This window comes from Dama dama, chromosome 2 (assembly GCF_033118175.1).
Source record: "Dama dama isolate Ldn47 chromosome 2, ASM3311817v1, whole genome shotgun sequence".
NCBI lineage: Eukaryota > Metazoa > Chordata > Mammalia > Artiodactyla > Cervidae > Dama > Dama dama.
In genome coordinates, this window is record NC_083682.1 from 26,343,809 (window position 1) to 26,616,845 (window position 273,037).

At 41.5% G+C, this 273,037-nt stretch overlaps 4 protein-coding genes across 4 annotated transcripts; all 4 read left to right on the forward strand.

The window, feature by feature from the left end:
* The first annotated feature begins 1,186 nt into the window (after positions 1-1,186).
* Positions 1,187-3,484, forward strand: LOC133067251 (E3 ubiquitin-protein ligase RNF113A-like). Its single transcript, XM_061158410.1, has one exon. It carries the CDS (start codon positions 1,276-1,278, stop codon positions 2,326-2,328), a length of 1,053 nt encoding a protein of 350 aa, XP_061014393.1. The 5' UTR covers positions 1,187-1,275; the 3' UTR covers positions 2,329-3,484.
* A 7,641-nt stretch (positions 3,485-11,125) lies between these two features.
* HTATIP2 (HIV-1 Tat interactive protein 2) lies at positions 11,126-24,607 on the forward strand. The gene is made up of 6 exons (XM_061167988.1): positions 11,126-11,284; positions 11,637-11,832; positions 13,502-13,609; positions 23,052-23,189; positions 23,686-23,747; positions 24,341-24,607. Exons 1-6 carry the CDS (start codon positions 11,172-11,174, stop codon positions 24,564-24,566), a joined length of 843 nt encoding a protein of 280 aa, XP_061023971.1. The 5' UTR covers positions 11,126-11,171; the 3' UTR covers positions 24,567-24,607.
* Positions 24,608-29,873: 5,266 nt separating this feature from the next.
* Positions 29,874-160,682, forward strand: PRMT3 (protein arginine methyltransferase 3). The gene is made up of 16 exons (XM_061167997.1): positions 29,874-30,031; positions 30,263-30,386; positions 31,973-32,055; positions 33,634-33,683; positions 34,315-34,417; positions 42,365-42,524; positions 43,783-43,927; positions 48,079-48,144; positions 56,828-56,949; positions 69,367-69,466; positions 90,543-90,621; positions 101,534-101,721; positions 103,681-103,767; positions 138,076-138,126; positions 138,298-138,385; positions 151,917-160,682. Exons 1-16 carry the CDS (start codon positions 30,004-30,006, stop codon positions 152,024-152,026), a joined length of 1,584 nt encoding a protein of 527 aa, XP_061023980.1. The 5' UTR covers positions 29,874-30,003; the 3' UTR covers positions 152,027-160,682.
* Positions 160,683-209,717: 49,035 nt separating this feature from the next.
* SLC6A5 (solute carrier family 6 member 5) lies at positions 209,718-264,341 on the forward strand. The gene is made up of 18 exons (XM_061159621.1): positions 209,718-209,861; positions 210,220-210,381; positions 210,603-210,671; positions 213,027-213,566; positions 216,102-216,240; positions 218,867-218,998; positions 219,331-219,504; positions 227,231-227,372; positions 229,753-229,885; positions 236,974-237,108; positions 238,841-238,944; positions 241,760-241,884; positions 247,553-247,665; positions 248,412-248,543; positions 249,517-249,616; positions 255,603-255,703; positions 261,072-261,239; positions 263,746-264,341. The coding sequence occupies exons 1-18, from the start codon at positions 209,718-209,720 to the stop codon at positions 263,899-263,901; spliced, it is 2,769 nt and encodes a 922-aa protein (XP_061015604.1). The 3' UTR covers positions 263,902-264,341.
* The last annotated feature ends 8,696 nt before the right edge of the window (positions 264,342-273,037 follow it).

Genomic DNA, 273,037 nt, shown 5'->3' on the forward strand with positions numbered 1-273,037 from the left:
ATATACTGAGTGCTTTATTTGGATCATCTCATTTTAATCCTCCAACAAAAGCTTCATGAGTTAGCTAACTACTGTCATCCGCACTTTACAGATGAGAAAACCAAGGAATAGAAGGTAAGGAACTTGCCCAAGGTCACTTGCATAGCTGGTGGCAGAGTGGGGATTTTAAACCAGTAGACCAATACCATGGCCTGTACATTTAACTAGCAGCTTAGACTACCTTCCCACGTAGGGTCTAATTTGAACTTTGAATAAATCTTTCACATAAAAAAATAAAAACAAACTTGCACATAAGTCTGTGCAGTGAGCTGGTTTTGCCATTATTCACAGTTTATAACTGCAGAGACTAAAACTAAGGACTAAATCTATAACTGCAGGACTAAAACCAAATATACACAGCTAGTCAGTGTACAGGCTGAGGCTTACACCTGGGTCTTATAACTTGAAATCCTATTCACTTTCTCTATCATCACAGGGAACTTCAAATAAACCAAATTATTAGTTGCTCAGTCATGTCCGACTCTTTGAACAGTAGCCTGCCAGGCACCTCTGTCCATGGAATTCTCCAGGCAAGAATACTGGAGTAGGTTGCCCTTTCCTTCTCCCAAATAAACCAAGGTGGATAGTTCTTTTATAAGATCTTTCATATGCTTTACCTTCTCTTTCCTACAATGACTGCTTTAATCCATGCCATCACCCCCTCTGGCAAGAGCTTCAACCAAAAGCCCTTTTCTATCTTTATCTCTTTTCTGCACACTACTTCCAGTTTCTTCATCTGCTAAATGCAGAACTCATCAATCAACTCTTTAGATTAAAATTTGGCTAACATCTGTTTTGTCTGCCATTTGCAGTAGGTTGAATGGTGGCTCCAAAAATACACACACACACACACACACACACACACACACACACACACACACACACACACACACACACACACACACACACACCCTAGCCCCTGGGACCTGTACACACACACACACACACACACACCCTAGCCCCTGGGACCTGTACACACACACACACACACACACACACACACCCCCTAGCCCCTGGGACCTGTGAGCGTGACCTTATTGGGGGGCGGGGGGAGTCTTTTAAAATGCAGCTAAGGAGTGGCGCGCGCATGCGCTCTCGCGCACCCTTGCTCCCACAGTCCTCTTTGCGCAGCCGGTTTTGCATCCACCTCGTGGCAGAGCGGACGAGTGCAGTGACGCGCAGGAGCCCCGCGCCACCCAGTTGGCCACAACCGTTTCAGAGCTCGCGACTCTTAAAATGGCAGAGCAGCTTTCCCCGGGAAAGACGACGGACCAGGTGTGCACCTTTCTTTTCAGAAAGCCTGGACGAAAGGGGGGTGCAGGCCGCAGAAAACGCCGGATCTGCAACCAGGAGCCCGGCGGCGGAGCCGGCGCCGCCGGCGGCAGCAGCAGCAGCAGCGGTGACGAAGGCATCAGGGTGGTTCGTCCAGAAAAGAAGCGAGCGATCCACACTCCGATGATCCAGAAGACCCAGGGCGGTGGTAGACAGAAGGGGGCTTCCGGGGACCGGAGTAGCGAGGAGGAAGTGGAGGAGCCCGAGAGTCTCGGCGTGGTCTATAAGTCCACTCGCTCGGCGAGACCCGTGGGGCCAGAGGACATGGGGGCGACCGCTGTGTACGAGCTAGACACGGAGAAGGAGCGTGACGCACAAGCCATCTTTGAGCGCAGCCGGAAGATCCGGGAGGAGCTGAGGGGCAAGGAAGACGATAAGATCTACCGGGGAATGAATAATTATCAGAAATACATGGGGCCCAAAGACACGTCTGCGGGCAGTGATTCCTCCGGAATGGCGAGGAAGGGCCCCATCCGAGCTCCCGAGCATCTGCGTGCCACCGTGCGCTGGGATTACCAGCCCGACATTTGTAAGGACTACAAGGAGACCGGCTTTTGCGGCTTCGGAGACAGCTGCAAATTCCTCCATGACCGCTCAGATTACAAGCACGGGTGGCAGATCCAACGCGAGCTCGACGAGGGTCGCTATGGCGTCGACGAGGATGAAAACTATGAAGTGGCGAGCAATGAGGAGGAGCTACCATTCAAGTGTTTCATCTGTCGCCAGACCTTCCAAAGCCCTGTGGTCACCAAGTGCAGGCATTATTTCTGCGAGGGCTGTGCCCTTCAGCATTTCCGCACCACCCCGCGGTGCTACGTCTGTGACCAGCAGACCAGTGGCGTCTTCAATCCCGCGAAAGAATTGATCGCTAAACTGGAGAAGCGTCGAGCTGCAGAAGAGGGCGGTGCTTCCAATTTCCCAGAAGACCCCGATAAGGGTCCAATTCCCGTTACTTAATTTTCCGACTATTCTCAAATCTCGAAATGTTTTGTAGTTTTGGGGGAAAAAAACTACTGTAGCTAAGTTACAGATCTCTAAGTGAGATCATTTTGTATTTTTCTGGGTTGGCCCTAAATCCAGCCTTAACTATCCTTGTAAGGCAGAAGAGAAGGCCATGTGAAGACAGAGGCAAAGACTGGTGTCCCCAGCCATAAGCCAAGGGATCCCTGAAGCCACCAGAGGCTGGAAGAAGCAAAGAGCCTCTAGAAGGAAGATGACCCCACCAACACCTTGATTTCAGACTCCTAGCCTCCAGAACTGTGACAGGATACACTGGTGTTGTTATAAGCCACTCAGTGTTAATTTGTTGTGACAGCTGTGGGGACCTAATACACCATTTCTTTACCTCTTCTTGACTTTGAGGGTTCATGACATCTCTGGCTTCTCTGCTCATCTGGCTCTGTACCTCAAATAAACCCTCAGCCCTTCTGGGACTCCTTCACTGTCTACTGCGTGGGACCCTTGGGTCCTTTATGTGCTATCCCTCATGTTGCTTCTTTGTTGGAAAGAAGACATGCCATGGCAACAGAAGTCCCCCCTCAGAAGGGAACTGGCTTTGGGGTAATATGGGGAAGGAAATGAGCTCTGTAAGGACAGATGGTGTGTAAGCAGAGCACCATTTGCCCATGAGTTCCTTGCTATGTTTTCTCCTTTCTTAAAAAAAAAAAAAAAATTATTGTTTGTTTACTTTTGGCTGGATCTTCATTGATGCACATGGGCTATTCTCTAGTTGTGGGGGCTACTCTTCTCATTGTGGTGGTGTCTCTTGTTGCAGAGCATGGGCTCTAGGCGTGCTGGCTCAGTAGCTGTGGTGCATGGACTTAGTTACTTGTAGCATGTGGGGTCTTCTCGGACCGGGGATCGAAATGGTGTCCCCTGCGTTGGCAGGAGGATTCTTTACCACTAGACCATCAGGGAAACCTTCCCTCCCCCCACTTTTTAATCCCTCCCTGTATTGTTTCCATTAAAGAGCACATCTGAGGGTTACTACCTGTACAATTGATAACCTCATTTTTGGGTACCATCTGCAAAGAATGTTTGACAAGTTGACTCCTTCCTCTCCTTCTGGGCCACGTAAAACATGAAATCTATCATACAGAAGTTTTTCGTGAGTACCAGCTAAGTGTCAACGACAAATTGGCACTTACCAAGAGCATTGCCAATGAGTGAACAACAAAGGCATTTGCCATCTGTCTCTAAGGAGAGTGCACCCCATGCTGCTGTAGCTGTTGATCTTCAACAATCCCCGAGGAAGTTCAGGGTGGTGTGAGGCACCCTGCTCCAGGGAATCTGGTGGGACAGGTCTTTAGATAGTTGGATGTTTTTAGGAACAGATTTTTTTATCTCAATCCTTGCATCTCCTCATATCTAGAGAAGCACTAAATCCCTTCATGGTGACCTCAGATCCTCATGACTAACAAAAAGCCTTTTGTAAAATCAGTTCTTCATGGTATTGAACTCCCCCTTCATCAAAACCTTATATATTGACTTTCCCCCACTGCCGCTTTGGAGCAGTCCCTCAGAGCTATCTGAGATGCTGCCTCCCTGGCTGCAGTCCTCATTTTGCTCCAAAGAAAACTTACAACTCTCAAGCTGCACATCTTTTTTAGTCAACATAAGTATTAAACACTACTCCAAAAACCAGGACTGTGTCAGTGAGATAGATGTGGTGCCTGAACTCACAGGGTAGTCTTCCTGGGTTGATGAATACCATGCTTATCTACTTGGACTTGCCCAAGGTCACATAACTTCTAAGTGGCCAAGATTCAAATCTACTTCTGTCTGATTTCAAAGTTCACGCTTTCCACCACATCCGGCCTATCGATCAGTGTTCTGGCAGGAAAACAGAGAGTTGTTCAAATGGGACAGTGGAGGAGAATTTAATAAGAGAAGATTTATAAGAGGGTGGGGAGGAATAAGGAAAATCCAACAGGGAATGGTGCTGTGTCCCAGTGCTAACAATAGCTGGGTCTGAAGAGGTGTGGTGGGGAGGTGGTTACAGGAACTTGGAGAGGGTTGTCTGTAGCTGTGAGGGAGATCTGAATGATGGGAGTTGTACCTCTTGGTAGAGGACCAACCCCAGTGACCCTGTAGAGAAGGATATGGGGAAATAAAGGCCCTTATCTCACTCTCTCCCCCCTTTCAGATAACCAGTGCCTTCCATTGGCCAAATCCAACTAGAAACTAGAGGACAAGCCAGAATGTTACAGGCTTTAGACGTCAGCTATGAGGTCACAGAGAAGGGTGTAAAGGGTAGAAAGTGGATATGAGGGGACAAATGAGAAATGCCCAATACACCAGTATTTTTTTTTTTTTTTTAATACACCAGTATTTTACAAACTTTTCCCATTCAGGTATTACCTTCATGAATTCATCATATCCCATGTATCCTGTACACTCACCTATTCTTAATATTTTTTAAATGTCACTTTTAAATACCTTATTAAATGTATTAATAGGTCACAAAGAGTCAGACGTGACTCAGCAACTGAACAACAACAACTAATAAATGTATTACTAGTAATTCAGGTAATATGTGGCTACCTTAAACAGAAGAAAACCATTAAAAATATAATGAAAAATCATTGCCCCAAATTTAAAAAATAAAATTAATAACTATAAATGATTGTTTATCTTTTGAGGTCAGGTACCATCTGGCCCTGCCTGCTTATCCAGTGTCCTGTCCCCACCCCTGCTCCACGTGTTTACCCCTCCATTTCAGTCATGTTGATTTTTGGCCCTTCAAAACCAGCCATACTCTCACCCACCACAGTGCCATTACATAGGTTATTCTTTAGCATTGGTTAGTGAGAGAACACTCTTGAAAATGCTAGGGAACTGAATAATACAACACATACGGGACAATCAGCTACAAACAAGAAGAACTATGCTTTTCTGAAGACTATTCTAGAATTACACTGGTATCACTAAACATTGGTCATTGATCTGGGTGTCCAAGGTCTTGTCCTGACATCAAACTTTAATTCTATGGTCTTACATAAGATATTTAACAGAAACATGACTCAGTTTCTCCATCTTTATAAAATGAAACAAAAATTAGCATCGAAGCAGGAAACATGTGGGTACATATGCCATCACCTCTTCACTCCTACAACTCCCAAAAGGGAAAAAAAAATTACTGTCAAGAATGTGATAAATATACCAAATCAGCATCTAAATTGCTGAATGCAGTTCATGCCTATATTTGTTCTATGACAGGAATATAGCAAAATTTTCTTCTAAACACCTTCCTTTACCAAATCTAAATTCTTTATGCCCCACCAGATATCTTAATAGTGCTACATTTATTTATAGCTCTCCTTTGCAAAAAAAGTCATCCAGCATACATATTTATGAATAAATGGAATAATAAATGGGGAAGAAGTATGGCCACCTTGAATACGGTTTAAACCTATTCTTTCTTTTATAATAGTGAGCTCTACTTTCTAGCCACAGGAATCAGAGAAGAAACTAAAGGAATCCAAAATTGCTGCTTTCCTTGAGGTGGTACTCTCAGACATGAGAAGTTGACCTCATCTAGGCTTCATTCCTCTGTCTACACTGATGGTCAGGATGGTCTCCTTAGTTCTTCTCAGTCAGAACTAAGGAGATGCAGCTGACTAAGAAGGGACTTTTGCTTAGATTTGGCCTTTTCCACTGGACTTAAATCTCAAAGGATGCACTGGTATCTTGAGTAATCCACTTTCTTCATCCCTGCCGCCCGCTCTGTGTCCTGAATAAAACTGATCTGCACAGTCTAAGTTCCTTCTGACCAATTAGTACCAGCAGGAGATCAAGGGAGGGAGAAGAGGATTCCCTGGCCAGCTAGTGATTAGGACTACATACTTCCACTTCAGGGGGCATGGGTTCAATCCCTGGTCAGGGATCTAAGGTCCCACAAGCTGCACCAAAAAGGTGGAAGAGAGTGAGGTTGGGCTATTATTCCCTTAACTCCTTCTCTGTGCAGTTGCTCCAAACTCACTGTGTCCTATAAGACAGCCCTCTCTGGCTCAGTTTTGATGAACTGATCCCCTCTTCTCTTTTGCTCTTTGAAACATCATCTGTTTAGTACCCTTGCCTTCAATTACCCATTTTGAGTGTCATGTCTTTCCTACCTTGAACCTTGAACCTAAAACAGGGAGTGGTAGGCTGGACCTGCCCACAACCTTTGAGTTACCTTGTGAGGTCTGAGAGTCAGGCCGACATAAAGGAGAGAGGAGCCAAGGGAGGAAGAGGGATTGAGTCCTGGCCCCACTGGCTGACCGCCTGACTTCAGTGATGCCCAAGGCTTTCACACACAGAATTTTTTTTTTTTTAATGTAATTCAGTATATATCTTTTTCTTTGCCCAAAACATCTTGAGCTGATGTTTCAATAACTTGAAACAGAAGTCTTAATGAAGGTGTTACTAAAAATATAGCTCTAAAGTGAAGACATCTGGATCCTTGATGCTAAAGACTCTGCTGCTGCTAAGTCACATCAGTCGTGTCCAACTCTGTGTGACCCCATAGATGGTAGCCCAACAGGCTCCTCTGTCCCTGGGAATCTCCAGGCAAGAATACTGGAGTGGGTTGCCATTTCCTTCTCCAGTGCATGAAAGTGAAAAGTAAAAGTGAAGTTGCTCAGTAATCTCCCACTCTCAGCGACCCCATGGACTATAGCCTACCAGGCTCCTCCATCCATGGGATTCTCCAGGCAAGAGTACTGGAGTGGGTTGCCATTGCCTAAAGATCTGGCTAAAGATTCTAGATCTGGCTTAAATACAGAACTACCTTCTAGTTCCATTCTGCCTGAGGCCTGATCCTACAGCTGATTCTATTTTCAGATTTCTCTGAGATTCTGTCTCCCATATATACTATGTGGGTGTTACAATATTCATCGTCTTTACTCTAGTTAGCATGAGTGAGTCTCTGTTTCTTGGAGCAAGGTGAACATAATAAAACAGTTCCCATTTTACAGATAAGAATATGAAGGCCAAGATAAATGAAGAAACTTCATCTCAGTCAAAGATAAGGTCAAAAGTGGACTTGACAGGCAGGTCTTCTGGCCCAGGACCTTTTCATGCTACCCCAGCTTTCTTGTGTTTCCTTTGCCTCCCTCTTTTCCCTTCCTATTTGCTCTGAAATTTTGTGGCCCTGTTGCCTTAGAAGTCTAGGTTGTATCATTTTATCTAAGGGTATTGATGCTCGGCCAACTGTCAGAGAAGAAGAGCCATGGGCTTATCTTTTTCTGAGTTCCATCCCTTGTCAGTCCACTCATTTACATTTATCATGTGCTACCCTATGAAAATTTGGGAGATGTTGGATAATGTTAACTTGTACTTTTATTTAGCTCCCCAAGTATTAATAACTTACCATCTCAGGTTAGAGTACATTTGTCTTGTATCTGATTCATCCTGGAAAAGTCTATAGTACCTAGCACAGTATTTAGCTCACATTAGAGAATCAGTATCCAGTATCCAGTGCGTATCCATGAACATGATTGACTCAAAGCATCTTATATTAGGCAAAATGTTGATGAAGCTGCTGTGACACATTATAGTGGCTCCAACATGACAGAAGTTGACCTATCCCACAGCCCGAAAGTGGGCAAACAGTCCAGGGTAGGAGGCAGATAGCTCTGTTCTATGAATTGATCCAGGGACTCAGGGTCCAGGTTCTTACTCTGCCATTCTGCTTATGGTTAGAACTGGCTCACTCATACCACATTCGCATCTTGGCATAAGGAAAGGAAAAAAGGGAAAGGGAAGGGAAAGCAGGTAGCTTTCTTATTAAAATGTGATTTGAGTGTGCACATATCTCGGCTTGCAGCTAATTGGCTAAAACATTGTCACATGTTCAAACGGACTTGAAAGTGATGTTGGGAAATATAGAATATAAATGGTCAGCCACATGGCTTGATAAAACTCAGAGCTCTATTGTTAAAAGACAAGAAAGACCATGTAATATCCAGTGAAATGGCTAAAATTTTTAAAAAGTGGGTGGGAGAAATCCTTGGTCATTCCTACCCTAGGTATTTACCTAAGAGTAATGCAAACCTGTGTCTACAGAAAGACTAGTAGAAGAATGTTCATAGGAGTCTTAATCATAATAGCTGAAAACAGGAAACAGACCAAATGTTCACCAACAGAGTGTTTAAACATGTCATGGGCTATTCATCCAATGTACTGTTACTCAGCAACAAAGGAACAAAACTGCTGATACATGAAGCAACCAAGGTTGACTTACCCATTTAGCAGAGTAGGCACAGTGCCCAGGCCCATGGAAATGTTTCAATTTCTTTTAAAATCAGAAGGAAAAAATGAATTTTTAGGTTGATGAAAATGTTTTATTATATAATATGTATTTGTCATTATAGTAACAGTTATAGGAGATAAATGTTATTTTTTATGAAGGAAAGGGCTCATTGAAGTCCGTAGGATCCATGAACGTCATAACACAGGCCTACAAACAATAGAGATGAATCTTAAAAACATTATGCTGAGCAAAAGACTTGAGACACAAAAGGGTATGTGCTGTATGATTTTATTTAATGAAGTTCTATAACAGACAAAACTAACCAACTGATAGATTAGAAAATGGTCACCTTTGGGATGGGAGGCATTGAAGGCACTTTCTTGGGTGACAGAAATATTCTGTATCTTGTTTCTAGTGGTGGTTATGAAGATGAATACACAATTATCTAAAAGCATGGGACAGAACCTTTTCCATCCATGCATTTTATTGTATGTATCCATGCCGAAGAATTGATGCTTTTGAACTGTGGTGTTGGAGAAGACTCTTGAGAGTCCCTTGGACTGCAAGGAGATCAAACCAGTCCATCCTAAAGGAAATCAGTCCTGAATATTCATTGGAAGGACTGACGCTGAAGCTGAAACTCCAATACTTCGGCCACCTGATGCGAAGAACTGACTCAATGGGAAAGACTCTGAGGCTGGGAAAGATTAAGGCAGGAGGAGAAGGGGATGACAGAGGATGAGATGGTTAGATGGCATCACTGACTCGATGGACATAAGTTTGAGCAAGCTTTGCGAGTTGGTGATGGACAGGGAAGCCTGGCGTGCTGCAATCTGTGGGGTTGCAAAGAGTCAGACACAACTGAGAGACTGAACTGAACTGATTTTATTGTATATTAATTATGACACAATTTTAAAAAAAAAGAGAATTAACACTACAAAACTAATCATCTCTGCAATACATTTGATTAATGAATTCTTGAGACAGTGTTAGCTGGCATGGTTTTAAGTTGCCTTTTAGCAGAAATGCTCTAGGAACTCTAATGGAAGAATCCAACACCATGGCAGACCAACAGGGAATGAAACACTCTCTTCTGTATCAGTTAAGGTTTTTGATTGCAAGCAACAGAAAGTAGCTCTGGTTAGCTTAAGCAAAAATGAAACTATTGCCAAAAAAAAAAAGGAAAGAAAGAAAAAGAACAAGAGGAAATATAATGAACAGCCTTTGAACACAGGGAGGAATTAAAGAAAGTGAAACAATCAATCAGGCCATCAGATCACTGGCAGATCCCAGGATGATATTATCCTATACGGTTGCTCTGTCCAACCAAACTCTATCTCAACTTCCCAAAGCATCATTTTATAACCTTCCAAAGTGAAAAACCTAGATGAGAAGTGTCTGTCTGGCTGAGCCTAGGTCTCACCTGCATGTAAAATAATTCTCTGGCAGTTGGGAGAGGAAACATGTTTTACTTGGCTTCTAGAGTAGGAGGTGGGGCCCTGTATCCCATTTATTTTGTAATTCTCTAAAATAAGAGTTGGAGAAGGAAATGGCAAACCACACCAGCATTCTTGCCTGGAGAATCCCATGGACAGAGGAGCCTAACAGGCTACAATCTATGCGGTTGGAAGAGTCAACACAACTGAGCGACTAATAAAATAAGCACAAAATAAGACTAGTATTTGAATGCTGGGCAGCCAAAAATGACCAACGTCCACAACACAATCTGTCTCTGTTGTTCAGGTTCTAGCTTATGATTCTAACTCCTGTCCAGGACTTCCAAAATCCAGGACAGGCCCAGTGTAGATAACTATGTTCTAATACATGGACATTGGCTCCAAAGAGTGAACAGGGGAACCGTGTGGAAGGTTGCTCTGGCTCAACCATCTAGAACCTAGGCAGGGAAACCAGTTGTACTGGTGAGATAAGGTGAGAGCTGGAATTGCATAAGACAAATATTTGAAAGGCAGAGAGGATGGCAAGCGTTGGTGATTAATTTAGAATGTGGAAAGGCCGGCCAAAGGAGTCAGAAGGGGAGAGTCCGAATTTCTGACTTGAGATGGACAGGGTGAATGAAGATTGTGCAAATGAATAGACAGTCACACCCAAGAGAGGCCAGGAGCAGACTGATTTTACAGCTGTTTGGGGGGCGGTTGGAAGGGAAGGGTTACGTTTCGATGTGAATTCAAGATGAAGATGTTCAACACGCAGTTGACATTATAGGTTTTGGAAAGGGTCAAACGCAGGTCAAGGCTACTGGCCGAGGCCTTGGATGCGGGCCAACTCAGCCTAGAGGGTGAGGAAGAACGCTGGAGAGAGGGGCCCAGAGATCCCCGACATTGAGGGAGAGGTCTCCGAGCTTTCTACCGAGCCGGGCGCAGCCACGTGCTCTGGGCGCGCCTGGGCCGCAGCCTCCGGCCCCCACCCGGCCCCATCCCTCTGGGCGGGGCGAGCAGCGATACCCGGAAGTCACCCGGAAGGCGAAGTCCCGGTAGGCGTCGAGCTGGGAGGGGCCCCGCCGAGGCGTGCCAGGGGCCAGGGAACGCGGGCCTGGAGGGATGGCCGGATGTCCCGGCCCGCAGCTCTGAGCGCCGCGGCGGCGGCGGCGGCGGTGGCGGCGCTGGTAGCCGCCTTGCTCCTGCTGCAGCCCGAGGACGTGGGGCCCGGGGCCAGCCTCAGGTAACCCCTCCGCTTGGGGGACCGAGCTGGGCTCCGCGCCCCCTGTGGTTGGAGGAAGGAGGGGCCAGAGTCGGGGACACCGTGGGGGACACGGGGCGTCCTGGTACCGGCAGTTTGTGGCACCTGGGCGCAGCCCCTGTTCCAGCCCCTTCTGAGGTGTGGGTTGGCTCAGGTGCTGGGGGACGGCCAGGGCGCCCCGCCCTGCCGGTGACTCTGCACTTTCCCCTGGGCCCAGACTGCGGAGAAGAACCGTACCTTCCTCCAAAACACACAACCCACCCTGAAGCGGCCTGAAGCACGGCCGCCCCTGAAACGTCCCCGAGACCAGCACCTGTTAATGTTATTTCTGCAGCATGGCCGAGACAGAAGCCCTGCCGAAGCTTCGGGAAGACTTCAGGATGCAGAACAAATCCGTCTTTATTCTGGGCGCCAGCGGGGAAACCGGCAGAGTGCTCTTGAAAGAAATTCTGGAACAGGGCCTGTTTTCCAAAGTCACGCTGATTGGCCGGAGGAAGCTCACGTTGGACGAGGAAGCTTATAAAAACGTGGTGGGTATTTGAGCTGGGATTCAAAAGTGTCCCCGCAGTGTTGCTTCAGGGTGAGGTTATTTTCTGCTGCAAGGCTTGCGGTGGTCCCAAGAGGCGTTCAAGTGTGACCACGATTGGCCTGTGAGAGGCTTTACTGGAAGCTGGGTTGTATGTCCAGGTGGGCCTCCTCCTCACTTGAACAAAGCCCTTCTGTCAGTCCAGACCCCCATAAGGTGGAGCCAAGGTGAAAGGGAGGCCAGGGACGAAGAGAAGAGCCATGTTGCGAGGGTTCTTTAATATGGCTTCTAGAAAAAACAGTCCTGCGACCTAGGGCAATTTTCTCAACCCCATTGCTTGTTTTCTTTACCTGTCCACTCGACACTAATGTCAGTGAATCAGAAGATGGTTTGTGGAGTGGGAAATGCTTTCTGGCATTGAGATGTGCGCTTATTCAGCTGCAAGAATTTGCCCTGCCTGACTTCTTAGGGCTGCAGGCTTGTGTCTATAAGTTGAATCATCCTTTTACTGTCACTTACACTTTCTTGGTTGACCCACTGATACAGCAGACTGCAGTCTGGTGCTCATCCTCTAAATATTTGAAGCTTGAGCTTGGTGGAGATTTGTAAAGGGAGTAATTTGTAAACTGCAGTAAATTAAACTGTAGTGTAATTGTGGTATCTCCAACTGTTCCCACAGGTTTCACAGGTGGAACATTCCAGTTAACAACTGTCTCACAGATAAATGTCCTTGACTCCTGCGGGTCATTTTGCATATGTTTTTGGTCTCTCAGGATTTTTGTGTTCTAAGACTTAGGTAATATGTGATCTTCATAGTCTGACTTCATGGGGCATGAGGTCGGACACTTCTGGCCATTAGAAACGGAAATGGAGTTTTGTGCTTTGATGCCGAGTTTTGGTGGCACTTCTTTTGGTCAGGCACTTTCTGTAAGCATTCTTTTCTTCAGCATTGGGTAGAGTGCCAGGAAAATGCTTTTGAAAGAGAGGGAAAAGCAACATTTTGTGTAAACTCCTGAATGATGGGAACTTCTGAAACTTTTCTTTTTTAAATTTCACAGCAAACTTAAGAGGTTAGATGGAGTTTCTTGAATGTTCACGAGTGTGAGAATTAGCAAGGGTGCTTATCAAAAGTGCAGGGTTGGCATGAGACCTAGGAGTGTGGCTTTTTGTCAAGAACCTGCTGCCTGATTCTAATGCTGCTTTAGACTGCAAGAAAGGTTATCTTTCACATTTTATTGATGAAGGAACTGAGACATATAAATAACTTGGCCAAAATGATTATCATGCCTAGTAAGCAGCAAACCCAAGACTCAAACCTAGGTTTTGAGATTCCAGACACCATTTCCTTCCTTGACATTATACCTCATTGGTATTTCTCCTGGTAATATACAGAGAGGTCTTTTATTTTTCCAGAGAGAAAATTATATTTGACTTAAGAGAGCTAGAGCACCTGTAGTCCAGTTGTGTGTACTGTAGACATTTAAGTACATTGTTGATGTTTAAATTTAGATTTATTGCTTTTTCTGGAAGAAAATGAGCTTGCAAAATGTGATGTTAAGTGAATGGACTCTAGTAGTATTCTCTCATTTATTCTTTAAATCTAGAGGGAGTATTTTTTTTCCTGTTTGTTTTAATAACGTCAAGTAACATACAGCTATGTCTCTCTTGTCTAGAATCAAGAAGTGGTGGACTTTGAGAAACTGGATGACTATGCTTCTGCCTTTCAAGGTCATGATGTTGGATTCTGTTGCCTGGGTACCACGAGAAAAAAAGCTGGGGCGGTAAGGAAGAAATACACCACCCTTTTCCCTTTTCTCTTGTCAGTCACGTCAGAGATTCCATTTTTGCTCCCCCTTTTGCTTTCTATTTGCTGTGCTTAAGTGTATATTAGCACTTAACATTTAACAGTCCATGCGCTGCCCTAGCATTTGCTATACTTTAAATAGTATTGATAAGTTCATCTTTCCTTCAACATAATCCTTGAGTTCAGATCCCATCATAGATATTTCATGGTCTTGCCTTTTACAAATATTGTGGTCACTCCATCCTCTGACTAAGGTTTGAGTAAAAGTAACTGGCTCATACTCTTAGCAGTAGGTTTTTTTGTTTCTTTATAAATGCCTTAAATTGATCGCTTTCACTTGGGTGATTTGCTTCAACCTATTTTCATGCAGAGCCTTAAGCTTCCACGCTAGAACATCAGAGGCACGATTCAGCTAGCCTCCAGTGATGACTCAGCCTCCAGCGATGATTCAACCCCTGTGGTGATTCAGCCTTAACTGACTCAGAACTGTCTTCACACACATTTTATTTGCTTTTTAATGATAAATTGCATTCTAAATTGCATCAGCCTCTGTCTAGAAGTCAAACTTACTATATAGTTAGAAATCAAAGCTTACTATGTGGATCCTGGGCAAGTAATGCGTACATCTTATTTAATTTATACCTTGACTATAGTTTATCTCCCTAACGAATTTACTTGCTGGAGTTAAACATGTCTGTTAACATGCAGGACCACGATGGTCCCATGGGGGCTTACCATAGGTTTATAAACAGGCCCAGGCATCAGAATCATTCAGAGAACGCACGGTTAAGAACTATTGATTTATACCAACCAAGAAGTTAGGCTCAGATGTATTTCTCTGGGCTCTTTGGGTGATCCAAAGAATAATTCCATTTATGCTTTCATTAGGGACGAATTTCCAGATTTTCTGTAGTTTTGCCATGTGCCCAGAGGAACAATCTGATTTTTTAATTCTTTGCTGGGAAGTGAGGATTATCAAGTTTGACTCTATCTGGAATTGGCACATCATCTCTCGTACGAAGGATCATTTTCCTGCCGAGCAGCTCATGCTGTCTTTTCTGTCCCAGGGACAGTCACAAGCCTTGTGCCCTCTAAAAGCATGGAAAAATTTTTGTTCTAGTACCCTGCAGGTTTCACGGTCTCAACTGCTGACCTGACTTTGGTGGTGACTCAGCAAAATAAAAAACACTGCATTAGGCATAGAGCGGTTGACTTTCATGACAGAAGGCAAATCTCATAGGGCTCTCCAGGGGAAAGTCTAAATTGTTTTATTGCATTCAAATTACGTAATGCAGTTTTAATCAGGATTTGGGTGTGTTCCCTGTCCGGAACATTTTTGTTTTGATGGGAGTTTTTTCCCCACCCCACAGGCTGCTCAATACCTTTTATTCTCCAAACAGTTTGAAAAGATAAAAGTAACTAATGAGTAAGGAAAAGACTAGTAAACCAAATATATAATCTCAGAAATTAGTTAAGGCATAAATGGTTTAAGAAGATAGTGACAGGAAATAAGCTGACACTTCCTCCAGAAAGTCTTTTTTGTTTTTAATTTGAAACTAATTTAGATTGGATGCAATGTAAAGCTTGGAGGTTGTGATAACTTAAGGCAGTTTAAAAGAAGTGACAGTTCACAAGTGGCTAGGTAGTTGTTTGATGGGGGCCTCACCCCACCTGGTATTCTGGTCAGGAACCCTGTCTGTCTTTTTTTTTTTTCTTCATGGTATCTGGGCTTTATTTTTTATTTTTTTCATTTATTTTTATTAGTTGGAGGCTAATTACTTTACAATATTGTAGTGGTTTTTGTCATACATTGACATGAATCAGCCTGTCTGTTTTTTAAAAAAAAAGGTCATTGGATGGCTTTTGCAAGTTGGTGGCTAGCCAAGTGTCGTTCTGTAGCTGTTTTGTAACTGAAACAGTCCACATTTTCATCTAGTACCCTGAGTTTCCAGTAGAGGAACTTCAAGAAATTCAGGGTTTCTATCTCTAGTGTTGAAGCCTTCTGAGTAGCCCACTTATTTCCCTTTGACCTTCATTGTATTAGTTTGCTAGGGCTGTCATAACAAAAGATGATAACCCCTGTGGCTTAAACAACAGGAATTTCCTGTCTCCGAGTCCTGAAGTCTGGACATCTGAGATCGGGGTATTGACAGTGTTGGTCCTTTCTGAGGGCTGGGAGGGAAGGATGCTTTCCAGGCTTCTCTGTTTGACCTGCAGATGGCTGACTTCTCTCTGTGTCTCTTCTCATGGCATTTTTCCTACATACTTTTGTGTGCATGCTAAGTCACTTCAGTCTGTCTGACTCTGTGCGACCCTATGGACTATAGCCTGCCAGGCTCCTTGGTCTGTGGGATTCTCCAGGCAAGAATACTGGAGTGAGTTGCCAGGCCCCTCTCCAAGGGATCTTTCTCACCCAGGGGTCAAACCCTAGTCATTGTCTCCTGCATTGGCAGGTGGGTTCTTTACCACTAGCGCCACCTGCCAGTGGCCATGTCCAAATTTCTCCTTTTTATAACAATACTGGTCAAACTGAATTAAGAACTACCATACCCAGTATGGGGCTTCCCTTGTGGCTCAGACTGTAAAGAATCTGCCTGCAATGTGGGAGACCTGGGTTCATTCCCTGGGTCGAAGGGTATGGCTTCCGGGAGGGTATCCCCTGGAGAAGGGTATGGCTACCCACTCCAGTATTCTTGCCTGCAGAATTCCATGGATAGAGGAGCCTGGCTGGCTACAGTCCATGGGGTCGCAAGGAGTTGGACATGACTGAGCGACTACTCAGTATGACCTCATCTTAACTAATTACATCTGCAAACAAGGACACATTTACTGGAGTTTAGGCCTTCAACATATGAATTTTGAGGGGAGAAGGTTGCAACACACAGTCTACCAAGATTTCTGTTGATGCTGGTGCAAGGGGTAGGTCTGTTAGCCGTCTTGAGCTGTTTGGAAAACCGTTTCCTTTAGCAGTAGCTGGTGAGATGCTGATCATCTTTTCAGTCACAAGCCATAGTTGTCCAATCAATGCAGGGACTTTGTGACCTGGCCCTAATCCAGATGTGTTGCATCAGAATCTGAGGTTGAAAGCCTGTTTTTAATAGGCTTCTTAGGGGATTCTGATGCAGCCAACTTTCTTCTTCTTGTTGGGCCTGCTTTCAGGAGGCGTTGGGCAGTATTAGTCCTCCTTACCTGCTGGTTTTCCAGGTACTGTTGACCCAGATGGCCTTCACCTTGCTTTGCTATGTAACTTAGGTGCCAGTGAAGGTTGAAATATCCCTTGAAAAGCAGATCTACATTGGCTGTAAGTGAAGTGCAAAAAAAGAGGTGCCACTGAGAATGGTGCTTTCTCCTTATTAAGTGAAGGATTTGGTTAGTGAGTTTGAGGTGGGGTATTATTGTAGTTTCATCTTTTCATTTATGTCCTCACCAGCTCAGCACAGGATTCTGAAGTCCAGGCTCTTGGAGTCTATCAAATGAATGGTACCATTAATGTGATTAACACAGCTACTGTCACGTTTATTAGGCATCATTGAAGTCTCTGGGCTTCTGATTCTAATAATACACTCTTCTAAACCAGGCGCTTGCACACTGCTGTGGGCCGAATACAGCCTGCCCGGTTTTGAATAGCCCTTGAACTATGTTCTATAAATGTTTTTATATTTTTAAGTGGTTAAAAATTTTCAAAGAGGAAAAATGTGTCATGACATATAAGGATATAAGAAATTCAAATTTCTGTATCCATAAATAAAATTCTATTGAAATATTTTCATTACTTTATGTATTATTAATGGCTACATTTGCACGATGACGGCAGAGGTGTGTAATGACAATTGTAAATCTGCACATATTTACTATCTCATCCTTCACGGGGAAAGTTTGCCAGCCCCTGTTGTCACCTCTACTGTTTTATTTGATGTCTAGGAGGGGACCTGTGAAGTAGTGAGGTCCCAGATGGTTCAAGGGACCCAGATTATAGGCTCTGTTTGGATACCGAGTGGCTATGGGGCCTTGGGTATGCCAATTAGCTCCCGAGGATCATGGCCTCCTTTTCTGTGCTGAGAGGGAGGTGACGACTGCAGCCCCTTTGGCCTGCAAAATTCTTTGACTTTTAAAACACAGAGAAAAGAGTGCCCCAAATGGGGAAAAAGAAAATGTGTGAGAACATGGAGATTGGCTCAGGAATCTCTGTAAGATTTTGTTTTTCTCTCCAGAGCTCTTTGGCTCACCAAGACCTTGCTTCCCACTCTGTACTTGAAGTATAGATGTGCTCTCCAGGACAGGAACACATGGGGTCTCAGGTCATACCATTCATTGCTGGTCGGCATCTCTTTGTTTTCTAGTCTAATTTGTAGGGTTGGATTGAAAAGGGCGTGGAGGAGAAAGAATCTGAAGCAGCAATATGGCCAAGTGGGACCCTTTCCGGGATGATAGATCCTCCCTTCTTGGAAAAGATTCTTCTTGACCTTGCGTCATTCCGACTGCTTGCTTGTCGTATCAGTCGGTATTGAAATACTGTGTCAGGATGAGTTATTCCTAAGGCACAGTGTTCCTGGAGTGCAGGCATTGGCAAAGATTAGAAAGAATACTTAGTAGTTTTGGATTGTCATAAGACGTAAAGAGTAATTAGAGAATTTGTCTCCCTAGATGTTTGTGGAGCTCACAGAGCTCTCTCTGCTATGTCATAGGAGTATATTGTGTTTATTCTTTTGAGCAGGTACTGGAAAAGGAAATTTATAGTGGCAATTTATTTAATCAATTCCTTTTTCTAGAAGGACTCTGATTCCTGTCTTAGGGTAAAACACACCTAATGGACTTAATGCTCTCAGAAGAGACGTCTGTTTTTTCTTGCTATATGGTTGGGGAAACTAAGTACAGTTTTTCCGAAAATTGTGTTTCTGGGATATGGAGTAGCTTGTTTTAGTTTGTTTTTCTATTGCTTTTTTATTTGAGCTGCTAGAGAACAAGAAAGGGTGTTAATAATAAGGTTTTAAAGATAGCTCCCTTCGGTCTGTAAACAGCATCTTCCTCATTCCAGAGAAAACCAGTTAGGTGTCGGTGTCTCGGACTCAGTCGCTGGGATCGCATTTAGTTTGGTTTCCAAGTCCTTGAAAGCCGTTGACCCCTTTGCTTTTGAGTTTCATTCACCAGCTGAAAGGCCACGCATCAGGGTGGGGGAAGTGAAATTCAAAGTTTGTGGGCTTGGAAAGATGCGTATTTATAATCAGCTTGAGGGCTCAGAGGATTTGTGAAATCGTTTTGGATTAACAGCCATTGATTGCTAATAAAACAGTATTTCGCTTTGTCCAGAGAACAGCGGTGGAGAAAGGTATGGGCACCTTGTCAACAGGGCCCCATTGAGCAGGACTGATGGGCCAAGTGTGGGGGTCGCAGCAGCAGCGTGGGTGCTCGTCCCGCAAGGAGCCGTTGTCAGCCCTTCGCCCGGCGGGTGACAGGAGGGACGCCAGAGGCTGATGGCTGGGGTACTATTGATGTGCCTTAGCTGACTAATCAGATTGAAAAAAGTCTCATGGTATTTATGTCACTTTAATTTTCATCAAACAATCGGAGACGACAGGACTCTATTAAGGAGAGGTTGATCCAGAACTAAAGCCAAATAAATTGGGGTCTCAGTTTAATCAAATTATCCCTTTACTGGCCTTGGATTAAGTGAGAGCCACGGCGTCGGTCTAGAGCCTTGAGATTGGCTGATGCTTTCCCTTATTTTTAAAGACGCTGATGAAAGAAGAAACTTTTTTTAACAGAGGTAGTTCTAATAATCCTTCTAAGAAATAGTGCTAAACCAGCAGCGACAACAAAAAGGAATTTCACTCGTCAACACTGAATTTTATTGAAATAGTGGACCTCTTATGAAAATCAGAGTTCTGGTGAATTGGAGTGAGGGGAAGAAAATAGGTATGGAAGAGAAGTAGAGTGTTTTTGAATTTTTCGATGTCATTTTGGGTGGTTCTTGGCACATTTTTCAGCACATGTAAAATCTCAATTCAGAGAATGGCTCTGAGGAGGTCAGTCTCATCCCACTCTCAGGATGTGCTGAGTATTAAAATCAGTTTGCTGCACACCCATTTAGAAAAGCAGCAAGAGGGAATTGCAATCAGTGTGTAGGATAGGTCTTCCAGTCCAGAATTAGGATTGAATGTCAAAGTCTACAACACAAAAGGAGATGGGGATGATACCTGGCTAAGAGTTAAGGTTATATCATCTAAAAGAAGGAAAGGCAAAGGAACAACACTGTCCTGCAGGTCGTGGACATAGTCAAAAATTCTCTGTGGGGAGTGATGAGAAGAGAGAACAAAACAGGTTTTGGGGGTAACAGTGATGCTCTATTTCTGGGCCTGGGGGCTGGTTGCAGAAGATGTTTAGTTTATGAACACTTTATAGCCAGTCCTAAACTGAAAATCTGTTTTCTTTTATGATCCACTGCAAGACAAGGTTTGGAAAGTTTGCTCAGACCTCTTGTTTTAGAATTGAGTTCTGTATTGGTTTCCTATTGCTGCTGTAACAAATTCCCTCAAAGTTAATGGCTTGAAACAACGTAAATTTATCATCTTATGGTTAGCAGGCGGATGTGGATTTTGCTGAGATAAAATCAAGGTGTTGACAGGGCTGCATTCTCTTCTGCCGGCTCTAGGGGAGAATCCATTTCTTTATAGTTTCTGGCTCTAGAGGCCACGGGGGTTCATGGTCCCTTCCTCCATCTTTAAGGCCAGCAATGGGGGATCCAGTGCCCCTCACACTGCGTGACTCCAGCCTCCTTTTCTGCTACCCTTTTCCACTGTAAGGACTCTTGTGATTCCATTGGGCCCAGTTGGATATACAGAATAACCTTTTTCAGCGTCAAGGTGGTTGTTACTCATTGTCGTTGTTCATCGCTAAGTTGTGTCTGACTCTTTGTGACCCCATCAAACTGTGGAAAATTCTTAAAGAGATGGGAATACCAGGCCACCTTCCATATCTCCTGAGAATCCTGTATACAGGTCAACAGTTAGAACCGGACATGGAACAAAGGACTGTTTGAGAATTGGGAAAGGAGTACCTCAAGCCTGTGTATTGTCACCCCACTTATTTGATTTATATGCAGAGTAAATCATGCAAAATCCCACGCTGGGGTGAATAACAAGCTGGAATCAAGATTGCTGGGAGAAACATCAACAACGTCAGATACACTGATTATACCACTTTAGATCCAACCAGTCCATCCTAAAGGAGATCATTCCTGGGTGTTCATTGGAAGCACTGATGTTGAAGCTGAAATTCCAGTACTTTGGCCACCTGATGCCAAGAGCTGACTCATTGGAAAAGACCCTGATGCTGGGAAAGATTGAGGGCAGGAGGAGAAGGGGATGACGGAGGATGAGATGGCTGGATGGCATCATCAACTCGATGGACATGGGTTTGGGTGGATTCCGGGAGTTGGTGATGGACAGGGAGGCCTGGCATGCTATGGTTCATGGGGTCACAAAGAGTCGGACACGACTGAGCGACTGAACTGAACTGAACTAATGGCAGAAAGTGAAGAGGAACTAAAGAACCTTTTGATGAGGGTGAAAGAGGAGAGTGAAAAAGCTGATTAGCAGCCATAATTCCACCTGCAACCTTCATTCACCTTGGCCATGCAGCCTCTAACACATTCACAGGTGTGGGGATTAGGATGTGGGCATCTTTGAGGGGCCATTATTCTGTCTACCACAACAATGAATTAGTCTTGCCATTAGCTGGAGACGGTGTGAAGTAAGAAGGAACATGGGTACAAGTGGGAAGCCCTGCTTAGAGAGTCAGGAATTTGCATGCTGTTCTCAGCTCTCTCACTTATTAGCCGGGAGAGTTGAATGCTGGAATGGCCCAGCTGGAATGCTGGGCCTTGTGGTCACATCTCCACAGTGAGGGGGTTGGCTGTGATGTTTCCCAAAGTGCCTTCTATCTATCCTATGAAAGATACATACATTTAGGATCAATAACTACGAGAGGGCAGACTTTTAAAAATTTATTCTTAATTGAAGGATAACTGCTAGACACAATTTTGTTGTCAAGCAGCAACAAGAATCAACTTTAGGTACACCCTTGTCCCCTCCCTCCCGAACCTCTCTCCCGTATCTCTCCCCATCCCATCCCTCTAGATGCTTACAGAGTCTCTGTTTGAGCAGATTTTTAATTAAAAACAACAACAAAAAAATCACTGGGACAGTAATCTAGCCTTCAGATTTGGAATCCTCCTTATGTGAAACCTCATTATATAATTGTGGGTACTTGTGAAGTTCAACTTCACTGGACTTTAGACTTCTTTTCAGCTGTCCTGAGCTTGAGTATGCCCGGCCTTGTGGTGGTCCCAAGAAGCCATTACACGGAATTCCCTTTTCTGGATACAGGCATGTGTCCTTCAGTTAGACCCTAAAAATAAAAATGAGTCCATATTATCTTGTTGACACCATCCTCTCCCCTCCTCCTTTGATTGCCTCTTATTTTTTTCCTAGTTGGATTTGCCTTTTTTCTGCTTTCAGTGGACTTTTATTCATTCCAATATTTTTGGAGTACCTACCAGGTACTGGGCATACAGATGCTGAGATGTGAACTAAGAAAGACCTAACAGCTACCATCACTGGGCTGAGTCTAGATCAGGGGTCTCCAGACATTCTTAATTATATGTTGTTGTTTATTCAACTCTTTTGCAACCCCCATGGACTGTAGGCTGCTAGGCTCCTCTGTCCATGGGATTCCCCAGGTAAGAATACTGGAGTGTGTTGTCATTGCCTTCTCCAGGGGATCTTCCCAACCCAGGGATCAAACCCATGTCTCCTGCCTGTCAGGTAGATTCTTTAACACTGAGCCACCTGGGAAACCCCCTTGATTATACACCTGTCAGTAAAAAGTTTGCAGATGCACTCCTTACTAACATGTAAAGTATGTTGTAAAACACACATAAGAGTTGGAAATTAAATAGACTTCATTCTCACAGTGCCTGGATAGTGTTTGCAGCCACTCTTTTGAGACACTACCATGTTAAAGTTAACACTGAAAAAAAACAGAGAAAACACAAACAGGGTGGTAAGGTTGTAAAGTGATTAAAGATAAAGAAATGTGAGACTAAAAACAGTCTCTCAGCCTGATAATATCATCGTTTCTTTTGCTCATTGCAGAGTTGCTTGGTGTCTGGTTTCAATGTCACTGTCCTTGTTTTTTCATCACAGTCTGGCCTTGCTACTGAAGCTGGTACATCCGTCCTGAGCGTCACATCACAGCCATTCCCAGGGTCTGAGCCTGACGTTCATGTTTTACTAGGATTCATTTTACTTAGATCCTCTTCCTTCCCCACCGCAGGACTGCTTACCTGCCACCAAGCTGAGGAGTAATTTTTAAGACAAACTCACAGCTGTTTGGAAATAACTCATTCTTTTTGCCCTTAGGAGGGATTTGTCCGTGTTGATCGTGATTATGTCCTGAAGTCTGCAGAGCTCGCAAAGTCTGGAGGGTGCAAGCATTTCAACTTGCTCTCCTCTAAGGGAGCTGATAAGTCAAGCAATTTTTTATATCTGCAAGTCAAGGTTTGTGCATGTTTCTGTCTTTTGTATACTTTGGGGAACCTTGGCTTTTTGGCAGTAATAATATAAAATGCTAGGTAATGCCAAAATGCACTAAATGCATTATGTTATGCATTTTTTATAGCTGCAGGGACTGCTCTTTTGCCGGGATATATTTAGTAATCAAGAGTGATTTGAAAGATAATTTCCAGTGTCTTCCCCTTTGTTGATTATCTGGTAAGCATGCAATGAAATGTTGCCATCTCTGGTATTGAAGATAAGCTCAGAACCCTAGCATTAGAAGAGACTTTGAGATAGTTCAGTGCATCTTTTTTAATTTTCTGCTGCATGTCATCTCTTCCTTCACTTTCCAGACTCTAGAAGCTGAAAATCTGAAAGAGGATATTTACATATAACGAGACCTGCAGAAGCAGATTGTCTTCAAAACCCCAAGTTACTCTTGTTGTTAGCATTACAGCAAGTTGGTCTTGATTACATACTAAATGTCTTTTGCTAACAGGGGGAAGTGGAAGCTAGAGTTGAAGAGTTAAAATTTGATCGTTACTCCATATTTAGGCCTGGGTAAGTATTTCTACTGCCTAGGAGTACACCTTTAAGTTGGTTATTCTCTAGGAGCTGCTTTTTCATTGAAGAGACTGACAAATAAGATATCTATGATGTGAATAGAAGTCGTATGGAGGGAGAGCACTTCCCCGAAGAACCCAGCTTTGGGCTTTCAAGAAAGGGGTAGATGGTTGTTGGTGCCAGATTCAGAATAGTCTGGAATTTCCTGGGTAGCTTTTGCTGCCTTCTTCTTCAGAATCCTCTTCATGTCCAAATAAGACTGTTTTCACACTGGACTGGTGTTTGGGCTGCCCTGACAGAGTAACATCACAAAAGGGGAGGTTACCAGTCCAAGGTCAAGGTGCCATCCGGGTTAGTGTTGGGTGACGTCACACTGGGGGTTAGGGCTTTAACATGAATTTGGGGAGACACAGTTCAGTTACCATCCTGTATGGTCTGAGATTCCGGGAGATAGGGGAGGACAGGGAAGCCTGGTGTGCTGCAGTCCATGGGGTCACAAAGAGCTGGACACGACTTAGTGACTGAGCAACAACAACAGTGATCTGAACGCAGTTTACCATCTGTTCCCCCGCTTTTCTTTTTCTCTCTAGAGTTCTCTTATGTGATAGGCAGGAGTCTCGCCCAGGTGAATGGCTGGTTAGGAAGTTCTTTGGCTCCTTACCGGAATCTTGGGCCAGTGGGCACTCTGTGCCGGTGATAACTGTGGTCAGAGCAATGCTGAACAACGCAGTGAGACCAAGTGACGCGAAGAAGGAGCTGCTGGATAACAAGGCCATCCATGACCTGGGGAAAGCCGATGACTCTCTCAAGCCATGACCACACTGAATAAATGTTTATTTTTTAATTGTCAGACTTAACACCTACTAGCTAATTGGTAATTTCAGAGTCTAAAAAAAATGTGCTTTAACTATGGTTTTCAGTTTTCGTCCAGTCAAAAAATGATTGTGCTCTGCATCAGTGTTTTAGAACCTGGGGCTTTCCTCGCGGCTCAGATGCTGAAGAACCTGCTTGCAGTGTGGGAGAGAGACCCAGGTTCAATCCCTGGGTGGGGAAGATCCCTGGAGAAAGGAATGGCTACCCACTCCAGTCTTCTTGCCTGGAGAATTCCATGGACAGAGGAACCTGGCGGGCTACAGTCCATGGGGTTGCAAAGGGTCAGACACGACTGAGCAACTAACATTTACTTGCTTGTACATAAGTAGACATCACCCGGGAAGCCTTTCAAAAATAGAGATCCACCAGCTCCTTGTTGGCCTAGTGTCTGGTATTCTGCACAGAAATAAAGAGGTTCATAGGAGGGCCTGAGTCAGACTTTTCTGACTCAGAATTTTTGCGTTATGGGCACAGAAATCTGTTGTTGAAACTTACAGAAATCTGTTGTTGAAACGACTGTTCTGATGCCACTGGCACAGAGGCCAGCTTTGAAATGCTTTTCTGCAGAGTCACAGCAGATACACAGTGCACACTTTATGTATCATGCAGATGAGTTCTGAACTAAAATTGTTTACATTTGTGTCTCTGAGTTACCCTGTGGTGACTGCCTGTTAATTGTGTAAGTGAACATTATGCCTTACTACTTCTTTTGGATATATAATAAAAGTTATTATGTAACTGAGCTTATATAATTCATGGGAGAATTAAATAGAATAGTTAATACGAATGGACAAGTTGTGGGTGCCCTTAGATTGTTAGAAAGTGCCCAGGTTTCAGTGGGAATATGCAGTGTATTGACCAGTGGGGTGATAGAATAGCAGCTAATATTTATCAGGTGATTGCTAAATGCCAGCCTTTATACATGCTGTCTGTCCTTTAACCCTCCAAGCAATCCTTATAATTCACATCATCCCATATCTTAGATGGGGAAACTGAGGCTCACTGTGGCTAAGTGCCTTGCCCAAGGGCCCAAAGCTAAAGCCAGGAAGTAGCAGAACCAGGATTCTAACTCAAGTCAGCCTGAATCCATAGCTTCTGTTTTCAGCCACTTGGCAAGAGGATCCAGTATCCGTGTATTTCAAGGAAACTCTACCTAGTTGTTACTGGATCAGTACATGCCATGGATGCATAAGATTGAAATATTTGGGTTCTCTATTGGTCTAGGATCTCTCTAATGATTAACCACAAAACGTTCACATAGTCAGTTAACATGTCTCAAAGTGCTTCACTTTAAAAACTATGGAAAAGGAAAGGAAGATGCAAAAGGAAAGGTCAAAGTCAAGAGGAGCACACATCAGGGAGCAAAGGATAGTAGCGAAATTCATCTTAATTTCTGTGCTGGGGGAAGCCAAGTAGTGAATTTCAAGCTTCGGTGGACACCAGAAGATGCAGGCTATCCCCTTCAGTGGGGTGTGTTTGCTCTGCTGAGTTGCTTAATCATGTCGGACTCTTTGCGACTCCACGGACTGTAGCCCGCCAGCCTCTGTCCACGGGGATTCTCCAGGCCAGAATACTGTAGTGGGTTGCCGTGCCCCTCCTCCAGGGGATCTTCCCAACCCAGGGATGGAACCCAGGTCTCCCACAATGCAGGTGGCTTCTTTACCATCTGAGCCATAAGGGAAGTGTGCATGCGTGTGTGTGTCTGTCCTTAGAAGGTATTGGGCATTCCCAATGTCAGTCATCTAGGAAAGAGGCATATTTTAGGATGAGATAAGATCTTGGAATGTGGGCTTTAAGAAGGAGATAGAACATCTTCCTTCTTCATGGAGGGTGGGGTTCCTCTGGGGCTGAACTCTTGAAGAGTCTGTGTGTTTGGGTGATAAACAACACCAAAGCATGGGCTGCAAGAAGTGTGGCATGAAGTGAGGGGACCCCATGAGGATATCTTGAGGCGGGTGGACTCTAAAAGCAGCTATACCCAGTGCCCAGTTTTAAATTATTCTGTTTGTTATTTCCTTACCCACAAACCTGTTTGGTCTTCAACATTCTATTCTGATCTCGGTAGTGAAGTGGGGTGATGGGAGAGGGTCTGTGTTTTATCTTTGGAGTAAAGAAAAAAGCTGCTCCCTGCTAAGCCCAGCATTGTGGTGACAGATAAACTCCTGACCCTGTCAGTCCTCCAGACTGGGTGTTACTTTGATTAATGTTAACATGGAGTTGTTCAGTCTGTCAGTCATGTCCGACTCTTATGCAGCCCTGTGGACTGTAGTCCGCCACGCTCCTCTGTTCATGGGCTTTTCCAGGCAAGAATACTGGAGTGGGTTGCCAATTCCTTCTCCAGGGGATCTTCCCAATCCAGGGATCAAACCTGTGGCTCCACTGATCTACCTGGGTTGTTAATGGGATTTAGCACGTCTTCCTCCAAATGTTATGCAGACAGGGAGAAGATAAGCCTTGCTGGAGAGTGTGTTGGAAGGATGAAGGAAAAACTGGATGAGCCCAGGTAACAAATGCGTTTGAATTCATTAGTTCATTCAATGCTATGTGCTACTCCTATGTGCCACTGGACATGTAGGCAGTGGGTTTACATCAGTAAACAGTGAACAGTACGTCTAACCTAGCGAAGCCAGCAGATAGTCTGGCTGTATCCTACACTATGGGCTTCCCTGGTAGCTCAGCTGGTAAAGAATCCACCTGCAATGCAGGAGACCCTGGTTTGATTTGTGGGTCGGGAAGATCCCCTGGAGAAGGGACAGGCTACCCACTCCAGTTTTCTTGGGTTTACCTGCTCCTCAGACAGTAAAGAATCTGCCTGCAATGCCAGAGACCTGGGTTCAATCCCTGGGTTTGGAAGATCTGGAGAAGGGCACGGCAACCCACTCCAGTATTGCTGCCTGGATAATTCCATGGACAGAGGAGCCTGGTGGGCTATAGTCCATGGGGTTCACAAAGAGTTGGACACAACTGAGTGACTAAGCATGGCAGAGTGGGACATCCTGATATAAGGGGACCTCAAAACTGGTATTTGATGGATTCTGACCCCTAGGCGTGACAATAAAAGAAAAGGAGTAAACTTCAGAAGAGTTTAGCAGTAATACAAGGAATTCTCATTAAGGAATTTTTTTATTCACTCAGCAAATTTATTGAGTACCTACTATAAGTTAGGCCACATGTTATGTGCCAGAGAAATGAAAGTAGAGACATGGCCCTTCCCTCATGCTCAAACAGTATTGTGGCTGAAGACTGAAAGAAGAAAGGAAAAAGGGCTTCCCAGGTGGTGCTAGTGGTAAAGAACCCACCTGCAATGTAGGAGACAAGGGTTCGATCCCTGGGTCTAGACTATCCCCCAGAGAAAAAAATGGCAACCCACTCCAGTATTCTTGCCTGAAGAATCCCATGGACAGAGGAACCTGGTGGGCTACAGTCCATGGGGTCGCAAAGAATTGGAGGCATGCTGCGATTCATGGGGTCGCAAAGAGTCAGACCTGACTGAGCGACTGAACTGAACTGAGGAGACTTAGCGCACATGCAGGTGCTAAGAAACTAACTGGAGGCTGCCTGGGTGACGGTGGAAGCTACTCTAGAAACGACGGTCTGAGGAGAGACGTGCGGTGGAGACAAAAGCACCTCCCCTTCAGTAGGACTTCGTTATCAAAGACAGTTCAGTTCAGTCGCTCAGTCGTGTCCGATCTTTGCAACCCCATGAATCGCAGCACACCAGGCCTCCCTGTCCGTCAGCAACTCCCAGAGTTTACCCAAACCCACGTCCATCGAGTTGGTGATGCCATCCAGCCATCTCATCCTCTGTCATCCCCTTCTCCTCCTGCCCCCAGTCCCTCCCAGCATCGGGGTCTTTTCCAGTGAGTCAGCTCTTCACATGAGGTGGCCAAATTACTGGGGCTTCAGCTTCAGCATCAGTCCTTCCAATGAACACCCAGGACTGATCTCCTTTAGGACGGACTGATTGGATCTCCCTGCAGTCCAAGGGACTCTCAAGAGTCTTCTCCAACACCACACTTCAAAAGCATCAGTTTTTCGGTGCTCAGCTTTCTTCACTGTCCATCTCACATCCATACATGACCAGTGGAAAAATCATAGCCTTGACTAGACGGACCTTTGTTGGCAAAATAATGTCTCTGCTTCTTAATATGTTATCTAGGTTGGTCATAACTTTCCTTCCAAGGAGTAAGCGTCTTTTAATTTCATGGCTGCAATCACCATCTGCAGTGATTTTGGAGCCCCCCAAAATAAAGTCTGACACTGATTCCACTGTTTCCCCATCTATTTGCCATGAAGTGATGGGACCAGATGCCATAATCAAAGACAATAGAGGTGGGAAAATGAGTAGCACCAAATGAAAGGCTGGAGTGAAAGTTTAGTCGCTCAGTCGTGTCTGACTCTTTGTGACCCCATGGATTGTAGACTACCAGGCTCCTCCATCCACAGGATTTTCCAGGCAAGAGTACTAGATGGAGTAGGTTGCCATTTCCTTCTCCAGAGGATCTTCCCGACCTCGGGATCAAACCCGAGTCTCCCACATTGTAGGCAGACACTTTATCATCTGAGCCACAAGGGAAGCCCCTGGAGAGTGGGGTCCAAGGAAGAGGCATGAGTTGAGATGTCAGACAAAATTAGAGCCTGGCACGCCACAGCAGTCAGTTTAACTGGATAAATTTGTGCCAAACCCAGTGCCAACATCTGGTACTAGAACTTGGGACATATACTTCAAAGACAAAACTGCTTAAAACGGCCCTTCAGGCTTTGGCCCCTGTACATTCACTGGCCTCTGCAGTTCCCTTTCCCCAGCCGCACCCCAGAGGCGCCTCGGGGCCCCGAACCAGGGTGGAGTCCCAGGCTCTCGCCTGCTTTTGACATTTTCCGCCACCAGAGGGCGCTGCAAGCAGCTCGCCCTCCACTAGCCGCTCTTCCCTAGAATAAGGGGTGGACTAGTGGCGCGATGCGGACTGCGGAGCGGCTGTTGGCTCTGGGCTGTAGGCCATGGTGTCAACGCTAATGCCTGCCGCAGCCCAAAGAGAACACAAGAGCTACGTACAAGCTGCAAGGGCCAGCCCAGGCTTCCGCGCACATTCAGCGCGCGCTGCGTCCGTCCTGCGTTGGCGGGGGCGGAGCCCCGCCCTCACCCCGCCCACCCCAGTCACGCGAACGACCCTGCGCTCCTGAGGCCGGAAGCGCTCGCGAGCCGGCGCGCGCGCTCTTGCGTTTCCCGGCGTCCCCGAGGTTTCCCCGAGCAACGGCCCCGCTGCGCGCTCACGCTGCTTCCGGGGTTCCCGGGCCGGCGTTGCTCTGAGGCGGCTGCGCGCGCGCTGCGCCGGCTGTTCCCCGCCCAGAGGCGTGCTGGTCTCCCAGGGCCGCCTCAGCCATGTGCTCGTTAGCGTCAGGCGCTACCGGTGGGTACCCCGGGCCCTCGGCGCGCAGGCCGCGCCGCGGTGGGGCCAGTGAGAGCCCTCTTCCCCTGCGCCCCGGTCGGGGCGGAGGGGCCCAGCGGAGAGGAACGGGGAGGTACGGGGTGGGGGTGGGGGTGGGGGGAGGGCCGGGCCCAAAGCCTTCACCCCTCCCTGACCCTCGTGCGCCCGGTTAGCACTGGTGTCCGAGGCCGTCTGACCGTTTGCGTGTGCTAGGCGCCGCGGAGGAGGAGGACCCGCCAGGCCTGTCCGACAGCGGAGATGAGGCCAGCTGGGAGGATGAGGACGACGCGGATCTCCCCTACGCCGAGCAGCGGACCCCCTGCCTGTTCTGCGACAGGTTCGTCCGTCTCAGCGCCAGGTTCCAGCCCAGGGTGGCCGGGCCACGTGGGTTTTCGTGGTCGGTTCTGCTGGAGTCTGTAACCCGAGTGGCTGCCTTGTAAATCTGGAACCCATGGTTGGGAGTGAGGGTTTGTCCAGAGGGAGGAGCCATGAGCTGGAAGCCAGGTTACAATATTGGTCTTTGACGGGCCTTAGTTTCTCCTTGTGTAAAAATAAAAGTCTTCTGGACTGGATCTGTGGTTCCCTAGTCTGGTTGTCACCTAAAACACTTAAGGAAAAAAAAATAACAGATGCTAAATTCTGCGCCTCCGCCCTTCTAGATCAGGGTTAGTGTTTAGGAATCTGCTTTTTTACAAAGACACTATCCGAAGTGATTCTAAAGAGTAACAAGTTTGGGAGTCACTAAGCTAGATTAATCCCTCAGAATCCTTCCGGCTCTCCCTTCTGTATTTGTTTGACAAGTAGAAAGCTTTTCAGGTGTAAAATAGTTCCATTTGAACTATTTAAAGAACCTCGTTTGTTAGAGGACCCCCCACCTGTTGAAGGTGAAGGAAATTGGTGCCTTTTTGAGAGAAAGTAACTTGTTCAGAGTTGCAGAGCTGTGGTTTGTCTTATAGCCAAAACAGTGTTCTTTCAATTTAAAATTCTGCTTCTTCATCTCAACAAGCTTTGACTTTGACTGCTTCTCTGGGCAAGTGGGGATGAAAGAGGACTGAGTGGCATTGACTAGTCTTACTTTAATAAACATTTTTATTAGTTCCTCCTGAGTTTGGGCATGGTACTGATTGATGGTATATTAGCATCTCTTGATTTCCTCAGTTTCCTCGTGTAGCCTCATTTGCGTAAATAAGGGATGTGTGCATATACTCTAGTCACAAAATAATATTTACTGAGTATCAGGGAGGTACTTCTTTGTGATAGGTTGGGTAAATACTACAAAAATAACCTATCTTGGTAAATGTTTATTTAAAACTGCTGCCTATGTGCTAAGCATAAAGGTGTGTCTCTGCTGTAAATTCCTGACTTACTGTGCATCTTTCAGTTTTGCAGATAGCATAATAAAGCAGCTTGGGCCTCCCAGTGTCTGTAATGCAAATCCTTGGGGAGTACGATAAGACTATTTTTTGAAATACGGCACTTTGGAAATGTGCCAGTTATAAAATTACATTTTATACTTTATCTCTAAAAGACGTTTGATCCTATGCTAGTTCAGAGCCTCTGAAAACAAGAGTTAATACTTAGAGGAAAAAAGAGTCTTACATGGGGAATGTTCATGTCTTGAGAGACACAGATTATCAAAGGGATTTCTCTCTCTCAAAAGCTTTGTGATAAATTCACTGCTATTGTTTGGCATATTAATCTTGACCTTTAAAGGATAGTTTGTTTTAGGTGTAAAATGGGACTCAGAAGTACTAATTCCCTTTAGAAGTGCTGGGATCCTCTCTACAGGTGGTTTTTATTATTATTAATTGGAAGTAAAACTGGAAACTTGTAGAGTGAGGGGAAAAGTTTATATTTGATTAAGTATGAAATCAATAGAGTTGTTAGGTGACTATTCCATGAAGCTATTGCTTGATTTTTCAGGTTATTTACATCTGCTGAAGAAACATTTTCACACTGTAAGTCGGAGCATCAATTTAGTATTGATAACATGGTTCATAAACATGGTAAGTATTTTTTAGAATAAAGAAAATTTTAGTAATGAAATTCAAACTTTATATTTTACCACATCTCTTCATTTTCTATACAAGTCTAATATAGTGAAACATATAGTAACAGTTTATGAAAATGAGGTGTTTTTGGCAAGTGGCTTTTGAGGAAAGATTCTAGATAAGTCATTCTTCTAGATAAGTTTCACTGTATTTAAGCTTAAATTGGCCTCACAGCTAAAAAGGAAAAAAAAAAACACCCTTGGCATGTGATTGCATTTTAATCATTTTAAGAGAAGGGGGGGATATTAAAATTAGGGAGAATAAGGGTAAAGGTGGACTTTGGAAAAGGAGGCAGATCATTATGAAAAAAGACAGCTTACAGCTCAGCATAACATAGACTTCAGGGCATACATGATTGAGTTTTATAAGGAGTTCGATAAGAGTATGGAAGTAGGGAGTGATACAGTTAAAGTGGTAGCCAGAGGTTCAGATGATGATTCTGTTGTAACTTGGATCTAGACATACTTAAAGCCTTTTACTCTAAATAAATATTGAAGAGCTACAGTATGGTTCTAAAATTAATTCAGTAGAGAATTGACTTTTTGGTCCCTGTATTTACTAATAACTAAGAAGGACATTACTGAAGAATAGCAAATAGGCAGATTTTAGGTCTTAGATACACATATGATGCAGTATGTTTTTGAACCATAAGTTCAACCGCAACTCTTTTTGTAAGACATAAACTACTGTTTCATTGTTTGTTTTTTTTCATATTTCTAATGTGCCTTTTTAAATTGGAATCATGCTTAATATAATGTTATGTTTTCACTTACCAAATAGGGGTTTTGTATATTATTATGCATATGAAGCACTTTCATATACCAGTGTGTTCTCATAAGTCTTCCTCCAGGGCTTTCCTGGTGGTTCAGGGCTAAAGAATCCACCTGCAGTGCAGGAGGCACAGGAGCTGCATGTTCGATTCCTGGGTCGGGAAGATCCCCTGGGGGAGGGCATGGCAACCCACTCCAGTATTCTTGACTGGAGAATCCCACGGACAGAGGAACCTGGAAGGCTGCAGTTCATAGGGTTGTAGAGAGTCGGACATGAGAAGTAACTTAGCACATGTTCTCATAACAGTCTTTCTCATGACAAATAATAATTGGTTGGACATGCTATTTTCTCTCCCTTATTTTAAATGCTGCTTCATTTCTGAAAAGGTGAGAACCAGATACAAGCCTTATTGTTTTTTCATTTGTATCATTTAACTTAATGTAAAAGCTAGTATACTTTGTATATTCTGTGACTTGGCAAAATGATAGTTTGATAGATACTGTAAAAATTGGGGAATTAGAAAATTTGGCTCTAGTGTCAACTGCCAAATACTTGGTAAAATCTAAGGCCTAATTTTCCTTATTTGTATTTTTCTGAGAAGAGTTGAATTCTAAAAATTAATTTCCCATTTTCTAGAAATGCAGGGAAGGCATTTAAAAATTTGTCATCTATGGCTATTGTCTCACCAGAGAAGCATCTCTGGAGCAGGTCAATGAAACAAAACTCATGTTGAAATAAGTGAATTTTTTTTTCCCCTTTTAGGACTTGAATTTTATGGATACATTAAACTGATAAATTTTATTAGACTTAAGGTAAGATGGTAGCTTAATTTACAATTTTGTTTAAAACCTAAAGAAATGCTGCAGTGATTATCAGTGCATCCATTTTTAAGAGAATATGAAGAACTGCTATATAAGGAAGTGTTTTAAGTTTTACACTCATCATGTTGGAATTCTGGACATTAGGAGCTAGCACAACATATAGCACCAGGTAAATACATGGTGCTTACATGCATACATAAGTACCATATAATACATACCATACTTAAGTATGGTTTTAATTGTATGTGAGAGATGAATCAATATTATGTGGCAAAGTAATTCAGTGTCAGATAAAGAATACAGTCTTCCTATAAAATCAGAAATTTCTGATTTCTAGTGTGATTTTTAAGTGCTTTAGTTGCTCTTTTTTTAAACACTTAGTTCTGGTCAGTTGATATTTATATTGCCATTTCCCCCAAATCCAAACAGTATAAAACTGCACTGAAACAATTAAGCAATCATTCAGTCAAGTTAATGAAATGGCAGGTTAACACAGATTCATTTTAAACAGCAATTGTGTGTTAATGTAGACATGCTTTCCTTTTTTGTTTAATTTTCTTTTGGTAAGGGGATTGTGTGATTATGTGCAGTGAAAAAATAATGCAATTGATTTTATTTCCAGAATCCTACAGTTGAATATATGAACTCCATATATAACCCAGTGCCTTGGGAGAAAGAAGAGTATTTAAAGCCTGTATTAGAAGATGACCTTTTACTTCAATTTGGTAAGCTGAACATATGGTATCTACTTTAAAGTAGGGTCATTTGTTAGGGCAGAATAGTGGTTAGGTTTTATAGGAGATATGTTATCTCCTTGATTCTTGAAAGATCTGGGTAGTTGGTTTCAGTAGGTAAGTTAAGTCACTTGAAAAGTGAGTCATGCCAGCAGTTACCAGGGAGGGCTATGAGCTTGGGATAAACATTGTGTACAAGATGTTTGGAAACATAGGAACATTTAAGAGAGTAGTTTTTCGTTGGCAGACTAATTTTTAATGTAACTCAAATTGATAACTTTTAAATCTAAAAAAATTTAAATCAGATGAAATATTTAATAGATTTAAGTAAATTGAGCAGTATTTGCTGCTTTTACCTCATCATCAGATAATTGACTTTTCTTAAGATACCTAATTTACAGAGTAGTTGTTTTGGTGCAGAGCAGACCATGCAGATTCTCATGGGCTTACCCATGTACACTAACTAAATCAGCCTGCCTTGTGGCGGGTTCACTCATTTATTGACCGTAGCTTTCTTTCTGAGTTATTTGCTCTGTGCTTTGGTTCATTCCTTATTGAACTGGAATCCTGTGAAAATTCACTTCGCTTCTTACTCATCCTTTATAGATCTAATTTATTGGAGTTTGTGATTTATTATTATTATTTTTAAGTTTATACTTTCTTTCATGTTCTGTGCCAGCTGGGTGACATAGAGGGCTTGCTGTCTTTAGATCAGCAAGACTGGTCTAAATAGACACACACCATCACAGATAGTAGTTTGACAGTGTATATTTGAGCAGTTCTCTGAAAAGTGAGAACTGTGGGAAACCACTCATTTCCCTAAGAAGTACCATTAACAGGAGTTGTATGGCAGTGTGATGCTATGGAAAGAACCTTAAGGTATGATTCAGGGACTGCGTGACCCTGGACAAAGCACTTATGCTTTCTGTGTTTAAGTCTTCATCTGCAAAATGAGAACTGGGGCCAGATTTCCAACTTTATTTCTAATTCTAAAATTTGGTGAGGCCTAGGTTGATTCTTTCTTGTTTTTATAACCTCTCTTAAATTTTATTTTCTCCTCAGAAGTGACCAAAGTGATCTCTCTGATACATGACGAAATGCTCACTAGGTGGTCTTCATGACACCCTAAACTCAAATTGAACACTCACAGGTTAACCAGTAGTATGTTAAATTCTGTGGAAACCTAACCAATGAGTCCTTCTTGTAGAGAGCCCATAATCTAATAGTAGGTGTGTTTTGTTTTTGAGTGAGTTACCTGTATTATATTAATAATGTATGGTGGAATCTAGTAAGTTTCCTGAGAAGTAGGAAATACAGGGCAGCTCAGAAGAGAAAGCAGATGCTGAGTGCTGTGTGCTGAGTACTGTGGATGCAGACCAGTATTGAACTCTTTACTTTCCAAAGGTGTGTACACTTAGTACCTGTCAGGGTAAGTGCCTAATGACCGAGAATTTGTTATTGCTAGTAAATAGATTCTAAGGAGTTAGATGAAGAAGTCATGACTGAGGTTTGGAACAGTTAAAAGGCCTAGGGAAGGAAGTGGACCTTGAACTGGGTATGCTCATTAGTGTACTGTTTGCATCTCTCAAAGGATCTGTGGGCTTCCCTGGTGGGCCCTCGTTAGGACTCCATGCTTCCCCTGCAAGGGGCACAGGTTCAGTCCCTGGTTGGGAAACTAAGATCCTGCAGCCAAAACAAAAAAGCCTCACAAAGGATCTGTGCTCCTGGCCGTTGGTGGAGAGAGATGGAAGAGAAGGTCTTCATTCCCCTGCCTCTTGGCTTGGTGACCGACCTTTTCACCTCCACTGCCCTTCAGTAAATATTTATTGAGCGTCTGCTTTGTATTTTGGCTTTTGAAGATATAAAGATGACTAAATTTAAAAAGATGACTAAGAAAATAAGCGATGAATGTATAGTGTAAGAGGGGAGAAGTAACTATACGATGGAGAAACCTGGCAAACACTACCATAGCCAGGTAATCAAGGTTAGCATCATCAATAATAAGTCATATTGATAGTATGAGCCCTTTGTATGATGTGATGAAAATAACACTTTACTTCAGTGGTCTTCCCTCGAGACCAGTAACCTCAATATAACCATAACCATGAAAAGCCATCGGACAGACACAAAGTGAGGGACATTGTACAGAGTGTCTGGCCAATACTCCTGAAAACTGTCCATGTTGTTAAAAACAAGGAAAGCCTGAAAAACTGTCATAGCCAAGAAGGGTTTAAGCTAAACACATGTAGTATTCTGGGTGAAATTTTGTAACAGAAAGGGGACATTAGGGAAAAACTAATGAAATCTGAGTGAATAAAATGGAGTTTAGTCAATTTTTTTTTTTAAGTATGGTATAGAATTTGAAACATATTCCACAAGGGGTTAATATCCATTTCATATAAAAGACTTCTTAAAAATTAAGGGACAGAGGATCAAACAATTGATGGAACAATGGAGAAAGATACGTGGTTGGACTGTAGAACAAAAAAAGGTATAAAAATAACCCAACAGCAACTTACCATTTCTCACTTCCTAGACTGGTAAAGATTTTTATAGCGCCGTCTGTTGACTAGGCCATGGAGAGATAGGCACTGTCATACACTGCTAGTAGAATCAGATTTGACAGTACCTCACAAACCTGGACGTGAACTTTTAAACTGAGCAGTTTCTCTCGTAAGAATTGGTCTTGAAAATGGCCAGTCCTGGTGTCTGAGTGATTCCCTGGGCCCAGCAAAGGGACCAAGTTTCCAGAGCCTTGAAGACAAGGGGTAACACCCCAAAATATGGACTCATTTTCCACTCTACCTTCATTGGCCGAGCAGCTGCCAAGAACAAAGGTCGCATCTCCCGATACCTGGCAAACAAATGCAGTATTGCCTCACGAATCGATTGCTTCTCTGAGGTGCCCACCAGTGTTTTTGGGGAAAAGCTTCGAGAACAAGTTGAGGAGCGGTTGTTCTTCTATGAGACTGGAGAGATTCCCCGAAAGAAGCTGGATGCCATGAAGGAGGCAATGGTTCAGGCAGAGGAAGCGGCTGCTGAGATTACTAGGAAGCTCGAGAAACAGGAGAAGAAACGCTTGAAGAAGGAAAAGAAAAGGCTGGCTGCAATTGCCTTGGCTTCTTCAGAAAATAGCAGTGCCCTGGAGGAGTGTGAGGAGACAAGTGAAAGACCCAAAAAGAAGAAAAAGCAAAAGCCCCAGGAGGGTCTTCAGGAGAATGGAATGGAAGACTCATCTGTCTCTTTTTCCAAACCCAAAAAAAAGAAATCTTTTTCCAAGGAAGAGCTAGTTAGTAGTGATCTTGAAGAGACAGCCGGTACTGGAAGTCTTCCCAAGAGGAAGAAATTTTTTCCCAAAGAGGTAACAGTTACTGACCCTGATGAGTCAGAAAACAAGACGGTCCCCAAGAAAAAGCGGAAATTGTCCAAGGAGGAGCCACTCAGCAGTGGACCTGAAGAGGCTGCTGCCAGCAAGAGCAGTGGCTCCAAGAAAAAGAAAAAACTCCGAAAGCTATCCCAGGAAAGTTAGAATGGACATCTTCCTAGTGGGACATAACTTACAGAGGTATTCCCCATCCCATCCCCTAGAGCCCAATAAAAATCAAAAAAAAAGAAAAGAATTGGTCTTGAAGATACACCTCCAACGCTCTGAAAATACATAGAAAACATGGTTCTTCATTGCAGCATTGTAATTCCACGATGTTGAGAACAGCCTAACTGTCCACAAATGGGAGAGTGGTTGAACAAACTGGCACGTCCATACCACGCAGTAGTAATCCTGTCTTAGTGTGAGAGGAGCTGGTGCAGAATGCTGTCCAGGACAGCTGTCTTTTTTGTTGTTTTCATTTCTGTTTTGTAATTTTTTGGTTGCTCTCTGTGTCATGTGGGATCCTAGTTCCCTGAACAGGGATCAAACCTGCACCCCCTGCATTGGAAGCACAGAGTCTTAATCATTGGACTGCTAGGGGAGTCCCAAGATGTAGTGTCAAATGAGAAAGGCAAAGCTCAAGAGTATCTAGTATGATGCTCTTCGTGTAGGAGAGATTTGAGAAAATGCTTACGTGTCTGGTCACTTTTGCGAATGAAGTGCAGGAAGGATAAACTGGAAACTGAGATTGGCTGCTTGGATTTGTGGGACAGACATGGAAGCAGAGAGCAGAGGCTGTGGTGACAGGTGAGGGGTGACGCCGTCACCGGGTGGGTCTTTGTGCAGCTCTGACCTCAGGATCGTAGTCAGGTTTTATAGCCTTCACATCATTAAAGAAACCAGCAGTGATGAGGCTGAATGGGTATGAGGGTGGTGTTGGTGTGAGGTGGAATGCAAGCACTAACAGATGGACTAAACCGTGATACAAAGGAATAATGTAACCCTACTGCAGGGGGGGTGGCGGGGGGAAGAACTCCATGAGACCTTGACTGGATGTTGTGCTGAGGCTACAGAGAAAAAGAACTACATCAGTGCTATAATCCAGTAAGAAGAGAAATTTCTTGTGTGGGGGTGCTCTGTGTGTGTGTGAATGTGTGTGTACTCAGTTGCTCTGTCATGTCCAACTCTTCGCGACCCCATGATCTGTAGTCTGTCAAGCTCCTCTCTCCATGGGATTTTCCAGGAAAGAATACTGGAGTGGGTTGCAATTTCCTTCTCCAGGGGATCTTCCCAACCTCAGGATTGAACCCGTGTCTCCTGCATTGGCGGGCAGATTCATTACCACTGGCCACATGGGATGCCCTTCTTGGAGGGTGTGGATTAACAATTCTGACACTTCTCACATATGCCAGAATGGAAGAAGTAAGTTAATATGAATAAGAGCCAGGTTTTTCATTGTTGGAGAAGGAAGTTGAATTGAAGGATGAAATGAATCTTGTGATGATAGATTAGAATCAGAAGTCCAAATTCACAGTATTTCTTATATAGACAGACAGATACAGAAATACAGATGTATGTGCATATAGACAGAGAAGTATAGATGTGTGTGGATTAGTATAATACATATTTATATATTGTCTAGCTCTGCTGAAGGGCCTAGAAAAATGTCAGTATGAGCATCCCTCGTGTCCAAACCTTGATTTACAATCCTTTATTAATATAAGGTGCCAAGGGTCCTGAGAGAGGTGATTGATTCCATGATAAGGCAGGGAAAAAGGGAAAATATAAGATAAACCTGGGACATCTTGTTCCAGAAAGTAAGGAAGTATTTAAGAAAAAGTAAAAAGAGGAGACTTACCTAAAGAACACAGGAAGCCAACCTGAAGGAGCTCCTAATGGACAAAACTGGAAGAATTTGATTGACACAGAAAATGACAGTGTTGAGTTTTAACCCTTAGGATAATATAAATGTCCATGAATTCATACTGACATGAATAATCAAATAAATGGGGAAGAATTAGCTCCACTTTAGCATAGAATTTCTATTAATAAATGTTGGAGAAGAGAGAGAAAAAATCAGCATTAGGCAATGACTGCAGTAGTAACTTGCCGAGAAGAGCCACCCATGGATGCTAAGATTAGTAGTGAAAACTTAGGTGGGTGCGATAGGATTTGCATAGTTCAAAGTATCTCCCCCAAGAAATCTGTTAAAAGGAGATGTTAACTTTTGTGGAAAACCAAGCAGACCCCACCACAACTGAGTGATCAAGGTTAACATCACCAGTAATAAGCATATTGACATCATGAGCCCCGTTGTGTAATACTTTGAGGAGACAGCATTGTTTCTCTGTTGTCCTTGCCAAAAGTGTATAACCTCATTCCAATAATGAAAAAATCATCAGACAACCCCAGGTTGAGGGACATTCTCCAGAATTACTGATGAGTATTCTTCACAAGTGTCAAGATACAGTTATTGGGCACATTTTTGTATAAATGGGTCACAGTGCTAGTATTTTTCTTCAGATCTTTTATGTCTTTGTGGAGTTTTAAAAATCTGCCACTATCAATTGTTGATTGAGGTGTATTTGAATCCCTGACTGTGATTGGAGGATTTTCTGCTTTTACCATTAATTCTGTCAGCTTTTGCTTCATGTATTTTGAAACTCTCTTGTGAGATTTATTCTCATTTATAATTGTTAGGTCTTCCTGATAAACTGACTATCTTTTGTGGTAGTTTCCAGCTGCCAAGATGGAGTATCCAGGTGATTTGAACTTCCTGAGACAGAATGTAGATGTGGCACTTATTCCTGAGTGTGGTTAGGACTTTGAATTAGACTGTTTTGATATACTATAGATATGAATGTTAATGTTTACTGAATCCTTTCTCATTTTCAAAGCTATACACTTCACCTTTAATTTGTAATTATCTGTGTGCAACAGGCCTACTGTATCCAGGAGTTCTGCCTCTTTGGATTCAACCAACTTTGGATCAAAAATATTCAGGAAAAAAAATTCCAGAAAAAAAAAATTTTTGAGTTTGCTGCCCAGTGGCAACTACTTACATTGTATTTACAACTATTTGTATAGCATGTATATTGTACTAGTTACTATAAGGAATCTAGAGATGATTTAAAATGTTGCGTGTAAATTGCCATTTTATACAGGGACTTGAGCATCTGTGGGTTTTGGTATCTGAGGGAGATCCTGAAACAGAGCCCCTGCAGATACCAAGGGACAACTGTATTATTAATAAAGTTTTTATTCTGACTAACTTATTGCAGCAGAAAGCAAAACAGAGAAACTAGCTGAAACAAGCCAATTTCTTTGTTCAGTTCTTTAACAAGGTGGTTTGCAAACAGTTCAAAGAATTTTGAAGACAAGATACACAATGCGAGTTGTAGTAGGAAGTAGAGAAATGGTACCACCATCCTTTAACAGTTTGGCAGTATTTTGTTGCTGTTGTTAATTTTGGGTGAATTAAATAGTAGATGAATCTATAGTTTTTTAAAGCAGAGAGTCAGTGTTCTCCTAGACTGATTATCCTGCACTGCTTTTATAACAAGTTCAATTTAGGCTTTAGTCTTTATATAATATTACTGTGAAAAACTTAGTATTTTGTCCCAATTCTAAAGAATTGTTGCGAGTAAAGACTGAATGGGGGGATAAAGTCCTGCTTCCCTCAGTGCTGCTCTGAGGAGACGGTATAATACCTGCATTGTTTTTATTGCTTTAGGTTGATGTGAAAGTTAATTAGACTGGTCAATGGACATTGCAGTTTTGTACAACTCACTAGCTCCGCATATTAATTTCTGTTTGCAGAATTAGTGATTTACATATATTAACTTCCGTAGCAGAAGTTACTAATTTACATACAGTGAAATTAAATTTAAATCAATTTTTAATAATATTAGGAATTAGGATATTTAACAATATCAGCACTGAGACAGTGTATAGATTGCATACCCCCTTAGCCAAGATGAAAAACTCAGTGAGTGTACAGAATTCCTCACCTCCATGTTGTCCTTAAGGAATATCCAGATGTAATACTTGTTTTTCTACAGGTAAAGACCGAGAGACTAGAGGTGGCCCTCTAGTGATGGCAGGAACATGGGCTAGAAAGGCAGGCAAGAGTTTGAATCAACGTTCCCTCATTAAACAACTATGTGACTTTGGACCAGTCAATTTCTCTGAAATTTATTTTTCCCATGTTTTAAAACAGGGATAAATGTTTATATTTTAGGTTTGTTTTGAAGATGAAATGAGATGTAATACATGAATCTGAAAGATACCCGATCAATAAATACTAGCATTTTTTTCCCTTCTACTTTTTTGCTTTGTCCTGGGTTTGATTCAGTGCAATTACTATTTGTGTGTTCAGTTTAGCCAACTAGACTAACAGCATGTTCTTTATAAACCCAAAACAATTTGGATATTAAATAGTTAAACGTACTTGTACTAATTATTCTCAGTTGGCTGCGTAATAGGCACTTAGTATATGTTTACTTGTAACACATGTGTACCTGCTTTGGTGTTATAAGACGGCCTGAAAATGATGTCCGTTTACTTTTTAGACGTAGAAGATCTTTATGAGCCGGTGTCAGCCCCATTCTCCTATCCCAATGGGCTCAGTGAAAATGCATCTCTGATTGAAAAATTGAAGCACATGGAAGCCAGGGCATTATCCGCTGAAGCTGCATTGGCTGGAGCACGTGAGGACCTGCAAAAAATGAAGTAATTTATCAATCTTACAGAAAATTAATGGTTTAGATCCCTCAAATAATACAGTTCAAGGTGAAATACAGTAAAATATTTCATGCACTAGAAAGCACAGTGTAGATATTTAATTTTAGTAATATTGAGGATATGCAGTATTTTTGTATATTGTGGCTACAACTGATTAACATAAAATTCTATTCTCATGTACTTCTATATGATTACTTTTATATTAATCGTAATTGTTCTCAGGAGTGTTTTCCTCTTGAGTGCGTTTGTTACTTAATACTACCTTCTTTTAAATTACCTTCTTTCTAATAGCTTTCTCCACTTGCCTTTTCTTCTCCTAGGCTTTTTAAGGTATAGGGATTAATACATTTTAGATTTTGGGAAATACACAGTTGAAATGTTTGTTTTTAAAGAATCAAATGATAATTATGGTGAAGTATGTAATCAGAAAACTAGCTCCATAAAATGGTTTTCTACAGTGCGTAAATTACCATTCTGCTGGCTTAGTACTTGTCAGAATTTTACATGTATACAGATCACCTGGGTAACGCAATAGACTACAGATTCTGATTCAGGAGGCCTTGAATAGATAAGAGTCTGAGATTCTGGAGGTATATATACCTCCAGCTTAACCTGTTAGATTTGTAAGTTGGTTACTACTGCCTGAGTACCCATTTAATGGTTTGCCAGAATGTCCAGCAGGAAAAATAGTCAAGCGGATTGTAGTTTCCCTTCCCTTTTTCTGATAGTTTATGTTGAATAACCTAGTAACCAAGAACTCTCTTATCTGCCTCTTTACACTTCTTTCCCATGTATACCTTATAGGTTCCTGATGTGTTGTGATCAGAGGGGGAGCTGAGTTTTAGAGCCTGAGTGGATGGTGTTGGTGTGTGTAAATAATTTCCAGTTTGTATCTGCTTTCTGCCCATATAACCTTTCCATGATATAATAAGATTTTGGAATAGTAGAAATAATAAAGTGAACAGAGTCATAGTATGCTTATTTTGTTCGGTCGAAAGGTATCAACAGCCATAATTTGCAGTTGGCTATGCTTTTGTGCTTTGCAGAAGGAATGCTTCCAACTGGGTTTGAATATGCCTGTTGCTTAAAATCCAGCAGGGGGAGCTTTTTGTTGCTTAAGATAGAGCGTGATTTAGAGGCTCATCACACTCCACACTCCCCTTCTACCTCTCCCTCAGCCTCTAGCCTTTCCTTTTTTCATGGTCCAATAAACTTGTCTCAAGGGTGTATTTCCAATTGATTACAGACAATTTGCTCAGGATTTTGTGATGAACGCAGATGTCAGGGCCTGCCCGTCATCGACCACTGCCAGTGCAGACCCCCCGGAGGATGAGGACGGCGTTTATTTCAGCTCCTACGGGCATTACGGGATACACGAAGAGATGCTCAAGGTTAGAAAAGAGCACAGACGTGCCAACTCCATGCTGAAGGAAAGATAGAGGGAAACTGGTTCTTAACACACATGCTGTGGTAGAATTGCCTTTTTCTTTTTTTTTGAGAACTGCTTTTCAGATCTTTTTGGTACTTGATAGCTCATCTTACGTTGAAAAGATTATAGAAGCATCAGAATTACTGTAAATTCTACTTAAGATCATTATTAATCTTTATGAGATTACTTTTGCTTAAAACAGAAAAATGGGAAAAATTCCTAATGATTTTAGGCTTCTCAAGAGCAACTTTTAAATAGGAAGAAATAAATTATATGTTTGCCTTTTAATGTGTGAAGGAGAAATTAGTGTTTTAATTAGCAGTACTGTCATTAGTTTGGGCAAAGAATAATTCTTTGGTACAAAGTTAGTTGTAGATAATTCTCACAGTTATAGCATGACTTTTTTACATTTGAAATCAATGATAGAATTTCCTAAATCAGATCAGATACTTGAATTTGGTTGGTTTTAATTTTATAATGGTAATGTTTATATAAACTATAAGTAGATTTCTAGCTGTACCTGGTATAATAGATACATTTTATCATCTATTATAGATTATAAAATAGCAAAGTGTAATTTTTTAATTTAGTAAAAGTGAAAATATCTAACAAATGTTGGAGTTTAAAAATTATTGAAAAATTTAGATGTTTATCTCTGTGAATTTTAGTTGTCACTACCTTTTTTTTTCTTTCTTAAAACCAACAAAAGAAAAATCCCCTTTGAATCCTTCCTCAGAAGATTGATTGATTTAACGGAAGCCTGAAGACTGTGTTCCTTGAAACATACCTATTTAAAATAACCAGGGATATTTAATAACACGTATATATTTTCTTGAGTCAGTTTTGCAGGATCGCAGAGTTGGAGGTTTGCTGATTAATAGTAACTGTAATTATTTGGAGTCTTTTAAAGCAATGTCATGTCATTTCTTTACTACTGACTTGTCAGGGTTGGTTGTGCTTTTTGTTGTTACTTGGGTAGCTGCATAGGATTGCAAATAACAGTTATAAGTTATATTTAAAAGAAATTATTTTAAGTCCAGGATGAATTTATTTAAAAGAAATGGATATACACCGTTTTCCTCGTTAAAATTAATTTTACTGTATCTAGAATATTTTCTTTGCCCATGTTTGTCATTTTAAATCACCCCATCGGTTTCAATGCCATGAACCTTTAATGCTTTTGATAGGGAAATTGTATTGGGTTTTTTAGACTGGTAAGTTACCGAGACACCTAGAAGATAGTACATCTGAGTGCTCTCGGTTCAGTCGTCTGGGAATCCAGTTTGGATTTATTTCCAAATCTCTCTCCTGGACCCTTGTAGCTATATTTCAGTAACTAGAGGATCTTCATACCTGATGGAGTATCTTTAAGTCCTTTTGATGTACATTAAGAAGTTCCAGCTGAAAGTTACCAGTGCCATCTTTTCTCTTTTAGATCTGGAATCACTTAAGAAATCTTATTAATATAATTTGCCATGCCTTAATTCCCCTTAGCTGATATACAGTGTAACTACCTCTCCTTGGATCATAGGAAATATGGATATAGTTTATTCAGAAAGACTATTTGTCCATTTTATATTTTGCTAAGTTACATACTGTGGACGGATATGAAATGTGCCTTATGTCACGCAATATTTCTTCTGTTTCCTATCAAAACAATTTTTAGCACATATAATTTGTTCAAGGTTGTGCTACTACCAGAGTCTCACATGATCTTTACAAATCATTTAAAATTGAGAAGCCATACATACAGGACTTATTTTTATGCTTAGAATTGGCCTTGCTTTTATAAAAATATTATTTGGATTTTTTGTTGCTTAGTCTAAGATATAGTATTTTAATGACACTATTTTGGATATGCCTTATTTAATGATTATAAGTAAGGATAGTTTGTAATCTTATTTTCCAGAATCAAGATGAAGGTAATTTGGAATTCCAGAGATGTAATTGATAGCAGAATAGATGACATGAACTTTCAAAATCCTTCACCACTTTATCTTTCTGAAAGGAGTTGTTGCTGATGTTTTAAATCTGACATGTATCACACTCTGTTTTTTTTTCCCCCCCAAGAAAAACATTGTTTATCCTGGTGAACATTTATCCAGATTATTAGTACCATTAAATAATTTTTCTTCATTTTCCTCATTGTATTTGTAGCTGACTCAGTCATTCTGTCCACCTTCATGAGCCTGTATTTTAAAACATGCTGTTACTTATATCAGTAAAATTTATAGCATATAATTTTTCTGTTGTCTTTAGTCTCATACTTAAATTTTTAAAATATTTGTAGGAATAATTCCATGACACCATGTACTAGTCTTAAAAGATTATTTTGCTGCTTAACATTGAGAAGCAAAAGAACCCCTCATTCTTTTGTGTTTCTTAGTTTTAATAGGTGAGTGCAAAAGATTATTTTATTTTTGTTTATTACCTTATTTTATATTGAACAGTTTAGTTTTTTGTTAGAATAAATTTTTAGAAATGGTTCGAGGGCTTGTCTTTAATTTGTTGGATTTTCACAGTTAGTGGATTTTCCTCTCAAAAATTCATTTATTAAATCAAACCTCTGCTATGTCCAAAGTACTGTGTTTAGTACACTTTGAATTTCATTGCACCAGGGTGAGCATATGAGTGGAAGCAGATGGATGTGTAGGAAGAGCCAGATGAAGGTTTATAGTTGAGCTGAGCAGCAGTGCATGGACTTAGGACGGGAGTTGGGGTGCTAGTGGTTAAGTTAGAGCCATGTGCTTGGTGAGAGCTTTCTGAGTGACTGCCTTCTTGACTGATGTTCACCCATTGTGGGTTTTGTTGTGTCAGCAAAAATCACTGGTAATAGTGTAAGAAGAGTATAAAAATAGTAAGAATGTATGAAGTGGTATTTTATTTATAGATTTTTACTTATTGTTTAAATTCACTTGACTATTAGATTCTCTTAATAATTCTTAAAATACATAAATTTAATAAACCTGATTTAAAATTTTGTCTGTAAAGCAGTTAGAACTAATTCCATCAGAAAACATGGAATTCCCCCTTTTTAGATCCACTAATTAAGTAAAACAACTTTTAATTTACAACTTCCTTTATATATATATATATATTTTTTTTTTTTAATTCAAATATTGGCATGAACATGGTTTTGTCAGGGATGTGAATGGTATAAATGTTGTAGTGTTTGGTATTAACTACTTTTTACCAAGTGTGAAGTTTAAAATTCCCGGTTTGAGATATTTTTATCAGACTTGTTTTATTCCCTTAGCAACTGTGCCCTTACTGCTTAATTTGCTGTCAGTACATGTCTCAGCTGAGGTGATTTAAAAGGGAACCGGCACTGTTCAGGAACCAGCATAAATGTTAACGTTCATTGCCTGCCTGGGGCATGGGTCATGTGAGATTCTGGAGTGGAGAAGTCTCATAATGTGGGCTGTGTGGCTCGAATGATTTACTTTTAGGCTTATAGGCTTTTAAGCATCATTTCCTGCTACAGACAGTTCTAGAAACAAAACAGGATTATAAATCATGTAGATGCTGATCGATGACTTTCTTAGAAAACTGTACTCAGTTTAGCTTCATTTTTCATTATGTAACTGTAATTTTCACATCTGTCTGTTTTGTCTTTTTCCTCTCATTTTAACCTAGTTCTACTACAGGGAATCTGGCCCATTAGTATTAATTGTCACTTGAAGTCTTATAGTGATGGTGCATGTCAAGACAAAAATATGTACATTTTTAAGAACTTAGGTCTTATTTTACTTTCAGTGATGTTATTAAATGTTTTCTTTGTGTGTTGTTGCTGTTACTATTCTTATTTTCTTTTTGAAAAAATACTTATTTGGCTATGCTGGGTGTTAGTTTCAGCTCACGGGATCTTTACTTGTGGCCTGTGGGATCTAGTTCCCCCACCAGGGATCAAACCTGAGCCGCCTGCATTGGGAGCTTGGAGTCTTAGCCACTGGACCAGCAGGGAAGTCGCTATTATTTTCTTCTAGCAAAAAAAGATTAAACGTGGGTTTCCAGGCAAAAAGTAGCTATAGAAATGTATGTGATAATTAGCAGATATCTTCTTAAAAATTTTATTTGTAAGTCTAATGTAATGTTTTCCTTTCTTTGCCCTAGGACAAAGTACGAACAGAAAGTTACCGAGATTTTATATACCAAAACCCACATATCTTCAAAGACAAGGTGAGTAGCATAGGCTACAGAATGACATGTTTCATGTGGATCTTGGGTAGCAGAAATCCTCTTAGGTCGTTGTGACAGCAGTTGATTTCATGTGTGTGCTGTGCTTAGTCGCTCCGTCGTGTCCCACTCTTTGAGACTCCATGGACTGTAGCCCGCCAGGCTGCTCTGTCCACAGGGATTCTCCAGGCAAGAATACTGGAGTGATTTGCCATGCCCTCCTCCAGGGGGGTCTTCCCAACCCTGGGATCAAACCCTGATCTCACGCATTGCAGGCGGATTCTTTGCCGTCTGAGCCACCAGGAAAGCCCAAGAAAACTGGAGTAGGTAGCCTATCCTTTCTCAAGGAGATCTTCCTGTCCCAGGAATCGAACCGGGGTCTCCTGCCTTGCAGGTGTATTCTTTATCAGCTGAGCTACCAGGGAAGCCCGATTTTATGTATACTGGCTTTATTTCATGGAAGACTTTTATGATACTGATCTGTGGTGCAGAATACTGATAAACAGAAATGCTGATTGGTGTCATTCAGTACACTTTTTTTTTAATTGAAATTCATTAATTATAGTGATTTAACTTAAACTTTGCTCAGTCAAGTAAGTTTAGCTTAAACCATGTTTTTGATTTACTGTGATTCTTATAAATTTCAAATGTACAAGATAAACCCCATGTCAAAGCATTTAATTATTTTAGTTCACATTAATTAGTTAAAACTTAATTTAAAAACTCATTTGGTAAGTAGGGTCAAATATTTTAAGGTAGACTTTAGGTGCTTTTTTTTGAGACCATTTTATGAGATACTTTATATTTTACAATTAGTGTTTATGCTGCCTCTGGTTATTTCAAAGATGCTCTTTCATGGTGTGTATGAGTATGTGTGTGAAATTTGTGTCAAATATTTTTTCCTCCCTTGTGAATTTTTCCATTTTTTCTTCACTTTCTCTTTCCCTCCTTCTCTACATTGGCATGTTACCTAAGAGTTCAGGTTTTCTATTTGTTCCACCTTACTGGAAGTTAGTCCAGAATTCAGTCAAGTATATGATTCTCTCTGCCACTCACATACCTTTGCTTGGAAATTATACCCCTCTCTTTCTACTTCAGGGGCTTCCTGATGGTAAAGTATCTGCCTGCAGTGAGGGAGACCTGGGTTCAATCCCTGGGTCTGGAAGATCCCCTGAAGAAGGGCATGGCCACCCACTCCAGCATTCTTGCCTGGAGAACCCCATGGACAGAGGAGCCTGGTGGGCTATAGTCCATGGGATTGCAAACAGTCAGACACAACTGAGTGACTAACATACACACACACTTTCTACTTCATGAATATGTATATTGGTAACATCAGGTTTTCACAGTTCCCCTTAATTTTAAAAGATACTTTTCTAAGGTTATTTCATGGACCTTATATGATATTGCGGTAGTGACCCACAACCTTAATATATTGAAAAGACTGTTTTCCTGAGTTTTTGCTGCTTGGAATAACATAAAGAGAGAGAGACTCGCTTTTCGTTTTCCATACCTATTTCCTAAGAGCAGTGTTTAACTTGTGACTTAGCTGAGTTGGAGATGTGAAATTTATATGGTTCTGATATCTTGCGGCCAACACATTACCTATAAGGTAATGATGGCGTCTGTTTCTTTGTTTTGCTAATTCCCCAACAGGCAGATTATTTCATTTTTAAAAATATTAGTTCTTATCAGTTCTTTGTTGGCCTTTTTATTTGCTTTTTATTTATTATTATAGCGAAGACTTATCATTTTTTTAGTAGTTTTTATATTTGCACCTAAAATGCTAGAACAGTTTATTTAATATCTAAAAAAACACTTTCCAGTGAAGCAAATAATGTTACTATTAAAATTTTGCTTTATACTTACAGTTAGATTGTGCCTAGGTTTTTATTTTATTTTTTCCTTAATATGTTGTATACAATTTAAACATGTACTAGTCTGGGAATCACTAGTTCTGCCTGGCTACTCAGGATCCAGCCACATAATAATTTTAGACAGTGGTGAGTCTCTGGGCCTCATCTATAAAATGATTTTTAAAAAATTTTTCTGGTTCTAAAATTTTAGAACTTCTGTTTTTATAAAAACAGTATCTTTGAGCTATCTTGTAAAATATTTTAATACTTTTTCATATGAATGCTGTAAATACTTTTTGATACCACTGCAGTAAGAATTTTTTTAAGTAAACATAGTTTCTTTTTCAATATGCTCTGAGTAGACTTTTGTCTTACATTACATAAGAAAATAGTGAAAAGACACAAGTATTAGTAATCATAAGATCAGGAAATTAAGTAATTATGAATATTTCTATGTATATGAAACAAATCAATGACCTGTACACAGTCATTATCTGCTTTTAATTTTTTATTTGTAACTGTTATAGAAATACCGTATACACTTTTGGACAAAATACATGACCACAGAAAATGTGTAAAGTTTGTTTTGTCTTATACTTACTGCTCTTGCTGAAGCGATTAAATCTGCCACAGTTAGGAGAGGGATTATTAATAAATTGGAAGTGTTTTCCTTGGTATTTTGCCTGACATGCTTTCTTTTATCAATGTGTGGCTAGGTTTGCTCGGCGTTTATGGTTTCTCAAGAGTATAATGTAAAATATGTATCAATTTCTAACTCTTTAAAGCATATACAGGATATAATTCTCTGTAATTAACAATAGTAATCTAGAGATTTTATGTGATTTGGGATACTCTTCTTTGTATTATACTATGGCTGCAGATGTAGAAAATATACTACCATACATTTAAATAGTGTTCGATTATTTATAAAATATTTTCAAACATGTTGTCTCTTTGCTGTATAATATATCTGTAACTAGGGATGGTAGGTATTTATCTCCATTTAATACATGAGGAATTTGAAACCAATAGGTTAAAGGCTTGTCCTAAAATAGGCAACTAAAAAGATAGAACTGAAGGTTTTAGTCCTAGTTAGTGCCCTTAACCCTGTGCCACTACACTTTAAGGAGAAAATAATTAGGGTGGGATTCATTAATGACATTTTAATTCTCATTATTTTTCATGTATAGGTCCTGTGTGGCATGACAGAACGTGTTCATGAAGTTATTTAAATATAGTTCTTTTAAAAAATGTATGGAATAACATGTCTTCCTAAGTTTTACACCATTGTTTTTGTTTTCATTTTTCTTCATTAGGTAGACAAATTTCATATCACAGCTCTAGCTTCTGTATCATATATTGTTTAGGGCATGGTAGAGATTTATTTTTCACAAAAGGGATTAAAATTAAAATTTCTTTTCCTCTCCCTCCATCCTTCCTGCTTCTTTTCCTTCATTCCTTTCTTAATATTGTTTTAATTCACAAAGCTCCTGTGGAGGCCATATGGTTTCTCAGATTTAATTTAACTTTGGGTGCCATAATCTTGTTATCACTCACTCATAATTAATTTCTATTTGTAGTTCATTGAAGAAATTCACAGTTTGGTGCCTTTTTTATGCTTTTGATTATTATCTACAGTTAAAATGTTTTATATACATTGCTTCATCGTTTTATAAAATAACATTAGTGTATTCTGTTATCATTCTCCCTCTTTCTTGGTTCTATCAAGTTTTAGTTTATTTGCCTAAATACCTAAATCTGAGCTAGATGTAATAAATAATTAGTATGCAACTAAAAATATAATTTAAGTATGCACTTTTAAAAAAGTAGTTTGACCTATGTTTGAGTTCCAGCTTTACAAATTACCCGCTGTATGATCCTGAATCTGTTACTTTCTTTCTCTAAAGCTCTCTTTCCTTCAGAAAAATTTAAGTAAGATTTTATATATATATGCCTATGTATATAAATTATGTGTGTGTATAGTTTTACAAGAGAATACATACTCTAGCTGGAGTACATTATATGTATCCTGCTGTACTTAGTTGTCACTTAGCAGGTTCTCTAAGATAATCCCATATTAATGTTATTTTAATGGCTCAAAAATTCAGTGTAAATTGTCCATAAGTTCTAACTTTTTGTATTAGAAATAATGCATGTAAAATATAAAATATTAAAAATCTTTTTATAAATGTAGGAATAGAATAATAAGATAAATTCTAGCAGAGGACTCTCTGGGTCAGAAAGGTTCTACCCTGGATGGAGTTAGTCCTGCCAGCTTGTCTTTCCAGAAACAGTGCATGAGTGTTGATATTCAGTATTTCCAAACACCATTGGCAAAGCACTGTGCTGGCGAACTTGGTAAATTCTACACTGATCTTTTATTTTTAATTTTGAAAATATTTCAATGAAAGTTTCTGGGAAGTCATCGTTTACTGTTGTGTTGTATATATTTTTACATTTTATTATCATTTTATGCCATGTAATATTTCAAGTTGATATACTATAACCATACTATAAATATATATGCTCTGTGTTATAGTATTTACTTGATGATGTGGTTAGTATATTTTATTTGTAACTTTACAAAATGGTCTTGCAGTGGTATTTTATAGATTTCATCTTACAGTTTTGAACTTTCTTAATGTGTGAAGTGGTTATGTTAAAATGTGCTGACTCACCCAAACAGGGAACATTACGGTCAGGGACACTCGCATTCTCCCTTAGCGGCCTCAGTCTTCTGAGATGGGCAGAGAGGATAGGGGACAGAGTAACAGCCTTTTGACAACCTTATTTCTTCAATAGAAATTAAGACTATTTAGATTCTCTCCTCTGGAGTCAGTTCTGGTACATTTTAAAAGTGTAATGGAACAGACTTCCCTTATACTAGTAAACAGTGCAGAAGATAAAATGCATAGGAACAGACTTTAACTAGTATGCAGGACTTACATGAAAAAGATTTTTAAAAAATCCCAAACTCCTGAAGAACATAAAAGATGATTAAAACAAATTGAAGTTCTTAACATGTTCCTGAATAGAAAACACAAAATGAAATTGTCTATGTTCTGTAAATTTATATTTTAGTTCAGTCCCCATAAAAATACTAAGACTTAAAAAAAAGTAGACAAACTGATTCTCTTATGCTTGTGGAAAAATGAATATATTACCTAGTGAAAAAGTAGTTGTTGAACAATGTACTAGATTCTTTTTTAAAAAAACTTTATTTTATATTGGAGTATAGCCAGTTATCCACTGGATCATCAAAAAAGCAAGAGAGTTCCAGAAAAACATCTATTTCTGCTTTATTGACTATGCCAAAGCCTTTGACTGTGTGGATCACAATAAACTGTGGAAAATTCTGAAAGAGATGGGCATACCAGACTACCTGACCTGCCTCTTGAGAAACCTATTTGCAGGTGAGGAAGCAACAGTTAGAACTGGACATGGAACAACAGACTGGTTCCAAATAGGAAAGGGGGTACGTCAAGGCTGTATATTGTCACTCTGCTTATTTAACTTATATGCACAGTACATCATGAGAAACGCTGGGCTGGAAGAAGCACAAGTTGGAATCAAGATTGCCCGGAGAAATATCAGTAACCTCAGATATGCAGGTGACACCACCCTTATGGCAGAAAGTGAAGAGGAACTAAAAAGCCTCTTGATGAAAGAGGAGAGTGAAAAAGTTGGCTCAACATTCAGAAAACTAAGATCATGGCGTCTGGTCCCATCTCTTCATGGGAAATAGATGGGGAAACAGTGTCAGACTTTATTTTGGGGGACTCCAAAATCGCTGTGGATGGTGACTGCAGCCATGAAATTAAAAGACGCTTACTCCTCAGAAGGAAAGTTACGACCTACCTAGACAACATATTAAAAAGTAGAGATATTACTTTGCCAACAAAGGTCCATCTAGTGAAGGCTATAGTTTTTCCATTGGTCATGTATGGATGTGAGAGTTGGACTGTGAAGCAAGCTGAGTGCCGAAAAATTGGTGCTTTTGAACTGTGGTGTTGGAGAAGACTCTTGAGAGCTCCTTGGACTGCAAGGAGATCCAACCAGTCCATCCTAAAGGAGATCAGTCCTGGGTGTTCATTGGAAGGACTGATGCTGAAGCTGAAACTCCAGTACTTTGGTTACCTCATGCGAAAGGTTGACTCATTGGAAAAGACCCTGATGCTGGGAGGGATTGGGGGCATGAGGAGAAGGGGTTGACAGAGGATGAGATGGCTGGATGGCATCACCGACTTGATGGACAGGAGTTTGAGTAAACTCTGGGAGTTGGTGATGGCTAGGGAGGCCTGGTGTGCTGTGACTCATGGGGTTGCAAAGATTCGGACACGACTGAACAACTGAATTAACAGCCAGTTAACAATGTTATGATAGTTTCAGGTAGACAGCAAAGGGACTCAGCCATACATATACATATACCCATTCTCCCCCAAACTCCTCTCCCGTCCAGGCTATCTCACTGAGCAGAGTTCCCTATGCTATACAGTCTTTGTTGGTTTCCATTTTATTTATTTATTTTTTATTTTTTTCATTTATTTTTATTAGTTGGAGGCTAATTACTATACAATATTGTAGTGGTTTTTGTCATACATTGACATGAATCAGCCATGGATTTACATGTATTCCCCATCCCGATCCCCCCTCCCACCTCCCTCTCCACCCGATTCCTCTGGGTCTTCCCAGTGCACCAGGCCGGAGCATTTGTCTCATGCATCCAGCCTGAGCTGGTGATCTGTTTCATCCTAGATAATATACATGTTTCGATGCTGTTCTCTCGAAACATCCTACCCTCGCCTTCTCCCACAGAGTCCAAAATTCTGTTCTGTACATCTGTGTCTCTTTTTCTGTTTTGCATATAGGGTTATCGTTACCATCTTTCTAAATTCAATATATATGTGTTAGTATACTGGATTAAAATGGCTATACTACCCAAAGCAATCTATAAATTCAATGCAATCCCTATCAAGCTGTCAACAGTATTTTTCTCAGAACTAGAACAAATAATTTCACAATGTGTATGGAAATACGAAAAACCTTGAATAGCCAAAGTAATCTTGAGAAAGAAGAATGGAACTGGAGGAATCAACCTGCCTGACTTCAGACTATACTACAAAGCCACAGTCATCAAGACAGTATGGTACTGGCACAAAGACAGAAATATAGATCAATGGAACAGAATAGAAAGCCCAGAGATAAATCCACGAACCTATGGACACCTTATCTTTGACAAAGGGGGCAAGAATATACAATGGAAAAAAGACAACCTCTTTAACAAGTGGTGCTGGGAAAACTGGTCAACCACTTGTAAAAGAATGAAACTAGAACACTTACTAACACCATACACAAAAATAAACTCAAAATGGTTTCCATTTTAAATAAAGTAGTGTGTACATGTCCATCCCAAACTTCCTAACTATCTCTTCCCCCCAATTCGCCCCGCTCTGGCAGCCATAAGTTTATTCTTTAAGCATGTGAATCTGTTTCTGTTTTGTAAATAAGTTCATTTACAAAGATTCACTTACATAGATTGAACAATGCTCAGTTGCTCGGTCGTGTCTGACTCTTTGCAGTCCCATGTACTACAGCCCACCAGGCTCCTCTGTGTGGGATTTCCCAGGCAAGAATACTGGAGTGGGTTGCCAGTTCCTCCTCCAGGAGATCTTCCCAACCCACGGATAGAACTTGCATCCCCTGTATTGCTGGCAGATTGTTTACTGTTGAGCCACTAGCGAAGCCCCATAGATTGAACAATACGATAGATAAATTCTAGTTTTGTTTTTCTTACAGTGGCTTCCTAGGTGGTACAGTGGTAAAGAATCTGCCTGCCAAGCAGGAGACGTCTCACAGGTTTGATCCCTGGGTCAGAAAGATCCCCTGGAGGAGGAAATGGCAACCCCTTCCAATATTCTTGCTAGAAAAAGTGCTTCATGGACCTGTTTAAAATTCTAAAAGAGTGTGTGTGTCCTCTCTCCTTGCCCTAAGCTCTGCTCTGTGCTTGAGTTTTCTTTATTGCACTACTATTCTCTGTTACGCTCTATTCTTTATTCTTAGTTGTTGCTGAGTGTTTTGCTTAATGTGTTTCCTTGGTAAATTTTTTTTTTTTTTTTTTTACTGCGAACCATGCAGATTTCATTATTACTATTCTGGGAAGAACCGTATGAAATTCTTGATTAGAAATAATTGTTACACTCCAATCCCCAATAACATAAATTTCATTCTTCTTACTGTTTCTACCATTGATAATGAATATCTTTTTGAAAACTTAAATTCTCAAGTTACTGAATTTTAAAAGCCTGTTTTTTATTGTACCTTTATAATTAAAATGAGTTGAATATTAAACTTTGGAAGTGGAGTGGGTATGACAATATTCTGTATCCATGATTCATTTATAACCTTTTCTAAATTGTATTGGATCAGACTATCCTGCTTAGGTTAATTTCTGGTACTCAAACTTGAGAAAGCTTATTTTTGTTAAAATTTAGAATTACTGAACCTAAATTAGAGCATACATACAATAAGGAAATAAAAGGCAGACTACTTCCCTAGTAAGTCTGTGGGAATTGCTCATTTCATATAAAACATTTCTTAAATTTACATTGTTGCCTATGATTGCAATAAACTGTGGCCAAAAACGGTTATAAATTTAAAATAATGTAATTATATGTTCAATTTACCCAAATAGAAATTATTACCATGTTTGACTGGTAAAGTTTAAATTTTGTTATCTATTCCTAGCCAGAAACATCATCATATATGAATAGGATTTAAAGTATTAGACCTTCTCAATAACATTTGTTCTTTTTCTTTTATTATTATTCCAGGTAGTTTTGGATGTTGGTTGTGGAACTGGAATTCTCTCTATGTTTGCTGCTAAAGCAGGGGCAAAGAAGGTTCTTGGAGTTGATCAGTCTGAAATACTTTACCAGGCAATGGATATCATAAGGTAGATGCATTTTAAGGCTTGAGTTAAGATTATTTTTAAATTTGATGATCAGTAGATTTTCTTGTCTTTAATAGCTATCTGGTGCAGACCTAAGGCCCTTAAGATTTCATTCCAGCACAGTAAGATTTTAAGTTGAATTGACCTAAACATGTTTGAAGTATGAACAATCTTTTCACTCCTCTTATTAGAATTATTTTTATATAGTTTTCTGTCTTTTCAATTATGACTATGAATATGCTAATTATAATAAATTAGAAATCGTGGACGTATAGGGTAATGTTAGAAGATGTACTACAAAAGTCAATATATTAGTAGTAGTTTGTTTACCAGATAACAATTCAGCTAAAAGAAAACTAAAGGTTATTGTTTTCCTTTTGACAGTACTGGTAGCCCTGTGCCTCCTCAAATTAAAATGTGAAGTCCAAAATGGCTACACACAGAGTGGATTTAGTTTATCCCCTAAAACTTAATTTTGTTCTCTAAAAATACGTCCTCTCTTTGAGGAATTGTTAGGCTAATTGAACAGTGGTTGATTTTACAGTTGGCTTATATTCTAGTAAGAAGACCTTTATTTGAACTACAACTTAGAGATTTTGTTAGTTGTGTACTTAACCAGCATATGTTACATGTTGCATTTTGTGTGTTGCATGTTACATGTTACATTTGAAACTTAGGAATAATTTCCAAAATAATTTTAATAGCAGGCTTCTCAGCAGTTCTTCCCCCCGCCCCAGGGTTATTGAGATATAATTGACACGTAACATTGTGTGAGTTTAATGAAAATATATTATAAATGTATTTCTTTGATACATCAATGTATTAACATAATAGCTACCACCATAGTGTTAGTTAACACCTCCACTGTGTCACATGAAATATTGGGTTGGCCAAAAAGTTTGTTCCAGTTTTCCCTCACATCTTACAGAAAACCCCAAATGAACTTCTTGGCTAACCCAGTAATTACCATTTCTTTTTTGGAGGGAGAACATTAAAGTTCTACTCTCTAAACAACTTTTACCATGCTTACATTAGATTCTTGGTAATGATCCTTCAATGGTCCTCTCACTGATGTGTATATTTTATTCTTAAAATCGATTAATGTTGATCTTTTCTGATTTGTATAACATTTAAATAAACACAATTGTGTAAAATGTTTAAGATTTTATTGCATAGTGTAGAGTGTAGTGTTGTGGTTAAGCATGCAAAGTTTCAGGCTTCCCTCATGGCTCAGAGGTTAAGAAACTGCCTGCAGTACAGAGACCTGGGTGCGATCCCTGGGTCGGGAAGATCCCCTGGAGGAGGGCATGGCACCCCACTCCAGTAGTCTTGCCTGGAGAATCCCATGGACAGAGGAGCCTTGCAGGCTACAGTCCACGGGGTCGCAGAGTCAGACATGACTGAGCAACTAAGCACATACATGAAAAGTTTCAGTTGGACAGTGTTGAGTCCTTACTCTGCCCCTTCCCCATTGTTTGAACTTCGATTAGATATCTAACCTCTTTGAAACCTCAGCTGTTTCATTGTAAAAATGAAAGTAATGATGACAAGGAGTCATTAATGGTTATGAGCAAGGTAAATAAGTTGTAAGTAAAATACACACCTCCATCTCTTTGGCGTATTGCCTGACCTGGCATGTAGTAGGTATTCAGATGTTAGCAACTGTTACTATTAACAAGCACCAAATGAATGTTAATGAAAAAATGACATTGCTCTTGCTTAGATTTTTTCATAGATGCTGGTGGTTATTATTTTCATAATCCAGAATATGCATATGTGTTGCATATGTGTATACAATTCCATAATCTGGTAAAATTTTTTTAGTTCTTTTGTTACCATTAACTATAACATCATCATTTTGCGGGTTCCTTAAATAGCACCCTCTCTTGCTTGTACCTTGCTTTCCAAATAGGTGTGACAACTGCTTCCCAAAGAAGAGATTGTTTTACGTAAATTAACAAAATTTATTGTTGATAGTTAGGTTATGGTAAGATATTTCTATTAGAAATATGGAAGACCCATGTTCATTTATATATTTGTCATTTTTGACTTCTATGAGACTAGATGTGCTCTTATTTTTTTTAAACAATAATTTAAAAAAATTGTTTATTTTTGGCTGCTCGGAGTATTTGTTGCTGTATGCCGACTTTAGTTGTATTGAGTGGGGTCTGCCCTTGGTTGTGGTGTGGCGGCTTCTCTTGTGGAGCATGGCCTCTAGGTTTTGGGATCTGTAGTTGGTGCTCGTAGGCTCTAGAGCTCGGGCTCAGTAGTTGAGGTGCATGGGATTAGCTGCCCCATGGCATGTGGGATCTACCCTGTCCAGGGATTGAACCCATGTTCCCTATGTTGGCAGGCGGATTCTTAACCACTGCACCACCAGGACGGTCCAGTGTATTCTCATTTTATCTTCTGTGGAAGAAAAGGATGGTGGTACCACTCATTTGATTTTCATTTTATTTCACAGAAGCCCTAATTCCTAGTGACGTTTTAGAAATACATTTTTACAATGATTATATTCAGATTCTTTGTGTATAAAATTTAGTGTTGGAATATACAGAAATTTTACATGAGAGCATTTATTGAAAATGACTTAGCATTCATTTTTAGGTACTTTAACTTAATAATAAAAGTTGCTAACATTAACTTAGTACTTCCTGTTGAATTTTTTTTTGAGGTAGGTACAAAAACAGTATAATATTATTTTTTTAGTAGAGATTAAGAAATTGAGACATGGAGAACACATCAGTTTATTTGTAGTACTGCCAGGATTGGATCCCATAGTTGATCCTGACAGCCAGTTTACTATGCTCTGTCTCCATTGCACTGCTCAGAGGGCACATATTTTATTGTGGCCAGTAGTTTGCTTTACTTAGAACCTATAGCATTTGAATATTAGACCTTTTTGTTTTGGATGAGCCGACATTATACTTTTCTTCAAAGATGTTCTACTTTGCCTTTTTTATATTGTGAAAAGATAAGATTGTTATTTCCGTAGTGTTCATAGTATCTCTTCGTTGTTTTCCATTCAAAAACTTGAAATTTACACTGTGGATGAAATAACCTCTGTTATTCTGTTGGTGGATGTATCTATAGAAGAATTTTCATGAAACAGTTTATTGTTAATGTCTGCAGCATTTTCTGGCCCATTTTTCTACCAGATGAGAAAGCAGAATAGCATACTTATCTCAGCATCTACAACCATGTGACTTGATTTCTAACTTCGGCTTTTTGACTAGCTTTATGATAATGGGCAAATTGCTTAACTTCTTTAACCCTGGTTTCTTCGTTTATAAAGTGAGGTTGATGGTAGTATCTGTCTCACAAGATTGTTATTGAATTCACTTATAGTGCTTCGCACTTGGCTGACATGTAGTGAAGTGAAAGTTGCTTGGTTGTGTCTGACTCTTTGCGACGCCATGGACTCAAATGTGACCCCATGGACCCCAGGCTCCTCCGTCCGTGGAATTCTTCAGGCCAGAATACTGGCAGAGGGTAGCCGTTCCGTTCTCCAGGGGATCTTACCAACTGAGGAATTGAACCCAGGTCTCCTGCATTGCAGGCGGATTCTTTACGATCTGAGCCACCAGAGAAGCCTGGTTGACATGTAACTTCTTACTAAATGTTAGTAGTAATTATGATAATATTAATAGATAATTATAGTGATATGTTTGATTTGGCACCAGGGCCTCCAATAATACTTTACATTTGATTGGTTATGTTTCTGAAATGATCATTTCTTGCCACTATCCCACCAACATATGCTGACTCTCTTTTCTTTATTCTATTGCATGATCTCTATTCTTTTATACCATAAAGTTTCAAGCTTTAGTCAGCTTTATTATGTATTCACTCTCCTCCCTTGAAATCTACTCTCAGCTTCTCTTATACTTGTCTATTATTGCACTGGAGCTTTCTAGAACCATTATCAATCAATGAAAGCAGCTCTTCTGATTAGCAGGCTGTGAATTGTCATTAGCAATTCTGAGGCTTCTTTTGCTGCCAGAAATTTGTACACAGCAGGATTTCTATAAAACTCCCTAAGCTTACATCTATAAGAAAATACTTTAAATTCTAAAAGATGGATAGTGTTCCCCGCCCCCCCCCCCTCCCCCCCCAGCTCTGGGTAGGAAAAAATTTTTATTGTACCAGTCATGGAACTAGATTTCAACCAACAAAATCTACCACTGGCTATTTTAAGTCAAACTGATTGAAAGGGGATTTGTTTTGTTTTTAAATGTATTTATTTTTAATTGGAGGATAATTGTTTTATAGAATTGGGTTGGTTTCTGCCATACATAAAATATGAATAATTACATGTTTCATATTCTTTTAAACAAATTCAACAATCCTTGAATTGTGCTCAAAAAGATGATAAAATAATTTTATCTCTTTTATTTAAAAAGGAGATATAGCATTTCTAAAGAAATGAAAGATGTTTTGTTAGCAGGGGCAAATAGAACTCAAAGTAATACGTGGGAGGAATGAGAAACTGTTTTTTCTTGCTCTCACTTTACAGTGAGTGATCATTCCAGAAGCATAAACATCCTAAGGATAGCAAAGCTATTCAGTTGTCAGGTGATCATATCCAGTGTTCACCCTGAGGAAGCAGAGGTAGCTTCTGGTAATATTTACCTTTACTTCTGACTGCCTTTGGTTTCTCATTGACTCTGCCGTGGAAAGCTCATTATTCAGATTTTTGGATGTTTTTGCAAAGTTTTCATAAGAAGGTTGATCTGTCATATGACTATAATGCAGTACTTTCAATCTCAGTATGACTTTAAAAATGCAAACTTTTATTACCTGTGCCTATTTATGCCTAGATCTGTTGTCATATTCATGTAAGTGTTCTTCTCTAGATTGTAGGACAAGAGCTTTATCTTCTTAATGTTTTTAGGCACTTAGTAACTTAACACAATGAATTTAAAGATAGTGGTGGTATATGTAAGATTTGGACCAAGATCACAAAATATACCAGGATATATTCTTGAAGTAAGAGATATCTGTCATATCTTGTTTCATTATTCATTATATTTGTTCATTTATTTATTTATTTTTAGCTGTGCTAGGTCTTTGTTGCTGTGTGCAGGCGTCCTCTGGTTGCAGCAAGTGGGAGCTACTCTTCGTTGAGGTGGCAGCTTCTGTTGCAGAGCGCACTAGCTTCAGTAGTTGCTTGCGGGCTCTAGAGTGTAAGCTAAGTTATTGTGGTGCACAGGCTTAGGTGCTCCATGGCATGCGGAATCTTCCCAGACTGGGGATCGAACCCATGTTAACAGAGTTGGCAGGTGGATTCTTTTTTTTTCTTAATTAGAGGTTAACTCTGCTTTACAGTGTGGTGTTGGTTCCTCCCTGCATCAGCCACAGGTGGACACATGTCCCCTCCCTCTTGAACCTTCCTCCCACCTCCTATCCCGTCCCAGCCCTCTAGGTTGTCACAGAGCACCAGGTGGACCCCTTGCGCAGTACAGCAGCTTCCCATGAGTTACCTGTTTTACACATGGTAATGTGTATATTTCAGTGCTACTCTCTCAATTCGTCCCTCCCTCTCCTTCCCCCACTGTGTCCATAAGTCTGTTCTGTCTGAATCTCTATTCCTGCCCTGGCAGACGTATTCTTAACCGCTGAACAACCAGGGAAGTCCTCTCAATTTAATAGAAATAATAAAAGAGTAAGTGAAAGCTGAAGGAAACTTTGAACCAGTGATGAGGATAAAAATGGTTAAAAACAATTCGCTGCTCAGAAGTCTTCTAATGAAGGTGATTAAGATGGTTTACATGGGAACTAAATTCTGTTTTTCTCACATCCTGCCACCTCCTTAATTTCCTGTCTACTCAATGGTCCTGTCTTGGGGATCCCATAACTACCTACTAGTTCAGTGATTGACTGGAAGAACTCACATGATTCAGTATAAAGTTGTATTCACAGCTTCACTGCTAAGATTTATTATAGCAAAGAATACAGTCCAGGGACAGCAAAGAAAAGATAACAGTAAAGAGGTCACATACAGGCTCCCACAAAATCCTTTCTTCTCTGCAAGGGTCACACAAGATGTGCTTTTCCCTCTAGCTGTGAACCTCAGAGACTCTCAAGAGATGCCTCAACCCAAGGAAGTTTGAGTCTTAAGAGTTTATGGTTCTCAAAGAGAACTGGTGGCATAGGCACATGACCGCTGTGTGATTAGCCATTGTGCAGTGGTGTCAGATGCCAGGTGCATACCAGGAATCTTCCTGTTAACTTTACACATGCTGTTCTCTTGATTTGTCTTGGTTCACATCTTCAGGTGGAGAAGGCAATGGCATCCCCATTCCAGTACTCTTGCGTGGAAAATCCCATGGATGGAGAAGCCTGGTAGACTGCAGTCCATGGGATCGCAAAGAGTCGGACACAACAGCAACTTCACTTTCAATTTTCACTTTCATGTATTGGAGAAGGAAATGGCAACCCACTCCAGTGTTCTTGCCTGGAGAATCCCAGGGACAGCGGAGCCTGGTGGGCTGCTGTCTATGGGGTCGCACAGAGTCAGACACGACATCTTCAGGTGTATTGAGTAGCATCATTAACCGGTAAATATAAGAATGTTCAGAAGTTTTGTTTCTAGGGTTTGATCAAGAATTGCCATGGTTACAGAGATAAGAACCAAGGGAACAGACCTGCATTAATTCTTCTCACAGATTAAAATTGAAAACCTGGGGTTGATACTTGACCTTTCCTTCTCTTTTACCAGCAGACTTACTGGAGATAGAGTCCTGATGAGAATCCTTGCTGTTTCTCAAATCCATCCTTTTTCTACTTGTTGATGTAACTTAAATCTATGACTTCATTCACATTCTTGTATTTTTTTATATACTTACCTGAATTAATGCATTTGCACAAAAGTAGCTCAGTTATTCGGAGAAGGCACCCCACTCCAGTACTCTTGCCTGGAAAATCCCATGGACGGAGGAGCCTGGTAGGCTGCGGTCCATGGGGTCTCCAAGAGTCGGACATGACTGAGCGACTTCACTTTGACTTTTCACTTTCATGCATTGGAGAAGGAAATGGCAACCCACTCCAGTGTCCTTGCCTGGAGAATCCCAGGTATGGGGTCCCATAGAGTCGGACATGACTGAAGTGACTTAGCAGTAGCAGCTCAGTTATTTGGCTCTCTGTCATCTCTCTCTTAGTGTGTCCAGGTTGATTTCCCTACCAGCTCTCTTCTCTTTTAAATAAATAGGGAAGGGAGTAAAAAGATGTTTTTGTGTTGGGAGGATGTGAGAGGAAAATGGAGAAACTAAAAGTGACCTCTGATCCTGGTATGAGATCTCACTATCAGCACTTTGGTAAAGCTTTTTAAAGACTTATCACATGAAAATGTAAGCTTTACTAGAATATCAGCTCCCCAGGGTTAGACAGTGATTTTTCTCTTATTCATGGACATACCCCAACCATCTGGAAGGGTACCAGGCATGCAGGTATTCAGTGTAAATACTTGCTGAATCAGTGAATGGATTTTCAAGACCCAGGATATGAAATAGTCAAAGCTTGCTGGAAACCCATTATCTTTCTGCTTGAATTTGCATTATTCTCTAACCTTTTTTTTTTTTTCCATTTTATCAGAAGCTAAGCTATTGCTAACTTTAAACAGTAAATGTCCTCAGTGTTAGCTACATGCCTATAAACAGAAATTATACATTTGGGAGGGAGACAGCTCATGAAATACACTTGATAAAGGTAATTGGCATATGTTTTCTGTTATCTGCCTCAGAAGAAAAGAGAGGGATCTGTTCTGGGCAGCACTTTAGTCTTCTCTGATGTGTGCACTGAGCACTGGGTCCTTCCTCACAAGTTTACCAAAATGATTTGATTGCCCTTTTTGCCTCCGCTGAATTGTATCTTTGGTTCTTTGATATTACCATCTAAAATCTCTATGCATTTATCAATTTACTACATTTTGTATTACTTTATTGTCATTTCGGCATGCTTGGGGAATAGGAGAAACATGTATGTTTGGGTGCCATAGTGAACTTAAAACAAAATAATATTATGCCTTGTATATTTTTGTATCATGGTATTTCCCCCACCCCACCCCCATATGCATTTTGAAAAAATAATTATCACCTAGGTATTCTTCTAGCTGAATTTTACAGTCATTTTGTCACCAACTTTAAATGCCATTTAATTGATAAGATGTTCATTGTATGAACACTTGGTGGTACTTTATGCTGTTTACACGTCTGTCTCCCTGCTAGACCATGTTCTTCCTTAGAACCTAGACTGTGTCTTTTTTTAAATCAAAATTGCATTGGGCAGAAGTACAATACAAATTTGATCCTGTTTTCTGATTCTAAAAATCCTGAAATGGCTCCTCATTGCCTCTAAAAACTAGACTCCTTAGCATTACCTCTGACTGCCTCGCAGCTTTGTCACTACATGCTGCCTCTTGTTGCTCTGATCATACTAAACTATAGCTCTTCAGATTTGCGATTTGTCTTCCATACACACACATATACACACAGGCAGTTTGTGCATACAGAGATGAGGCACCCTCCTTTACCCCCATATTCATATATATCTTTATGGATACTCTGTCTCTTTCTGGTTAAACTCGAGTGTCACTCAGTTAAGGTCTTATTATATTAGCTTCTATGAAGCCTGTGTTCTTTACCCTTCTGAATGCCTTAGACCATGTTCTTAAGTGCACGGACTCTCTCTTATCTCTGTAAGCCCAGTATCAGATAATTACTCGTGATGATGCCTCTGTATCATGAAATAAAAGTTAAATTGCTGCTTTTGAGATAGGAAATAATATAGGATAGTGATTATTGCTCTAACAAAATATTCACTCAGAAAAATAATTTCAGTGTTTATTGGATTAGTTAAGAGACTTACTTAACATACCCTTTATATTATGGTGTTGTATTTCTGAGAATTAAAGCTATGCTAGTTTTTGAGCAGGTGTTTTCAGAGATAGAATTCATTTGGAATGCTTTTATGCTAAAGTAATGTTCAGTGATTGGCCTCTTGAGAGAAGAAAAGTAAGTAAAAATCTATAGTTTTTTTTTCCATGAACGGTAAAATCAGGTGGTGATTAAGATGAGCAGGCTCATAAAAGGGATTATCTCTGTGAATCATGTCTGTGTTGCAATGTTTTAATACAGAATCACTGGGAATTATGGCCTTTTGTCTTTTTTCTATGTATTCCCTGAAATCTTAATCTTTCCAGTTGTATTTATATTCCAACAAGTAATTACTGAGGTAGATAGGATTATGACTTGTAGCAGACAGTAAACAGCCTGAGCAGATGGCCTTTTACAGGACATGTCTTGTTTCAGCATGAGCATCCTGAAAATATTTCTAAGGCACTAGGAACATTTTGATCTTCCAAGAAGATTGCTCTTTGTTTCTTTTGATGTGTTTGTAATTGTTAAACCTTAATAGAATATTTCAGTAAATGTAATCAACTACAGCAATTCCATTATAGAGAATTTTATTAAATACCTCTTTTAAAAAGCTCAGATATCATATATAAGCATCCTTTTTAACCTTTGTGTGAAATATACATATTAAAAAGTACATAGCACATAAATTATGTGGTAACATAAGTACAAATAAGTAATAGGAAAGAGAATATTTCCAGCACTTTAGATTTCCTCCCATCTCCATCTGTCCTTTCTCAGTAAGATGCTCTCCCTGCTTGATTGAGGTAGTGACCATCCTGGCTTTTGTAGTAATCACTTCCTTAATATTGCTTTATATTTCACTTTAATCATTTATTGCATTATTTTGGTCTAGCTTGTTTTGTTCAACATTATTTTTAGTGTTCATTCATGTTTATTGTTACATAGAATGGCATTGATTAGTATATCCCAATTTATCTTTTCTATTCTTGACGGGAATTTTTGTGTTTTCCAGTTTAGGTCTATTTAGAATGATTTTGTTATGAACCTTTTTGTCCATGTGCCTGGTACACATCTGTGGGGTATATATTTACAAATACTTCAGACTTTAGGGAATATATATCTTCAGATTTTCTCGGTGTTGCCAGACTGCTTTCCAAAGTGGTAATGCCAGTTTATACTTCTACCAGTAGTATATAACTGTTCGGGTTGGCATTGCCTACCATTAAGAATTTTTTCCAGTTGGTTGTGTATCAGTGTCTCATTGAAATTTAAATTTGCATTTTTGTGATTGTCAATGTGACTGAGCACTTTTTCCTGTGATTATTGGCATTTGGATTTCCTATTCTGTGAAATATGTGTTTATGTCTTTTGTTCAGGTTCCCATTGACTTGGGCCTTTTTCTTATTTATTTGTAGACAGTCCTTATTCTGTGTGTGTGTTCGAAATGTTTGTAAGGTTAATGTAATGAAAAAATTCTTCTATCTTGCTTTTTTACTCTCTTCAAGTATCTTTTGATGTACTGAAATTCTCAGTTTTCATGTATCATCATCATTGTTTATGGTTACCACTATATGTGAATTGGGTAAAAATCCTTACGGAGGTGTTTTCCTATATTCTTGTGTAAAATTTTATAGTTTTTTTTTAATATTTAGATTTGTAATCTACTTGGCATTGTTTTTGTATATGGTATGAGGTAGTAGTCCTGCTTTTTAAAACTTAGTAGCAGTAGTAGTAGTATTAATTTGTTTAAAAATGACCTAGTTGTACCAAAGACCATTTTTCCCCCCCTACTTTGTACTGTCATCTTTGTCAGGAATCAAGCATCCATATGAGGCCAGTATAACCTTTATACCAGAACTCTACTAAGGCAGAACAGACACTTCCAGCTCAGTTGTTTATGAACATATATGCAGAACATCCTATTCAAACTATCAGAAAACTTAAGTGAGCAGTGTGTGCTGAGTTGCTCAGCTGTGTCTGACTCTTGCAACCCCCTTGGACTGTAGCCCACCAGGCTCCTCTGTCCATGGACTTCTCCGGGCAAGGATACTGGAGTGGGTTACCTTGCCCTTCTCCAGGGGATCTTCCCTGCCCGGGTCTCTATATTGCAAGCAGATTCTTTACCTTCTGAGCTATCGGGAAGGCCTATTGAGCAATATATTGGAAGGTAAAGTTTATTCCAGGAATACAAGTTTGGTTAAATTTGAGAAAATTAACCAGAAAAATTCATTAATGTATCTCAGGAAAGAAAGTTTGATAAAATTCCATATCCTTTCGGTCTATATATTAAACTCTTAGCAAACTAGAATTAGAATGTGTTATATGATAACATGATACAGTGTATCTCCAGAAACAAAAACTACAGCCCACAACTTGATGAAGTTTTGAAAGTTTTAAGTTCAGGAACAGGACAGGGACACTTGCCATCATCTTTTCTATTCAACACTGTAAAGGAGATCCTGGACAATGGAACAAGGCAATGAAAGATACAAGAATTGGAAATGAAGGATCAAGACTTTCCATGTTCCCTAGTAATATGTTTATGAATATAGATATCAGAAATAAACTATAAGTAAGTTATTACAGCAGTAAAAGTATTAAGGTGCTTAATATTTTATTATGTATTTTTAATTTTTAAATTTGACATGATTTACAGTGCTGTATTAGTTCCTGGTGTACAGCAAAGTGAATCAGTTATACATATATATATATTCTTTTCCATTATGGTTTATTATAAGATATTGAATATAGTTCTCTGTGCTATTCAGTAGGACCTTGTTTGTATCTATTTTATATGTAGCAGTTTGTATCTACTAATCCCAAACTCCTGCCCTTTCTTATGCTAATCTTATGACCAAACATATAAAACTATCTAATGAATGTTCTTGGACAAAGTTAAATAATTTATGATTGGGGGAAAGTTTCAAGTTTATGTAACATGTAATATATTGTTATTCATGATAATACCTTGCTGTTATATAGTGCTTGAGGATGTGCACATAGCTTTCACAAATATCTCATCCTCATAATAGACTGTTAATAGAAGTGTTAATAGTTTGGGAAGGTATCTATTTCTGTTTTACACACGATTTCAGGCTCAGTGAGATGTTACATAATTTGTTGAAAATCACTTAGCTGACAAGTGCTAGAGGACCTGGAATTCAGCATAAAGCTTCTGGCCCTAACTCTCTCTGCTATGGCAAACTACTTCCCTTTAAAATATACTTTGGTTGTCTAGTCTGTTTCCACCTCTGCCTTTAAAAAAAAATTTATTTTTTTTTTTTAACTTTTTTGACATGCATTCTTAATAGCATTTGAGTTTCTTTCATGCTGTACTTTTGAACACTGGTTCAGCTGTATTGTGGTATTAACCACAAACATTCTTGGGGGTTCATGAAGTGACCAAAGAGTGATTATAATGCCGGGAAATAAAACTTTGAAAAAACATACTTTGAGTTCTATAAAGTAATAAGAACAGTAGCCAAGAATTTTTGTAGTTTGACTAGTTTTCAGAATTTAATTTATCCATTATGGCATTTTTCAGATTAAATAAACTTGAAGATACTATTACACTAATAAAAGGAAAAATTGAAGAAGTTCGTCTTCCTGTAGAAAAAGTGGATGTTATTATATCTGAGTGGATGGTAAGTGTTTGCACACAAAACTACTATTAATTTTTTTTAAAGGCAATGAATAAAGTAGCAAGTGTTCTGCATTTTATTATATTTGATAAATGGCAGAATGGTGGCATTATTTTAAAAATAGCTACAGTCTTTTTATGGTGGTGTATTCTGCAGTGGCACTTATTTACTGGCAATATGTAATCTTTAAGAAGAGAATAAATTATCTTTTTAAATTTTAAAGTCATAATACTACTTTCTAGATTTGTTGAGACCTAACTATGTTTGCCTAAAAGCCTACAAGGATTCTTCAAGGATTTATTAAGACTGTTCATGTCAAAATAATGTGGTGTTGCTACTGTTGTTGTCATACTGAATAGCCTGTCTTTCTGATTTCTTTGGTCATGTGTCCTATACCACGTAAAGTGAAGGTGAAGTCGCTCAGTCGTGTCCGACTCCTAGTGACCCCATGGACTGCAGCCTACCAGGCTCCTCCGTCCATGGGATTTTCCAGGCAAGAGTACTGGAGTGGGTTGCCATTGCCTTCTCTGTGAGTTATTGAAGTGAAGTCGCTCAGTTTTGTCTGACCCTTTGCAACCCCTTGGACTGTAGCCCACCAGGCTCCTCCGTCCATGGGATTCTTCAGGCAAGAATACTAGAGTGGGTTGCCATTTCCTTTTCCACCTATACCACATAAAATAATATTTATTGGCATTATTAAAATAATGAAATAAATGTATATTATTATATAACTTTATAATTTGCTTTTAAAACCATAAATCAAGGCCAAAGTATTTATAAAGTGTCTGTAAAGTAAAATTAATGGTATTTGTTAACTGATTTGACCTGTTGGTATGCCACTTCTATTAAGACAAGTATATAGTAGTTCTGCATAACCATTTGGAAAGTGTTAAGGTTTTTTTTTTTAAAGAAACTATATTTGATACCTGTATTTTAATTAAGTGAATTTATCAAAGCTTCTTGAAAAGAATGAATTTTGCTTTATAATTATCTATAAATTTTGAATAACAATTCTAGCAAAATAGCTAGAATTAGGGCGCTTTTGAAATGTTCAGATTTAATGTCGTGATTTCAGTTCAGAGCCTGTGACAGTCACTGTTGTTAACAGTTACTCTTTTGCATCTGAAACAGTATGTTGAGTTTTTTCATGCTAAGGTTGGCCTCTAACAATTCTTGATCACAATACCCTTGTTCTTCTTTAACCAGGTAATGTGTATCCGTACTCTGATTTCCCTTAAAAATTGAGTGAGGAGGAATGAATTTAGTTATACATAACTGAAAATCTAACATCTCTTTGAAGACTACAAAAAGGTGCTTTGGAGAAAGTGCATTGGAGGCATCTGCTTGACAGCAACTTTAAGTAGTTTGTACTAAGTGTTGCCTAATGTAGTGCTTATTTCTCTAAGGATCATTTTATTTTTGGGGGGAAATGCATCTTTTAAATTACCCCAAATTACACTGTAAGCAAAATAAAAGATAGACCTTACTAAAACTTCCTGTCACCTCAGTTAACCTGGTGATAGTTCTTGACCAGGCTAGCAGAATTATCCTTCTGGATATTGGTGTTTCAGGAACTTTCATTTTGAAACTTGAAACACTGTCTAGAAGTATTAATTGTCATTCAGTCGCTCAGTAATGTCTGACTCTTTGCAACCCCGTGGACTGCAACACACCACACTTCTCTGTCCTTCACTGTCTGCAGGAGTTTACTCCAACTCATGCGCATTGAGCTGGTGACACCATCCAACCATCTTGTCCTCTGTCGTCCCCTTTTCCACCTGCCCTCGGTCTTTCTCAGCGTCAGAGCCTTTCCCAGTGAGTCTGCTCTTCGCATCAGGTGGCCAAAGTATATGAGTTTCAGCTTCAGCATCAGTCCTTCCAGTGAATAGTCAGGACTGATTTCCTTTAGGTTGGACTGGTTTGATCTCCTTGCAGTCCAAGGGACTCTCAAGAGAAATATTAATATGAAATTGAAATCTTAGAGCCAGTTAGTATAATAACAAAAACCTAGCTAGGTTGAGTGAATTTATGAGATTGTCACAATTATGATGTAAACTTTATTGAAAGGTGTGCTGATCTTGGGCTTGTTTTCCCTAAGATTCATTTTACACCCTTCTTCTGTTTTCTGCTATCTGATAGAGAAGGGCTAACACTGCAGGTGGCTTTTTCTCAGCTCCTGTGACAGCCAACTTCAGTTGGGCTTGGGGAATCTAATAGGAAACACTAATGGGAGATTTATGAAAGGAGAAGTCAGGGCATTTTCTTTTTTTTTTGCGTCTGGTGGTGTTGCTGGCAGAAATTGTTTCTTTTGTGGCTCCAATTCCTACCTGACAAACCTCTCATAATTCCAGCATCTACTGTGTGACCCTGACCCTGGGCTCTTGTTGCAGTACTTTTTTATTTTGGGAGTTTGGTCAGGAATGATCTCTGCCTCTATCAGGAAGTCAGTGTCATGCAAGCAATACTGAGTCACTGGAACCTGAGATGAAAAGGGTACGTTTTTTGCAACTGAGATGCTTTCAGAAAGGGGAAAAAACACATGTGTCCAGCATGTGATGGCTAAGAAATTTCTTTTTCTCTGCACAAAGGTGTAATTTGAGAGTTTGCATTATCTTGCTGTCAGCCTTTCCTTGTATACATCAGTGAGGTTGGTGTCTAGTAGATCTGTTACACATTAGAGGGAGCATTAGACACTGTAACTTACAGGTGATAGAGTCATCTAGATCCTCTCCCAACTTTGGTACATATACTAGAATTTGTGAGCCTGGATGCTGGAAAATTCTAATTATGTAATTAAACAAGAAGCAAGTATGCTTCCTAAAATACATCCAAAATTTTTTCAGATATTCCTACTAAACCCAAGTTGTTTAAACAATGATTTTTAAAGCCACATTTTCTTGAACCAGCATTTTAGAATTAAAATATCTTGCATAGAATCCTGACTTTGGAAGTTTCTTTTCTTTTTTTTTTTCTTTTTTACATATAGCAGTAGAGATGCAAAAATTAGAATAATTAAAATTTAAACGATGGCATAGTGTTTTTTTTTTTTTCTTTTTAAAAGTATTTTGAACAAGAAAAAACCAAAAAAAAAAAAAAAAATAATGTACCTTGAAGAATTGGACACAGATGTTTAATGAACTTGTAATCCAATATAGCAATGTAGGCATCATATATTGTAGAGATGTACATCTGTTTTCTTCAGCTGTGGTCCACTAACTCTTTCATGGCTTAATTTAGATATGTTTTTTGTCTGCAGCTGTTCATGAGCTTTGCTTTTATTTTGCAAGATGTTCTCAGATAAGAATGTGTTTTTAAAACCCAAATCATTGTTGTTAGCATGTCATTTAATAAACTTGCCCCTTAGATTTACAAATTTCCGTATTTAGGCCTCTCTTTAATTTTACATTTTTATTGAATGAAATTTCTATTTGATAAAATTGTTATCAGTTGAATAGAAAGTTTAATTTCTACAGTATGTTACTATGTATGCCTATGAATATCTGTTCTCATATTTTACATTTTACTGTACCAAGAGAGCCCTTCTTTATGACCTCTCATTTCTGATGGCCTAATAGTACTGTTCAAAGTAAGCATCCCTGATTCTTGTCCTATGAGCCAGTAAGCCCAGATAGACTGATTTGATGTTGCTGTTTGCCATCTAAGTTTTCAGCATGATCTTCTTACAAATATTTACATAGATAAGATCCTGGCACTGCATAATACAATTGCCAGAGATGAATCTTGTTTGGACATGTTATTTTCTGTCATCAGGACCATCAGCAAAATTATACATTAGGTGAACTTTAAGTTACGTTGTCATGATCACGTACTATATGCATTCAAATTGTCCTTTGTAATTTTTCTGTCTAGGCTTGCTTTTCACAGAGTGACCTAAAATTTTCTCAACTTTCCCATCCCATTTCACCAGCACAGGTGTCTGTGTAATGTGCATGCATGTACCGCCCACACCCACAATGATGGGGTATATTTCGTTTACAGTTAATACTCTTTGTTGTTGGTAAATAGCTTTTCAGGATTTTATCACTTTAGACTTTATCAGTTAGAAACATGACTTGTCATTTGGTTTATCAACACTATAGAATCTGGGCTGTGAAGCATATCACAGGTTACATTTTCAACTGTTGAAATGTTTGTGTTGTTTTTAGTTTGGTCTGGCAGCGAAGCCATGCTGTGTCAGCCAACTGCCATGAAGATTAGGTGGCCTTTCCTGATTTCTCTTCTTACCTTAAATGATGTAATAATAATTATGTAAGTAGTTTAGTAAGTTAGATAAGCTAAATTAATCTTAGTGTTAAGGAAAGTATAAGAGATTGATTCGCAACACAAATTTTTAATCATACAGGTACATTTTTGCCTTTCTAGTCCTTGATAAGAAATATGCATATGACCTGAATTTAAAGATTTTTTTAGTCTTTTTTTTCTCTTTTGTGTATATTACTCTGAAAATTTTAAGCAAAATAAAATTGTCTATGTCTAGTATGTATTTTGTTTACTTAAAAGTAGACATAATCTAATGTCCAGTGGTTCAAGATAAGGAAATGTAAGATGTAACTTTCAACTCTATATTCTCTGGTCAGTCTTTTTCCTTACTTTTCTTATTTTTTGTTGTTCCATCAGAGAAAAAATCATCGTTTTATTGCCCAACTTCTGGTATTTTTAAAAACCAATCAATATGATAATAATTAAAAAAGCAAATGCTTGCTTAATCACCTCAGTCATGTCTGACTCTGTGCAACCCTATGGACTGTAACCTGCCAGGCTCCTCTGTCAGGCTTCTCTTTGTAAAATCATGTTATTATTTATATTTTTGACAAAAAATTTGTCTTTTAATGAAATATACTGATGATGGGAGAAATATGTGTTAGCAGACTGACTTCATGTCATGTACTCTACCTTCCCTGTCTGGCAGACTGCCACAGTTTCTGCACGCCTCACCTGTGCAGCTTTCCCTTTCTGCCCCTTGATCACATATAAAATCTTTCCCCCTTTCTTTGCCATTTAGTTTAATCTTCTGTTACACACTTTTACAGTGTATTAGAATTAATTGTTCATAAACCTTTCTCCATTCTCTGAGATTGGGAACCAGGGTTTACTTGATATGGTCAGAATTTGTCAAAGGGATCAGTATGAGTAAATGATGAAATAATATGTAAGAGAGCTTTTCCAAATAGAAATTCACTGGCCACAGACACAGTCTTATTTATAATTTTCTATACATCAGAGGAAGGCAAAGATGAGATAGAGTTAAGTGTATTTATTGCTCTAGAGTCAGACCACCTGAATTCTTGGTGCTCTTTTGCTGTATCTTGGTTTGTTACCTTGGGTGTGTTACTGAACCTGTCTGTGCCTCACTTTCCTTCTCTCTAAAATGAACACAGCAATAGTACCTACTTTATAGGGATTTTTTGAGGATTAAATGAATTAATACATGGAAATTTCATAAAACATTCTGGCACATAATAAGATCTCAGTAATTAGCCACTCATTTTGAAAGTTGTACAAACTTTTAAGGACTCTATAGTGAATGAGCTGCTTGAGTAGATTATTCAGTTAATAAAAGCTGGAAATGATAATATATGTGAAATCAGTATTATTAAAACTTGAGGGAAGAATATACTTGGTGCTTCTCTCTTGGCTTTTGAGCCCCTTGTAAAAGCAGAAGACCCTCTGTTTCCATGGCTAATATTTACTAATTGACTCTGCCTATAATGAATGCAAAGAAATACAAACAGCTGATGAATGTGGATTATTGGGGTTGGGATTTTTTATATTTTTCTTCATATTAAAATGTATTATATGTATATTTCAAGAATAATTCTCAGTTTGCTGCTCTGTAAATAAATTATAGGCAGTACTAATATTACATAATTATTTCAGGTAAAGTATAAAATACACATTCAATAGGCTTTTTTGTTTTTAGTATTTTAAATATTAACAGAGAAGTAGTTACAGTACTTGAATGCTGAATTTGAAAATTGTGGTTTGTAAGCATTTTTTTTCTTAAATTTTTCCTTTATTCTGAATTAAGAATAAAATGAAAACAGTAAAAATAAAATTAAGAATAGGCCTCTTATGTTCAATTATTTCAGTTTTATAATCTTTACATATGTTCTTACTTGTATTCTTAATCACTCCCCAGCTTCTGCTTTATTTAATCTTAATATTTGTTTAGATTAAAATTTAGATCACATTCTGCAGCTATTTTATTTCTTACTCTAGAGAGGAGGCTGTTTTGTAATCTTGAAAGCTATAGGAGAAATTTAACCCTCAGGGGCTTGAGACCAAATGTAAGTGAAAATATTTAGTCCTTTAAGCATCGTGTTTATATTGAAACACTTCTGTATGTGGATAAAGTTTTTGCTTTTGAAATATATTTTAGATGTTTTATATCTTGTTCATCAAAGTTCTGAAAGTTGCATTTACCAAGAGATTCTGTGCTCATATATGATTGATTTGATTGGATTTATTTGTTTTTGGCTCTCCATAATTCCCAGTGCTGTGTTGCATTCTAGTGCTTAAGTCCTGTATGCATTACTTTTTTATTTTTTTATTTTTTATTTTTTTATTAGTTGGAGGGCATTACTTTTTTAAAAAAAGAAACATTTTGCTCAATAAGTGGTAAGTTATTCTAATTATGAAGGTAAAGGGCGTAAGTTACTCAGGAGTATGAATCAACTGTCCTTACAAAAATTTTTCAATATATTAGCCAGAGAACATGAAGTTTTTGTTAATTTTGATTTCAAACTCTAAAATTGTATAGCAATTAAAAAATTTTTTTTTTAAATAATACTGTTTAGCTCTGCCAGGGAGTGAAAGTAAGCTCCTAAAATTTAACAGTTTGCGTTTGCAAGTAGCTGGGTGTCAATTACAAGCTCTGTTTCATGTAACTGAATTGGCTCAGTCATGATTATTATAATAATTAGTATGAAGTGGTTCTACTTAAGGATTATCCTGGGACAGATATTTGATTCACATGCCATGAGTAATAATATAAATTCCACCAGTTTATAATAATCTTGCTCCAGTGCTTCACAACATGGATTTAGAAAACCTCTAATCATGTGCTTGAGAAATGACAAATTATATCTGTATGAAGCTTCAAGGGGGGCATCATTATTATTTTTATGGAATGAAATACAAAATTCTCACAGACTCTTAAGATAAAACACCTGCCTTTAATATTTTTTTGAGCCCTTGCAGTGCTGATTTTAGTTAAGTACTCCCTAATTACTTGGAATTTCAATTCATTCTCTTGAGCTAGTCTTAGTACTTCAAGGGACAAGTTAAAGAAGCTATGATTTTCATTGCCTTAGGCAGTGGGTCATAGAGGATCTTGCTGTGACTTATGTCCAAGAGTATTCTGCTTATGTTTCTCTCTAATAGTTTTATAGTTTCTGGTGTTACATTTAGGTCTTTAATCCATTTTGAGTTTATCTTTGTGTATGGTGTTAGGAAATGTTCTGATTTCATTCTTTTACATGTAGTTGTCCAGTTTTCCCAGCAGTACTTATTGAAAAGACTATGTTTTCTCCATTGTCTTAATATATTCTTACCTCCTTTGTCAAAGACAGGGTGCCCCCAGGTATGTGAATTTATCTTTGGGCTTTCTATCTTGTTGCATTGGTCTGTATTTCTGTCTTGTGCCAGTACCATACTCTCCTGATGACTGTAGCTTTGTAGTATAGTCTGAAGTCATGAAAACCAACTCAATTCTTCTTTCTTAAGATTGTTCTGGATATTTGGGGTCTTTTTCATTTCCATACGAATAGTGAAATTTTTTGTTCTAGTTCTGTGAAAAAATGCCATTGTAATTTGATAGGGATTGCACTGAATCTGTAGACTGGTTTGGGTAGTATAGTCATTTTCACAGTATTGATTCTTCCAGCCCAAGAACATGGTATGTCTCTCCACCTGCTCATTCACGTCTTACAGTTTTCTGTATACAGCTCTTTTGTCTCCGTGCTGCTGCCGCCAAGTCGCTTCAGTCATGTCCGACTCTGTGCGACCCCACAGGTGGCAGCCCCCAGGCTCTGCCATCCCTGGGATTCTGCAGGCAAGAACACTGGAGTGTGTTGCCATCCTTCTCCATTTGTCTCCATAGATAGGTTTATTCCTCAGTTCAGTCCAGTCACTCAGTCGTGTCCGACTCTCTGTGACACTATGGACTGCAGTACGCCAGGCTTCCCTGTCTATCACCACTTCCCGGAGCTTACTCAAACTCATGTCCATCGAGTTGGTGATGCCATCCAACCATCTCATTCTCTGTCGTCCCCTTCTTCTGCCTTCAATCTTTCCCAGCATCAGGGTCTTTTCCAAGGAGTCAGTTCTTTGCATCAGGTGGCCAGAGTATTGGAGTTTCAGCTTCCGCATCAGTGTTTCCAATGAATATTCAGGACTGATTTCCTTTAGGATTGACTGGTTGGATCTCCTTGCTGTCCAAGGGACTTGCAAGAGTCTTCAACACCACAGTTCAAGAGCATCAATTCTTCAGTGCTCAGCTTTCTTTATAGTCCAGCTCTTCTCCTAGGTATCTTTTTTTGGTTGTTGCAGTGATGAGTGGGTTGATTTCCTTAATTTCTCTTTCTGATTTTTCATTGTTAGTGTCTAGGAATGCAAAGGATTTTTATGTACTGATTTTGTATCCTGGGACTTTACTGTATTCACTGATTAGCTCTAGTAGTTTTCTGATAGTATATTTAGGGTTTTCTCTGTATAGCATCATGTCATCTGCAAACAGAGTTTTACTTCTTAAAAAAATTTGCAGCAAAGGAAGGCAAAAAACAAGATAAAAAGGCAGCCCTCAGAATGGGAGGATATAATTGCAAATGAAGCAGTTGACAAAGGATTAATCTCCAAAATATATAAGAAGCTCATGTAGCTCAGTATCAAAAAAACAAACAACCCAATCAAAAAATGGGCAGAAGACCTCAACAGACATTTCTCTGAAGAAGACATTCAGATGGCTAATAAACACATGAAAAGATGCTCAAGATTGCTCATTATTAGATAAATGGAAATCAAAACTACAACAGTTTTAAATGAGCTTGTAGCTCATTTCAGCATTGTCTTCTATAAAATTTCTGTTCATTTCTTTTGCTTATCATTCTGTTTGTGACTTTTGTCTTTTTATTTTCTGAGTTTCTTATCTATTACAATTATCAATCTGTTACTCAGCCTACTGTCATATCTTTTGCTTCTCTTTGTTTTGAGGCACATAATAGAATGTTTCTTTCTGTCTCCTTTGAAGTTAGATGTGGCCCTGTGACTTCCCTGTAGCCTAGCCTGTCTTGACAGGTACGTTATTCTCTCTCAGTTATATTTGTTGGCAGTGTGTGGTTTGTCATTTCTCTCTTTTTTTGGTGTAATTTGGTGAATAGACATTCTTAACTTTGTGTATCAGATTTATCAAACTTCTTTATGGTTTGAGTTTTTTGTATCTTGTTTTAATAAACCTTTCTAAAATTACCATTGTATATTTATTAGACTTCTCCATTTTCCATGCCTCTTCACCTCTTTCATATTTTCTAATGTTTTGGCTTTCTGAACTGCACTCTGGATAATTTTTCAGTCCACCTGTTTTTTTCTGAAGTTATTTTTCACAATCTGTTAAACTCATCCATTGTTTTTTATATCCTCTTCTCTAGATTTTTTTTAACTGAAGGATAGTTTGATTTACAGTATTATGCTATTTACAATATGTGTGTTATTTGCAATATTGTGTTACTTTCGGCATGGTGATTCATGATTTTTGCAGATTATATTCCATTACAGGTTATTATAAGGTAATGGGTATAATTCATCTGTTATGTAGTATTTCCTTGTTGTTTATGTATCTGGTGGCTCATACAGTAGAGAATTTGCCTGCCAGTGCAGGAGACCTGAGTTCGATCCCTGGTTCAGGAAGATCCCCTGGAGAAGGAAATGGCTACCCACTCCAGTATTCTTGCCTGGAGAACCCACGGACAGAGGAGCCTGGCGGGCTACAGTTCATGGGGTCACAAAGAGTCAGACTTGACTGAGTGACTAACACAATTTGTATCTGTTAGTCTGTTCCTCTAATTTGTCCCTTCTCCTTTTTCTCTCCCCTTTGGTGATCACAAGTTTGTGAGTCTATTTCTGTTGTGCATATACATTCATTTGTGCGATTTTTTAGGTTCCACTGATAGGTGATATTGTATAGGATTTGTCTTTCTCTGACATTTCGCTAAGCATAAAGTTCTCTAGGTTTGTTCACATTGCTGCAAATGGCAGTGTTTCATTATTTTTTATGGCTGAGTATTACTTTGCTAACAAAGGTCCGTCTGGTCAAGGCTATGGTTTTTCCAATGGTCATGTATGGATGTGAGAGTTGGACCGTGAAGCAAGCTGAGTGCCGAAAAATTGATGCTTTTGAACTATGGTGTTGGAGAATACTCTTGAGAGTCTCTTGGACTGCAGGGAGATCCAACCAGTCCATCCTAAAGGAGATCAGTCCTCGGTGTTCATTGGAGGGACTGATGCTGAAGCTGAAACTCTTAATACTTTGGCCACCTGATGTGAAGAACTGACTCATTGGAAAAGACCCTGATGCTGGGAGGGATTGGGGGCAGGAGGAGAAGGGGACGACAGAGGATGAGATATGCTGGATGGCATCACCGACTCGGTGAGCATGAGTTTGTATAACTCTGGGAGTTTGTGATGGACAGGGCGGCCTGGCATGCTGCGATTCATGGGGTCACAAAGAGTTGGACACAACTGAGCGACTGAACTGAACTGAATTGAATATTCATGTGTGTGTGTTTGACATCTTCCTAGGCCAATCATCTAGTGCTGGGCACTTGAGTTGCTTCTTTGTCTTATTGTTCAGTCTCTAAGTCATGTCTGATTTTTGCAACCCCATAAACTGCAACACTCCAGGCTTCCCTGTCCTTCACTATCTATATCTGAAATATTACAAATAGTGCTGCTATGAACATTGGGGTACATGTATCCTGTTCAATTACTGTGTCTGTTTTTTCCAGATATACACCCAGGAGTGGAATTGCTGGATCTTATGGTAGTTCTGTTTTTAATTTTTTAAGGAACCTCCAGTCTGTTTTGTATAATGGCTGCACCAATGTACATTCCCAATAACAGTGTTCCCTTTTCTTCACATCCTCTTCAGCATTTGTTATTTGTATACTTTTTGATGATAGCCATTGTAACAGATGTGAGTGACATTTATTTCATTGTGGTTTTGATTTGCATTTCTCTTAATAATTAGCATTATTTAACATCTTTTCTTGTGCTTGTTAGCCATCTGTATGTCTTATTTGGAAAAATATCTATTCGGGTCTTCTGCCCATTTTTTAATTGGATTTGTTTTAATTCTTCAGTTTTTATAAAACTGGATCATACAAACTAGTCACGGATTTAGTACTCAGAGGTAACCACTTTCCCCGTCACAACGTTTTTCTCTACTCCATGTGGGGTTGTCATGGTGGAACACTCACCCCTTCCTTTCCTCCCTTTTTCTGTTCTCAGGATCTTAGTTGGAATTCAAAACAGGAAAAAAGTTCCCTATCAGTGTTTGACTTAAAGATTTTAGTATTCATTGAAAATGATTTCTTAGATTCATTAATTAGAAGTTACAAATTTGTGATATTCTATCATTTATTCTTTATTTGTTACTAAGTACTTTCTCTCATCAAATACTTGGTTATGAAGTATAGTTTATAGTTGAAAGGGCGATAGATGCTGGATATTTTCTATGTAACATTTTTAGAATAATGAATTGTTCTGCAGCATTTTCTAAAGGGATTTTTGGAGGTTTTTTTTTTTGTAGTGTCATTATGAACTCATATTTGATGTGTTTTGAACCATTGTAATTATTATTTTGATTTTTGAATTGGCCCATGTTTAGCTAATGATAAGCATTTGCATTAACCTCTTAGATGCCTTTAACAATTTCTAGTTATCCTCGGTATAATGATGAAAAGAAAAAAATGTATGTTTATAATCCAGATTATACTTTCTGATAGTATAAACCTCTTTACAGTCACTTTATACTGCCTAAACTTGGAAGGAGCCAAAGAATCCTGATTCTTTCATTGGAAAACAGTATCTAGAGGTCACAGTCTCGGTTCTAGGAATGCTCATTACTACTGGACTGTCACTGGTTGTATGTTATTCTTAGTAGACAGATATAGCTATTTTTTTAGTGTTAAAAAGCCATGAGTTTACACTGATATTTCCAATTTAAGATTACGGAATTTTTAATTCTTTAACTTTATACTGTATCTCTTTGTAGAAAAATCTTGATTCTTAAAATAAAAATTGCTTATTTGTTCTAATATAAAATTTTTACATGAATTTTACTAGTAACAAAATTTGTAAATTAAGTTTTATAACTTCATTTATGATTTCCTTATATATATTTTTTTGTCCTAGAATATATATCTCATGAGAAATATATAGTCTAAATACTGTGTTTTAGAGTTAACTTGAGGGGGACTTTCCAGGTGATGCAGTGGTAAAGAATCTGCCTGCTAGTGCAGGAGATGCAAGAGATACGGGTTCAATCCCTGGAGTAGAAAATGGCAGCCTGCTCCAGTATTCTTGCCTGGAAAATTTCATGTACAGAGGAGACTGGCGAGGTACAATCTGTGGAGTCACAAAGAGTCAGACACAACTGAGCATACACACACAAAGTTATTTGAAGTAATTAGTTTCCTTTGGTTATGTAACCAACTTGACATACCTTCAGATGTATTTGTTTTCTTTCTCTTCAGTTTGAAAGAATTGCTTCTTTTTTCTCTTTTTAGTTTAAATTTATGTTTTAATTACAAAAAAGTTCAGTGATTCCATTCTTCTGTCCATTAGTTAATAGATAAATTTTTGTTTCATTTTTAGCTTTTGGCTTATTATTAAAATATTAGATATGTATATGTTTACATTTTTACCCTTGTGTTATGCAGAGTTAACATACTCTATGTATTGTTCTATGCTTTGTGTTTTTTAATTTAAAATTATATCTTGACCATCATTCTATATCATGGAGAAATACTCCTCATTCTTTTCTATGGCTGGTTAATATTCCATTGTCTAGATAAATGTAATGTAAATAACTAATATTCATGAAAATGTCTATCATTCTTCTGCTGTTACAAATAATAATGTATTGTGTATTCTTATACATTATTCATTTTATTTCGTGTTCCTGGAGGTGGGATTGATGGGTCAAAGACTTAATGCATATGCAGTATTAACAATTTTTACCAAATTCTTCTTAGCACTTACCTTACCATTCTGCCTTCTTGCCAGTAGTATGAGAGTTCCTGTTTTTTCAGTTTTACCAACAAAGTATGTTGCAGAATTACTTTTAAATGATTGAAGTTTTTCCTGCCACCTGGACATTGTAAATTAGCATGGTGAATTCACAAGAGGACTAGCTTATGTTAAGAATATTGGAAACAGTGTTGGGGTGGGGAGGAGATATGTGTTTGACCGTGGTTCTAAACTGGGTTGGCAGGGAGGGGGCAAGGTGGCAGCAGATGAGATTTTAAGTTTATATTTACTCTGCAGATATATTTGGTTGTCTCTGTTTTGTTATTTAGGATCATTTCCTCTTCTATTCCTCACTTTGGCTGGACGATAGGTTTTATCTCCTGTTTCCCAATGTTTATTCACTTTATAATAGCTTTAGCAAATGACTCTCAAGGTGACGACCAGCTTACTGATGCATCTAACTAGATGTCTGTTTTTTTTTCTTCTGGTATATATGTTGTACTCAGAGGATCAGTAGCTCCTAAAATGCATTTTTGCAGGAAACAGAATGTGATCTTGTTCAAGCCTTGAATCATACTATTAATAGAGTTCATCTTTCCTGTAGTCTGAAATATCTATAACTTAAGAATATTGTATGACTGTGCTGTTATAGAAATGTAACTTAATATATCAATAATTCTCTTTTTAAAAGTGCTATCAAGTGATTGTTTTGTAAGTAGAATATCCAGTTTAAATTATTTTTTTCAATCACTGTGGGGAATTGGGAATATTGTTTCAGAAATACACATACATCTTTCTCCAAAGAAGACATACAAGTGGCCAGCAGGCACATGAAAAAATGCTCAGTATCACTAATTATTAGAGAAATGAAAATCATAACTACAGTGAAGCCATTATTAAAAAGCCTATAAATAATAAATACTGGAGAGGATATGGAGAAAAAGGAACCCTCCTACACTGTTGGTGGGAATGAAATTGGTGCAGCCCTAGAGAAGAGTATGAAAATTCCTTAGGAAACTAAAAATAGGGTTACCATACTATCTAGCCATTCTACTCTCGGGCTTATAAATCTGGAGAAAATTCTAATTTGAAAAGATACGTGTACCCCAGTGTTTATAGCAGCACTATTTATAATAGCCATGTCATGGAAGCAACCTAAATGTCCATTGACAGATAAATGGAAAAAGCAGAAACTGTGTGTGTGTGTATGTGTATACACAGTGGGATATTAGCCATAAAAATGAATGAAATAATGCTATTTGCAACAGCATGAATGAACCTGGAGATTATCATAGTAACTGAAGTAAGTCAGATAAAGACAGCTAATCATGATATTTATATGTGCAGTCTAAAAGAAATAGGGGAAGTGAACTTATTTACAAAACAGAAACGACTCATAGATATAGAAAACAAACTTACGGTTACCAGAGGGGAAAGGGGGAATGTGATAAATAGGGAGTTTTGGATTGGCATACACACATTGCTGTATGTAAAATAGATACACCACAAGGACCTCCTGTATAACACACGGTATGTCCATGCACATGCCCAGGCGTGTCAGACTCCTTGCAGCCCTATAGACTGTAGTCCGCCAGGCTCCTCTGCCATGGGATTTTGCAGGCAGGAATACTGGAATGCATTCATTTTCTCCTCCAGGGGTCTTTCTGACCGAGAGATTGAACCTGCATCTCCAGTATTGACAGGAGTATTCTTTACCACTGAGCTACCTCAGAAGCCCGTAACACAAGGGACTATATTCAGTATCTTGTAATAATCTGTAATGGAAAAGAATATGAAAAAGAATTTGGAATTAGATTTTATAGGCGGCTTGTTTAATATTTAGAATAATCTTTTTATCTTTAAATAAATCCATATTATTGCCTATTTGTTACTAGACTTTCTACAGATTAGCTCTTTGTTTTATTTTTGCTTTCCCATGGCCCCACTTTTTAAACTGGTTAATTCTGCCTAAGAGTGTATCAGTAATTCAGTTATTTGAACTGAAGAAAAAAAAAATGAGTCAGCAGAAGCACCTTATTCTGAAGCTATCACAACTTTCTTTTTATCATTAATTTGTCTATTCCAAGAATAGATATCATGGACAGGCATTTTAAAATAAGGTTCCTATTTCAATGAATAATGTTAATGACTCTTTTAGTTCCAGATTTGACCCAGTGTGTTCCTTTTGTAGTAATTAATTTTTGAAGTGTAAATGCAAATTTTAATTTTAACAAATGAATGTCAATTTGGGAAGAAGAGTGCTCCATGAGCATCATGGGAGAAAGTGCGGAGTATAATTCTCTTCCAGATGGCACCCCTACAGGTGAGGCAGCAGCCTGTGAAATTACAGTCTGAATCACACTGCAGACAAGCAGGGCATTTGGAGCAAAGCCTTCTGATATCAGTAATAAATGACTTGGTTCAGAACCAAGGACAATTCCCAGGAAATTAAAGCCCATTCTGTCACATAGGGAGCCTATAGTAAAATGAAGTTTAGCAAAGTGGAAAGTTGAGAGAAAGGACAATAACTGCGAGCAGTCCATATATGAATCTTTTCATCTGCTAATATACTTAACTAGACATTTTAATTTATCTCACAAATACTAAGTTTTGTTTCTACATATAGTATATTCATGGATTTTCTAAAGTAGTATTTTTCACAGTGAATGCTGGCTAACAGCCAGTTGCCAACTAAGCTTTCACTCTGAAATATTATCAATCAGGTACCTGTTGTAAACCTAATCCTGTTTAATATGTGCTGGGTATTTTTTTATTTCAGAACACTTGAGTCCTTAATTACAAACGTGGTATAATATAATACAAATGTGTGTAATAAGTCATGTCTGACTCTTTGCAACCCCATGGACTGTAGCCCACTGAGCTTCTATGTCCATGGGATTTTCCAGGCAAGAATACTGGACAGTGTTGCCATTTCCTACTCCAGGGGATCTTCCTGACCCAGGGATCAAACCTGCATCTCCTATATTGGTAGGGGGATTCTTTACCACTGAGCCATCTGGGAAGCCCCATAATATAATATGAATACCAAGTCTTATTTTTACTGAGGTAAATCAATAAGAAGCAACATAGAATAGTTACTTAGAACTTGGCCTCTATAGACGGATAGACCAGGGTTCAAATTCTGACTCATTCAACTGTTTCTTTAACTGTGAGCTGTTTTTTTTAAGTCTTATGATTTTAGATTATGTAACATTTCTAAGGCTTAGTTTCCTTGTCAGCTGAATGAAAATAATATGTGCTTTAGGGACGAATTAAATAAGATATTCCATAAAGGACACTTAATATTACTGTGATGATATTTACCACTGTTAATATTTGAAAATTAATTTTAGAAAGCAAAACAGCACTTTAACCAGTTTTCATTAAAGTGCCATGATGGAGTATAAAGCAGAATAAAGAGATGGAGTTTGGTGGGGAAAGAAGATATTTAATATGGAGAATCCAGAAAATCCTTTTTGAGGAGGTAGTAGGTGAACAGATATCCAGATACTAAGTGAAATAAATGACTAGTGAAATTGTCAGTCTTCATCAAGTATTAAATAATGTGACTTGAGTTTTCCCTGGTGGTCCAGTGGTTAGAGGGGCTTCCCAGGTGGCTCAGTGGTAAAGAATCCGCCTGCCAGTGCACGAGACACAAGTTAATCTCTGGGTCAGGCAGATTTCCCTGGAGGGGGAAGTGGCAACCCAGTCCAGTATTCCTGCCAGGATAATCCCATGTCCTGAGGAGTCTTGTGGACTGAACAGTCCATGGGTTTGCAGAGTCAGACCCGACTGAACATGCACGTACGCCAGTGGTTAGGACTCAGCGTTTTCACTGCCAGGGCCCAAGTTTGATCCCTGATAGGGGAGCTAAGAGCCTTCTAGCTGCACAGTTAGACCATAATAATAATAATGTGGCATATTTAGTAGACAGGCTCAATATGAACATGGGTAATCCATGGTTGTTTTGAAGAAATGCTATTCTACTGATTTGCTAGTTTAGTTGATCTTTACCGTAAAGTTTAGAAAAGTACTTTGACAGAATAGAGCCCTTGTCGTATACTTATACTAGAAATATCTTACTTGTTGTTCAGTTGCCAATTCCTGTCCAATTCTTTGTGACCCCATGGACTGCAACAAGCCAGGCTTCCCTGTCCCTCACTATCTCCTGGAGTTTGCCCAAGTTCATGTCCATTCAAATATCTTGCTACAGAAAGGAAAAAAGGTATCACCAGAAATAGATACAGGGTTTTTCCTGGTGGCTCAGTGGTGAGGAGTTCGCCTGCCAGCGCTGGAGAGACAAGTTTGATCCCTGTTTTGGGAAGATCCCACATGCCACAGAGCAGTTAGGCCCGTTTGCCACAACTGTTGAGCCTGTGCTCTAGAGCCCGGGACCTGAAAGTACTGAAGCCCAGTCCCCACCACAGCCCACGCTCTGTAACAGAAGCCGCCTCAGTGAGACTGTGCAGCACAGCTAGAGAGTGGACCCTGCTTGCTGTAACTAGGGAAAAGTGCAGCAGTGAACATCTAGCACAACCAAAATAAACAAAGTTATTTTTAAAAACCAAAGTTAAAGAAATAGCTTTAAAGTATTGTTTTTAATTATACACCAATGAAGAGTGAAAAAGGAGGGGGAGAAAGGAATGGGGAAAGAAAAAAACCTTCTGCTTCTACCATTTTAGCCCAGTTCCATCCCATAGTAGCAGACCCCATATGACTTCTGCCAATACTCTTTAATAGGTTTTATGTGTTAACTCTGTGCCAGGCACTGTGCTAAATGTATCAACAAAAGCATTTGATTATTTGCTTTCAGAAATTTTCCTACCTAATAATGTTGGCTCACTCTGAAATTTGTGACATAATGCATGGCATCTAGGAAGTGATGTTCGTGCATCCAGGGATGATGATCCTCCTTTTGTTTGCCTGCCCCTCTATCTCAGGTTGAGTTTGGTTAGCAGCATTTGGAATTGAATCTTAAAGCCAGTGTTTATGATGGGATCTGAAGATTGTCCAGAGTTATTTTTCCAGCTACATATCGTAAAATAAGTCACTTAACCTTGCTAGTACTGATTTCTCTGATATGAAAATCACATTGTTTAAATAGTTAGAACCTCAGAAGTGCTCTCTAATATTGTTCGATCATGGTTCTGGGTAATCATTATGGGGTATGTGGAAAAGGGCTTATTGGTATTTTTTATTTTGAATGGAAGTAGACATATAGGAAATTTTTTAGTATAAATACCAAACTTCAGAGGATTAAGAAAAATTGACATTTTTAACCCAGAGGGAAAAAATCTCTCTGAGAACCTTGAAGTTGGAATTGGCACTAATTTTGCCAGCCTGATCAGATTATTTTGATTGGGTTTAAAATTGTGTTTATGAATTTTAAAGAAATTTCAAACATTTTAAAGAAGGGTCTTTTTATTTTTTGTATGCACACACATATACATAGTCTTGGATAATCTGGAAAAAAGTGACTCCTGGGGAAAAAAGAAAAGGAATTTTAGTTCTGACTCAAGGATTTTTAATAAAGGACCATTCACTAAATAAATACTATATGATTCTGAAGAATCTGGTAAACCTTCCTTCTCTAATGTATTAAACATAATTTAAAAAATCTCAGTAGCCTTTACAAATATATTTTTAAGTACTTATTTTTTTTTTTTTTTTTTTTTAGTTAAACTGATAAGATTTACTGCTGTAAACCCTTTTGCATTTATTAACATATTTAGGTCTTGCAACAGCACTGTGATATAAAATACCATTGTTATTGTCACTTTTGTTATCATGCATGTATGCATGCATACTCGGTTGTGTACAACTCTTTGAGACCCCATGGGCTGTAGCCCACCAGGCTCCTCTGTCCATGAGATTTCCCAGGCAAGAATACTGCAGTGGGTTGCCATTTCCTTCTCCAGGGGATCTTCTGGACCCAGGGATTGAACCTGGGTCTCCTGCATTGCAGGCAGATCTTTACTGTCTGAGCCACTAGGGAAGTCCAAATCCTTAATTTTCCTAAGTAAACACATTAATACAAGATTTGTTGCTAAGTCTGTGTTTTGTAGGCAGTTATTTTCTTATCAATAAATTAGTGAGTTGGAGGGAAAAGATAAATGCCAGTGTAGAGTTGCTAGCAGCAATTTAATTAGGTTCCGTTATAAGTGATTCAGAATGAGAGCTGTATTTTCTGTAAATTTAAATTTGCTGTTAATCTCTTGGGAAAATTACCCATCTCTAGTTTTGCAGGTTTTTCTGTTAGTAGAGAAACCTTTGAAACGTTCATTGTGTTGTTAGACCCTTAATTTGTGCACAGAACAAATGAATGAAAACAGTTTTGTTTCACAATGCTGACATGAGGGTAACACTCTTATTCATTCACCTTTAGCAATAATAGGGTTTACTGTATGCTAATAAGTACTGTACTGAAGACTTAACTTTCCCTACTTTTCAGGGCTATTGGGAGATGGGCCCCAGAAGAAGACTAATAGAAACTGGCTTTGATCTCTCACTTATAATTACTTTATCATTTCTATAATAAACTGTGTAGCATACTACTAGAATGTGCTGTGTATGTGACACCGATACAGTAAGTCCCCTACATACAAACCTTCAAGTAGCGAACTCTGAAAGATTCAAATGTGCCCAGCTATTACACTGTACTACTGTACTTTTCAGGTTGCTTTACCGTAAGAGTAGAAATGTTTTCTTAATTTTTTGTTTTTTATGTTTTATTTGTATGAAATGTACTATAAACCTGTTACAGTACTATATAGCCAGTTGTGTTAGCTTGTTACTTAGGCTAACTCTGTTGGATTTACAAACTGGACTTAAAGCCGTGCTCTCAGAATGCAACTGGTTCACATGTAGGGGACTTACTGTGGTGGTGAGTTATTTTTTCATTTGTGCTGTGATTATCCTTTCTTGGTGAAGGAGTCAGTGGTGTTCTCCAGAATCTGGAGTGTACTGGGGCCAAGTTTCACGCAGTGTGTTTCAGACTGCTGAACAACAACTCTGCTGAGTCGTGTGAGATGTTGATACATGTTACATAGGAAAAGAAAGGTCTCTAGTCAAAAAGTGGGCAATACTTATTTAAAATATATTCAGCCGTACTCTTCACTGTAACACTTTTCAGAACTTGTTAATGTGCTGTTGTGCATTATGAATCTCTCCGAGGAGGATAGAGAATCTGATCTTCCTCACCTCTTTAGTCCCCTCCCCTCTTTTTTTTTTTTTAAAAAACTCTTCAAAGAGAATGTCTTTGGGCAGAAAATAACTTTGGGAAAAGATATTCTAGACCAGTTTCTCAGTCTTACCCCTATAGACGTTTGAGATCAGACATACATTTGTTTGGGGGGCCATCCTATGCCAGTAGAAGGTGTTTACCAGTAAAGGACGTTTACCTCCCAAATAGTTGTGACAATCAAAAATGTCCTCTGGGGGCAAATAGAACAACTGGTTGCGGATTCATACTGCAGTATTCCAGGAAGTTATACAATACATTAGCAATTTCTGTGTGAAACTTTCCTTTTAATGGGGAAGAAACAATAGTCTAGAAAGTGGAAGCACAGGTGGAGAAGGTTCATTACATTCTACTGTAATAAACATTCTGGATCCACTTTGTACCCTGGCTTGATTTAATTATTACATGGAGAATTTCCTGCGAAAAGTAATTTCAAACTTTGAAGACTATTACATGGTAGAGACAAAAAAAAAAATATTTTTTGCTAAAATAGTAGCCTAGATATTTAAAGTTATCTGCTTATGATGATATTGCACATTTCTGAAAACCACTTTTTCCTTTTTATTTATATAGGGCTATTTTCTTCTCTTTGAGTCTATGTTAGATTCTGTCCTTTATGCAAAGAACAAATACTTGGCAAAAGGAGGATCGGGTGAGTATAAAATTCAAAGTAGTCTAATTTTAGTCTGGCAGAACCAAATGAACCTTTGGATTTCAAATAAACTATGCATGACTGAGAAAGTTCCCAATAGAGATGAAAGATATTTCCATTAGAGGAAGCTTTAAGACATTTGTTCAGTGTACTGTTGATAGTAGAACATTATATTAATATAAGATATGCAGGACTCCCAAGTTAATGGTATTCTCGTGAACACGTGAGTGTTTTGGTTTGTTTGTTTGTTTTTATGACATTTAGTTGTTGTTTTTCCCCGAAACAATGTTTCATACTAGGTTGGAAATCATTCACTTTGGTAGCAAATTTTCCATGATTTCAGTAAATGTATAAACCTGTCTTCTCTGTGTTTTAACAAGAATATTTAAATATTGGTTTCTGTTAAATTTATAAAGTACCGCATACCAGTCAGTATTTTTAAATAGATCCCAATAAATGTGGAAGGCTTCCTTTTCATATCCATGGTGAACTTTTACTCATATTGTCTGCATACTCAGTGAGATTGTGTTTCATAGACTTTCTGCTGTAAACAGTTGTATACACATAGAGTGTCCTCAGGATTATGTTTTGCTCATCTTTGGCTCTTTACTGAGCTCTACAGCTCGTGGAATATAGATAGAACATAATACATGTTTGTTGCATTGAATCATTAAAACTGAGTTGAATAGCATCTGTTGATAGCATAGTTGAAGGTCCCTGGACCTTCCGTTTCTCAAAGCTTTAGAATTAGTAAGTCATTTCTGTGGTCCAAGTATAGTTGATAAAACTGCTATATAAAAGTAGATGAAAAGGAGGATACATTTTGAACTGATATTATAAAGCACTTGAGCATACATATGCTTTCTGCCCATTCATGTTCTGTGAAATTACTTGGCAGTAAAAATCAGTAAGACCAAAACAGAAAGCACACAGAAAATTCTCCAGTACAATTGAGTTCTTTTTATAATAGCATTTAAGTGGATTGCCTTTCTTTTGCAAAATGCTCTCAATTTATCACTGTATTTTCTGCGACCATTTCAAGATATGTTTCTGATCTGTGACATGAATGTGGCTAGAATGTTTTAGATATATTTTACCCTGTAATAATTGGCTTTCAATAATTGGAGTGGGTTTTTTTTTAATGACAACTATACTTAATGACTAAAAACTAATATTATCTACTATTTGTCTACTAGTTGCCAAATAATACAGTCTACCTTTATTTATTGTATTACATATAGTTGTCACAACAGCCCGTTGAGATTTTAGAAACATAGATGTCCTGGATGGTACATTTAAATATCCAAGCCTTGAACTTGTTTTTCTAAACACAGATCTGCCAGACTCTAGTATTCATGTTCTATTCACTGTCCCTTGTTGTTTCTTTACTAAAGTGCATTTTATTGAATCTCATTCTTGCCTTGAAGTTGTTTCAGGGAAGATTCAGAAAACTGTTTCCATACCTCCCTGAGTGGTGTTCATTGATCTTACTGAAGGACTGACAGCAGCTTAATACATTTAAATTGAATTCTCGATGAAATTCGTTAAGAACTTACAGCCTTGTGAATAAAGAGGTTATAGCTGAAACAGTGGCAGAGCTATTTTCCATCATCGGAGGGATAAAGTAGAGACACATAAGTTTATCTCTTTCCATATTTTTATATAGCTGCTTTTAGCACTCAGATTTTCTAGGGGTGTATTAAAGAGAGGTCAGCATTCAGCTGCATCAGTGGTGCTATTGAATGTTACTTATCAACAGAATCAAAAAGGTAGGAAAAGACAGAAATAAGTAACATGAAGTGATCTAACCTATTTTGTATATTTGAGCATGCTTTGATGAATATCATCAGTCATCTAGATGCTCATTCTTTTATTGCAAACAAAAGTTTTATGTTTTTCTTAATGAAAGATTTACTAAGCAATTAATAGTGTAAAGATTTAAGAAAGAATAACTGAATTATGAGAAACAGACTATTGAAGACTATATAAGCATGAAGGGACCACACTTTATTTTTACAGGAATCTTGGTTCAGTTTATGTTTTACTTTATATATACTGGCATGGCCTTTATAAAACATAGTCAGCCAATAACTTAAGTATTCACTCTCCTAACCACCAAGTAATTCCACAGTACTTTAGAGGTGCTAATTTTCTGCTGTTATCACTAATAAAAGTAAAGTTTTGTGGGGATTCCCTGGCAGTCCAGTGGTTAGAACGCGGTGCATTCACTGCCATGTGCCCGTGTTCAGTCCTCTGTTGGGGAACTAAGATTCCACATGCCATGTGGTGAGGCCAAATAAAAAAATAAAAAATAAAATAAATTTTTAAGTTTTGTAGAGTTACTGAAAGTGGGTTTACTACTTTCTGCTTATTATTAGTTTACCAATTGTATATCAGAAATGTAGTGTTTTTCCATTAAACCGACTTGCTTGGTGGCTCAGATGGTAAAGCGTCTGCCTACAATGTGGGAGGCCTGGGTTCGATCCCTGGGTCGGGAAGATCCTCTGGAGAAGGAAATGGCAACCCATTCCAGTACTCTTGCCTGGAAAATCCCATGGATAGAAGAGCCCAGTAAGCTACAGTCCGTGGGGTTGCAAAGAGTCGGACACAACTGAGCGACTTCACTTACATCAACCCAACCAAAAAATCAGCAGGAAAACCAGGAAAATGTTAGATCATGGCCAGTGCATATTTTTACAAGGAATTAAGTTGAAAACCAATGTATATTTTAGGATTGAAGCATAGATATAAATGTTTTATACACTAAAAGTGTCAAAATTCCTACACGGATTTATCTTTAATAGGAATTTATGGAATTCATTATTTCATAATTTGAGGGTTGGCTGTTTATGTCGCTTAAAACTGACAACTCAAATTAATAGCATTATAAGTACGTTTAGCACTACAAAGGTAATATTAAAATGATACTGTTGATTAAAATTGAATGGTGAGGCTTGTGGTCATCAGTCCTGTCTGTGTCTTAATTGTGGTGGTGATTGTATATAACTGGTGTATTTATCAAATCACATAGGATTACACACCAAAAAGGGCAAAGAGAGTGAGTTTTACTGCATGTAAACTTTATCTCAGTAGAATTGACTTTAAAAAAAAAAGCAGTATTACCTCCGTCAGGTCAAATAATTATGATATAATATGATTTCTAGCTATTTTGAAAAATAAAGCTGTGTACTAACTTTATGCCCACTTCTATGATTTTTGTTAGTATTATCAATATATCTGTCTATAACAAAAAAATAATTGGGTGATTACAAAGAGGAAAGGAAAGGGGAAGAACAAGTAAATACACTAACTTTATCGTTACTCGTGATAGGAGATTAGTAAATACTATTAAAAAGAGACAAACAGAAGATATTCTGTAAGGCTGTAATTATAAAGTTAGCTATTAGAACAAAAAAGGCAGACTTAGTAAAAAAAAAAAAAAAAAAGAACTAATACTTAAGAAAAAAGGAAAATGATCGTGCAGTTGAACTACTTAAAAAACAAAACAAAAACTACAGAGTAACAAAATGATAGGAACAAGAAAAATTTTCATATCAATAATGTAAATGGACTAATTTATAAATGAGAATTAGGTTGTAACACAAGAGAGAACCTGATTCTATGGTACACCTAAGACAAAATTACATAGAAAAGTCAGGACAAAAAAAAGATACTCAAGCAAATAAAAAACAGTTATGATATTGATACCTAACAAAAGGGAATTTGGGCAAAATATATAATTAATCATAAAAACAGGGCTTAGCACTAAGGAGCAAAATCATGCCCATCTTCATAGCTACTGAAAATGTTGATGTATATAAAATACATGAACAATCTGAAAGTTTGGTTAAAAATGGCACACTTAAGTTGTTTGTTTCTGAGAATCTCCCCACAAAATATCTTCTCATTATAAAAGGGAAAAGAGTAAATTTCTCTGTAGAAGCCTGGCAGACTCCACTTCTAGTCATAATCAGAGTTGGCATCCTCCAGAATTGGACTAATTGATACTGTTGGAGCACGAAGAAATGATTTGTTGCCTTGAAACTTCCTCAGAACTGACAACATAGTCCTGTTTTTAGAATTTATTTAAGGTGTACACAGTAGTGGTGGTTCAGTGGTAAAGAATCCACCTGCCCAGCAGGAAACTCAGATTGGATCCCAGAGTCGGAAAGATCGCCTGGAGAAGGAAGTGTCAGCCCACTCCAGTATTCTTGCCTGGGTAATCCCATGGACAGAGGAGCCTGGAGGGCTACTGTGCATGGGATGACGGAGTCTGACATGACTTAGCTAGTAAACAGCAACAGTACACAGTAGTAGGTATTGCTGCCTCTGAGAAGTAGACAGAAATTTAGGTCTGTATCATTAGTAGAGCCTCGGTCATGGACTCATGCCTAACTTGCAAGGGAGGGAAAGAAACATTTTCTCGTTTTCAGCTTCTGTAGAAGAAAGCAGATCTGCCTCATAACAGGAAATCTCACAAACAGTTCAGAAGAGGGCAGCAAAACAGAGTGGCAGATACATGCATTGGAATCCTGGTCTTTGCTGATAAGAAACTGCCTCTGTTACGAAGTCCAGGCTTACAGATGCCTTTCCCTTGCTATTTCCTCATGTGTGGAAAGCTGAACTCTAGAGTGTACTGACTTCTCCCTCATTTCTGCTTGGTTGCTCTCCTTTTTAGTGTGTCTCTCTGCTTTATCGCCTCATTCCTTTACTCAGATGGAATGGGTAAGGCAGGACGTTCCCATTTTCCTCACTTAGCCCTGAAGTTTTATTAATCTCTAATCTTTCTCAACACTTTTCTCTTTCCTCATTCTTTTCCAACAGGTGCTCATTAGGGCAATTGAGTTCCTCTCTCCTTTTTCTCTGTTTGAAAAGCACAAAACATGGCATCATGAATAATGGAAAGCACAAAATTTTGCAGTCAGACCTCGAATTAAATCCCTGCTTCATCAGATGACTAGTTACCTAGTTAGCTGATTAAGAACAGTAATTTGGGCAAGTTACTTTATTCCTCTGAACTTCAGTTTCCTTATCTGAAAAATGAGGCTTATAATGTCAAAAGTCTAAATGAGGTGCTTGACATAAAGTAGTTGCTCAATAAATGTCGATTCCACTCCTTAGTTTTAGCTAAACATGAGATTCATGTTGTTTATACATTATAAAAGTTTGCAATCAATTTAGGCATTTTCACCTGCCTTTTGTATAGTACTTGACTTTTACATAACTTACTCAGTATAATCAGTCACTGACTGTGTCATAGTGCTTAGAGGTCTCCTTCAGTATTTCCATAATTCACTGACTGTCATAGTGCTTAGAGGTCTCCTTCAGTGTTTCCATAATTCACTGACGGTGTCATAGTGCTTAGAGGTCTCCTTCAGTATTTCCACAATTCACTGTGTACTTCCTCATCTTCAGATTCGTTTCTCCCACATTTATTATTTTGGTTTTGTTCAGTGATATTGCAGTGCTAGCATTTTCTACCTTTTTTAAGTGTAATTTTTCAGTGTATATTACAGCAACAATTTAGCCTAGCTAAGCTTTAGTGTGGGCCCAGAGGAAATGTTCCAATTTCCAAATAAACAGTTGGTTTTTAAGATAACCTTATTATATAAATTGAAATTAATTTTTTAAAACTCTGTGATTATTTGATGACGTAGTTACCTAGTAGTACATTTTCCTTTATTCATGACAGTCATTTTATCATTGACTATTGTTTCACCAAAGCTTTCCTCTGTGGTTCCTATACTATGAAAAGAACAGTCTGTTTTAACTTATTTATTGTCTCCTTTTTGTTATAAACCTTTTCCTTCTCTGGTTATTTATATACAAACAATGATGCTAGTGTTTACTAGGAGTTGTTTCTTCATGCATCTCAGTCTTATCCTTTAGTGTCCAAAAGTTTGTGAGGCATTTCTAAGGGATAAAGGATTTCCCATCTTTATCTGTTCACCATGTGAGCTGTTCTAGTGACAAATGAATTCTGGGCAGTGAATCGAGAAGGACACAGATGTCAAAGCCATGAATTTATAAATGGTCTGCTAAGAAAAGGCTTTTGTCCAATCAGCGCTTTGTTAATTTCACCTACAAGAAGGAATAATTATTCAATTATGCTTCTCTCTGACAAAAATCAGGTGACAAATGTGTCAGAATGCGAAGGTAAAGGGTTAGTCAGGATTCTGGCAGCTGGCCCAAAATGTTAGCCAGCTGTGAGGAGGTGGATAAAGAATCAAATTGACCTATAGCATTGATAGCAAGTCTTTCATGGATATTCATAGATCTTACTAACTGAAAGATAAAAACTTACTTCTAAATTCTAACAAATACAGAGGCCATGATTTTTTATATCTTTGTGAAATATAATTAGATTGAAAAATAAACTGCAAAAAATTAAATCATATTCCTCTTTAGTCTGTTTCTTATTACCAACATATTTTTAAAATTGTTTTTTAACAGTTAAAATATGTTATTTTTACTTCCTATAATCTGCTAATTGTGTTAACAATTTTTTTTTAATTGGAGGATAATTACTTTACAGTATTGTGTTGGTTTTTGCCATACATCAACATGAATGGGCCACGGATATACATCTGTCCCCTCCCTCCTCAGCTCCCCTTCCGTCTCCCTCTCCATCCCACCCCTGAGGCTGTCCCAGAGCACGGAGTCGAGCTCCCTGTGTCACACAGCACGTTCCTACTTGCTGTCTATTTTACATATGGTAATATATATGCTTCCAGGCTTTTCTCTCAATTCGTCCACCCTCTCCTTCCCCAACTGTGTCCACAAGTCTGTTCTCTCTGCCTGTGTCTCCACTGCTGCCCTGCAGATAGGTTCATCAGTACCATCTTTCTAGATTCCGTACACACATGTTAATATACAATGTCTTTCTGACTTATTTTACTCTGTGTAATAGGCTCTAGGTTCAACCACCTCATTAGGACTGACTCTAATGTGTTCTTTTTTTTAGTTGAGTAATATTCCATTATACACACACACACACACACACACACACACACCATGATTTCTGTAAGATTCATCTGTCGACGGACTCTAGATTGCTTCCACGTACTGGCTATTGTAAAAAGTGCTGCCACAAACATTTGGGTACATGCATCTCTTTCAATTATGGTTTTCTCAGGGTATGTGCCCAGTAGTGGGGTTTTTGTGTTGTATGATAGTTCTGCTCCTCGTTGTCTAAGGAATTGCCATACTGTTCTCCATAGTGACTATATCAATTTATATTCCCACCAGTAGCAAGAGGGTTCCCTTCTCTCCACACCCTCTCCAGGATTTATTGTTTGTAGAATTTTTAATGATTATCATTCTGACTGGTGTGAGGTGATAACCTCATTGTAGTTTTGATTTGCATTTCTCTAATATCAGAATTGCTTTTTAATTAGTTTTAGTAACTGAGTTTTTCCTTATAAAAACAGTGGGAAAGTTATCCTTACTTCTTAATGCTATTACTAACGAGTACATCATATTACTTGATTCAGTACCTGAGTTCAGACATTTCTACAAAAGGCTAGATAGTATTTTAAGTCCACTAAGATTTTTAATAATATTCTAAAATAGAACTCTGTGAACCATGTTAAGTGGCTTGAATGTACACTGCCTCATCTGTATTAGGAATATCCGTCAGATGCCTGCTCCTTGGAAGAAAAGTTGTGACCAACCTAGACAGCATATTAAAAAGCAGAGACATTACTTTGCCAACAAAGGTCCATCTAGTCAAAGCTGTGGTTTTTCCAGTAGTCATGTGTGGATGTGACAGTTGGACTATGAAGAAAGCTGAGTGCCAAAGAATTGATGCTTTTGAACTGTGGTGTTGGAGAAGACTCTTGAGAGTCCCTTGGACTTCAGGGAGATCCAACTAGTCAATCCTAAAGGAAATCAGTCCTGAATATTCATTGGAAGGACTGATGCTGAAGCTGAAACTCCAATACTTTGGCCACCTGATGTGAAGAACTGACTCATTTGAAAAAAACCCAGCTGCTGGGAAGGATTGAAGGCAGGAGGAGAAGAGGACGACAGAGGATAAGATGGTTGCATGGCATCACCAACTCGATAGACATGAGTTTGAGCAAGCTCCAGGAGTTGGTGATGATGGACAGGGAAGCCTGGCATGCATGACTGCAGTTCATGGGGTCTCAAAGAGTTGGACACGACTGAGGGACTGAACTGATACCTAGTGTCCTGCTTATTTTTCTAGATAAAGTTTTATTAGAAAATAGCCATGCTCATGTACTTATAATTATCTGTGGGACGTTTACATCATAGCACCAGAGATGAATAGTTTCAGTAAAGACCACATAGCCTACAAAACGTAATACAGTCACTTTATATAAGATGTTTGCTGACCCCTGATCTATTATGTTCCTCTTTAAGGGTGAAATTACAGGACATAATGTTGGAAAGCTTCTATGATGGTCATATTAAGTCTGAAGTGTACATAAAAAACTTGGTGGTGGTTTAGTTGCTAAGTCTTGTCCAGCTCTTGCAACGCCATGGACTGTAGCCTACCAGTCCTCAGTCCATGGGATTCTCCAGGCAAGAATATTGGAGTGGGATGCCATTTCCTTCTCCAGGGGATCTTCCTGACCTAGATATCTAAAGTTGCTTCTATTTCTTCTTCAGTGTTCCTCATCGTAAGGACCTCGTTAGGAAACTAAACATGCATACCTTTCCTATAGCAGATAACTTGTGAATCACCATTTGCAGTAGCATATCTTTACTTTGAAGTATTTATATCAATCAGAATTTAAACACAGTCAAGAGGCTTACCACATTTGTGGAGGAAGAGGAAAGTAGAAGTAATTCAGGTTACCCAGCAGTCGACTCCAGCCCAGTGCAGTTGTCACACCTGACTCACTTGCTGCTTTAGACAAGACTTGGGAAACTTCTTATCAGTATCATAGCACCAGGTTTTTTTTCTGGGTATCTCAGATGTCAGGTTTGGAAGAAGCAGTTGCTTTGTTGTCAACAGATCTTATCGTGGGCTTTATTTAGAAGATAATTTAGTACTGCTGTCATTGAATAATAAAATTCCTACAGCTGTGGAGAGAAAGTTCGGAGGAAGGAGGGTTATTTCTCTGATGTTTATGTCTGAAGGCTAAGTTAATAATTGTGAAATTGTTTCTATTTTTTCTTTGGCACACATGTTTCTTTCAGTGTGTTGATACAGTAATGTGTATTTTATATTTTAATTTACAAATTCCCTAAATGTTGACATTTGAAGGACATAGTTAATTTGATTATTAGTCCAAAAAACGAGCATCAATATTGTTTTAAAAATTTCGTGTTATAAAGACTTTTACTTGTTACTAGAAGAGGGTTTCTCTCAGCTTCCCTGGTGGCTCAGTGGTAAAGAATCCACCTGGCAATGCAAAGGACACAGGTTCATTCCCTTATCTGAGAAGATCGCACATGCTGTGGAGCTACTAAGTCCATGCTCCACAACAAAAGAGGCCCCCGCAGTGAGAAGCCCACGCACCACAACTAGAGAGTAGCCCCCGTTCTCCGAAACTACAGAAAAGCCCGCACAGCCAAAACTAAATAAAAAAGAGTCTCTCTCTGAACACACTATTCCCTTACCTGTCTTAACACTTATTCTCTTGGTATTGAATCCAGATCACCTCTATTGAATTCCAAGCCTATGTATCAGCTGATAATTAATTGGATATTTTTACCTGTTTGTCTAAGCATTAAACTCTCATATTCCTCTTGAATCTGCCCTTATGTTATTCCGTTGCCCGGGTTAGTACCATAATTTGCCCAGTCACTAAGTATAAAGCCTGTCATCCTTGACTCTTCCTGTTTCTCGCTTTCATAGCCAGCCTGTCTTAGCATCTGTAAGTTCTGTCTCCTAAACTTACCTTGACTGTATCTCCTCCTTTCCATTCCCACAGCCATCACTTTACTTCAGATCAGCTGAATTATTACAAGTGCCTCTTTCTTAAGTCTTGCTTCCCACCGTTTATTCTCCACATTGCACTCCATTTGGCTTTTCTGAAACCAAAATTTGACCAGGTGCTCCCTCATATGAAATTTTTCACTGGCTTATCCTTATTCTCAGAATAAAGTCCAGTTTATTATTGTGGTTTACTCAGCACTGGCTTTATTTTATTTTATTTTATTTTGGTTTCTGCTTAACCTTTGTAGCTTAGTATTCCTTACTTATTCCTCTCAAGTTGGAATGTACTATGTCCCTAGATGCTCAATACCCATCCTACCTAGAACATATCCACTCCCCCCCGCCATTCCAGACTTACTTGTTTTTCAGCTCTCATCGTGATAATATCCTTGTTTCCCTGCCATAAACAAAGCTGAGTTAGCTGGGTTTTTGTTTTTTTTTTTCTGTAGGTCTCTTAGTACCTTATGCTTCCCCTTAGTATTTATTACATCACAAATAATTTTCAGTTTATTTGTCAAAATTGTATAAATGTAAGTTTGAGTAGGGACATGTATCCACAGTCTGTAAATTAGAGTAACTTACTGGCGTATATTTAGTGCTCATAAATATTTACCTTTTATAATAAATAAGAGAGGATAATATGAACTGGTCTCCTGCACAACTATAAAATTCTGTCCCATAATTTTCTTTACATGTCACATAACATCTTTAGAAAGGGCTTGTCTTCACACGTTTCAGAGGAACATAGAAGGTAAAAATCTCGTACCTCTTCACAGTCAGCATGTTTAATATTAATAAATTCAAGATTGTGTCATCCTTTTAAAATAATTTGAATAGGAGCTCATCACTGAAATCCTTACTTTAATCTTACTACCCTCCACTGCTAGTAATCAATTGCTAGTAATCTCTACTTTGGTTTTGGTATTTCTGTTTAGCCTTAATGATTGTATTTTGTTATAAAGGGAGATAATGCTAAATTGTTGGGTGTTTTATTTGTTACAGTCTACCCTGATAGTTGCACTATCAGCCTTGTGGCAGTAAGTGATATGAATAAGCATGCTGATAGAATTGCTTTTTGGGATGACGTCTATGGCTTCAACATGTCCTGCATGAAGAAAGCAGTCATTCCGGAGGCTGTGGTGGATGTTTTAGATCCAAAGACGCTTATTTCAGACGCCTGTAGTGTTAAGGTGGGTACTTTAGTAATTTTCTTTAACGGTGTGGCTGTATTTCTTATTTTTCATTTATGAGGTTAGTATTTCAAATTGATGAATTGATTTTATGTATGGGTCTTCAAAACTAATCATTCTTCATTTTAATTAAAGCAACTTGATGTCATAATATTTACCAGTTGACTGTGCCATCCGTTTGGAATCACTTCTCTTTATGTAGTGAAGTTTCTTACACTGAAGGCTTGAATCATTGACTTAGTGAAGGCAGAAAGTCCTGTTGTATTGTCATTTCTGCTTCACCACCACCTCCTGCCCTTAATTCTAAGCTTCTAAGCTTCTTATTTATAGCCAGTTTATTCATTCATGTATGTTTCACACAGTTTAACTTCTCATTTGGATTTCTTCCAGCCTTTTCAGATTAAGTAATTACAGTGACTATGTCCATGAGACTAAAACCCTGCTATTTTAATTTTATATTCTTCACCATGTTAATCTCTCGTTTTATTGACAGTTTTGCTATGTCAAATTTGCATGGGTTGAGTAATTTTGCAGTTAGTGATAGTACTGTTGGTTTTTGTGAAAGACTCCTTAATTTATCTATTTCAATTGTATAATGAAATAAATATAGCTTGTTTAGTGTTAAATTCAGAACACTGTCTCTCTTTAGTCACACTGTTACTTTCATAGTATCAATAATTATTCTTGGCACAAAATATTCAATAGATAATCAGTAAAAGTTCATTAATTTTCTTAAGTGGATAAAGTCTTAAATTATTATGTAAAGTTTCTCAATAAGAACAAGCTGATTAAAATTGCATTCAGCTTTTAAGAAAAAAAATATAGCATGGTTGATGACTATAGGACTGTTCAGTGCCCTGGTACATTGAGTGTAAAGGATTTATTTGGATTCTTCCACTCAGGGAAGGGTGAATGGTTATAGCCAACTCAACCTTAAGACGGAACAGAAAGAGAAGGGTCATGTCGTGGTGCTAATTTCTCTCTCTAGTTATTTCTTGGCTTAATTCCCAAAAATGCTATGGGTAAATAAAATAGTTGAAATAGAAGATTTAGGACTGATAAACAAAGATGTTTAAAAAGTATACATATCCCTTCTCTTTTCGTTTGTTTAGGTAAATGTAGCCTGTTCTGTATTCCCCAGTCCTTTTATGAATAAAAGGCAACCACAATGTAGCTTCCTTAAAATTTTCTCACTGTTTAAAATAGAGTAATGCCTCAAGTAGTCATGTGAATTGTGTTCACTGTGTTATAACCTATTCATGGTCAGCCAAATGCCGATGACAGCCTTCACAGCACAGCATCCTTTGGTCACACTGCTGTATCCGAGTCCATCTACTCTCCATAGTGAAATGGAGAAGCCTTTGAACTAGGATGGAACAGGAAAATAAGGATATTTGGCCATTTTTTCCCCTGAAGTGAATCTTCTTAGTTGATTTTCTTCATTGGTTGGAATTGGTATGGTTGTTCCTAATATCTAACAAACTTCAAATGCACTTAGAAAAATGAATTCTAAAACACCTTGTTCTTTTAAATAGCATATGTTTTCAAGTTGGCATTTCCTACAAAAAAGATTGACTTACCACACATAATTTATTGCAAATGTATACCACTGGTGGTTTACAAAATGATTTTAGTTGGAACACAGGAAAACACTTTTTATTTGAGAGTATTTAAATCTATCTTAGAAAAAACTTGAGCACAACAGAGCCATGATTTGATATGTATTATTCATATAACAAGTCTAAGTAAAAAATACTAATTTGATTTAAAGAAGATGTAATTAAATATTAGTGCTAATAGCCTTTAAGTTTAGAAATAATGCCCAAAGTGGGGTGTGGGTGATTAAAGTTTGCAAAGCATTGGTTTACAGTAATTTTTTTGCATAGAAAAGAAATATTTATGTGTTTCTGATTTTATTTTTACTAAATCCTTCCCTCTGCTCTTTTTTTTAATGGATAGCATATAGATTGTCATACAACGTCTGTCTCAGATTTGGAATTTTCTTCAGATTTTACTCTAAAAATCACAGAGACATCATTGTGCACGGTAAGCTGTTTCATTCTACTTTCACAAATCTCTCTAATAGTGTGGTTGATTGGCAGGCTAATGAATTAATTACCAGGCTTGTGATAAATGAAAAAGACTATTGCCTTTGACAGTCTATCGAATCTGTCTGTTGAATAGATCTGTTTTAATAAGTCAGTAGACGTCAGAAAGTTGAGAAGAGAAAGTATTAGGAAACCATGTTTACATAGTGATATTTCTTTATAAACTCTTCACTGGTACTTACTATATAATTAATGGAGAGCACTCAACTTTATCTTCATAGACAGAAGTGAAATGTCCTGCTCCTCTCACTGACTCTTAACACTCAGTTCAGATGGAAATAAAGTGATTATTTTGTATAATGTTTTATATTCCTGTGAGAAAAATAATGAAGAAACTGATGGTGTACCTGTCTTGAAAGATTCAGCCTGCTCTAATAGAAATAAGTAGGTGTTTTAGAAAAGTTAGACAAATCTAGATTCACATTTGGTTCTGCCACTCCATAGTTTGTTACTTTGTTCAGCTTACCTAGGTAATAAGTACTGCAGACTAATTAACTGCTTTAAGAAAAATGGTTGTCCTTTCTGTGTTGAAGACTAGTTATATAGATTAGAGAGATATATGTGAAAACACCTACAATGTAGCCAGAAATGTTATTACTAAAATATATTAATTTTTCTTAAATAGTTTCTAAATGTGTATTAACGCTACAGTATATAGCATTTACAGTATACAAATTACAGTATATATTATACCTTGGCCAGGAGACTTAGAATGTTAACAAAATGTGGACCTTTCCTTACCAACGTATAAATTTACATAGGTATTATAGGTATATTTTTATCATTTTAAAATTTAATTTTATGGTTTAGAAATACTAATTATATCTTCAAAATGAAAATTTTTATTGAAAACTGTATCTGTCATCAGAAACTGTGAAACAGTTTATGGTCATGTAAACTTTGACTCTTCAATCTGATTCTTTTAAATACTTTGCTCAGATCAACGTATAAAAGATTATGATTTCTTTAAGAGTTTTTTCAGTTCATTTTGAGCCAATAATTATTTTATAACCAAAAATGTTTTAGCTATTCTTTGATGTTATGAAAACGTCTTTTTTTAATCAAAGTTGGTTTTGTAGTTTAAAAAGTTAAATATCTAAATCCCAGACTTATGATTGTTAAGCACCCATTATATTCATGTATTTAATTGGTGAAAAGCAAAATTTCAATTTTCCCATTTGTCTATACCAGACTTTCTAATTCTGCTTTTTATTAATAGTAACTGAGGTTATTTGGTCAGTTGAAATTACAGACCACAGCCTTTAACTCCTAGACTTACTCTGTGTTTTTATATTCATAGTCCTTGAGTGTTAAAAATGACCTCGTTTTTAAAAAAATTATTGAAGTGTAGTTGATCTACAAATGTGTTAATTTCTGCTGTACAGCGGGGTGATTCAGTTATACATATACATACATTCTTTTTCATTATGGTTTATTATACGATGTTGAATATGGTTCCCTGTGGTATATGGTAGGACCTTGTTGTTTACCCATTCTGTATATAATACTTCGCATCTGCTAATCCCAACCACCCACTCAATCCCTCCCCACTGCACCAAACTGCAGGTCTGTTCTCTGTATCCACGGGTCTGTTTCTGTTTTGTAGGTAATTTCATTTGTGTCATATTTTAGATTCCACATATAATTGATGTCATATTATATTTGTCCTCTGACTCCTTTCAGTTAGTATGATAATCCCTAGGTCCATCCTTGTTGCTGCAAATGGCATTGTCTCATTCTTTTTCTATGGCCAAGGAGTATTCCTTTGTGTATATCTGTACCTCATCTTTTTTATCAACTCATCTGTTGACATTTAGGTTGCTTTCATGTTTTGGCTATCATGAATAGTGCTATTATGAACATAGGGGTATGTGTATCTTTTTGAGTTATAATTTATTCTAGATATGTGCCTAGGAGTGGGATTGCTGAATCATATGGTAGCTCTGTTTTTAGTTTTTTTAGCAACCTCTATATGGATTTCCATAGTAGCTATACCAATGTACATTCCCACCAACAATGTAGGAGGATTCCCTTTTCTCCAGACCCTCTCCACAGTTTGTTATTTGTAGATTTTTAATGGTGACCATTCTGACTGGTGTGAGGTGGTACCTTGTTGGAGTTTTGATTTGAAAAGTGAAAGTTAGTCATTCAGTCATGTCCGACTCCTTGTGACCCCATGGACTGTAGCCCTCCAGGCTCCTCTGTCCATGGAATTCTCCAGGGAAGAATTCTGGAGTTCGGTTGCCATTTCCTTCTCCAGGGGATCTTCCCAACCCAGGGATCAAACCCAGGGCACCCGCATTGCAGGCAGACTCTTCACCGACTGAGATTTGATTTACATTCCTCTAATAATTAGTGATATTGAGCATCTTTTCATGTGCCTGTTGGCCATCTGTATGTCTTATTTGGAGAAATTTAGGTCTTCTGCCCATTTTTTGATTGAGTTGGGTTTTTTGTTACTGAGTTGCATGAGCTGTTCGTATAGTTTGGATATTAGTCCCTTGGTGGTGGTGGTGGTGGTCATCTTTGCAAATATTTTCTCCCAGTCTGTAGGTTGCTTTTTCTTTTGCTTATGGTTTCCTTTGCTGTGCAAAAGCTTATGTTTGATTAGGTCCCATTTGTTTATTTTTGCTTTAACTTCTGTTGCCTTGGGAGACTGCCCTCAGAAAACAGTGGTACAATTTATGTGAGAGAATATTTTGCTTATGTTCCCTTCTAGTTTTATGGGGTCGTGTCTTATGTTTAAATCTTTAAGCCGCTTTGAGTTTATTTTTGAGTATGGTGTGAGGATATGTTCTCATTTCATTTATTTATATGTGACTGTCCAACTTTGCCTACACTGCTTGCTGAAGAGACTGTCTAAAAGAGACCTCTTGATTAACAGCCATTGATCTATAAAGTAATTCTTAGAAGTTACTTGTTGTATTACCACTACTATTAAATAATATTATTTCAAATCTACTTGCAGTGACCTCTGCACAAATCCAAGTAGAGCAAATATGAAACTGGTGAAGGCCTCAAAACTGTGTTTGTTTTTAGTTGTGCATATTTTTGAACTTTATATAAATGAGTTTATTGAGTTTCATTGAAATGTTTTTTATTTTCTGGGTATTGGTCGAGGTTCTTAGTTTCAGACAACAGAATCCAGGTAAGCTGGTTTAAGCAGAAAGAATTTACTAAAGAAAATAAGAGGATTTCCAGACACAATGGCAGAGCTAAAGGACAGGCTACATTTTGAACTTCCAGAAACAATTTATAGAACCACGCCACCTTAGAACTGGCCTGCTACAAAAGCTGTCTTCCCCACTGCAGACCCTATAAGCCCCAATAACCCTGGCCCACTCAGGTAGCCACACTGACAGCCCCAGATGAATGACTACCTCACTACCATTCTGTTCCTGTCCTCCACCCCCCACCCAACTCATGCTGACCAGCTCCTCCTTACAATTCTTCATTCAACACCTCTGCATAGCTGAATACAGATTATGTTGTACCCTAGTTACAGGAAGTCTTGGAAAATAGTTTTAGCCACAGAAGTGTTAGGCTGGAGAAAGTATCATAACACAGAAGCTGGGTTCCCTTGCTATCTGAAAGTAGAGTGTTCCTGTGAAACTTTTTGTAAGCGGAAATGGTGTAAAGCGAAGAAAGTTACCTTAGAACACATCTTGCTAAAAATGCATAAGCTAAATTGAGATAAAGTGTAGATACAGTTCAAAGCTCTGGTGGCTTGATGCTGAGATACCTAGTGTGAATCCTGGGGAAGGAGTGTGGCACTCTCTCCAAAACAAACACTGAATGCTACTTTTGCTTTTCACCTTTTTTTGTAAAAGCAAAAATCCTCTTCAAATTTATTTCTGTTAGGGAAAACATAATAATGTAGGTCTTCTGTAAAAGGGACATGGTGTAAAGTAAACTTTTGAAAAGCAGGAGATACCTATATAGAATTATTTCTATTGTTATTTGGGATAGAGTACAAGAAAGAAGCTTTATGTTAAAAGAAATTGTATTTATCCTTTGATCTTAGTTTTATTTTGTATATTTAAAAGGGTAAAATAGAATGAAAAAAGGGAAAAAACTGGTAAAGTCTGTTTAATCCAAAGATTGTAATCAAACTGTTTATGTTGAAAAATAATGTATCAAATAGGTGCTGCTGCATTTGTCCTTGTACATTTGGAGTTCCATATCTGTGAAGAACCATTTAGAATTACATTTTTATTCCCAGCTTGCCTGAATGATTTTAATGTAAAAGTCTGGATTGAGACTGGCCCAGAATTTGAGAGAAAGGTGGCAGGAGATTGGAAGGGACGCGTATGTGTGTGATCACACTGCAAAATAACATAGTTCTGTAACTCACCTTGAGAGGAATGTATAGTCTCAAATCATATTTATTGGCTGCGTGCCAGGTATTGAAGATAAAAATTTTAGTACTCAACATTTATGGTAACTCTTCTGTTATTGTGTGGTCAAATAGTCAATATAAATTATCTTTGATGGTGATAGTATCTAGCAGGCATTGAACATTTGTATATCAGGCAATGTGCTAATCACTTTAAAAGCATTATTTCATTTAATTTGCATAATGACTAGTTGACACGGATACTAATATTCCCATGTTATGGGTGAAGAAAGGATAAATCACTGTAATATTTTGAGAAATACGCTTACTCTTTCCTAACCCAAAGAAACTTTCATAGTGGGGTCATACAAACTATTAAAGGAACATTGAGAAACATTATGAATGAGTTCTTCCAGGTGTGAAAGACAGGAGGTTGCATGTTCTCTATTTGAAACAGGTTTGAAAAATCTTATTCCTAGCCAGTAGTCTAGCAGTTGTTGAGAGGGAGAGGGAAAAAGAATGTATGATCACAGTGTGCCCTTCCTCAGGGACAGGACTGACAGACTCATAGGATACAATAAGCCCCATAGCCCATCCTCTTTGCAGCAAAGGAAAAGTATATCTTAGAAAAATCTTCTCTTTACCCTTTCAGAGTAAGCTTATAGTTGTTTGATGAGTCATGTACATTTCTTAAAACCTTCCTTTCCTTCCAAGTATGTTACTCTAACATGAACCTGACTTGAGTGAGATTTTGTGGCCTAATGCTTGTATTGCATTTTCATTGTGAATCTCAACCATCCACCCATATCTACTCCAGGTGTCTTTTGCTCTTTTATTGTTGTCGTTGTTCAGTCATTCAGTCGTATCTGACTTTTGCCACTGCATGGACTGCAGCACACCAGGCTTCCCTATCCTTCTCCATCTCCCAGAGCTTGTTCAAACTCATGTCCATTGCATCAGTGATGCCATCCAGCCTTCTCGTCCTCTGTCATCCCCTTCTCCTCCTGCCTTCAATCTTTCCCAGCATCAGGGTCTTTTCCAACGAGTCAGCTCTTCACATCAGGTGGCCAGAGTATTGGGGCTTCAGCTTCAGCATCAGTCCTTCCAATGAATATTCAGGACTGATTTCCTTTAGGATGGGCTGGTTGGATCTCCTTGCAGTCCAAGGGACTCTCAAGAGTCTTCTCCAACAGCACACCTCGAAAGCATCAATTCTTTGGTGCTTAGCCTTCTGTATGGTCCAACTCTCATATCTGTATGAGACTAGTGCATAAACCATAACTTTGACTATATGGACCCTTGTCATCAAAGTGATGTCTCTACTTTTTAATACACTGTCTAGGTTTGTCATAGCTTTTCTTCCAGGGAGTAAGTGTCTTTTAATTTCATGGCTGCAGTTACAGTCTGCAGTAATTTTAGAGCCCAAGAAAATAAAGTCTGTCACTGTTCCCATTGTTTCCCCATCTACTTGCCATGAGCAGATGGGACCAGATGCCATTATCTTAGTTTTTTGAATGTTGTTTTAAGCCAGCTTTTTCACTCTCCTTTTCACCTTCATCAAGAGGCTCTGTTGTTCCTCTTTGCTTTCTGCCATAAGGGTGGTATCATCTGCATATCTGAGGTTATTGATATTTCTCTGGCAATCTTGATTCCAGCTTGTGCTTCATCCGGCCTGGCATTTAGCGTTTGCCCTTTGACAGAGTGCCAACTCCTTACCCTCTTCGCTTAACAACTGTCTGGAGCTACTATGCAAGCCTAGTCTCCAAGGCTACCTTTTAGCTTATTTGCCTGGTTACTTGGGAATAATCCATTAACAAAGGTATTAAGAGGATGAGAGCCTAATTGGAATTGAGTTATTCTATTACATAATCAGAAGAATTAATGAAAATAAGGGAAATAAAAAGCAATGCCTGGTAAAGAGATGGAGAAAGTTACTCTGGCGGGGGAAAAGTGTGGCTTTCTTAGAGTGAAAAAAAAGGTACCCAGTTTTGTATTGCTAAGTACAAACCTTCAAATAAATTAAATTCTTTCTTTCTTGTGCTTGAAACCTGAATGCATAGCTAAAAAATAAGAGAGAATTTCTCTGAATAGTTAAGCCCATTTTAAATATATGCATAACCATTTATTTATTAATGAGATTCTCAATTTGTGGCCTAATTAGTATATTAGAGGAAATTGCATTTTTCAAACTACCAAGATGCTTAGAACACCCTCTTTGCATTTAATTTCGATTGTGTGTGTGCTGTAAACCGATAGTACTTTTAATGGCTTTCTCAAGTTTGTTAGAGCCTTGAGTGGAAAAATATCTTTTCTTTGCAGTCTCCTCCACCAACATACACACAGACACGTATCCACACCACAGAATAAATTTGGTAGCATTTCTGATTTAACATTTTGCATTACCAAACTTTATGTTTTAGGGAATATAGCATAGTGCAGTACTTGTATGTAAATGTTTTGAGTCTTCAGTTCAGTCGCTCAGTCATGTCCGAGTTCATTTGCAACCCCATGGACTGCAGCACACCAGGCCTCCCTGTCCATCTCCAGCTCCCGAAGTTTACTCAGTCTCAGGTCCATTGAGTCAGTGATGTCATCCAACCATCTCATCCTCTGTCGTCCCCATCTCCTCCTGCCTTCAGTCTTTCCCAGCATCAGGGTCTTTTCCAAGGAGTCTGTTCTTTGCATCAGGTGGCCAAAGTATTGGAGTTTTAGCTTCAGCATCAGTCCTTCCAATGAATATTCAGGACTGATTTCCTTTAGGATGGACTGGTTGGATCTTCTTGCAGTCCAAGTTACTCTCAAGAGTCTTCTCCAACACCATAGTTCAGAAGCATCAATTCTTCAGTGCTCAGCTTTCTTTATAGTCCAACTCTCACATCCATACATGACTACTGGAAACATCATAGCTTTGACTAGACAGAACTCTGTTGGCAAAGTAATGTCTCTGCTTTTTAATGTGCTGTCTAGGTTGGTCATAACTTTCCTTCTAAGGAGCAAGCGTCTTTTAATTTCATGGCTTTAGTCACTATCTGCAGTGCTTTTGTAGCCCCCAAATATAAAGTCTGTCACTCTTTCCCCATCTATTTGCCATGAAGTGACGGGACTAGATGCCATGATCTTAGTTTTCTGAATGTTGAGTTTTAAGCCAACATTTTCACTCTCGTCTTTCACTTTCATCAAGAGGCTTTTTAGTTCTTCTTTGCTTTCTGCCATAAGGGTGGTGTCATCTGCATATCTGAGGTTATTGATATTTCTCCCAGCAATCTTGATTCCAGCCTGTGCTTCCTCCAGCCAAGCATTTCTCAAGAGGTACTCTGCATATAAGTTAAATAAGCAAGGTGACAATAGACAGCCTTGACATACTCCTTTCCCTATTTGGAACCAGTCTGTTGTTCCATGTCCAGTTCTAACTGTTGCTTCTTGACCTGCATACAGATTTCACAGGAGGCAGGTCAGGTGGTCTGGTATTCCCATCTCTTCAAGAATTTTCCAGTTTGTTGTGGTCCACACAGTCAAAGGCTTTGGCATAGTCAATAAACAGAAGTAGATGTTTTTCTGGAACTCTCTTGCTTTTTTGATGATCCAGTGGAGGTTGGCAATTTGATCTCTGGTTCCTCTGACTTTTCTAAAACCAGCTTGAATGTCTGGAAGTGCACGGTTCAAGTACTGTTGAAGCCTTGCTTGGAGGACTTTGAGCATAACTGTGCTAGTGTGGTGGAGAAGGCAATGGCAACCCACTCCAGTACTCTTGCCTGGAAAATCCCATGGACGGAGGAGCCTGGTAGGCTGCAGTCCATGGGGTTGCAAAAGAGTCAGACAGGACTGAGTGACTTCACTTTCACTTTTCACTTTCACGCATTGGAGAAGGAAACGGCAACCCACTCCAGTGTTCTTGCGTGGAGAATCCCAGGGACGGCAGAGCCTGGTGGACTGCTGTCTGTGGGGTCGCACAGAGTCGGACACGACTGAAGTGACTCAGCAGCAACAGCAGCAGCAGCATGCTAGTGTGGGAGATGAGTGCAATTGTGTGGTAGTTGGAACATTCTTTGGCCTTGCCTTTCTTTCAAACTGCACTGAAAACTGACCTTTTCCAGTCCTGTGGCCACCACTGACTTTTCCAAATTTGCTGGCATATTGAGTGCAGCACTTTCACAACATCATCTTTTAGGATTTGAAATAGCTGAACTGGAATTCCATCACCTCCACTAGCTTTGTTTGTAGTGATGCTTCCGAAGGCCACTTGACTTCACATTCCAGAATGTCTGCCTCTATGTTGGTGATCACACCATCGTGATTATCTGGGTCGTGAAGATCTTTTTTGTATAGTTCTGTATATTCTTGCCACCTCTTCTTAACATCTTCTGCTTCTGTTAGGTCCCTACCATTTCTGTCCTTTATCTTGCCCATCTCTGCATGAAATGTTCCCTTGGAATCTCTGATTTTCTTCATCTCTAGACTTTCCCATTCTATTGCTTTCTTCTATTTCTTTGCATTGATTGCTGAGGGAAGCTTTCTCATCTCTCACTGCTATTCTTTGGAACTCTGCATTCAGATGGATATATCTTTCCTTTTCTCCTTGACTTTCACTTCTCTTCTTTTCTCAGCTATTTGTAAGGCCTCCTCAGACAACCATTTTGCCTTTTTGCATTTCTTTTCCTTGGGGATGGTCTTGATCCCTGCCTCCTGTACAATGTCAGGAACCTCCGTTAGTAGTTCTTCTGGCGCTCTATCAGAACTAATCCCTTGAATATATTTGTCACTTCCACTGTATAATCGTGAAGGATTTGATTTAGGTCTTGGTTGTCTGTAATGATTGAAGAATGATTTTCCAGTGAATGCTGGTGATACATACACAGCAGTTTTCTGAGCATTTTTTACTGTATCATAAGGTATTATCCACAGTTAAAGTCAAATCACTTTTGTTTTTATGATGAGGTATGCAGCTTTAGTTAGCAACTGACTTCCTAGCTATCATATCAGCCTGTCTAACCTTGCAGTAAGTGAACAATAAAGTCCATTATTTTCATAGAATGTTCATAGGTGTTCAGAAGCAAATGATTTAAGGCTGTATAATTTAGAACCAGTGTGTTTTATCTTGAGTTAAGGTTTATTTTTTAATGCCATTTATATAATTGTGTAATGTTCTCTTACTCTGTATCCTAGCAGCATTTATATTGATATCTGTCTGAATAAGCTCCATAAAGATACAGACAAGCATCCTTTTTCATAATCCTGGGTATACATTAAATGACTTCTCATAGTTCCTTTCATATAAAAATGAGTTGTTTATACCTTAAAAATGAAAATATTTAAGCTGGTTTTATCAGATTGTGTGCTCACATACATAATGTCTTTGTCATGTAAAGATTTTTTATTTAATATATTATCTCTTAAAGCAATCATTTTTATATCTTAATTTTAGCATTATGTTTTGTTTTATTCTACTTCTATATTAGCATGCACTAGAATAATGTTCAGTTTGTATAAACTTTCCTTAATATGATTTTAAAGCTCATTTAAAGAAGAATATTTTTCCAGCCTTTTTTTTTTTACTGCAGTTGTTAAATATAAAACAGTGGATTAAATTTAAAAAATCAGGCTTTTTAAATATTTGGATTTAATAACCTTTATTTTGGATTTAATGATCTCTTACAATAAAGTCTTTATTTTGGATTTTATTTGAGAGCTATTTGGTTTTTAATGTAACTTTTAAAATCTTTATAACAATGTAAAATTTTGTGTCAACAGATATTTCAGTTTCTTAAATATTAAATGCTGACCGTGTGCCAAATACTTGTTTGAAATGTTTTGTCACAGATAACCAGAACAAAAAACCTCTCCTGTATCCTGAAAAGGCACTTATGTGAGAGGAGGCAGGTACCGACTACATTTTAGTATGAATAATGAAGATAGGAATATAGAGGTATGAATAGGGTGGTCTGAGTTCGGGAGCACAGAAATGAGGTATTTTTCTGATCGAAAAATTATAGTTGGTAATCAGATTTTATAGCCAAGATTTCATGACAAAGAAAAATAAAAATCATTGCCCCTCAAAAAAAAAAAAAGATTTGTATTTTAAACAAGGAAATCTATTCTGTTTCCAAGGATGAAAAGAGTGACAGAAAAGCTGAGGTATGGTAGCCATGTAATAACTTGACTTTGGGATAATTTTTGTTCACCTAGTTTTTAATTCACTAGTCTTTTCTTAATCTTTATTGTTTCTGTTGCTAAGGTCACCAATAAATATTTTCATTTTAAATACCATGTATTTTAGTTCTAGCATTCTTATTTTGATTTTTTGAGCTATATTTCATCTTTCTAACCACTTTGGTTACTCTTTTTATCTTAATTGTTTAACATATATATAATAAGGCTTATAAGATCTATTTACTGATTCTATGAGGTGCCTGTGATTCTACTATTGCTTTTTTCTTTTGACTGTGGGTCAGATTTTCCTATTCTCATTTTTCATAACTTTGTATTTTATGCTAGTCATTGGGTTGGGTTGGCCCAAATGTTTGTTGCGTATTTTTCATACGATCACATAGAAAAATCTGAACTAACTTTTTGACCAACCCAAGTTAAAAGATAGTACAGACTTACCTAATATTTTCACCTAGAAGGACCTCCACTTACTCTGTCTGGTAGCTACTCTGAGGACCTGATCCCTTTTATCTACTCTGAAGTTGAGCTTGATTGGGTCTAGATTCCACTGCAGTTAATTTACTTGGTCTTGAGCATAAAATTAGACCTTTCCCTCTTTCCAACTTCATGGAAAGACCATAAAACAAAGCTGACTTTAGGGAGGAAAACAAAATCAGGATATTTGTAAGGTTTAGGAGATCTGATTTTTGAAGGGTCTGTCATTTCAGAGCAAGGGATTAGAGGGGAGAGGAAAGGTTCTGATCTGGGATTGGCATGGTTCCTGACCTCAGTGAGAGTTGATAATGCCAGTCAAAAATTGTCAGTTGCCTTCTGCCTCTGTGAGGTCACTAGCCACTGCAGTCGCTGACCTTCCACACTCTTTTTATAAAAGAGTTCAGAGTGAAATGACGACCTTCGTGCTCTGGGAAAAACAGGGGCCTACAGATAGATATTTTGGTAAGATTTTATGAGACCAGTTTCTTGTATCGCTCTTATCTAGAAAAGCAGTAAAATCATTGAAGGAGATATCTGTTCCTCATGGCTAGCAACAGCTTTCTCATGATTAGCAGCAACGCTCTGTCCAGATGTATCCTTGACTGCACTTATCCCCCTTCACCAAAGTGACATGTGTACTAACCACCCCCCCACCTCCATTTCCTCAAAGCAGTTCCTCAGACCTGTCTTAAGATGCTGTCTCCTGGGCTTTAGTCCTCATTTTGTCCCAAATAAGATAACTCACAACTCTCACATTGTGCTTTTTTTTTTTTTTTTTTTTTTGGTTGACCATAGACATAGTAGTGGTTGGGTTTCAGCTTGAGTTTTGAAGAGTTAACAGTGTAATTGAGCCTTCTGTTTGAGAAGAGGGTATTTTACTCTCAGGGTTAGTTGGAAACGGTTATTGTTCATATACATGGATTTTCTTGAGGGATCTGAAACAAACTGCCTCATCTTCCTGGACAAGAGTTCGTGGAATAATAAGAGAGCTGAATAGCAAGACCATGCTAATGGTGCCGGTGAGTGGTTGCAGATGATTTTGGCTTTGAATACCACATCACATCTAAACACCACAAGAAAACCTCTCTCTTCCTACTTTCTAGTATAAGCACCAGCTTCATCAGCTTTCTTAGCTTGCAGAGAGGACTAGCCAAGCCTTTGAGAATTTTCCAGAAACCAATGCACCATACTACCCCAGACTTGGCCATTAAAAATTGCTTGGTTTTTCCTTGTCCCAGCAAGGTTCCTATGCCATGACATTTTTGCTTCTTTGCCCCTGCATTGGGTAGATGCCCTCAGGCGAAAGCAGCTATTGGCTCCACTAGGAAGTGCTAATCCCTCTTTCTTGTATCCAAAGCTCTTGATGGTTGAGAAATGCAGTTGTTTCATTTACCCAGTGTTTTGTTGTAGTAGCTACATCAGAATGAGAAGAGGGTCTTTTGCACACTGGAGAGAGAAGTCCCTGAAAGCTTTGTTTTAAGTTAGGAAGAGTAAATGAAATTTTTTTTTTTTAAGTTAGGGTATTTAGGATTTTAAGTTAGGAAAGTAGAATTTTATGAAACTGAATTATGTGTTACCTCTCAATTCTTTTTTTTTTTTCTATTTTAAAAAAGTATGATATATTTGATAAACAGTAGAAACATATTTAAGAGGCACTGATACTTAGAACAGGTCTTAAGTTACAGTTTTTTAAGGCTAATACAGATGTTTTTAAAAGAAACTTTAAAATGTTTGCCATTCAAACTTCCATGGTTCTTAAGGAGTACTCATGGTACTCCTTGTTTTCATTTTATTTTTTAATTAAGCTTTAAATTTTTCTAACAGCTTAAGAAGAAACATCAAAATGAGCCCATTTCTTTGCAATTATATTCTTTAAGTCTTCTTTTAAAGCTTTTGAAAAATCCCTGACAGTTGAAGCCTACTAATTTTAAACTCATTCCTTGGTATTGAATCAGTTCTTAGTACTTTTGGGTGTAAATTGACCTAATTTTGACCCAGCAGAGCTAATTAGTTAAAGAAACTAATTATTAAAACACATCTGCACTGCTTCAAAATAGTAAGATTTGTCTTGAACTTGCATCATAGATTTTAATGGGACATCTGCTATATGTTTTAACAGGCTTCATTAAGTAAGTTTTATGTCTTAGAGGGAGAGCATTTCTAATTGTGAGATTCTACCTCTACAGTCACTTTTAGGTTTCTACTTTAATGAACGACCATACAATCTAGAGCCTGGTCCTGAACTTCCTGCTCTCTCTGTGAACCTTTGGAGTTAGGCTAAGATGTTGTTTAGAATACTTAAATCTCTTTATTTCCATGAACTGGTTTTTGAATAGTAGGATGTGTTAAGAGCTACAAGGCATTGGGAATATAGTAATAAGCCAGAACAAGCAGCTCTTCTCTTCATGAGGCATTATTGGAGGAGATAGATATTAAAGTTCACTTTGTGGATATTAGATAACACCAAGTAATTATTGAGAGTTTAGTTACGTGTGATAAAGGTATTGTAGTTATATAAGGAAATGTTCATATTTTTTAGAGATGTACACAAGTAGGTAGGGGAGAAATGACGTGTCAAGCATTTGCTTCAAGATAGTTGAGCAAAAAAGGGAGAAGCAGAGGGAGAATATATGAAGCAAATGTGCCAAATATTGGTCACTGTTGTATATAGGTGATAGGTGCTCAGGTTCTATAATTGTGTATATGTTTGAAGTTTTTTCATAGTCCGATCTTTTTAAACAATCATACTACCAACAGTATTCTAAGAAACACATAAGAGTGATGAGGCAAAGGTGCTATCCTATGTTGTTTCTGTACAACTCACCTATCTGCTGTAGTTACCACGGCTAAACACATGCTTACACTGTGCTTCACATTTTCACACTTAGAGATGTGTTCCTATGTTCACCAAAAAGACCTGTACAAGAATGTCTATTGCAGCATTGTTTCTGGATAACTAGACTAGGAGTAAGCCAGACATTCATCAGTAGTAGAATGGATAAATGGTGCACTATATTTATGAAGTAATATACATCAGTGGGGAGAAAAATGTGATCTTGACTGGGCACTAAGACGTGGATGAATTTCATGAATATTGATGAAAAAGTGGGGGAGAAAGCCAAATACAGAAAAGCTTTTGTCTTTAAATTTTCATAAAAAACTAAATTAGTATAGTGGCAAATATCAGAATAACAGTTATATTTTGTGGGAAGACTTAATGATTCAGTTCAGTTCAATCCTCAGTCGTGTCCGACTCTTTGTGACCCCATGGACTGCAGCACACCAGGCTTCCCGGTCCATCACCAACTCCTGTAGCTTGCTCAAACTTAGGTCTGTCGAGTCGGTGATGCCATGTAACCATCTCATCCTCTGTCGTCCCCTTTTCCTCCTGCTGTCAATCTTTCCCAGCAGCAGGGTCTTTTCCAATGAGTCCGTTCTTTGCATCAGGTGGCCAAAGTGTTGGAGCTTCAGCTTCAGCATCAGTCCTTCCAGTGAATATTCACGATTGATTTCCTGTAGGATTGACTCGTTTGACCTCCTTGCAGTCCAAGGGACTCCCAAGAGTTTTCTGCAATGCCACAATTCAAAAGCATCAGTTCTTCAGCGCTCAGCTTTCTTTATGGTCCAACTCTCACATCCGTTCATGACTACTGGAAAAACCATAGCTTTGACTAGACAGACCTTTGTTGGCAAAGTAATATCTCTGCTTTTAATAGGCTTTATGTGTTTGTCATAGCTTTTCTTCCAAGGAATGAGTGTCTTTTAATTTCATGGCTACAGTCACTGTCTGCAGTGATTTTGGAGTCCAAGAAAGTAAAGTCTGTCACTGTTTCCATTACTTCCCCATCTGTTTGCCATGAAGTGATGGGACTGGATGCCATGATACTTGTTTTTTGAATGTTGAGTTTTAAGGCAGCTTTTTCACTCTCTTCTTTCACCTTCATCAAAAGACTCTTTAGTTCCTCTTCACTTCCTGCCGTAAGGGTGATGTCATCTGCATATTTGAGGTTGTTGATATGTTTCCCAGCAATCTTGATTCCAGCTTGTGCTTTATCTAGCCTGGCATTTTGCATGAAGTTAAATAAGCAGGGTGACAGTATACAGCCTTGACGTACTCCTTTCCCAATTTGGAACCAGTCCGTTGTTCCATGTCCAGTTCTAACTGTTGCTTCTTGACTTGCATACAGATTTCTCAAGAGGCAGGTCAGGTGGTCTGGTATTCCCATCTCTTCAAGAATTTTCCAGTTTGTTGTGGTCCACGCAGTCAAAGGCTTTGGCATAGTCAATAAAGCAGAAGTAGATGTTTTTCTGGAATTCTCTTATTTTTTTCTATGATCCAGATGTTTGCAATTTGATCTTTAGCTCCTCTGCCTTTTCTAAATCCAGCTTGAACATCTGAAAGTTTTTGGTTCATGTACTGTTGAAGCCTGGCTTGGAGGATTTTGAGCATTACTTTGCTAGTGTTTGAGATGAGTGCAATTGTGTGGTAGTTTGAACATTCTTTGGCATTGCCTTTCTTTGGGCTTAGACTGAAAACTGACCTTTTCTAGTCTTGTGGCCAGTTCTGAGTTTTCCAGATTTGCTGGCATATTGAGTATAGCACTTTAACAGCAGCATCTTTTAGGATTTGAAATAGCTTAATCATTGGAAGGGGAATAATAGAGGCCCTGCATCTTGATCTAGGTAACGGTTGAGTGTCTTTACTTTGTAAAGACTCTATCAGTGATTTCCTCACTTTTAGATGTGTGTTGTGTATTTTATTCTTGTATTCTTCAGTAAAATATTTTTTTAAATAAATGATTCTCACATTTGGCTGAAAGAAACATCTCTAGTTTTGCATGTATATAATATTTCGGTTAAAAAGTTTATAAAGAACAAACCACAAAAGGGCCCCCTTTGGTCAAACACTTGGTGAGTTGAAAGGAGCTCATCAGAGAAGCCCAGTGTGGCTGGAACACGTAGACTACTGTTGAAGAAAAGTGGTAAGCTGAGGTCATTTAGCACCTGTGCTGTTTACGCTTTTCCTTAAATCAGTGGGAAATAATGGAGGTTTTTGTTAAAGAGAATGATGTGACCTGAAGGGCACATTGTAAAGATCATGGATGGAATATGAAGAACAATAAGGAGACTAGAGCATATATATGGGTGTGAGAGTTGGACTGTAAAGAAAGCTGAGCACCAGAGAGTTGATGCTTTTGAACTGTGGTGTTGGAGAAGACTCTTGAGAGTCCCTTGTACTGCAAGTTCAAACCAGTCCATCCTAAAGGAAATCAGTCCTGAATATTCATTGGAAGGACTGATGCTGAAACTGAAGCTCCAACACTTTGGCCACCTGATGCAAAGAACTGACTCATTTGAATAGACCCTGATGCTGGGAAAGATTGACGGCAGGAGGATGAGATGGTTGCATGGCATAACTGACGCGATGGACATAAGTTTGAGTAAGCTCCGGGAGTTGGTGATGGACAGGGAAGCCTGGCATGCTGCAGTCCCTGGGGCTCCAAAGAGTCGGACACGACTGAGTAACTGAACTGAACTGAACTGAACTGATGGGTCCGCTGTCACAGTACTTCAGGCAAGAAACGGCGGTGACTTAAATAAAGATCGCTGTAGTGGATGTGGAGAAGAGTGGATGTGTTTGAGACCTACCCAGAAGGTAAAATGTCCAGACTTAAGGATGGATTAGATAGGGAGGGATGAAGGAAGGAAGTCACAATGGTGACTCTTTGGTTTCTTTCTTTTACTGTTTGAAGAATGATGATACTATTTTGTAAGGCAAAGAAACCTGGAAGAACAGGTTTAGAGGTAAGGATAAGAAGCTCATTTATTGGTGTGTTGAATTTGAAATGCCTTTGAGATATCCAGGTGGTGATTTTCAGTTGAAAATTAGAATACTCTTCCATGGTTGGTTCTATCAAGTCAGACTTGTGACATATTCCATCCAGATATGATATATGATAGTGGAAGCAAAAGCAATCATAAAATTGTACAAATTGCTCTTTAACTAAGATGCATTTTATAACCTATGGTACTTCTCAAGGTTAATAGGCTTTAGAAGGTTTTTTTTTTCTTTTTAATAATCAAATCCAATGGAGTAGCATCATGTGCAAATAGAACTTAATCCAAATTAACAATTCAAGTAGAAGAAAAAGAGTCCATGAGAGAAATAATGGTCTAATTAGTGCAGATGATACTACCCTCCATTTTACTTAATGAATATATGCCCTAGAATGAGCCTGAAGCGGGAAACACATATGTTCTTTCTTCAGTTATGTTCAGCTTGCAAGTCTATCAGTAGTATGAATATCTTGCTGGATTGCATGTGATTCTTTTCTCTCAAAGTATTTGCAGTAGTCACCCTAATGCTCAGAGCACACATTCTAAGACATGCCTAAAATCAAGGATCGTAGCATACTTTTTATATACACTGTTTTTTCTTATATATGCATACCTGTGATAAACTTTAATTTATAACTAGACATAATAAAGGAATGTTCAAACTGTCTGCATCATACTCTTGCACTTAGGGGCCATTACTAAGTACAGTAAGGTTTACTCAGCAATCTGATAACTGAGTTGTCTGTTAAAGTGATTAATGAGTAGGTAGGGTAAACAGCAGTGATACTGTGGACAAAGGGATGATTGTCAGCTGAGCGAGATGGAGCAGGAAAACGTGAGGTTTTGTCACACTACTCAGAAGGTCTTGAAATTTAAAACTTACTGCTGCTTTCTGGAAATTTTCATTCAGTACTTTCCTGGGTAACAGATAACCAAAGAAAGAAAAATTGCAGCGAAGTGGGGAGTACTGTATTTTTAATACAGCATGACATCCTGAAAGCCATTTACTTCATCTGGATTTCAACCAAAGAAATGGTGATTTTTGCCATTGCCCGGAGAACTGGTTGTCTTGAATGTATTGAAGAATGGTTTATATTTCACTCTCCAGTGCAAAACCTTCAGGGATTTTCCTGAGTGATTTTGATAATCTTAAGATGTTTCCATTACGTGACTTACCCGCTATGTAATACATCACCCTGCTGTAAGAGGATGCTTTGTCTCTGGTTTGAAGGGATCCTCGTTAGTTCCCATTGTTTTATATTTGGTTAAAATCCAGGTGTACCCTGTGCATTGCCGACAAAATTTTGGACATTTCCACTTAATCCTTTCTTAGTTTTCAATCTTCCCAGCCACAGAGGGAAACTGGACCCCTGGGGGTTTTAACCTTTAAAATCTAGATTTCTTAAACCCATTCTCTATGTTTAGTTGCCTTCTTACCTACTTTCATTCTCTGACCTTGGAAACATATCATTAATAAAAACTTAATTTTAAAACGATATCTTTCACACTTCATATTAACTTTGAATCCCTTCAAATAAGAGACACAGCATTCTATTAAAGTCTGTTCATGTTCATTGAGTAGAATAGTGGGAGGGATCATCTGCAATATTAAACCATTATTTAACCTACGCAGACAAGAGTGCAGAAGTTCACAAAATGAGGAACCCTGAAGTTGAGTTAAGGATTCTAACATCAGTTCTGAAATACAGTTAGAGTGGAACATTAAAAGCTTAAGCTACATTAAAATCTCAGTTTAATTCTAGATAGGTATAGGGTCATGCTTGAAGTCAGCAGTGCCCAGGGTCAGAATAAATTTATGAGAGAAATAATCACACTCAAGCAGGACTAAAATATTGTCTTCACAGCAATAATCATAAAAATGAAATAATCAGTATTAGTGAACTCTTGATTAGAGATGTCAGGGGAGTTCTCCCCAGAGTTATCTCAGAGGTTGCCAATTAGCATTGTTATGTTGTGATAATAAATGAGTTTGACCAGGTATTTTCCTCAATGATTCAGGCAGTTATCCCTGGAGTAATGACCTCTAAGTAATTTTCTCAGTTCAGATTCCCTTTGACTTATGTTCTGGCAGAAACCATTATTAATATTGGCATCCAGGTCTTCAAAAAATCCTAAAACGTCCAATGTTTCCAGACATGTATGTATGTATATATATATATATATATATATATACACACATGTGTGTGTGTGTATATATATATATATATATATATATATATATATATATATATATACACACATGTGTGTGTGTGTATGTATGTATGTATTCATAGGAAAGATCAGTCCTTGTGGAAAAATAAATTTTTGTTCTATATACCAGATGGCTCAGAACTTAATATTTACCTAAATCAGTCTTTCTCTTTTCTAGAAGACTAGATGAGAAAAGGACCAGTCTTAAAATAGAGTTTTCTAAAAAATAATTTAAATTAAAGAGGAAAGTTTAGACGATGGTGACACAGTGTCACAGTTGGAAACTTCAAGCTTTAAACCCAGTGGGCCACGTTTACCAGTATGATTCCCACCCCCCACCCCCCCCCCCGGTATGACTTTAGAAGAGGCATTTAACTTAACCTGACCTTGAAATTTTTCATGTGAAAATTGGAGATTATAACACCAATAATTACCTCCTGGGTGTTATTTTGAGAACAAAATGAGGCAGTGCATAAAAGCATTTACCACTACGTCTGGCACATAGAAAATGCTCATAAAATGGTCTGATTAATCTTTCCATTCACTTCCCTATCTTTGTAAAGAAGGGATTGTTTATTTTATTTTTAACTTATTCATTTGTTTATGGGGAGTGTGATTTCATAGGTTGAATTTTCTTACTCCATCAGCATTAAATAAGTGTCACTGGTTTGTCTATCGTGCGTGCTAAGTGGCTCCAGTTATGTCCAACTTTTTGCAACGCATCGGACTGTAGCCCACCAGGCTCCTCTGTCTTTGGAATTCTCCAGGCAAGAATACTGGAGGTTGCCAATTCCTTTCTCCAGGTATCTTCCCCACCCAGGGATCAAATCCACATCTCATTATGTCTTCTGCATTGCAGGTGGGTTCTTTACCACTAGTGCTACCTGGCGAGCGCTGATCTGTCTGTCAGTACCAATTTCTTTACAGCCAAAGATATGCAGTAAACTTTGTAAGCTGTTCATATCCCTGAATACCTAATGTATTAGGAAAATGAGACTCTTTCAAAATGCCACATTTATGCAAACCAGGTGCTTCTCAAAGCAAAATCACTCTAATGCCTACAGTTTTTCAGAGTCAAATTTTTCCCCTCTAGGTCACTAAGACAGTGACCATAACTATTACAACAGGCCCCTTTCTTTAACAGGTGATATGTCCTGGCTGTCCCTGAAGACTGTACCATAGCCTTAAATCTGATTTCTTTTTTCTCTTCTTCTCATCCTTGTATTCAGCATCCAACCCCATGAATATGGGATGGGCTAGTCTCAGTATTCAGAGATCACAATTAAAAAAAAATCTGAACATCTTCTAACTAGATTTTTAGTTCTCACCTCAGATGTTGGATACTTCTTAGAAGGGCTCAAGTGGAAAGGTAACAGCCATCTTTTTAGTTCACATATCAAGAGAGAAAAAACAGCCATATTCATTCCTGGAAATTAAAGTATATCACATCATCTACCTGCCCCCCCCCCCCCCTTTTTTTTTCCTGTCTGTCAGGATTTCTTTCAGTATTCCATCTCTTAGTTTATACTTCTGGAGGTTTATAAAGACAAGAAGTATCTTGTAGAGCTTGATCTCCTAGCCACAAAAATGAGTTTTAATAGTTTTCAATTTTAAACCTCTGTAGCAGTCAGAAATCTAATTTTTTTGTTCTGCATTGATTTGTTGAATTCAGTTTATCTACTGTTTTGTTTTTAAACTTTTTTTTTTTTTTTTCACAGAATAAGCAGTTTTATTTAGGAGAAAGGTATAATCAAATTTGTGTTTCAAAAAAGCACTCATTCTCAGATGGATCATGGATAGACCAAAAACAGGAAGAACTGTAGGGAAATGAATGCTGAGAAAGCAGAAAAGAGACATTAGATAGCAGTCTGCAGAGCACTGGGGAACCAAGGTTGAACAAAATCAAAAACAAAATTTAGTCCTAAATTTTTACTTCAATGTGTATCTCATGGCTTTCCAGTTAGTACTCCATGTTATTTTAACCATTTGGCCTTTCCTATTTGTTTTTAAACTTTTAAATGTAATGTTTTCTTACCATTGATAGTATTTTCTGGCATTTGAAGAATGAGGAGTGGGCCATGTCATTCTTACAGCTTTTATGGAATATTGGAAAGCTGCGTGAACGTGGAATATAAAGCAGCAGTAGCCATTGACGTTGAGCTGTGAGGAAGCAGGAGATAGAAAGCTCGAGAACCAGTGGCTGCAAGAGTTCTTAAATGGAAAAGAAGCGCATACATGCACACCTTTTCACGATGACTTTTTATTCAGACATGTATTGGATCCTAGTACTGTATTAGGCATTGTGAGGACAACAGAAAATATAGTCTCTGACGCCAAAGACCTTCACTTAGTAGGAGAGGCCAGCATATAAACATAATTGTACTGAGGTGCTCTGTAATAGAATTTTACTGATACAGGCATATGTAAAAGGTACCCTTGACCTGGCAAACTCTTACTCACTCATATTTAAGGTTTTACCTTAGGCATGAGTTTCTTCCAAAAAGCCTTCATCATACAGTTTGCACTAAATTAGTAGGGAGTGATTAATTGTTGGTAGAGACATCAAGGAATATTCCTCTAGAGCAGTTGACATCAAATTCCAGTTTTGAATAAAAAGTAGGAAATGATAAGAGAAGTAAAGCATCATAGTTTTTTCCTGAAGGTTGGTAGGAGTTGAGCGTATTATATCATTTCATTCTTTAATTGTTCTCTCAATTAACAAATCTTTATTAATTTCCTGTGGTGCCTGAACATCCCAGGCTATTTCATGCCCTTGTAACTGCATGGCTGTTTTCACTAAATGTTTAGATTGAACACCCGCTCATTGTGCTTAGGCAGTGAATATAGGGAGGTAAGCACAGATGCAGAGAGATTGCCCTAAAGGGCCTATTGGGATTTTCAGTCGAACAGAAAGCATTATGAATATGATGAATATTATTACAGGAAATACAGGAACATTTAATGAGTGTATTATAATCTCTGCAGAATTAGGGAAGGCTGCACAGGGAAAGTAACATTTAAACTGAGACATAACAAGTGAGAAGGAGCTAGTTTAGAGGATGAAGGACCTTAGATAGGAAAAAAAACAAAAACAGTCCAGTGATGAATCTGCCTCCTGTAACAGCAGACTGTGTAAAATGGAATAACCCTTTTACTGAGACCAACTTCAAAAGTTGAAAAAAAAAAAAACAAAAAACTAAATACTATCTGTTTGAAAGTACCAGAGAGAGAAATCAGTGAAGCATTACCAAGCCAAGACTCAGAAGGAAATCCAAAGAAACAAGACTGGCATTTGGGACTGCTTTTGCCCTGTAGCCATTTACCACTTCAGAGGTAGCAGCTAATGGACTTGTGTAACCCTTTTAATAGCCTCACATGGGCAGAAATACAAAAGTGGAGCCATTTAAAAGTTCCCCAGTGCTTTGCCTTGGAATCCAGAAAGACTGCACCCAAGAATAGAGAATAACAGAAGTAAATGAGCCCTTGTAGGGGCTTCAGGCCTGCTTCAAATCATCTGGGTAGCCCAGAAAATTCTCAAACCCCATTATTAGATTAAGATGATCTTGGTTTTTGCCAGCACCCTCATGTTTCTTGCAGGAAAAAAAGATTCTTTCTGGAAGGGCATTTTTATAGATCTGGAATGATTTCTCTAGTTTTTCATATGTAATGGTCAGAACATAATCAAAGGTAATCAGTTGCACAAGAACACAACGACAACATAATCAGGAAGCAGGTAAACCAGGCAATAAAAATAGAGCTCCAGGGACTTCCCTGGTGGTCCAGTGGCTGAGAGTCTGTACTCCCAATGACGGGTCCCAGGTTCGATCCCTGGTCGGGGTGCTAGGATTCCACATGTTGCAACTAGCAATCACACCACAACAAAGATCCTACAGACCACAACTGAGACCCTGTGCAGCCAAATCAAGAAACATTTTTTTAAAAAATACAGCTCCAGGAGTTAAAGATGGCAGATAGATCAGATATGGACTTTAAAATAACTATGCTTACTAAGTTTAAGAATAAAAATTGAAAATTTCAAACAGAGTTGGGAATATTTAAGGCATAATATAACAGATTTGAAAAAAAACTGAACAGATATTCTAAATCTTAACTAAAGATGAGTTTAGTGGTAAATATTAAATCACTACCATAGAGAGGATTGTTGAACTAGATTTTATGTCGGAAGGAAATATCCAGAACAACAGAACACAGCGTTGGGAAGGGCAAGAGAGAGAGAAGAAACAAGAAGCAGGCTCCTGTGTGTTTACATGGGGTCTCAAAGGGGAAAGAGGCAAGAATTCTCAAACTGTCTGAAGAGCCAGTGGCTGAGGGCTTCCCAAACAGATGAAAGACAATGAACTACAATTTAAGAAATATAGCGTAACTTGAACAGGGATGATTTTAAAAATCCTTCCATTTTTAGATATATACCCAGGAGAAATGAAAACATGCATCCATACAAACACTTGTTCATATATGTACATAGCATATATGTATGTGTACGTAGCAGCACTATTTTTAAAAGCTGACAAAGGGAAGCAGTCCCGAAGTCCATCACCTGAAGAATGAATAAACAAAACGTGGTACAGCCATACAATGAAATATTATCTGGTTATAGAAAACAGTGAAATCCTGATACATGCTGCAGAATGTATGAACCCTGAAATAATGAGTGAAAATGCTAAGTGAAAAAGGCCTGCTGTGAGAGGATTCCATTTATATGATGATGTTCCAGTTCTGTGATTCCACTTATCTGAAATGTTCATAATAGGCAAATCTGAGAACTGAGGATAAAAGGAGCAGTATGGATACAAGGTTTCTTTGGGGTTGATAAAAATCTTCTAAAATTAGATTGTGGTGATGGTTGTACAACTCAATATACTTTTTAAAAACTGAATTATACAGTTTACTTAAATGGGGACATTTTTATGGTATGTGAATTGTGTTTCAACTTAAAAAGGGAGAATTTCTTTAGATACATTCTACTAAAACCAAAGAGAACATCTTAGAAACCTCAATGGGGCTGTAAGAAGAACATTATCTTCAAAAGAACCGTAAATAGATGATTTCTCAGCAAAAACAGTAGAATTGGAAAGACAGAAGGTAATTCACTGATGACATCCTCACTGTGCTGAAAGAAAATAACTGCCGACACTGAATTTTACCCAATTAGAATAACTTTGCCAACAAAGGTCTGTCTAGTCAAAGCTGTGGTGTTTCCAGTAGTCATGTATGGATGTGAGAGTTGGACTGTAAAGAAAGTTGAGGGCCAAGAGTTGATACTTTTGAACTGTGGTGTTGAAGAAGACTCTTGAGTCCCTTGGACTGCAAGGAGATCCAACTAATCAATCCTAAAGGAAATCAGTCCTGAATATTCATTGGAAGGACTGATGCTGAAGTTGAAGCTCCAATACTTTGGCCACCTGATGCAAAGAATGGACTCATTGGAAAAGACCCTGCTGCTGGGAAAGATTGAAGGCAGGAGGAGAAGGGGACTACAGAGGATGAGATGGTTGGATGGCATCACCGACTCGATGGACATGAGTTTGAGTAAACTTCGGGAATTGGTGATGGACAGGGAGGCCTGGCGTGCTGCAGTCCATGGGGTCACAAAGAGTTGGACACGACTGAGTGAACTGAACTAAAAATGACTTTTAGGAATGAAGCTGAGAGCTTCCCTGGTGGAACAGTGGATTGGAATCCACCTGCCAGTGCAGGAGACATGGGTTCTCTCCCTGGTCTGGGAAGATTCCACATGCCGCGGAGCAGCTGATCCCAGGTGCCACAACTACTGAAGCCTGTACGCCTAGAGCCCGTGCTTCACAACAAGGGAAGCCACCTCAGTGAGAAGCCTGTGCACTGCAACTAGAGAAAGCTCACATGCAGCAGTGAGACCCAGCACAACCAAAAATAAATAAACTTTTAAAAAATGAAGATTGAAGCTGAAATAGATTCTATTTCAGGTAAACAAAAAAAAGAATTTGCCCCAGCAAACTGATTACTGAAGCGGATATAAGCAAACAAAAAGTGATCCTAGATGGAAGTCCAGAAAAACAGGAAGCAATGAAAGTGAACAAAAGTGGTATATGGGCATAGAGCAATAGTTTCACTCCTAGGTATATACCCGACAGCTTCGAGTACTTAAGTTCACCAAAATACATTCATAGGAGAATGTTCATAAAAAATGACACTTAATACTTGTCAACAGTAGACTGGATAAATAAATTGTATAGTCACATATGTCTTAGAGCCATATAGCTATTTAGGTAATATGCAATCATATAAGTGAATGTCAAAAACAATAATAAAATTAGCTAGGCACAAAAGACTATATGATATTGGTGAAGCATATAATAGGGAAAATGAATCTGCTCTCAGAAATTGGAGAGATAAGTGTTGGCAAGGATGTCGAGAAAAGGGAACTCTACACTTTTAGTGGAAATGTAAATTGGTACAGCCATTACAGGAAACAGTACAGAGGTTCCTCAGAAAATTAAAAATAGAACCACCATACGACCCAGCAGGATTCTGCTTCTGGGTATATATCTAGAGGAAATGAAAACAGGGTCTTGATTATTCACAATAGTCAAGATAACAGAAACATCCAAAGTGTATATGGTGAACTAGATGAAGGTATGAGATTATAGATACACACAGGTCCACACTATTTTGTGTGTGTAGATTTTATATATGCAGTGGAGTATTATTCCACTGTAAAGAGAAGGAAATCTTGCCATTTACCACAGCATGGATGGATCTTGAGGGTATTAGGCTAAGTGAAAGAAGTCAGAAGGAAACAAACAACTGTCTGATGTCTCTTATACATGGAACCTAAATAAAAAGGCCAGACTCAGAAACAGAGAACAGAATGGTGGTTACCAGTGGGTGGGGGACTGGGAAAAAGGGGGAAATGTTGGTCAAGAGTACAGACTTCTAGTTAGAAGTTGAGTAAGTTCTGGGGATCCATTGTACATCAAGATGATTATACCGTAGTTAATGATGCTATATTATATAGTTAAAGATTACTAGAAGTAGATTTTAAATGTTCTCACTGCAAAAAAAAAAAACAAGTGATACTCATGACATGATGGAGGTTTAGTGTATGGTCTGGTGGTAGTCCTTTTGCAGTATGTAAGTGTATCAAATCAACACATGGCACACCTTACATTATACATTGTTAGGTCAGTTACATCTCAGTAAAGCTGGGGGAGAAATCAGTATAGTAGTTACCCTGTAGCCGCGCCTAGGAAGGGCCAGGTGCGTAGGAGGATTACTAGGCTGCTGAGATGTTCTGTTTCTTGATGTGAGCGTGGGTTCACAGCTGTACTCTGTTTGAAAATTCACTGTGATGTACACTTTTGTGCACCTTTCTGCATGTTCATTATAGTTTAAAAGCTTCTTTAAGTGAAAATATTGGTGAATCTCAATAAACAATGAATGTATAAATTAATAGTATCTTGTGTTTCTAGCTAGGAAGAAGTGTTGAGGAGAAAGGTCATATAAGCTTTTGATCTATGAAATGTCAGAATTCGAGTACTTATGTTTTTTAGTCTCTGAAGCAGTGATCACTTCTGCTCTCTAACACTGCTTTTGTAGGTAATTTTGTAGGTAAACTACAAGGGAGCAATCTTAGTAAATTTTAAAGGAATTTCAGTTGTACTTTGGGAATATTTTAGTAGATCAGAAATGATTTATGTTGAAATTTTTTTTTTTTTAAGTACCTTTTAAAAATATTCTTAGACCTATTGTCTGTTTTGATGCTTTCCATATTGCTTGATCTATTTTCTAAACGATACTCAGTTTGGTGATACCCCTTGAGAAGTATATGGCACTTAATGTGTATTGTTCCCTAGAGGAATCATGAAAGAAAGAAAAGATGTAAATTTCCTCTTGGGATAAAATAGGAAATTAATTGAAGAGGGAAGAGTCTATAATTTAGGCTATAGTTAATATTGGTGGAATAATATAATACGTAATTTTCATTTCCTTGGTTATGTCTTCTTAAATACCAGTTATCACCAGCAGAGTTCATGCTTTTTATGCAGCAGCTTTTTATGGCCTATATTTGTATTTTCATCTGATTGGTTTATAGACAATGATGTAAGTTTAAAATGTATAATCTTTTTTATGCATTATCTTCTTAATCTTGCTTTATGCGCTTCAGACTCATCATCAGTTAGCTTTTGAATTCCATGTTAAGATTTTGAAAGAAATACTCCAACAAAAAATGAATTGTATTTTTGTTAGAGTGATTCTGCTGCATGGCTTACAAGCACTCTATCTCCATGCTTGGATAAACTCCATCAAAAGCACATTATCCTCCTATTTCTGTGGCCAGCTGCCTAATTGTATCTGCTGTAACCACACGCTGCTGGAACATGATACCAATGAAGAACAGAAATGATAAATTACTCCCTGCAGGTGATAGTGATAATGATAATTTTTAATTTCCTTCTTCCTCATAAGGTCTAGTCTGATCTCACTTCACTGGCTGCCATCCTGTTGTATACACACATGATATGTCCTCTTTAAAGAAATACTCATCCCACTAAAATACATGAGAAAGCAATTCATTTTTATTCCATGTCATCGTTCTTCAAATGAGCATGAATCATACTACTTTGTATGTATGGAATGAAAAAACAAAATGTAGCTTAAAACAGATTTTTCAAATGGTTCAATGTACACATGAAATGATTGTGAAATCCACAAAGCAGAAACAAATAGCTCATTCTAAAACTCTTCTAATACTTTGGAATATTTAAGATGCACGATAAAGCTACATGTCTGTATTATTTTCCTATGTACTTCAAAGTAATAATGGAAGGGTCTCACCAAATTAAAAGCATGCTCAAACTATCCCAGAAATTTACTGTATGCATATATTTTCCTTTCATTCTGTTTATTTCTGTCATCACTGTTGTTCTTAATTACCATTAACTCTTTCTCTCAGTCTTAGTGACTTTATACCTGTATTTTTCTGCCTGTGGTATAAAGCAGTGAATTATCTTTATTTCATTGTGCCTTTGCACAGTGTGCCTTTGCACATTGTGTTTGCCTTTGCAAACTAACCTAGCTCCTGTAGATACTTAATTTCAATGCTTATTTCTGTCCTTAGCATTCCCCTTGCCCCTAATTAGAGATATATATGGAACAAAGGAGAAATTCATTCTATGGCCAGGTCTTCCAATCTATCTGATCTTTTTTAAGCACCTGTCAAGTTGTGCTCCAGTTATTTATTGCCATTGCCTGTTTGGCATCATTTTCCATTTTCCTGTGCTGGTTGTTTATTGTTGTGTTTGAATGACTTCCACAGAGAGAGAGTGAGCTCATTGAAATTAATATTTAAAACACCTAGAGATAGCGTGTCAAAGTGGTGGTAACAAGGAGGTTAAACTGTAATTGAAAAACTGTTGCATGTTTATATTCTGCAGCAAAATGAATAGTTTTGTCCCCAAATCATCTGACATATTTGATTATTTATAACATCCTTGCAGAAATAAAAACAGTGATCATAGTGCAACTAGTTTATATGATGTTTCAAGTTTAAGGTTTTTTTCCCTCTTTTTTTCTAATCCCTATTTTAATTATCCAGGATCACTTATATATTTAAAAAGAAAAAAATGCTCTTTCCCTAAAGTGGCATTCTAAGCCTTGCTTGTATTCGAGGGTAAATAACCATTTAGTTCTCTGATGAGTACATTATGTGCATGTGATTTTAAATCCCAGGTGAATTTTTTTCTGACTTCTCATGCTTCTGCTTAATGTTTGCCATGAGACTGATCTTAGCACTACCTTTAAATAAACATCGTTAGGAAGGTAGATCTACATGAAGAGTTGGAGATCCTATAATGTCCTTCACAGGGAACTATGATATAGATATGTCTTCTATTTTTCTTTCTTATTTTATTTGTCTTTGGGTTTATAAACTATTTGTTTTTTGGTTATGCTAAACTCTCCATTATTTCTTTCACTGTATTTTTGGATATCTGCGGGAGGGTTAGTTTCTTTTTTGAGAACTAAATTTCATAGATAATTATATTTAGGGATTGAAAGAGAATTCTAAAATGGCTTTATATTCTCAAATCTTTTTTATTTTTTAACTTTGTTGTAAACTTATGTATCAGCCTCTTGTCTTCATTAAGACCTATACTCTATGATTATAGTTCTGTAATGTTCTATTAACGTTACCAGCCTGGTTGTTCTTTTCTTTTCTTTTTTTTTTTTTTACCAGAGTTAAATAGGCCATTTCACTTAATATATTTCACGTTTTCTGATAACATTGTAAGAGCTGCTTTCCAGCCCAAATTTGTTGTTTCCACTAAAGGTTTTATTAGGTCACTGAAGTTTTTCTTTCCTCACTTCCATTTTTGGTAACATAGAGTATACAACACATGTATGACTTAGTAATTTTAAAGTAACCATCTCCCTCTAGAACCCACTTATAAAATCTTTAGAAGTCTTCGTAATGTTTTCATATATGCACTGCGTGCGTGTTCAGTTGTTCACTCGTGTCCGACTCTTTGCAGCCCGACAGACTCCTCTGTCCATGGAATTATCTAGACAAGAACAGTGGCGTGAATTGCCATTTCCTACTCCAGGGTACTCTTCCCAACCCAGGGATTGAACCTGCATCTCTTGCACTGGCAGGCAGATTCTTTACCACTAAGCCACTTGGAAAGTCCATCCCCATATATACACTACTATGTATAAAATAGGTAACTAATGAGGACCTACAATACAGCACAGGGAGCTCTCCTCACTGCTCTGTGGGGACCTAAAGGAGGTGGGAATCCAGAAAGAGGGGATACATGTATGCATATAACTGTTTTAGTTTGCTGTGTAGCAGAAACAAATATAACATTGTAAAGCAACTCTTCTTCAATAAAAACTAATACAAACCAATACAAATAAAATTTTTCAAAGATTTTATAATAAAATATATATACATAGAGAGAGGGCTTCAATAATTTCTATTACTGTTACTTTTCCATTTACATCTTTTCTTCTCTACTGCTACTTTAGGGACATCCCTGGTGGCTCAGACAGTAAAGTGTCTGCCTACAATGTGGGAGACCCAGGTTCGATCCCTGGGTCAGGAAGATCCTCTGGAGAAGGAAATGACAACCCACTCCAATACTCTTGCCTGGAAAATGCCGTGGACGGAGGAGTCTGGTAGTCTACAATTGATGGGGTCACAAAGAGTCGGACACGACAGAGCGACTAAACGTTCACTTTCACTTCTATTGGAAAATGTGTGTGTGTGTTAGTCGTGCAGTCATATCCCACTCTTTGCGACCTGTGGACTGTAACCCACCAGGCTCCTCTATCCATGGTATTTTCCAGGCAAGAATACTGGAGTGGGTGGCCATTCCCTTCTCCAGGGGATCTTCCCGACCCAGGGATCAGACCCAGGGATCAAACCCCGGTCTGCACCATTGCAAGCAGATTCTTTATCATCTCAGTCACCAGGGAAGCCCTGGAAAATGTTATTTTTCTAGAATTACTAGCTGGGGAAAACTTGTCATTTTTTTCCTTTAAATTAGTTTAGTTCCTTTAACATGTTAGACACTGCCCTCGCCTTTGGGGTACAGAGAGGACTGATTTTTTTGAGAGTCACTAAGGGAAGTAATGCGGAGAAGGCAGTGGCACCCCACTCCAGTACTCTTGCCTGGAAAATCCCATGGATGGAGGAGCTTGCTGGGCTGATGTCTGTGGGGTTGCACAGAGTAGGACACAGCTGAAGTGACTCAGCAGCAGCAGCAAGGGAAATAATCAGAGATACAGCTGAACTGAATGCCTCTCCATTCAGTAGTAAGGATTATTTTGCTCAAGTCCTATTAAAAATAACGTAGTATCACAATTCTTCATATTTGTGAGAAATGGATAGATAAACATGAAGAATATCCATATCCCAAATCTGTCCAAATCTATCTATTACTTTCAGTAGCTTGATCAGATCTTTCCAGATAGTTATATATTCACATTTGTGTAATACAGAATATGTGCCCCAAATAAATACATATTATTCTTTTCACTTAATAGTATACCAAAACTCTTTTTCCAAATCAGTAAATATTTATCTGTAGGTTTACTTTTGATGGCCAAACAGTATTCTGTTATTTGTAGATTTTATGATTTATTAACTGATTACCTGTTGTTGAAAATTTGGGCTAAAATTGACATAGTTAAATCATGGCAAGCATACTTAATAATTTCCTTAGAATAATTTTTGGAAGTTTTGAATTACTGGATCAACCAGTATTACATTGTAAAAAATCTTAATTGAGTGTATGAAAACAGAAAAGTACATAAGTCATAAGTAAAGTTTAATAAAATTACACAAAGTGATTTTTCCCTCATGTATATATAGCTAGCATTCAACTTAAGAAACAGAATATTACCAGAAACCCAGGAGCCCACCATGTAACCCCTTCCAGTTTCTATCCTTGTTGCAAGGATAACTCCTCTTCTGACTTGTAACACTATGAATTAGGTTTGCTATTTTAGAATTTCTGTATATAAATTGAGTCATATCATGTGTGCTGTTTTGCATCTGATTTCTTTTTAATATGTATTAGTTATTTTCCCTAGAAAAGTTATTTCATTTTATTTTCCCAGCATGAATGCTTCTTTCTTCGCTAACTGTGAATACTGTCATTCAAAAACACAGTCAAAGAAAATGGTATCCAGCTGTCTTAATTTACTTATTTTTTTCTAAGTAGGTGAAACAGTTTTTTTTAATATGTCTATTAATCATTTGCTTTTCTTTTGTAAATCTCTTGCTTTGTGTTTTGTTAGCTTCTTTTGATGCATTGCTGTCTTACTAATTTATAGTAGCTTAATGTACAAAGAACAGTGACCCTTTGTTATATGTATGGCAAATATTCTCTGATCTTTTATTTATCTTTTAGTTTTGATACTAAAATTTAAATTCTTCTTATATTAAGTTTCTGCCTAGTGTATGATACTTGAAGAGCACTCTATTTGCAGACTTTTAGACGTTGTTTATTGTTTAGATTTCATTCTTCCTCCTACCCTCCAGCCCCTGCACTGATCTTTGTGCCTATGTATACTTACATTGAAAACCCCACCAGATGATTTTATAATTTTTGCGTTAAATAATCATAGGTATCGAAGAAATTCAGAGGGGGAGCGTAGTGTTTTATAGTTACCCAACTATTTATCATTTCTGTTGTTTTCTTATTTTTGGTATTTCAGGTTTCCTGCCAGTATTATTGCCTGTCAGCCTGAAGAACTTTCTTTAAAATGTCTTCTAAAAAACCTGTTGGCAATGGATTCTTTAATTTTCCTTCACTTGGAAATATTTTTATCCTTCATTCTCTAAAGGATATTTTTCCTGGATATAGAACTTTTAAAGTGTTTTGCTTTTATTTTTCCCTGTTTCATCATGTTTTTCTTTTCAGTCTGGACTCCAGTCAGAGGTCTGTTTAGCTCCATAGGTCCGCAAGTCTCTGGGCATTTTATTTCAGTCTTTTCCCCTTGTTTTTTAAAATTGGTTTGTTTCTATTGGTCTCACTTCAAATTCACTGACTTTTTTCCCTGTATCTTCTCCATTCTACAATTCAGCCTAGGAATTCTTTTGTTTCGGTTAATTGTGTTTTTCAGTTTAGGTTCTCTTCTTGTCATTTCTATTTCTCCACTGAGAATTTCTCTTTTGATTTATTTCAGTGTGTTTCTATTACGGCATTGCTATTAACTCATACCAACATAGTTATAGTTTCTGCTTTAAGTCTTTGTCTGATAGTCCAGCATCTGGGTCATCTCAGCACTGACATCTATTGACTGTCTTTCCTCTTGACAGTTGGTTCCATTTTCCTGGACTTTGTATGTTGAGTAGTATTGGATTGTTTCCTGGATATTGTGGACTCTTTGCTGACTTATCGTCACCTGGACCGTATTGATGTTTGGTGTTAACAGGCAGTCAGTCCAGTTAAAGTCAAAACATAAGTTCTGTCAGCAGTGTCTCAGCAGACAGTGATTCACACCTCATTTCTGTTCTCTAAGAGTTTGCTGTTCTGTTTTGGGTTCTCTCCTGCAGGAACACAGTTTAGGAATTGGTCTGAGACTTACATCGTTTTTTCTGTTTGACCGAATTATAAATAGTATTTTGATTCTTTCTTGGTATCTGAAGCGTAATGAACCTCAAGGTTAAATACTGAATTTGATTTGGGCCCAATCTGCATTAACCCTGTGGAATCAATCAAACTGCACAGTCTTAACAAAAGCAGGAAACTATACAAATTAGCTTTATATGACTTTTTAAAATCAGTTTCTAATTTTTACCACTTTATAAGCTTTATTTAATGCCAGTTTTAAAATAGGTTGAGTTGAGCCTGTCCCACTAGTGAAAGAAAAAGGAATGGTATCATTTAAATTTTAAACAAAAAGAAATTAAAATCTATATTTGATTGAACATATTAATTTCTTCTAGAAGCCTTTTATACAGTTACAGTGAACCTTAGAGTTACATCAGATTTCTTCTTCAAGTATATACCTAAAACAAGCTTTATTTGAATGGTGTAATTTTTATTTTCAGAAACAAAATATGTAATATTTTAAAATTTCATTTATCTCATCACAAAAATAATCATAGTACTTTGCCTTGAAATTGGATGAGTTAAATCAGAAGAAATGAAATGAACTGGGTTTGTACAAACGAGTATGTGTCAGTTATTTATTTCTGTGTAACAAACCACTCCAAAACCTAGTGCCATGACGTCAAATCATGTAGATTTATTTGTCTCTGTTTCTGTAGTCTGGATTGTTCTGTTGGTCTAGTTCAGTACTAGTTCTGCTGGTCTCTCCTGGGCTATCTCACACTGCTGCGGCTGTATGGAGACTTGACTCACATGGCAGCGTCTCGGTGGGAGAGTCTGGATGGGTAAGGGGCCGGATGAGCCTCGCTCCATGTAGATTCTCACTTTTCAGTGGTCCAGCACTGTCATTTCTCTAATTGAACACATGTTGAGTATCTGATTAGCCTTGTTACCCTTATTATCTTGTTTATATGGGGAAAAACCAAGTTACATTACTTTATTTTTATTTATAACATCTTTTCTAGAGAAAATAGTGACCTGCCATTTGTTTAAGAGTGTCTGATCTTTGAAATGGTTTTTTTGCTGTGACTTAAAAAACCATGGAATCAATTGTTACATGATTAGTTTAATAATTGTTTATATTACTTCTTTTAAAAAACAGGCACTTGCTGGCTACTTTGATATATATTTTGAGAAGAATTGCCACAACAAGGTAAGTATCTCATAACTAGGCAAGTATTTTCTTTTTGTGCCCCAAGGTATTTGATCATAAGCATTTTGCTTTTGTAAGTAGTTGGAGCTTGTATTTGATGTAGTAAATTAATGTACCATGATATTAAAAATCTTGTACTTCATAAGACATTTTTGAACTCTACCAATGCAGGTTGTGTTTTCTACGGGCCCACTGAGCACCAAAACACACTGGAGACAAACAATATTTCTACTGGAAAAGCCATTTTCAGTTAAAGCAGGTAAGAAAGAAAGGGGGCGAGTGTCTTACTCATTCTGAAACAAACAGTATTCATCCATTCTGCAACCACTTTTTCTGTGCCCACTGTATCTGAAGCAATGTAGCATACTAAGGTTAGTAGTTCTTAGAGTTTACCATGTACCTGAAGTTAGGTGGCATATCACTTCATTAAAGAAGTAAGTTAAAACTTTTATTTGAATCTAATGTCTGCCAGTTACAATGTATGTGCCATTATGTAGCTCTTATGTTGAGTACTACACAGTAATTCAGAAAATTTTTCGTTAAGCATTAACTAGTATGTACTTAGTTGAAACTATAAATAAAAGAAAATATTTTAATTTCCCAAGTGACTAAACAAATACCACCAATAGAAGTAAAGTGTAAATTAAAAGAGAATGTTATTCAGTAGTTACTATATTCAAAATACATTTGTTTAGAATGCTCTCCACTGTGTCCACCTCCTCAGATCTTACATAGTAACTGATCCGATGCTGCATTCCTTTGTTTTGCATCTTGTTGATTGTTCACTTAATGAGCACTGATAGTTCTTATGTATCTACACATTTAACACCAAAAGTTAGAACTTGATTATGGAATTTTTTTTTTTTTTTTTTTTTAACTGCTTGTTACATGGATGTCTTGTCCCATCTTCACTTGAAAGCCTCTTGACTATGGGAAAACTGAAGGTACACCAAACCTCAATGCAGAGATACTCAACATCAGATTATTTGTGTGTCTCTCAAAAGCAACATTGAGCAAAGATTTGCAGAAGGATCCCTAAAATATATGATTTTGATTTATATGAAGTTTTAAAAACATGTAAAACAACAGTATATACGCACACATAGTAAATTAAGAAACAACACCTAAGAATGATAACCACTGAATGCATCAAAGTGGTCACCTCTAGAGAAGGATAGAAATAAGATTGCAGAAAGGGGCTTTAGTGCCATGTATCAACTATTTCTCTGAAAAACTGAAGGAACTGTGCCGAATGTCAAGATTTGACAGAATTGAGCAAGTGGTCATTATATCCTTCTCGTTTAAAATATCTCATAAAATTCTAATACAGTTTTGATTTCACTGTTGAAGCGTGAAGGAACTTAGCAGATGCAAACAGACGCCATTAGAGTAGAGCGGCACCGTGCTGTTGCCCTTTCACTCTGAGGCTGTGATGCTCTGGAAGTGAAACCTGATGGCGTCGCTTTCTCTTTCTCTGGAAAGTTATAGCACAGCAAAACTGAAATGAAGCGAAGACATCTTCATTTATGTCTCGTTGCTTTTTTTTAGCTCTGATATTTGGATTAACTTTGGGGAAGTTGAAAATACTGCTTTTTTCCTCACTGTAACCATTTGTGTCTTACTACTAGAATTCTAAAGACAGTACTAATTCTTTCATGTTTTAATCTTGAAAGAGATTTAAGACAGCCTTTGAATTTTCTCCTACCTAATTGCAACACAATATTATTTATTCATTTATTTATTATTTATTTAATTTATTTATTATTTATTCATACTAGTGAAATTTTGAAATCCTAACTATTCTTTATACAGTAATCCTTTGAGTAATTGATTCGCTTTCTCAGAATACTGTGAAGAAGGTATATGATTCTCATGTTGCCCTGTGGCACCATCTACATTCTGTATTTCTTTCATTGCCATTGTGTGCACTTACATTTAAATAGTAAGTCCAGTAGGCTCCCCTGAAAGAATATAACCTGAGGAAAGTTTGTGAAAGCAACAGTTCAAAGAAAAAGTAGTCATTCTCAGTTACAAGAATTTTTTTTTTTTTACTCTACTAATCATTAGCCTCTGGTTGTATTACTAATGAATAGAAGCCAGAAGCTGTGGGGCAGAGTATTGGGATAGAAGCTAGTCAGAAAAAAAGATCTCTAGGGACCTCTGTATCACTATAGAACATGTTGATAATTGTATTAAATATAAATGGGCTGTACATCTAGAAGATAAAATTTCATTCAGTGCTAAAAAGAAATGAGCTATCAACCTGTGAAAAAGCATGGAGGAATCTTAAACACATATTACTGAGTGAAAGAAGCCAGCCATTTAAAGAAATAATACCAACTCTACACAGTCTCTTCCAGAAAATAGAAAAGAACTGATTTTATGAGGACAATATTTCTTTGATATCAAAAATTAGACAAAGATAGTACAAGAACATTAAACTATAGACCAGTGTCCCTCACGAATAAATCCTCAACAAAATAGTGGCAAATTGAATCCAGTGATGAATAAAAAGAAAATACACTGTGACCAAATGGGTTTTATTCCAAGAATGCAAGGCTGATTGAGTATTTTAAAATCATGTAATGTAGTCCACCATGCCACAATTTAAAGAAGAAAAACTACATGATTGTATCAGTGGATGCAGAAAAAAAAGTTGGACAAAATGTAATATCAATTCATGACAAATACAGCAAACTAGAAATAAAAGAGGGCTTCATCATCCTGACAAAAGGCATCCATACAGTCTATAGCTAGCATCATGCTGAATAAAGAAAGACTAAATTTGAGATAAGGAAATGGTGTCTACCTGCACTACTCCTACACTGTTGGTTTTTTTTTTTTTTTTTTAATTTATTTTAATTGGAGGATAATTACTATACAATATTGTGATGGTTTTTTCCATTTATCAGTATGAATTGGCCATAGATAGACATGTGTTCCCTCCATCGTGAGACCCCCCCCTGCCCCCATCTACCTCCCTACCCTATCCCCCTCTAGGTTGTCACAGAGCACCAGTTTTGGGTGCCCTGCTTCATGCATCAAACTCGCCCTGGTTATCTATTTTACATATAACAATGTATATGTTTGAATGCTATTCTCTCAAATCATCCCCCCTTCTCCTTTTCCCACTGAGTCCAAAAGTCTGTTCTTTACATCTGGGTCTCTTTTGCTACCCTTTATGTAGGATCGTTGGTACCATCTTTCTAGATTCCATATATATGCATTAATACGTAGTATTTGTCTTTCTCTTTCTGACTGACTTCACTCTGTATAATAGGCTCTAGGTTCATCCACCTCATTAGAACTGACTCAAATGTGTTCCTTTTTATAGCTGAGTAATATTCCATTGTGTATATGTACCACAACTTCGTTCTCCATTCATCTGCCGATGGACATCTAGGTTGCTTCCACATCCTAGCTGTTGTAAATAGTGCTGCATTGAACATTCAGGTACACGTGTCTTTTTCAGTTCTGGTTTCCTCAGAGTATATGCCCAGCAGTGGGATTGCTGGGTCATATGGTAGTTTTATTCCTCGTTTTTTAAGGAATCTCTGTATTGTTCTCCATAGTGGTTGTATCAGTTTGCTTTCCCACCAACAGTGTAACAAGGTTCCCTTTTCTCCACACCCTCTCCAACATTTGTTATTTGTAGACTTTTTGATGATGGCCTTTCTGACTGGTGTGAGATGATACCTCATTGTGGTTTTGATTTGCGTTTCTCTAATAATCGGTGATGTTGAGCATCTTTTCATTTGTTTATTAGCCTAAACAAAAATTAGACAAAGATGGTACAAGAAAATTAAACTACAGACCAATGTCCCTCACAAATATATCCTCAACAAAATAGTAGCAAATTGAATTCAGTGATGTGTAAAAAGAAAATACACTGTGACCACAGTGTATGTCTTCTTTGCACTCCTGCGATCTCATACTGGAAGTCTTAGTACAGTAAAAAGCAAAAAAGAATTAAAAACCATTGGGAAGGAAGGAATAAATCTGTTATTATTTATAGATAATGTATACATAGAAAACTCTAGGAAACCTACCAAAAAAAAAAAAATACAGAGCTAGTAAGTGAATTTAGCAAGGAAGAAATTAACATGCTGATTCTAAAATTTACATACAAATGACCTAGACTATTGTAGCCAAACAATTTTAAGAACCATATTGTACTTCTTACACTATGTAAATTCTAAACTTAAAAATTATATTAACACAAGCAGTATAGTATTGACAAATAAAAGATGGATATATTAAAAAGATGGATATATAGATTAATATACCAATAGAAAATCCAGAAATAGCCTCATTTTTGTATAGTCAATTAAGTTTTTTCAAAGGGCCAGTATAAATTTAATTGGAAAAGGATAGTCTTCTCAGAAAATTGTGTTAAAACAACTGAATATTCATAAAGGAAAATAATGACTCTTCTTATCTGACACCAAATATACACTGACTTTAAATGGATAGTAGACCTAAATATAAAAGCTTAAAACTGTGAAATTTCTAGATGATAACATAAGAGAGCATCTTGATACTTGAGGTAGGTAAAAGTTTACAAAAGTGAAATATTAAGTAAAACTCATTGAACTGCAATTTTACATGTTATTGTTTTATTATATATAAACTACACCTTAATAAAGTTAAGGCAAGGGTGGGATGATTTGAGAGAATAGGATTGAAACATGTTTATTATCATATGTGAAATAGATCGACAGTCCAGGTTGGATGCATGACTCGGGGCTGATGCACTGGGATGACCCTGAGGGATGGGATGGGGAGGGAGGTGGGAGGGGGGTTCAGGATGGGGACACATGCACACCCATGGCTGATTCATGTCAGTGTATGGCAAAAACCACTACAATATTGCAAAGTAATTAGCCTCCAATTAAAATAAATTAATTAACTTAAAATTTAAAAAAACAATAACCCTTACTGGACCATAAGTATATCCAGGATAAAATCCAGATTCTTTACCATGACCCTTTGCAGTCTGACCATTTTGCATCATTTCCAGCCCTGACCTGTCAGAACCCCACAGAAGCGCATCATGTGCTCCAGCTGTACTGCTCATTTTTTAGCTAACTTTCCTATCGTTTTTTCCTCCTTGCCTTTATCTGAGATACTCTTCTACCTAGGAAGCTACTTTGACCTCTTTCACTTGATGAATTACACTTTTCCGTTTATAACCCAGCTTATTTCTGTACATCTTTCCTCATTGTCCATAGAAAGTTAACTGTTCTGTTTTTTTTTCCCCAAATCAATTCACACGTATATACCAGTGTGCTCTGATAAGGGGTTCTCATAGAAGATGAGTTATTTGCCTCTCCCTTCTTTTTATCTGGTGCAGTGTTTGGCATGTCATAAATACCCTCCTGAATGAATGAATAAGTACAGTAATATGCATTGTCATTGAAATATAACTTCCTTTCCTCACCGTGGGTGACACATGCCAAGGGCGTTTATCTAGTTGCCGTATTTGGTTGCCCCATTTTGTCAACTCTGATATTCTCTGAAATTTTGACATGGCTGAGGGGAGTGCTCTATTGTTGAGTCAAAAAATAGCTTGAGTCAAAAACTACTTTTTGACTCAATATGGTGTACAATTTTTAGATAAAATTAAATAAAGCCAAGCATCTAATCATGACAGTTTGATGTGTGCGTAAAGTTTATTTTATTGTCCAGATAGTAATGTGACAAGATTTTTTTTTAAACAAATAAAACATTGTGAACATACCTATATAGTTATTCCACCCAGCTTGTGTGTGTGTGTGTGTGTGTGTGTGTGTGTGTGTGTACCTGTTAATATTGTGAATGATGAGAAGTCTTTTTTTGGTAATGGTAAATCTACCATTGGACTTCCCTGGCAGCTCAGTGGTAAAGAATCTACCTGAAAATGCAGAAGACATGGGTTTGATCCCTGTGTTGGGAAGATCCCCTGGAAAAGGAAATGGCAACCCACTCCAGTACTCTTGCCTGGGAAATCCCCTGCACAGTGGCGCCTGGCAGGCTGTAGTTTGTGGGGTCACAAAAGAGTTGAACACGACTTATCTACTAAACAGCAACAAAATCTACCATTGGGGGCAGACAGGATATTTGGAAAGCAAAAAAAAGACAGTGTGAATAGGAAATTTCTCAGACTAGGAATTTTACATTTGACCAAAAGCACAAGGTAACTAACTATAAGATGATGAACCTAATGCATTTTTGCTTTGGTTTGGGGTTTTGTTCGTTGTTGTTGTTGTTATTTTCACAACATAGTTCTAACAGTAGTTTCCAAAGAAATACTCTAAAATGTTTGATCACTTCCAGCATTGTGGGAATTAGAGACCAGCCTCCCAGAATGAATACTTTTAAGTATTTAAAGGTCACTTTTAAAGTTTAAATTCAGGATGGTTCCCCCCCCCTCTTTTTCTTTTAAAAATAATGTGCAATTTTATTGTACAAACTTATGTGACAGTATTTATTTTAAAGATCCAGATTTTTTCTTGTGGTTTGGTTTTGAAAAATATTATTAAAATCATATTATTAGTAAGCTTTTATGTGATGGAGAATCCTTTTCTTTTTTTTCCCCATTTTCTTTTTTTTTAAACTCTAAGCTTTGATAGTGATAATAGAATTTTATTTATCCCCCCTTGTAAGGAATGAAATTTTATTGCTCTGGAAGAAACTAATTTGAAAAAACAGAATTGAAATGAAATCAATTTTGTTCTTGATTGAACTGCAGTGCTGCTTTGTGCTGTACTAATCGCCGTCTGCTGATGATAAAAACAAGGTGTACAGCTTGGCTGCATAGAGACTGTCCTTTGCAACTCTCACCAGTTTACACACTTAACTACATCAGTCATTTTATATCTATTTGACACTGATTAATTACTCCTATCTCTACTGGCATTATAGCCGTTTCCTTTGGCACTTTAGCCAGGCTTGAACAATTGAAGTGGGTGCAGCAGTGTGAACTGTGTATTTATTACTGTGACCCTTCATGCTGTATAATTAACTTAAATAAGTACTGTTTTGCATTTCCATTTTGAAATTAAGGTTACAAAATAACTATTACAGAAATAGTTATTTTGCTTGTATTTTGTTTTAAAACATGAAAATTACAAATCAGCTTATAAGACAGTGTTAAGACTTTTTAATTACTCAAACATTTTATTTCATATTGATGCTGAAAATTTTTCTTCTGTGAAAATTTTAACAAAATTATCTGCTACTTGTGCATCTTGAGCTGTATTTTAAGTTAAGGAATACATAAACCTCTTAAATACTTTATTCTTTTTTAATGTATTTTTTAACTTGAAAGGCAGTATTTGATAACCTGCTTTATAGGCACCAGGGAACATTTCCATTTTGACCCTACACTAAGGATCAAATAGGACATTTATAAACAAGCCAACTTAACATTTTTAACATGTCTAAAGCCACAAGGAGATCCAACCAGTCCATCCTAAAGGAGCTAAGTCCTGGGTGTTCATTGGAAGGACTGATGCTGAAGCTGAAACTCCAGTACTTTGGCCACCTCATGCGAAGAGTTGACTCATTGGAAAAGACCCTGATGCTGGGAGGGATTGGGGGCAGGAGGAGAAGGGGACGACAGAGGATGAGATGGCTGGATGGCATCACCGACTCGATGGGCATGAGTTTGAGTAAACTCTGGGAGTTGGTGATGGCTAGGGAGGCCTGGTGTGCTGCGATTCATGGGGTCGCAAAGAGTTGGACATGACTGAGTGACTGAACTAAACTGAAAGCCGCTTAAAGAGCAACTGCCCTTGGGGCACATCAACAAGAAAACCACGAGTTAAATAAAATGCTCAAATAATTTTTTTAGATGGTGGTTAAACATTTGAAATAATAGCATCACTACTGATAATCACCAAAGTGCAAATCAGAGCATTCAGATACTGGTGGGTGGTGGTTACCGTTTTCTTTCATTCTTTTTCTGTTGTTGCTTGAATTCTAATAACATCCAAATTTTGGTGAAGATGGCTGGAGTGTAAAATGGAACACATTTTATGCCTTTTTAAAGTATCTTGCTTTATAGAATTTGTTTCATTTTTTTGTTTTGTTTTTGTATAAACAAATCATCAACCTTTTCCTTCTGGTTTCTAACTCTTTTTTTTCATAATAAGAAATATTGTGTTACTATATTTATACATTTCTGTTGACTGCTTTCTTTCCTCAGTGATGTAAAATGCCCCAATTACAATGTACTGAATCTCTATAATGAATCTTTATTCCATTTATCTATGAACTTATTCCTAAGCCATCACATTTTAAAAAACACTTTATTCTATATTTACATACAGTAAAAATTTACACATTTTATTTATGCAGTTTAATAAATTTTGGCAAATGTATGTTCCACCTTAGTCAAGATATAGAATATTTACATCACCCTAATAAGTTTCCTTGTTGATCCCTTGTGCAGTTTGTCATCCCCGTCTTCAGTTTTCAGACTGGACAACCATTGATCTGCTTTCTGTCATTATGTATTGTATTACTATTAATAATATTAAGGCATTAGTATTCTTTTAGAATTTTATATCACAGTTGTTATACAGAACATACTCCAGCTTCTTTGCTTTTAGCATATTTTAAAGTGCATCTGTGGGGACTTCCCTGATGGTCCAATGGCTAGAACTCCGGGCTCCCAATGCAGGGGACCCAGGTTCGACCCCTGACCAGAGAACTAGATCCCGCTTGCTGCAAGTGAAAGTTCACTTGCTATAACTAAAAAAGCCCACATGCTGCAACTAAAGACCCTGCACCATCAAATAAATAAATATTAAAAAAAAATAAATTGCATCTGTGAATCAGTAATTTGCTCCTTTTTATTGCCAAATAATGTTTCTTTGTATGGACTTACTGTAATGTACATATGCTTTCACTTGCTGATAGACTTGGATTGTTTCCAGTTAGGGGCCATTATGGATTAAATTAATATGAACATTCTTGTAAAAGTTTTTGTGTGAGCATATGTTTTCATTTCTCCTAGGCAGATACCTAGGAGTGGAATTATTGGGTCTTATGATAAATAAATACTTAACTTTGTAAGATGCTGGCAAACTTTTTCACGGTGACTGTACTATTCAAGGTTCCTACATTGTTGTGGGTTTGTTTGCTCCACATCTTTGTCGACACTTATATAAAAGGGGAATCATTTTAATATGTTTTAATATGTCATTCTAAGTGTATGTAGTGACAGCTGTGTTTTTAATTTGCATTTACCTCATGACTAATGATGTTGAGCATCTTTTCATATGTTTATTGGTCATTTGTATGTCATCTTTGGTGAGGTTTCTTTAAAGATATTTTGCTCAATTTTTGGTTGGGTTGTCATCTTACTGGGTTATAAGAATCTTTATAAGGTACAAGTCAGATATATGCATTGCTGATATTTTTATCTCAATCCTAGTTTGCCCTTTCACTTTCTTAAGGTCTTTTGAACTTTGTGCTATAGTGGCCTAAGTAAAGAAATCTTTGCTACTCTAACATCACAGCTTTTCCTATACAGTTGTTCTAAAAGCTTTATATTTTTGCCCGTACATTTAGGATTATAAACTATTCCATGTTGATTTTAAAAGTAATATTCATCTTTCTCCAAATTTATATTAGGTTGTTTCACCATCATTTCTTGAAAAGACTTTTCTTTTCCCATTTAATTACCTTGGCTCTTCTGTCAGAAATTAATTAACCATGTATGTATGTCTGTTTCTGAACTTTGTTTCCTTGATCTGTGTGTCTTTTCTTACGCCAGTAAGACACTGTAAGATGATACAAATCCTCCTGCTTTATTCTTTTCTCTCACTATTCTGGACTCTTTAAATTTGCATATGCATTTTAAAGTCAATTCTGCCCAAATAACAGTCCTGCTGGGATTTTGATTGAGACTGTGTTGAATCTATAGATTACTTTGGGGAGAATTAACATCTTAAAACAGTATTGAGTGTCATCCACAAACAAAATGTCTCATTTACTTAGATCATCTTTAGCAGTGTTTTATAATTTGATATAACTAAATGCATATATGTTGTTACATTTATCTCAAGAATTGTATGCTTTTTCAATGCTGTTATAAATGCTACTGTTTTATATTTCAGTTCTAATTCTTCATTACTCATGTGTAGCAATGGGGAATTAATTTTTTATATTGATCTTATGTCCTGAGATTGCTAAACCTTTTTAGAGTTTTAGTAGCTGTTTTCCGTTTTTGTTTTTGTTTTTTTGCATAGTGCTTAAGAATTTTCTATGTGTAAGACCATATGGTCTGCAAATAAAAAGACATTTTACCGTTTTTTTCCCCAATCTGTATTATTTTTCTTCCTCAGCATCTTAATGCCCTGACTAGGACATCCGATAGAATACTAATTAGAGGCAGTCAGAATTAGATCCTTACTTCAGTCCCAGTCTTAGGAAGAAACCATTCAGTTTTTCACAGTTAATAATGATGTTATCTATAGTTTCTCATCGATTTTCTCTATCAGGTTAAAGAAGTTTCCTTCTATTCCTAGCTTGCTGAAAGTTGTTAGAAATTAACTTTGTTAGAGGCTTTTTCTATATTTGTGTGTATTTTTTTCATATTGTATTTCATATTTCTACATATTGTGTGTATTTTTTTCAATTGTATCATATTTTTTCTCTTGTTCAAAGAATTTTTGAATCTTTGTTCATGAGGGATATATATCTCTGTCGTTTTCTTCAAATAACTTTATCTAATTTTGGCATAAGGGTAATGCTGCCCTCAAAAGATGAATTGGGGAGTATTCCTTCCTCTGTTTTTTATGCATTTGTTATTATTTTTCCTTAAATGTTGGATACAGTTCCCCCAGTGAAGACCTTTGTGTCTGTCTTCTTTGCTTTCTAATATAAGCATTTAAAGTTAACAATTTTTCATCTAAGCAGTGTTGTAGTTATAGGCCACCTATTTTTATATGTTGGTTTCATAATCATTCAAATCAAAATGTCATCTAACTTTGTTCTTGATTTTTATTTTGATTTATGAAATTTTTTTTCTCACCACATGGCATGTGGTATCTTAGTTCCCTGACTAGAGATTGAATCCTCATCCCATGTAGTAGAAGCACGGAGTCTTACCCACTGGAACACCAGGGAAGTCCCTGATTTGTGGAATATTTAGAAATCTGTTGTTTAATTTCTAAATATTTTGGGATTTACTGATTTTCAGTATCATTCTGTTTTGGTCAGAGAACATATTCTGTATGATGTCTATATGTTTAAATGTATTAAGATTTGTATCTATTAAATAAGTTTTCAAAAGGAAAAAACATCTTTTATTTACCAAATACTTACTATAGTCTAGCACTGTTTATTCCTTTGTGTAGATTCAGGTGTCTTTTTGGTGTCGTTTTCCTCCTGTTTAAAGAACTTCCTTTAACATTTCTTACAGTGCAGGCCTCCTGGAAAAGAATGCTTTTATTTCTTTGAAAAAAAAATAACTTGTTCTAATTTTTCATTTTCTTAAGGATTTTTGCTGGATATCAAATTCTTAATAGGTTTTCTTTCATCACTGCAAAAATGTGTCTAGCTGATGAAAATTTTGAGGTTGCTCTTTTCTCTCTTCTTTTATATGTAATAAGTCTTCTTTTTCCCCCTCTGAAAGTTTTAAAGATTATTGTTTTTATCACTGGTTTTCAGGAAGTTAATTAAGATATGCCTAAATGTGTTTTTGTTATTGCTGTAACTTTTTTTTCCCCCTGCTTATAAGCCTCAATTTGCAGCTATTTAAAAATCTAGACTTTTTTTTTTTTTTTTTTTTTTTGGAAAAATCTAGACATTTTAAATGAATGTCAGACACTAGAAATTTTGTTTTGCTGAATGTTTGGATTTTGGTTAGTTTCTTTTAAAAGCACTGAAGTTTGCTTAGGCAGACAGTTAAGTTATTTAAAGATTACCTTGATCTTTACAGAAAATGTTTTAAAGCTTTGTTAGGGAGGACTGGTGTTGACTTCACTCTTAGGGTAGTTTAATGCTAAAATGTAACCTGGAGTCTCTAGTGAATCATCCTGAGTGTTCAGCAGTCTTCTTCTGTCCTGGCTGCTGTAGTCCTCTGATAGTTTATCCCTTTGTTGTTCATTCACTCAGTCATGTCTGACTCTTTGCGATTCCGTGGACGGCAGCTCACCATGCTTCCCTAACCTTTGTTGTTTCCTGAAGTTTGCTCAAACTCATACCCATTGAGTCGGTGATGCCATCCAACCATCTCATCCTCCATCGTCCCCTTCTCTTGCCATCAATCTTTCCCAGCATCAGGGTCTTTTCTAGTGAGTCAATTCTTCATATCAAGTGGCCAAAGTGTTGGAGCTTCAGCATCAGTCCTTCCAGTCAGTATTCAGAATTAATTTCCTTTAGGATTGACTGGTTTGTTCTCCTTGCAGTCCCAGGGACTCTCAAGAGTTCTCCAGCACCACAATTCGAAAGCATCAATTCTTCAACACTCAGCCTTTATGATCCAACTCTCATATCTGTACATGACTACTGGAAAAACCATAGCTTTGACTATAGGAACTTTTGTCTGCAAAGTAATATCTATGCTTTTTAATATGCTGTCTAAGTTTGTTATAGCTTTTCTTCCAAGGAGCAAGCATCTTTTAATTTCATGGCTGTAGTCACCATCCACAGTGATTTTGGAGCCCCCAAAAAAATCTGACACTGCTTCCATTCTTTCCCCATCTATTTGACGTGAAGTGATGGGACCAGATGCCGTGATCTTCATTTTTTGAAAGTTGAGTTTTAAGGCAGCTTTTTCACTCTCTTCTTTCACTTTCATCAAGAGGCTCTTTAGTTCCTCTTTGCTTTCTGCCATAAGGGTGGTGTCATCTGCATATCTAAGGTTGTTGATATTTCTCCTGGCAATCTTTGCCAACTTGTGCTTCATCATCCAGTCCTGCATTTCGCATGATGTACTCTGCAAGTAAGTGAAATAAGTGACAATATATAACCTTGACGTACTCCTTTCCCAATTTTGAACCCCATTGTTCCGTATCTGATTCTAACTGTTGCTTCTTGACCTACATACAGGTTTCTCAGGAGGCAGTTAAGGTGGTGTGGTATTCCTATCTCTTTAAGAATTTCCAGTTTATGACTGTGATCCACACAGTCAAAGGCTTTATAGCATAGTCAATAAGGCAGAAGTAGATACTTTTCTGGAATTCTCTTGGTTTTTCTGTGACCCAGTGGATGTTGGCAATTTGATCTGTGGTTCCTCTGCCTTTTCTAAATCCAGCTTGTACATCTGGATAGTACTCAGTTCACGTACTGTTGAAGCTTGGCTGGAAGGATTTTGTGCATTACCTTGCTAGCATGTGAATTAATTCTTGTGAAACCTTGCCTTTTACTGCCTTCCAGCCATCCCCAGTCCTCTGTGTCAGCATACCCTAGTAGACCTGTTGCATAATTGTCAGTACTGCTGTTTTCTTTGCCCTGAACTGTGCACGCTTTGAGTTCAGGGACCATGTCTTTTTTATATATGCCCAGGATGTACCGCAATGCCTCATATTGAGGATTCCAATAAACAGCCCCCAACCCTGCAGTAACCACTGTAGTTGTGCTTTTTCACAAGCGTTTGACACCCATGCTAGCTAAGTTACATCTGCTTTCTTCAAAAATTAAACATAAAATTGTCCTGAAAATTTTTAAGTTAAAAAAAAAAGTGAAACATCTCACAACAAAAAATGAGAAGTATCAATACTAAGTGTACCATGTTGAGTTTCTGCTACACTGTATTCCTTGAATTCTGAAACACAATTTTTGCCTTTCTTCTATAGGTGAAGCCTTGAAGGGAAAGATCACAGTGCACAAGAATAAGAAAGATCCACGTTCTCTCATTGTGACCCTCACATTGAACAATGTAACTCAAACTTACGGTCTCCAGTAAAAAGGCTACAAAAGGCCAACTAATTTGCAGCTTTTATGGTTGGGGAGGGATGGGCAGTGGTGGAGGAAGCTTATGTGAACACATGGATGTTGAATCTTTGAATCTGATAATTCAGCTACGGAGGGAATGATCCTCGTGATCCACCTCTGTAATCACATTTTTGAAAGTCTGGTCAATGAGATTTAACAAAATGTAATCCTTGTGTTGGGTTCAGCTGTACTGAAAGTCGTTCAAATTGGCCTAAATTTGGAACAGAGTATAATGTTTTGTTGTTTTTAATAATTTCTTACTATAAATTTTAACCACTAGTAATTGATTGTTACTTGGATAATGTTTTATGAAGCTAGTAACTGTGCACAAGGTATTATGCATTTTGTTGAAAATTTCCTTTCTGAGAAATAGTTTTAATTGTATCTGCTAGAATATCAGGGTATTATAGAGCAAGTGCAAGGGGCTAAATGTGGAAGAGACCATATAAACTGTATTTGAAGACAGCTTAGTTGATTGTTGTATAATTCTGTTGTCATTTTTTAGCTTCTTCTCTCTTTGCAAATATTCTTCAGTCATATAGTTTTCTACTACTGCCCAGGACATCTAGTTTCAATACATTTGCCCTAGATTTCAAAAAAATTTTTAAAGATTGGGATAAATATGTATTTATTTACTAATACTTTTTTCAAACAATTTATGTACAAAGTTAAACATGTAACTGTTAATATACTTTTATCATTCTATGCAGTTGTGTCATTTACAATTATTGACCCAGTGTGAAATGCAGAAAACATTCAAATAAACGTATACAACAGCCATTAGTATTATAAAGTGACATTTCCACATACCAAAGCCTTGTACAAAATTAGAAGCATTTAAAACAAGTCTTAGCAAAGCAATCATTTTTAAGAAAATAGGAATGTTAAGGAGAGGTGGATCACATGGTTCATTTCCATTCATCAGCTGGTTCATGTTCACAAGACACACACAAAGCAGCATAGCATTGTGTTGGGAAGCATGAATTCCAGAGCCAGTTCAAGCCTTGGCTGCAGCTCTTCCTTGCTGTGTGATCATAGGTTCCTTAACCTCTCTCTCCCTCCATAAATGTGCCAGTTCATCAGCTGATACATTTCAACTACTGAAATGTAACTGATACAGTTCAACAACTTCTATGTGCCTGGCACATAGAAAACACTTAGTCCATGCTCAGTGATATCATCATCATCATACAGTCAAGGACCCCTGCCAAAGACTGTAGTGGCATCTACATTAGATCAGTTTGAGAATTGTCAGCCTTATGAGATACTACCATAGCTTGTGAGTGAGTGGGAAGATTGCAAGAGAATTTAATATTTATTTAGCAAAAAAAAATGCATCAGGAAGAAACTGCCTTTTGGTCTTCAGTAGAAAACTGGACTTCCAGCAATAGGAAAAATAGCCCCTTCAAGCGATGATATTTCAAACCTTAATGTAAGTCTTCCTTCCTCGTAAGCATGGTTTCTTTTTTCACTGAGCCAAACTAGTCAACTTGTTTTCACCATGGATTTTGGATTCTGGCCACTACTGGAAATGTATACTGCTGCTAATACAGCTCAAAATACTTTAAATTTCTGTCTAGGGTGTTTCATGTAGCAATTTGAGTAATGGGATGATGGATCAAAAGTAAGATTTACCATTAATTTTTAAAAATTTTAATTGCGTATAATTGCTTTACAATGTTGTGTTAGTTTCTGCTGTACAAGAATGTGAATCGGCTCTCTATATATCTATCTTCTCCCTCCTGAACCTCCTTTCCACCCCCCGTGCCCCTCCACTGGGTCATCACAGAGCACCGAGCTGAGCTCCTGGTACTTACACAGGAGCTTCCCACTAGCTGTCTAGTGGTCATATATATATATGTCAGATTTACCATATATGAAAATTTACCACTAAATTTTTAAAGTAACCCAAAAACATGTAATTTTTTTAATTTGTTTTTCTTTTTTACAAGTGTAAAACAAGTATTTTTTGCTATTTAAAAAAGTACTTCTCAAAAATGATTTCTCATTAAAAGTCTTGTTTGATTTTCAGGGGATTTTCAGCCAGTGTCTCTTTTGATATTCTCCTCCTGGTTAGCCTCCCCAGGCTGGAACATCCTACTTTGTGTACCTGAACATTTTCTGAGATGTGAGAGTCTGAATATTAGCTCTTTGGTTAGAATTTCAGCCATTAAACTGCTATAGAAAATATACTTCATAGCTCTTTATAGTGATAAATACAGCGTTCTCTCCTGCTGTGGCAGATGGGCACTTAGGGATAGCAGTGTGTTCTGTCCCAAGAATCTTATTCCCATTAAGAAAATACATTTTCTTCCTATTTTCCTTTGTGAAAACTAATGTTATATATAATGTGTGGGGTTCGTCCAAGGTTAATAGTCATCTCTTGTTCGGTAGAGCAATATTTTCTAAACAGAGCACTTTGGAAGAAGTGTTCCAAGAAAATAACTGCAGGTGTACGGCATTGCATAGACAAGGTGGTCCAGTGAGACCTAAATGCTGGGAACACACTTCAGCGTGAATCAGGGAGCTGTCAGATAACTTGGCAATAATTCCTTTTTGTGGAGGTGCATAAGTAATACTGGCTCTGTCAAGTTTTTTTCTTTCTTATCACTTAATCTAGATTATAGTCTGGTTCACCTGTGTCTTTCAGCTTTCTACCCCTATCACTTCTTAGAATGGAATATTTAGAATGTATTGTGTGACCTTATGGATTTGAGATCACACATACTAATCTCACTGATCATGCTATCAAGCAGAGGAAGTAAGGTGACAGTGCTGCCAAGGGCATTCAGCAGGAAAAACTAAAGCAGGATGGGGCACTGCTTAGCTTCTGCTGGCCATATATTAAGCTGCTGAACCCTAGCAAATCTAAACGTCCAGGTATTCAGACTTTTTCTGTGTAGTGACATATCTCAAAATGCATGTCTCTTATGCAGTTACTATCATGGAGTTTCAGCCTGTTACGAAAGGCTAGGTAAGTAAGATAGAGCTGAAGTCAATTGTTGTCTACTATTAGATTTGGGGAACTACAGGCCAGAGCTAACTCCACCACAGTGCTCATTTTGGTAAATAAAATTTTACTGAACCTGAGATAGGCAATATTTTGGAAATCATATTTCTTCATATGACTCACAGCTATGACAGAGAAGATACAATAAGTTATAGCTTATAAGAACTATTTCTTAAAATACGGAGACCTTCCATTTATGAAGACATTGAGGATTGACCAAGACGTACCTAAAATTACAGTATTAATATTTATGAGACTGATGTCTTAAAAGACTAGAGAAATGGGCAAATTTTCACAGAGATGGTTGAATCTTACCCACAAGCTGCAAGCAGAGGCAGCTAATGAATGACTTCTGAGCCTAAAAGAAAGAATTTGCATGCAGCTCATTAACCTCTGGGTTTTTAAGAGACTTAGGGCCCAAAACTGTCAACCTTAGGAAAGACAGTTGGGGGAATAGCCTTATATCAGTGCTTTTCAACATGCCCTCAGGGCTCCTCGATGCCTTCCTTGCTTGCTCTTAGCCTAAAATGTGGTGTTGCTTTTGTGCTAAGGTACTGGGCATCCTGGGAAGGTATGTGAAGTCCCTTCCCAGCTATCAGATAAGGCCATGTTGCATTTTTTAATTAAATTTTTTATATTTTTTTTATATTAAAATTATATTTTTTATATTTTTTTATATTAAAATTTTTATATTTATTTTTGGTTGCACTGGGTCTTCGTTGCTGTTCGTGGGCCTTCTCTAGTTTCAGTGCGCGGGGGCTGCTCTTTGTTGTGGCGTGCAGGCTTCTCTTGTGGACCGCAGGCTGTAGGTGTGCCGGCTTCAGTACTTGCAGTGTGCGTGCTCAGTAGTTGGGGCACACGGACTTAGTTGCTCCTCAGCATGTGAAATCTCGGACCAGGAACTGAGCCCACGTCCCTGTGTTGGAAGGTGGATTCTTAATCACTGGGCCAACCAGGGAAACCCAAAGCCATGTTGCTTTTTGAGTATATGTGTTTTTAATGATCTTGTGTCTGTTTCCTTGCCGAAAGGGTAAACTTTTCCATGCAGAGTGATGAAATATGGTTAAGATTCATTTACATCTAGAGTATAGTTAAATACATACATAAAGCTTGTCTATAACTGAGTTATTTAAGGTAATCAACAGTAGTCGAAACCTCATTCTTCCAGCTCAAGTCCTTGTTTCCTATTTTACCAAGAAAATAAAGCCAGTCTGAGGAGGACTTAACAGGTTTCCATACCATACTCCCCAACCAACCTTGATGCGCATGTACGGGTTTCCCACTGAGTGAACTTTGACCACTTCTGGCCAAGCCAGCTGCTCGCCCTGTGCCTCACAGGCCGCTCCCTCAGTCACTCAGATCCTCCTTCAACATGTCTTCTGTGTCACCAGGTTTTCCCTCTGCTGCTCCATGATCAGCATGAAACTGAAAAGTGTTACTCAGTCTTGTCCAGTCCTTTGCAACCCCATGGATTGCAGCCCACCAGTATCCTCTGTCCATGGGACTTCCCAAGCAAGGAAACCGGAGTGGATTGCCATTCTCTTCTCCAAGGGGATCTTCCTGACCCAGAGATCGAACCCGGGTGTCCTGCCTTGCAGGCAGATTCTTTACTGTCTGAGCCATTGTCCAGATATGACCAGTATTTAGAAAGGATATTGTTTCTCCTACAGTTAAAAAAAATTCAACTCCCACTCTACCTCCCATTGTTGTCACAGTTCTACCTTCCCTTTACATTGAGACTACACAGAAAGGATTCAGTGTTCACTGTTTTCTGTCCTCCCCATTATTTTAAACAACTATAAAGAGTTGGACCATATAGAAGTCTGAGCACTGAGGAATGGATGCTTTGGACTGTTGTGCTGGAGAAGACTCTTGAGAATCTCTTGGACAGCAAGGAGATCAAACCAGCCAATCCTAAAGGAAACCAACCCTGAATATTCATTGGAAGTTTTGATGTGGAAGCTTCAACTCTTTGGCCACCTGATGCAAAGAGCCAACTCATTGGAAAAGACCCTGATGCTGGGAACAACTGAGGGCAGGAAGAGAAGGGGGCAACAGAGGATGAGGTGGTGGAATGGCATCACCGACTCAATAGACTTGAGTCTGAGCAAGCTCCAGTAGATAGTGAAGGACAGGGAAACCTGTCATGCTGCAGTTCATGGAGTTGCAAAGAGTCGAACGTGACCTAGCAACTGAACAACAAATTGAGGTATATGTATGATAAAATGTACAAGCTCCAAGTGTATGGAAAATGAGTTTTAATAAATGTCTGCCTATAATCAGCACCCCTATTAATAGTTTAAAAATTTCCTAAGTACCAAAAAGTTGTGCCACTTTGCAGTCAACACTTATCCTCACTCCCCTCCCTAGGCAAACACTAATCTGATTTCTATCAATATAAATTTGTTTTGCCTGGTTTAGTACTTCCTATAAATAGAATCATGTAGTATGTACTTTAATTTCCAGCATAGTCTTTTTTGTTTCATCTACGTTGATGTGTGTCCATAGTATGTTTTTTTAGTACTGGATATTCCACCTTATAAATGGAATTCTGCTCTTTTGCTTATCCATTCATCTGTTGGCGAACACTTGGATTGTTTCCAGGTTGTAGGTGTTGTGAATAAAGCTACTGTGAACATTTGTGTGCCACTCTTTGCTTGAGCCCACCTTCACCAGGACTTTTGCCTCCACAGCTCCCTTGAAACTACTCTTATCAAAGTCACCAGTGAACTGCATGTTGCCAATTTCATCCAGTTAGCTTGTGATCAGTTTTCAGCCCTGGTTTTACTTGCCCCAGCAGTAGTACTCAATGCAGATGGTCACCCTTCAGGAAACATTTAGCTTGGCTCCCCCACGCTCCTCCTTCCTTCTTGGCCACTCTTCAGTTTCCTTCGTTGGCTTTTTCTCTCCTTTTCACCTTTTACGTTGGCATCTTAGTCTTGGAATTGTTTTTCTTTCCATCTTCCCTCCCTCGGTGATTTCATCCAGACTTATGGTTGTAAATACCAAGACACTGATGATTCCTAAAACTATCACCATGGCAGTCTATATCCAACTTCTCACATAACATGTCTATATAGATGCCTCCTGGGCATCTCCAAATTAACATTCAAAACTGAATTTCTGATCTTCTCCAAACCCTGGTATTTTCCTCCATCTCACTAGGACAGAAAACAGACACATCCTTGACCCCTTTCTTTCACTCCACATCCAATTTAGGCAGCAAGTCTTTTTTTTTTTTTTTTCTTTTCAATTACTTTTATTAGTTGGAGGCTAATTACTTCACAACATTGCAGTGGGTTTTGTCATACATTGACATGAATCAGCCATGGAGTTACATGTATTCCCCATCCCGATCCCCCCTCCCACCTCCCTCTCCACCCGATTCCTCTGGGTCTTCCCGGTGCATCAGGCCCGAGCACTTGTCTCATGCATCCCACCTGGACTGGTGATCTGTTTCACTATAGATAATATACATGCTGTTCTCTCGAAACAGCCCACCCTCGCCTTCTCCCACAGAGTTCAAAAGTCTGTTCTGTACTTCTGTGTCTCTTTTTCTGTTTTGCATATAGGGTTATCATTACCATCTTTCTAAATTCCATATATATGTGTTAGTATGCTGTAATGATCTTTATCTTTCTGGCTTACTTCATTCTGTATAATGGGCTCCAGTTTCATCCATCTCATTAGAACTGATTCAAATGAATTCTTTTTAACGGCTGAGTAATATTCCATGGTGTATATGTACCACAGCTTCCTTATCCATTTGTCTGTTGATGGGCATCTAGGTTGCTTCCATGTCCTGGCTATTATAAACAGTTAGGCAACAGGTCTTACAGAACCTGCCTTCAAAATATGTCCAGAACCAAATAGGCCTCACTACACCACGCTGGTCCAAGCTGCCATCATGTTTCACCTCGATCACTGGTTCTCAAACTTTGCAGTAGTACTAAGGTATTGTTTGCCTTTTTCACTGTATTCATATTTACACCAATGGTACAAAAGCAACCAGGGATAAAATTGCTGGCTCTAGCACAGATCAAGGCACCAAACTATATGAATAATCATTGTATTCTTCACTGCCATATACTCTATTTAAAATGTCCTCAATGAAAAAAAAACACAAATTATATTAAATCTTGCCCCTTGAGTACTCATCTTGTTAATATTCTGTATGATATGCTAATAAAGCACTTTTATTGCATATGACAGTAACAGTATCTGTCTCCGGGGAAGCATTTGTGTGACTGAGTTGGGAGCTGATCTGGCCACTTTTTTAATGAAACATTTTTACTTGGAAAGAAAACTATGACAGACATTGTCCTGGAAAGAAAAAAAATGACATCACTTCAAGTGAAGACAACTGATAGAATTTGTTTCTAGTTTCCAGTTTTTAAGCTAAAGTTAGAATTTTGGAAAGTATGTATCCATCACCAAGGGCTTGACAACTTCCCAGTTCTTTCAGACTGAGGTAAATGAGAGAAGGGAGGTCAACCTTCCTCTACCACTTGAAGTTCTCAACTGAGACCTCTGTAACAAAAGACAGATTAACAAGAGAAAAGCACATGGATATATTTAATAGAAGTTTTTATGTGACACACAAGCCTTCACAAGGAAGTGAATGAAGACCTGAAGAAAAAAATCCAAGTGGTTTTATGTTAGGCTGGATGAAGAGTGGAAGGTCTTGAGAAGACATCACAGGACAAAGATGAGCTGAGCTTAGGAGACGGGGACACTCCTGACTGATCGGGTTCCTCCTGGTATCCCAGTGTCTTCGGAGGTAAGAATGTGCATTTCCTCTGGGCACTGGGAGCGCACCTCTCACATGAGGGTGTTATGACCTGCTTCAGGGGAAGCCTAGGAAGTCCTTCCTGAAGATGGAAGAAATCACCAGAACAAATCTACGTTTATTCTAACGGCCTTTGTTGGACACTGTAGGTTTCAGTACACCTGTTAACTGAGAAGCAACAAGTCAAGCAGACAAGCAAATAGAAAAAAAAGACTCTTACCCTCACGTGCCATCTCTCAGATTTCTTCAGCTTGAAATACTCATTATGCCAAGGTGTCATATTTGGAGGTCACATAGGGTGAACCAGTAACTGGTGTAATAACTGATTTTTGATGCTATATAATAAAACATGTCAATCTTGGAAGATCTGCATGATTCAATGAGCTAAAAGTATACCCTCCACCAGCACCAAATTGCATAATGTTAACAAATATTCTTTCAAAGGATAAACTATTGGTCCTGTTTGGCTTTAGTATTGAAGATTATATTAGGCTATAGGGAAGATCCCCTGGAGGAGGAAATGACACTCCACTCCAGTATCCTTGCCTGGAGAATCCCATTGGACAGAGGAGCCTTGTGGGCTACAGCCCATGGGGTCACAAAGAGTTGGACACAACTGAGTGTCTAGGCACATAGCACATATTTTCTTCATGTACTTCAACCAAAACAGTGTATCATAGCAGACCGAATGCAGAAGACACAATGATAATCCAGCTGTGTGCTATTCTAAACCTGATAATGGAGATTTGTAAACATGTTATATAGTACCACTCTTGTCATTACTATTTTGAAAAAGTTATTTTCATTAAAAAATGTTATTCCTGTCAATGTGTGAGTTCATTATTCAATATAATTAACCCAGAAATATAAATTCCAGAAGAAAAAGGATTTTTGTGTATTTTATTAACTGCTGTATATGCCCTGGCATATAGTAGGAGCTCAATGAGTATCTGTTGAATTAAAAAATGAATGCAGGTGATTCCCTTGTGGTCCAGTGGTTAGGACTTGGTCCTTTCACTGCTGTGACCCGGGTTCAGTCCCTGATTGGAGAACTAAGATCAACAAGCAAAAAAAGGAATGCATCACCTAACTGGCCGATCATCTAGACGAGTGGTTTACTATACTTAACCAATGATACTGTGCCAGTTTCTTCTACTTAATTATTTTATTATCTATGAATTTATTTTTGCTTTTCTGAGTTAGGAAACCTCTTGCATATCATTTTTACATATTTAAATGTTTATTTTCCTCAACCACTTGGATGTTCTAAAATGTCAGAGCCTATGACCATCACATGGGTTTGAGCCCACAGAACCCTGGGTTTGCAAGTGAATAAGTCTTTTAGTCGACATACTCACATTCACATAGTTGGTAATTGATTTGTATGTTGATCCTTTTCAAAAAGTAGATAATTTTGTATAATTTAGATTTGGCAAAGGCTAATTCTGGTGTTTCAGTAAGTGTGTGGAAACAGCACACAGATGTAATTTAAACTTCTTTAAAAAACTTTCAAAAAGATCCAATAAATTATTTCTAAAACAACTTAATACAGTTTTTCTTCATTAGGAATTCATAGCTAAGAAAATAAGGACACAATTATGAGTGACTCTCAAAATCTCTTCAGCATACAGCTACATAAACTAATGACATTAATAATTAAGCACATTTTAGCTAATGAGAAATCTTGACCAGGTAATGCTTCCAAACCTTATAGAGTTTTATAACAGTAGTGACAGCAAGGATTTTTTTAAGTCAAATTTTTCTCCCCATCTCTACCCTAGAGGATGTTTACCCCTAGAAAGAACAAAAGGTCTTGTGTGGTTTAAGCAGTGCCTTCGGAATGCTTTTTGGAAGCAGACAGCACGTTTTTTCCTCCTCAGTGACTGGAGCTGAGTCCGCATGAATGTGAATGCAGCCCCAGGTCTTTACTTCATTAGTGTGCGTGTGTCTCCAAGGACCCTCCTGCTGGGAACCCTAATAGGATTTCTTCCTCTTACACCTTCATCTGCCCTGGCTTCTCATGCTGTGCTATGATGTTTGGTTTAATGAGTCAACTCCTGTGATCCAGGGAAAAAAAAGCCTTTTTCCTTAAATAGATAGCTGAAGAAATTCAAAATTATGTTCTATGTTTTCTGCCATTATATGTGACCAATATTTGATGACAGGCCTGAATATGTTGAGCCCAGAAGATCACCGTGGTTACTTAGGCTCAAATCTCAGTCATGGCTGGGCAGGTTATATCTCGCAAAAGCCCACCTAGCTGTCATGATGTGGAAAGACAAGCCACAAGCTGGGAGCAGAAAGGAGTGTGTGCAGGAAAGCAGAGGAGAAAGCAGGAACACTAAAAATTTTTCTGCTGAAGTAACTCAAAACACAATCTAGTGTCAGTGGGATAAGCCAAAATAAGTTCATGTGTAAAGTGTTTGAAGTAACCAATTATGGACTTAGGAAGAATATTAGATGGCTATTGAAGGTTAAAGCCCTCTGCTACTGTAGAGAAAGACAATGACAGATATTGCCTAAAATGGGTGTGTCAAAAAAAACAGTTAAATTATTTAAGGATTTAAAGGTGATGGCAAGAAAAATTTTAATTGTTTAAGAAGTTAAAATAGGTTGGATCTGGGAAGGAGGGGTAGAGTTGAAGAGGAATGGGAAAATGGAGTCTTATGATCTCTTATAGTTTTCTATTTTATAACCAATGTGTATATAGCTATATCTTCTAGGCAATAAAACATTTAAAATGGAGCCAAAACTAGTGACCCCTCTGAAAGTGAGGCTGGGACGGGCTGGAGAGGCAGGATGGTTCTGGGACGTCTGGGTCAGGGGTCTGGTTCGGTACATCAGGTTTGGTTGGCTTTTGGCCTTGTTCAGGGGCTTCCCTGATGGCTCTGTTGGTAAAGAATCCACTGGTGATGCAGGAGACCCTGGTTTGATTCCTGGGTTGGGAAGATCCCCTGGAGAAGGGATAGGCTACACACTCCGGTATTCTGGCCTGGAGAATTCCGTGGACTGTGTAGTCCATGGGGTCACAAAGAGTCAGACACAACTGAGCAACTTTCACTTTCCGGTGTGAATGATGCATGGAGAGTTAGAGTGGCCTGTACTTAAATCCTGGTGACTCCACCTTGCTGTTGAGATTTGTTTGCAAGACAAGTTAAAAAGCTCCTGACAGCAAAAAAATGCTACTAAATACAATTTCAAAACTGTATTTGCACATCCTTTGGATGGCCTAGAGAAATAGCCCTGGCCTAGTTTGGTTACTACAGAGAGTAATAGACCCAAAGTAGCTGTGGGGAGCAGGGGGACCCCGTCTCTGCCTCAGCTCTGTTGTTATTCAGTGGCCAAGTCATGTCCAATTCTCTGAGACCCCATAGACTGCAGCACGCCAGGCGTCCCTGTCCCTCGACATCTCTTGAAGTTTGCCCAAGTTCATGTCCATTGAATCGGTGATGCCATCCAATCATCTCATCCTCTGTTGCCTTTTTCTCCTACCTTCAATCTTTCCCAACATTAGCATCTTTTCCAGTGAGTTGGCTCTTGGCAGCAGGTGGCTTCAGCATCAGTCCTTCCAGTGAATATTCAGGGTTGATTTCTTTTAGGATGGACTGGTTTGACCTCTTTGCTGTCCATGGGACTCTCAAGAGTCTCCTCCAACACCACAATTCGAAAGCATCAATTATTTGGCACTCAGCCTTCTTTATGGTCCAACTCTCACATCCATACATGACCACTGAAAAAACCATAACTTTGACTATATGGACCTTTGTTGGCTAAGTGATGTCTGCTTTTTAATACACTGTCTAGATTTGTTTTAGCCTTCTTTTCAAGAGTCGGTCATCTAATTTCACGGCTGCAGTCACCATCTGCAGTGATTTTAGAGCCCAAGAAGAGGAAATCTGTCACTGCTTCCACCTTTTCCTCTTCGATTTGCCATGAAGTGATGGGACTGGATGCCATGATCTGTTTTTTAATACTGAATTTTAAGCCAGCTTTTTCACTCTCCTCTTTCACCCTCATCAAGAGGGTCTTTAGTTCCTCTTTGCTTTCTGCCATTTAAGTGGTATTATCTGCATACCTGAGGTTGTTGATATTTCTCTTGGCAATCTTAATTCCAGCTTATAACTCATCCAGCCTGACATTTTGTGTGATGTGCTCTGCGTATAAGTTAAATGAACAGGGTGACAACATATAGAATTGTATACTCCTTTCTCAATATTGAACCAGTCAGTTGTTCCATATAAGGTTCTAACTATTGCTTCTTGACCCACATATAGGTTTCTCAGGAGACAGGTAAGATGGTCTGATATTCCTGTCTCTTTAAGAATTTTCCACAATTTGTTATGGTCCACACAGTCAAAGGCTTTAGCATAGTCAGTGAAACCGAAGTAGACGTTTTTCTGGAATTCTCTTTCTTTTTAGTGATACTTTTCCATGGTGTGATACTCTTCCATGGCTTACTTCAAGCTGTCAGCATGACATCACTGAACTTGGAGGTGGGAAGAGATGCCTAAGAGATCACAGATATTTCTATCCTGTAGATATGACAACATAAATAGACATATAGACAGAAATAACCTTCTGAGCACAGATTAAGGTATAATAAAATAATTAGGAAGTGGTAAATTTTGAGTATCCATTACCTGTGTTATATAATCTAATTGTAAAAAGTAAAGTGAAAGTTGCTCAGTCATGTCCAACTCTGTAACCCCGCGGACTATACAGTCCAGTCTCTAGGCCAGAATACTGGAGTGCATAGCTTTTCCCTTCTCCAGGGGATTTTCCCAATGCAGGGATTGAACCCAGGTCTCCTGCATTGCAGGCAGATTCTTTACCAACTGAGCCACAAGGGAAGCCCTTTATCAAATTTAATTTTTAATAATGATTGATTTTAACAACTGGCTTTCACAGTTCCTGAAAATTTAACAGTTGGCTCTCATAAGCTGATGCCAACCAGCTCCAGTGGCCTCGTGTGTCTGACCCCAAAACCCTCTATCCTAGTGTTTAACACCATGTGGTCTATGGAATATGAGTTCTTGAGAGTGTCCTGAAACAAGATCTTAAAGGATCAAATGTGTTAGGGAAATGCTGCAAGGTTAATTTGCTTCTTTAAAATCTACCACTGAGTTCTAAGAAGTGCCACGGGAAAGAGGCCTGATCACCCCAACCCGAAGATTCCTTTCTGTTCCTTAGAACCCCCTTGGAGACAGGCCTTGCATTTGGGCAAAATCTAGCAGGTTGATTAAAGCATAGACTCTGGAGCCAGCCAGACAATTTGAGTTTGAATCTTGGCTCCACCATTTACTAGTTGTGGGCCTTTGGGCAAATATAACCTTCTTGTCTCAGTTCCTCATCCATAAAATAGGTATAATAATTATAAGCTTATCTCAGATATGCTGCAGGTATGGTTCCACACCACTGAAGTAAAAGCATGTTGCATGAATATTTTGGTTTCCCAGTGCATAAAAGTTATATTTATTCCATACTGTAGTCTATTAAGAGTACAATAGTATAATGTCTAAAAAAATGTATATGCTTTAAAAATACTTTATTGCTAAAAAAGCTAATTATCATCTGAGGCTTCAGCAAGTTGAAGGAGTAATGTCAAAGATCTCTGATCACAGGCCACTATAACAAATATAATAATAATGAAGTTTGAAATATTGTGAGAATCACCCAAAACGTGACACAGAGACATGAAGGGAGCAAATGCTGTTGGAAAAATGGCGCCCATTGATTTACTCAACACAGGGCTGCCTCAGACCTTCAGTTTGAAAAAAAAAAAAATGCACTATATGCAAAGCACAATAAAGTGAAGTACAATAAAATGAGGTCTGCAACCAAAAGACAGACTGGCTGAGCAGATGAAAACATGTGCATGTATGCACTTGCACTTACCACATCACTCTGCTTGACCACCCCCCCCAACAAATTATATATAATTATTTTATACTGGTAGGTTAATCATGTTCCCATTATGGCTTGCAACTGTAATTATGTTGTTGTTTTTTTCCTGGCTATTGACTATATGAAAACTAATAGTAATAAATAGTAAATAGTAAAATACTATTACTAAATAGTAAAAAATTTTACTATTGTGATTATGTAACTATTACTCAGTGCCATTGTATCATGAATGGTCAATGGAAAAATAATAGAATTCTATATCACCGAAACTACCATTCAATAGAAAAACCTGTAATCACTTTGTAAAATCCAGATGCATAAGCAGAAATATCTTGAAATTCTTTGCAAAGTACAAATGCCCCAGGTATTGCTTTTTTTCCTCCAGAGCTCAAGATATGTTTCTAATGAGCAGCCATGTTTATTTATTTATTTATTTTATTTAAGGAAAGGGTTATTTTTTTTCATTTATTTTTATTAGTTGGAGGCTAATTACTTTACAATATTGTAGTGGTTTTTGCCATACATTGACATGAATCAGCCATGGATTTACATGTGTTCCCCATCCCAATCCTCCCTCCTGCCTCCCTCCCCATCCCATCCCTCTGGGTCTTCCCAGTACACCAGCCCAGAGCACTTGTCTCATGCATCCAACCTGGGCTGGTGATCTGTTTCACCCTTGATAGTATACTTGTTTCAATGCTGTTCTCTCAGAACATCCCACCCTCGCCTTCTCCCACAGAGTCCAAAAGTCTGTTCTGTACATCTGTGTCTCTTTTTCTGTTTTGCATATAGGGTTATCATTACCATCTTTTTAAATTCCATATATATGCGTTAGTATACTGCATTGGTCTTTATCTTTCTGGCTTACTTCGCTCTGTATAATGGGCTCCAGTTTCAGCAGCCATGTTTAAAAACAACTGGACTATATGAGAATCTTTTACTTTTATCTAGTTTGTTTCACTTTTTCTACTTTACATTCAGTGCTCCCATTTCATTTAGTTTATGTTTTCCAATTTCTTCATCTCTTTTATTAGATGTTCTTTCTCAAACCTTTATCAAGCATAATGGAAAAACATTTGTATACATATATATAAATAATATGTATGATAATATATTTTAGAAAACTTATAAATTTTTGCCTAACTAAAAATTTATGACATTTTGATGCCACTTGTTTGACTTAGTATGAATAGAATGCTAGATTTCTAATTTAGAAAAATAGATATGCAACAAGCAACAAAGGTTTACTGTATAGCACAATATCTTGTAATAGCCTATAATGGAAAATAATTTCAAAAATAATATATGTGTATATGTACAACTGAATCACAAAAAAGAAAATTCTACTTTTTGAAGGAATAAAAAATGAGTTCTGCCTGTAGTACCTATTTCATATGGTTGTTAAGATTAAGTGAGTTAACATACAGGTAAAGTTCTTAGAGCAGTGCCAGGCATCTAAACAGTGCTGTGTGGTATAATCTTGTATTGTCGTTGTTATCCTCATGCCGTTCGGCTTCCAGCCCAATCATTCCAGTCTCCCCAGCTCTCAGATCTTCTGTCAAGCAATATGGAAGAAGGCAGAGGGATGGGAAGGAAGCATCTCTTGACATTCTTTTCTGAGTTCAAAGCATTTCTAACCACACCAGAAGGATATAGGATTTACCAGTTTCTTTCTAGAACCTGCCAACTGGGACTGTGGTTTTAGATGTGCGTATATTTAAATAAAAATGCCCTTAACTGGAAACCATTTAGATATCCCATGACACTGGTTATAGAGGAATTTTCCCTTCCTTTGAAAAAAAATTAAGTAGTGACTTTTAGTAGGCCTCTTCCTTCTGAGTCAGCATCATCAGGAGCAAGAATTGTTACCCTTCATAGAGGATTGGTTCCAGGTTCAGACCCAAAGCTGTCTCATATCCCTGACTTTTTCCCAGTCAAATGAAGGGCATGAACCCTCCATTGCTTTGTCTTCTTGCCAACTTGGCTGACTGCATTCTTCTCAGTAGAGGAGATGGTGGTGAGGTGACAGTATACAGAATTCCATAAGAGCTGGGTTAAGAGAAGCTAGTGGTGACTTATCCTAGTTTTGTGAAAATGATTTTATTAAAAAAAGAGTGAGTTGAAGTAAAGAACATGAAGAAGTCATTCAAAAAATATATATCTAAAAGTCCAACAAACATAAAAATATTTCTAACCTCACTAGTCATCAAAGAAATGTAATAAAATTAAGATGTCATATTTCCTCTATCAGAGCAAAGTTGTTTTTTTTTTTAAGATGACAAAAGCTAGTAGTGGCAAACGTGAGAAAATTAGTACCTTATACAGTGTTATTTGGAGTATACAATTTTTAGGAATAATATTAGGTAATATGTCTCAGTATTCAAAATGCATTATGCACTTTGACATAACAATTTGTCTTTAGAAATTTATCACAAGAAGAAATTGAACATGTATACAAAAATATACATTCAAAGAGGTTTGTAGTGGCTCATAATAAAAAAATTTGGTAACTATGAGTCCCTTGGGCTGCAAAGAGATCAAACCAATCGATCCTAAAGGAAATCAACCCTGAATAGTCATTGGAAGAGCTGATACTGAAGCCAAAGCTCCAATACTTTGGCCACCTGATGTGAAGATCTGACTCATTGGAAAAAGCCCTGATATTGGGAAAGGTTGAGGGCAACAGGAGAAGGGGGCAGCAGAGGGTGAGATGGTTAGACAGCATCACCGACTCAGTGGACATGAGTTTGAACAAACTCTGAGAGAGAGTGAAGGACAGAGGAATCTCGTGTGGTGCAGTCCATGGGGTCACAAAGAGTTGGACACAACTTAGCAACTGAACAACCATGCTAGTTATCTATATAATAGATTGAATGGTTGGTCCTCTTCACCCCCGTCTGTATATGTCTTCATTGTAAGCAATGTCTGTTTCTCCACCCTGTGACTTTGGACTTGGCCATGTATATGCTTTGATCAATGATATGTGGGCAGAAGTGACATTAAACCTAAACTTTAAGAGGCTTCAAGTGTTTCTGCTTTCCCTCCTGTGTTTTTGTATTTTCTCTAGCATTCCTCAGTTGGGTCTTTGACCCCAGAAAGAGGATAAGAGACACATGGAGAAGAGCCATCCTTGCTAATCTATAAATAGAGCAACTATAGATGGAAGCAGAGTTGCCCAGCTGAGGCCAGGCTAGGTCAGCCAAACTCTAGCCAAACTGCAGGCATGTGATATATAAATGAAATTTACATAGAATATATATAATTCATACAGAATATGTATATTTCTTATAATTGTTTTAAGTCACTGAGTTTGAGGATGATTTGTTATGTAGCACTAGTTATCCAATACAGTCTATCAGAACATATTATAGTAAACTATACTATGCAGCTGTTATAAATGGTGATATGATCAACATTCACTGACATGAAAAGATGTCTATTCAATAGTATTAAGTGAAAGAAATCAGATTTCAGAACACTGCTGCTGCTAAGTCGCTTCAGTCGTGTCCGACTCTGTGCGACCCCATAGATGGCAGCCCACCAGGCTCCCCTGTCCCTGGGATTCTCCAAGCAAGAACACTGGAGTGGGTTGCCATTGCCGTCTCCATTCAGAACACTATCTAGGCACAATTACACAAACATACACACACAGATGTAAGAAAGGATGTGTTATAGTGGTTATTTCTTGGGTGGGTGGGGGTCTGGAATCTGGAAATATTGTTTTCTTTTCTCTGTAGTTTTGTGTATTGTTTGATTTTATTTCCCACAGCACATCCACCTGTTTTATAATCGGAAATAGGGCAATGGCAATGATTATCATATGTCCTGTCCTGGGAGAACAAAAAGATGAAACTTTGTAAAATAAAGAGAAACATTAGAGAGGAAAAGAGGAGCCCAGATTACATGCAGCCTTGAAAGGTGGCTAGAGATCAGAGTTGATGTCTAAAGAACTCGAAGTAGATACAGTAGTATAGTTAGCATTGATTATTGCTTATGCTGAGTATGCCAGTACATACAGTCTCGTTTGGTTCTCATAGCAACCATTTGAGGGGGCTTCCCTGGTGACTCACTGGTAAAAAAATCTGCCTGCAATGCAGGAGACCCGGGTTTGATACCTGGGTTGGGAAGATCCCTCGGAGGAGGGCATGGCAACCCACTCCAGAACTCTTGCCTAGAAAATCCCATGGACAGAGGAGCCTGGTGGGCTGCAGTCCATAGGGCTGAACAAAGGTGGACACAACTGAAGTGACTAAGCAGCAGAAACAGCAGCAACCATTTGAGTTCAGAGTTTTAATCTTCCTTACTTTACAGAAAAAGAGGATAAATAATTTGCTGTGGGTCACACAGATTGGGGGCTTCCCTCATAGCTCAGTTGGTAAAGAATCCACCTGCAATGCAGGAGACCCTGGTTCAATTCCTGAGTCAGGAAGATCCGCTGGAGAAGGGATAGTTAACCCACTCCTGTATTCTTGGGCTTCCCTTGTGGCTCAGCTGGTAAAGAATCTGCCTGCAATGTGGGAGACCCTGATTCAATCCCTGGGTGGGGAAGATTCCCTGGAGAAGGGAAAGGCTATCCTCCAGTATTCTGGCCTGGAGAATTCCATGGACTACTGTCCATGGGGTCGCAAATAGTCGGACACGACTGAGCAACTTGCAGATTTACACAGCTTGGATTTAAACCCAATCTGTGTCCAGAGCTCATCTTCTCTCCAGGATGCATGCTTTTTCTCATTGCATGCTGTGAGCAGGAGTGACATGGAGAAGTGACCTGGACGCAGCAGTTATGGAATCCAAATACCTGAGGGTCTGTGAATAAGAGATAAGTAGAGAGCATTAGAGCACAGGGCATAGGTCACAGAATCTGCCAGAATCAGAGGTCAAATCCCACCCCTGCACTTCGGAACTGAGAAATCGTGCACCAGTTGCTTTGGCTCCTCCACCTCTGGCTTTCTCCTTCCATGAAGACATAGAGTAAATAATCAATATCTCTGTCATACTCGTAGGAATCACCTCAGGGCCTGGCACCAGACACCAATAAATGATTGCTAATATTTTAACTTAAGTAGAGGCACTCCGGAAACTGTGAAATGTTAATCAGATACTAATCGTTGTGATCTGTAATTTGAGGGAATACAGAAGTTAAAGGAAATTGATCAAGTAGGCTGACGTGAGATGGGAGCTGACGGAGAGCCGGCTTGCCTGACCTGTGAGTGTCCTGATGAGCTTGGCTAGCGGCCGGCAGTGGGAGTGCTGGTCGGGCAAAATAGTGATGATCTTCACTATCTGTTTGTTGAAATGTATTGAAAAGTCAGGAGAAAACTCTCTATGAAGCATTTGTTCATTCATTCATTTATTCACAAATGTGTGAAGTGCTCGCCTTGTGCTTGGCATGCTAGTCTCCTCAAGTAGATTATAGTGTGTGGGGGGGAGGTAGTGAGGAACAAATATTAATCTAATGTGCATACAAATAAATGTAACATATGCCTGTGATACAGGAGGTGATGGAAGCATAGAACTGGAAAATGTTTCCTGGGAAAGTGATGATTCAGCTGAGATCTGAAGGAGAATAGAAATGTGACCAGAGTTTAGCTCAGGCTATTACTCCATAGATGCACAGATCAGCTGTCCCAGAGGCCGTTTATATCTCACTGTATAAATCAGAGGTTCTCAAACTTGGTGTGCCCTTGAAGCATCCAGGAGGGCGTGTTAACACACAACTTCGAGTTTCTGATTCTGTATGTCTAGGTGGGGCCTGACGATGTGCATATGTAACAAATTCCCAGATACTGCTGATCTGGGGGCCACCCTTTGAGAACCACTGCTCTCAATGAACACCCACACCACCTCTTACCAGTTCATAGTTCAAAACACGAGCAACTTTTAACAAATGTTTCTCGGGTTGCTCACCACAAAAATCAATTTCCAAAGTCTTAGGGTTGAAATGTTTTTACACCAGGTTGAATGTTAACATTACAAGTTCAACCTTTCTCTTGATTGGAAAAATAAAATAAAAAACTCCGCTGTAATTGTAGAATTGCCCTGCAGTTAGCTCTGGGTGAACAAATGTCAAGGCGCTGCCAACAACTATAATGGAATCTTTGAAAGGGGACAGTGAGGGCCTGGCTGGCCTCTGGGATGGGCGTGGGAGGCAGAGGAGTGCAGAGCCAGGCGAGGCACATGCTGTGGGGAGGGGTGGTTTGGGGTGATCCTGTAATTTATGGAGTAGGAATTCTATTCCTTGGAGCCTAGGAAAAGGGGAGACTGCCAGCCATCAACAGCTAATTTTTTTTAATATTTGAAAAAAAATCTTTAAGGTTACGCAAGTCATGCACAAATACGTTGCCTTTCTAAACAAGCCAGAGCAGTAAAGACAAGGCTTCCCCAGCACTGATTCTTTCCCCAGCACGAATTTATGCTGTCCATTTGGCATTTATGTTTCCAGACCGTCTTCTATACAGTTTCTATGGAAACAATTGACTACTGTTTCCTGTGACTGTATCATACTCTTTTATTCCGTAACTTACCCTTTTTTCACCCATGGGTGTGTGTTATGGATTTTTCCATGTCAGTACATATCACCACCACACTTTTTTTTTTTTTGAAATGTAGTAACATATGCAACTTATTTTTTTTTCCATTTATTTTTATTAGTTGGAGGCTAATTACTTTACAATATTGTAGTGCTTTTTGCCTTACATTGACATGAATCAGCCATGGATTTACAGGTATTTCCCATCCTGATCCCCCCTCCCGTATATCATCAGGGGTGAAACAGATCACCAGCCCAGGTTGGATGCATGAAACAAGTGCTCGGGGCTGGTGCACTGGGAACTTATTTTATTTTTATGTTTCATGAGGGTTTTTAAATTTTTTTTCCACTGGAGTATAATTACTTTACAATGTTAGTTTCACACTCTTCTTGTTTTGCATATTATTGCATAACATCAAACACAGGCTTATTTATAGACCAGCATCGAAGCGGCTTCCTCTCCTCCTATATTTGTTGCTGTTTTGTCTTGTTTGTGTGGAAATGACAAATAGTGCTGGAGTCACCGTGCATTATGGGCATCCCCATAGGCCGGTGTGGGTGCTGCTCTAAGGGACACATTGAGAAACAGAACCACTGAGTCCCAATATTTGAAGGTTTTACATTTTAACAGCTACTGCCAAACTGTCCCCGCCTTTCACCAGCGGGGTCACTGATTGTCCATTCAGCAGGCTCCTCTTGTCCCCAGGTTTCACACAGCCCCAGGAGAACCACTCCTCCAGCCTCTGCCTGTCCTGTAGGACTCACACGTGAGTCTGCGGGACCAGGCGGGCACGGGCAGCTGAGCAACCCTGTTTTTCCCCCTTAACTCCAGCCACGTTTCAGGGTTAGGAAGCCCAGCTCATCTGTTCATCTCATGGATGACGGAATCCTATTTTTAGACTTTAGCTGAGTCTTCTGGTACACCTGACCGATAAAGGGTCCCCAGGAATTTTACTACTGCTGATGCCTGTGCTTCAGGTAGAATCATTTGCCCTGAGACGTAGCCCAGTGGTTTTCATTCACTCTCAGGACTTAGCTCCGCCCCTGTGGCCCCAAAGCCTTCTTGGTGCCCCTTCTCCAGACAAGTGGAGGGCTCCTTTTGATCTTCAGACAGAGGCCTGTGGAGGATCTGACTCCTGTCTGACTTGGTGGCAGCCGTTTATTTTTTAATTTTTAAATTAGTTTTCTTCACTGCATAATATGCACTCTTACATTACAGCATGCAGACTCTAGTTGTGACTTGGGGGCTCAGTAGTTGTGTTGCTCAGGCTTAGTTGCTCCACAGCATGTGGGATCTTAGTTCCCCGATCAGGTGTCAAACCCTTGTCCCCCATTGCAAGGTGGATTCTTAACCACCGGACCACCAGAAAAGCCCCAGCTGCTGCCACTCCCGTCAGACTGGCTGGATCTTGAGAACAGATTACCCTGCTTGCCTTTTAAATTCCCAGTTTACAACCTGGAGCTTCTAGGCACACAGAAAAGGTTTTTCCAGTGATTGAAGGAGGCAATGAGACATTGAGACCTTCTGGAAAGCAGAACTATCACTAACACATAGGTTCAAACACAGACCAGCTCAACATGGCAGGGTAACACGGAGGCCTCTAAGTGTGCACCGGGTGATATTTGTCCCTTTCTCTGGGCTGTGCACTCATGACAACAAAGACTCCTTCCTACTTACTGCTGTATCCCCACACCTAGAGCAGAGCTTGGGACAGATAGGCCCTCCTTCAGTATTTATTGAATAAATGAAGAATTCCAGGCGTATTTCCATCTGTCTTCTCTTTGGAGACACTAGCTTGATTTTCTGGTTTTCTTCCCCTCCTTGAGGAGGAGGGCATGGAGCTAATATTTCTTCCCCCTCCTAAAATGACGGTGTACCACAAATGCATTTTTGCAGATGTAAGCTTGAACCTCAAAATAGGCAAGACAGAAGTGTACCCCAGAGAGCCGTCACCCAGACTGACAGTGAGCTATCACCCACAGTCATGGTGAGCTGTCAGCCAGAGTCATGGTGAGCTGTCACCCATAGTCACTGGGAGCTGTCACTGAGAGTCACAGTGAGCTGTCAGCCAGAGTCATGGTGAGCTATGACCCAGAGTCACAATGCTACAGATGGGCTGAGGGGCAGGTGAGAATTTGGCCACTGAACCAAAACTGTAGGGCCGAAGGTAGAGGGTATTATGCTATATTTTTCTTTGACGCAGTGCTTTTGTAAGAAGGGGCCCATGTACCCAGAGAATAATAAAGATAATGTAAAAATCACTACAAACCCTGCACTCCTCAGGCAGTGACTGTCAAGATGATTGATGGACATCCTTGCAGGAATGTTTTTAGGCGTGTGCACACCCATGTGTGTGCACACGTTAGGTTATGCTTAGCTACAAATGATGGACCACCAAAATATCGATGATGGAAATGGGATAGCAGCTCACTCCTCTCACACGCAGCTCTGGGTGGGTGGTTCGGGACTAGCAACGTTCTCCCTGGTGTCAGTCGTACGGGCTTGTGCCATCTTCTCACTGTACTGTTTATGGCCTCCACCTCAGGCCCAAAGGACAGCATCTGCATTCTAGAAAGCAGGAAGAGGAAGAAACGAGAGAGAGAGAGAGAGAGAGAGAGAAATGCCAAAGGAATACATAATATTTCTGTTTATATCCCATTGGCCAGAACTAAGTTACATGGCTATACCCAGCTGCAAGGGACTTTGGGAAATGTAGTCCTTATCCTGACAGCCATGTACCCAGCTAGAAATCCTCTTACTAAGAGGTGGAGAAGTGGGATATGAAGGGGTATCTGGCAGTCTTTGTCATACTCTTTATGCAGCATTCCTTAACAGGATCACAGTGACAGTAGATACAGATTACAGGCTCTGAAGATGACTGTGGACTGAAATCTGGCTTCATCAGTTACTTTTCAGTTCACTGGTTTATCAATTAGGGATCATAATAGAACAAACCTACTTCATAGGACCAATATGAGGGTTGAATGAGCTAATGTATATAAAAGGGCTTAGCATGGTACCTGGCAGTAAGCTTTCAGCATGAGTTATTAGTCTGCTTTTTTTTAAACACCAGTATAACATGGGTAAAGTTCTATGTCATCACCTGTATTATATTATCCTTTTCAATAGCTGCGTAGGATTTCATTATATGGTGAGAACATAATTTATTTAACTAGTCCCCCATTGATCACCATCTTAGATCATTCCTAATTTTTTTCCAGTGTTAACAATTCCTGCAGCCACATCATTTTGAACTTGCTTGATTAATCTCCTTAGGATAAATTCCTAGATGTGGGCTCACTGGGTCAAACCTACACATATTTAACATGTATTGACATATCACCAAAAGTGGGTACAGTGTTATTAACAGCTGGTTTCTGAGAACACTGGAGCATTGCACATTGACAACAAATTTTTAGGCACCTACTGTGTACTGAGCCTTGTTCTAGGTACTACAGAGAGTCCAGAGATAAACAAGACTTGCCCTGACATCGGCAAGGAAATAACCAATCAGGATTTATGAATAGGAAATCCAGGAGGTGAGAAAGTCTCCCTGAGGAAAGGCTATTTCACCTCAAACCTGAGGCCTAAAATGTGTGGGTGTGGTGGGAAGGGGAGAATTGAAGAAGGAGAACATATTCTAGGGGAGAAGGAATGTCTGTTGAACAGTAGAATGTAGGGGTGAAGCGCATGCATTGGGCAGCCAGAGTGTCTAGGTCTGAGTCATCACTCAGCCACTTATGACCTGAGAAAGACCTCTATGCCTCAGTTTCCTCATCTTTACAATGGGGGCAGTAGTAACAATAGGATGGTTATGAAGATTGACAAAGGTGATGCACAGAAGTACTTAGAAGAGTCCTGGCTGGATAGAAAGTGCACGGTGTCCGTTAATATCAATAATTTCATTCCGCCTTTGCTTAAAGGCTTAGCCCAAGACTGTGAGAGTTCAACAGCATCAAAGGCCCCTTTTTATTTTCCCCAATGTTGAACTCATCCATTCAAGGAATATGACTGAACACCTCTAAGGGAGATGTTGTAAGGAAAATCCTCCCAGACCCAAGCTTCAAGGGACTAACTGGCTAGTGGTGAAGATATTTTTTTTTTTACTTCAAATTTGTCTATTTTTAATTGGAGAATAACTGCTTTACAGTATTGTGTTGGTTTCTGCCATACAGTAACATGGATCAACCATAGGTACACATATGTTCCGTCCCTCTGGAACCTCCCTCCCACCTCCCACCCCTCACCCCGTCCCACTCCTTTAGGTTGTCACGGAGCGCCAGGTAGAGCTCTCTGTGTCATAGAGCTGTATGTGCTATTTGTGCTATATGTGTTATATAGCCAGTAGCTATCTGTTTTACATATGGTAGTGTATATGTTTCAATGCTCCTCTCTCAGTTCACCCCACCTTCTCCTGCTGTATCCGTAAGTCTGTTCTCTACGTCTGAGTTTCTATTCCTGCCCTGCAAACAGGTTCATCAGTACCATTTTTCTAAACTCCATATATATGTGTTAATATATGATATTGGTTTTTCTCTTTCTGGCTTGCTTCACTGTGTATAATAGGCTCTAGGTCCATCTACCTTCTTAGAACTGACTCAGATTTGTTCCTTTTATGGCTGAGTAATATTCCATTGTGTCTATGTACCATAACTTTACCCATTCATCTGTCAGTGGACATCTGAGTTACTTCCATGTCCTGGATATTGTAGATATTGCTTCAGTGAACGTTGGGGTATATGTGTCTTTTTCTGTTATGATTTTCTCAGGGTATATGCCTAGTAATGGAGTGCTAGGTGGTGGTGAAGGTGTTTCAAATGAAAAATCTCAGACAAACAGAAACCCATTGAGCTACAAACCCAATCTGTGCCGTGTTGAGAAGCACAGGGTGATCTCTGAGAGCCCGTCAGGAGCTTGTCCAGAGAAGACATGACAAAGAAAATGACAAGGAAGACAAGACCAAGGGGATGAGGAGGCTCCAGCCAAGTGGAGCGAGTGAAGGAAGAGAGTAGGCCAGGCTGGGGGAGAGCCTGTGTGAAGACCCTGAAGAGGGATGTCTAGCACATCAGAGGAAATGGGGGGGGGGGGACAGTGGGAGGGGGTGGAACAAGTGGGGGAGAGGACAAGGGTGCAGAGGTGGGCAGGGCTGGGACCCATGGGGTTTCCAGCTCCCCAGCCCTGGAGTCTAATGGTGAGTATGGAGACCAAGTCCCCTCACCAACACATCTGTCGCCCCTCCAAGGTCTTCATTCTTGCCAGCCAAAAGGTACCTCCTATCTAGTCATTCCTCGAAACTTTTCTTGCCTTTGGCTCTCAAAGAATCCTAAGACTCAGCAGAAAAGTCCTCCACACCAGCAATTTTTCAGGAAAGAAAGAGCATGTAATGAACGCCTGTTATGGGCCAAGGAATGCTCTGAGCCTTTACCCACCTTACTTCATTTACTGCCCAGCAATCTGTGAGATAAGCAGTGGTACCAAGAAAATGGACTCAGAGAGCCTAAGCCACTTGCCCAAAGTCACACAGCTATCCAGTAGTAGAGTCAGGTCGCTGAAGGCAAAGTTGTGATCATTGACTCCACGTTGCTCTGACCATGGGGCAGGCCTGGCCTGTTTCACACAGGCTTCTTGGAGTCTCAGGAAGCCACTTCCTGTGTCGTGTGATACATTTTCAGGCAGCAGTGAGCTAAAAATTACAGAAACCTCTCTTCTACCAAATGTAGAATTCATTAAGCTGCAGGGAGCTCTTAATATCTTCAGCATTTCCAGGAAGCTCTGTGCTCCATGGATAAAGGAAAGAACTAATACCCATCCCTAAAAAGGTGAATGAAAGCCTTTGCTAACTAAATACTGCAGATAAGCATCTTCCCATTTGACTGCAATTACCTCGGTCCCAAGTTACAGCATTGCTAGTGAAATGATTAAGAAAATAATGGTAATGATACTGATGGTAAATTAAATGGAAATAAAAGGAGCTCAGTGTACTGTTCAATTTCCCACTTGGGGACCACTCCTAAGTTGTGTTCTTCAGCTTCCCACCGGGAATTTCCACATGTAAATAATATGCCTGATTGAAACTGCAAACCTCGACCTCTGTGCATGGCTAAGCCTAGGATTGCTTCTCTCCATCCTAAGACTCATGTCAGTGAAGATGGATTTTCCCCTCATGAAATGTTCTAATGAATTATGTAAATAGAGACAAACACCTTATAGGACTGACCTCTGCCACAGAATTTGACATCCTCCTGCCCTGGCCAAACCAAGTGGAAAATTGGATTTATAGGAAAAGCATCAAGACTTCATGGCAACCCACATGCTTGTTGTGTCTGGGTTCTCGCCTCCACAAATCAACACAACCCCACCAAGAGAAATTACCACAGATGTGACAAAGAATGGGCATGACAGTTGGGGTCCAGTTCAAGTCTTCAAGAGATTCCTTTCTTGTTAGAAGCCACTTATTAGGGTTTCGGCAACAATCATTAGTTTTTCTAATAGGACACCCTACAAGAAGATCAGGAGCCATGAGTTTAAAACCCAGCTCTGCCTCTTATTAACTGTGGGATTTTTAAGGAAGCTTACTTAAAAAGCTTTCTGAGCATGCATTTCCTCATCTTTAAAATAAGGATAATAATAGCCCTTACTTACTATGTGGCTTTGAGAATTAGAAAGAGAATATGTGTTGCACAGTGCCTGATCCAGACTGATTGCTCAAGAAATGGGTTCTGTTCTTATCATTATTGGCCTCAAATAAAAGGTTGATTCTATTTAAGGGTAAATGTAAATTGGGTTTTAGACTCTCGTTATTTTTTTCACATGACTTGAGACCCTGTTTGGTCTTAAAGTTATATTGATTTCAGATTGTACAAAATTAAACTATTTTTTTAAATTACTTATCTGACACTTATTAGCAATGTAATTTGGAGCAAATCATACCTTCACTGGGTCTTAGTTTCCCTGTTGGTTTAAATGAAATAGTTGAAGCTAAAACTATAAAATTCCTAGAAGAAAACAATGGAGTAAATTTTCATGATCTTGAATTAGGCAATGATTTCTTAGGTATGACAAAAAGTGTCCAAGCGATAAAAGAGAAGTTGGGACTATATCTGAATTGAAAATTTTGTGTTTCAAACGACACCATCAAGAAAATGAAAAGAGTAATTGTCAGTCAACAGAAATTTGGTTGTTTCTAGTTTTTGGCTATTATGAATATTACTGCTGTGAATATTCATGTACAAGATTCTGTGTGGACATATATCTTTATTTGTCTTAGGTACCAGGGTTCGAACTGCCAGGGCTTATAGTAACTCTACGTTCATCCTTTGAGGAACTTCCAAACTTTTCCAGAAGTGGCTGAGACATTTTACTTAACACTGGCAATGTATGAATGTCCCAATTTCTCCACATCATCACCAACACTTGTTATTGTCTTTTTTATTATAGTCATTCTGATGGGTATAAAGTGACGATGACTCTTGAAAGCATTAGGCTAAGTGAAAGAAGTCAGTAACAAAAGACTACATATTATATGATTCTATTTTTATCAGGTGTTCAGAATAGGCAAATCGATAGGGACAGAGGTAGATGAGTAGTTGCCCAAGGCTGGGGGGTGGTGGGGAGAGGAACCAGGAAATGACTGCTCCCAGGTACCATTTTTGTGGGTTGGTGTGATGAAAATGTTTCAAAATTAGATTATGGTAATAGTTGATCAACTCTGAAAATATACTAAAAACCACTGAATTGTACCCTTAAAAAACTACATGGTCTGGACATGATGATTTGTTTGGATCTTGTCCAATTTAACATTTTCTGGATGAGAAGCATGTCTTAGAATGGAGCCAGGCCCTACTGGAAAAGAATGACCCTGGCCATGTGAGTGCATCAAGAAGGGAGAAGGGGTAGGTAACTTCACTTGTGTACATGACAGGATCCCACCTCTGTAAGCATTAAATAACTCACAAGCTAGCTGCCAAGCATGCAAATTAGTGGTCACATGATTGACAGTCACCAATGCTTGATGGGCTACTTGCCATTTGCCTGGGTCTAAACATTTTCTGGTGGCTCAGATGGTAAAGAATCTGCCTTCAATGCTGGAGACCCGGGTTCAATCCCGGGGTTGGTAAGATCCCCTGGAGGAGGGCATGGCAACCCACTCTAGTATTCTTGCCTGGAGAATCTCATGAACAGAGGAGACTGGCGGGCTGCAATCTGCAGGGCTGCAAAGAGTCAGACATGACTGAGCACCTAACATACACACAAGCATTTTCTATGGATCTCATTTAATCCTCACGAAAGCCCTTTGAGGCTTCAGATGAGAAACAATATCAGAGGGTTACAAAGATAGAAAGTTGAGGGGTCACATGCAAATACAGACAGCTTGACCAGTGATCCAAGTCCTGTGGTCCTAATCTCCCTCCATCCTGCCCAGCTTTCTCTCTATTGCTTTCTGTCTACATCCACCTGGGTGCAAGGAAGCGTGTGCTCCATCAGCAGTGAGCAAATAACTGAGTTAAAAATAACCTAACGTTTCTTGCTCTAGTTCTTGAAAGCAATGGGTATGATCATTTCATTTTTAAAAGCCCTGCATTCAGCTTTCTCGGTGCTCAGACAGGCACTGATTGCCTTGCTTGCAAGGCACACGCTCCAGGCTTCCCAGAGCTAGAGGTGCACTGCTCATCTAAACCAGGCTGACTGTTCTCTTTCCTGTGCAAATATCTTTAATCCAGCAGCTTCCTGCTGGGCTCCAGGAGCTCCGATTGCCCCACACCTGGGAAGTTTGCTACAGACGCCTTAAAAGAGCCAGATTTTAAAGTGCCTGCTCTTGATTTTTGCCTCTCATCTCCAACCACAATGCTTTGTTTGCAACACAGTGACTGTTCCACAGCCAGTGATTCCTCCATCATAAACACACGGAAAATGACTCTGGGAATGTGGTGAGCAGCAGGAGACAAGAATTGTGCTGCCAGCCTTTGCCGTGGGCTGTCCTGGCATCAGAGCCCAGGCTGCAGGGCACTTGCCTCTCCACCCGCCTCTCGCTGCTCACCCAGGAGGCCCAGGCCAAAGCCTAAACCCAACAAATGCTTCACAAAAGGACTTGCATGTCTGCTTTTAACTCCAGTCCAGCTTTGGAGCTTGCTGTGGCTATATGCAAGGTTGGTGCCCAAGCCTGGGCAGAAACTGCCAGCTCCATACAGGTATCTGGGTCTCCACCCCATGGGTGGTCTGTCAGGTGAGATGAGCCTGCCATCCTGCCCCATCCTCGCCTGCATCTCTGCGCAGCCACAGTCACAGGCTCTCCCTGGATCGCCCTGGGTTTCAGAGGCCTCTTTGGAGTGATGCCTCCTTTGAAGAGAGCTATCGCTTGTGTGAACAAATTGCCAAGGTCTGTGTTTTCTAAAAATTCCAAAACCTCACAACTGAAGTTAACATGATGACATCACCTGGGATGTCAAAACAGCCTGGAATGCTGGATTCCAGCCCCTCCACACACCCCACTTCCAGTGAGGGCCCCCCTGGAAGGGCTGAGCCAACCCTGGGATTCCTTGTCTACCACAGATTAAGGGGTGGTCGAGAGAGGGTCCCAGGGCCACCCTTGAGCTACCTTGTTGCATGGCCTGATCTCCCTGGGGTCAGATTTACTGTTCTAATGAATGCTCCTCTCTGCTTTAACTATTGAGGCTGTGGGGAGAGAGAGAGGAGCCTGACTGGGCACAGAGCCAGGTCAGAGGGCAAATCTACTGTCTCCAGTCCCTGCAACAAGGAGCACCCAGAAAGCAGCAGTAAACCTAAGGGAATGGAGAACATTCTGTGTATTCTTCCAGAACTCCATGGAGATAAAGGAACACAGGCATACTCTGATAAATCACAAAAAGTGGGTGCAGGTGGGGAGACCTTAACACCATTGCCAGAGTAACAGCAGGTAAGTGGTGCCTTCTGGGTTGGAAACGTGGGTCAGGTTAACGGAGGAGACGCAAGCCTGAGCCGGGGCTGCTTGAGGAAGGAAAGAGGCACAGCTCTGCCCGCCGTGTGCTCCATCTCAGCCATCCCCCACACGGCTCAGTGTGGGTGGATTAGTTGCTAAGTCATGTCCGACTCTTTGCGACCTCATGGACTGTAGCCCACCAGGCTTCTTTTTCAGGCAAGAATACTGGAGTGGATGGTCATTTCCTTCTCCAGGAGATCGTCCCCACTCAGGGATCAAACCTGGGTCTCCTGCTTCAGACTCTTCTCTAAATGACTGCAGAATGTCTGATGAAGAGGCATCTAATTACCTCGCCCCACTGGCGCCCCCAGGCCTGGTCTGGCTGTGGGGCTGGCCCATCCTCCCACCCCTCCTCCTTTTCCAGCCCTCCCTTTCTGCATGTGTGGAATATAGACCCCCCACAGGGATCTCTCAGGGTTGGACCTTTTGCACCCAGCCTGTCTGAGCTGTTATTCCTGCTGAAACCCAGGTTGAGTTATTGAATCTGAAACTGTTCTTGTTCGTTTCATGATGGTTCTCGTGGGTTTGCTTATCCCTCGCAGTCTCTCTGACTCTGGCCTGAATCTGAATCTAGGCCACAGTTTGATGATCAAAGCAACTGGTGCAAGACAATTGCTTAGATTTGCTGTTTGCGTCAAATCTGGATTACCAGTTACCCTTCTAATTAAGCCTTTCTGAGGACAGGATTTAAAAATTCACGGGTATCAAAGTCCTTAAAATCACCAGTCCTGAAACTCTTTCTTTATAATACCCTCCTTACAATCCTGAAGTGAAACTCATATAAGCCACCTGTGTACATAATTTTTAAAAAAATCACTATTATATCCTTATTATATATAATAATTCATGGCACAGTATGGATAAACCTCAAAAAAAATATGCTCAGTGAAAGAAGAGAAACACAAAGACTATATATACACTATGATTCTATTTATGTGAAATTTTAGAAAAGATGACTTGGGGGGGAAAAAAGGAGGAGACAGCTCTATAGAGACAGCATTCAGATCAGTGATTTCCTGGGGCTTAGGGTGGGCATGAGAATTGACTGCGAAGAGACCTAAGGTAACATTTTAGGAGGATGGAAATGTTCTGAAATTGCCTTTTGGTGATGGTAGTCCAATTTATCAATTTTACCAAATCACTGAATTGACTAAAAACTTGCCTGAATTGTTAACCCTTTAAAAATGAGTGGATTTTATAGTATGTAAAATAAGTGAATTTAGTTGTCTTCTCTTTTTTTAGTTTCACATAAATAGAATCATACAGTATATAGTCTTTTGTGTTTCTCTATTTTTTCTTTTTAATTGAAACTATATTTCAATTTCAATTAGAAAGAAAAATAGTTATGATTTACATACTATAAGTGTACTTTACCCTTGGTTTACATGGTAATTCCATTTTTTAAAAATTCAGTGTTGTGAAATACTGGTTGTGAAAAAATGAATTGTGTTCCTAATTTTTCAAAGATGGATTCATTTTTAAAATCCCAGCAGTTATTTATTTGTTGTTTTTTGGCTGCGCTGGGTCTTTGTTGATGTGCTTGAGATTTTCTCTAGTTGTGGCAAGCCGGGGCTTCCCTAGTTGTGGGGCACAGGAGTCTCACTGCGGGGGCTGCTTGCGGTGCATAGGCTCTGGGGTGCTTGGGCTTCAGTAGTTGGTGAGCTTTAGAGTTTGGGCTCAGTGGTTGTGGCACATGGGCTTAGTTGCCCGGCAGTGTGTGGAATCTTCCCAGACCAGGGATCAAACCCGTGTCCCCTGCATTGGCACATAGAAGTCCTGTGTTCAAAACTTAAAGCAGAGCTACATTCCAGAGTCAGATAACTATGAACAAGTTCTTCAGCTGCCTGTGTCCAGTGGCACATATGACGGCAGTGTTGGGTATGGGATAATTCTTCACTGTGGGGGACTTTCCTGGACACTGTAGGATATCTCACATTCTTATGCTCTGCCCACTAAATTCCAGAAGCAGCCTCTAATCACTGTGACACTGAAAAATGCCCTTATAGAAGTTCACATCAACCCCTAGGAGTTCCTATTATGTGACCAGAGTTGTGCTAGCTACTAGGGTAGAGTGGTGAGCAAGACAGGCTTGATACTGCCCACTGCTCAAACCCCATCCCTAGGCCTCAGAGAGGTCTCCTTGCTAGTCTGGAATCAGAGCAGTTTCTCTCTCTGCTCTTCATTGTGCTGGGCTGGCAATACCCTAGCTTCCTAGCAGATTAGAGTGATCACAAGTATCTTTGAATAGGTCTCTTTCCTGGAGAAAAAAGAAGGAAAAGAAACAACACAAACCAGATGGATCTAAATTGAACACGCTTTTCTCGGCACTTAATTTCCCTTACATGGAGCACTGAAGGCATTTTGGTGGCCTTCTGGGAACACTTCCCAGGCAATGCCTGGGGTTTTAACCATTCGACAGCCATTAACCATATTGAGCCTCACAGGGCTTAGCTCCCCACCCACCACTGAGGAGCTCGATCAGAAACTACCATTTACCCTGGGAAAACGTCCTGTAAGTATCACCAACCAATCTTCCCCAATAAGGGCAGACCGCAAGCAATGCTGGCAATGGTGCTCAGAGGGGCCCTCATCTGAATATGCCGAGGAGAACAGAGAGAAAGACCCAAGAAAGCCCTTAGAAGCAAATTTCCCCTTCTTCCCCAATTCAGATGTCCATGCCTCTGTTGTTGCATTTTGTTGGTGGTACTGTCCTTAGCAGTCATGGGGTTAAAGGCAGATCTGTAGGAGGTGGAATCACAAACATTGTTACTATCATCTCTCCTATCTAGTCAGCTATGGGTCAGGTCTTCTCAGTGATGGGTCTTGCATGTCCATGGGATTCTCCAGGCAAGAATACTGGAGTAGGTGGCCCTTTCCTTCTCCAGGGGATCGTCCCTACCCAGGAATTGAATCCAGGTCTGCTGCATTGCAGGCAGGTTCTTTACCAACTGAGCTACAAGGGAAGCCAGTATATCTAAGTTGGTTGTGGGTCAGGTCTACTCAGTGATGGGTCTTTTATTCATCCCACTTTGTGCATTGCTAATGTGTATTTCCTAGTTCAACAGTTTCCTGGAACTATTGGAGTTTTGTCAACACTCAGCTGAGGGCACAAATCTTAACAATGCTCCTTCCTAATTGTTGACTTCCAGCAAGTCACTTAACTTTGAGACGTGGTCATAACAGTTAAAGGAAGAAACCAGTGCCAAATGAATGTTATTGTAAAGATTAAGTGAGAGTCACATTACAAGTGCCCATTGCTGCTGGTACCTACTAGATGCTCAATAAATAACCTGTTGGGCTGATGAAGTAGGAGTGGAAACTTCCAATTAAATGTGGTGTAACTTACATATACGAGTCATCCCTTCTCCAGTAGATCTTCCCAACCCAGGAAACCAGCCGGGGTCTCCTGCATTGCAGGCGGATTCTTTACCAACTGAGCTATCAGGGAAGCCCACTCTTTTTGCAAACCACACTAAAATGGTATTACAGAGCTAAAAACAAGTCTAAACTTGCAAGGACACATAGAACAAAAATGGCATAGCCTTGATATGTGAAATCTACAAATGCAAAGGGAACAAAAGAGAAAGCCTCAGTGTAACACTTCTGTTTCAGTATCACTTCTGTAACAAACTACCCCAAAACTTAATAGCTTGAAATAACATTTTATTTGCTCACAAGTGTGTGAGTCAATGATTTGGGCTAGGCTCAGGTAAGTGAATCTTCTGCTGGAATTAACTAGCTCACTCATTTGCAGTCAGCTGGGAGTAGGTATGACTGAGTGCCGGGCTCTGCTGGGATGATTTGACTTCTCCCTGCATGTGGTCTCACCATCCAGGATGCTGGCTTTTGCTTCTCCACCCAGTTCCCAGCCACCAGAGGATAAAACTCAGTGTACTAGCCTCTGCATGCCTTACATTTTCTAATATCCCATTAGCAAGTCACAGATTCAGGGAATAAGCCCAGACTCAATATGGGAGGGATCTACACAAGGTCACAGATACTCTGGTTCATTACTGCAACAGTCCACCACAACCTATGAAACGCATATACCATCTTCCCCAATTAAGATGATCATGTCTCTTGTCTCTTTTTAATGGCGATGCTACCCAGTGTTTCTGACAGTCAAAGCTAGATTAAAAGAGATAAAAAGCAGGTGGGCAAGAAAGACCAATTTAGCAGATCAGAGAGAATGGAAACCGAAGCTTGTACTAGTTCATTCTATAGAATCCTAAAGACTCAGAAATTGAAGGCACCAAATGCATCTGAAATTCAGAGTGCAGGTGTGGCTTAAATCAGAAGAATAAGCTGAAAGTCTGTATAAGAGGTAGTGTCTTGACCTTTATTGCTGCCCCCACACAAGCAACTAAATACCCTTCCATATCCCAGGATTGAGGGATACTCTGGAGAGGTGAAAATGGAAAGATTCTTATCTTGGGATATCAGGCATTGCTAAAGGTGGGGGCACTATACTGAAAACAGAGAGATAAGCCAGATGACACTGAGAAAATTAGATGATTCCACAACTGATTAATAGTAATTCCAAAGAACAAGAAGACAGAGAAAAAAGGAGGTGAAGAGGTTATCAAAGACTTCAATACATTTCAGTAACATTTTCTAGAACTTAAGGAAATGAGTTGGAAAAGACCTAGTGCACTTTGCAGATGAATTAAAAAAGAAAAAAAGCAGAACTAAGGCAAATCGTTGTGAAATGGATACCAGGATATTAGGATACCAGGGATAGGATAAAGAGAAAATCCTAAAAGCTTTCACAGAGAAAAGATCCAAGAGAAAACAAGGAAAACAGGTGACATACAAAAATTCAGAAATCCACATGGCATCAGACTTAGTGGCCACAGGAGATGCTAAATGATAATGGAGCAATGCCTTCAAAATAAGGAGTGGAAATAATTTGCACACTGGAGTGCCATACTCAGCCAAACCAGAATTGTGATGGTAGACTAAGCAAATTTTAGACATTAAAAATGTGAGGAAATATACCTTACATGCATTCTTCCTTACAGAGTTACAGAAATGAGGAAGACCTAGACATCTGAGAACAGGTGTGACAGTTTTTAGCTTATTGACCCTTAACTTCAAACCCACACTTCTATACTATGCTGTGTGATGCTGAGGCCAAGACTCTAAAAATCTCTTTGCCTTGGCCAGCTAGCCCCTTGTTAAACTCGCTAGTGGGGAAGGGTTACTAGGGAGACTGGAGGGCTGGAGAAGGAAGAAGGGACTTGCTTCTTCCTATTTGCTTCCTGTGTGCTTGTAGTTCCTGAGAGAATCATACTGGCCTCACCCCGGCAGAAACAGTTCTTTCCTGTAGTGACCGTTGAATCCAGTTTGCAGCTTTCCCGACACTTGCAGAAGCAACTTTACTATGGCCCTTTAGAGATACCCTAGAGAGAACTTCCCTGGCGGCTCTGACGGTAAAGCATCTGCCCACAATGTGGGAGACCTGGGTTTGATCCCTGGGTCGGGAAGATTACCTGGAGAAGGAAATGGCAACCCACTCTTGCCTAGAAAACCCCATGGACGGAGAAGACTGGTGCAGGCTACTGTCCATGGAGTCGCAAAAAGTCGGACACGACTGAGCGACTTCACTTCACTTAGAGATACCAGCACCGGCTAAGCCTCCTCCTTCACGTCCCACACACACAGATAAAATAACTGGCATGGTTTCTGAAGCCTGACTGATATACGGGGGATCCAACACTAAAAAATAAGAACTCCAAGGATAATAGTGACAGGAGATTCCAGGGCAGTAGCTATGCATCAGACTGGTGGGTTGCTTGAGTTGAGAGCCCCAGTTCATGACCTTCCTGTATCCATGTTCTTTGCAGAGTGGCTTTTCAGATTCTTCCATCAGGATGGGGCATCTATTTCTGTTCTTGATTCTGATCTTGTGACTTGTTTGGCCAATGAAATGTGATGGGAGTTGTGGTGAGTCAGTACCAATCCTACACTAGAGAATGCGTGCATATTTCCTTTCTCTCTCTTGGATCTTTGTTTCCTCCATGAAGTCTTGCCTAACCTGCTGGAGGAGAAGAGACCATGAGTCATGCCGTCCAATAGCCAGCTACCCAGCCTTTCCCCAGGCAGAGCTGCAATTAACTACGGATGCCTGAAGGAGCCCAGCTGAGATCAGGAGGACCATGCAGCTGAATTCAGGCCTACATCCAACCTGCAGAATTGTGAGCTAAACAAATGATTATTGTTTTTAACCACTAAATGTCAGGATGATTCAGTATGTAGAAGCAGTGAAATGATCCACAGGCTAAGAGAGTAACCACTCCACACTGGACCAGAAGGACCAGATGTATTCAGGAATCAAAAGTGATGTCATTAGAGAAGCCAATGTGTTCTTTTGAAGGCAGTGGGGTGAGTTGGGACAAAGGCTTGGGGCTTCTTGTTGTAAGCCTGGTGAAAATACTCTATGTGAGCTGTGTATATGGGTAACAGATAGAAATAAAATTCAAATTTACAAAAATGAATGGACTTTTTGGATTTCCTTCTGTAGTGACTGCCAACTCACAATCCTGGACTTGAATCCTTAGACTTGGTTTAAGCAATCTTGTCTTTTCATGACTGCTTTTTTCACTGGTGGAAATGGAGGCAGTATTCATCAGTAGTTATCATGCTGCTTGAGCCCTCATTCCCGAATCCAATCATCATCTTTGATTCTACTTCCTAAATATGGCAGCCCACCTCTCCACCACCATGTGTCTGCAACAGCGCAGGACGCCGTCGCTCATCTGAACCACCGCAGCATCTTCTGAACTAGTTTCCCTGCCTCTCATCTTCCTTCTTCCCCTCCAGTAATCTTCACTGAGATGCCAGAATGATCTTTCTGAACAAGTCATCTGGGGTCGTGGCACTGTCTGAAATCGGTTACTGATTCTCCTTTGCCTACAGGACAAAGGGTAAGCTCCATCGGATGGCATACGTGGCCCCTCATGCCGAGACTCTCAGCTTTCCAGACTCACCTTTTGCCCACTGTCAAGCTTTCCTCCAGGTACTGAACCTCTTCCCGCCCCTCATTTTTGCCATGTTCTGCTTTTCTGTCAAGTTTTTGCATGTCGGATTCCCTCTGGCAGACTTTGTTGGTTGTCTATGCAAAACTCTGATTTTTGCCTACAGAATCCTGAAGACCCCTTGAAGGTGAGGCTTAGCCCTGGTCTAGGGGTGGGCATGTGACCTAGTTCTGGCTCATTCTCAATGTTTGTGAGAGGAAGTCACTATGGAACATACGGAAAGATTTTCCCTTCCTGCTAAGAGGAAGGTATGTCAGTCAAAACTCTCAACCCCGTGCTCCCCTAGCTTTATTCCCTGGAAACTGGACCTGCTGTTGACCAGTAGGAGAAAGGAAAGGGGAGGTGACTGGAGCCCAGACTTCATAGAGCTTCCGCATCAGTGTCAGAAACCACTTACCGCCAGACATGTTAGGTTGAAAAATAACCTCCTCTTTGTTTATGCCACCGTTCACTGGGCATTTCTTAAAGCCTAAAGCATTTATTCTGGATATACCTACCTCCCCAAACTAAATCTTGCTCATCCTACCATACTCAGCAAAGTTACCACCTGAACCAGATCAAAACACTCTATCCCCTGACCCTGTGCGCCTAGAGCTTCTTTATGTACTAACATAATGGCAGAAAGCACCAGCTCTGAAGCCATGCTGTCTAGGTTCAGAGCCCAGCTCTCCTACCTACGAGTTGGTCACCTTGGACAAGTTATTTACTCTCTCTGTGCCTCAGTTTCCTTATCTATTTAATAGGGGTGAGCATATTATTAACTTCATCTAATTGTCATAGGGGTTAAGTGAGTTAATGTATGTAATACACTTTGTATCTGCTCCTGATAATCATTCAATTCATGTTTGTTGTTATTAATAGAAGCTTCATCATACTGTATTACAATAGCCTAATAGTCATCTTCCCTGAGATTAATGAATGAATTTCATTCAGTGTATGAATAAGGTTAATGAATGAAGAGCATCTGGTAGGTTTATTGCATTCCCAGGGATACTTTGCCTAGAGATACTGCCCAAATAATATTTTCTTGTTCAGTTGCTAAGTTGTGTCTGACTCTTCAAGACCCCATGGACTGCAGCATAGTAGGTGCTTAATTAATGATAATATGTTGATGTGATCCCTTGATCTTACTTTAAGGCAGACTTTCCTGCCAGGAAAAGATTTTGGGCACCACAGCAACCAAAGGAGTTGTTTATTGTTCAGTTGCTAAGTCGTGTCCAGCGCTTTGCCACCCCGTGGACTGCAGCACACCAGGCTTTCCTGTCCTTCACCATCTCCTGGAGTTTGCTCCAACTCTTGTCCATTGAGTCAGTGATGCCATCCAACCATCTCATCCTCTGTCACCCCCTTCTTCTCCTCCTGCCCTTAGTCTTTCTCAGCATCAGGGTCTTTTCCAATGAGTTGGCTCTCCTTATCAGATAGTCAAAGTATTGGAGTTTCAGCTTCAGCATCAGTCCTTCCAATGACTGTTCAGTACTAATTTCCTTTAGGATTGACTGGTTTCAACCAAAAGAGTTGGACACAACTTAGCAACTGAACAACAACTCCTTTGGTTGGTGTGGCGCCCAAAATCTTTAGGATTGACTGGTTTCCTTTAGGATTGAGTCCAAGGGACTCGCAAGAGTCTTCTCCAGCACCACAGTTCAAAGGCATCCATTCTTTGGCACTCAGCCTTTTTTATTGTCCAGCTCTCACATCTGTACATGACTACTGGAAAAATCATAGCTTTGACTGTATGGACCTTTGTTGGCAAAGTAATGTCTCTGCTTTTTAATATGCTGTCTAGGTTGGTCATAACTTTCCTTACAAGGAGCAAGCATCTTTTAATTTCATAGCTGCAGTCACCGTTTGCAGTGATTTTGAAGCCAAAGAAAATAAAATCTGTCACTGTCTCCTCTTTCCTCCCTTTTTTTTGCCATGAAGTGATGAAACTGGATGCCATGATCTTGGTTTTTTGAATGTTGAGTTTTAAGTTATATTTTTCACTTTCCTCTTTCACCCTTATCAAGAGGCTCTTTAGTTCCTCTTCCCTCTGTGTCATTAGAGTGGGTTATCATCTGTATATCTGAGGTTGTTGATGTTTCTCCTGGCAATCTTGATTCTAACTTGTGATTTTCGAGCCCGGCATTTCACATGACGTCCTCTGCATATTAGTTAAATTAGCAGGGTGACAATATACAGCCTTGACGTACTCCTTTCCCGATTTGGAACCATCCATTGTTCCATGTCCAGTTCTAACTACTGCTTCTTGAACCACATACACATTTCTCAGGAGGCAGGTAAGGTTTCTGGTATTCCCATCTCCTTAAGAATTTTCCACAGTCTGTTGTGATCCCAACAGCCAGAGTAGTCAATGTGTTATAGCCACGCTTTCCGGGAAACAAACTCACTCAGAAGGACAATGCAGATAGTGGAGTGCAGTTTATTACACCGGCGGGCCCAAGGCAGAGTCTCCTCTTAGCCAAGGGCCCCGACCAGCATTTGTGAAAATCTTTTATACCCCATGTGTACGCGTCCAAACCCACCAGCCCAAATCCCTTGAGGCTTACAAAGGAAGGGTAAATACAATCACAATAACCCCATCATTCACGTGTTATGTGTTCAAACAGTTAATAATCAATAAGCCTGTGGTTACATTGATAGATGCTGTCAGGAGGCAGAGGTGATTAGTTTCTGTTTTCTCTTAGGCAATGAGTAACCTGGATGTCATCTTCAGGATTCCCCTGCCCAGAGGGGGTCTTATCCTTCCATTGTCATTCCCACAGGCGCTAAGTACAGAGTTCAGAGTCCATTGGAGAGGCGGCCTAGCACGATCAGCACCGACAGGCCTGAGATGGAGTCCAGGCCCTATGAATTCCTTCTTCAAATGAAGCAGAAGTAGATGTTTTTCTGGAATTCTCTTGGTTTCTCTATGATGCAGTGAATGTTGGAAATTTGAACTCTGATTCCTCTGCCTTTTCTAAATCCAGCTTGTACATCTGGAAGTTCTTGGTTCATGTACTGTTGAAACCTGTCTTGAAGAGTTTTGAGCATTACCTTGCTAGCATGTGAAATGAGCACAATTGTTCAGTAGTTTGAACACTCTTTGGCACTGGCCTCCTTTGGGATTGGAGATAAAACTGACTTTCTTCAATCCTGTGGCCAATGCTGAGTTTTCCGAATTTGCTGACATGTGAGTGCAGCACTTTAACAGCATCATCTTGTAGGATTTGAAATTGCTCAGCTGGAATTCCATCACCTCCACTAGCTTTATTCATAGTAATACTTTCTAAAGCCCACTTGACTTCACACTCCAGGATGTCTGGGTCTAGATGCATGACAGCACCATCATGGTTATCTGGGTCATAAAGACCTTTTTTGTATAGCTCTGTGTATTCTTGCCACCTCTTCTTAATCACCTCTGCTTATGTTAGGTCCTTGCCATTTCTGTCCTTTATTGTGCCCCTCTTTGCATAAAATATTCCCTTGGTATCTCCAATTTTCTTGAAGAGATCTCTAGTCTTTCCCATTCTATTGTTTTCTTTCTTTCTTTCTTTTTTTGCATTGGTCACTTAAGAAGTCTTTCTTATCTCTCCTTGCTATTCTCTAGAACTCTGCATTCAGTAATATTTACTGAATAAACATATATCACACAATGTGAACTGTGTATGTGTATGAAGGGTAAACCAAGTCAAAGAGGGGTAAGATGAGGCAGGATGGTGATAGCTTACAGTGAATGGTGTCGGATTTGTGATCTCCAAAGAAGATTTAACTTCAGGACCAGCGACCAGGCTTGATCACTCAAGAGCTTTTGTGTAGCAGAGTTTTATTAAAGTGAAAGGGACTGAGAAAGCTTCTGACATAGACATCAGAGGGGGACAGAGAGTGCCCTCCTCGTGTTAGAGAGGGAGTTATATACTTTTTAAATTAGTTATTACAATAAATCAGAAGACTGTCTCAAGGTTGTAAAGATCTTACTAGACCCACTCCCATAATTTACATTTTAAGATAACAGGATTAGCCAGAAGGTTTTCAGGAAGGAGAAACTGTCCTTAAGCAGGATACATTGTTGTTATATAATCCCTAGTACAGAGTTTAAACTGAGCTGTTGTGTAATCATTAGTTCTGGGCTTAAAGAAAAAAAAAAATGTTTTATGTGACTAAGACTAAGGAATGTAGAAGAAAAAAAAAAAAAACATTTGTCCTTTCCTCCTCCTTGAGAACCTCAGATCCCTATCTCTACTTCCAGAGCCCCAGACCCCTTTCTCCTCCTCAGGGACCCCGGACTTCTTATCAACCTGCCTAGGAAGTGACTCTGTCAATGGGAGGGAGGCTCCACAGGGAGGGAATGTATATATTCTTACAGCTGATTCACCTGTTGTGCAGCAGAAACCAACACAACATTGTAAAACAATTATCTTCTACTTTAAAAAAGGAGAGCAGCATCAATCCAGTTGGGATGGCTTTTTTTCACATGAGGTTAGGAGAGGAGTTACATATTAGCAACTTTTGTTGAGTTCTAGAGGGCTACTGCAGGAAAATTCCCATAGTTGGCTCAAAGGACAAATACCCTTGTGCTCATAAAGCCCCTGGCTATCCAACTTCACTCGGGAGAGAAGAAAATCAGTACAGCCGCCAAGAGCTATTCAGCAGTCTGTGCTCAGCCTTAGAGATTTGCCTTGTCCTTGTCCAAATCTGGCCTTCTAAAGATGGAGTCTGTAATCAAAGACGGGACGTGGAAAATCCAAGGAATCAAAGCACGCTGATTCCAGATTATCACTCCCCCAGGATCTTTCTTCTTTCATTTTGACTCAGGATGCTTTCTCTTGCCACTCACACTGTCAGCAGGGCCATTTCCACTCTCGGGACTTTCAGTTCATCCTTAACCCTCACTTGGGCTGGAACCACATGACCAAGCTATTCTTTGTGGTGTGTGTTTGCATGTATGTGTGTTTGTGTAAAAGTAACGAAGGAAGATCTAGCGCAAGAATGGCTGCATGTGTGTATTTTGTGGTGAGTGTGCAGTTTTATTCCCCCATGTCTGCTGACAAGTAAGATGGGAAAAGTACTTGCTGGGTCTTCAGAAAGCTGCTATCATCGATCTTCATGATAATTTACGTTCTTATCTCTTTCTTTTCCATTCACCTTGAGCTGTTATGTCTTCTTTTTTTGTTGTTGTTATAGAAGCTCACTAATTGGAAAACCGGTTTACAAGTCTGCTAACTTTTTATTCACTAAAAGTGTTTTTCCTTATCACACGTAAAACCAAGGGGAAGAAAAGAGGAAGCGGGGAAAGTACACATTTTTGTGAAATCTAAAAGGATGAAAATTTAACTTATTTAATATTCCCAGTTACCGTTTTTTCAGGAAGACTGTGAAAAGGGCACAGGCATTTGATATTTTGAATAATACAATGCTAAAGCCACATGAGGGATTTTTTTTTTTCAAAAATCTGTTTCAGAGACTTCCCTCAAGGTCCATGTCAATTAAAACGCCACCCTTCCACTGCAGGGGACTTGGATTCATCCCTGGTCAAGGAACTAAGATCGTCCGTGCCATGTGTGCGGCATGGCCAGAAAAAGAAAAAAAAAAGTATTTAAAAAAGATTTTTAGTCTCTGGACCAGAGACTTTGAAGTATCCTTGTGGAAGGATGTCAGCTCCAGAGATCATTCCATAACAGAGAAATAACAACAACAGCCGTAATGATATTAGCAGTTGATCATGTTTGTTAAGGATCGTGCTAAGTAATCCATATGTCACCACATTATTCATTGCCAGCAAACCCAGAAGTAGGTTCCATTATTACCTCACTTTCAGAAAGGGAAACTAAAGCTGAGAGAGGTTAAAAATAACTTACCTATGGTCATGGAACTAAAAAGTAGACGAGCTAAGACCCCAAATTAGGTCTGACTTGAAAGCCTACAGTATCAACCAGCCTGAAAACTCCCAACACGCATGACCAGTATGGGAAGGTTTTCTGGACGACTGCAAAACTGCCTCCATTTTGTCAGGGGTCTCCCATTCAAGTTCTCGTGGTTTGAGAAGCCTGGTTTTGGTCAAAATGATGCCGCAAACAAAGTGTTTAGGCAGAGAGGGCAAAGTACAGCTCCACATATGCTTTGCTTAGTTCAAAAACATTTTTAAAGACTGTAATTAGGCAGGGTTTTTTTTTTTAAGTTTAAAAAAATATTTTTACTGGAAGGATAATTGCTTCACAATATTGTGATGATTTCTGCCACACATCAGCATGAGTCAGCCATGGGTATACACTCGTCGCCTCCCTCTTGAACCTCCTTCCACTTCCCACCCCATCCCACCCCTGAGTCATATAGCAAATCCCCACTGGCTAGCTCTTTTACATACATATGATAGTGTGTATGTTTCCACGCTAGTCTCTTAACTCATCCCACCCTCTCCTTCCCCCACTGCATCCACAAGTCTGTTTCCTATGTCTAGGCAAGTGTTTGTAAGTTGCAACAGCCAACCCCCTCACGCCTTTCTGGGGCCCTCTGTGGGCCCACAGAGGGCCTCTGTGGGCGGAGGCCCTGCCGTCAGGCTGCTGGTAACATCGCCCTTGCCCGCTGTCCCTACCTGTACGGTCTTCTCCAGGCTCCTCACCCCCTCTCTCTTATCTGTAAAGGGAACATAATAACAGCACCTGCCTCAAGTCATGAGCCCCAAAACAGAGCTTCCAACCCAGGGGATCATCCCCAAGCCTTGAAACCTAATGGGATTTGCCCTGCTGGGTTTTGACTCTTTCTTCTTCACCTTTTCTCCCTTTGGAATGAGAATGTCTGTCACTGCCCACCCCACCATTTTGGGAACAGATGACTGGCTTTCTAATTTCATTGGTTCACAGATTGAGGGCAATTCTGGCCCAGGATGTTATCATACAGAGTCTCATGCTTGATTTAGATGATTTAAATGATGAGATTTGGGGCTTTTGCGCTGATGATATTTATTTTTTTTAATTAATTGACTTATTTCTGTGTTTAGTTTTGGCTGCACTGGGTCTTTGTTGCTGTCGCACGTGGACTTTTTCTGGTTGTAGTGAGCGGGGGCTGCTCTAGCTGCGGTGTGAGGGCTTCTCATCGCGGTGGCCTCTCTTGTTGTCTCTTGTTGCAGAGTACAGGCTCAGTAGTTATGTATGGTGCAGGGGCTCACTTGCCCCACGGCATGTGGGATCCCCCTGAACCAGAGACCAAATCCATGTTACCTGCATAGGCAGGCAGATTCTTAATCACTGCCCCCTCCCCCAGGGAAGTCTGAGTTGATGATATTTAGATGGGAGTTTCAGATGCACTGATACTTTCATAGGGTGAAATTTGGGGGAATGTAGGGATGAGGTGGATGCATTTTGCCTGTGTGGGCCAGGCATGCCTCTTTGGAGCCCAGAAGTCAGAGTAGGCTGAATGATGTTCCCTTAAAAGATGCCCCTGTCTAATTTCTGGAACCTGTGAATGTTATCATATGATGAGAGAGAAAGAGAGAACTTTGCAGATGTGACTGAGAGTCTTGAGATGGTAAGATTACCCTGGTTTATCAAGGTAGGCCTAAATGCTTTTTGTTTTTGATAGTATTATAATTGTAGGCATTGGAAGGCTTTCAGGAAATAGAACTTTGCTAGGGTCCTTCAATAAGGGTCTGTGGATATTCTGGGTGAATTATGAATTCCCAGAATTTGTGTGTGATATTTGGTGAGTATGTACATAAACTGAGTGATGTATTCATTTTCCAGGACAGCAGTAGCACAGTACCGCCAGCAGGATAAGAAGAATCTGTCCTAGGCCTCCCTCTTTGACTTGTAGATGGCTGTCTTTGCTGTGTCTCTGACAGCCCATCCCTCTATGTGTGTCTATCTCTGTGTCCAAATGTCCCCATTTTACAAGGACACAGATCATATCAAATTATGGCCACCCTCGTTTTAACTTGATCACCTCTGTTCAAGACCCAATAAGACCACATTCTGCGGTCCTGAGGCTTAGGACTCCAACATATTTGGGGGATGGGGGACACAATTCAATCCATAACGCTGTGGATATTTCCAGAGCTTTCATCAGATCTCAGAAGTTGCCAGCATACGCATTCATGCATGCCCAGGCACACATGCTCACAAAGATTAAAACCCTCTGAAAGGGTGAAAGCCCAAACTGTGGGCAGCGGGCAGTGAATGGTTGTGACAAAAGGCGTCCAGACCCCCTGGATTCTTGTCTCAGTAGGAAGAGGCCAGCTTTGCTCTGCAACCTTAAACCATGGTTTGAAGTAGACAGCTTGTCTGAAAGCAGTCCATGGAGTGGAAGAAGCAGAGGCTATAGAATGAGTCCAGTCTGCCTTGACATCATCTAGGCTCTGTGTTGCCTCAGGGAACTCACTCAACTTCTCTGAGACTGTTTCTTGGTCCAAAAAATACCACTTACCTTAAGGCTATGGATGAAAGTGAAAGTGTTAGTCACTCAGTCATGTCCGGCTCTTTGTGACCCCATGGACTGCAGCCCACCAGGCTTCTCTGTCCAAGGAATTCTCAAGCCAACAATACTGGAGTGGGTTGCCATTTCCTTCTCCAGGGATCTTCCCCACCCAGGGATAGAATTTGAGTCTCCTGCATTGCAGGCAGACTCTTTACCATCTGAGCCACCAGGGAAGCTTAAATGATGATGAATTACAGTCCATGGAATTCTCCAGGCCAGAATAAAACTGGAGTGGGTAGGTGTTCCATTCTCCAGGGGATCTTCCCAACCCAGAGATCAAACCCAGGTCTCCCACATCATTGCGGATTCTTTATGGTCTAAGCCACCAGGGAAGCCCAAGAATTCTGGAGTGGGTAGCCTATCCTTTCTCCAGGGGATCATCCCAACCCAGGAATCAAACCAGGGTCTCCTGCGTTGCAGGTGGATTCTTTACCAGCTCAGCTACCAGGGAATGATATGGATATAGAGCACCAAACTCTGTCTGGATCCTAGCAGGCATGCAGAGACCCATTATCATTATGGGTGGATACAATGAATGAACACATACTCCACTCTGCCCCTGGGAGTCTAGCTCAACAGCAGCACAGAATAAAGGAGCAGAGGTGGGACTCAGGCTCTGCTTTCAATCTGAGACAGACGCTGCTTGCCTCGGGGATGTGACCTTGGCAGGCCGTGCTGACAGATATGGCTTTCAAGAAAAATGTCTCATTGGTCTTCCAGTAAATCAAGGAGGCAAGGAATCCTTCAGTCAGTTGCATGGACACTGCCTCAATTTGACAAAAGACTTTTGCTCCCACTGGGGACAGGGACCTGTTGATGTTGTCTGGAATGTCCAATGTGTTAGGGTAAAGTCTGAGCTGCTGTAACTAACAGACCCCAAGTATCAGTACCTTAAACTAGATAAGAATTTGTCTTTATGTCATAGTAGAGACATGAGGGAAGGGGTGATGTTCTTAACACGTGGCTTTCTTCCTTGTAGGCACAAAGTGGTGGCCATCGTCTCTCACCTAGCAGGGATGGAGAGCATATGCTCAAGGTTGTAAGTTAAGACCCTGAGTTCACCCATCGTTAGCTTATTTCTCATTTGGCCAGAAGTTAGTGACAAGGGCTCACCGAGCTATAAGGAAGGCTTAGATACATCCTTTTTTGTTGTTGTTGCTCTTGTGTTTGGGGCCGGGGCGGGGGCAGATTTCTTTTGTTTTTACCTTTTTGTTTTTTATTGGAGTATAGCCAATTAACAATGTTCTGACAGTTTCAGGTGGCAGCAAAGGGATTCAGTCATACAAACACATGATACCGTTTGCTTTTTGTTGTTGTTTTCTCTCTGTCTGTACTGCGTGGTATGTGGGATCTTCGTTCCCTGACCAGTTCCCTGTGCTCTCTGCATTGAAAGTGCAAGCTCTTAACCACTGGACCACCAGGGAAGTCCCTTAGATATGTCATCTTTAACTGGGTTGCTATGTGTCCAGCTAAACCTAATTATTATGGGAAAAGAAGACTATTATGGGAAAAGGTGTATTATGGGAAAACACCTACCAGACTGCCTCATGCAGCTCATGGCATCTTTTTCTCGTTCTGGGCCTGACAACGGTCCATTCCTTAGTTAAGTGACCTTGATTATGTTCTTTAAGAAACACCCTTCTCCTGCTTCCCTCATAGCTCAGTTGGTAAAGAATCTACCTGTAGTGTAGGAGACCCTAGTTCAGTTCCTGGGTTGGGAAGATCCACAGGAGAAGGGATAGGCTACCCACTCCAGTATTCTTGCGCTTCCCTTGTGGCTCAGCTGGTAAAGAATGCACCTGCAATGTGGGTGACCTGGGTTCGATCCCTGGGTTGGGAAGACCCCCTGGAGAAGGGAAAGGCTACCCACTCCAGTATTCTGGCCTGAGAATTCTACAGATTATACAGTCTATGGGGTTGCAAACAATCAGACATGACTGAGCAACTTTCACTTTCACTTTCTTCTCCTGCAAAACACACACACACACACACACACACACACCCCTGTGATTCAGCCCAGATGTGTGGGCATCAGGCCCATGAATATTGGAATATAGAGCTTCAGGTTCCCATGATCGCACGATATTTTATAATCACCTAGCTCTCTCCATTCCATTATCTTATTTGATCTTTGCCTCAGCTTTGAGAGTTGTTAGGCATAACAAGATTTATTATCTCCTTCCAACTGCAGAAAGTGAGTCTCAGAGAAATGTGTAATTTATCCAAGGCAGCACAATTCATTGGTGCTAGACTCAGAGCATCTGATACCTAATTTAGAGCATTTCCATCTAAAGCCATGGGAAAAGATGGAAAATTGGAACTCAATTCAATTGGAACAAATTCGTTCATTCTTATTAGTAATTTTAGGGGGTTGACAATAGTTGAAAAACAAGACAGAAAGTTTACTTTTCTCAGATTGAAAATAGTTGAAAAACCAGAGAGAAAGTTTACCTTTCTAAGGCATCGTTGCACCTCCTGATACCTCTCTTCCAAAAGCTACAAGGATCAGAAACATCATGTTCCCTTCTGACAGCACAAACATGTCTAATGTTTGGGACCTCCACTACGATAGCTTATGGTACAATACTGTCTGCCCACTCCTATCTTTCTTAACTAGAGTTTTTGTTTACAGATATTGCAGGTGTCAATTAGGTGTAAGGAGAAAAGCCATATAATACACCAGGATGTAAATGTGTAATTAGTTGTTCTTGGAGTATGTTAAAGTTTAAAAAAAGAAAACTTGGTTATGTTCCTAAATGAACTTTGAATTGGTAGAATTTCAGGGGAGTCGGTAGCCAAGTAAAAAATCATTGAGTTTGGGAGGTTCTATAGGCATAACACACTCCTTTTACCGATGAAGGTCCATCTAGTTAAAGCTATGGTTTTTCCAGTAGTCATGTACAGATGTGAGAGTTGGACCATAAAGAAAGCTGAGCACCAAAGAATGATGTTTTCAAACTATGGTGCTAGAGAAGACTCTTGAGAGTCTCTTGGACTGCAAGGAGGTCAAACCAGTCTATCCTAAAGGAAATCAACCCGTATATTCTTTGGAAAGACTGATGCTGAAGCTGAAGCTCTCATACTTTGACTACCTGATGCAAAGAGTTGATTCATTGGAAAAGACCCTGATGGTGAGAAAGATTGAGGGCATGAGGAGAAGAGGGTGACAGAGGATGAGATGGTTGGATGGCATTATCAACTCAATGGACATGAGTCTGAGCAAATGCCAGGAGATAGGGAAGGACAAGGAACCCTGGTGTGCTGCAGTCCATGGGGTCGCAAAGAGTCGGACACAACTTAGCAACTGAACAAGAACTCCTTTGATTGTTATGGTGCCCAAAATCTTTTCCTGGCAGGAAAGTCTGCCTTAAAGTAAGATCAAGGGATCGTAGCAACACATTACCCTTAATTAAGACCCACTATGTCTCTAGCTCTCTCCTGGGCATATTATTTGAATGACCTCATTCAAGCCTTAGAACAATGCTATCAGTAAGGAGTGATGGTCCTTATATTACAGATGATAATAGAGCTGCCATTTTGTTTAGCCTTTGAGAAGTTAAGTTGCTCAGTCATATGTGACTCTTTGAGATTCAATGTACTATAGCATACCAGGCTCCTCCGTCCATGGAATTTTCCAGGCAAGAGTACTGGAATGAGTTGCCATTTCCTTCTCCAGGGGATCTTCCTGACCTGGGATCAAACCCAGGTCTCCCTCACTGCAGGCAGATGCTTTACCCTCTAAACCACCAGGGAAGCCCCAAGTTAGTAAAGTTAGGGAAGTTAGTAAAGGCTAAATACTTAGACTCTACTATGTGTAAATTAAGATATGCGGTTTTGTAAGATTAAATACATTGACGAAGGCCATATTAAGAATTAGACTTCAAACCCCAAGCCCTATAATTCCAAAACTGGTGCTTTTTTAGCATTGCTTCCTCTGATACCCTCATTTCTACCACTGACACTTCTTCATCTGGACAGAAAGATTACTGGGGATGGGATTTCATATATTCATCCTCCAAGTCCACTTTTAATCAAATAATTTAGTACAAAAAATTTTAATATATTGACTGATATGTTTTATATATTTCTATAATACCTTAATATAGAGAAAAGTGTTCACTATATATTGAAGAGATTATATCCTATTAAGAAAAAGCGAAAGTATACATAGAGGACATGTTTCCAGTTTAGAAAGAAAAATGCATAAATAAATACAATCTGGAAGGATATTTACTAAAACATCCAATGGCTATAATCCTGTAATAGAATTAAAATTTGGAAGTGAATATCTTTTATAATTGTAATGATGTCCATCATCTCTCCTGCACTTATATTGATAACTATAATTTACTATCCTCCTTTTTGGGGTGGGACATTTCTTCCCCCTCCATGAGGTCAGGATGGAGCTTCCATTCACAGCATGCTGCCTCACTGGACCCAAGAAATGGACATGTGACCAAGCCTGGAACAGTCAGTGTCTGGTGCGACTGGTCTCAATGGGCAGCAAATCAAGTGCTGTTGATATCCCACCCACACTGCTCAGTCCCTTCTCTGAGTTCACCTGCAGCAGTGCTGGGCAGTTCCCGGGATACTGACGGCTCCCCACCTCCGACACCCATGTCTCTCTTGTTTCTATCTGAGACTCTTCTCCCGTCTGGTGAAATTTCCTTGCTCCCTCATCTGTGTTCCCTTGTACCCTTTCCCAAATACTCGACCTGCATCAAAAGCCTTGTCTCAGGGTCTAATCTATTAGGGTCTTTTCCCAAAACTTCCCAAACTGAGGTACAGATGTAGCTATCTCTTTCCCCTTGGATGATAATCCATGAGCGTGAAGTCTAGAATTCTGGTGGCATGACTTCTGCATGTGAGGGTCTGAAAACATGTGACAGATGGACCCACAGAGCCCAGGACTCAGAGAGAGAACCCTCACGCTGTGAGCATCCTGGGATTCAGCCCACCTTGAGGTCAACTCCACTCTGACGTTGACCTAGACATTACTTTATTACCTTGAGTTTCAACTAGTTTTGAATTGAATTTCTGTCTCTTGCAAGCAAAAGAGTCCTGGTGGGGTGATGTTTATTCTTTTCTTTTTGCTTGTATTTTTCTCTAATGCAATACACAAAAGCTTTTTAATGCAAAAAAAAAAAAAAAAAAAAAAAACGGCAGAATCGCGGAGCTCCTTGGTGGTCTAGTGGTTAGGATTTGGTGCTTTCACTGCCATGGTTCAGGTTCAGTCTCTGGTTGGGGAACTGATATCCCGCAAGCTGTGTCGTATGCCAAAAAAAAAGGCAGAATAAAGTTCTAAGGAAAAAAAAAAACATTGGAAATGTCTTTGACAGTGTCACCTAAATAGCCCATGTGGGGGCAGAGTTCCCCTCTTCTCTTAGTATCAGTGAAACCAGGCCTTTGTGAAACAATGGACTCATTGAACCATGAGTCTTCACAGGCAATCACACTCCCCAAATGCTCCCACAGTGCTGAATGACAGAGGGTGTTTCCTTTGTCAGCTCGACCAGTCACCCCGACTCTTAGACTGATTTGGATGTTGATTCTCATTTGGCCCCAAAGCTGTGCCCTAGTTAATGACTTGGAAAACCATGTCATCATCCATGTAATCTGCAGAATCCAGGGAGAGCTCTGAACCAGGCATTTCAGCTGTAGAGCAAGCATTCACAGGTCCTGCACGTTTTAATAATGTTTGTGTTATTTCTCACAACTATTTAGTCATTACAAATCCTGTGTAAACAGATGGGCTTATTTGTTTGGTCCTTATAGTTATATTAATAAAATTTGGATATTGTGCATACTGATAATTACAAATATTTGTATTTACCAAGTAATATTCTTACCATTTAAAAATTCCTTTATGCTAAAGAGAAAGCTGGTTTAGCCTTTACAGAAACATACTAAGGCTTTATGTTCCCATGGCTTTTTTATAGCCTGAAGTGTTCACAGATTGCTGGGTATTGCTGGGAAGAGGAATGGAGAAAAACGCATTGTCACCCTCTGCTCAGAGCACAGTTACATTTTCATACACAGCTCCATGTCTGTATCTTGAGGCAAACATCAATGAAACAAAACTGGTCCAAATAAGATGGTTCCAGTTCTCAAAAATGTGTAATTCCTTTAAACTGTAATTCCATATTTAGAAACCTGCATTATGAATCCAGATTAGAGCTGTGAGCAAAGATGTATCGATAGATATGTGATGCAGTAGTATTTATAATAAATATTGGAAAAAATTCAAATGTACAATAATTACTTCTTAGTTAAATTGTAGTGTATTCATATCATGAAAATCTGTGCAGCAATTAAAAATAATATATATTTCATGGCAATGGGGCAGAGCTAAATCTACAATATAAGTGAAAGAAAAGGCAGATGGTTGTGCAGTTGCTAAGTTGTGTCCAACTCTTTGCGACCCCATGGACTGCAGCACGTCAGGCTTCCCTGACCTTCACCATCTGCCAGAGTTTGTGCAAACTCATGTCTGTTGACTCAGTGATGCCATCCAACCATCTCATCCTCTGTCTCCCCCTTCTCCTCCTGCCCTCAATCTTTCCCAGCATCTGGGTCTTTTCCAGTGAGTCAGTTCTTTGGATCAGGTGGCTGAAGTTTTGGAGTCTCAGCATCTGTCCTTCCACGTAGAAGTATAGAGGCTTTGAAAAAATCAAACTCTTCTGCCTTGGAAGGCTTTACAATTTGGAACAGCACTGTCCAATAGAATGTTCTGAAATGATGTAAATGTCCAAAGCAAAACAGAAAAGGACACCAGAAAAAGCTCATGTCCCCTTAAGAAGGATGGGGAGAATACAATTTGGCCAAAAAAAACCCAGTAACATTAAGCTCTAGAGGAATGACTCTTTTTGTTACATCTCTTGGGGAATAGTGTCAATCAAAACCCACAATCTCAAGGTAGGAAGAGCTCTTACTCTGTGCCAAGCACTGTACTAGAAGCTTTCATATGCTTAATCTCATTTAATTACTGCATTTTACTAAAAAGGAAAGCAAGGCTTGAAGGATAAGTAACTGCCCAAGAACATACAGCTAGTGGCTTAACTTGGATTCAAACTCCTGACTCATCTAATTCTAAAGCCCTATTTTCACTATTGGGGAAGAAAATGGCAACCCACTCCAGTACCCTTGCCTGGAAAATCCCATGGGTGGGCGGAGGAACTATCTAGGCTACAGTCCATGGGTTTGCAAAGAGTCGGACACAACTGAGCATATCATGTTAACTCCACCCAGAAATAGGCTTAAATAGAACATAGAAACATTCTTTAGTGGAATGCAGACTCCACGAGTTTATTTTTAAACATATCATGGATCATTTCCAAGCCCTAATGGTGACATCCCAGGGGACAACTACCATCATGATTAATGAACTCTGAGTTGTCTATCAAAGATAGAGAAAGACTGAGCTGAACTCGTTCAGGCCATTGTTCGATATGATCTCATACCGTATCAAATGCTGTAGATTACTAGAACCAATAGAACCAAATTTAGTGCCAATGTCCATGTCCCCTAGGCCCAATTTACAAGGGCACTACCAAATGGCAAAATTTAAGGTTCAGAAATGTATCTATGCTGCCTGGCAGCTCCCACTGGTGTAAAAGATCTTGAATTTTCAACGTCCCACTTTCTGGGCCACCGTCTTCACCATTGTGTCTTTCTGAACCTTGCTCAGATTTGACTCAATAGCCTTGAGTTAACTCTATCAACTGCCTATACAGTAAAGCTTCCCAACATCTGTTCTGCTCTACTTGTGGGAATTCCTGCTAGGTTTGCATAACATTGAACTCAAATCTCCAGCCCCCACCCCCCACCACCATCCCCACTAATTAGGACAGCAACGAAAGTCCAGGGGAAATAGGGACATTCAAGAAAGGGAAGAAAAAAAGACTCACCTCTACTAGCATTTAATAAAACGTCAGTTCTCTTGTACCCCATGCATTGAAGTGAAGTGTTAGTCACTCAGTCGTGTCTGACTCTTTGCCATCTATGGACTGTAGCTCACCAGGCTCCTCTGGCCTGGAGAATTCCAGGCAAGAATACTAGAGTGGGTTTCCATTTCCTTCTGTAGGAGATCTTCCTGACCAGGGACTGAATCTGTCTCCCACATTGCAAGCAGATTCTTTACTGTCTGAGCCACCAGAGAAGCCGTGTATTAGAACATTTCTTTTTCTAATAGTGAATATATTGGAGACCTGATCTCTCTTTCAAAACTGGTTTCCCCAACTTTGGGTTTGGGAACTTAAAGCAGAATAAACACAGAAGACTTAAACTTGGAAATTGATTACTAAGTAGTTATCCCAAACATATACAACCATTACAGCAGGTCTTGGAGCTTCCCTGATGGCTCAGAAGGTAAAGTGTCTGCCTGCAATGTGGGAGACCCAGGTTCGATCCCTGGGTCTGGAGGATCCCCTGGAGAAGGGAATGGCTACCCACTCCAGTATTCTTTCCTGGGAAATCCAGTGGACAGTGGAGCCTGGCGGGCTACAATCCATGGGATCACATAGAGTTGGACATGACTGAGTAAAAGGCAGGTCTACCAAAAGAATGATTTTAAAAAGGGGAGGAGGGAGGCAGGGGAAAGAAGTGAATATGTTGTTGTTCAGAAAAATATCAATGTCATTATGGAATAAGAAATCAGAAAATTTCAGTTTAGCGTTATTTTAGTTTAAATTATCTTATAGCTTAGTGGACATTGCAAGAATGGGGGTAGGGGGCAGAAAATCATCATCTTTTCTAAAACTATGTCCCCTAAAGGTTTTGATTAGACCCTGGTTCCAGCCCAGCAGAGCTAGGAGACAATCAGCAGGATTTTAGGAAGGAGGATTAGCCAAATATCAGTAGCTTAGATCCTTAATTAACTGAATTCATTTTTCTGAGTTCTACTCCTCAGAGAAAGACAGTCAAATAGATGTAGGCTTAATACTTCCTAATGAAAGTAGCCTGGTGAATATGCTCATTAATTAAAGCAGTAGGTTTTAGTACTGAATTTTTTTCTTTTAAAAATCGTTTATATACATTTTAACATAAATTTATGCATATGATCATTACAACCATTTTTTTCAAAGTATAGTCTTTTCTTTTTCTTCCTTTTTTTTTTTTTTTTTTTTACCTCTTGCCCTCCCCTCTGTTCATGTCAATGCCCACACTGCCCACCAGTAATCCTAGGTACTTCCTAGAGTGTGTGCTTCCACATTTTACTGGAAGACAGGCAGACAGACAGACAAACACACACACACACTGGAATGATATACACACTTTAGTGTATCTGCCATTCTTATTTAAAACCTCATGAGAATCTGTTCAAACCAACTGTATGGCTCTAAACCATTCTTTTCAAGGCTACAAAATCATTTCATGCTTTAGACATACTATTGATCTAATGTGGATTTTTTTTTATCCTTTGAAAAAAAGAGATGATGCTAGACTTTGTTTCTTAATTTGCAAGTGACCTTGAACACTCACTTCTCCTCCCGGGACCTCTGTTTCCTCACTGTAAAGCAGACATATGGGATGATAGACGACCTTGAACATCCTCTGCATCTTGTTTTAAACTTCTCTGCGTCTGCACCTGCGCCCCCTGTCCTGTGTTTTGCTGCAGTGAACTGAGAAGGACCACTAGTGCTGAGTCAGGAACAAGCGTCCTGCCTGTCTGAGTCTCGTTCCGTTGGACCTACATTTTACCCACAGACTAGTTACTTACAGGCTGCTCTGAAATGCTGTGGTGAGGGAGGCATGCGCTGAATAGTTGGTGTCCCCCTGACACCCAAGGTTCAAAGCAGAACTGGGCAGGGAAGCTGATTACAGAGATCTAAGGTTCTGCTGAATACATTGAGATGGACCTTCACCTAAACAGCACACACTCCGCCCAGGCTCTCAGGATGCTCTCAGTTGTCTTTTAATGAGGTAAATACTTGATTATCACATGACCACACCACTGACTGAGGAGGCAAAGTGTTGCAGTGTGATTATCTACTTTGTTAGGCTTTCTGTTCTGTGCACGTCTACCAACAGTGAATCTTCTGGACCAGGGAGAAAGAACTGGATTTATTTGCTAAATCTAAAGGGGCTTCAAACAAAGAAAGATCTATTTGTTAAATCCAAGGGGCTTCACAGATAATTCTTGCAGTCTGGAAAATAACCATTGCTTATTGCAAGAATACCAGGCAGCCAGCCTCAGTGTAGGTACTTCACAGGCATACTCTCATTTAATCCACAAACAACCCTTGAGGGAGGTTAATACATATTCTTATTATCCTCATTTTACAGATTGAGAATTTCTCCCCAAGGTCACAGAGCCAGGAGGTGGGGTAGTGTGTCTGGCAGAGCCCACATTCTTAACACAGAACAACGCTCCAGTAGAACCAGGCGGTAGCAGACAAGAGGGACAGAAACAGTGCCTGGCTTTCCTCCTGTTTTATCACTGTCACCTGAAACCCACATTGAGTCCATGCACCTGTCATCTATAGAAGTTCTGGGTGTTTGTGGCTCATAGCAAAATCATCTGAACATAGATACAGACAATGGACCAGAGTCCGCACTGACGTGGGCTCAAATTCTGGCTCTGCGCTCTGACCTTAGGCAAGTTTCTTCGCCATTCTGTCAAACCGGCCAGGCAGCTGTTTGTCACCTGCTGCCCTGCGGACGCGAGGAAGCTGGCACCGCAAGCGCCAAGCTAACACCAGAGCCAGGGCTTGTTAAACGCCGTTTCCTCTCCCTTTTTTCTCCTCCTCTAGCGCGGTTGAGGGCAGCATCTTGAATGCGAAAGGCTGAGCTTCTAGTCCTCTCCTGCCTGGGTCCCAGTTTGCCCCCTGCGCCTTGATACAAGCGTTGGCGTCAGGGCTGCCACTGGATGGCCTCTTTTTCACTAAATTCTGCCCCCTCCCCACCTCCACATTCTGCCCGGTAGACACGAGTTTTCAAAAATAGCTATTTATTTGCTTAACTGCAAGAGGAGGAGGGGGAGCAGAGCGATCGAGGGCAAAATCAATTACTATTTTTCATCTTTGACAAAGTAATTAAGGCCATAGTGACTGGCTAATTCCGACCGAATGGCTGCGCGGTGATGGATGCGGATTTACGGCCTGCTCCGCGGCGGTGCTCAGAGCCCGATTATCACTCCACACAGGCGGCGGCAGAGGGCGGGGGATGGAGGCCCGTAATGGCAGGACCGGAGCCTCCTTGTATTTTAATACTGCGGCTCCCTCCTCTGCGCTGCCCACCCCCCGCCCCGCCTCCCGCCCCGCGCTCTCCCCAGCCTTCTCGCCCCTGCGCTGCTGCTAGGCTGATGCCCGCCACTCCACACCCGAATCGACTTCAGATCGACCCATCTAGGTCTCCCCGCTCCGCACTCTGCCTCCCCTCTCGCGGCCCCTCCTCTGCAGGGTCTAGCCACTGGAAGGGGAGGAGGTGGGAAGCCAAAGCAGCGCCTCCGCTAACGCCCTGCAGCCGCCGCTTCAACCACCTCCAAAGGGCCTGACGCACGTCGGGCCCCACGCGGGGAACGAGTGCGCACTCGGCCGGGGAGGGCCTGCGGGGGACACGTCAGACCCGGGGGTGGCGGGGCTGAGCCCGGGCTCGGGCGGCGGGACCGCAGTACGCCGCCGCCTCTGCGCGCTTTCCTCTCTCCCGCCCGGGCCGGGACGTCTGCGCACCTGGCACTTGGCGGGGGCGGCTCGAATGCAAATTGCGAAAACTGACTTCGAAGTCGTGACTGTCTATTGGAAGTCCGCCCAGGGCCGGGAGGGCGAGGCCTTCCCGGATCTAAGAGTGCCCGTCCTGGCGCAGAAATTCGGGGCTGCCTTGCCTGCCCTTTACCTAAGTTCTCGAATCCTGCTTTGACTCTTTGCGGACTGTTTGGGAAGAAGCGCCTGGCAGAGCCCCTTGACTTCCCCGTACGCTCCGGGAGTCCAAGGTGTTTCCACGATCCCGCCGGGGTCGAAGCAGGCGCCCCATGTGGGATTCCTGGCCTCACCCGCTCTTCTCACCCTCCTGCAGCGAGAGCCCACCACAGTCCCACTCCACCTGCCTTCTTCCCCTCTCCGCCACCTCGCTGGGTTTCCCGCCAGAAAAGCGCTATCGGCCCCCAGACGGCCTTGTGGGAGGGTTGGGAAGACTCTTCAGGATTCGAAGGTGACTTTCTGAGCCTCCGCGTCCCGCTTTCTAACTGGGAGTTTCTCAAAAACTGTTTTTAACGCTAAATGGAAAAGCCCATTCACGGAAAGCCCTTGAACGATTGTTCAATGTTGAGAGCTTAATAAATGTTCAATCAAAACTACAATGGAAAGAGGCCTGAAGCTCCCACCCCCGCCCGCCAGGAAACTTGGGGAGGAATAGCACTTCAGGAAGCTCTCCCCCTTCCATCATCATGCAGACCGTGGGTCCCTAGCCGGCTGCTCTTGGAGGGGCAGAGCCAGTGAGCTGAGGCATCCGCGTGCACTGGCGCGGCTCGGAAGGAGGCGGGAGGGCCCCGGCAGGAATGCCCCGGGCGCCCACCGCAATCTGCCGCCGCAGCCTCGCCCGCGGGCGCCGCAGCTTCGTCCTCGCCGCGTGGGGACAGCCCAGTCGAGTGCGACGCCGCCGACCCCGAGGCAGTGGGCACGGCTGCGGGCAGCAGGGTAGGGACAGAATGCTCTGCAGAGCTCCCCATTTCCAAGGCCTGGAGTTCTCTGAACCGGCTCGGCTAGAGGGGAAGCGTTTGCTACGATCCCCCTGCCAGTCTCCAAACTACCCGCTTTGTAAAAGTGTGTTCCCTTTCTTACGACTGCAGTCATTGCTTTGTACCAGCAGGAAAACCCATCTTTTTTTTTTTCTCTCACCGCGGCCACCTCCACCCTAGCCTCAGTACGGTAGAACGTCCTCTGCTGGCACCCCGAGGGCCAGCCCTGCCGCCCAGCTGCCGCGGATGGTGATGTGGAGGGTCTATTACACCTTGTGCGTCATTCCCTGGCTGTGGTGGATTTTTATCAACAGGGACAGGAAGAAAGAATGGAGTTCCTTTGACTTTGAAAGTGACCTAAGAACCAGATCAGTGTTGGAAATAATTTCTTTTTTATTTCTCTATAATATTGTCAGAGGAGCTTAAAACATGCAATGAGAATAATCCTAATTTTACTTAGGAATGTCTCTTCATTGTGTTCATAGAGATAATGTAGAAATGCAAACACTAGACCTCAGTCTTTTAAGTGAAGACCTATCTTTTAAGGATCCCCCCAACACTGGTTGACAGGGAGGTTGGGCTGTGGGAATCTGAAGTCAAGTACAGGCAAGGTTGGTACAGCCTTTTAAATGCAGGGCCTCTGTGCACAGCCGTTGCAGGGCTGTGGTGCTTCGTGCAGACCCTCGATCTCTTTAGCGTAATACTGCGGAATCTTCTTCCTGCAGGTTTGGAGAGGTGGCAAGGGGATCTAGCCGAGGAAAAAGAAGGAAACACGACAGTGATTTAACTCCTTCCCCTACGCCCACCTCGGCAGCCCAATCCGATCCACTGGCGGCTGCGCCTCGGCTTGGGTGCAGTGGGACGTGTCCCTCCCATGTTTCCCTTAATTAGGAGGAGGAAAACTTCTGTCATCCCCTCCCGCCGGCTTCGGTTTAGTAATCAGACCCACATGAGTCACGCCGAACACGCAGCCCCCTCCCGCCTGAGTGACAACTGGCCAGCGTACTCTCAGCTGATGTCCCTTTAAAACTCGAATCCAAGGGGGTAATGATTTATCAAACTTGTATTATCAAGAAAATGTCAAACGAAGGGCACCTTGCTTTGCACTGACGCAAACCCGGCCTTTCCCAAGGAGATATAGAAAGCGCCTCTCTTGCTGGAGCCAAACCCAGTCTTGTCAATAGCTGGTCTCACTCTCTACTCGTTGAATCTGTTGCCCGCTTCAGACATGGTGAGTGTTTGCTTTTGTTCTTTTAAGAGGAGAGGGGGCTGTGAGGGTAGGAAGGGCAGATTCGTTTTGGATATTTCTTTGTGAAATGTTCTATGTATTCTGAAAGGCAAAGGGAAGACAACCATAGGTACATTGTACTTGTGAGCATCACCTGGGGGGTGGAAAAGAGGTTTCTGAGGCTCTGGAGCTAAGAGGTTGGAGGTGTCGCCCAATCCCGCTATTCTGGGAACTGTCCTTGGTGCTGAAAAACCAGGTGCCAGCACTGAAGAGAGCCACCGAATACTAGAGGCACTGAGATAAGAATGCTGGCTGAAGCTGAGATACTTAATTTGGTGCAAATTAAAGGGTTCTGATCTGTGCATTTGTGCAAGAAGGTTAGGTGTGGCTGAGGTGAAGGTAATATGATTATTCTTACAGTATAATAGTAATTGGCACTAATATTTATGAAGCCCTGAAAGATAACATGAAGAGAGAAAGTGGATGAAAAAAAAAAAAATATTGCTGGCAGTTATTTCCATTCTCAACTGGGAGAAAGCAAGTGAAAATTATTAGTCCTGAGTTTCAGTTCCTAAGCCAGAATAGGGGCATGGGTATTAAACTCTTGTGAATAGCTATTCTTGGGGAGTGGGGAGGACCAAAAATCTTCTCAGGATCTTTTGCATATCTAGGAATCTGGAAGTGAATGTAGGCTGTGGAAGATACACCTGGTTACTGTCTTGTGTTTTAAATCTGGTTTATTGTTCTTGCGGGGCTGTTGTTACTGTTTGGTCGTTTTCCTTATCCTTGCCTTTACTACCTGGTGGGTGTGGGTAGTTTTGGGATCGCTGGGATTCACATAACCAATTTGGCCTCAAACACTTGCAGGTGCCAGGGCATCAGCTTTTGTGGCCACAGCTTGTCTATCGCTTATTTAAAAAAAAAAAAAAAAAAAGGCAGCAAATGTGCATTGTTGAATGACAAAGGAAATGGGGCGGAAAATTAAAGAATCTTTCTACAATGGTGATGGGGACCGTGGGCACCCAAAGCCGTGATGTGAAATCCAAAGAAGGCAGGAGCTCATGGCTGTAGGGCTATTTCCGCCCTCCTCTCCCCTCCTTCCAAAAAACATTTCTGCATCTTTTTTTTTTAGTTCACCTTCTATCAGGGAGGAGAATATTAGCTTCCTTATGTCATCTAGTTATCCGGGAGACAGACAGATTGAGAAATACTGATTACAGTTTTTACTGAAGAAGGAAAAAAAAAAAATCCAGATTCCAATTTGTTCCCTGGATCTTATGTCTGGATCTGAGTTGTGAACGTCTCTATATGTGGATACAGGTATTTTTAAAGGCTGCCGTGACTAGTTTTGCACGAACTTCACGTTGTGTTCGCAGGATTGCAGTGCTCCCAAGGAAATGAATAAACCACCAGCCAACAGCCTGGAGGAGTCGGTGCCCCCGGGCCACCACGATGGCCCGTGCGCGCCCAGGACGAGCCCGGAGCAGGAGCTTCCCGCGGCCACCGCCGCGCCGCCGCCGCGTGTGCCCAGGTCCGCTTCCACCGGCGCACAAACTTTCCATGCCCCCGACGCGCGAGCCTGCGAGGCCGAGCGGCCCGGAGGAGCGGGGGCTTGCAAACTGAGTAGCCCTCGGGCGCCGGCGGCCTCGGCGGCTCTGCGGGACTGGAGCGAGGCGCACGGTGCGCAGGCCGCCTCTCCTTCAGGGGGCGCCGGGCCCGGCAACGCTCTGCCCTGTAAGATTCCAGCCCTGCGGGGCCCGGAGGGGGATGCGAATGTGAGTGTGGGCAAGGGCACCCTGGAGCGGAACAATACCCCGGCCGTAGGCTGGGTGAATATCAGCCAGAGCACCGTGGTGCTGGGCACGGATGGAATCACGTCCGTGCTCCCGGGCAGCGTGGCCACCGCTGCCGCCCAGGTAAGCAGGTCGGGCTGGATCGGCGCCGCCTCCTGCTCGCAGGCGCGGGAGAGGCGAGCCAGGCCCAAGCGGGTGCACGTGTGCTGATGGGGAGACCGGTTGGCAGCGCCAGGTGATGGATGCGGGGGGCAGCTTTGGGGCTTCGGAAACTCGCAATGCGCTGGCGGGGGTCGTTAGTTCAGAGGCTGGAGGGCTGCCGCAACCCTGCCAGAGGGCTCGAAACCTCGGGAGCTGCCACTATCGGCTCCTTCCCAGCCTCAGTGGTAGGCCATCCAGGTGCAGACTCATCAGGCAGTTGAGGCGTTTAGATTCTTACCCCTTTCCGCAGACAGGACTCCCCCTCTTGTTAACCACTGGATCTTTTTAACTTAATTTTAAAAGGAGAAGAAAACGCAGAGAAAAACCTGGGCGGGGGGCGGGGGGGGGGGGGAGGAATGATGGTTTAGTCCTGTGGGCTTTGTACTGCAAGTTACAATAATCGTGGGAACTCATTTGATAAGTGGTTTATATGAGGCCGCTACTGAAGTTTAAGCCTCAGAGCCTATCTTTTCCAAAACCTGTACCTAATTTCGTGTATATATTTTTCTTAGAGTACTCCTCTCAATTGGATAAGCTTCAGGCCCTACAAATCTGTATTCACCTGTGCATTTGATCCTTTAGATTCAACCAGAGGCATGAAAAACCCACAAAGCAAATCCCAGTCCTGAGTGGGGGAGGAGGCAGCTGTTATTGGTGGCCCCCCTCCCATATGGGCTTTTGTCTTCTTCTCCCACTCCCTCCAGTCTCTCCCCTCCTTCTCTGATTTCTTCCCTCCATCCTGTTTCATAGACTTCAGCTCTTCCTTTCCCACTGCATGCCTCTCCACAGCCTCCTCCCCTGGGCTCAGGCGCTAAGCCTGTGTATCCAGTGAGGGGATTCTTGAACCAGAACATCTCCCTGTGTGAGATCTAGGGTTTATGTAGTCCTTCTTAGTTACTCTAGTGTTTGTAGACTCACACACACACACACACACTTATCCACACAGCAAGCGCTCAGCTGTTAAAATAACTAGAAGTGGATGTAACCTTAGGCTTTCCCACTCGCCCTTGCTCTTGGGGTCCACCTCTGGAGCGTTTGACTGTGTGCATTAACTGCCTGTGACAGCCTGTGCCCAAGAGTGTGACCCCAGGTGGAGGCAGAGAATTTGTCTCACATGTCTTGCTTAACCTCCGCACTGCGGCAAAAGGAGCCGGAACTCCCACCCTTTCTAGCCCTGGAAGAATTGAAGGGGGAGGGCACTGGAGATGGTACCTGCATGGGAGGTGTGTAGCGGGGATATTAAAGATGGTCAGTGTAGATCAAGCCCTGCCTTTACCTATTTTCAGCTCTGCCTGTCTTTCTGATTCTGGTCTTTCTGCCACCCACCTTGCCCTTCCTCCTCTCTCCCCCAGACCGCCTTCCCATCTTGCCAGCTGCTTCTTTATCCTCCACGGCCTGTGGAACAGTGTGGACAGGCCAGAATGCTAGAAGAGGAGGTGGAGGGTCACGGAGGAGGGAGCAGGACCAGGGCTCAGGTCCCTGGAAGCTTTGTGTCCTGAACACTTTCTGAGTGGATTTTCAGTTTTTCTTTCTGCCTTGCAGTAAGGCATTCCAGAACTAGGGACTGCCCTAAGAGAGCATCTTAGTGTGGGCTTGGAGAGGTGAGCTCCCCAAACCCATAGACTGCAGGAGCTGGAGGGTGCCTCGGGGGACCGTGATTCTGAACCACTCACTTTACAGATGGGGACGTAGCAGCTCCAGGAGAGTCAGTGGCTTGCCTGGGGTTATCCAGCTGGGTAGGATAAAGTGTAGACCAGAACTCAGGGTTTTTGATGTCCTGTCTCTTTCCATGTCTGTTTCTCCGTCCCCTTCTTGTTTCACCCCTATAATTCCCTCCTTCCCATCTCCCTTTCCCTAGAGCTGAAAGGTGCCCTTTTAATGAGCTGAGAGGCAGCTTCTGCCGTAGGCTTTGGAGAGAGTGATGCAGGGGCTCTGGCTGGCTTCAGGCATTGCAGCTCTCTTTCTGGCCTTAGCATGGACTCCAAAAAAAAAAGAGAGAGGAGAGAAAGGGGTGTGTTGAGGAATTTTGGGAAGTAGGGGATGTTTAGGAACCTGCTTGCTGGGGACCCTAGGCATGATATTGGGGCCTGCTTGCCAAAGGAACTCTTGGTCAGGGGTTGGGGATGGAGGGATCTGCTTGCAATCAACCTACAGGTTCAAGGTTTGGGGAAAGCTGCTTGCTGGTGTGACTTGACTGTGGGATTTGGGAAAAGAGGGGGTTCAAGAGTCTCTTGAAGATGGATCTTCACATCAGAATTGGGAGCCTGCCTGCTGAAAGCGTGCAGGGTTGAGGGGTCAGGGCCCTGCCTGCCGATGCATCCTCGTGTGAAAAGTGGGGGCCTGCTTGCTGGGAAGGACCCTCAGCTTTGTGGCGGGGGAGTGGAGGAGGGGCGGAATGGGGCCTGCCTGCCGACCTACCTAGGGCTGTGATCCGACAATGTGCTTTTCCGCCCCCAGGAGGACGAGCAAGGGGATGAGAATAAGGCCCGAGGGAACTGGTCCAGCAAACTGGACTTCATCCTGTCCATGGTGGGGTACGCAGTGGGGCTGGGCAATGTCTGGAGGTTTCCCTACCTGGCCTTCCAGAACGGGGGAGGTATGGCTTTTCCGCTCTTTCCGCCGCGGCAGGGCGGGCACTTGTGGGTTGGCGGGGGACCCAGAGTAGGGGATGCAGAATCTGGGGACTCGGGCTGAGAGAGGAGGCTCAGGGCAGGCCCTTCACACTCCAACTCCATCCCCTGTAGGCATCCGTGGGAAGCCGGAGAGTAGGAGCTACCATACCTGGTTGGTACTAGATCCAGGAGGCTTTTATCTGCAGATCAAGCTCAGGGGAGAGATGGGTTCCCACAGGCCCCATTGTCCACTTGGGAGGCCGGGTCCTGATTCAGGGGAACACTGATGCAGGCGAGTTCAAATCCTAATTTAGCCCACAAGTTATTTCGGTAGCAGTTATTCCGATGCCCTCCTCGCACATAAATAGTTTTAGAGCCAGGAGCTGTGCTGCCCTGGACATTGAATTAAGTATGTGGTAAGACAGTAGCCTGGAAATCTGAGCCTGCCGGTCACTTGGGTTGTGCAGAGGACAGGATGCAGGCGAGCCAGGAGGTGGACGCGCAGAGCGGCTGGGGCTTGTGCTCTTGAGAATCCAGTAGAAGCACTCACACAGATACGTCCTCTTGGGCACAAGCAGGGTTTATTTTGACTTTAGCAAAAACGGTTTCCGTTGTATTTGTCTTCACTGGGTGGAAGGAAAACCATTTCTAAAATGCGGTGGGCGCCAGTCACGCATGCACCAGCTGCCAGGCCTCTAGGATCCACTGAGCCTCTCCTGTACCCACTGAGGAGGGACCCGGCACATCCAGCGTCCCCTTTGCCTGCCCTGGCAAAGCTGAGGCACCAGAGAGCGGGGCTAAGCCAAGCCCCCTCTACAAACAGGAATTTGCACCTAGGTTCCTCTTTCACAGCTTCTCAACTGGACCAAGGAGATAAGAAATGCGCCCCTCGCCCCATCGGGTTAGGCAGCTTCAGGGTTCGGGCTCTGTTTGTTTCTTGTTTTTTGGTCTCTGGGTGAGCTCTCCAGGTGCGGGCAGGAGGGATAGGCGCAGTGCCGCGTGATGATAAGAGAAAAATGTTAACACCCCTCCCCCTCATTCCGAATCAGGACACTGTTGACAAGGATTTATGAGGAGTGCAGGGCGGTTACAATCACGGAGGGGTGCCCTGGAAACAGAAGAGCGCCTGCCGGGTCACACACAGACTCGGCCGCCCCAGCTGTGTTTCCGCTCGTTCTCTGCAGGGAGTCCCCAGACCAGGGTGCTGTGATAAAGCTTCCAGTGCCAGAAAAGGGGGCGGACAGCCGGGGCGGGGGGGGGGGGGGGGGGGGGAGGGTGAGGGAGGGAGTTCCAGTCCAGGGAGCACGGCAGCTTTGCGGCCAGATGCTCTGCTGGGTGAGTGAGAAGGGCCTGAGCCTTCCTCGCCCGCCATCTGAGAAATACAAAGATCTGAGAAAAAACACGACCTGAGAAAAGCTCCGGCTGCATGGGGAGTTGAATCCGGCCACCTGGAGGGAAGGCAACCTTTTCCGCAAGCACTGTGGCTCCAGCCCCTTCACGGGGATGGAGGGGAGGGGATGGAGGGTTCGCTCACTTCCTCCCTCGGAACAAAAGAGAAGGCCTGCAGGATCCACATCTTTCTCAAAAACCCATTCAGGAGAGGATAAAGCAAGAGCCCTGGTTTTACTCCCCAGCAGTCCCTGGCCTTCCTCCTCTGGAGAGGCCCTGGCGGGAAAGGCCCTTCCAGCAGGAGGAACTGACAAGAGAAAGATCAGCTTTCCTTCTGTGGGGTCCAGTGTTCTGGGCTCTGGTGTCATGAGTCCCCAAATTGGTTCTGACTGTGCAACAGCCCTCCCTGGTCCAGACCCTTTCAAAGATCATGGCTATTCCCCAAGCTCCTACCAAACAACCCCAAAGAATGCTTGAGGATGAAGACCCCCAGGAGCCCTCAGCCAGTCTCTGGAGACCTGCTAGCTCCCGGAGCCCTGGCCTGGGTGTTCTAGAGAACAGAGAGGAAGGATCAACAGCATCGGAAGCCCGAAGTCTAGATAAGACATCCACATAAACATTGCCAAGTACCTGGTGTTGGGAGGGGAGGTTCTATGGGAGGGTAGAGAAGTGAGACTTCCTGGGAGAGGAGGCATTTGAGTTGACCTTGAAGGATGGAAGGGACTTCTCACATGGAGAAGGAAGTTGAGACCTGTGTGAAGGCTGAGGTGGAGGGGGAAGGATGTCCCCACCACCCATCTGGTTGGTAGGTGTGCAAGTAACTCAAGTCAAGGGCCCCTGCAGTCTAGCTTAGCAGATTTGGAGGACTGAGATCCCAATGAGATTTAACTGAATCTGAGTCCTGTAGTGAATCAGAAGTGTGGATTTGTTGAACATTGGAAGGAAGGGCTTAATTTGGGGATGCTGAAGTACTAAAACAAAAGAATAAAGTCCACTCAGCCTGCAACCCCCAACGATCCATCCAATGGGGAACTGAAAAAATAGTGTGGTTGCAGGGTATCCTGGCATTGTGTAGAGGATGGCTACTATATGTCCCTGGGTGCTGGTGGTTGAGCTGGAATATCAAAAGCTTCCTGGAGAATGTGAGCTCCCCGAGGGGGAGGATGGAGCCTGCCTGCCTGGGCCTCTCTGAGTGCTCATCTCCCACTCTCTCTTTCCAAGGTGCTTTCCTCATCCCTTACCTGATGATGCTGGCTCTGGCAGGGTTGCCCATCTTCTTCCTAGAGGTGTCCCTGGGCCAGTTTGCCAGCCAGGGGCCGGTGTCTGTGTGGAAGGCCATCCCAGCCCTGCAAGGTGAGTGCTCCCTGCTTCCCAGCTGCCTCAGTCCTTCCTTGCCCTCTCTGGCACCAAATGGCCCCAGGGAGTGAGACCTGCTTCTGTAATTGGGAGAACCCATTCCTTCCTTCTCTATGTGATCAGTTTCGCCACTGGGACCTAAGATCATCTCTGGCATCACTGTCTTCCTGGCAGAATGTCTCGAGAGCCCCTGACACAGAGTCTATTCCACTGTTAATGTGTCCATCTGTAAGAGGGAACCAGCACCTACATTCCCCTGCCCTGCGCCCAACCATAAAGATTCCACAGGCTCTGGAGGAAACGAATCCCTGAAACTTTTGCTTCCACAGGCTGTGGCATTGCAATGCTGATCATCTCCGTCCTAATAGCCATATACTACAATGTGATTATTTGCTACACACTTTTCTACCTGTTTGCCTCCTTTGTGTCTGTGCTGCCCTGGGGCTCCTGCAACAACCCTTGGAACACGCCAGAATGCAAAGACAAAACCAAACTTTTACTAGGTAAGTTTGGATACACCTGCACCAGGCGAATTGTTCATTCATTCATTCATTCGGTGAGGATGAACTGAGCACCTATGATGTTGGTCAGGTTCTATACTAGATGCTGGGGGCACAGAGGTGAAAACCCATCTCGAATATAGTTAGTTCTAATGTTTAGTTCTAATGTTTAAGAAACTTGTGGCCTAGGCAAGGTAATCAAATTTTTGTTTGCTCATGAATAGCTGAAGTGTTTGTTGAAAATGTAGAACCAAGTAGTCTGACTTACTAGATTTGGCTAGGGTCGGGTCCCCAGGTGGTTCCTGCACATGGTACGGTCTGTAAAAAACTCCTAGTCTGTAAAAAACTCTTAGTCTGGAGTCTAGGAGAGTGAGGTATGCGAGCCTGGGTCCACACTTCTCAGAATACTGCCCAGAGCATGGGACAAACACATGAGAACAGACGCTTGACCTCCAGGCCTCTGATAGGAACATAACGAAGTGCCTAGAAGAGGGAAGGCTGTCTGGGGAGGCGGGGCGTGTTCCCGGGGAACACTGGTTCAGACCTGAAATACTTTGGGGCTTGGGGGAACTGTCACCTTGCTAGGTCAAGGGCAAAAGGGTGGCAGTGAGGAGGGGCGGGGCAGAGTGGCTGGCAAGGCTTCTGGTGTGTGAGGCGTTTTGCCCCTGGTGGTACGTGCGTTTGCGTCAGGTAACTTCTCTCTGGGTCTCAGTTTTCCTCATCTGAAAAATAGAAATGCTAACAACATTCTTCATCTGCTTACCACACGGGATTGCTGTAAGGAGAAAAGTGGAGGATGATGTGGTCCTAGTTGGGAAGCCACAAATAGAAGGTGCTGGAATCAGATGCCTTTGACGGTGCCGATTGTTCTCGTGAACACCAGTCAGCACGCAGCTTCTTCTTTCCCCAACGTGTCTATTATTCCCTTTAAGCAGTCAGAATTCTGCATGTTTTAGAGTCGGTCCGCCAGCCCAGCTCGTTTGCCTGGACAGCCTGCATGCTGCTGAACAAGGAAGTTACTTACACGCTTTGAGTGTGTAAGAGAGAAAGATGACCCATCCCTCACACCTCCCCCCCCCCCCCCCCCCCCGCAAGAGATGCACATTCCTTAAGGCAGGAACTCACACTGGAGTACTTTTACACACCCGTGCGTGGGCGCACACAACACATCCCGCCTCCGCCTGGCGGCCCTTTGGATGAGATTGCCGGAGAGCTGACACTGGAGACACTTGCTCATCAAATTCAAACCCAAGGCACCTAACGTGCTCAGAATGAGGATCTGAGGGATTCCCTGGAGTGGAGACATTCATGGACATGAATCTGAACAAACTCGGAAAAAGAGTGAAGTACAGGGAAGCCTGGCATGATGCAGTCCATGGGTCCCAAAGAGATCGACACTACTTAGCAACTGAACAACAGCTGGTGTGGGGCTCAGCAGCGGAATGAGCAGGGGTAGGGCCCCTCTAGACCCTGGGCTTCAGTGCCTTCATCTTTACAGTCTCCACATGGATGAACTCTAAAGTTAGGAGCAGTGGTTCTCAACCCAAGCTGTTACGCATGGGAATCCCCTGGGAACTAGCAAATCAGGACATCACTTAGAGTCGAGCCCAGACCAAGTAAGCTGGACTCTGCGGGGATGAAGCCTAGTACTCTGTAAAACTGTATTTTTACATTTCTCCAGGTGTACCCGGGAGTAGGAACCACCAGGCTGGTGCTTGCCCACAGCCCTTGGTCTGCCCTTAACCACGTTTGGAATGCAGTGCCCACCTTCTTGCCCTGTGCTCCCTACCAGCTCAGAGCCACCTTTGCAAAGCCACTGAGAGAACCCCATTCAGTAAGCTAGCTGTTTGCAGATTCACCACTGACAATCAGCTGCTGGAATGGATTCCTGAAACTGGTTGCTACTTTGGCAAAGTGCATTGTCCAGGATGTGGGGTCTGGAGTGGAGAAAAGCCTCAAGTTATCCCAGTGCCCGGACTATCCATCCAGGATTGTGTCTGGGACAGAAGTCACTTTCTGAGGGCGCGCCCGCTCAGGGAGGGCTGTTGCCGTGATCCAGCCTCCAGGGAAGCTTCTCTGGGCACTTCTGCCAGGGCCGCCTTGGGTCATGGTGATCGGTGTCTTGCATCTGTCCCTTGGGAGGGATGGTAGTTCTGAAACACTGTTCCTTCTGCTAACAATATCCACTAGTATTTATGCAACACAGTAAGCCCTAACAGTAATAGCAAGCATCACTTACTACACATCAACCACCATGTTAAACTCTTTAAAAACCCATATTACCAATGTTAGGATGGACAACAAGCCAACATATGGGTTTAATTGTTATTTCCAGTTTAAAGGTAAAAAATCTAGAGCTCAAGTTCATAAAACTAGCTCTGTGGTAGACCTAGGATTTGATCACAAGTTTGCCTGCCTCCCAAGGCCATGGTCTTAACCATTCTCTAGCCTACACAGCAGTTTCATAAATGATGTCTCAGCTATTCCTAATAAGAGCCCTATGAGTCCCAAGAGGCAGATGACATGGTCACTATTTTGCAGGTGACAAAGTGGACTCTAAGCCTCAGAGGGTGGAAGTATCCAGTCATTCATCTCTAGGTAGAGCCAGCACCAGAATTTGGGTCTCAATGACCCCAATTCTCTGCTCATCCAGGCCAGGGCTCCTGAAGGCTTTATTCTTTCAGCCTTGGCAGAGTGACATCTGCCCAGGTGTTTGTAGCTGAGATTCTATGGGGTTTAAAAGAATGCTTATTTGAACCGTAGTTTTGACTTAGTCATACCACTTCTGGGGATCTACAGTTAAGGGAAAATCAAAGACACAGGTAAGGACTATTCAAGATTGTTCATCGTAGTCACATTTATAGCCTAGGAAAACACGGAGAATGCTTAGATATGTAACAAAAATTCAATAATCCCATGGTTCAAATAACAGTGCATTTTTAAAGACTAAAGAATACTTCATTGTCTTTAAAAATGAATATTCATAAAACATAGGGATATCATCAGCACATCATGTTAAATGTAAACGCAGGGTACAGATTTATAGTATAATTTTGTTTTCACTAACAATAATGTGCTCGCTAGAAAACATATAGGAAAGTGACACACAGCATATTACCTGGTAGATTTGGAGCCATTCTTGCTTTCCCTTTTCCCTAGATTTTCTATCAGGGACATGTATTTATTTTATGGTTGGAGAATGTATATGTATATATACATTTGTATATAGTGTGTGTGTATTTTTACAGCAACCTGAATACAATGACTGGGCCCGGCATGTGGGTGCCGGCCTTGCTGGTTTTGTGGAATTTTTTTTTCTGGCTCATAATATCCCAGGGAACATGAAAGGAAGAGTGAAGATATTATGACAGCAAAGCACTTTACCTTATGTGTCAAACCATAAAAATGATGCAAGCTCTGTGCAGAGAGAGAAGTGGACATTTTGCATTCTATTCCCTGGAAGCATGCGGATAGGCTCGGCGGATCTTATCTCATTCTTAGCCGGTAGTTTAAAATTTTTTGTTTGTTTAAAGTGGAGGTCTCAATTTCCCCTCTCTCAGTGGAACCCCTCCATCTGTTCTTTGCTAGGTTTTGTAAACTTGACTGTTTTACATGACCAGGGCCAGGCTATCCTTTTTATAAGTATTGACCCTTTTGGGTCCTAAAGTGACTTAGAAAAGGGGATGACTTGCAGAGACATAGTCAGCTTTGTAGCCTCATTTCTCCGCTGGACAAGATGGGAGTTCAAGGACTTCTGTGCTGATCCATTGGCTAAGACTCCATGCTCCTAATGCAGGGGGCACAGGTTCGATCCCTGATCAGGGATCTAAAATGCTGCATGCTGCATGGTGTCACCAAAAAAATAAAGGGAGTTCAGACAATGATGTCCCAGGCTGCCTCCCAAATGGTCATTCTGAGAGAGGCTTGTTTTTGTTGTTCCGTCACTAAGTCGTATCTGTCTCTTTGCAACCCCATGGGCGGCAGCATGCCAGGCTTTGCTGTCCTTGTTGAGGAAGTGGAAAAACTCCCTCCCCTAGTGCAGTGTTCCATAAATGACCTTCCAAGCTCATCCACCCCCTTATAACCCCATAACCATCCTATCCTGTGATAGCGGGCAGCTGGTCCCAGGAGAGCAGGATAGAGTCCCTGGCCATTATGACCTTCACTTACAGCAGGAAGGGTTTTATCCCATGGCCTCTGAGCTCTTCTAGGGACACACTGCCTGGGACCCCCCTCATCACTCAGATGCCAGGACGTACCTGCCCTGGCTCAGTCCACTGGTAGAGCTTGCCACACATTTCTAAGGTGTAGATTGTGAGAGAGGCTGCTTTCCTTAAGGACATTCAACCCTCTGGGTAGCTGTAATGTTGAAGGGCTAATCCATGTCCTGCTGAGACCAGAGACTGCTTTCTGAAATTAGGAGCTAGCTGGGTTGCCTAAAATGGGAATTGCACAAACACCATTTCTATTTCTGGAATGGCTTAATTTGCATTAGAACTTTAATTCAACGATTCCTTTTCTACCTAGTCTTTCGTGTGCTCTCATTTATTCATGATTGCCCAAGTAAAGAGAAGCCTTCCCACCGCTTCCAGTTCAGCGCGATCTTTATCGCGGTTCTTTGTTCAGGGTTGCTGGGCCGCAGAGCCGGCTGACGGCAGGGCCCGGCGTTCCTTTGCTGGCGGACCTGAAGGCGCAGGGCGCTGGGAAGCGCGCTCCTGCCGCCCAGTGGTGGGAAGGGATATTGCAGGAGGCCGCAGTGCCGCAGGGACGCTGTGACCTTGCGCTGCGGCGCTGACTGGTAATCCAGACACGCCCAGAGACGCGCGCTAGGGAAGCTGCCCACGTGTTTCTCTGTGGTAGGTTTGGAAGCAAGCGATTTGAAGTTTGCCCGTGTGTTAGTGATCTCTTCCATCACAGAGGGCTGGAATTTTTGGCAGGAGAGCTAGAAATAACTTCTGTGCTTAAAGAAGGGAAAAGGGACATGGGTGGTGCTTTAATTGCCTTCAATCTGGTCCCCGCTGGGGGAAACAAATGCTTCCTTGGTAAATAGTTGATAGTTTTGAGCTCAGAATCCCCCTGAAACTGTTATTTGATTAAAGAAGATAATATTGAGTAAGAAGGTTTTTTGAGAACACTCTAAGTGGTGCTTCTCAAACCCCAGAGGTATTGCAGGAGGCATTTTGCAATGTTCACAGACATTTTTGGTCACAAGTGGGGTAGGGGGAAGATAAATGTTCCTGACATCTAGTGGGCAGAGGCCAGCGAGGTTGCTAATATAATACCCTGCGATGCTCAGGACAGCCTCCTCACCACAGAGAATTTTCTGATCCCAAGTGTCAGAAGTACTGCTGTTTAGGAAACCTGTGGTCTAAAGAACCAATCAGAGGTAAGGGGTGCTTATTATCACAGCTTTAAATTTTATCCGGCCTTCTCAGATGTTCTGGCGAGGTTGTGTGGGAGGCATTAGATACTTTATGGCTGGCAAGTGGAATTGAGAGATGAACTTGAGGGTCAGAGATGCTCGCCCCATGAAAAGATGTAACAATGACATTGCATTATGGCTAAATTTTATGGAGTTCAGCTGTGTGCTAGGTGTTGCGTGAGATGGTTTCATTCATGATCTATCTCCCTTAATTTGGTTCTTAGAACAGCCTTCAAACTAGACACTTAAGGATCAGAAAAACGAAGGCTTGAACAGATAAAGGAACTTGTCCAAGCTCTCAGAGCTAGTGGAATTCCTGAACCCGAAGTTTTACCCACTTTGCTGTTCCATGGAGGACATACATTCGGAACCCATGCACCAGGTCTAGGCTGCATGTTTTTTGTTTGTTTGGTCCACGGTGTTTAAAGATAATTTGGGCTTATTTCCAATATTTTAAAATGGAGAGACTTCATGTAAATATGCAGGTCTATTGCATCTTTGATCACAACACCTGGGAAAGCGTGGCAGGGTTGGCTGGTGCAGTCATCTCTCGACATCCATGGGATTGGTTCCAGAGCCCTTCGGATACCAAAGTCTGCAGGTGTTCCAGTGCAGTGTGTAAAATGGTGTAGACAATGAAAAGAGTATCCAGCCAACCTCCACTGAAATTTCAGTCTGCAGTTGGTTGAATCTGAGGATATTAAATCTGCAGATACAGAGGGAAGATCATACTCTCTGTTTCAGATCAGTTCAGTTCAGTCGCTCAGTCGTGTCCAACTCTTTGAGAACCCATGGACCGCAGCACGCCAGTCCTCCCATCACCAACTCCCGGAGTTTACTCAGACTCATGTCCATTGAGTCGGTGATGCCGTCCAACCATCTCATCCTCTGTCGTCCTCTCTGTTTACCGTAACTTTTTAGCCTCCACTTTATATCTTTCTCATTTGTGTCACCAGCCTGACTTGAAGGTGTTTATGTTCCCTGCTCTCTGCTTCCCAGTAGAGTGGTTCAGAGCATGGCCTCCAAAGAGAGAGTGACTGTTTGCCTCCTGATTCTGCTGTGTGACCTTGGCAAGCAACTGCACTTCTCTGTGCCCAGTTTCTTTATTTGCAGGTGTGAGTTAAATTAGTTAAGACATGTAGGACATTTAAAATAGTACATGGTAAGTGCCGTGTAAGTGTTAGTTATTGTTGTTAGTGTTACTTTCATGTCTTTATACATTAAATATCCTTTGGCATTAATCCTGGTGGACTGTTTATCTAAACTGTCAATCGAGGGATCATAGAGACATTGTAACATGATCAGAAAGACTTCAGTTTCTTCCTGTTTAAAATGAGGATAATAATAGGCACCTCCCAGGTTTTCGGAGGCTTTTATGAGATAATAATTGGCAAAGCTTCCAGCAAGGTGCCAGACACACTGACTCATCTGGTTAGTTCCCCAGCCCCACCCCAGTCTAGGTCAGGCATTCTCAGCCTCTGCACTGTTGACATGTGGGGCTGGATAATTCTCCGTCGTGGGGGTTGTCCTGTACACTGTCGGATGTTTAGCGGGATCCCTGGCCTCTGCCCACTAGACTCCAGGAGCCCCCTGTTCCCTGAACAGGACAGCTGTGTCCTCAGACATTGCCAAGTGCCCCCTGGTGGACAAATTCATCCCCAGCTGGGAAGCCCTGCTGCAGGCTCCTGAGTCACGTCGTTGTGCAGAAAGCACGCAGCTCGCGTACTTAAGGGACCTCTGTGTGTCGGCCGTCTTGCCAAACAGTGGGTTCAGGGTGAGCTTATTAGTGAGTCTTCTCTGGCAGTAGCCCTTCAGCTTTGCTGATGCCTGATTAAAATTCATTTCCCCAAGCCGTTTGTTCTTTGTGGAATCATAAAGATCTGGGTTTGAATCCTGCTTCTCTTTCTTGTTAGCTGTATGATTTTGGTAGAATCACCTAATAACCTTACTTTGAGCCTTTTTTCCTCATCTTAAAGATGGAGGCAGTGGTACCCACAGCCTAGGCTGCTGTGAGCCTCAGGGTAGATAACGCATGTAAAGTGCTTAGCGTGTAGAGAGAGCGCTCCAGAAAGCAGCGCTGTTGTTACCAGGAGCAGGCACAGTTGAAGCGGGTACCAGGGGCTCTGGGTTGAGTAACACACTTTTGGGGTTCATCTGCATCCAGCTTTGCTCAGTTAATACCCTCCCAAAAGTGACTGTCCAATATTGAGGAAATATTTTAGCTTTTGTCTTTAAGTTGCTGGAAAGACAAGTGTCTAATTTCTGAACAGATTTCACTGTGTTTTCATTCCGTCCTCTCCTGAACAGATTCCTGTGTGATCAATGACCATCCAAAAATACAGATCAAGAACTCGACTTTCTGCATGACCGCCTATCCCAACTTGACAATGGTTAACTTCACCAGCCAGGCCAATAAGACGTTCGTCAGTGGGAGTGAAGAGTATTTCAAGTAAGATTTTTTAAAAACACTTTCTGAGAGAAACCCAGAAAGTTAGTGAATATCCAGCCTGTGGACTTGGGGGCTGGGCTGCCTCTCTCTGCGCCCTCTCTGCCCACTGGGCCAGTGCACCAGGGCTTCCATTTTACAAGAGACGCTGGAAATCAAATATGAATTCTTATGTCTCTCTCTCATTTTAAATGTTAGCAAACCAATTAAAGTGAAACACTGATGTCAAATAAGATGCATAGGTCAGTGGGCCCCTTGTTTGTGGCCTCTACTTAGATAATAAGAAGTGGTCACTACATCCCCGCTGGTTTTCCCGAGTACCGTGAATTCCTATTCCAAGTTTCCTCTCCTGTATGGACTCCAAGGGTACATGAATATTCCCCGTAGAACAGAAGGGGCAGTTAGGCTGAATGAGGGAAAAAAACCCCCTCTAAAGATAACCTCGACCAGTGAGGGTGGGCCTCGATTCACCCTGAGCGTTGAGAAAGGAGCCTGACCCGTGGTTGGCTGAAATCTGATCACATAATCCACATGGTCAGGTGTATTGTCAATCTCCTCCAGGGGATCTCGCCGACCCAGGAGTCAAACCCATGTCATTTATGTCTCCTGCATTGGCAGGCAGGTTCTTTACCACTAGTGCCGCCTGGACAGTGGTTGTATGGTAGAGTGATTTGTAAATCTGCCTTTGGTGGCTTTGCGAATTCTCTGGGACCATCTTAGTTTCCCAGAGGGACTGTTATCAAGAGCTTCTCCAGGCCCATCCGACATCCCTTATTAAACCATGGAGTGGTTGAGAAGGCCAAGGGGCTGGGGAATCATTGATTAGACGGCCTACCCGTTGCGGAGTGGGGATGTGGGGGCTGGGGTACCTTTTCAGGGCTTGGGAAATACGGCCCCTGAGGTTTGGGAGCCGAGGCTGGTCCCACGCTTGGTGACTTCTTCTCTACCGTTGAGCCCAGGGGGCCCCAGCTAGACCAGGAGGGGTGCTGGCCCCTCGGCTTCCCTGAGCAGGTCAGGACACTCGGCTGTCATGTCTGCAGCCCTCTAGAGCAGCGGTTCCCCACCTTTTTGAAGCCAGAGACCAGTTTTGTGGAAGAGCTTTTGCACAGGCTTTCAGGATGATTCAAGAGTTTAACATTTGTTGTGCACTTCATTTTTATTCTCATTACCTGAGCTCCACCTCAGATCATCGGACATTAGATTCTGGAGGCTGGGAACCCCTGCTGCAGAGTCTGGATGCTGGCTGGCCCTTGGTTCAGGTCACAGAAAGACCCCCCTACACACAGAGGCTCCGGGACTTGATTGGTACAGAGTCGAGGGGATGGTCTTGTCTGTCGTGATGACTCATGGTCCCTGATGCAGCCTCCTGTTCCCAGGAGTGAGGGTGCCCATGTGCCCTCTGGCCAGGGATGCGGGGGTCTCCAGACAGGCCGGGACTGCTTCAGGTGCCAGCAGACACTCCAGATGAGTGCCAGCTCCCTTCCATTTGCCGCTGGTCATCTGTCTTTGAATATGTTCCTTGAGTAAGGCCCACCTAGCCCTGCGTTTCCATTTCAGCCAACCTCAGACCCGGGGCAGGCCTGTCATAGCCTGAACTGAAATGCACAGCAGCATTTTTTATTCTTTCTGTACTGATTTTTTAAAGTTATAAAAAAATCTGTTGGGATGCATTCTCATAAAAGAGTAGAACAATACAAAAGCACACACAAAATCATCCTTAGCAGTTCAGAGTTTCTGTTAGTGGTGTGTGTGTTTTTTTTTTTTTTTTAGTGGTGTGTTCTTATATACAAACATCAACCTCTGTAATGCCTTTTGGGGGAGGGTGGTTGCACCACGACCCCCCACTCCCGCCACCCTGAGGCTTTTGGATTTGTTACACTGCTCTGGGGCAGCTGCCAATGATGGTAGAGCTGATGTAGTCTTGTTCAGAGCCTGCCCGGGGCCATAATTAATTTTTTTCAAGTTGAAGTATAGTTGTATTACCACCTCATGTTAATTTCAGGTGTACAACACAGTGATTCAGTTACAGACACACACACACATTCTTTTTCAGATTCTTTTCCCTTATGGGTTATTATAAAATACTGAGTTCCCTGTGCTATACAGTAAGTCATTTAGGGCCATAATTAATTAAAAGCAGAGTGAATTCAGTTGGTTCCACCTCAGACAGCTGTGGGCGTGAGCCCCAGTCAGCAAACCCCTCACAACCTGATCTGATCCGGCCCCTGGTGGGGTGGGTGGGGGATGCTGGGATTTTGTTCCAGGCTCCCTGGCTCTGCAGGAAGGGAAAGCCTGCGGACCGCCACCTCCCCCACCCCCTGCTTCTCTTCCCTACCCCCTCCCTCCCCATCCCGCCCATCACTTCTCTCCTTCCGACTCGCAGGTACTTTGTGCTGAAGATTTCTGCAGGGATTGAGTATCCTGGCGAGATCAGGTGGCCACTAGCCTTCTGCCTCTTCCTGGCTTGGGTGATTGTATATGCCTCCTTGGCGAAGGGAATCAAGACTTCAGGAAAAGTAAGAGAAAAAAAAGGAAAAGTAAGAGGAAGCTCTGGGACACCCAGGGCCGGTTGTGTGGTCTTCCCAGCACCTGGGAAGAGAGCCAGGGTCACGGGTATCGTCCTCCTTCTGGCCCTGAGTAGCTGAGGGGCCTTGGGCAAGTGACTTCACTCCTATCTGTAAAATGGGATAATAGCGCCTTTCTGCCCCGGAGGTTTTAAGGGTTAAATGAGACAGATGTTCTCAGGGCTCCTAGGGGACAGATGGGTTTCCTTCCTTTCCTGTCGGGCCTTCCATTCAGTAGATGGGAACCCCCGATATGTTTCAGTCACTCCCCCGAAGCTCTAGAATCACTGCTCTGGCTTTTTGCTGCTTGGTCTGGCTGCCAGCTCAATCACTGCTCCTCCCAAGGAGCTGGAGTAAGATAAAAATTGTAAAGTGGATTCCTTCTCCCACTGCTGACCCCTCTGCCTTTCATGCCCTTTCTCCTGTCCGGAGCCTAACACTCCCCCACCCCACGTGCCCCCAGCAGTGAAGGGTGATGGCCCTGCCAGCGAGGTATCTTTTTGTGGAGCGCATGCTTGGCCGCTCTTGCTAGGTAGTCACTTGGCTGGCCCTTTGGAGGTGGTGAAGCCCCTGCCCCAAGCTCGGTTCCAGGACACAACATGCAGGGCATGTGGGTGACCCCAGGACACACTGGGCCCGAACGGTGGGTTCTGGCAGCTTGGTCAGGATCACCCGAGTCAGGTGATGCCCTTAAATGACATCAGGTGGGGAGAGAGCCAGCCTGGGTTCTAGTCCCACAGACCTTCCCAAGGTGTAGGGACATCTCCACTTGGGCCATGAAACCTGTCTGGGCTTCACATTTGCCCTTGGTTTGATTTATCTCTTTGCCAGTAAGTGGACAGCAGATTTTCTTTATCTTAGCTATTTCAGGAGCTAATGGTTCTCTCATTTCCAAAGCGAAGGCAGTTGGACTGGGTGATGTCTAAGACTCACTGGCTCTAATATGCTTCTGTCAGAACACTTGCTGGCTGAGATGCAGACACTTTTCCTCTCTGACCTCAGTTTCCCCCTATGTAAAAATGAGAGCTGGGATCACGTGACCCCTGAGGCTGAGTCTGAATGAGTATTATGAGACTGGGGCGATTGTTTTTCTAGGGCAACAAGAAAATGGGGAAGATGTTAACATGACATTGACAGGAATGTCCCGTGAGTCCCGAGGGTTCCGGGTCTCCTCACCTTCTGCGACTTGGAACCGAGCTTCGAGTAGGAATAAAGGGCCAGACAGGAGCTTGCTTAGCAAGAGTGACCACACCTTTGCTCAGCCAAAATCGAACTGGCAGGACCATCACTTATAGCTGGAAATGGAGAGAGGACAGCTTCAACCATGATCAAAGAGGCCAGACAGGTCTCTAGCAGGACAGGCTAGAAGGTCTGACTGGTGGGAGAAGAGGTGATGGTGAGGAGGATAACAGCAGCCTTCTTGTTGACATGAGGAAGGATGGCCTGCTGGCTGTGGATTCAGACCAACCTGAGCTCAAATGCCATCTTTATCACTTTCTAGTTGTGTAAGTGTGGATGAGCTATTTGACCATTGGAACCTCAGTTTTCTCATCTATAAAATGGGGATAACGGTACATACCTCATGAGCTGTTCTAAGGTTAGGTGAGAGAATGCATACCTGGCATATAGTCAGTTCTTAATTAATATTAGCTCTTTTCATTTTTGTGGTATTGATTGATTGAGTGGGTACTGTGCCATACCGACATCTTGAAAGCAGCGGCTCTGGTGGGAAAATGGGAAGAGAAAGGGAACTTGGTTGAGCACTCCGTGGGCCAGGCAGTGTACTTCACCTGTTTTAGTGCATTCCATCCACCCCGCCTCCTGCTAGGTAAGGATATTGACATTTCTTCCCATTTTACAGATAGAGAAGCTGAGGCACATCAAAGTAAATTGCCTGAGGTCATACAGCTGTTAAATGGCAGCCCTGGGGTTTGAAGCCAGGTGTTTCCCTTTAAAGCCTAGACTCTTTCCCCTACATGACATCCTCCCCCAAGGAGGGTCTGTTAGGAATATGGAAATGCAGAATTCTGGACTCATTTGCACTGTGAATCAGGACATCCTGCCGTCCTGCCGTCGTCAGCTCTCATTGCCAGTTGGGCAAGTCCCAGGAGGCACTTTGTCCCTTCTTCCACGTCTGCAAATTCAAGGGTTAAAGTATATTTTCTCTTAGACCACTCTTTATCTATCAGTCTGATTTTTAGGGGGATGGTGTCAGAAATCAGTTCTTGGCATGATGTAGACCTTAATCCTTGGTGCCAGATATCATGGACTCTCTCTGAAATGAGGATTTTTGAGTAGCTCTCAGCAAGTAACAGAGAAGGCAATGGCAACCCAATCCAGTACTCTTGCCTGGAAAATCCCATGGACGGAAGAGCCTGGTAGGCTGCAGTCCATGGGGTCGCGAAGAGATGGAAACGACTGAGCGACTTCCCTTTCACTTTTCACTTTCATGCATTGGAGAAGGAAATGGCAACCCACTCCAGTGTTCTTGCCTGGAGAATCCCAGGGACAGGGGAGCCTAGTGGGCTGCCATCTATGGGGTCACACAGAGTTGGACACGACTGAAGCGACTTAGCAGCAGCAGCAAGTTTTTCTTTTAGATTTGCTAACTTATCTTTCTGCTTCATTGAGAAAGATTTCCAACTAGGGATCAATAATTAATTTTTTAAAATGAGGAATACTGCCAGAAATAATGTGTCCCAATTTATTTTCCTGCCCTGGGGTGTGCAGACATTAATCATGAAGCTTTGTTTGTAAGCACGGCTGCAGCTCCTCATTATAACAGGCTTCTCTGTGATTGAAGTTCCACCAAAACTGTCATTTCTAAGCAACAGAGATGTCCTCCTTCTCTTGCAGCAAGATAAGCTCAGGTCGTCTTGTTTAGGGTCCTAGGAGATAAGAGTGGCTGGTTGCCTTCTATGAGACCTCTGTCTCCCTTTGAACAGCTAGAATTCCAGAGTTTGGTGTGACCAGCAGGCAGCCTGAAGGTCAAATGCAGCCCATCTGACCTCCGGGGCTGCTCTGCTGGAGAGTTACGGCAAGGACAGAAAGCTCGCTTAATTAGCTGGCACAGCCTTGGGAGGGGGGGTGGCCTTACCACCTGTTCAGGGCTCCCATCGTGAGGACGATGATGCCAGGTGTCAGGCCAGCAGGCTGGGATCAACCCGTCATAGTCACTCCTGCCAAGTATAATTCATTACTGTTCAAGTTTAATGTCTCTGACAGTCCATCCTGAAACAGGTGTGTTCTGAAGTCCCCACCACACAGGAAAACTAGCTGTGATCAAACCTCCACGAACACCTGGCTCACACGGGAGGCATCCCCAGGATTTAGACATGAAACTGGGCATCCTTTCAGTTCACAGGCAGTCCTCATCAACAACCTGAGTGTATCATTCCACACGCCAGGGCCAGAGCCGATGAGGTGGAGAAGTGCCTAGGGTGTGAAATCTAGGGCTGAGTTCACTCTCAGGTCCCCGCATGTGCAGGGTGGGCCGGTGAGAATGGGTGCTTCCTTAAATTGTGCACCTGGGTGTTCCCTTGCCTCACCCGAGCCCCTGCCTCTCACATTTCTGATCAGGTGGCTCAAGGACTGGCATTAAAAGGAAGGAAATAGGCTTTGGAGTTAGAAAATGTCAAGTCTGGATCTTGGCTCCAGCTTGAAGACCTTGAGTGAGATATTTAACCCTTTGAGGGAGCCTTAACCCGAGCCTCAGTTTTCTCCTCTGTAGAATGGGACTGCAAAGAGCTGATCTGTGGCGGGAGCTCCAGAAATGGTTGTGTCCGAACCACCTCCAGCAGTCAAATGGGAGCAGCGTCTCAGGCGGTTAGACTGGTGCTAGTCATGGGGTCTTCTTCCTGCCGGACCCCACTGTTTGCATCGTCTCCCTCGCCCCCTCCCATCCTCACCTCCCACCAGCCCCATGTGATCAGGATTGTCACCCTGCCCCTGCTGTCTTGGCGGGGTGGGGAGGTCAGACTGCTCAGGGCCCCGCTGGCCCCTGTAGCGTTCCTCCCCTCAGCCCCATCTGACAGGTGGGAGTACAGCCCCACCTGCGGGAGTGATTTTCTCCTGAGACAGCAGATGCCTTTGGGTTTCCCACTGTGTGGAAGGGGAAGGAGAGAAGCAAGTTTGGGGGATGGGAGGGAGCAGGCCACCCCCTCACCGTCCCTGGTAATGCCAGTGCCTCAGGGCAAGGACGGAGGAGGGACCACTGTCATGGGGGCAGGGAAGAGGCCCCTGGTGGGTGGTGGAAGCTGTGTGGAGACCAGGAGACCAGCCCACGCCTGGTCTATAGACAGGAAGACTTTGGCCTTGACGAGTAATTGGGTTTAGAAAGTGTAAGTTGCTCAGTCATGTCCGACTCTTTGTGACCCCATGAACTATACAGTCCATGGAATTCTCCAGGCCAGAATACTGGAGTGGGTAGCCTTTCGCTTCTCCAGAGGATCTTCTTAACCCAGGGATCAAATTGGGTTTAGAGGAAGAAGTACCTCCTCTTCTTTCCTTGACCTGCAGCCTGTCCCGTTCAGCCGACGGCACCTCTGCCCCTCGGCGGCTGAGGCCAGAACCTTCGGGGTCACCCTGAACTCCTTCTTCCCTTACTCTCTCACTCCGCATGAAATCGTCAGGAAGTCCTGTCGCTCTGCTGCACAGCGGATCTGGTTTCTGACCGTTGTCCCGGCTCCTCTGAAATGCCCTGGGTGGAACCATTGCTGCCCTCTGCCTAGATTGCAGCCGTGACCTTCTAACCACTCCCCCTGTGGTAAAAGCGCAATGTAGCCACTGGGTGACACACACAATATTAGCTTGTGTGACTGCTCTGCCCCAATCCTCCCCATCTTCACCCTCGCGCCCCCAGGCCCTACAGGTATGACCTGTCCCTGCCCTCTCCCCTCCTCCTGACCTCCCCTCCCACCCGAAGTCCTGCCACACTGGCCACCTGGCTGCTTCTGGAGGTCGGCAGCCCCCTTCTTAGGCTCTCTACTCTGCGTTCCCTCTGTCTGGAATGTTCTCCTGGAATCCAGTTGGCTCACCCTCACTCCCTTCAAGTCCTGGGCAGCTTCTCAAAGAGGTCTTCCCTGTCCACCCCTTTAATACAGCCTTCTTCCCAGCTGACCTCCCCAGCGTGTGCCAGGAATGTATTAGATGCTCAAAAATATGTGTCCAAATGTATGCATATGTGTGTATTTATTGAAGAAATAAGCAACCTCGAGAGTTTCATCTTCATCTCAAACTGTCTCCCAAGCCATCCGTCCTAAGTCTTTGGATCAGACCTCGTCCCCTGAAATCCCAGTGCCTGCCAGGCCGGAGCCTCCTGCCAGGCCCTGGGGTCTGTGCAGCCAGTGCGTGAGGAGGGGGCTCTGTCTCCCTCCTGGGGGCAGGCCAGGGGTGCCCAGGAAGGGAGACAGCAGTGAGCATGGAGGGGCTCTGAGCCCACAGTGCTCACTCTGTGCCTCCTCCCAGTCACGGATGAGGGAGGCTTGGGTGGTCAGGGATGGGCGCGGGACCTCATCCTTCCAAGTGTCTTCTGATGCACTTAGGGATGTCACTGGCTGGAGAGCTGAGGGCTGCCGGGGGTCATTAGCAAGATGGATGTGGCATTTCCGTTTCCAGGGCCCCCAGGCCTGCCCTGCATTGTCTGGATTGTCCCACCCTGCTCTTCTAAAGCCCCGTGAGGAGTACGCAGTCGTTATCACCGCTTTGCCCGTGTGGACACTCAGGCTCAGGGAGGCTAAGTCCCTTCACCAGGCGGCCCAGCTCGGACGTGTTGCAGCTGGGATTTGCACTCAGGGAGTGCAGAGTCAGCGCTCTCCCAGCCCACGCTGCTTGCGTCTAGATCCTGGGCCCAAGCCCGTCCTCCACTCCGAGGTTTGACCGACAGAGAAGGGAGGTGCTTCCTCCTCGTCCCCGTTCAACCACGGCCCCCAAATTCTGTTGATATTATTTCCCAAATGTTTCTTGGCTCTGCTTCTTCCCTTTGTCCTGAGCCCAGGAGCCTCTGTTGGCTGGGACTCCGGGCCTCCCCGACCTGGCCCATGCGTCCAGCACCCCTTGGCTCTTAGCCCCAGCTGTGTGCCGAGCTCCCAGTGAATTTAGGGACCGGCCCTCACCCCTGCCTTGTCCCCCCTTCTTCCCTCACCTTCCTGTTGGGCTTCACCTCCTTCACGTTGCACTTGGCCTCTCAGATCCAGCCGTGTATCATCTCCATGCATCTTCTCAGAACTCCCGGGTGGGGCACAGTGCCTTCCCCTGGACTTCACAGTGTCCTGTTTGGAACTGCTCAGCCATTATTCAGATGTTGGCTCTGGGTCTCCTAGATTGAGTTCCTTCATCTTTATGCGTCTAGGACCTGGCATGACTCCCAGTTCATAGTAGGCCCGTAATACATGCTTGTTGAACTTAACTGCATTTAATGACCATCTGTCACTAATCAAGTGCTATGCTAGAGGCCCATTTAATCCTCACAATTATTTTTTTAAAGAAAGGTGCTATTATTCCATTTACAGATGCAGAAATTAAGATTCAGAGAGCTGAATAGCTTGTCTAAAGTCTCATAGCTACTCAGTGCAAGAAGTGTGATTTCATTTGAACCTAAATATACCAAATTCTAAGATCATGCTTCTTTCATGTCCCTGGGCTGCCTCAGTTAGTGTGTGTGCATAAACAAGGATGGAAAATTTAAGCTAAAGAAATTAATCTCTAATGGTGGAATTTGGGGCCTCAAGCTGAGGGTGAGCTAGGTGTTCAGGAGGAAGAGGGCATATAACATTCCTCCCTCAGTTGGTCCTCAGGGAGTTACCCACTTCTGACTCACGCCCACAGCCTTGGATGTCCCCCTTGAGACTTTATTTCTGGCTCTGACTGACTCATCTTTGGTCACAGTGCCTTTATGGCATCCCCCATCCTGGAAGAGTTTGAGGAAAAATAGCCCATGAGGCCTTGTGTCTGGATGGAGGTCACGCTCTGCCTCTCTGATGCTCCTCCGGTCACATCGTGTGCGTCTGCTCATTCCTGCCCCGCTGTGGCGGTTTTTGCAGGTGGTGTACTTCACGGCCACGTTCCCGTATGTTGTGCTCGTGATCCTTCTCATCCGAGGAGTCACCCTGCCCGGGGCCGGCGCTGGGATTTGGTACTTCATCACACCAAAGTGGGAGAAACTCACGGATGCCACGGTGGGCCTCTGATTTCATTCATCAAGCGCCTACAGAGGAACAGCACGTGGGGTTGGGTCCCACTCTGGGACTCTGTTTAGCAGAAGGGGTTAAGACCTCCTCTCACGGGGCAGCTCACTGTTAGCCTTTACAAGCTCCTGATGATTTTGAAATGTTACATACAAACAGGAAGTTTTTTATGAGAAGTGGGCAGCAGGGGGGTTTCAGATTCCTGGAACAGTTGTCTTACATCTGGGGTTGCAGTGGAGGTTGAAATGAAGAACGAAATTCCTTTAATAGTTTTGGGTCGCCTCATGCCACTTATCTGTTGCTAATTATAGTGTGTTGGAAATGGAGTTTTGCTGGTTGGAAAATAATAGCACTTAGACAAACTGCAAGCAGTTATAATTTAAAGAGCTCAGACAGATTTATACACACATTTATACTTTCTGGTACCTTCTGTACAGGCATGTCTTATTCTAAAATCCCCTCGGACTCCATGTGAAGTTGTGATTGTTTAATAAGAAATGCATTTTCTCACCTTAAAGAAAATTCTGCTTTTCCAGAAGACTTTAAGAAAACATAGCTACCATTGAGTTTGCACACAGTGAAAAACCTCCAGATAATGGCAGCTTAAACAAAAGTTTATTTTACTTGGAGGTACTACAGCAGTCCAGTGGCAGATAGTCAAACACTGGTTGGATGGCTCCATAGTATCACAGGCTCCTTTCTGCTTCACCATCCTCAGTGAATAGCTGCCACATAGCTGCCAGAGCTCCAGCCATCATGTCAGCATTCCAGGTAGCACAAAGTAGTGAGCGAAGGGATAGAACACCTTCCCTCTCTCTTTAAAAGAGAGAAAGCCTGGAAGTTCCATATAACGCTTGATTTCTCTCATCATCGGCAAGAAATTAAGTCATATGATCTCCTCTCAGCTGCGTCTTCCCTTGATTCTGGGAGGTGGTTGATTGGCTGAATGTATGGCTGCCTTTAACTAAAACCACAACTTTGTTACCAAGGAGTGTGAGACAATAGAGGTTGGGATAGGCCCGGACTTTGCCAGCACATACCTGAACTGTCTCTTTGCATGTGTTAAACACAACTTAAAAGCCAGATTTTAACTTATAAAAATGATAGGAAGTCATTATCAAATCATATAAATCCCTAGCTCAAACTCTTGAGTTGCCTTCTGGAGTTTTATGAGGACAATTAAATTGCCAAGACAACTGAAAGGTGCTGTCAGGCAGGTTCAAGAAGGAGGTGGTATTAAAATCCGTAGTGTGGTGATAATAGAGCGTGCTTTACTTCGATGGGGTGGGCTACAGAATTTCACATTTTTAGTAAATTGTAATCTGAGAATGTCAGCTGTAAAAAGTTTTGCTTTTGTACCCATGAATATTTTTGCTTTTGCAAATTGTTTCTTTATTTTGAGATGTTTTCTAGCTAAAGAAAGGGCTTTCCCCTTTTGTATAGTTTTACATGGTGGGGCTTGCCAGCATGAAATGTGTACGTTGCTTACTGAGTTCCTCTCCTTTGATTAGAATGGAGTTAGGGTCTCCCAGGTCAGTCACTGCCTCTTTGGTTTCCAGTGCAAATGACTGCGAATGTTTCCCATTTATGTTGGTCCCAAAGTCATCCTGTCCTGATTGCCTCCCCGCCTCCCAAGCCTCAGACCATGTGGCACTGGGAGCCTGCCCTCCCCCAGGCCAGCCTCCTTCCGTGACCTTGAATCTTCCCCTCTTTTGCCTCCCAGGTGTGGAAAGACGCCGCCACTCAGATTTTCTTCTCTTTATCTGCTGCCTGGGGAGGCCTGATCACTCTCTCTTCTTACAATAAATTCCACAACAATTGCTACAGGTATGTAGAGGCACTTCAAGCCCCAGAGTTGGCTGGTGAGTGGGACTAGGGCCTGGGGACAGAACCTTGGGCTGAGTTATCACATGCCTGAGGCCACATCCTCACATTTCACCTGAGACAGGACCAGACATTTGTCTCTGGCGTGGAGGAAATCCCCTGCGAAGGCTGAGCTGCGGGCTGCTGGTGGCCTGGCCTGGACCCCAACTTGCACCCTGATTCTGACCCTTGGGATGGAACTGAGTTTCTCTGGAGGTGCTGTTCCACTGGCTATGTCCTGGGATAGTCATTTGTGAGCTATCTAGTCCATGGAGACAGCTGTATGGTAGCTGTTGATGAAGTATGGTCATGCGTTCACTTGACAGACATTTTTCTAGTGAGCCCAATGAGAAAGGCAGCATGGGACAGTCAAAGAAGTACCATGGTGGTGGCTGTGTTAATTAACTCAACAGTGGGACCCCTGTTTCATGCATATGCTTGTCAAATCATCACATTACATACTTTTAAATATGTTAAAATATATTACAATTTTATTTGTCAGTTAAACTGAAAGTTATGCAAACGTTGAGTCCCCTCCCAGATTTAAGAAACAGAACATCAGGAGGTGTTGGGTGTTGGGAATCTAGATTTCCAGGATCTTCAGATGGTGATGGTGCAGGGTGACACTTGGATAGGGTGATATTAGGGGGCTCTGGAACCCCAAAGACGTGAGTCTGTACAGCCCCTGGAGGAGGTGACATCTGAAAGTTAAATCTGTCTGTGACAAACAGTAAGAAAATAAGGTTTGTTCTCTGGAGGGGCTGATTGAAAAAAAAAAAAAGGAAAGAAGCCTGGAGTCAAACAGACTTGCATTTATGACTTCACCATTTATTAAGACTTCAAGACATGGGTAAGAAACTTCACTTCTCTGAATCTCCATTTTCTAATCTGTAAAATGCAGATTATAATATTTTGTTGGGGGTAAGAGACAACATATACAAAATTCTCATGGCAATATTTTATACACAGTAGGAGCTCAGTAAACAGCGGTAGCCATCACTGTTATTTTTAATCATGCCTGAGATCGTTCGTGAACCAAGAGGAAGAGATGACATGTAAGCTGTAGCCTAGGTTGGCTGGGATGGCCTCACACAAGTGCCATCTCTGTGGGCCAGATTTCAACAGGTGCAGGGGAGGAGGGCATGTCTGCAGGTGGGGCTGAGTGGGGCTGGGGGTGACGGAGATATGGGGGGGCAGGCTGATGGCACTGCAGCAGGAGTGGGCTCACGGGGGCGGGAAGGAATTGGGGCCTGAGAATCGGCTGCGGAGAGAGCCTTTGTGTGTGTCTGCGGGGGGCTGCTGTAACAAGTAGCGCAGAGTGAGTGACCTAAACAACAGAAGTTAACTTCCCCACCGTCTGGAGGCCATCAGTCCAAGATCAGGACATCAACAGGATGACGTCTTCCGAGGCCTCCCTGCTTGGCTTGTGGCCAGCTCTTCTCCCTGAGTTCCGTCTGGTCTTCCTGCTCACTGTGCACCCTTATCTCCTCTGCTTATTGGGGCCTCAGTCATATGGGATTAGCGCCCACCCCCATGACTCCCTCTTAACCTAATTACCTATTTAAAGACCTATTTTCAAATACAGTCACATTCTGAGAAACTGGGGGTAGTGACTTCCACATACACGTTTTGGGGGCCCGCAGTTCAGCCCGTAACAGCTGGTATGCCAGGCTAAGGAGTTTGAGCTGCTTTGATCATAGCTGCTTACTGACTTACGACCCACGAAAATCAACCTGAGCACCCTCGAAGGGGGAGACGTGGCTCTGCGTTGTGTTAGGAATGAGGCTGTGTGGTGTGGCTGAGGGGCAGGAAGACTGGGTTCAAATTGGAACTTAATGAGCCCGTTACCTTCTCCTGGGCCTCAGTTTCCCCATTGGTAAAAGACCCTGATGCCGGGAGGGATTGGGGGCAGGAGGAGAAGGGGACGACAGAGGGTGAGATGGCTGGATGGCATCACCGACTGGATGGACATGAGTTTGAGTAAGCTCCGGGAGTTGCTGATGGACAGGGAGGCCTGGCGTGCTGCGATTCATGGGGGTGCAGAGAGTTGGACACGACTGAGCGACTGAAGTGAAACCAGAGGGCTGGACGAGGCAGATCGTGTCCTGAGCCTTTGCTCCCTGCCAGGCTTTGTGAGGCCCAGGCCTCATCTGGTTCTGTCCTCACGAGCTGTGAGCGAGGTGGGGTCATTGCCGCCATTTAAAACAGGAGTGGAGAGAAAGTGACTTAGTCACGGTCACGCCTCTAACCTGGAATTTGGCCCCATGGCTCCATCTAGCTATGATCCTACTTCTGGGTCTAGGATGGACAGGGCAGCGTGGGAACTGCACATGGCCAGCAGAGGACGCTGCCTCCAAGCTGCTGGCCTCTCTCCTCCCCTCCAGGCTTGCCTGTCTAAGCCTGTGTGCAGAAACCCCAGGCTGTTCTAAGGTTTGATGAAACTGGGTGGTCCCACTGCCTTCTCTCATATGTGGTTCCTGTCCCAGACTCTGCAAAAGGCCCCCATCCCTTCAATTTCTGCTCTTATGGACAGACTTACTGTGCTACTGCCAGGAGGGGAGACCTGCTTCTATAGCAGAGCTTTGTCCTGGTGCTTATACACTCAGCCCAAGGGAGCCTGCGGTCAGGCTGTTCGTTTCCTTGTAAATAAGAGAGAACAAGACCGGCCTACAGCGAGCACCTGTAGGCATAGGTGCCCACCAACACATTCGTGTGTCCCTCCCCTGCCCCTTCCTCCGTACAAAGCACAGCTGATGACAGACCGGTCCCTTCCCCCCAGGGACACGCTGATTGTCACCTGCACCAACAGTGCCACCAGCATCTTCGCCGGCTTCGTCATCTTCTCAGTCATCGGCTTCATGGCCAATGAACGCAAGGTGAACATCGAGAACGTGGCCGACCAAGGTACCGTGCGGTTGTCGCCCTGCTGTTGTGGGCCGGGTTCCACGTTCGCATCCTGAGCTTCTGACTTGTGCTGCTGGGCTAGGAAGCTGTCCTTCTGGGGCGGGCTGGAGAGGGGGCAGCCTTGGTCCCGCTTTGTGGAGGGGCCCGGAACAGCTGAAGCGCCTGCAGAGCTAGAGCTGGCCGGTCCTTACCCAGAGGGGTGGCTATAAAAGCCCTTTCCTGCTTCCCTCTCCTTCTCTCTTTTTTAAAAAGATATTTATTTATTTGTCTATGTCGGGTCTCATTTGTGGTATGCAGGGTCTTCGTTGCACCATGCAGACTTATTGGACCCTTGGCGTGTGGGATCTTAGTTCCCCAACCAGGGATTGGACCCATGTCCCCTGCATTGCCAGGCTGATTCTTAACCTCTCGGCCACCAGGGAAGTCCCTGGTCCCTCTCCTCTTTTAGCTAAGCTCCAGCCTATGTAAGGTCTCTACCTGTTAGGCATATGTAGAGGATTCTCCAAGCCAACCAGCGCTCCTGCAGCTGATGTGGCCACAGCCTGCCGCAGGGTGGCATCCCTCGCCGAGGGCTCTGCAGGCACGGAGCCAATGCTTATTAATAAGAGCAGCCTTCTGCTGACGAAGCACAGCTTGTAAGGTCTGACATGCTCTCGGTGCCTTCTGCTTAGTTAGCAATGCAGACCCGCAGTGTTTTCCCCAGTGGGTGGAAGGACTGGATGGTGGTGGAGGGAGGGATGTAGGATAAATGTTTACTCTCTGCCCAGGTGATCCATCTGTTAATGGCTCACACTTGTGTGGTCTCTTTGGCGTGTACAGAGGGCTGTTATGTTTTAATCTCATTTAACCCACATTTCTAGCACAGTATTTTGCAGAGAGTATGTAATACTTTTATTGAACTTTTAATTTCCACCCAGCCTTATTCTACGCAGGATTTGGGTGTTGAGCGGGTTTCGGTGACGAAGGGATTTCATTGTGGCATTGTCTGTCATTAGGGTCACCCTCTAATCAGGCGTTTAGGAGGTGCCTCGGGGTCGGGACCATGGCTGGGGCCGTGGCCGGGGCTGAGGGGACAGGATTGTCTATGGGTTCTAGACCGTCCAGACTGTGGGCCTGTCTCGTGGCTTCTCTGTGCGGTTGTCTTTCTTCAAGGAGCTCACTGCAGACCTCAGATAACGGCTCAGACGGCAGCACGAGAGAGAACTGAGTCTTAGCGATGTCACCTCCTTGGTGGGCTGCTGTCTCCCTGAGGACCGGTAGTTACCGCTTCAGTGGGCTGATAGCACACTGCGGGCCTCGGAGAGTTAAAGAACCAGCTTGTTCCTGGGGAATGGAGGCTAGTTATCTCTCCCTGGATAGAGTGTTGAAGCCCCAGGGATTTTGGTCCTGCAGCAATGTGCTAAATTAGACGTCCCAGAGCTGAGCCAATGCCCTTCCCTGGTTGAAGAGTTTAAAACTCCTGGGGAGGAGGGAGGTGGCAGGGGTGGGACATACAGGGGAGGGGAGAGAAGCAAAGGCTTTGCCTTCAGGGTGCATGTGACACCCAGCTGTCCTTATTTCCTCCCAGCAGGGTATCTGGAGCAGCTGGGTCCTACCCCGCTTTCTGGCAGGTCTGAGGTGTTTCGTCGTTTTTGAGACATTACTGAGCTGTGGGCCAGTGGCTGAGTGGCCAGCGATAGTGATTGCTGAGACGTGGTCATGTTAGTTTATCTTCCAAGTGCTTTCCTACCCCAGGAAAGGGATGTGGGGCACACGTTGCTAAAGCCCAAATCACATTTTGTTTTTCCTTTATGTACAAAGCATCAAACAAATGGTCCGGGTTTCCCTCTAGAATTTTCCCTTTCTACATTTTTTTCATTTCCTCTGACAGGGAGAGGAGCTCTTCTCATGGATTCTAACATGTTGTGTTCATACAGTGGACCCTTGAACAACGCAGATCTCAGATACGGGGGGGTTAGAGGTGCCAAACCTCCAAGTGGTCAAAAATCCAAGTTATAATTGATTAGTCAGCCGTTTGTAGATACAGTTCCTCTGAATCGGAGATTCCTTTGCATCCATGGATTTGCCCAACTGTGGACTGTCTTGTATTGTATTTACTACTGAGAAAAATCCACGCGTGCCCGGAGGCTGGCAGTCCAAACCTGTGTTGCTCAAGGGACATCTGTACTTGGTAGTTTCTCATTGTCACCAGCACAGAGAAGTGGGTCTCACCCCCACTGGGGAGAGGCAGGGGCCCTTGGAGTCTTCTCCCAGACCCACGGGCAGCTAACCCTGCTCATTTGAATTTGCATACCTTCTTATATGTGATTTGCAGGCTTGTCTGACTTCCCCAGGCATAATGGAGGCCCTGCAGAATACAGGACAGAAGTTTGAGGTCAGGCCTGTGTTAGGTGCCAGCCCCATGCCCTCCTTGCTAGGTGACATTGGCACGTGAACATTCAGTTCATTTGTGCTGATCCGGCATTAGTAACTGTGTTTTGATGTTTAGTCCAAAGCTGGTTCTCTTTAATGACCTAACAGTAGTAAATTTTGTTTAGAGCTCCCTTTTAAGAGAGGCTCAAAGTCACTACCTCAAATCTTGGCTGTATCAGACTAAGGGTGACTGAGGGTGGGATTGGTATGAGACCAGGCCATCTTCTGCTCTTACAGTGGGCATGGGGAAGGGGGCATGGTTTTCTCAGGCATCGACTTCAGAAAAGCAGCTTTCTGGGAAGTCAGCCTGTAGAGGCATCTCCCAGCCATCTTCATGGCTACCTGGGGAGTGCTGACCCACTGTCAGAATCCTACCCAGAGCCCTACCAAGATGCTTACCCACCTGCAGCAGGACTGGGTTAGACCCAGCAGGGGAACACTGAGGTGCATGTAGATTTCCGGGGGCCACGGGGTAACTCCCAGGTAACCAGGCCACTCGGAAGTGCCGCCCTGGCTCCCTCGCACCCTCATAGTACAGAGACCCTGCTGATCGAGATGAAGGGACCGTCCCACCGTCTGTCTGTCACCGGGAAGCCAGTGCTTCCAAAGGCTCAGGGTTCAGCGCTGCCTCCTCTGAGAACGCGTGCACGGGTAGCAGGTAACCTGCAGAGTGAGCCCTCCCCGTGGGCTGCGGGCCGTGCTGGCTCCAGAGCCCCTGGTCCTGTCTGCAGCGGCTCTCTCGGCCCAAGGAGGCTGTCGCTGTAGCTGTCTGGGGGCCCTGCCCGAGAAGCTGGCCCGCCGAGCCCCTTTGGGCCCCTCTCATGGGAAGAGCAATAATGGTCTGTGCTTACTGAGTTCTCTCCACAGCCAGGCGTTGTTCTGAGCCCTTCACTAGTATCAGTACTCTTAACGTTCACAGAGATTCCCTGAGGGTGAGTGAAGGGCTCAGTCGCATCCGACTCTTTGCGACCCCCATGGACTATGCAGTCCATGGAGTTCTCCAGGCCAGAATACTGCAGTGGGTAGCCGTTCCCTTCTCCAGGGGATCTTCCCAACCCAAGGATCGAACCCAGGTCTCCCACATTGCAGGTGGATTCTTTACCAGCTAAGCCACAAGGGAAACCCTATCCCTGGGGGTAGGCACTATTATAATCCCCATTGTATGGATAAGGAAACTGAGATGTGTCCAGAGTCTTCCCCAAGTCTTATCTAAAGTCCTGCAGCTAGTAAGAGGCAGAGTGAGTCTCCTGGTCCCCGGGGCAGCGGAGACTACTCTCCAGCTCCTGGGCTTTGCTGAAAGTGGCAGGACTCAGCTTCTGTCAGAGACACCAGCCTCACCCAGGGAAAACTCCACCGTGGCTCGGGCAGTCCCTCTTCCCAGACTCTACAAAATATTATAAACCTGTATTTAAAAAAAAATTCACTCGCTAGCCATCTTGGATAAATGGAGTTTTCTGAACATGATGTCTTTATCCTGTGTTCTGTAGGGAGGCCACCGAAATAGAAACAGGCCCGATATTTGGAAATCCTTCTCCACCCTGAAAAAGCAGTGACATCCAAATAGCCGGAATCCTGTTAAGGCAATCAGCCGAGGTCCTCGGGCAGTGGCCATTTTAAGACCTTCTTGTCCGCTTTATGAGCCTAAACTGAACTGGCTTCCTTGGTGTTCAGGGCACTGAACTGGCTTCCTCCATGTGCTGCGTTTGAGACCAATTTTGAACTGTAGTTTAATACTGAGTTTTTTTTTATGGTTCACTCAGGGAGCCTTCAGAGGCTGTTTCTACGGTCTGTTCAATAAATGCATCAAGTGAGGGTATCTTAGGCATTCCAGGCTTTATATTTTAAATACCCAAAGCCCTAGGCAACATTAGGAGCTAACAACCTGATAAATTCCAGTTTGAAAAAAGGGCTGTTATGATTGAGTTATAAAAACTCCAGGTGCTGTGATTTCTGGCTTCCAGACGTGCCCTGGCTGTGGATTACTCCAACATTCCCTGGTCTCTGCCCATTATCATGTAGGTTTATACTTACAGGGAAGTTCACAACTGCAGGGTCTTTAACCATCTTCCCAGTGAGGCCATGAGGCAGGTAGGAACGGCTGGCAGGGTTTTATGTTAGCAGAGAAAAACACGGCTCAGACATCCTCTATCAAGACCACACACGGTATTCCTGGGGAAAACTCAGATCAGAGCTGCTAATTTCCAAGTTCCTTGTCTACTCCTAAGAAGAGCCAGTATTCTGTGAGTGTTGATGATGTGTGAGGTCTCAGCGCTTTGCCTGCATCTCCTCATTTGTTCGTCATGATTGTCCTATTATGAAGATTTATTGTTATCCCCATTTTACAGATAGGCAAGGTTGAGGCTTATAGAAATAAACTAACTTCTCTAGGGTTGCACAGTTAGCAAGTCATGGAGTCTGAATTTGGACCCTGAATGGTCTAACCATTAGAACCCAGACTGTCTTAACTCTTGTATTTCCCTCATCCCCACCTAACTCCTGTGGACTGATATAGCCCCATGTTTACCAAGCCTTTGTAGGGCAAGATCCTAAAAGCATTAGACTGACTCATGTTTTATGTAAAAGGCTTTGCCTGGAGGAGTGACTAAAAAGAAGGGTAGCAAAAGGGGGAAATGATGTCATTCTGGGAATGCTTAACCCTGATAGCAGGGTTTCTGAATCTCAGCATGCTTGACCTTTGGGTTGGATAAATCTTTCCTGTGGGGGGTGTGCATTGAAGGATGTTTAGCAGCATCTGGCCTCTACATACTAGACCCCAGTAATCAATCCCCAAGACTTCCTGGTTATGAGAATAAAAAAATCCTGGCTATGAGAATAAAATATGTTTCTAGACATTGCCATATATGCTCTGGGAAGCAAAATCTCCACTGTTCTAGAGGGTAATATTACATCTTTCCTTGACCCATTAATATAGACATGGAGGTTTTTGTGTTTATTTGCGTGGGACACAGCCTGGCTGCAGTGTTGGGTTTGCCTTGAGTCTCTGCTTTGCCCCTCTTTTTGAGCCTCTCCTATGAGTTTCTTGAGATATGGACCTAATTCCCCTGGTCCTTCCCTTCAAGGAGTTTGAGGTCTAATTGGGGAAATGGATGAAGAGGAGTAAAAACATGGGACACAGAAGGAGCAGCTTCTGTTGTAAACGACTCAGCACTGTCACGGAGAGAGGACCCTGTGGGCTTCCAGGAAGAGGGGTCTTAGAGCTGGACCTGCCTGCAATCATCTATCTTGTTCTTTCCAGGGCCAGGTATTGCATTCGTGGTTTACCCAGAGGCCTTAACCAGGCTGCCCCTCTCTCCCTTCTGGGCCATCATCTTTTTCCTGATGCTCCTCACTCTTGGACTTGACACTATGGTGAGTGTCCCCTTTTGACCTCTACCGCAGTCCTCCTTCTGAAGACCCCTCTTCTGGGGCTCTGTAGTCCAGCACATGACAGGGTTGGGCTTAGCATTCTCTCAGTGTTTCCTGAAGTGATGTGTAGTGACAGTGAGGTACCTGTCTGAGGCTCAGGATAACCTTGCATTTGTGGGTGACTCAGGTGATGGTGCAAAGGAGCTGCGCTCTCTCCCTCTGTCCTTTCTCCATGCAAGTTTTACCTGTGCTCTTCCTGCTTGGGTGTCCTTTTGCCAAAGCAAGTTCTGTGGGGCCTGATAAGGGAGAATAATGTGAAGTCAATTTTAGGGAAATTGCTCTGGGGCTGAGACTACTACAAATCATGCTGACAGGTGCTCAGAGTTTAGTAGTTGGGTGCAGGGAGGGCTTTTTCCTCAAGTGGAAGATCAAATGCGATGTAAACGGGAGGAGAGGAATGTGCATCTCATGAATACAAAGTGGAGCTTAAAGTGTTGTAGTGGATGGATGTGAGTGCAGTCTCTGGGGGCTGGAGACATAGCTCTAAGGTTCACATCCTGCTTAGATTCCCCTTGCTGACCTTGTGGGTGGGACCCCAGCAAGATCCTTTAGACCCATCAAGGGAAAGTAACCCCAAAGACCAATCCTCATACAAATACCACTTGGGCTGGTGGGAAACACAAAGGACTTTTTCTGAGCCTTTGGGGTTGGACAGTGTCTCAGGTGTCCCTTCTCCGGCATCATTCCAGTTTGCCACCATCGAGACCATAGTGACCTCCATCTCGGACGAGTTCCCCAAGTACCTGCGCACACACAAACCGGTCTTTACCTTGGGCTGTTGTGTTTCTTTCTTCATCATGGGCTTCCCAATGATCACTCAGGTAAGATGCCTGCCGCACACAGGCTTAGGATGGGGGCAGGTTGGGGGTGGGGCCGATGGCTTTTCTGTCTTTTTACTCTTAACTCCCAGACCTTAGAATAACAGCCAAACCATTGCCATTTCCAAGTAGATGGCACCAGTTCGTTAGAGACTGACCGCAGAGAAAAATATGTCACTTTGGCTACTAATGATACTTCTAGCATCTTCATAATTGAGATGTAGCCTTCTTGAGCCAACGAGACAGGTGTGTCCTACTTTAAGAAAATGAAATACATGGAAATCCAACTTTACCAACCAGGGAAATTTCCACTTGATTACCTGTAATATACAAGATCTTTGGTCATTGGAGTTTCTTTTGGTCCTAAGTGTCTGGTAAGATGAATGCTCACCTGATGTATATGTATATTGCTTTTGCTGTCTCTTGGACCTTGAGCAAGTCACCACGTTGGGCCTTGGTTTCTTCATCTGTAAAATGATGGATTGAAAGGAGATGGTCTCTAAGCCTCATCTAAGAGTGAGGTAAAGATGCAGGGGGATGTATGAGGACTGTCCACTGACAGACGTGTGAGGACTGCCCATTGACACCTGAAGGTCTTATGGAGATCGGTCACATGCAGGTGTATGGGTAGAAACGGCCATTTGCTGCTTAAAGCAAAAACGATGCAATCTGGCTACTTTCACAATTACATCTTCGAATGTTGACCTTTGTCTTTTAAGAGTAGGATGTTAGATCACTTTTCTGGGCTTGTGCTGTTGATGAGCTTGGAGTCTCTCGAGGGACTGCTTTGCTAACACAGCAAGGCCTCTGGCTTACCTACCTGACCAGAGTTAAGTTGCTCTTCTCCAGGGGAAGGGGGGATCCTTCAGCTCCTGTTGGCAAGTGACCCTGCTCGGGCTGGACGGACTGGCTGCTGGAAGTGGGACGTAGCCTGGATCCAGGCTCCCTGATGTTGCTTGTCTCTCTCCCCTGACAGGGTGGAATTTACATGTTTCAGCTTGTGGACACGTATGCCGCCTCCTATGCCCTCGTCATCATCGCCATCTTTGAGCTCGTGGGGATCTCCTATGTGTACGGTAAGGGAACCCCTGAGATGGATGCCAAGGCCAAACTGAGTGTCCCTGGGGCATCCGTGGCAGGCAGGTTTCTCATATTTAAGAAGGCAAGGCAAAGGCTTAATTGCAGCTATTTAGGAAACAGAGCTGCACCTTTATTTCCAAACTTGCCTCAACCAGTCGGATCTAGATTTAACAGAGAAACAAAAGATGACCAATGGTGAAACTTTGTTATCAGAAACTGCTAGGACTGGGGTGTGCCCTTGACAAAGAACGGTTAATGCCTGTGGACGGTGGCCGGACTGAGGGGAGGAGGGAGACTGCTTTGCTCCTATGAACGTATTTCAGGGTCTTGGTAGCTGTAGTCTTCATGCAGCTTGAGGTGAGGAGTAGCTTCAGGGGTGGTCTCCTGATACTAAGTGAGAAAAGAGAACCTCACAGATCCTTGTATGTGGGTGTGTTAGTTGCTCAGTCGTGTCTGACACTTTGCAACCCCGTGGACTGTAGCCCGCCAGGTTCCTCTCTCCATGGAATTTTCCAGGTAAGAATACTGGAGCAGATTGCCATTTCCTTCTCCAGGGGATCTTCCTGACCCAGGGACTGAACCTGGGTCTCCCACATTACAGGCAGGTTCTTTACCGTCTGAGCCACCAGGGAAGCCCCATCATAGATCCTTAGGAGACTTTATTAGCATCATGGGAGCCTGTGATGCAAGATCTCAACCCCCGATTTTCTCAGGAAGAAACTTCCAATTCCCTTATAAATTAACCCTTCCTATCATCACCATAGCAACAAGCATCCTATAATCAGTGGGGCCATTCTCAAGAAGAACAGGAAAAATCAGCAGATGCCATCTTTGCCCTTCCTGGAGAGGTGTTTGTGCTTGGCTGGGGGGTGGGGTTGAGTCTCACCGGGTGACCTCTTGAGCCCCTCGTGTGTACCACCAGTCAGCTACTGGGGTCAAGACGGTGCTGACATCCTTGTGCCTCACAGTCTCAGAACCATCCCTAATATAGATAAGGCCTCTATAGTAAATACCAGGAAGGTGAAAAATGCCAAGTCAGAAGACCCATCTGTATTTCAAAACCAAAAAGAGATGGTGAAAGGAAAGGCAGGGTATCACTTGGATGCAGGGATGTGCTTAAGAGTCTTTTGCCTTTAATGTAATGGTTAGCCTCTTGCCCATCAGGGCTTCAGCAGCTTCTCACTTTACTGAAAAATCCATTAAAATGGAGGGTGATGGGCAGTCAAGATATAAAAAAGAAACCTCTCAAGTAAAAACTGGGTGCCCCAGAAACAGGAAAACACTCCAATCATTGTTGGGCATTGGCAGAAGAAGAATTTATCTCAGCTGGAGTTTACATCCCCACTGCAGAGAGAGTTTAGTTTCTGGCCAGAGAAGCAGGCAGGCATGCCAGCTGTCTTGATGGCATCAGAGGCCAAACTGCCAGCACTTTGGGCCGATGAGACAGCCTCAAGCCTGTGGTGACGGCTGTGATTGAAGACTCACATGTAGGGTAAGGCTTCAAAGAGCTTCCTACCTGAGCAGAGAGTGGCTGAAACCCGGCCAGTCTGCCACAGTGAATCCTAACTTTTTGCCCAGATACCAAAGTCTTTACTGTGGAGAGGCCTCTGGGGCTCTCTTTTGGGAAACTCAGCCCTTGTGGGTCCACACATAAGCTGAAGTCGCCAGACGGTCTGTTGGCAAAGTCAGGAAGGCACTTCATTGCGGCACCGGCCCAAATGTAGGTAGCCATCTCATTGACCTCCTCTGCTGCCTGTAGCCTCCCCGCAATTGCCCACAAAAGGCAAATTTGCATGATTCTTTGCAATAAAACAGGGTTGTTAAGTGTGGTTTACAAGCATCCATTAAAACAGAAACCTTTTTAACATTTCTGTTTTTAGGACTTAAATATCTCTCTCCCAGCCCTCATATAAATCTGGCAGTAGATTTTTTGGTTCTGAAGGAAAAAGTAAATCCCGAGTGCTTTTTCCCTGGTCTCTGCTAATCTTCCCAGGGGGACCACCCAGGCAATTACCCGGACTCTAGAAGGCTGGTGCTCGGCCAGCTCCCAGGACGAGGTGGACCCTGCGCTAAGCTCAGGTTGGACTTGACTCCTGTGTTGTCAGATGTGGGTGTGACCCTCTGATTTTGGACCTGGAGGGAATTCTAAGAAGGGAATCTTAGAAGAAATATTTGAAGCTAATGTCATTGTTAGAGGTGAAAGGAAAAGCCTATATAGATATATAACGTATGCTCCAGATGACAGTGGATTCTTTATTGAGATAATGAGCCCCCAAACAAATGCAGGTTAGTGTAAGGAAGTTGAACATGAACCCGTGAAGAAAGGAAATGAACCTGACTGATTTGATCCCCTTCCATCCTGGCTGCTGAATCTGAAAAAGAAGCAGACACATTGCAGAGATTTGTGTTTTCTTCCCAGTTCTAATGATCTCTAGAGTCTAGATATTCTAGAGGTTGCCATTCAAACATTTAAAATACTTTGGGTACAATTTTCAAGTTTTATCTTTAGATCAAAAGAGCTGATTCAGGCTCTCAAGGCAATGCTCTTCAAAGGCCAATATCTGGATATGAGGTAGCTAGAAAAGTGGAACTCCCTAAGTTTGATGTAGGAACAATCTCTTTAACAGACTTTTACCTAACAGAGTCACTTTGTAAAAGTGATTTGTACTTTCCTGAGAGCCAATGCAGGGACTTTCTTGATGGGGAAGCCGTGGCATTAACCTGCGGTCACAGAGTCCTCGTGCCTGAAAACCTGCTTGGCTCCACACTCTGCGTTTCCCGCAAATCACAATGTGCTCCGTTGTCTCGATCTGTTTCCTTCCACGTTGGCCAGTGACTTGTTTTACATCCGACACGCACCCTGTCTTCATCTCCATCCTTGTGAGGGGTGTTGGAGTTCCAGCAGGCAATGACTCTTACCTGGCTGGGAACCCTCAGGCTGCCCAGAGATAAAGGAGGGCCAGACCAACCAGAAAAGGACTCGAGAAGGTGGCATTTCAGAAATAAAAGGACATAAAAGAAAACAAGGACTGAGGCTTAGTACTGAGCTTATTGCTAACCAAGGCAGGGAAAATCTAAGCCCATGCCTAGGATTTTGGCTCCAAGGGATGCAGCCAAAACATCACATTAACTGTCAGAGAATAATTGGATGTACCCATAGGGCTGGAGACCTAGTTTGTGAGACTGAGGGCAAAATGAAGATCTGGGACCCCGTGTTAAAAACTGTTCAAGCTGGCAACAGGAGACCATTAATCCAGGGGTGGCACCCTTCTTCGCACCAGGCCCTGTACAGGTGCTTGGCTCATAGGCCAGGAGGCTGGCCCTGGCCACACAGTGGGGAGAGCAGTCCCTGGAAGACCATACTCAGACCAAAGGCGAGCGTGTGATTCATGAAGACAAGGGCCACAAAGTTGCACGGGCGAAAGTGATTGGTTGGTTGAGGCAGGTCCTTGATTTACAGGTCAGGGCTGGTTGGTTATATGGGGCTTGTGGTAGGCCCCTTTCTGGGCACCAGGTCAGCGTGCCTGAGTCTAAAACAGTAGCTATGAGTTCACCGCTGTTTTTCTTTCCTGCTGTTTTTCTGCTAGCTCAGGGGGAAGCTGTTCCTCTGATCCCTTTTGCAGCTCTCTTACCCCTCCAGGTTCAAGGTCATGCAGCAGGCAGATCTCCATGCACAAGCTCCTGGCTCCAAGATCGATTCCTCTATCTAGCGTTAGCCTTGATGAGGGACTTGGACAAGTAGGGAGGATAGAGCAGGCAGAGGAAGCCGTGTGAACAAAGGCCTAGCCACTGATGCAGTACGGGACTCTGGTGGGGGCTTGGGCGTGAGTTCAGGGTGCGGGTGGTCTGCGCTGGGTGCGGGCCAGAGCAGGTAGGGGATGGAGGGATTGGAGAGCCTGACTCAGTGATGAGTAAGAGGCGGGAGGCTTGCCTGGCGGCTCCCACTGGTGCCCTCAGGCAGCATCTGCCAGGCCACGCTGGCAGATCAGGCCAATCCATCACAGGACGCCTGTTGGAGCAGGTGTCGAAAGCCCGCATGGGAAGGGAGGAAGCTGACTTTCCAGGGATTGTGCTAACTCTGGAACCCAAGTCATCTCGCTCAGTTCTGGGGCTGCTCCTGGGCATCAGACTGCCTCCTGCTGAAACTGGGCACCTGCCATCCACTCCCTCCTACAGTCTGGCCCCAGCTCCCCGTCCCCTCTGGGGGAACCTGAGCACCTCTCCTCCTACCCCTGCCTCTGTGTGCCTTCCTCAGCCTAACCTTGAACCCTGTCACATCAATTTCCCTAGGCAAGCTGCACACCACCGTCTCCTTGGAGAATGGTTTAATGGAGAGGAAGGGTAACAGGACTGATACTGAAAACAGAAGATTTTAGAATCTTTTCCTTTTTGAAGAACTGAGTCCCACTTTCAGGGTTTCACGTGGGTTTCTGAGGTCCTCATTTTTTTAAAAATTATTTTTAATTGGAGGATAATTGCTGTACAGTGTCGTGTTGGTTTCTGCCATAGAGCAATGTGAATCAGCCATAGGGATACTGTGTCCCACCCCATCCCACCCCTCTAGACTGCCCCAGAGCGCCAGGGTGAGCTCCCCGTGGTGCAGTGAATTCCCACCGTTTCACACATGGCGACGTACGTGTTTCAGCGCTACTCTCTCCATTCATCCCGCCCCGCTGTGTCCACAGCCTGTTCTCTGTGTCTGCGTCTCTATTGCTGCCCTGCAAATAGGTTCATCTGAGGTCCTCATCTTTAACTTTCATCTCTTTTTTTGGTTCTAACCCTTACTTACGTCCAGAGGGTCTAGTGTCGAGAGGCCAGTCATTGAAGGAGTATGATGATGGGAAATGAGACACAAGCAAACCCGAAGATGGTCAGATAGCTGCTTAAAATGTGCAGTTCTTGCCTGCGGTGGCCCATTATTTGGGGCGACCAGTCAAAACTGCCGTCTATGAAGGGGCTCAAACTCAGGGCCCTTTCACGTCTCTTCAGCATGGCAACCCCCCAGTTCTGAGAAAGCCTCACTTCTGATGAGCTCAGGAAACAATACAAGAAATTGAATCCTCCTCAAAAATTCTCTGTGGCTTTTCCTTTCAAAGAGTGGATGCTGGTTATTTGGGGCCCTGAGAAAAACTCTCATCTGCTTTTTACTTTACATAGTTATGTTGATCAGCGACCAAGAAGACCACAATCCTTTGAGTTCCAACAAAGTGGGTGATAGCCACGTGGAAGTCACGTTGGTTCTAGCCTGCCCTTATCCATCTTCCACGGAGCAGAGATAAATTGACTCATGGAAGAGTATCCTTGGGAGTGAGTGAAAGTCCCTCCATTGTGTCTGTCTCTTTGTGATCCCATGGACTATACAGTCCATGGAATTTTCCAGGCCAGAATACTGGAGTGGGTAGCCATTCCCTTCTACAGGGGATCTTCCCAACCCAGGGATCAAACCCAGGTTTCCCACCTGTGGGTGGATTCTTTACTAGCTGAGCCACCAGGGAAACCCATCCTTGGGAGGATGGGGGATAAAAAGCAACATACAAGGAGTCTTCCTTGAAATCCCAAGGCTTTCATAATACACTGTGCTTCTTGATCATGATCGTAATCGGGTTTGCCAGAGTTGGTTGCTGAACCCATGAGCCCTCCTGTGAAAACAGCCACATGGGTGACTGTGTCAGCCTGTGGCAATGTGGAGATGCCTGGGTTAGGCTGGGATGGAGCTTTCTAGCTGGGACCGTGGGATGACATCTCATGTTGAACTTCACTGCAGAGCGTGTTTGCTATCTATTTAAACATTCCATTTGCCTTCATCTTCCCAGCAGTGAGTCATCTGTCTGATGGTTTCCTACGTAATAGGGGTCATGTTGACAGCAAGAGGGGGCCATCCCAGCCAGTGACAGGCGAGTGAGGGGCGCTCCTGCTGTCCGCTGCTGCATCTCACCCCCTGCTACCGCCCCTCATGCTCCATCTGCGTTTGTCTCTTTGCAGGCTTGCAAAGGTTCTGTGAAGATATCGAGATGATGATTGGATTCCAGCCAAACATTTTCTGGAAAGTCTGCTGGGCCTTTGTGACTCCGACCATTTTAACTGTAAGGACTGCATGCTTTATCATGCCGGTGGCACCTTGCATGCATATGCGATGCTTTATGTTGAACAAGATGTGTGCCTACATACAGATGAGCCTGGGGACCTGGTAGGATGGATATTATTCCTGTCTTTCAGCTGAGGAAACTGAAACTCAAAGAGGTGAAGCACCTTGCCCAAAGGCGCCAGGCTGATGGAGGGGTGGGGGCAGAGCTAGGACTCATGCTTGGTTCGGAGCATCCCTAGGGAGCATTCCCCATTGTATCAGTCTGCCTCATGTGATCCCAGGTCCCACATGCTAACCACGGTCCACCCTTTGAACACAGTGCTTTTTATGTACCATCTCATCTCTCCCCTACAGGAGTTCATCATCTCCATTTTACAGAAGAGGAAACTGATATTTTAGAACTATTCATTGTAACAACAGCCTGGTTTTCAACCCAGGCAGTCTGTCTCTAGAACTCTTAAACACTGCTCAACACAGCCACTATACAACTAATATATATAGCAGAAGTTAGACTTTTATTGTTCATTTTTATTGCTTTTGAGGACTATCTTATCATCCTCAAGTGTGATGATGACATTTTAAGATCATCTGACATTCATCTTCTTAAAGATCATAGCCCTTCGTGTACCAGTAAATCTGCATAGGGACTCACATGCACGTCCTGTCACCTGCTCCTTAATTGTGGCTGAGCTTCTGGCTTTGCTTCCATCCACTCTCCAAGCACAGTAATTGACAAGAGACCTTGTCTTTCTTCCCCCCTGGCTTGTGGTCAAAGGCTGCAGGAAGCTGGCTGTAGTTCCTGCTGAGCCCAGCAGGTGGCACTAGAAACCAGATTAAGACCTTTGTTTTCGCTGCACCGTAACAGCTTCTTTAACCGAACATAACAGTGAAATAGTAAAGAAAACAGATATTTTCCTTAAAACAAAACCAAAAACCACCCTAAAAACTGTCACAGAGTGAGTTTTAATCAAAACATCTCAATTTCTTTCTGAAAAAGAAGTTTAGACAGAAAAAAACATTCAGTTATTTCCCTCCCTTGGCATTGACCGGAGACATCATGTAGAAGCCACATCTGTGTCTACGTCTGTATCTGTATCTGATATCACCTATCAGAGGCTGCAATTTGTCTGAAAGGTCCCACCAGGCTGGGGACATGAGAGTTGAAAAAGATTAAGGTAGATTTTGCAGTTTCTTGAATTCAGGACTGATGGGTTTAGCCATCTACGGAGAGGAAAACAGGAGACACCCCCACCCTCTCCCCTGTCTGCCTCTGCTGTTTTCCTTCTCTCTGCTGAGCTTTGCCAGGTCCTCCTGTTACTATACACACGTTTTATTCTTGGGTGAAATCAAAGTTAGAATCTGTCCCAGATTCTTTCGACCTTTGCCTCCCGTCTTAGAACAGATTAAGCTTCTAAGAATCTTACTGTATTCTGCAGAAACGTATCACACAGTGATAATCAACAGGATGACTTGTGGGGTTTAGCATCAGGCAGCCTCTTTAGGAACATTGTCTTTTTTTTGTTTGTTTGTTTGTTTTTTTTTTTTTTTTATTTTTTTTTCCCAGTGGGTTTTGTCATACATTGATATGAATCAGCCATGGATTTACATGTATTCCCAATCCCGATCCCCCCTCCCACCTCCCTCTCCACCCGATTCCTCTGGGTCTTCCCAGTGCACCAGGCTGGAGCACTTGTCTCATGCATCCCACCTGGGCTGGTGATCTGTTTCACCATAGATAGCATACATGCTGTTCTTTTGAAATATCCCACCCTCACATTCTCCCACAAAGTTCAAAAGTCTGTTCTGTGTTTCTGTGTCTCTTTTTCTGTTCTGCATATAGGGTTATCGTTATCACCTTTCTAAATTCCATATACATGTGTCAGTATGCTGTAATGTTCTTTATCTTTCTGGCTTACTTCACTCTGTATAATGGGCTCCAGCTTCATCCATCTCATTAGGACTGGTTCAAATGAATTCTTTTTAATGGCTGAGTAATATTCCATGGTGTATATGTACCACAGCTTCCTTATCCATTCATCTGCTGAGGGGCATCTAGGTTGCTTCCATGTCCTGGCTATTATAAACAGTGCTGCGATGAACATTGGGGTGCACGTGTCTCTTTCAGATCTGGTTTCCTCAGTGTGTATGCCCAGAAGTGGGATTGCTGGGTCATATGGCAGTTCTATTTCCAGTTTTTTAAGAAATCTCCACACTGTTTTCCATAGCGGCTGTACTAGTTTGCATTCCCACCAACAGTGTAAGAGGGTTCCCTTTTCTCCACACCCTCTCCAGCATTTATTGCTTGTAGACTTTTGGATAGCAGCCATCCTGACTGGCGTGTAATGGTACCTCATTGTGGTTTTGATTTGCATTTCTCTGATAATGAGTGATGTTGAGCATCTTTTCATGTGTTTGTTAGCCATCTGTATGTCTTCTTTGGAGAAATGTCTGTTTAGTTCTTTGGCCCATTTTTTGATTGGGTCATTTATTTTTCTGGAATTGAGCTGCCCTCAGATTGGGAGAAAATAATAGCAAATGAAGCAACAGACAAAGGATTAATCTCAAAAATATACAAGGAACATTGTCTTTTAAGCTGCTGACCACCCTGCTTGCTGGGTGATTCTCCGGTCACTTTATAGATGTGTGTGCTGAGGCTTGGAGAGGCTGAGGAGCTTGCCTGAGGCAACAGAGCTTGCAGGGGGTAGAATGAGAATCGAATCCAAGGCTATCTAGGCTTCAAGATAATACCTGTCTAAACACACTTCTAACACATTTCTAAAAGTCTAGTTGCTTTCATCTCCAAGTGGAGTGTGGCCAATTCTGGATTAAAATCATCCTAATCTTTAGGAGCAGAATTTCAGAGAAAAGAGATAATGGGGACTGGCTGTGTTTTTTGAGAAAGTGCCTCAACTGTGCTGTGCATTACTCAGTTTCCATTATAAAACTCTCCACAGAAACCTGTGGAAAGGTTCCAGAAAATATTTTCTGCCAAATCCTCCCTCTGTGTTTAGGAGCTAGAGACAAGAAGAAGTGGTCAGTTCCCTCGTCAGCATCACCTTCTGTTGCCATCAGCTGAATGTCAGGTGGACCTGGCTCCATGGCTAAATTATCCTTTCTCATGGCCAGGTTCATCTGAGAGCAGGGTTTTAGCAAAGCTGATTTGGCGGGGTGAAATTGATGGCAAGAACAAGTTTACACAGATAAATTTGGTGTGATACCTGTGTAACAGGAAATGGTGTCAGAGGACCAAGCCTAACCATTCCTTTTTGGCCATTTGCCCTTCTGTAACAGCTATCTTGTAGGAGACTAGACCGAGCTGAAATTATGGGCTTCAATGACTTCAAAACCCCTGAAATAAAATTGATCATTTTTATACATGCCTTCATGAATTTATAGAGCTATAGATATTCTGCATGCAATTATTGTATACATAGGCAGATCATGTCACTGACTTATGCACACATAAGCAGATGTATTGCTATTTATATAGTAAATGAAATGGAGCAACTTACCATAATTACATTAAGCCCTATTTCCAATAGACTGGTTAATAAAGCTTGTAACTCTTGGGGCAAATGTTCTAAAGGGGGCCTAGAGTCGATATATCTCTTATAGGAGCAGTATTTTCAACCATTGTCTTCAGGCTCTTGTTGCTTTGAATCCATATATTGAATTACTGTTGCATTGGAATAATCACTTGCCCCCGCAGTCTGGGCTTTGTAGCAATCATAAAGATGCCTTACATTTGTATAATGCTTCCCACTTTTCTAAAACACTTCCATGTATTATCTTTCCTGACATAATTCCCTCCAATCATTTTCAGCAATTCTTTTACTGCTGAAGATAGAACAAGCGAGGTGAGGAGGAGGGAGGAAGTAGGTAGATAGGTTGTTCTAGGCAGAGGCTGCCATAGGTGGGTTGAAAACAGGGGAGAACTCCATTTCCTAAGGGTAGTGCTCCCTCCCCCAACACAGCCATTAGGACCCCTCTTCTGTCTTTTCTTGTGCCTCGTTTTCCCAACATATCTGTTCCTTTGCAGCTGCACTAACCGTTTTCAGAGGTTTCTCATCACTGTTGTCTGCCAAAGTGCCTGGTGAAAATGAATCATGACCTCTCTTAAAAGTGAAGGGGGCGGTGCTTCCCTGGTGGGCTAGTGGCTCAGACTCTATGCTCCCAATGAAGGGGGCCTGGGTTTGATCCCTGGTCCGGGAACTAGATCCCACATGCTGCAACTCAGAATTCACTTGCTGCAGCTAAAGATCTCACGAGACACAGCTAGGACCCAGCTCAGCCAAATAAACAATTTTTGAAAAAAGCAACAACAGAAAAGGGAGAGGGTCCCCTGAGTAAATAGCAGACTGTTGTTTCCAGAAAACCCCTGTGTTGTCCACCGGGTGTGAAATGGATCTGTTTTATAGCAGGAAAGTCTGAGACATACGGGTCTCTCAGCTAGTTAGCGGCAGAGCTGAGATTAGCTAGTGGCAGAGCTGAGATTAGTTAGCGGCAGAGCTGAGAGGAGCCTGTCCCCAGCTCGCCGTCTGGTGGCCTGTCCTCCTTGTGTCATTTGGGGGGGGCGGGGCCGCCCTTCTCTTTGTTCCACCGCTGATTATAGAACCAGACTTCCTGCTCAGCCACTGCTCGGGGACCACTTAGCCAGCTTCAGAGGCAGCTCCTGGAGATGGTCCTTTCCCCATTCAAGGTGAAAGCAGAGTAGATGCAATTCGTTTTCCACATTAACCTAGTGGATTTTCCCCTTATCACTCAGGCTGGATCATCAGTTATAGAAAGCAGAGACAGCCCCTTGAAAACACCCACCGTCCCCTCTCCCACCTCCACCCATCCGTCACCCTGGTGTACATCCTTGAAATTTGTCCTCTCAGGTTGGATGCATGAGACAAGTGCTCGGGCCTGGTGCACTGGGAAGACCCAGAGGGATCGGGTAGAGAGGGAGGTGGGAGGGGGGATCAGGATGGGAAATACATGTAAATCCATGGCTGATTCATGTCAATGTATGACAAAAACCACTACAATATTGTAAAGTAATTAGCCTCCAACTAATAAAAATAAATGAAAAAAAAAATTCCCCCTCTCAGCCCCCCTGAGTGTATAGACACCCACATGCATTGCTGAATTTTTATGCGATGACAAGTACAGCCTCAGCTCCTTGGTGTGTGTCAGTTCATCTCTGAAATCTAGTTCTTTCATTTGGAAAATGTAGTAATAATACTTCCTTTACAGGATCATCACGGGGGAAAATGAGCTAATAGATATGAAAGCAGCCAGCTCACAGCAGGGGCCCGACACGTGACTGTTGAGGGCGTACTCACGTCCCCACCCTAACACGTGTGTTTCTCTTCTCTTCCCAGTTTATCCTCTGCTTCAGCTTCTACCAGTGGGAGCCCATGACCTACGGCTCTTACCGGTACCCGAACTGGTCCATGGTCCTTGGGTGGCTCATGCTTGCCTGCTCCGTTATCTGGATCCCAATTATGTTTGTCATAAAAATGCATCTGGCTCCTGGCAGATTTATTGAGGTAATTGTATCAGCTCCTACGCCTGCCGTTCCCTCCCAGGGGACAAGCTCTGAGAGCTCTGTGCTTTAAAAAAAAAAAACAGAAGATTTGGTAAACTTATTCTAGCGGGAGACTGGGTGATTAAATGGTTACAGTTGCTATCGTTTCTATTAAACCTGTTTTTATTATGTGTCATTCCTCTAATGGAGGGGCTCCGCCAGTCGGCAGGCCGAGCTATTATTGTGTTCTTCCTCAAAGCAGTGACAGCTCTGAAAAATAAGTGATCAGAGTGTCTCCTCTCTCCACGTGCCCCCTCCTCCTCTCCCCTCACCCAGAGTTTATTTATTATTATTATCATTTTCACCCAGAGTTTAAATCCCAGCGTTTGGTTGTTAACCACACAGCAGATCGCCCCTTTCCTGATGTTTCTCTCTGTCGGAGGCACCTCCCCCTCCAAACACCTATTACCAGTTACATTTAAAATCACTAGGTGTAGCTGAGGGATCCAAGCTGGTTAACGTGTCATGAAGAATGTAACATTCCCGTAGAATGTAATGAAAGGTCCAGGGCATGGCTGGTATGAGGTGATGCTTATCTTAGTTAGTCCCTTGCTGAACCCATTTCCCATTCCTCATGCAAAAAGCTCCCCACCCTCACTCCAGAAGAGGATGGTAAGGGGACAGCCGCTTGCTGAGCCACCAGTGAAGAGTGGTCGGGCTTTTGTTATTCATGAGAAATCAAGTGCTCAGACGTGCTAGGAAGCGATCCGTGCTGCCTTGTCTTGGAGGTCCAGAGGACTGCTGTTTTGAACCAGATCAGCGCTACTCAGGGCCTGGCCCAGGGACCAGCACCACCTGGGAGTTTGAAAGTAAAAGTGCAAGTGTTCGTCCCTCAGTCACGTCTGACTCTTTGCGACCCCATGGACGGTATAGAGGCTCCTCTGTCCGTGAAATTCTCCATGCAAGAATACTGGAGTGGGTTGCCATTCCCTTCTTCAGCGGCTCTTCCCGTCTCAGGGATTGAACTCAGGTCTCCTGTGTTGCAAGCAGATTCTTTACCATCTGAGCCACCGGGGAAGCCTGGGAGCTTCCTGGAAATGCAAATAATCAGGCTCTACCTCTGCTCCGCTGAACCAGAATCTTGGGGGTGTGGGACTCTGGTGGCCATGGTATAACAAGCCTCCAGGTGGTTCTGATGCGAATTCAAGCCTGAGAGGCACTGGATGAGAACGAGGTGAAGAAACACATGTGTAGATGCGGGTGGTGAGGAACAGCTGGGTGGGCTTTGCCCTCGGTCAGCCAGATTGAGGAAGAGAGCGCCCTGGAGCATCTCACTCAGGCTCGGGAGGGGAACAGCAGATGGGAAGAGAGCACGTGAGTGAGTAGGCTACATGAATGTGCACGCGATGAGGAGGTTGTCTTTGTTTTTCTTGGACTAAAGATGGAGGCAGAGTTGGCGGAGAGATGCAGGAGTCTTCTTCCTGAAGCAGTGGTCCAGGTTCCATCCTCAGGAAATTCTGTTACCTCCTTAAGATGCATTGACATGGTCCCCTCCACCCCAAGGATGGCTTGCTCCAGCCTCAGGTGGACTCCCACTCTCTGACCCAGTAACCTCTTTCCCTCTGAACAGAAGCTGTGTTAGCCTCTGCTACTCTTGTCTTAGGCTGAAATCCTCTAAACTGATGAGTCGGCAATATAAATTTATTATGGTTAATTTGGGACACAAAGGTTGCAAACTAATGATTAAGGGGGGGATTAAACTAACAGCTATAAGAAGCAGCTTCTTTTTAATAGGTAATAAACATATCATTTTCCCCTGATGTAGTCAGAAATCTGCCTTCTTTTTCCTTATTCTAGAAAATGCTCCAGTCAAATTATGTTTTCCCTGAAATGTTCAGTTCAAGGATTAGAGACATTCCCATTATTTTTAGCTCTCCTGCAAGAACCCACACTTTTGAACCAAGTCAGAAGTGTATATTTTTGTCAACAGATAATTAAAATCTTTGCTCACTCTTGGCAGTGTATCTTTGGGGTTGAGGGTTTTTTTTTTTCCTGGCCATTTATATACTTTTGGGAAATATGCTAAACAAAATCCAATTATTTTGATGTAACAACTCACTGTTGAGACTAGAACAAAGTAATTGAGTACATGTCCTTTGCAGAATGTGTTTGGCAGTAGAGAAAGTAGCTTGTGGATCCTCTCCATTTGGAGGGGAAAAAATGTATAATTAGAATCTGGGCCCTTTATCTTCTATTAATCTTATGCATGGCAAACCCTGAGCAACTGTACTATTGCTTGCAAGGTGATGTAAATAATTTCAGGTGAACTAAGTTTCCTCTGTAACACATTCCTGGCCTCATTAAGTAACAGGGCTGCTTCCTAACTGCTTCTCCTGGTTGAGGACCTCGTGGTTCCAGGAGGTGTCCTGACACATGTGATCGCATGCAGTTTGCGGATGGGTGAGTGGTGTCTGGGGGCCAAGGGTGCTTTGCTTCTGTGACCCTGTGTGTCTTTGGCTTCTTTGCAGAGGTTGAAGTTGGTGTGTTCGCCGCAGCCGGACTGGGGTCCCTTCTTAGCTCAGCACCGTGGGGAGCGTTACAAGAACATGATCGACCCCTTGGGGACCTCTTCGCTGGGACTCAAACTGCCAGTGAAGGATTTGGAACTAGGCACCCAGTGCTAGTCCGATGGCATGGGATGGCCCAGACTTGATTCTCTTTCTCCTCTCTGCCTTTCCCTGATGCTTTCCCCAGCCGTCTCCCCATTTGTCTTCTTCCTTCTCCCCACATCTCAGTTCATACCTGTGCATGAGAGTGATGACTTAGAAAAGTAGGACATAGTGTTGCATGCTGTAGCCGAGAGCCAGATGGGGCTCGGTTTGCCTGTGTCCACGCTGTCAGTTTCCAGTGGGCTTTGCCTCACAGGCTCGAATCAACGAGGGGAGCGCCTCCCAGCGAAGTCACGTGTAGATGTCCATGAGTTGGTCCGTAGAGAAGCATCCTCTGTGACTGTCACTGGTGGGGCCAGTCAGGCTGGTGCAGGATAACCAGACGGTTGGTTTGGACTCATCTGAGCCATGTCGTGGTTTCGTCCAGGCACACAAAGTTGAGGACACGGTACCTCTGGAGGGTGGGCAGTGGTCAGAGAGTGTTTTCACGTAAGATGAGGCTGGTGGACTCAGACACCCCCAAGGTGATGAAGTTCCCATTTCCATTCATGACTGGGGCTCTGTTTCCATCATTTGGATCAACTATCTCAAGGACTCACATGCTTTCTCTCTGCAAGCTGAGACCCTCAATGAAGAGTCAGCTCTATTCCCTTAGTTGGTGTTTTTTTTTTTTAAAGACCATAGTTGTGAATTCTTTGGGTCCTTTCCTCTACCTCTGCATCGTATTATTTGTGCCCGATGTCATACACTCATACCAGAGTGCCCTTCTGTTTCTCCGTATGCCTAGCACTGCGGTTCAATGTCACATCCCACGTGTCTTCTCTTCCAAATGTCTTTCTGTGAGCTGCAGTTACCTTGTCGCTCAGAAACAGACTTACCCTGGTTCTGTCTGTATGTTACATATATCAGACACAAACTCTCGAAAGACAGATCATGTCTCAGTTGTTACTCTTCACTTTTTCACTCATAGCCGATGCCAGTTGTAGCCGTTGAATCAAAGAAGTGGAGAGTTGAAGAGAAAGCAACCATAATACTCACTGCACTTTAGGTACAAAAGTTTCTGATAGATGCAGGTTAGGTAAGTAGCAGATGAGCCAATTAGAGCTACTGCTTTTAAGACTACACTTAGCTGATACCATTTGAAGAGTTCCCGATTCACAATACTCATAATCACACTCTAATGAGAGTGGATCATATGTCTACAGAGATTGGCGAAGCTGAAACCTCTATTATCTTCTTGTATCCTGAACATGCATATATGAGATTTTTAAAATGTGATATGTGTTCACGTAGTGTGTACTTGTAATGGTGTTTTCTGTCCTTATAAATATCTTATGAATCACTGTAGAGATGGTGAGTATAGTATAGTATAGTCTTTTTTTTTTTTTCCCTTACAGTAATAATATCTAAACTTAAAATTGTTTCCTTAGGGGAGACCATTGCAATCATTTACTTATTTGTTTGTGTTCATATTACAGGGTCTCAGGCAAAATTTTCAGTTCAAATCTTTTATATTGATGTGACATTTTCATCCTTTTCAACAGTAACGAAACCCAACAACAGACCTTAAAGTAATACTTTTTAAAAAATAACTTCATTTGTTAAAGAAAAAAAAATAGCTCATCTTACTGAGCTTTTTCTTTTCTGGGGCAGATATCATTGTCTTTTGCCATGTGAACTTCCGGTTTTGAAGAGTAGTCTGTGGAAACTTTCAAAAAAGGAAGCTCAGATGGGTTTTGAACTTGAGGTTTTTCATCTCTTTTGTTTTCAAGGCGTGTTTGTTCTTCCTCCTCCTGTTCCTTTTTTCTGCTTGCTTACCTCCCAAAGCTAGAACTTACTGGAATCCATCACAGAGACTAAACCCTAAGCTTCCCCTAGACTTAGCTTTGGGAAACTGAGCCATGACTTTCCCGCCCGTGTTTCCCATAGTGACGTGTCCAGCATTAACATTGGTTTCCCCGAGAAAGCCATATTGAAGAGAAGTCCCCACGGCTCTAGCAGATCCTACACAGTGGTACCAAAAATTAGCCTCTTCCCTTGGTATCCGACGGGGTGGGAGAGGAAGGGAGGACTAGCTTTGGTTTGGAAAGGATCTGCAGCCTTTTCAATTTGAACATTGAAGAAAAGCACTGAAATCAATTGGCACCCTCCCATGGGAACGATGGGTTTGCGTCAGGATGCGTGGCTTCTGGCTTTCCTCTCTTGCCTCTTGGCTGAAGTTTGAGTCGGATGCTGGATGCCAACCCAATTTCTGTTAATTATTGCTGTTGTGATTAAAAAGGGGATGAGGTGAACTCACGGATGCTGCCAGATTTGTTCTGTACACACCGCAAGTTTGATTCATTGTGAGAATGGGGACAGCCTCATTAACTAGTGCGTTTTGCACTTTGCATTTGTGTTCATTACAATCTGTCCAGTTAAGACCCAGGGGCTGTTCCCTGAGCAACTGGGTTTATGTGTGTGTGTGTGTCTGTATTTTTAAAACTTTTTTCCTACAGTGTCCAAATTTTGTGTACAGTGTCCTTAAAGGTGGAAGGTTCTAAGCTTATCTGGGAATGGTTACCTTGTGAGTTTAGTTTCGTCTCTTTCTACAGTCTTGTTTAACTTTCGAGGCTTTCCTTGCCAGAGTAGTGTTGGGTATCTGAGTTGTCTCCACTCATGGCCAGTCTGCTCATGCTGTACCTCCCCTAGGCTTGGCTGGGATGCTAAGAGCTGAGATGTATGTGACCAGATGGATGTTTCCATGCTATTGAAATGCACAGTCAAGTGGAAGGAAAAAAATGAATGAATAAAAATGAAATGAACAGCATTGTCATAAAGCGCAACTTGAGAGTTCCCCTTCAAACGGAGACAAAAACCAAGTTGTTGAGGAAAGGCTTGCGTTGGTTCACTGTGCAGAATGGTGGGGTGTTTTCTACTTGTGAAATTGTTTCCTAATACCAACAAATGCCAGAAACCCATTCCGAGAAAAAAAAAAAAAAGCCATATGTTAAAAACAGTAACCCTGTAATATCCTTAAAGGAGAAAATATGTGTGTGTCTTAACAATTGGTGTTGTGGCTTCTTATGCATTTATTTGTCTTGTGTATTAGTAACTTTTAATCTCTTTAAGGCTGTGTATTTGTCATGTACAAATGTGTCCAGTCTGGTCTGTTGTCTCTTTCTCTCTTCTATTTATTTATTGCATGAAATCTGTGGTCAATGCAAAATCTCGATGACCTCAACTTCTTTGAAATTTCCAATGTGTCTTTAATAGGTCAGAAATGGAGTCAACTTGTATTTCAGTGAGCAGCACTTTAAAAGGACATTGAACACAATGACCCGGAAATGGATAAGACTTGGGTTGTCTTTGCTAATGTTGCACTGGAGTTGAGTTTTCCTTTAAGTTCTAGTTCTGTTATCTGTATGTGCCTCAGTGCTTCTGATAAACTTGACCTGTCAGCATGGTTTTCCCATGCCTAAAACTAAGATTTTTTTCTTCTCTCTTTGTTCCCTTGGCCATTGGTCATCATTCTTTTCACCAGAGACTTGCACAATAATTAATGCTTCATGTAAGTGTGATGGCAAGATCCTGCTGCTGCTACCTGGATTTGGCTCTGTGAGACACTTCTGCAGGCTGGGTGGTAGATTCTCTTGCAGAGAAAACAGGCCAAGGCCAACGAATGAGTCTCACCTCTGTTTCCTCCTGGGTATTGTATCGGAAACCTCCAGGCTGGGAGCAAAGGTTTGGATGATTGAATCTTAATGCTGATTTCTCTGCAAAGTGGTCTGAGGATTTGCAAAAGTAAAGCTATCTTTCCTGGACTTTGCTTCAACTGTGCAGAAAGGCCAAGTGATTTTGAATCGTGGTCTCTGTTTTGGTCACCTCTGAGCAGCCTGGAGCCAAAGAGAAAGTGTTCTCAGTTTTGGTATTCATCACCCCTGGAGAGGGAGCAGTGGCTTGATTTGCTTGCCATGGATTAAATACATCTTCAGGTAACCATTTGCCTTATAGGTGTATTTTATTGTTAGGATGATACTTAGTAACTGACTAGGAACTGTTTTGTGTCTCATTTTTTTGGTCTTTTTTTTGCACTTTATATGGACCTATCATGGGATAGGTTTATTCTTTAACTGCGTACTTGGCTATTGTCCTTAATGCAGGCATCTTATGTGGTCCTGTCGCCTATGAATAAAGATATGTTCCCTAATCAGGTCCTTATATTTTTTCATCAACTGTACATGAAGAAAATATATTACATTATAAATGATGCATCATATATATATATATATCTCTTATAGAGTACATATTATATACTGTGCATTATTCATTTAAGAAGTCATTATTCTTGAGGCCCTACCTCAAATTTTGTATTTATGTATACAAATGCAATTTATGGTATTATATATTTGCCTATTATATACTGATATAAATTAGAATTTATCCTAATAATGTATGAATTGACAAACCCCTAAATAAATGTCAGTGTTTAAAAACCCGATTGCTACAGAATTGTGTCTTTTCAAACCCGCTACCTGCATTCTTTCTTTTGTAACAAATGGCCTTCAGGTATTCCCAGGATTGATCTGTTTTGTTGGGAGAAACCTGGAACAGAAATGGAAAACTGCCCTCCTGGGAAAATGAGATATTGCACTGCCGCAGAAACAAATATCAATTAAATTGTTATATTCGGAGCCATCAGAATACACTATTGTTTGTTGAATTATTAATCACCCCTCCTGGGGAAGGAGAGAGAGGGAGGGAGAGAGGATCTGAGTGAATCTGAACAGAAGGACTGGGCAAGTTAAATCCTTGGGTATATTTTAATGACCACTTTGTCATTCTTCAATTCAACTTTATTTCAATTCCGCAAACATTTACGTCGCTCCTCCACTGAGTTGGACCCCAGGCAACGCTGAATAAAAAATAAAACAGTCCCGGAGCTCATGGAGCACAGAGCTAAGTAAAAAGGCTACACATATTAAACCAGCACACAAGCAAATCAATACATGTCATTCCTCTCCTTTTAAGTATGTGGAGCCCCCCTGTTCCCCACCCTCCCCGGACAAAGAGGGGCCCTGAGCTCTGGGGTTGTGTGTAGAGACTGGCAGCTGGGCATTCCTGTTGGATCCTGTTAACCCAGAAGCTTGACCCTGTCTTCCTCCAATAAACCCAAACACGCTCTACCTCCAGCTTCAGCTGCCATTTCGGGCTAGCTATGGGGGTAAGCCACACCACTCTTAGTGGGAAAAGAGATGCTCTTGGAAGCTGATGCTGCAAACTGCAAGCCAAGAGCATCGGGGTCCCTCCTGTGGTAATGAGACTGCCACACAGCCATTCGGGCTTGTCTGCAACCCTGCACTTCAGCTTGCAGACTGAGCAGCAAATAAACTCAATGAAGACCTCATCTTGAAAGAAGAACTCTCCATGGCCTCGGAATTTGGCGCCGGCTCATCAACCTTGGTTTCCTTCCTGAGATCCCTCTGCTCAGCTGTGTTTTAATTTTGGGGGGGAAATTCTCAAGCCTTGATAAAAGCGGTGAGTGTAGAATATTGTGTTTCATGTCCATGTCACCCAGTTTCAACCATTGACCGACTCATATCCCTTTTTTTTTTTCATATATCCCTCTCCCCACTCTGAAGTGAAACTCTATTTCTGTGGAGTATTTCAAAATAGAGCTTGGACACCAGGAAATTTCACTTGGGAAGGCTCCATTGTGTTTATATACTCCTATGTTATTTATTTCTTAAAAAATTCTGACTGCACTGGGTGCTCGTTGGGGCAGGCAGGCTCTCTCTAGTTGTAGTGTATGTGCCTCTCTAGTTGCGGCATGCAGGCTTAGCTGGCCTGAGGTATGTGGGATCTTAGTTCCCCAACCAGGGGTCAAACCTGCATCTCCTGCATTGCAAGGCAGATTCTTAACCACTGGGCCACTGGGAGAGTCCCTATTTTTTATTGGAGTATAGTTGGTTTACAATACTGTGTGAGTTTCATGTCTACAGCAAAATGATTCAGTTATGTGTGTGTGTGTACATATATATATATTCTTTTTCAGATTATTTTCCTTTATTGTTGTTGTTCAGTCATTAAATCGTGTCTTGGCTCTTTGCAACCCCATGAATTGCAGCACACTAGGCTTCCCTGTCCTTCACCATCTCCCTGAGTTTGCTCAAACTCATGTCCACTGAGTCACTGATGCCATCCAACCATCTCATCCTCTGTCACCCCCTTCTCCTCTTGCCCTCAATTTTTCCCAGCATCAGGGACTTTTCCAGTGAATTGGTTTTTCATATCAGGTGGCCAGAGTATTGGAGCTTCAGCTTCAGCATCAGTCCTTCCAATGAATATTCAGGGTTGATTTCCTTTAGGATGGATTGGTTTGATCTCCTTGCTGTCCAAGGGACTCTCAAGAGTCTTCTCCAGCATCACAATTTGAAAGCATGAATTCTTTGGCACTCAGTCTTCTTGATGGTCCAACTCTCACATCAGTACATGATTACTGGAAAAAGCATAGCATTGACTAGACAGACCTTTGTTGGCAAAGTGATGTCTCTGCTTTTTAATGTGCCATCTAGGTTTGTCACAGCTTTTCTTCCATGGAGCAAGTGCTCTTTAATTTTATGGCTGCAGTCATTGTCTGCAGTGATTTTGGAGTCCAAGAAAACAAAATTTGTCACTGTTTCCACTTTTCCCATATCTATTTGCCATGAAGTGATGGGGCTGGATGCCATGATCTTGGTTTTTGAATGTTGAGTTTTAATCCAGCTTTTTCACTGTCCTCTTTGACCCTCATCAAGAGGCTCTTTATTCCTCTTTGCTTTCTACCATTAGAGTGGTATCATCTGCATATCTGAGGCTATTGATATTTTTCCCAGCAATTTTGATTCCAGCTTGTGAGCCAGCCTGGCATTTCACATGATGTACTCTGCATGTAAGTAAAATAAGCAGAATGATACTAAACATCTTTGTTGTACTCTTTTCCCAATTTTGAACCAGTCCATCATTCTATGTTCAGTTCTAATTGTTGCTTCTCATCCTGCATACAGGTTTCTCAGGAAACAGGTGAAGTCATCTGGTATTCCCATCTCTTTAAGAATTTTCACTGCTGCTGCTGGCTGCCCTGGGGTCAATCTGCTGCCCACCTGGCCTGCCACTGTCAGGGCTCTGGCCCCTGCCTTTCCTCCCCTCTGGCTCCCCAGTGTTAACGTCCAGACCTGGAGAGCCCGGCCACCTTGGCAGCCTCAACAAGCATTTTCCCGTATAGTTTATTACAAAATAATTGAGTATAGTTCCCTGTGCTATATAATGGGTCCTTGTTGGTTATCTGTTTTATATATAGTAGTGTGTATATGTGTATATAACCCTCTAAATAATCTTTCCCTAAGTGGGGATGATGATGAAATGTGGGAGGCTTAGAGCTTACATATCTGTAGCAGGTTGATCTTCTCTGGGCTGTTAACAAGGATGCAAGGATCTACTCGAAATGAGCTAATGGTGTTCACTCTGATACCTCCACTACCTCCCCTTGCTTCCTGCACCCAATCTTTCATCTTGTTTTCATCTGTTTGGCAACTATCCCCACCCCTGACTTTGTGGCTGTTTGCCTACTGATCTCACTCCTGCTGCTTTGATTGTTCTCTGCTTTTGTTCCTGTCTCCTTCCTCAGTCTTCCCAGATGTGTCTCCTGGAACTAGAGACTCAGAATCTCACGGTTGTGTGGAGGTCCAAGGTCATTTATTCCAGCATCTCTGATGCATAGATTATTCTCTGACAGTCCATTTTGTGGGAACTGGGTTTGGTTGACACTGTCTGAAACAGATTCACCCTAGGAGTCTTACAATAGAAAACACCTCCAGTGCCTTTAAAATAGCTCAACTTGACAAAAATTGGATTTACATATCCTACTGCATTAAACTGAGACTGTGTGTGGTTTGGGCCACTCCTTTCTTGCCTTTAGTGCAATCTGTAATTTTATGAGAATTTTCATGTTGTAGGTGATTTAACCTGGCCCTGTTCTTCTTTCCAGGAAGCTTCTCTAGATGCTTTAGGATGGGGAGAAAATAATGTCTGGAATATAGTATGGATCGCATTGAAACAGAATCACACTTTCATCATCTATTGATCCATTCACTCATGTATTTATTTTCACATGCTACTCAATGTCTTAATTATGTTAAGACATTAATATCTCTCCAGTACCTAATAGTTAGTGACACATAGTAGATACTCAATAAATGCACTTTTAGTCAAGTGAGCAAATATTGAGTATTGGTTCTCTACAAGGAACAGAGCTCAGTGTTAGGTGCAAGGACAACACGAGTAAGAGTTGGCTTGTGCCTCCAGGTTACTCAGCGTGATATATAAAAATGTGGCTGTAATACACAGTATTTTAGGGTACAATACACAGGGTATGGGACAAGAATACACTGAGGGATGTGGAGGAGGAAATTCCTTCTGTCTGATGGGATTAGGCAGGATTTCATGAAACAGGGACATGGGGAGAGTTTTGACCATGAGAATAGTATCAGTGTAACCAAAAGTGGAGTCTGGCTGCTTGCCACTCAAATGCCAATAGAGGCCAGTTTGGTGGAAAGGAAAGTTTGCTTCATTCTGGATGCTGGCAACTGGTTGTGGGGTGGATACCTGTCCAAAGGCCGACTCCCCTCCACTGACAATCCATGGGCTAGAGGAAGGGGACTACATGCAGAAACAGCACGGTCACTCTGACAGTCATCTTGAAATTGGTCATTAGTGGTCTGACCAGCATCCTCTTGATTGTATAGTTCATCTTCAGCTTCCAGGGTCAATTTGTTCCCATATCCTTGAGGCCAGTTCTTGGAACTGTGGCAGCTTATGTCATGGCTATAGTTTGGTTATTGTGTAGTTAACTTCTCCACCTGCTGGGGGTTTCAGTATCTATAAGATAGCTCACAGGAGATAGCCCAGAATATTATCTATAGCCCTTGAGAAGGAACTAAAGGTCCTTGACTTTGCTTAATGATTAAACTATTATTATTTGGTCTCCTTTGACTGTTTACCTTTGTTTCTGCATCTTCTCACTTCTCTGATTATACTTATTCTTTAGTTAAAGTCTCTCCATGGGCAAAAGGCAGGCAGAGGGCATGGTGGGACAAGAAGCATAGGGTCCTGCTCTGTTTTGTTAGGATGAGCT

Bases quoted from the DNA above. Each gene is read 5' to 3' on its own strand.
- LOC133067251 (XM_061158410.1), top strand. From the start codon at position 1,276: ATGGCAGAGCAGCTTTCCCCGGGAAAGACGACGGACCAGGTGTGCACC.
- HTATIP2 (XM_061167988.1), top strand. From the start codon at position 11,172: ATGTCCCGGCCCGCAGCTCTGAGCGCCGCGGCGGCGGCGGCGGCGGTG. The intron at 23,190-23,685 runs GTTTGTGCATGT...TTTTGCTAACAG, and splicing joins TTTTATATCTGCAAGTCAAG to GGGGAAGTGGAAGCTAGAGT. The intron at 23,748-24,340 runs GTAAGTATTTCT...TTTTCTCTCTAG, and splicing joins TACTCCATATTTAGGCCTGG to AGTTCTCTTATGTGATAGGC.
- PRMT3 (XM_061167997.1), top strand. From the start codon at position 30,004: ATGTGCTCGTTAGCGTCAGGCGCTACCG. The intron at 34,418-42,364 runs GTAAGCTGAACA...TTTACTTTTTAG, and splicing joins TGACCTTTTACTTCAATTTG to ACGTAGAAGATCTTTATGAG. The intron at 48,145-56,827 runs GTGAGTAGCATA...TTATTATTCCAG, and splicing joins CACATATCTTCAAAGACAAG to GTAGTTTTGGATGTTGGTTG.
- SLC6A5 (XM_061159621.1), top strand. From the start codon at position 209,718: ATGTGGGATTCCTGGCCTCACCCGCTCTTCTCACCCTCCTGCAGCGAG. The intron at 213,567-216,101 runs GTAAGCAGGTCG...TTCCGCCCCCAG, and splicing joins TGGCCACCGCTGCCGCCCAG to GAGGACGAGCAAGGGGATGA. The intron at 241,885-247,552 runs GTACCGTGCGGT...TGTTCTTTCCAG, and splicing joins CGAGAACGTGGCCGACCAAG to GGCCAGGTATTGCATTCGTG.